Here is a 277,627-nt window from a genome sequence, read left to right as displayed (position 1 = left end):
TCAGTTGATTCAGGAAATGCTGCGAATGGCCAGATCCCATCGTATGATCGGTCTGTAACCCCAGTGTTGCAGGATTTTATTGATCCTACTATGTGTTACCTCCCAAATGGTTACCCATCCACTGCCTATTATTATGGTGGTAAGTTTGTTTATAAGTACTTTTGGAAGATGACATGGAATGCCAGTAGGGAAACTTTGCAAATGCAATATCTTGCTCAAGCTGAATTTGTTTTGTTCATTGCAGGTTATGATGGAACTGGTAACGAGTGGGATGATTATTCTAGATATGTGAATTCGGAAGGAGTTGAGATGACTTCGGCAAGTATTTTTACCTTCCTGCTTTCCAAAATTCTTGTGCATGCATTGCTCTTTCTGTTACTAATGTTTTTATTTACATTTTATAACATTTTGCCAGGGAGTTTATGGGGATAATGGGTCTCTACTTTATCACCATGGATATGGATATGCACCCTATGGCCCCTATTCGCCAGCAGGGTCTCCAGTTCCAACCATGGGGAATGATGGTCAGTTGTATGGGCCTCAACACTATCAGTACCCTCCATATTTTCAACCGCTAACACCAACCAGTGCACCATTCACACCTACTCCTGCTGTCCTTCCTCAGGGTGAGGTTTCCACCTCTGTTGCTGCTGATCAAAAGCCTCTTCCTGTTGAAGCAGCCAATGGAAATTCTAATGGTGTCTCAAATGGTGGCAATGCAAAAGGTAATAACGCTGCTGCTCCTATTAAACAGGCCAATCAGAATTCATCTTTTAGTTCCAAAGCATCAAATGAAAGGGTTGCTATGCCAGGTCGTGGTCCAACCTCAGGTTATCAGGATCCAAGATTTGGTTATGATGGAGTTCGCTCACCTATCCCCTGGCTAGATGCCCCACTATTTTCAGATGGGCAACCAAGGCCTGTAAGTAGCACAACCATCACTTCTTCGATATCAGGTGGCAACAACACTGCCTCAAGGAGCCAGACTTTCCGCCCTAATTCTCAGTTCATGGTATGCTATATGCATCATATTTTGAAGTGTCTGGTATTACTTTGTTCTATTTGTTAAATCTGATGGCCTTCAAGTCTAATTTGTTGTTTTGGTCTATCAGTTCTTATAGAATTTATTGTGGTGAGCTGTCATGTTTCCATCTAGACTACTGTTATGATTATTTATTCTTAATTTGTTTATTTGTGTTAGGGCTTGCACCACCCAAGACCAATGCCTGCCATGGGAGCCACCCATAGCTTCATAAATAGGATGTACCCCAACAAATTATATGGTCAATATGGGAACACTGTCAGATCTGGAATGGGTTATGGTACACATGGGTATGATTCTCGGGCTAATGGGCGGGCTTGGTTGGCTGTTGACAGCAAATACAAAACTAGGGGAAGAAGTGGTGGCTATTTTGGCTATGGAAATGAGAATGTAGATGGCTTGAATGAACTGAACAGAGGCCCTAGGGCCAAGGGTGGCAAAAACCAAAAAGGTTTTGCACCAACTATTTTGGCAGTCAAAGGGCAGAACTTGCCTGCAAGTTTAGGCACCGATGAAGAGAAAGACAAGACTAGTACCGTTCCGGACCGTGATCAGTATAACAAAGCTGATTTTCCAGAAGAATATACTGATGCTAAATTTTTTGTCATCAAGTCTTACAGTGAGGATGATATCCATAAGAGTATTAAGTATAACGTGTGGGCCAGTACCCAAAATGGCAACAAGAAGCTTGATGCTGCATATCATGAGGCACAGCAGAAACCTGGTGGCTGCCCTGTTTTTCTCTTTTTCTCAGTAAGTGTCTCTGTACATGGTGTTGATCATTTTTATTTTCATTTTTGGTTATTTATATTTAATTTGTTACCTGCCTATGCAGGTTAATACCAGTGGGCAATTTGTGGGGCTTGCTGAAATGATTGGTCCTGTTGATTTTAACAAGAGTGTTGAGTATTGGCAGCAAGACAAGTGGAATGGCTGCTTTCCTCTTAAGTGGCACGTTGTTAAGGATGTTCCTAACAATTTGTTGAGGCACATTACCCTGGATAACAATGAGAACAAACCTGTCACTAACAGTAGGGATACACAAGAGGTAATTAGTTTCTGCATATGTACTAGTCAGTTCTTTGTAATGTTGTTTTGTTTTTAATCTGATCAACCAAGTTTATGTTTGCAGGTAATGTTGGAGCCTGGCCTGAAATTAATCAAAATTTTCAAGGAATATACCAGCAAGACATGCATTCTGGATGATTTTGGCTTCTATGAGGCCCGTCAGAAGACTATTTTGGAGAAGAAAGCAAAGCAACAATTCCCAAAGCAGGCAAGTCACATTTCAATTATATTTAATTAAGTGAAAATAATTGATTGTTTGTGCTGATTGTGTATCTTTGTTATCTTAATTCTACTGATGCAGGTATGGGAAGGGAAACCTGCTGATGAGAAGATTGAGATAAATGGGGAAGTCAATACTCAAAAATCTGAAGTTAGCTCGGAAGTGCTCAAGGAGTCCCTTGCTGAGAAGGATAGTGATGACCACAAAGTTCCCGAGAATGGATGTGCTACAAAAACTGGAGATGCCCCAAAGGGTGCTAAACCAGTTGTTCCTGAGAGCAAGATTGTAGCCAATGGGGTTGTTTCTAATGGTTGCTAAGCTCTACTGTGTTTGAAGGAGGCGGTCCTATCCATTTCAGTGGCATATATTGGTTCTTAGAAGTATTTTATCAGAAACTTGGTACCGCCTGATTTTATCTTTCTTGCCTCTTCTCTTGCAGTCTGAAGATAGAGATTGGTTGCCTAGTGAAGATAAAGATCTGTATATTGAGATTGGCTGGGCGGAGTTACTTCATAGAATGCTAGCACCAATCCCTTCTCATTGGGTTTTGTTTACAGTGGTTAGCTCCTAACAGGCTTTACTCCTAGGGTTTTTTGGGTTTTAGGGTTTCTGCCTAAGATGCTTATATCTTTTGGTTTTTGTTCGGGTTTATCCTTCTCTTTGCCTTTTTTCTTTTTTCTTTCTTTTATTTTACTTTGTTGGTCGTTTCCTGTCTTGTAAATTTAGATCTACTTTGTTGCAGAGCAGCTTTACTTTGTTACTTTCAACAGGGGTAGAAGCAAGGTGGGAAATACTGAAAAATATAGTTGGATTTTAAGTTTGAGTTTTTCGTCTTAATTTAGTCTTCTGTTTATTTTCTATCTGTTGATTGACTTGGGCATAGTGGAAAAAGAATTATATTTGTGGACAATCTGTTATGTAATAGGGGTGTTTTTCTGGCTATGAAGCTCACCATATTGTTTAGTTAAATTAGTCCTTCCTGTTCTTATTAGATATTTTTCACCGTTAATTTTAGCTAGTATGATCTAGTTCCTTAGTTAAATTAACAGCATACTTCAATTAAATCAAATAACATTTGTTACTGATTGGCCTGATTATGGTACTATAATTCGTCCCGGTTTTTTGATGCATAAATCTAGAATTTGTATTTAGTCACGAAGCGTAAGATTCATTCATTGAATGTTACACCCCATCCTCAAAAATGTTGCATAGCTCGTGGCATGAGGTATATATTATAATAATAGTGAAGTAGCCAATTGCAAATCAGACGTAGGAAGCTACCCTGTAAAAAACATTTTCATACTTGACTAATAATACGGCATGGCCTTGTGGTGTTAGGACTTGTCTTTATTCTCTCTGTATTTAATGATAAATAGGAGTAAATTACTATTTTAATCTCCGAAATTAAGAATATAAAAATGAAATAGAAATTTATTGATCATAGTTCATAATTTGTGTATATTTTCACCATAAATAAATTATACATTATTAATGGCTAAAATGACGGCAATTTTGATTTTAAGATTTTATTTGATATTTTATTAATTTCCAATTATAAAATTCCTTTATTTTCAGAGGAGACTAAAAATGATAATGTTGGCTGACGGTTTCTCTTTCTTTTTTCAGTCATTTTTACTCATCTTTTTTCGTGAGCACCCGAGTTGTACCCACGCCACCTGTATTTCCATAGTCATCAATAACAAAACCTAAGTTCTTACCTGAAATTGACATTTTATCTTTTGGGCGTAAAGTATTTACTGTTTGCAATATAAAGTATATAGAAAAAAAGTTTAGAGAATTTGACTAAGGGCAAGAAGCTTTGTTGAAACGATTGAGACAAATAGGACATGTTTATTACAATAGAAGAAACAAACTTTCATTAGTATAACTCATTCTAATCTGTGTTCGGATAACGTTAGTTACTTGGACATTTCAAGATCCGGTCTCCTATCAATCACTTCGCTCGATGAGTCTTCAGGAAATGCATCGGGATAAGTAGCCATAATTTTTTATTTCATACTTCTGCAAGAGAGGGTTAACCAACCTTTAATGTAAGATTTCGTAAAGTAAATAAATATGAAAATAAGCCACAAAAAAGAAACATAAGAGATATGTGTCTTTGGGAGGGGGGGGAGGATAGCAAGCACGGGTGGAAGGTTCTTTCATTACATTATTATACAATTAACTTATGCTCCTTCAATCCTTTTTCTTTTACTGTTTATACTCATCCTAGGTTTTCCTCCATTCTTTCCCCCTCTTCTTCAATTTTGGATTGTTCCCTAAGCCACTGCTTCAAAGGCCCAAAGCTATAGTTTGTTAACATTCTGACTAAGTTACCTGTTTTAGTATTCACTTCAGTTAGTAAGTTGTCAACACCTGAATGCTGAGGCACAAATTTCAATGAAGAGCTAAATGGCTCGCCTTGCATTAACTAGAAAGGTGTTCCTAAGGCTGTAGAGTATGCACTTCACCAAGTGAGTGCCTCAACCTGCAAGAGGTGACCCCTTCTGTTGCCTTGCCTAGGAACCTTTGGTGCCTTTGACTAGAGGGAAACATTCAAATAGTAGACACATTTTGCTTGTTTTTGTGCACAATAGAGAAAACACTTAATATTACACAACGAAAAAGTTTGATAAGAAGCATTATAGTGAGCAAACATAAAAGAAATTATGATGTCAATAAATGCATATGTAACTTTTCATCATATAGAACTAATCAAATTATAACCTTTATTATATTTCAGGCATTTATTTAATTATTGAACTTGAAGACAAACAAACCAGTGCATAGATATCTATAAATATGCACAGTTGCAGACATGGTGCACTTTGCACCTGTACGTACTACACTAAAGTATTTCCCTCTACACCTAAGTAGCCCTACCCATTTTTGTCTAAAAATCTCAGCTGCTGATTGGCCTATGAACCAACACACCAGCTAGCTCATTGTCAAGCCAGATCAGGTCCATAATAGGAAACTTAAGAACCAGATACAATGATACGGAAGTGTTGAAACCCAAAAAAGCATTCACCATATGAACAAAAACATGAAGAGCCAACAACAATGTGCGGAAACCTTTATGCTTATGCGACCACAACTAAAGCCTTCGACTCTAAGTATAACAATTCAACTAAACCAATGTATTATTGTAATGTATCTATCTGGGACATCGTTGAAATTTAAGAAACGAAACTTAATTGTGAGACAAATATAGATGATAAACTTGATTTGCTCGAGACCAGAGAGAAAGCCCATACAGGGAGTGTGGAGATAGAACCAATTAGAGGATACATTCATGGTTTCCATGGAGATCAACCACAGGAAATAGAAGGAACCAACATAGGTGTACAGTGACAGTTCTTTTCAGACAAATGAAGATAAATAAATAAATATATGAGGGATTGATTATGACTTGAAAAAGCCAGTTTATTCTTCTGTTAGACAGAGGGAACAGCCGGCCCATCTCCATTAAATCACCCTGTGATATGTCGATAAGAAGAATGGCTGCTAATTCCTAAGAGCATGACCAATGAAGGAATCACATGATTATTTGTCTATTAATTTTCATACACAAGAAAACCAAAGGCTTAAGCTGTTAGGTGGAGCATAACACAGGATTTTATAACAAACTTTGAACTTAGGATATAGGAATAAGTTCTTCAAAATATAAAACAAAATCTTCCGCTTGCTTCTTACTCCCTTCTCTCAACTATCATCTTCAAATTAGGCTAGTTTTACAAGTAGGAGCTCAAAATAGTGGAAGAGTAAAAATTTGAGCTATATTGATAAACTAATATAACCATATATATAGACGTACAAGAATAACATAAAGCTGCAGCCCAGTAACGTGGAGAGTAACTTGGGAGCCAATATCTAATTCCTTAAAGATAAGGATTAATCAAATCACTAAAATATCTAAAGACTAGTTCAAAGCCAAACTAATGCAAATCTTAACAATTCAACATCCTCCCTTAAACTGAAAATCTATTAATTCAGTTTACATTTGGACCAACACACACTCCTAAAAGACCAGAAAGCTTTACATGCAAATCTAGCTTTAATGGATTGGTCACTATATCCGCAACAAAGATAGACTATAGGATCACACAAGAAACACATCACTGATAGAAATAGTGACAGACAGATAATTTAATAGTTTGACACCACTCGCCTACATCCACAAAAACATCTCAACAAATATGCAGTTTTCAGGACAAACTACCCTCCTAAAAAAGAATACCTGAGCTTCTGAAAGATATAATCAAGGTCGGACTTGACAGACCTCAAAACACGCGTGTTTCTAGCGATGTCGCCGGAAATCTCAGCAAAGCAGTGCTGAGAGAAGTCGTTGAAATGCGACAACACCGCATTGCTATCCTGCAACCTTCCCAATCTGAAACACATTTCAATCAATTAACGAACACACAAACCAATTGAATTGGAGGAGATTGCGAGACGCACATGGTGTGTTGCATGAGGTTAAGGGAGTGGAGATCATTGGAACTCACTAGGGTTTTCAACTCGCGCCAAATCTCTTCCGACTCTCGCTTTCCTTCTCTGACCACATTCTTGCTCTGTCTCTACCTCTTTCTCCTTCTCCTTCGTTACCACCGCAAAACGCATCGTTTCATTATCACCAAACTGGGCCTATGGGTCCAATTTGTCATGCTTCTGGATCTGGATCACGTTAGAAGTTAACAACATTAATGAAGTAAAAGTCTAATATTAATTAAAAATACTATTAACAATACTTAAAATACCTTGTCTAAATTTGATTTTGAATAACTATATGGACATTTTAAATGTTTAGGAAGGAGTTTGTCACTTATGACTACTCCAGAATTTTATGGGCTGCCTTCTGTTCTCTAATTTTTTTTTATATATATTCATTATATACACCAACAAAATATTTTGATTCAGTATAGATGAGTTTTAAGTCTAGAGACAGTACATAATAGAATTACTATCTTAAGAGATTTCGTGTGTTTTTGGTTTCCGTTGAAAAATTCTTAAACAATTGTTGAATTAAAAGTTACAAGTTTTTACTTCTCACAAAATATGCATGAGAATGTTGTCCATTCAACTTAACGTGAAAATAAGCACAGTCTAATTGCAAAAAAATCTAATAAGTTATGTATTCAAGCATTCTTAAGGTCATTGTCGTTATGACAAAAGAAAAGTTATGAAACCAAAGTTCAAAGGGTGAGTACTGATCAGTAGACTTGGCCCAACACAAAATCCCAAAAACAATAGAACAATAATAATTATTAACTCTAGAACCGAAACAAGCAAAACAATCCAAAAAGTCCCATTCAGACTACACACACGAGCCAGTTGTTTCCATCTTACAATAACAATTAAGAAACAACCAAAAGATTATTATGCGCCTTAATTGGAGATATTTGAAGCCAATTAAAATAGGTAGAAATTAATACCCAGTTGAGTTCACGAAAATGTTTAAAACAGTGAAAAGTTCACTGATAATGACAGAACAGAACACAAGTATCCTCCTACCCCACTATTTGATTTCTTCTTCTCCAGTGCTTTAATTTGTTGTTCTGATAAGTCTTTTAAAACCTGCAAGGCTGCAAGACAACGATGTGTGTTTCTTTTTGGCATCTGGAATCTCTCCCTAACGTGACATTACAAGAGCTAGGAATTAAGATATGCACTTTCCTTGGATTTTGAACGCAACAATATCTTTCCAACTTTTACATGCTCAGAAACCAAATTAAACACTGCATGCAAAATTGTGCTTATTTTTAATCTCTTTTTTTTTTCCCCATACATTGATGCTAATAAGATCTACGCGTTTACTTTTAGGGATACGAATTTCCAAGCATTTAAATAAAAAGAAAATTACTTCTTCAGCAAACATTAAATCATTTAATTGTTGAACTCTAGAGACCTAATTTACACTTACTACTTGATTATTCTTCCATTCTTAATATGAGAACACGATTTCTGATTAATGAACATTTTGTCCTTGGGAGGAGAAATTGGTTGCCTGGGAGGAATGGTTTTAAAAAAACTCCAATGAGAAAAAAGATAAAATGGTTAGATATATTTTTAATCTATGCTAAATTGCTAATAGAGTAATATATTTTTTTAGTTCTTAAAGTTATATCCAGCATCTGTTACTTAACCGGGGACAATCCAGATTTCGGAAAAATAAAAGAGAAAAAGAAAAAAAAGTAGTGATGTATAATCAATTCATCATGCATGATAATGTCGAATGATGCATGATATGTTTAGGACATACACACAGTCATGCATACGTATACATACAATGGGATAATGATGCTTAACACGCCTGGCTGCTAATATTATAACTTTAAGTGCCACTGAAGATTCAGTGGATCCCACTTACAATACAAGATCTTCTTGTATTAAAGATTTATAGTAATTAAGTACTACTTCAGGCAATTAATGCAAGTGCCGCATTGCGGTGTGAGAAAGTGTTTATGGCCATAGGGAGATAATGGGCCTTGGGGAAAAATAGAAAATACTTCTTCCTATTTATTTATAAGATATAATTATTCACTTCATCAAAATTAAAAAAATATTATTAATTTAATTAATAGTAATACATTTATCTTATAATTATAAGAAAATCATAATAATTATTAATAAAAATGCAAAATAATTTTTAGAAAAATAAAATAATTTTACTTAACTAATTAGAAATCACTGATAAGATAATTTTAAAGTTATTTATTGTAAACTTAAAAAACCTATTGAAAAACCTATTTATATTTTGATTTTACAGTTACATTGTTACTGTCAGTAGTCAGTACGCAATATATTTTCTCTATAGCCGTGTATTCTAAAATAATTATTATTTCATAATTTTTCTTCTGAAGAAATGATTTCATAAAAGTTATCATAATGGCCAAAACAATATTAATCATTTTCTAGAATATCTTATAATTAAAAAAATACATGGAAAATATTTTATAAATTATATTTCAACATAATACACGTGATTTATCAATAAATAAATATTTTAATTTTAATAGTTATTTTCAAATAATATTTTAAAACATGAAAAAATGTTACAATTTTATCACATGCGTTATTTTATTTATTATTGATATTATTATTAAGAAGAAAAGAGTCATTAAGGTAAAAAAATGAGACATGCAATTTAAGAACACAAGGGAAGCTTGAATTTTAGCAACCATTTAATGATCAGAAAAAAATAGCAACAATTATCACCATCTAAATAAATAAATAAATAAAAAGTTTCTAAACAAACAAAGCAAGAGTGATGAGTGTGACATTGGCCTTACCTAACTGTCTCTATTCTAGTCGTGTGTAAACTTTAGTACCAAAACGGTATATGACCCATGCTCTGTGTAATTATTAAAATCAGGTAAAATGATGAAATTTTGAGCCATCGGGAGTACAATGGATATGGTCCGAATTTGACAGTGTTGACTATACAACTAAGAGTAATGATATTTATCCAAAATTTACTCGAAAGTATTTCGTAGACACCTAATGTTTTATTCAATAATAAAAAAGTTTAAAAGAAAAAAAAATATAAATATAATAGAGTTTATATGATGTGAGAAAAAAGAAAAAAAGATAGAGATCAGTGATTGAGTTTTTTGAGAGCGCGGTAGTAATGGCTATAAATATATTTATGTAATTATTTGACCCTCCTTTCCAACAAAATCCGCTGAAAAGGATTGATGAAGTATTTAAAATAAAAGTTAATTTATGTATCATTACTTTCCAAAAAAAAAAATACTCAAATTTTATCAATATCCCTTTTTACTGTTTTTTCTGATCCATTTAAATTAATTAATATAACAAAAAATATATTTGAGACCTCCAAAATAAGTAAAAAGTAAACTTTTTTATTTGGATGCAAAAAGTTACAATCTCATGATTTTTAAATGCATTTCAATATGATTTTCAATAAATTAATTTTTTTATTTTAATTCTTTAATTAATATTTTAGTTCGTGTCCCAAAAATACTGGTTAGCAAGATCATTTGAAGTTGATATTTTTTTTATTGACCATCTTAATTTGTTAGTTTTTATTACTGAGAGATTTAAACCCAACGTTAGTTTTTGTTGACTACACAGCCAGTATGCTTGGATTACAGCACTTGGAGTCTTTGAAGTCAAACCCTACTAGAGGTTTATTAATGTGTCTATAACAGCATGATATTTGAAAGAGATATAAAGTGCTTAAATTCAAAGAATTAGCGGCAGAACATCTCAGGGTCTCTAAGGCCAAGGCAAGTAAGGCTTATACCAAGGGACAAATTGGTTTTGGGTCCAAAAAAAAAATTAATATATATGTGTGGTTAAAGAATTGATTTTAAACGATGAAAAAATGAGTAAGACTCAGAAACTGTTGCCACTGATAGAGGCTGAAATGAGACAACCTGAGATGAAAGAGAGGCTGCAACTACAATGGATTTGGTCTGCCGCACCACAATTAAAAAAATAGTATATAGTAATTAAACAAAAGTTGGAACTTAAAAACTACTGTATTCAATATTTTCTTTATTTAATAAATATAACAATTAATAGAAAAAACATAGCAAAATTTAGAATTATTCATTTTAGATTGGTCAGTGATTTTAACTGGGGTTTTGTTTCAAAAGATTCATTTGATTTTTTAATATTTGCACATCCTCACTTAGCATGATGTATTTATAATTCAATCGTATTATTTATGCTTTTACATACTTATTTGATGTGATATGTCATGCAAAACATGCTTAGTATCATTTCTCGAGTGAAATACACATTGATTAGTTAGAGATACGTTCAAAATGCTTGCATCAATGTTAAGTTTGATTTTATTAGGGAAAATTGTACAGCCTTTCTCCAGATTTTTTTTTTTTTGACAAAACCTTTCTCGAGATCTTCTTAAATGATATTTTATAATTTTTTTTAGTTTGTAAAGAATATATTAATGTCTTATGAGACAATTAACGTAATTAATTTCAGATTTACATTTTTAGAAACTATTTTAAAAAAATAATCGAGAGACTAGTCTGACATCATCTTACAAATTCAAAAACTAAAAAGAACATATTAACACACTAAAACCTGATCATTCATAGTTCAATGTCCTTAACACACTCAATCTTATTGAAATAATCTCTTTAAAGAATGCAATATTTTAAATAAGAAAAATACATCTTATTTTTAAATTTTCAGGAAGGCAGAGGCCATACTTTAATCTTAAATTTAACATCAAAGGCCACTTAGAGTAAGTTTACATTACTTGTTTGAAAAGTTAGAATTGTGAGTTGTGACAGACAGAAAGTTGGATCTCCTCCGAGACTATAAATAGAAATACAAAGGTAGAAAGTTAGTCATAAAACATTCCTTCTAAGACCTCACTCATTTATATTGATTTCTGTTGAAATCAAGACACACTTCCTTCACAAACAAGTAAAACACAATCATGACATGTTACGGGCACAATAACAATGCAATCCTGTGGATCTGTTGTCAAAATCAAAACGCCTCTAAAAAGAGGTGCAAGGAAAAATCCTCATTCAACACATTACACCTACAAATCAGGCTTGTCAAGCAACCTATCCATGACCTATCTTCTGTAATTTCATATTATTTTCAAGCTTAAATATTTTTTTAACCTGACTAAGTTAGTATCTATTTATTTTTTATCCTTATAAATTTATTTTTTTAATTTTAGTCCTGCAAATTGTCACTTTTTCAATTTTAATTCGTATAAATTTTTTGTTCTTCTAAGTATGTTTTTTTAATTTTAGTCTATTTAAAAATCCATTTTTTTCATTTATATTCTTGATAAATTCACACTAACAAGAATCAAAATTAAAAAAAATACAAACTTATGTAAACAAACAATGAACAAAATATTTTACGAAACCATAATTGCAAAGGCTCAACCTACAAACTGAAATTAGAAACAAAATGAAGAAGTTACATGGACAAAAAAAATGAAATAGCACTACTTTACATAAGAAAAAAAAACATTTAAACCTTATTTTTAGGTAATATTTTTCTAGTACAACTACATGTGTAATACACCCTATGTCCGAAGTATCATTTTCTAAATGTTGAAAAGAAAACTCTATCGAAACAGATTTGACAAATTCAAGTCCCGACATTTGCAATTTAACTCGTGAATTTATTTATACTATTTTTTGCATCTCACTCTGGTGCCTACAAAGATATTAAGACAATAAATAAAAAACCTTATTCCACTAAGGCATACATAAATCACAATGCCATAGAGTTCAATTAAAACCAAACAGATATACGTGAGATTTATAAATTAAAAGACTAAATAAATAAATTAATATAAAAATCAAACTGCCAGTGAAGGATAATTTTTTGGAAAAAGCAGTCTATAATTCAACAAGGAGTTTATATACGAAGAAAGGTACATACTTAGTAAAAGCATAAAGCAATGCTAATCTAATGGCACACAACCATGCGTGTTCATAAAATCCAGACATTAGTTAACATTCGTTGTTGGTGTGACAATTTCTTTGTAAAATACTCCAAACATAAATTAATAGATATAATAAGTATCTAAATGATGGCTCCCCCCATCAGACAAAAGACCAGTTCATGAACACAAAGGCAAGGCAGTGGTTGGAATCATCATCATCGAGAACTTTCCAAGCAATGGCCTGCTCATAAGACACTGGTCGATTCATACTTGATACACATATTCCTGCTGGCAGATATGCAAATCCCTGAAATGAAAAAGGACAAATAAGAGCACTAATTATAGTTAGGAGTTGATAGAAGGAAGATACAAACAACTTCTTATAAGACCAAGACCAGCACATGTGTTAGTTTACTAGTTAATCACCTGTTGCATTATCTTGGAGAACTCAATGCAGAGAAACTTCCTGCCAGCTTCATCAAGAACTTTATCCAGCATTATGTCTTGAAGAGCAACAAGAGTGGTTTCAAGCATGTCAAGTCCAGCTTGGTTTGCAAAGGTGAACACTGGAGATGCCTGCATAAATTTTGGCACTCAAATAAGACTACTTTACAGGGAGTTTATTTGACTAAAAGACAAGAAACTCCTGAAAAATAATAATGAAAATTAAGGTAGATTAGGCTTATATAGAGGCAGCAAGTGATTTACATTTGTTTTTACAGAACAGCACAATATTGCATCTGGATGGTGCCAAAGTTGCTTCAAGATTGCATCACCAGATGTGGACTCAACGCTAAAAAGCTCTGTGCAGGTGTGGAGACTGAAAGAAACAATCTTTACTATATCATACCAGACACAGGAAATAAGATGGTCAAATTCGTGCAAGTTGTGTCTAAAACTGAGCCTTTTCAGAGGATTACAGGACACAGCTAAATTACAAATACAAGGTGAATAACCTTGAAACACTACTCAAGACAAGGAAATCAAATGATTTAGGAAAGTACATTAACCATAACAAAAATAAACTTACAGACAAGATTAATAGAAGAATGCAAACCTGTAGCTTTTGCAGATCCATCTTGCTAAGGTAAGGGCCTCTGGTGGACCAGGAAGTGACTTTGGCCCCAACTGTGTACTGATCCTAGAGGGAGCAATTGCCATAGCAACCCTCTGAACAGATCGCACAACATTACGCACATACTGGCGAGCCATAACAGCCACATTGTCCCGCAAATGGTTCTCAAAGGTAAATTGGAATGCAATTGTGAGGACCGACCTAAGGTTGTAGTTATTCAGGTCACTTTCACCAGCTGAGCGAGCATTACCAGATCCAGTTTCCAGTGTTGACGCTAAGTCCAATGTCCTAGTTGAAGCCGGACCATCCTGAAATACAAAACAAACATAAACAAGGAATTTTGTTAGTTAATGCATGCTCATAAGCAGTAGCATCTGTAAGAAAGGCTTTATTTTAGCTAAAAGCCCAAATCACTTTATTGAAACATGAGAACTAAGACTTCAAGATAGATAATTATTTAGCCAGCCAATTAGACAGTCCAGATATAAATTGCATAAAAGAAGCATCAAGATATGACAATTTTAAATTTCCACAACCTGGATGGGTCATGCCAATTTTAGACCCTCACACTAAAAGATAAAATTTAGTGAAATGGCAATTAAACAACAAAAAAAAGAAGAGCAATCAAACAAAATAACTTCATGACCAATTCCCTTCAAAACTATCGAGCTACTGAGAAATGCCACTAACTGTTTTAGGATCCAATGGTATGATGCGGAAACCAGAAGGCAGTAAGAGAGCATCATCTGCAAATGATTCATCGATAGGTGCAAACACAAGCTGTGCACATGCTCCGATTGCATTTTCATCAATTCCACTGCACAGCTGCCACACCAAATTGCATAATAAGGTAAAAAAATCATTCACAGTAACTAGTTCCTGCTTTAATAAGATAAGAAAACCAACAACCTAAACACAAACACAAAAATGACTTTACCTGCATTAAATACATATCACATGCCAAAGCTACATCATCAGGGGGAAATGCATTACCCTCAATACGAACTACCTCCAAGAACTGCATCATTGCAGTGGGTGGAAAATGGGCATATAAATAAATAGGAATTACAAAATGAGGTTCATTAATCATTCATTGAAAAAGATTTAATACCTCCTCATGCTCAATAGTATGAGCAAGTGGTATAATGACATGGCTGCTCGGGAAACCACTAGGTCTTGCACAAGGAACTGCATAAGGACTAGCTTTGAGACATGCAGAAGAGTATGCATCAACCCCATAATTAGCCCACTCTGAACGATGCTCCCTCAGAAAACGAACAAGCAAAGCAGGAGGAACATTCTGCAGACCACCATTTTGTAATTAAGTATAATGAAGATGAACAATTACAAAATCCAGAAGATTCTAGCAAGTTGGGACGTGGGGACACTAGGAGGAAGAATTCTCGGAATTGATTGCTACAATACTAGAGTTAATTTAGAGAACAATGATAATTTCCACATAGATTGGTCTGAGAAGTACCTGTAGCAGCATTGATGCTTTCGCACACAAGACCCCACCTCCAAATGCGGGAAGCATTGATGTATTGTAATGGGAACTGAAAAACTTGTTGGGAGATGAGTTTATGCCTATGGTCACATCTTCAACCCCATCATTACCCATCAATGACCAACCATCATCCACAAACCCGTTGACAGCATCATTGAACCCTCTAAATAAATTTTAAAAAAATTATTGGTCAATAAGGATTGATGAAGATAGAGTGATTAAGCAAATGCCCAACTATGCAACCACCAAATATGAAAGGGCCTTACTTGCAAAGCCTTTGACTAAATGTCCTCAAGACAGCAGGCTGACGACCCCCACCATACTGAACTTCTCCACTTGATTCTTGTGCAATTTGTCTTACATTTCGCAAGGCCTGTACAATAATTTTTGAAATTTAAATCAACAATTTTTGACATGGTCAAACATCTAATGCAGTGTTACAAGAAATCTCACAGCAGTAGTCAATTTCTGAGCCAAGAATTTTGGTGATTCATAGAGGGGTCTAAGTACTTCAGGAACACTCCAAACCTACATCAAAAACGAAGTTAATATACTTAGGAAGAAGAAGTTCAAAGATATGGAAATTTACAAAATGATTTGAATAGCTTGATCTTCCTTACATCTAAATCAACATGATCAACAATGTGAACAATAGATCCACCACCCTCACAGGATCTAATTAGATAGCCACTAGGAAGCATTTCAGCTCTCACGAAGTTTGAAGCAGCAGGCCCTGTGGGGCCACCAGTTGAAGAAGTCAAGGACCTTTCACAAATCTGCAAGGCAAAAACAAATAGTCATTCTGTGTCGAGAGAAACTCTTCCTAAGAAAGAAGCCACATCCTAAATCAAGAAAAACACAACAATCAAGATTCTGCTCAGTACCACAAGACTTCCATCTTCCAAACTAGTAGTGTATCTCAGAGTCCAGAAGTCTCTTGCAGCTGCCAATGTTGTTGGTGCATATGTCTGAAAAAAAATCAAATTTAAATATCAAGAAAAACAACAGAGGAATAATTAAAAAGTAATTTAAGCTAGAGTTCAACATTTTTTTTTTGCATAAAATAATCAGTAGACCTGCATGTACATGAGCTCTATCGTGCCCCCATTCCCTGTGGGGATTACACTCAGTACATTGAGGCATCGACAGTCACGATACCATGATGGACGATCTTTGAGAATCTCAGCAACCTGAGATGATTTGGAATGCGATTAGTTCAATAAAGCAAGGTTTCATTGTTCAGCAAAGAAAATAATTCTGCAATGAATGGTTACAGTTAAATACCTTTGTGGGCTCAAGGCTCACAAGGCCACAGGCTCTTGCCGCTACACCACTACAGTTGCGGGAAACAGCAACGATTCCAATAGAATCCGGACCAGGCTACACGAAGACAGAAAAAATGAGAGGCAAAATATAATCATACAAATACATATGTTTTATGCAAGCAATGACCATGAAGAAGAATTATTGAATAGGTCACACCTTCATCCCAATCATTTGGACCCAGTTGACAGCAGTTCCAGTAGCTTTTGAAAGGAACGCCGCCAGGGTCTCCTGAGCAATTGCAAGAAGACTGGCAGAATAAAGAATGGTGAATGAGCATATATTAATTAAACAATTTTGTTTGCATAATGGAGTTACTTACCCAGCTGGGTTGTTGGCATCCCACTGGGGATGCTGAATTTTGGGGTTTTGATGTTGGCGTTGACCACTCACTACCACAGATTCACAGCTATTGTCAGTAGTAGTAGTAGCAGATGCCTGTTAAGAAACCAGTAAATGACATAGGTTCTTCAATAACACTAAATTATATTCTTCAATGAACATTCAGAATGATAATTGAGACTCACAGTATGTATTTGTTGTTTCATGAATCCATTATCATAAACCAACTGTGAGACCTGCTTCTGCAGTCGGTCGTTCTCTTCCATCAACAACTTGTTCATTGCAGACAGCTTTCTATTCACTGTCTGCAGACGAGAGGCTTCCTTCCGCTGCTTTTCACGACATCTACAGAAGAAAATTGGCAGGTAGAGTAGGTAATCTTTCCCATAGAATTTACCATAACATTGTATTATAGTCATTCATTATTCATTTCACTCTCTCAAGTTTCCTAATTTACTTTTGGACAAGTCCCTTCACTATCAGACCAAGACTATTATACATGTCAAGATCCTTAACAAACTACTATCAGACCAAGACTAAAATTTCTTTTACTTTGTCAATGCAGATAAAAAGTTGGAAACATGATATATCTATATGCATGTTGATTTAATAAAATAATAATAATGAGAGGACAAGTTGAGAAAAATAGTTCGAACAAAGTTTAGAGGGTAGAACAAAACATAAATTCCTCTCTTCTATAATTCAAAAAGAGAAAATATTAGTGAAATGGAAAAAAAAAAAAACTAAAAGTTGAAAACTGATTAACCTAGTGGGAAAAGTGACCAAAATCAGCTGTCATTATCCTTCATCTTATGACCAATTCCAAAACAAAAGCCATAAGATCATATGAACAAAAATGATGAAGGTCGGCGGGAAGCAGATGAAAAAAAATCATCAACAAAAATGAACAGCTAGCAGTCATTATCTCCCATTTAATCAACTCCAGAAAAGAAACTCCTTTTCTGAGGAAAAAAATAATAAAAACGATCGATCTTAACAAGGAAAATGACAAAAATGAAGTAACTTTCCCAGTAGATCTTCCTTTCAAGAGGGATGACTTACTCTTTTTTCTCTAGCAAGAATCTTTCTCTAAAATTTAACCCAAATAGCACATTACACAAACGAACAAAAAAATGCAAATAATGAAACAACACTTTATGACATTCCATTTTTTAAAAGAAGAAAAAAACAGGAAAAAAAATAAACACTGAATAACGAATATACTACACCAAAAAACTCAACTTTACAAAGAGAAAGAAGCTCAGAAACACCCTTTGAGCATTCTCAACCATAGAACACAAACACACACAAACATGACAAAAACAATTTTTTTATAATGTGGCAGTCTTGAAACCAAACAATGCTATGCATGTTTTGGTTCTCTTGCTCTCTCTACCTGCGATTCTGGAACCACACTTTGATCTGCTTTGTTTCAATGTTAGCAAGGAGTGGACACTCCCTAATGATTTGTTGCCTTCTGGAAGAACTAGGCTTTGGACATTCAATATAAACCCTCTCCAAAGCCTCCACCTGTTCAGGTGTGTACCTCACATACTTGCCACAATCCATGAGCTGTTGCTTGTTTGATGCTGAATCTCTCTGCATACAAAGTGCCATAACAACAAAACCAAAAAAAGAAACGTTTTCTTGGGGTTCAGAAAGACAACACTTGTTTTGAGTAGTCCTCTTCTTCCTTGCCCTCTCCCCCAAGAGAGCCTCCACACTCCTTCATCTGATCATGCTCTCTTAATAATCAAAACTTTGGACACAGTTTCAAGAGTTAAGGAAAAAGGGTTCTTGCTACTGTGAGTGAATGAGCTTTATCTTGAGCACACACACCAATCTCGAGACACACCCACAGAAAGAGATGGAACGAAGAGCACCTTTTTAAACAAAAATTTCTTGTTCTGTGAAACAGTGAATGCAAACACGAAAAAACAAACAGACACTACAAAATGAAAGGGGCTGGTTGGAAGAGTGGTGGCTCCTTAAATTCACTTGGATTTTTTCTGCGAAACCACTCTCTTTCTCTCTGTGTGATGCCAAAATGAAAAGCAACAATTTTTTAATCAGAGAGAGAAAAAGAATGGCGAATGAAAGGACAGGGAGTTTATTTTTAGGCCCTGCCAACAAAAGCACAGCAGAATACAAAAACAGATTTTTTGGTTTTTATATTTTTTTTACTAATGATTATAATTTCGTAATTTACGTCCGTGAAATTTCATATGATTTGGTTTTATTTATTTTGAAAAAAAATATTATTTGTCTTTCTTATTTATGAAAATTTATTGTGAAAAACAGTATATGATGGTTCTCCTTTGCATTTTATCAGTTTGGAACTTTTAAACTAAGATCTTATTTTTTTTGTATTAAATTAATTACTGGGCATTTATTAAAGATATTTTTGTAAAAAAATCAATACTTTTTTATAAGCAAATTTTTTTTTCTGAAAAAAAACTGACCTTGATAAAACAATTAATGTGATACACAATATAAGAGTCTTGTAGAATGAATAGAAACAAATTTACTAAAATGTTCTTAGTAACAAGATACTAATTTCAGATAAATAAATTAGAATTTAATATAAAAATATTTTTTTATTCATAAGAATAAAAATAATAATTTACACACTTTATTTAATAAATCGAATTAGAATCCTTATATAAAAAATCATTTTTAGTATGTTAAATTATCTTCTAAAAAAGGTAAGTTAAATTATAATTTTCAAAGTATATTTACACACTCTTGATGATGATTTATTTTATAGGAAATTGGTATTTCATTTATAAGCAAAAGTCAAATTCGGTACAAATTGTTCCACTAAACCAGGGACTTCAAGTGGAACCTCTTCTGGCCAATAACTTACAATAAAAAAAGAAGGCTAAAGACGCAAGCCTATCAGTAACCTTATTAATCTTCCTATTTACCTATAAAGCACTGAATAAACACAGTGGGTGATTATTTATCATTTAGTACTTTATTTTACTTCTGTAATAAAATTAAAATAGAATTAGAGCAAAAAGAATAGTGTATCTCACAATTATATAATGAGGAAGCCTTTTGGCTAAAAAAAAGGCTTAATCAACAATCTATCTCCTCTTTGATCAAGAGTTCAAGACAAAGATATATTGGTGATTTACATTTTGTCTGTGGATTAATTAAAGCAATGCTTTGCAAGTAGTTAATTCAGCATGTGAATTTAAAAGACATAATGAAAAAATAGGAGATGAAAATAATTTGAGTATAGGGTTAATCCGTTGGATAACACTAATTCATTTGATGACAAATGGTTTGAAATTCAATGTTGATGGGTTGTGATGCATGCATGAGTGGGGGGGGGGGGCATGTGATTCATGTATAATGAATGTGCATAGATGAGTGAGGAGAGAGAGATGGGGATGTAGACATGTAGCAGTGGTACGTTAGGCGTGAAGGGAGATAGCAGACAGGAAGATATGGACAAGCGTTTGGTGTGCTGCTTGTTGTTGCAGAGTGTGGTGTAGTGTAGGGTTTTAAAAGTTGCAGCTTCGCAAACTTTGACCCCGAAACAGCATCTCGCGGTTAACGTAATTGCACGTACATCTGCTACAATAACAAGTATTCAAATAAATAGTACTAGTACAATTTTTTGTAATGTCAAAGACCATATTAATTAGTAGGACTAATTTTAAGAATTATATTAATCCACATTTTGTTTTATCATTAGTCTTGCTTTTAATCAATTTAGTGCCTCTTTTGGTATGCCGTGCCTCAGTTATTTTTTCACAATCACAGCAAAGCCACTCTTTGTTGCTTCTAATTTTCAAGTATTTATCATGATTTTTGGAATTATAATTGATTATGTTTGGTATCCAAATATATCCTGATTCTAAAATTGTGGTCTTGAATTCTAATCCTACAAGTCTACAACTACTTTTATAGTATCCGTTAATGATATATAAATGTTATTTTAACTACTCTATTTTTTTATTATCTTTGTTCTTTTTCAAGTGTCATTTAAGGCTTTTTTATGTAAATCAACAAATATAAAAACTTTTTTGTCCTTATGTATTTTTTAAATTTATATTTAAAAAAATCAATTTAGTTCTTATTAAAAAATTATCTTTAAAACAATTTAGATAATATTTTTTTTTATATTCTATTACTAAGTAAATCTTATAACTTCAGCTCTTTCTTTAAATAATCAAATCCAATCATACTTTTACAGTTTTACTTTAAAAAAATCGTCGACGCACGTGATACAATTTACTTTATGAGTTTATGGTACTTTCTCTGGAAAACAAATCCACGATAGGGCAAATTGCAACGAATACCTTTTTAACTTGGCTCATTACGGCATTACGAGGATTTGAAATTAGAAAATGATAAAGAATATGAGAACGAACTTGTCAAAACACTACAAATTGAATTGATACAATTTGATTGGTAATTTCTTCTCTAACTCATCTATACGTGCATACATATCATGATTGGTTAAAGTACCGATTCGAGACATTTTGGTATTAACAAATTCGTACGAATTATAATACATTCGTTTTTTAATAATAATAAAAAAATACAAATATAAACTAAGGTAGAGATCCCCTTCAAGTCCCAAGGGGGGACCTAAGGCTTTTTTTACCTTTGTGGGCGATGGGTGATGATCTATTTCTTGACATGCACCAAAAGAATGTCCTAGACTTTTGGGTGATGGGTGATGATCTATTTTCTTTACAAGACCCCTCCCACCAACTTTCTCACTCTAGAATGTCTTTACTTTCTTTTTACATCTTTCCCGAATCTCACCATTGTTCTTGAGCTGTCAAAGGGATCCATGCATGACAAGAAATATGTAAGGTCGATATACATAGACATTGGATAGAGTTTTTTACTCTCTTTTTGTGTGACATTGCACCTATCTTAGAAACTTGGATTGAAAAGCCTATGATGAGATATTTAATTGGAAGGAAACATAACGATGGAGAGAAGTGTGAAAGGGAATGGCGGGAGTTATGAGTCTGAAAATTCATATATAGCTCCACGTTGACAATATGTAAAAGGAAGCCCCACGATTATATATAGGTTAATTGTTTATGTAATGTCACTGCAATTAATTATAACAAGATATCATTTATTATTGTCATGGTTAGTTGTGGTATTTAACAAAATACTTTGAATTTAAAATGCTAGTTACACTATAAATTCTTTAAATTAATACTCGGTAAATTAATAAACTCTCTAAAATAATAAATTTGTCTGATCTCGACTTGAGCCAATATAAAAAATTGAAAAATTCGATAAAATAATAAGATAATAATTTTTCGTGAGATCCCTTTATAATTTTTTGTCTCAAGAAAATCATAAATAATAATTCATAGAAATTAAAAAAAATATATTACACTATTTAAATATGATTTAGTAGTTTCTTGAGACATGGATGATTTTTCAATAAATTTGATTAAAAATGCATTGAACACATTTGTTTCTCTTGTTTATATTTATTGTACTTCAAAAGTTATTATTGATTTTCAATGCATATGAACAAAGTAGTTACTAATTTACGTTGAGCCCAAAGGTTCGCTGTAACGTAATTCTGAGGCATAGATTAGTTTGCCTTTTTGTTTGATATGTACAGTATAATCACTTAAAAACTCTTTAAATTAATAATTATTAATTTATCGATAAATTAATAACTCTCTAAATTAATAAATTTCTCCGATCCTGACATTATTAATTTATAGAGTTTTAAGTATATACTCCGATGTGTTTATTTACCCGACATAATATCGATTAATAATTAACTTCCCAACTTGGCTGTCTTATATAATCAATTCAACATGCATGAATTGATTATTTATTTATATGGGGTCATAACGTGAATATATATATATATATATATATATATATATATATATATATATATATATATATATATATATATATATATATATAAATAAAGGAAGTTCACATGAGGAGCTCTGGCGAGAGAAAAAGAAATTAAAAAAAAATATTTTGATATAGACACAATTTATTCCAATAGTTGATTAATTTAGTCATTCATTATTAGAAAATAAATATATTTTTAAGTCCTTCTATTTTAATCAAATTTGACTACTATATTATATTAAGAAATTGTTTCAAAATTGTGAGGATCAAATTCATTAATTTAAAATATAAGGATGTAAATCAAATTGACTAAAAATACACTTTACTCAAAATATAATAAAAAAATAATAAATTTCTATCTTCAATTGACCATAGTTTTTCTGGAAACTCAATTGGCCAAGTTAATTGTATTAATATTACAATTACATAATTTAACTATTATAAAAACTACCTTACATTTTAATAATTATAATAAAATTAACTTGGCCAATTGATTTTTGTAAAAAAGAGGTCTGGAGATTTTTCTTCTATTTAATTGTATTTTTAGGTAAAAAGGTTTTAGAATCCCTCTATTTTCAGTCAATTTGATCTTAGCCTCATATCTTAAAATTGATTAATTTGGTAGTCATATATATTTCTGACAATATATATTGAATGTTTATCTCTTGTAGTGATGTTGGTAGTGTAACACAGAATGCCTAAAGTTCCTTGTGAGCAATTATACACTATTTTGATGTTGGTTTTATTCTTAGTGTTGACTATATTGAAAACTCCCAGAAATTGTTAATTACGTTGTAGAGATATGATATAGGTTGGACCTAGCCCTAGGCTCAACCCGTAACAATTTTTATTATACTAATATCTTAAATACACTTTTAAATCAAATTAATGTTTTAAAAATATCAAATAACCTCTTATGAAAATGGTGGGACACTTAGACTCAAGTCTTAGTTTAAATAAGCATGCATGTGTATTCAAGGTAAAATTTAATTTGACCTGACTCATTATACTCAATAAAAATTCATACTTCAAATTTGTGGATCTTAATGTTTGGGATGAAGAATAATGTAATATATCAACACACACTAGATTGATAATATCAACAATAATTTAACTAGAATATATATATGTATATATGTATGTAAAACTTAGGATTGTAACCATATGCATGCAAATCCTCTGGACTAAAATGTTTTTTTATTTATTTATAAATTATAGTACTCAAATATTGCTGGAATCAAGTCAAGCCCCCAAGACAAGCATTCATAATCTTCAGAATTCGGAACGCGCTTAATTATAATAATGAATCATTAGAATTAAATTGATGCTATATATTTGCAGAAAGGTTATAACTATAACGTACCAGCAAAACAATAGAAATAACAATGAGCAGGTAATGTAAGGTTCATTCCACGAACAGTATCAATTCATATGTGAACAAAAAGGTTATAAATCTAAACTTTTCATGTTCTTGGTAATTCAAATTCTGGGTCGCAAATGATTAATAAGTTATTGAAGTCAAAAGTATTATTATTGTATTTCTGAATAAGATTCCCAAACATGATATTATCGTTACTTACTTTTGGTAATTGTTACAAACTTTGACTCCGTCAATTTCCAAATTTTGTTATACTACATTTTTCGTTTAGAACAACGAGAAAAGAAAGAAACAAGTGGCCTGGTTGTAGAAAATAGAAATGTTGGTTGTCCATAAGAGGGAAATGCGTTTATTGATTAATTCATATACCTCTTTCGTTATATTATACAACATTCTAGCACATTTTCAATGCTAAAATCCTAAATGGTCTGGGCTTAGTGCAAGTCTATAATGATCTGAGTGTTTTTCCATGTAATAAAACGATGAAAGAATATATATGTTGAAAAAATGTTGAATATGTCATGTTACCTTTTAAGCAGCATTATTAGTGACAAGAATAGAATCATAGGTGGACAAGGATGACTAAGAAGTTTTCTTTGATCCAACAACTTGTGGTAAATAATAAAACAAAAACCTCGCAGTTTTTGTCACAGCAAGACATATACTAAATGATCATTGCTGGCTAGACTCACTTGACAATCAGATACTTACAACAAAAGATGCCAGCAGTTCCCTTTTGAACTATGAGGACCCTCATGGTTATGGTTAGTAATGACAGCAAAGAATAATTTCTCTATCCATTTCCTTCGGCTTCAATATTTCTTTGGGAGTAAAATCAAATAGCACATGAATAGCAACTAGAACTATTTGTTTTTGTTTCTTGAAAGACGTACACAACCAGAACTATTAACTAATAAAAGCAGAGAACGTGGTGGAAGTGTTTTAAGTTTTTGTTTGCATCTTTTTCAATTTATTTATTTAAGGAGAGGTAGCTTTTAATTTATCCATGTAGAAGGTCCATGCGAGTTTGTGTCATATAATTGATGGGTGAAGTTTTAACTCCTAAGTTGTCATAACAACTCATTGCTTAATGTCTTAGAAAATATTATTGAAATGGAAGTTATGGTAAATAATATTGCCCAATTTTAAGCGAAAAATCATGCTTAAAATACATGAATGTTTCCCGTTTATAAAAATTATTGTCAAAATCTCACTTAATTGTATTTTTGTCCATATAGTAATCAAATAGGTGATTTTAGTTTATGTGATCAATTGTCCATACTCTTAACATGAATGTAATACAGCCAAACACTTTTCTTCTCTCAAAAAGAGATGACATGGATTTCATTCATTTAGACACTTTTTTTTTTGGTAGCTTGTTAAAGATATTGCGACACTGACATGTTTATTGGCACTAAAAAATGACGTTTAAAAATTGTGTAAGTTTTCAAGGTGAAAAATGAACTTATTATCAAATGCTTTAACATCATGCATGATTAAAACTATTAAGACACTTATATTATGTGAAAAATATATTATGTAACTTAAATGTGGGAAAAAAATTACACATCTTTACTACTACTAAACATATACTATTATAAAACCAAATAAATGATGGGATAATGTTCTAGTAGTTCTTATGTGTGGTGTTAAAGCACAGGAGTTCAAATCTCACCTTAAAATATTTTTTACAATTTTCAAATTTCATTTTTGAATGTGATATCATTATATCAAGTCTCATAATCTCTAACACATCATTAAAAAATTGACAGTAAATTAAATTTAATTGGTTATAAAGATATGGAGATTTGATTTGAACAATTGAAATCATACGACTAAAATCACTCGTTCAATAAATTACCTATCAATAAATTAAGCTTAAAATTTATATCTAGAGTGGTGTCTATTGGAACATTTACTCGCACTAAAATAAATTCCAGACCTTAATATTATGGAAATAAGATATTTTGGGGAAAAAAGATTAAAAAAAACAAAAATGGGGTACACAAATAAAAAGAGAATATTGGTGTATGTAAATACACTATATGTGTAAATATATAGAAAAGTAAATTCATAATGTTTGTTAGGATATTTGTTAGTTTTTTAAAATATGACAGCTGTACAGTACAGCGGTAGCTTTCTTCTATATAAGGATAGCCTGTACCCATTATCACTTGAGTAATAATAATGAGCTCCACCATTAATTTCAATTATGCTTAGCCTTTTTTATTAGAGAAAGATAAAAAAGCAATTACCAACCTCGTTTGAGTCGTTTCCTCGACGAAACTAGATTTAGACCAGCATAAATAGGCTATCCGGTCCATTATTTGAGTCTTATTCTATGATGTCAAGTTTGTGATGTTAATCTTAATGGGAGAAATGGTATTAATTAAGAAATTATGACATTATGTGATTCGATCGTATTCTCCATAATGTGACACGCTTGGCTTTATCATCCATGATGCATGATGGTTTTATCTAACTCAAATAAAATTATCTTTCGTAAAGGATATCAAAAACCTCACATTAGCAGAACTTAGAATAGCCAAATCATGCTTAAAAATGACAGGTTAATTATCATAAAAGAGAAATTAAGCATTGTTAATTATCATAAAAGAGAAATCAAGCATTGTTAATTATCATGGAGAGAAATCTAACTTAACATTATTTTATACAGTATATTTGAAAATGTTTGTAACGGTAAGGATTAAACAAGTTGACTATCTATACCCGACACTCAAGATCCCACTATCTAATGAGACGAGTTGCAAATCACATACAACACCTTTCTCAAAAATGGAAGCAAATTATGCATTTGCCTAAAGAATGCAGCAACATGCTAGAGATTAGAAAAAAAACAAGGAGGAAAACAAATAAATAAAATGGAGAAAAAAGAAAGCATTTAGCTAAGTAGTATATATAAAGATACCATCGAGTTGCAATTTGCAAACAACATTCTGGGCCAATGAAACTAGGCACATTAAACATATTGAGCAAAACCACATTATTTCAAACAAGGTTTCAATGTATAACCTATAAGCAGAAGTTATAGAGCAAAGAAATCAGGAATAACAGCATAATCTTATATCAACATTATTCAAAAATAGATGCTAACAAAATTTATGAATCAATTCCTTGTAGGTTCCATCTCAATAGCAGAACAATTTTCAGGCACATAAAAGCACTAATATAGCAGGAGATTCAATAGTCTAGACGAAACTAAAAAAAAACTCATTATTTAAGACAGTCATGAAAAGAAGCAACACGATATGATAAACTCGTAGTCTACTTTTCCTTGCTAGCAACGCAAACAAAAGACACAATCTAGTAGATAGAATAATTCTCACTAGCCCCAGGCCAGAAGTTTTTGTAGATAGCCTTGGCAATCGGAAGGATAGCAACAAGGGCAATCTGAAGCTGGTCTGAGCTACTTGTTCTCACAGTGATCTGTCCACTGAGCTTGTTGTTCAATCCAGCACGAACAGCCACCTTATAACCTCGTCCAACAGAAATTTGGGACTGAAGATTGGCCCCTAAAGCAAGGTCTCCCCTCCACTTCACAAGAGAAAGGCTCAGTGAAGACTGGTCCTGGCCAATTGGAAAATCTGCCTCTCTAAGCCTCACTTCAACGTTGGCACCATAAGCAGAATCAGTTTTAGACTTCACAACCCCTGTGCTACCCACTAATACCAAGCGTTTCCCCACAGCAATCTGATCCTCAACTTTCAGCCCAGTACACACATTTTCACCCAAATATGTCACAGACACCCCAGCAGAAGTTTTATTTCTTTTGAAATTTTTCAATTTTGTCTCTCCTCTAACACTGTAAGATAGCTGCTTTCCAACGCTTTGAATGTCAAAGCCTGCCATGGCTGATCCATTCTCTCCAAGTTTTGCAGCAACTGAGGAATCCAACTGGATGGTGAAGTCTTTCTTATCCTTTGTTACGTGAACAGTGACAGCTGCTGGGAATTTATTGATGATAGCTAGACTCTGTTCAATGTTTACACCATCATAACCACAATCGTGATCCCATCCATGGTTGTCTAAGACTGGCCTTGTCAGGAGTTGTGAAGTTGGCTCTAAGAAACGGTATCTATAGGCTGGATTGTCACTGTCAAAGGATGGTGGCATGGCCATATCAGGCAATGGAACTGGCACTGCTGCTGGACTTCCATTCTCTTGATCATCTTCTTCCATGTAACCATAGTCATTTTCTTTTGTGTTACCTTTTTTCTTCATCTCTCTCATCCTTCTCAACTCCTCTCTCCATTGCTTTTTCTGTAGAAGTTTCACCCGATAATCGTACTCATCAAAATATGCTTTCTGCTGTTCTTTAGTAAGCTTAGCAACCTGAGATTTCTTCATAGGCTTAAATGGTGGGAGCTGGTCATACTCATCCTCATCTTCATCTAGATCAGAATCAGATAAATCAGCCATTTCAACATCAGAATCACCATTGTCAGGCCCACTTTGATCTGCAGGGAGTTTTGGGTATGTATGTGTCTGCAATAACGAAGATAACAAGTATGGAAGTGGTGGGGAGCGGGGACGAAAACCAAACAGCCTGCGGTGGTCAAATGATTCTTGAGTTTTTGTAGAGTTACTAGCATCAGAGAGAATCTTCATTGAGAAGCATAAGAGCAACAAGAGAGGTCTCCAACTTTGACCATTAGGAAGCACCTTCTGGCCATCTCTATTTTTTCGACAAGAAGGATGGTTTTCAACAAGAGAAACTGGATTCATTAAGCTCGGATTCATAAGACGTAGGTCCCCAACAGCTTGTCCAATGGTTTGTTGAACTGTATGAGATCTTTGAGCAACAAATACTTCATAACTCAATGGGGCACCTGATGGCCCGTCTGGAGGAGCAGAGGCAGCATGGGTCAGAGTGACTATGACATTTCGCCATATTGATGAACCCAGGACACTAGTAATTGATCTTAACATAGGCAGGTCATTCATATCTCTAGTTTGCAGGTCCAGGCGATCCACATAGAGGACAATATCAGGGGGAGATTTTTTAGTCAATTTCTTCACCGCAGACAGGACTTTCATATTGAAATTTTGTTCCAATGCAGAAGATTTGAGGCCTGGTGTGTCAAAAATCCTTAACTTCACTCCATCAACCACCCCAACAATTTCTTTCACAGAAGTAGTAGCAGGACCACAAGCATTAATGCTGGTCTTTGTCTCGCCGAAAATTGAATTTATTGTAGCACTCTTGCCCACACCTGCTTTCCCAAGAACCAGAATATTTACAGAAAAATCAAAATCATCTCTTCCCTCAGCTTCAAGACGCGAAGCAGTCTCCTTTGCAGACTCTACGCTAAACATTTGACCACTTTGCCTGCCTGCAACAAGTGTCATCCGATACAGCACCTGTGCTGCTATTGATTCTTCTGTAGTAAAACCCAGCCTATGAACTAGTCTCAAGTATTTGACCCTAATTTCATGCAATTTCTCCAGTTTATTTTTCTCCTCTTGGCTCAAATTGCTATCAGAAATGGCACTAGGTCTACTCATGGAAGGAGTAAAAAGACTCGGACGAGTTTGCCTCACGGCAGGTTTACCTGACTGGAGCGGTGATCCCAAGCCAGCAGGGCGCTCAACAGAGAAAAGCCTGGACCCATCTTGAGAGGTTATTGTGATGCTGCCGCCATCTTGGTCCGCACCCGATGCCGCTTTCAAAAGAGCTGCCAATGTAGCAGTATCAAACAGCTCCTTGCCTTCTCCTTCATCGTCAGACTCCTCTTCTTCGTCCGAGTCAGTAACAATCCTCTCAGCATCACGCGATTGATGTAATTCCAAATCCTCCAGGAACTTATTGGCAGCCTCAGTGCTTCCAAACACCAGTCCATCACCCTTCTCATCCGACACCGAACCATTAATCTCCCTCTCACCATTGCCACCAATCTCCTCCACATGGCTCCCAATTTCCCCATCCAACACCGAATCATCAATCTCCCTGTCACCATGTTGACCAACATCACCCTCCATCTTTACTTCATTTTTCTCAACAAACTCCGAACCTCCACCACCTTCCTCAGGAGGAACATCAATGTCACTCTTCAACCCATCCCCTTCAACTCCATTCTCACCAACACCAACACCTTCAGTACCCGATTGACCGTCATGTACAGGGCCAACGGCAGACTCATCACCCCCATCAACAACCTCCTCCTCACCCTTCTCAATGGGCTCAAAACCATTCTCCAGACTCACCGCGGCCTCGTCTAGCCCTTTAATCTGAGACTCCTCAACCCCCACATCATCCCCAGACCCCAACACATTAACCTCGACGTTATCAACAGCAGCATCCACACCACCACCACCATCATCATCCTTTTCAACATCAACACCCTCACCCTTCTTCTCGTCCACCACAACTTCAGAATCCGAATTATCGGTCCCACCGTCATTAACTTTGTCCTCTTTCTCATTCAATTCAACAGCAGCACCCTCAAACCCTTTATCAGCGCCACTGAATTCGACTCCATTCTCAACAGCAACATCATCACCGCCAGAGGCCTCCACAAAGACCTCGTTACTATCGCTAACTTCCCCATCCTTCACCGCCTCACCCGATTCCTCTTTCTCACCGCCTTCCTCCAAAACGACGTCGTCGTCCGCGTCCTCAACAATGGAACCGTCATCATCATCATCATCATCGTCCCCGGACACCTTCGCAATGGGTCTGTGGGGAGGAGAATCGAAGACGGGCTCATGAGGGGGCTGAGAAGAAGAGTTGACGAGAACGGGCCTGGTGGGCTCGGGCTCGAAATCGGACTCTTCACCGCTTAAGAAGCCATCATCGTTCTCAGAGTCGGAAGCGGGAGGAAGAGAGGTTTGGGGAAGAGAAGAAGAATCCATTGGAAGAGATAAGGTTTTAGGATTGGGTGAGGCGCAGCCAAAGGGTTTTAAGCTCTCTCTCTCTCGACTCGGGTAGTGTCTTATATATCTATATCTATCCAATCACTACTACTAGCATACAACGCTTTTCTCCCAACCCCATTTTTATTTTCTTTTTTGCCTTACTCATCTCATCAATCACTTAATCTTTTTATTTTTTTTTTTCCTTAAGAAACCTGAATACACAATCTTATGTTCCTCTTAAAAAAAATCATATGTTCACTTTTGACAAAAATATTCAAGGAAATAAGATGAGTTCCAAAGAGAGTTTAGAGTTTATTTGGTGGCTAACATAATAAAGGATATGATAGTTATCTTATAATTGTTGCTAAAGGTTGTTTGTTGCACTATAAGATATATGACAGCTGTATTGCCCCTTATCATATCCTTTCTAATATAAAATAAATACTGTTCCTTTTGATAATTTCATTTTAAACCAAAATGTTATCACAATGTATAAATTTTTATCTACCTATTGGTGTATTAACATTCACACACAAAAAAAAATTGAATCTATACGTGAGAATAGTGAAAAATAGATATGAGAGAGAAAAAAAAAGATTTTTTAAATTAAATGATAAAATACCATGATATCTTTAAATTAAATTTTAAAAAACAAAGCAACCAATAATTATAGTTCAATTTTTTGTGTGTTAAATAGTAATGCACTCCAATTAGTATCAACATTAACATTCCTATATATATATATATATATATATATATATATATATAATTATTTTTAGACATTCACTCTCTCTTCTTCCTCATGTTCAATTTTGTTTAAATATTCTCTTTTCATTAATGGTCATCAACTTTATGGTGCAAATTTTCTTAATGATCACTGATGACACGAGTTAATTTTTTTAATGATAATAAAAATAATTATGATATAAAATACTTTCTAAATTAATTGAATTAATGATGATACAAATTATTTTGGTTACTATGAAAAAAGTAACTTGAGTAATAGTTAATTCAATTATTTATTATAAATGTTAATTTCTATCATACCTAATTCAATTTCAAGAAAAGATAAGATATTTGTATCATATTCCATTACTAATAAAAGGCAAAGTTAAGTCATAATTAATTCGATTTTTTTATTACTATTAAAAGGTATGCATTGCCAAACTTAGCAAGTGATATTGAGGATGATTTTATGATGTATGAGCATCTTTCTTTTGTGTCTATGAATAAAAAAGGAAGGAATAAAAAACTTCCTTCAATCTTAACTTCGTTGCTCGTAGCTTATCTTAGTGGAGTGTCAACTATCAACTCCTGGTTTTATTTTGATGTAATTTTTTTTTCTTTTGCATTTGGCTATGTTGAATTGAAAAATGGATATTTTTTTTTAAAAAGAGTTATTTTATATCTAAAATTAATTACACACCATAAATGTGTTTCTGGAGTGTATTGTGCATAATCAAAATGCATTTTCATTGTAAATGGAGAATGTCCCCTTAATTTAATGAAAATCTGGTTATGTTGTATATATTATTATTATCATAATCTGTTATTAAAATTTGATTAAGTCAAGGAAACTAAATTTTGATGTACTTGTCTAAGAGGTAAATAGAGGAATCCCTTAAAAAATAAGTAGAAATTTGAGAAACTTCATTGTGTAATTGAAGGAAACGATTTCAATTGAGATTGCTAACTTCGATCATTTTATTCACACAAGTGGGATTGGAAAGTGTTGGAAAACAAATTATTTTTCGACAAATCAAAGTACTAGTTAACACGGTTGAACAAAAGTTATGTGAAGACAATTCTATTGTCATATCAATGTAATTCAATCAATAATAGTAGAAATCTAAAAATAAAATTTTGGACAGCCAATCTTAGGGGGTTAAAACACAATCACTCAATTTTTCAAAACACCAACACACCTATCATTGAAATTGGCTAAAGGTTTAATAAGTCATTATGTATGTATTTAATTATCATCTTTTATGAATTCATATCTGTTTATTTTACTGCACATTTTTAAGTCCTTAATTTTTTCCAATTTTCATTTTTTTAAACTTTATTTTTTCAAATCCTTATTTCTTATTATCATCAAAATTATTCAGAAACTAATCATTAAATCAAAAACACTTTTATCAAAGTTATTCTATTATCTTATGAATTACAACATTATTATAATTCCAACGGATATATTTATCGAAATTATAATCTTGATTTGTAATAAATATTAGACAATTCCTTATTAAGTTGAAAACTATGAACTAGTTTGTTTAACAAAAAAAACCTCACAATCGCAAATGAATTTTATGTCTCATCTTTAAACATTTATTTTTTAATAGACTCATTTAGTAAAAATTCTTTTACTATTTTTTGAAAATACTTTCCTTTCGAGAAATATATATAATTTTCATGATTAACAATTGTACATCAAAAATGCATTTCCATTGGAGGTGTATAAAAAAATGAGAAATAACAAAGAAAGTTTGGGGTGTGAAAAAGCAAAAACTAAGGTGGAAACAGTATTCTTTATACATGGGTTGATGCATAAATTAAGATATAAAAAACTTCACATCCAATTTTTTCCGACTTTTATAAAGTGTTAAATGTTACGAAATCAATCCGCACGAAATTCACGAATGCGTGACTTTTTTTTTTATTTTTAAGGAAAATTTTGTTTATAGTGTTTTTAGAGAACTAAATTTCCATTTTCTCAATTTGCTTAGCTAGCAACTTTGATGTTTATTTAATTTGTTTGATTCCTCTTTATGGAAAATCTAAATGCATAAGTTCAAGATATTGATTATATTTTTTTGTGAAGATATTGATTATATTTATAGGTGTAATTGGAAAATGCGTTTTCATATTTTGATTAAATATTATTCACTTGAATATTGCATCTAAACATATTTCATTGAAAATTGTTATTCTGAGTTTTGCAGGGATGCTTCTCTTTCGACTATAATACACCTAGAGTTCCTTGCATCTTTGATCCCTTTGGAAGGTAGCAAGTGCACATGGAAGAAGAATATTCACAGCTTACTCTTTTGCTGCGACTTTGGCATACCCCCCAAAATGCACGATCTTCGTTGGGAAAAGGAAAACATGCGTGGTTTAACAAAGCGGTTATTATAAAGTGTAACATTAATATTTCTGTTCATAAATTCATTAAAATAATAGATGAGACCGGAGTTACATATGATTGTGAATAGAATGTTGTTAAAGAAGAGATAAAAATATATTAATCTGTCTTGGTATCAATTCCTATTGTTGGAAATGTTTCTTCAAGGAATTAAAGAGGATACATTATTTTCGTTTAAATTGGATCCAATCGAATTAAGTATTTTTTTTACGGGAAAAAAATCATATCACTTCATTATGAATTAAAGCAGGGTGAGCATAAAAAAGGCAGAAACATAGTGTGTAACTAAACTTCTTCAGAGGTCATAATTCATCCCAATTCCACATCTCCTCATTTGTCATTCCATGGCCAAAAAGATTAGTGATAACTTAGGTTGCTTTAAAAAAAAGTTTCTAAGACAAGTTTTATGTTTAGTATTTTGATTGCTTTATTTGAATTTTTTTAAAGATTTTTTTAAAAATAAGTTAAAAGAAATAAAATGTTAACAAAAACCCCTAAAAATATTTTCATTAAAAAATAACTTATAAAAATATTCTAATCTAAAATAATTTTTGTGTTTATAAAAATATCAATTTTTTTATCAAATAAAATATCAATATAAAGACGCGTGTATAAGCTAAAGTTATTGTCTTTTCTAGGTCAATGTTTCCTTGGATTTGTCCCTTGACCGGAAGTAGTACTAATTGTGTTTGGTAGTGTAGAAAGGATAACGTAATGGATGGGATTTCTTATGAATGGAGTTTTGTTCGTATATATGCTAGTGTTGTTGTTTTCTGCTGGTTACGTGTTTTTCCTTCCTTCCTCTTTCCTCATCTTAGTTGAAATGTCAAAATTGGATACTTATTTTCTCATTTCAATACTCAATTTTTTAGAATTTTTTTAAAAAAATCCATTTGTTTGGAAATAAATTATAGTTATAGTAATATACATTGTTTATATATAAAAAAAAATTTGGAACCCTAGAAATTGGTATCAATTTTTTTTAAAAAAAATTGTGAAGTAAAGAAACAAGATGATGGAAGATTTGAAACCCGAAACTAGAATCACACATGCACACCTAGCAAATCCTCAACAACACCTTCCATCATGTACAAAGATGTAAGGTGATGAGTATTTTAACTCCAAATGAATTAATAACTTTCGGTGGTGAAATTTGATCCCAAGATCAAACAGGGCCCATGAAAACTAAAAAATAAAATATGGTCAATATACTCTATACTATTGCCTTTTCACTTTTCAACAAAACTATAATACTTCTTTAAGTTTACTCAGTATATGAAGTCAATGAATTATTCAACAATCACTACAATCCACTTAAATACCACAAGAAAATAATAGAAGTAGTGGAGTATAAACATGGCCACAATTGTACTTTGAATCCACAATTTTTTTTTTAAATTAAGAATACTGTCTCCTTATTTTACCCTGTTCACCAATTATTCCATAATCGCCAGTTGCATTTATTAAATACATCAATTTGAGTATGCTGTGATGAGCTACAATTTGGCCATTTTTCTTATCTGCTACAATTAAGGCATGTAAGACTAAGTCTTAAAAATGTGATCAGCTGCTTATTCTCGCTTACAATGTGCCTGAAGCTTACCTAGCCTAATGACTCATATTACAACTATTCCTACTGGCAAGGCCCTAAGATCTCTCCACTGTAACTGGGTAAGTTACAGCAATTTTAGACCAAGGTGGAAGGCTTGAAATTGTAAATATACAGCACATGATTTAGATTTCAGTGTCAAGAGTTGGTAAATGCACACTTTAACATCTTAATCTTATGATTGAAATGTGAATTGTATAGCACTTACAGGCCAAGTTATAACTGTGCTAACAGTGGTACCTGACAGTAAAGGCTATTTTGCAGCAGAGTGGGTTGGTAATCCTCCTATAACTATAGATTAAAGTTTCAAGTAATGAAATGTAAACATTTGTATTGGATATCCACATTATAAGAAATAAGTTTCAAGTAATGAAATGCACCCCAGTTGAACTTTGTAAAATAAAGAAAATACTTTGCAAGTTAGTTAAAGAATAATTTAGTTGATTACAAGTTAGTTATTAGTTTAATTTATTACAATTTAATTTAGTTAGTTACAAATTAGTTTAGTTAATTATAAATTAGTTACAAGTTTAATTATATAAGACTCAATTTATTTATGTAAAAATTGATTTACTCGTTTTAAATATTATCCAAAATAATATTGAATCTCTCTTTTCTCTTCTTTTCATCCCTAGAACTTGATCAAAATTCATGCAAGCAAATGTAGGGTAGCTTAATTTGGATATGGCAGCACCAAGCTTTGAACATAATCATGGGAGTACAGCAGCACTTTGTCGTTGAAATCTTCAGCACGGACTATTCTATTATCTCGCCGATTGTAGAAAATGTATTGGGAGCGTGGATAGTTGGCCAGCAACATGGTGTCATCATTTTCAAACATACACGACAAAGGCGCCGCCAATAATTGCCAAGGTGGAAAGACTTGAGTCCAAGAGTTTTCAACTCCAAATTCCCTCATTAAGTAAACAACAAAACGGGTTCTGCCTTGCTCCAGACCATGATAAAGACACAGGCAACCACGGGGCAAGGACAAATATTTATGTCTCTTTTGTTTAGATCATATGAAAAAATTACCAACTGATTGACAGCATCAGTTTCCCAGCGAACAGGCAACCAGTTAAGAGTGCCACTCACAAGCTTTCCATCGCGTCCTCCCCAAAGCTGAAAATCAGGGCAAGTTACAGTCACAGTAGTTCTCCAACAAGTGTTGCTGTCAGTGTCACCAAAGCCAAGATCATGATCGTGTGACCCGGAATTCCATGAATTCATGTCTAACAAGAGAATCAGAATGATAAAGCAAGGAAACCAAGGCATTGCAGGAACCCATGACAGAATTTCCACTATCAGGTCCTCAGTGACAGTGAGTATCTTAGAACCCTAGGAGAGCGGAACAACTTCAAAACACTTGGTTGCTTTCGGGTGTGTTGTCTCACAAATGTATTCGGTATGGGCTGGATGGTTCTCTGTTCTACAATGCCACTAAGGTGTTTTTCTTTTCCTGTAAGTATGCATTCTCATACTCCAAAAGTCATGACACCACCTTAAAGACATAGACATATAGATTATCGAAATAAATTTTATTATTAAGATGTTCAATAGAATATGTGTGTAAACCTAAATAATTTAATTTCTATAATATGTTCTTATTGATCCTCATTTATAGATTAGATATAAAAAAATATTGATAATTTTATATATTTTCAAGATATTTTTTTTTATTTAATAACCTTTTTTTTCTTGCAAGTATTTTCTCATGAATGAGCAATTTTTTTCCCATCCTTAGTTGAATTTGAATATTGATTTGCCACATTATAGAATAGGAATACCAAAGATGAGAAAATAAAAATGAAATAATATTTCAAAAATATGTACACAAAAAAATAAGGTTGTTTTCATAAATTGTAACTCCTTGGTTTTACAATTTATTTCTTTACAATACAATGGTTCTAACGAATAACTATTGTTAACCATTAAATTTTAAAAAAGTTAATGGTAAAGATTAAAACTAACATTAAATGAGTTCCTCAACTTAAGCTCTCCTATTTTTTTATAGTGTTATTTTTTTTAAATAGTAAAATAAAATTATGTATATAGATATAGATAGTAAGAAAAATAAGAAAATGTCATAGAAGATAATAATTTGGAACATAATTTTATAATTATTTAATGAATTAAATAATAGTTATTGATATCAAATACTAGATTCTTTATTTTTATTTCATTTTATTATATATATCTAGCAAAGTTTATTATAGTTTTTATTATTAGTAAATTTAGTTTTGTTTTCATAAACAATATGATTATAAAACAGTGATATAATTGAGTTTAACGTGTTAATGCAGGTAAAAAAAATTAAAATGCTTTTTTAGTTACAACTTTTATAAATATATATATATATATATAGAAGAATCATATAAAACGGATCAAAAAAAGAATCATAAATTATATGTAACATTAATTTTTCCAAAGTAACCCGTGCAGGGCAAGGGTGGTAGGATAAGTTCTAACCAAAGACGGGATTCATTTCAATATCAGCAAGGCATGTGAACCTTATTTATCTATCTAGTAGTCACTGAACAAAAACAACTATCAATATCCATCACCAATCATGGTTGAAACTTCTTCAACTGTCACTAGCAAGGTAAATAAATACGATCCAACCAAACAAAATACCAATCTCTAACCTCTCTACAGTACCAAATACAAAGAAATGCTGTTCACCATAAAAATCTCCCCTACCAAAGGTCAATATTTGATAAAATCACTTCAATTTACATTTTACCTGCATCATGCGACATACTAACGCTACCTACCACACAACCTACAGTGTTGTACAAAGCCAGAATGAAGCAAAAGTGGGATATCCAAGGCAGGTATTATTGATCTTGTGACATACAATATAGATCTCCACTGTCTAAGGTATCGTCGTCTCAGTAGTTTAGGATGTCCTATCTGATGAGGTTTGATCATTTTTATTAGAATTAAGATTGATATTGGATTGTGATTTGTCAGCTGATGTCACATCATCATGCTGATTCTCGTCTTTCTTTGAATTCAGAAACCGACCACCACATCCTCTTGGTCTTCTCAGTGCATGCTTGTGTCGAGATTCATGCAAGTATGGCTGCAAGATTATTACAAGAACAAGTAAGTCTAGAGAAGAGAAGCAAGCAGCTTACAACAACAACAACAACAACAACACAAATTTTGGTGTCAATAGAAAAAAAACTATAAAGATGCAGAGAATGATATACCTTCCTATTCCTTATAACTTTATTTTCTGATTCAGCTTTTGCACGGGATTGTCTACGTCTTAATATACCGTGGTATTGTTTTGCATTGACAAACACAGGCTCCTCAACTGCATCAGTTGGCAGAGGAACACCAGCTTGCTGAATTCCCATTAACTGAAGATGGACCTGGCACAGGATAAGGTTCAATAATTGGAGGATCAGAAAAAGACACAAGAAGCCACTACAATATTAATAGAATCAACAATAAAGAATTAGAGCGAACCATTGGCTGTCCACTATAGGCTTGCGGGGGATAAGGTTGTGTATCATAGGGAGCAAAGATGCTTCTATAGTAAGGATCTGGATATGGATACACAGGTGGTACCTTCAATTAGATAAGAAAGTAACATAAATCAGTAATATGCATAAACAAAAATACATTTTAAAATCAAATACCAAGAGCAATTCTAGGGCAAGCAGTGATTCTGAACAAACTTTAATATCACATCTAAATAACAACCGACACCAGTACTCACTCGGGCAATTATTCATTTACCTTCAATATCCACAACAAAAAACTCTGCCTTCTTAAAAATCAACCTTAATTCACCAAACACAACCTCTAAAGGACACTCTTTTTTTTTTATAAGAAAAACTTCAGATTGCATCATTATTTGCCAGACCAGAAGCCTTAAGTTTTCGAATGCCAAAATAGGTACTGATTAAGAAATTCAGTTTTAACTATTACAAGATCAAGAAGAAATTTATTGCATCCAGAACTCCTTTCATATAATAGCTACTTTCAAATTAGCTTGCTGTGGCAAATTGGGAATGCCACCTTCACGGATAAAAAAAAATGTAAAAAAGCCAATTTATTCATGAATTAGAGGAAGAATAAACCTGGGGAAAATTTTCATCATGATTTGCTAATATTCAGAGTCAATTTGCTTCAATGACAAAACAACAGCAATGTGTGTCTATCTTATACCTACAACAGGCAAGACACATTGGATGATATACAATGGCTATGGCCTATACAAAACAAAGCATTCCTTAGTATTTCTGGAATTAATTAAATATTAGGATGCTGATTCAAATTGGACTGATGATGTCAAAATCATTGAAGAAACATATTTTGTTCTTCTAAGGCAAAATCAGAAGAAAACAAAAAGAAACTTGAAGTTCATACCATTGCATGCCCAGTTCCAAGCTGGCCAGGTGTTGCATACTGTACATTGACATTCTGGGTACTAATATCTGGATCAGAAATTCCATTTGCAGAAGGGGACTGAATTTGTGATTCTGACTGCTGCTGTCCATCATCTTCATTATCTGGATAAACATTTTGCTACATAACTTCAGACAGTAAATTTGTGCTAGGGATGGAGTGAAGGAACAAGTGAATTGCTTCAATTTGAGAAAAACACCAAACTTCCAATAGGATAATAGCAAAGAAGCTCAATCAAAAATCAACACAATATCTTAAAAATGAACCTAGTGTTTTATAATGCATGACCAGCAATCAGAACACAGAAGCATATATCACAATAGGAACACAAACTCCAGATTTATGTTGAGTTTGCAAATACAGAAGAAACAGTGATTGTCAAAAACAGTAGTTTGAAGTGAATTTTTCTGCCCAAATCTCTCAACTACTAAACATGTGAGCACTTATAAGAAATATGCGAGCACTTATAACAGGGTGGGCAGTGCAGGAGTTAGTTAAAAACAAAATTGGTTACAGGATTAGAGGAGTACAGGACTTACTAAAGTTGAAATAAATTTTGAAGTTCAAATCATGAAGCTAAAATAAGATACTTTAAGTTTAAAGATGGTGTAAGATGAAGCCATGTGTAAAAACTAAAAATATAATAGCTAGGATATATTGATTGCAGTCCCTTGGCAAAACATACAAAAAAAGATGCTTCTCAGAAAACCAGCAAACACAATTACACACAACATAAATGCAGAAGAAGATGAAGATAAGGCATAAATCATTTTATTTTTATGCAGCTTCTGTGCAAGAGTGTATGGTTTTAATGACTTGCATGATTAAAAGATACATTGGCTAACCCAAAAGCTGGGGAGATATAGATCTATGATACTGAGGGGTCAAAATAATCTTACGACAAAATAATAATTTTCACAAGGCAACCAATACAGAAAGGGTAACATCCGGTGCAAGTTGCCTGTGAATTGTAGCCAAAGATTAAAAGTTACTAGACAGTAAGAAACATGAGTTTTTATGCAAATAAATGGTTTAACTTTCGGCTCCTGAAAATTCTCATTTTTTTTCCCTTTAAGAAAGGTGGTTTTTTTACCATTTCTTATGATTTTCACAAATGAATAATTCCAGCACACAAAATACAAGATAAAATAAGATTTTACTACACTCACAACAGTAGTTATTCATATTTTCCATCTTCAACCTTACTAATTTCTGTTGAATAGAAATTTCTCCATTAACAATTCCATTAGACTGAGACAAGGCTATTGTTGTTGTAACAATTCCATTAGACACAAAAACACCAATAATATTGTTCCATGTGTTGTTAACTTAACTTGAAACATGCGGGTAATCCACTCATTATAAATGGAAAAGTTACAAAAAAATAAAATAAAAAGGATCAAGGATTTTGTTCATGTAAAATACCAGTAAGGTCGTGAGCAGAGGTCATGTTTCGTGAAGCACGTAACACTGTCCAAACCTGGAACCAGAACAGAGATTGTTAACAGAATTTAGAAGTATTTCAGGTACATGCAATACAGATAAAAAAGAGTGATAGAAAGAGAAATGAAAACAAAAACAGCAGAAGCCAACTGTATATACATTTATAGTTCTTCAACTGAATATATATTGGCTATACAATTATGATAATATATCCACAAAGCCAGAATATAGAGAGACAAAAGAACATATCCAAGTACATGTGAGTCAAGGGTGAAGAAAAAATTTCACATCCCAAGCACAAAGCCAAAATCCACGTTCATTCTGATTAATAAAAAAATCAGGGCATAGTAGTTCTTCTACCGAATTTCAATAGAAGCAGAGAAAGAGATAAAAGAACACTTGAATAGCATACTAAAAACGGAATTCCTTGAGGTGAATTGGAGGGAGGAAAATTAGGGTTTAGAGATTGGAAACGAACCTTGGCAGTGCAATAGTTGAATGATGTGGTTGGTTTGAGAGAAAAGTCGTGGGTAGAAAGAACAGAAGCCAGGTAGTACGCTACGCTGGACCCTCCCTATCCACACACCTAATCCTGCATCTTTCTTTCCTTGCCTCCCAATTCCCCAAAGATCCTTCCTTTCCTTTCCTTTTTACTTTTCTTTTCTCCTCTTTCTCTTCTTGTGTGGTTCCATGCTCGCCAACCAATATTCTCTACAAAAAGTATAACTTTTATTATTATTGTGTTTCATTATAAGAGATAGGAAGATTTTTTTGGTTTTACTTCATCTAACATTTTGGTTCTAATCTTTCAAATATGATTTTAGTCTTCCTGCCAAAACGTTAATAATGTGGAAATTAATAATACTTATTTTAAAAAATTCAGGAAATAAAATGTTTAATGATGAAATATAGAAACTAAAATCACTAATTTAAGAAAGTATATGAACGAAAAAAAATATTTTCCCTAGAAAATATTATATGGATTGGTTGGCTTTTATGCTATAATACTAAAAGTTCTTTTTTTTTTCTTCCAGTGGTTAAGAAATGTTAGTGGTACTTTTTTATAATAAAATCAAATTTATTAAAAATCATTAATTTTGCTGAGTGTAATATTTTATAGTAGTTTAATAATACCCTTTCATCCGATCTTGAATTTGCAATTGAATCAAATTTTACACTACCATTTTTTAAGAGAACAAGGCAAATTGCATGGTAGGCTCCTATGCCACCAATAACGTAACGGGTGAATTGTCACAGCCGCAATGGAGTGCGCATTAGAATTGTCTTCTAAGGGATGCAGAAGGAAAAAAGGGGTGCAGGAAGCAATTGCCTACAACCAGTCCTAAAAAGTCCACAAAATGGCATCAAGAAACCCAAAACCACCACCACTGCACCACACTTACACCAAAGGAATGGATCCCAAGTTTTTGAGGAATCAGAGGTACGCTAGGAAGCTTAACAGCTCTATTTTTGTCTATAATGGTAAACTTTGTTCGAAATCAATGTTTAGTATAGCATAATTAATTTGTTCACAGAGAATACAGTACTTTTATAACAACTTTCCTGGTTTCTGTCATGACCCTTTAATTTTTTACCAATGGAATGTTAAGGTGTTTTTGCGTTTTTTTTAACTATCAATTATTTTTTTTATTAAAAAAAGAACATAGTAATTAATAAGTAGAATTATTTTTTGAAAGACTTAAAGCATGTACTTTGTGGGCTTCACCATTGGGCCGGCCTTACACTTATAGGGCCCACTTTGTTCCCTGTTTTCCTGATGTACTAGAAGAACAGAATGATGCAAAAGTCGAATACAATCCATCTCCCATGAACCTACCCGGTGGTTGAGCCAACAAAATATATAGGTACAAAAAATTATTCTTAAAACATTTTTCTTAATTCAATTTTCTCTTTATTTTTTTCCTCATTACATTATTCATCTTATCAATTATCTCAAATTTTTTCTCTTTTTTCTTTATCTGCCTCTCATTTATTAAAATAAATCATAATTGAGCTACAAATAATTTCTCTTTTGTATACATATATCCCGAACAAAACAACCAAAATTTTCTGGCCCAACTACCTTTCAACCTTAACAATCTTTCAACGAAAGGAAGATTGGGCATGTGAGAATAAGTTAAGTTTCAATGTAGGTGCATGCAATGCAAAACCGCAAATAATAATAATAATAAAAAAAAGCAACAACATCAATATCAAGACACCACCAACATTCCCTCTGGGGTTGTGTTCTCTCATATCAACATATATCTATCCATTTAGAAGAAGTTGATTCAGCACCCCAAGTATACCACCATGCACATAGAAACAAGTAAACATCATAATGGAAAAAATGCATGGCAGCTTTAATTATGCCATTCCATGTGTTATATAATCTGCAGCACGAGGCTTGTACGAGAAAATGTATATTTCTGCATCATAACAAAACCAATTAAGCAATGCTCCATATGTTGAGTGTTCGTTTCCCAACCAACAATAATCATTGCATATTTGAGTGTCATGTGTTGTTCTTATTGCTTTATTTTTGTGTTGTAAATTTCAAGTGTCTTTCTTGGCACGATTTTCAAGAGAAAAAAAGAAAGCAAGAGAAGAAATTTTGAATCAATGTCATTATTGAATATAATTAACATACACCGAACTATTATATGCACTACTAATTTTGATCAAACCTATAATTATGAATTTTAGATTAATAAAGAACAAATTAGTGAATGTTTGAGTATTCAAATTAGTTGCTAGATGCATTTCTTTCCCTTCTGATCGCAAAGGAAGTCTTATATGGAATGGAGAGACACACACCATGGATCAATTCTTTATTAGGTACTTTTTTGGGTACCTGAACACCGATCAATCCATGATGAAAAATGAAAGCGTGGGTCGATCAAGGGCCATGTGGAATAAAAGCCCTAGACATATCTTTTATATACGAAGCATATAATCTGCAAAATAAAGTACTTGTAATTACACTAAAACAATTAAGCGTTGTTATTAAACTAGCTAGGAGTGTATCTTCTTTTCTTTTTTTCTTTATTTTTCCCGGTACATGGATTGTATCTTTTTAATTCACATTCGAATATGGCTTTGCCCTGTTACTTTTTCTTTTTTATTTGTTTGTTCTTTTTATCTTTTATACTATTCCTTCCTTCCGCGACTTTTCTTCACAAAAGCAATTCTATAACAGGAGTGAAGCCCGGCAGCATCTTCGGAATTTTCCTTTGGAATTTCTTGTCACACTCTTGCTTTACTTTTTTTTTTAAAATTTTTTTTTTCCTCTTCTCGCGGTAGGTTCGCACTTACATTCTGGTTATGGCGGAATTTCTTCCTAACATTGTTCATCCACATATAATGTTGAAATTGTACCCATTACCAAAAGCAATATATTTCAAGATGAACTTGAATGATAAGAAAAGGTAAAATACTTCAAAGTTCAACTTTACTTTGAATCTTGATTTTGGAATTCTGGTCCAGCTGGTAATCTTTGATATATCTCAAGAAATAAATTATGAGTTTAGTTTGGATGGATTGTGGATGAAAAGTATAAACTAATTAGAAACTATTTTTTATATAACTAGTAAAGTAATTATATACCAATACCATATACATAACAATTTAATTATAGTTGTATATTATTAGTTTAAAAAACCCTTTATACTGATATAGTACATTCCAATTAGTTTATAAATTGCTTCTGTGTGAATTAAATATTTGATTTAGCTTTGAAAATTTTATTCACAAGGGAAATGACTTACTAAAATTTTATTTAAAATTGTAACATGAGTCATCATAAAAATATTTAAAATAAAAATGTGTATAACTGATTTAAAAAACTTGAATTTAAAATTAAAGAATTAAGAATGACTAGATTTGATCTGACACTTTAAGAACTCATTTAATGATTAGGATAAAGAATTTGAACTTAATTTTTTTAAATTAAAATTTTAGTCTTTAAATAAAATTTTGACTAATAAAAGTCTTAAAAATTTCTTTGAGTTACAAGTTTTAATTTTCACGGTTAAATGATGACGTAGGGGCTATTAAGCTTGTCACGTGCAATTTATTATTATTATTTAATGAAGCTTGTTTTTTGACTGTTTCTTTTTTTAAAAAAATTGCTCGCAAAATCAGTTAGAATTATATTTTGTTTTTCTCTTTTCCAAACCGTTTTTCTCATGGTAAACACACAAATTTTTCAGATTCAAGTTACCCCCATCTCAAGTTCCTTAATCTTGAACACCCAAACAGCTTCCATGAGACTCACAAGTTCGATCGGAACTCATATGGTAGTCGCATTATTCCTACAAAACCCATTACGCTATCATTTTAATGCTTAAAATTTCCCATATATAATCGCACTAGCACGGCTAGTCTAATTTAACAACGCAAACTATATTTGCATGCATGTCAACTAATATGGGAATAAATTACAATTTCTTCGACGACAAACTCGCCATATTTCTTGGTATATCTACGTAAATACTGAGAGTCGACCTTACATTGATTCTTTTGCGTCACTTTCCACAACTCTTTATACTAATACATACATATATCACTCGCAGTCTCGCACTTATCGTGTTCAAAATTATAAGAAATTGTTGGCTTAGAAAACAGAGTTTTCACTAATGTACTGACAAGTAGTAATGTTTTTATGATTAAATTAACGCACTTAACAAAGTTGATGGTATACTATATATATATATAGTATTTTCCTTTATCATATGCTTGTGTCCATTTAATTACCAGAACTTGCTTTTTTAATATACATAAAATGAGAAAAAAAAATAAGAAGTCAACATTTTGTATTGCAATAAACTTCACGAGGATACTTAATTATCCCACTAAACCAACCTTAAAGAAAAGGCGAGTTAATAAAAAGACAAAGGAGAGAGCGGCGAGGGTGGAAGATGAAGGAACCTTTTCCTCCGACACATTGTAAAACAGACAGTTTTCCACATTCAGACAAAACAAAACCCACTGTTCTTCTTTCTTTCTTTGACGTTCTTTAAGTTTAAGCCTCTTTCTCTCTCTCTCTCTCACACACACACTCTCATCATGCTCATTTCAAAACGACACCGTATTCTCCACAACACTTCCACCTCTCTCTATATATATGCTTCCTCTTCCAACCGTTCACTCCAAATTCATTCTCCATGGAAGTAACCTTCGCCATCGCTGTCTTCGTGCCACTCATTTTCGCCGGAGCTTCCTCGGCCAGGGAGCTCCGGCCGTCGGACCACGGCCTCACCTTCCAGACACTCTCGCCGGCAGGGCCGCATTCCTCGCCGGAGATGCGATCCTTCTTCAACAGCGCCAACTCCTCTCCGTCCATGTCCTCCTCCTCGGACGTCGCACTTCCCCGTGCCATGGACTCCGGCGAAGCCTCCCCGCCGGCGTGGTGGCAAACCGACGGAGGCCACTCCGTCGAAGGCGTGGGAAAGGCGCTGACGATGGCGAGCTTGGGGTGCGGCGTGGCCGGCGCGGTTCTGCTTGTGGCTTCGGGTTTGATCTATTTGTTAAAGTACCGAAACAGAAACAGAAACAGAAAGCAGAAGTTAAACGCAGCGTTTTGCGGTGAGAATGAGAATCGCGGTGAAAATATTGATGAGGAAAACAACAAGTTGCAATTGGTGGTACGCAACCCTTGAGTGAGTGTTGTGTGTTCTTGATTTCATTTTGATTTTTTGCTTGTTTCCCACTAGCTATGTATGATTCCACGTTGCATGTAAAGGGTAGCTGTTCTAAATTTATGACTTTATATAATATTATTTGTTTATCTATTTTACTTTTTTCTATTCATCTTGTGCTTCTTTTGATGGACCAAAATAATTATGTTTATAGTTTAAAACCTATTTTACTTTACCATTTAGACAACGTAAATTAATGCCTCTCGTTTTACTTTTAAAAGGTGGTGGTTTAAACAATAAACATGATTTAAAAAAAGCAAAAAAAACATATGAATTATTATTTTTACAACAAATTTTTAAAAAATATTTTTTTCTTAAATTTAAAACAAATCCTTAAATGTAAAATACATTGTTGTATATCTTGTAATACATCTAGTTCTACATGTATAAAAACTAATTACGTAATTCATTAACATTAATAAAATGATTGGATTAGTTATTTTGTCTTAAATTTTAATTTTATTTTTAAGATTATCCATACATTAAATGGTTCAAAAAGTTATTATTTTTAAATTTAACCAATAAATATATCTTATTTTTATTGATAACTCAGTCAATGCATCAACACGAGAAAAACAGTGTAATCATCATAATTAATTAGGGAAAAAATTTAACAATAAAATACTTCCATCTTTCTTATAATTTGGACTACGTTTTTTTAGAAAAAAAAATGCAGGACTAATGTATCCACATTTTATTCTTTACAGACTTTTGTTTCCGTAAAAGAGTTTACGTATTAAGTTCATTGGAATTTGGAAATCAAAGTTTTTAAATTTTACTTATTACAGGCAATCTTTTCATTAGTTCTTCTGCTTCAGATATTAATGGATTTTTTTTAGAAATACAGATTAACGGAATTTAAACCTTGAACAAAATGAATCAAATTAGTTTTTTTTATTTTCTTTTTTAGATAACAAATTGGACATTATATTGTTTATTTTGGTCAGAAACATGTACATAGTAGTGTTTTATTATAGTTTTGAGTACAAAGCCATTTTAACAAAATAATGAAGTTTTAATTTTAATACGAGTACCCATCATATTCTTTTATTTACTATTTTAATGAAATATTATAAAATCATAAAATCATATAGCATTACTTTAAAAAATAAATAAATAATAGAACCAAAATCATCAATCATTTCAAACTTTATATGCTCATCATGAAACCTAAGATCATCAATTTTGCAACGATTTGAATGAAAGTTTAAAGTAATACTCTTCAAATCTTTCTTGACTTGTATCATCTTGCTACCACCAAAAAAATCTTACTGTCCACTCAATCTCCAAACATATTTTATTAAAGACATTGCAACTTGCAACTTGCAACTATATCTTCTACCGTAAATTCGTTTAGTGCTCTTCACAACATGCCACCCCAATTTGGTGCAAAACTTAAGGAATATATGCTTTCATATCTAGAATATAGCTCAGCAACATATGAGATGCTGCCGTCCCAAAATTTCATGCAGTGTTTTTTTTTTTTTTTCTGACGTGCCGTGCAGTTATTGATTTGGAATTACTGTTTCCCCATTCAATCCAAGAATGCTTCATTTAATTCTAATAATCAAGAGGCATCCACTCGAGTTCTAAGTCTAATTCTCCAGATTCAACATTCTGGAGCTTGAGTGATATGACTTGTTTAACCTTACCATCAACTATATTAACTATGCTATCATCTATAAGCGCATTGCCATTGGATTTCAGCCATTTTCCTATCTGCATATCATCAAACATTCTAGCATCACCGTATGCGATTGCGGATGTTATCAGGGGCTGAAGATCAATATCTGCTTCCCCCATTATGTCATCAGCCGAAAACAAGTCATAATCAAATACATTCTGCAATGCAATGTAACCAGCAGTTAGGATAAAATTACATGTTTTTACACCAGAAATCAATTTTGTATCTTCTGTACCAAAACACACATACAGACAAATAGAAGTATCACACATGAAGATCCAAATATCCAAACACCGAATAAGCATCACAGAATTTGTTTCCATTTTCTAACAATACAAGATGAAATTCAATCTTACCAAATTCAATATTCCAAATTGCTGAGGAACAGACAGCATAAGTTCCTCATTCCAGACTGGATTCAAATTACTCTTTATTACAGTTGTCTGAACAGTCTGGAGGCATAGCACCAAAGTCAATTCAGAAAGAAAATTATCAAAATCTACTACTCTTCAATTAAAAATAAAAGATAAAGGGCAAAAGTTTCCCAAGAATATATATGCTAATGAGAAGTGAGAACAACCAACCTGTTGGCCAAGTTTCAAGATAACATATGGATCACTTGTCATCATATCTCTGATAGCTAAATCTGTGCCTTTGATCACTTTCACCTTTAACATTCCAATAAATTCTACCATTCCTTCCTGTTTTAACCATTAATATCAGTCAAACATCAAAGTAAACCACTCACGAAAATAATTTTGTTGCATTTACTACCAAAGTAGTAAAGTTGGATGCATGCGACAAGTGCAGTCTATATAAAATTATCTCCATTAGAAGGCTTTCATCTGGGTACGTACAACACCAATTTAACTCAGTTACCTTGGATATGCTAACTCAACATGTTGCCAACAAACAAATACATCTCCATTCAAAGGACCTATAATATAAAATATAATTACCATATGCTGTGAATCACTTGTAATTCGAAAACTATCCATAATCCCTTTGGATATACTTTTTGGGGGGTTGCTTTTTCCTGACACAATGCGCAAACTAGGTTGCAAAAATTCTTGATGCTCATACTTTAACCTGCAGTAAAAATTTCCACAATTAAAATGCCACTCTTAACTTGAGGATTGATCAGATTGGTATCATAGATGATGCTACCATGAGCAATATCCCAACAACATGCTGATTAGTCCATTATCAACCTAGGACAATGGACTGCAATTAAAAAGAGTACCAGAAAAAACAAAAACTTGAAAATAATGACTCAGCAAAGCCAAATGGTAAAAAAGAAAAAAGAAAAACATGAGAAGAAAAAAATTGCAATGAGGGCACAGAAGTTCTTATCTATATCATCTAAAGTTGACTACAGCTTTAAACCATTTTGTGGTGACCATAAGTATAATATATAATAGATTTAAAAAACAAGTCAAATGATGCTAAGAATGGTAGATGTACAGTGTAAAGTTAGATGAAAACATATCTAACCGGATGAATTTCACACGCTGATCATGAGTGGCATCTGGTCCAGGTTTTGTAAATCCTTCTGGAAAATAAGCCTCATAAATTGAATTAGCAGAAGAATTTCCTCCAACTTCAATCATTGCATCTATTTCATCACTTGACCATTCATCCAATGTCACAGATAAAACCTGTAAGTAAGAAAATAATGTCCCAAGGTTTTAATGCACGACAAGACCAAGCATAAATAGATAAGTTCAGCACACTATTAACTTAATAAACACAACTCATTTGAAAAGAGAGCAGGCATAATATGATAAAAAAGCAAAAAAGCTTCATGCAGTGGCTTCAGCACCTTTGGCTATAGTACATTCATTATACGAAATCTTAACACAGGTAACTAGTAGACCAGAGTGATAAATTGGGAGGGGCTGTGAACGCACTGCTGGAATGATCACACTATCTATCATTTAGTTATCTTTGAAGAACTGAAGATTTATTTGGCCTAATTTCATGCCACAAAAGCTTTAAACTGAGCTTTACTTGACATGACTAACTTTCTTAAAATTTTGATCATACATTTAATAAAAAATCCAATTCAATGACTTTGGTCATCAAAATAGCAAGTTTACTTTCTGACTTATTACAGCTAGAACCTGTGTCTAGCTGTTGGTTCTATCTGCTTTGATATAAAAATTCACTTGCACCCTGTATCTAATATAAAAGTTGACAAATCCAGAATTTTTATTTGAAATCAGGTAAAGAAAAATATGTATATTTGACAATAATGACCAAGAGAAACTCAAATAGCACGATCCAGTGGCAGCAGAGGAGCAACAATAAATTGAAAGTTCACATTTCATAATTAGACATGAGAAGAGATACCTTGTAATAATTTATCTATAAGACATTATTTTCCATTCCTACCAGTCTTATTCATTTAAACAATGAAAACTACAGAAAGATTAGTGATTACAGCTATATTACAGGATAAATAAATAGTACATTGAAAAGAAACCCTTATTTGAAAAGTTTTCACTCCTAATATCAGATCACTAATTTTAGTGTTTCTTTTGTCTAAATTTCACAAGATATCATTTCACAGCATGCTGTGGCATGGAATCTAAGAATAAGGCTTCCCTGCAAACTCCCAAAACATAAGGCAGTAAAAATGAAACAAAATAATGCACCCTGACAAAGTAAAGTTCACCAGCCTATTTCATGAGTATAGATATATAAAGAATGGTTGATTCTTTTCTCATCAAATCAAGTCGAACCCAATTCAAAAAATAACTAGCCACATCTATAGGTATATTAGTCTCTCAATTTGTTCTAGACAAATGAAGAAGGAACTCAGTTTAAATTCCTTATTAGTAAAGTGAAAATCTTCTTTTCTAAACTATTTAGTAAAGTGGATCAGGAATAGTTACCTTTGATATCTGAGAGCCAAGACTTCTGTGCACACCACAGCATTTTAAGCATACGAAAACTCCAATATTGGCTGACCTGAAGAAGCAGTTAGAAAAATGGATTCACAACTAAGAGGTAATATGCATTCCACATTATCATTTTAGGAAAATTCATGTTGCTAGTTTCCTACAACTTAATCACAAGGATGCTTTATAAATTCTTCCCAGAAAATATTCAACACTCAGACTCCAGTTTTGAGTATTATAATCAGTGACCATGACCATAAACCACACACACATGACAAAAAAAAATGTACAATGGTGAATACACTTACGCCCATTTAGGATCTGGAGCATTGCAATCAGCACAAAAGCGATTATCTTTTTGAAGCAATAAATCCTGCAATCTTCTTTTACCTGTAAGAAACCTGCCAATCATTCAACTTCTCAAGAAAAATATGCAAAAATAAATTTACATTCACAATTAGAGATGGAAATAAGCAACACCAGATTTGCCTTAAACAGAATAAGCCTGTTTTTCAAACATAAACTTTGAGTCCAGTCTATTATAATAAATAGGCTATTCTTTTCTGCTTGGCCTAACCTAAAAGCCTGTTTAAATGCTTACTTTGCATTATAGCTTTTACAAAAGCCAACAGGTCTAAGCCTTGGTTTTCAAGATATACAATATATTGAAAATGTTTTTGTAATATTATATTGATAAAATTAACAAACTTTAAGTATATGTTGTCAATATGTTGGCCCAGCGGGCATGAAAATATATTTTAAAAGGCCCGAGGCTTAGCCACTTTAATTAAATAGGTTTTAAAAAAGTCCAAACAACCTGATTTATTTATTAAACAAGGTCGAACCAGGCAGCATGGTAGGCTATAGAACTATTAGTAGGCCCTTGATGAGCTATTCAACCCATTTCCACTACAGTTTGAAACATCCCTTTATTTCTTTGTGATAGAATTTCTAAAGAATATTAAGCTGCTATGCTTAAAATCAAGCTCTATATTTTTTTATCTACAAATATTAATTGTTACTTTTTTGTTAGCAGGAAGGATCGAATCCAGGACCTTTCCTTCCTTCCCTTCCTTTTTAACTACCCAACCAACCTTATATCTCCCAAACTCTCTATATGAGTCCAAACAATTGACAAGAAGACCAAATATTCCCAATAATGCATTGTATAAAGACAGTTTCCAGTCACAACCATCCAGTCATTATTTGAAATCCAGAAATCTTACATGCACCAAAATGATAAAACAATATAAAAAATAGGCAACAACATTGACAACAAAAATGCAACCTAATAAAGATGGAAAAACCTTCTTGCTTTAAGTTTTCCCTCAATGGTAGGGTGAAAAACCCTCACCAGGAATCATGGAGTTAGTCAATAACTTCTAAATAAACCAGAAAAAAACTGTATAAATGCATAAGCCATCACGTGATCCAACAGTCATTCAAATATCATATCAGGATCAATCATTCCAACTAGCTAGGCAAATCAGTTAAATACACGAGAATATGAAATTAAGAATCATAGCATATATACTTGAGACAGGCCTCCCAAATTCCAACCGTTGATTATTCATTGCCACCCTTGAAGCCAGCTATCGTTCAAAACTGCAACTCCAGTAATAGCAGCCAAGCTAAACTACCTGGAAAGAAAGAAATATTTGGTTATAGACTAACAAAACAAAACCCCAAGAAATGTTGTAATAACAACACTTTTCTGCTACAATAATCCTTAATTAGTTCCTTAATCTCCCCCCCCCCATCCCCCCCAAAAAAGAAAAAAGAATATTTGAATAATTAACATGATCAATAATAACTCCATTTCAGATTAATTCTGATTAATCTTTAAGGGGAAGATAGATAGATAGAATCAAGCATAAAAAATAAGAGTTAAAAAAAAGGTCAAATTTTGGGATTATCAGCAGACATCAAAATTGCAATGCAATGTTGTTGTAAGTGTGTTAAATATGGAACTTTTTTACACTAGTATTAGATAAATGCATGCATTTACGTACATTATTCGTTCATAATAAATAAATAAATAATAACAATGGGGTAACCCCCTCCCCCCATTTTCATTTTCCAAGTGATAAAAGAAACCCCCCAAAATGTTCATAAAAAAAAGTATTGAAACGAATTGGAGAATAACGAAAATGCTCATCAAACTCTCAGAAAATGTTGAATATCTAGGTGTTAGGAATTTTTTTTTTCAAAGAATAATGTTTGCATTAAACGAATCTTCTTCACGTCGTGAGGGAAGGAGAAGAAAATGAACAAAAGAGAGAGAAACTAATAATTGAGCGTGTGTGTAGAGATAGATTTCGAAGAAAAAGAAAATAGAATAAAAATACGGGTGAATGAATGAATTGCACGAGTCGAGTTTGAAATCCCCCAGGGAGAATGAGATATAAGGAAGGTGGTGAAGATGTTTTTCATCATTTTATATATGTCAGAATTCGTTGGCTCCAACTTTGAAAAAAATATATTTATACACTAATTTAATACTCTGTATATATTTATACACTAAATTAGTTAAGGAAAAGAAACACAATTTATTAATTTATCATAGATTTGAAAAAAGTGACAGAATAAAAAATAAAATTATTTTTATAATATTAGAGACTCAATACAAACAAAATATTTATTTAAAAAGTAAACATAAAATTTGAATATTTATTAAGATAAAAAATATTTTATTATAGTAAATGTTAATTTATGTTATTTGAAAGAGAAGAAAAGCGAAGGAAATAAAAGTATACTGAAAGTCGAGAAAGCTAAATTTTAATAGTAAATCTAATGAGCTTTCATATAATTAAAAATCATTACTTTATATAATAATTATTTTTAATATGTTAATTGATATTTGATAGTATAAAAAATTACACCAATAAGTACATCAAAATTCAGCAATGTTATTCATTACGAAAAGCATAAGGCACAAAACGCATGAACAATTATGTGGACCAATGTTTTGTTTAAATAAATGTTAATTAAAAAAATTAAACACATATAAATGAATTTTGACAAAGATCACCGGTTGGTGCATTATTGCTCCAAAAACTCGTGCGTATTTTCCTACAAAGTTTATCCCCTTAAGAAGAGATCTATTAGCTTCTATTCTGTTTAGTATTTACTATGAAATAATTTTTTTTTATTGAAATAAACATGTGTAATATTTGGAGGAATGCATTCGTTAGGAGAAGGAAACATGTGTGGGGATTATGTCACTATGTTAGGTTTTAACCTCATGAGTTGCTCAGCTTGATTATGGCTGATGCTGTGAGGACTCCCGGAGTTTGGGTGTAATTTCTTTTGTTTGTTTCTTTCTCTTGCACTATAAAAAACCTTTGGAGGAGTTTTTTTTCCTTCTCTCATCTTGATCATTGACAAAACTTCCCTTCCTATATTCATTCTTCAAATTTCAAATTGTTTGGTAAGAAGAAGAAACAGCCCAAACAACTATCTCAATTGTACCGGTGGCGGAGCCAGAAAAATTATAAAGCCTGGGCAAAAATTTAAAGATAGCAAATTCACATTGTATATAATATGTAAATAGTAATCAATCAAAATAAAAGAGACTCGTCATTTTGTCAACAAAAATATAGTTTAAAATAAAAGAGATAAACATAATCTTACAATAGCGGGTTAAATAAAATTACGAGGCAAGTGTCCTTTCCGAGACTTCTTTGCGGTAAATGTTCGAATAATATCAATATCATCAAGTGACTTGAATATCTCCCGCTCGGTGTAACATACCATCAAGTCATTGAACCACACATCGTTGATCTTATTGCGCAATTTAGACTTGATAATCTTCATTGCTGAAAAAGCTCTTTCAACGGATGCTGTCGACACCGGCAATATCAAAGCTAGCTCAATAAGTTTATAAACCAATGGAAATACCAAATGTTTCTCAGTTTGAACCATCTTCATAGCCAAACTTTGAACATCTTCACAAGTGGAAAAAGAAGCATTTCTTCTCACTTGAAGCACATAAGTTTCAAGTTGATCCCTAATTGTTCCTCGGTCATCATCAGAAAAGTCTGCATGATAAATATCAGCAAGACGAGCAAGCTTATCAACATCAAACTTGGAGAAAGAGTTCTTGGGGTCAAGACATGAGAAGCAATCAAGTATAATGTTACTTCCTTCACTAAAGCGGTGATCCATCTCCACACATATTTTATCAATAGCAACATAAAAAATCTCTGCACGGTAATGATGAAGATTAGTGATAGTCCTCCCTTCTGCTCTTGAACGACCCCGAACTGGTATTTCGTCATCCATATTTGGTACCAGAATACTTTTAGCAACACAAAATCCTTGGACATCGGCAAAAAAATTATTCCAGCCACTCTCTCTCATTGTGCCCAACCGAGCTTTGACAACATCAACTAATTCCATGACATTCACAATATTAAGATCTTTTCTTTGCAATATATTTGAAAGCTCATTTGTTTCCTATGACCTGGATCACGCACAATCTCATTTGGGTTAAACTCATTAACCACATTAGGTGGCGGTTCTAATTCGGCTTCTTGTTGTACAACATTCACATTCTCAATACTTGCTCTATCAACCAAAAATCTCCTCATCTCTGAAATTAAATGATCTTAAGTTAATACTCAATTAACAATTAAAATCATAAGAATCAAAATTTAAATAAGAATAGTTTTTCAAAATAAAAGTAATCTCTTATGATTTATAAAGAGTAGGAACAAGCATTATATTATATTCAATTAAACACCATTATAGAAACTAATAAAATTAGATAACCAAAAGAAACCTTTATTGTAGATAATTTATCTATCAATAAACAAATTTACAAGTGGTATGATTCCACTGTAAAAGATCTTGTTACTGCTATTATAAATAATACTATATGCTTATAATATTACTAGATACACACTTTAGTTTGACTTATCAATAAAACTTTTATAACCAATGAATCTTGCTGTGTAGTAGCTTAATCTGACACTTAGCAGCACACAAAATGACAAAATATATTATAAAGTAAATATTTTTTATAATGAAATTTATTGAAGTTATCAGTATGATACAATATTATAATTTCACCATATGAGATTTTAGATAAACTTGAAAAATATGGGACCCATTTTCACAATGTTAGTACTTCTATATAACATAAAATATTTAACCTTTCAAAGACAAACCCAAATTTTTCTTCTTCTCTGTGTCTGCTACTACTAGGCGGTGCAAATAAACCCAAATTTTTCTTCTTCTTCTCTGCTACCTTTGTGTTAATTGTTTCAATTTAAACCCACAATCAGTTGAAATTAAACAATTACTAACCGAAAAAAAAGGGGAAGGCGGTAGTCGGAAAAGAACCAGTAGGTGTCGATGGCGGAAGCTTTAAGGTTTCTACAGTGTTGCTGCGGTGACGAAGCTTTACTTCTTTTGTTTCTGTTACCTATATTTTTGCCCTTTTAATTTTTAACTCTTACAATTGTTTTGCCCTTTCAATTTCTTGCCCTTTCTTTAATATTTTTCTTTTAATTTTCTCCATTTTTATGTTTGTGTAAAATTATTTCATAATTTATATATAAGTATTTATTTATTATAAATTATAAATTTTAGTTATATAAAATAAACATTCACTAAAATACTAGTAATTGATAAATGTACAACTTAGATTTATAGAACAACATCACATGATATTTGCTTTAAGCTCATAGTAAATTTGTGAAAAAGCTGACCAATAATAATGAATTCATGTGATTGGTGTTTCTATAGTTGTTATTACCCTATTGCATGAATTATCGTAATTATTGTTTACAAAGGGTAAATAAATGAGAAGGAAAATTCTACCAAGAAAAAAAAAAAAAAGAGTGAAGGATAAGAATACACAGTCCACAAAAAGGGTTATGCCAGCTAGTTCAACTAACTATTTAACATCAAGATACTTTTTGTTGAATCTGCGTGCTAAACATGATAGTTGCCCGTTTAATTCATTAATAAAGAAAAATAATAGTACAGCACCAAAAAAAAAAAGAAAAATATTAGTAACATAAAATTAAAAGGGTTATGCCAGAGCCTGGGCAATTGCCCAGGGTAGCCGGGCCTTGAAACCGCCTATTTGTACGCAAATGGTCTCACTTAAGTTCACAATTATATATATCTCTCAAATTAATATCAAAATGTACCGTCTTTAATTTGTTTCTTGATTTTACAACCACTCGCTTCCTATTCATTGATTTTCACCATCTTTCTTTCTTGAGAGAGAATTGTGAGTCTTTGGGATTTACTGTTTGTCCTGCCTCTTCTCTTGTCAAACAATTTGCATGAGGGCTTAGTGGTTTTCCTAACTCATCATATCAGGCATGTACAATGAGAATGAGACTAAGCTTGAGAATTAATGAAAGAAAGCAAGAAATAAGATCGAGTTTAGAAGGAAAATCTGAAGACAATATAGGAAAGAAGGCAAATAAGGATAAATTCAGGCCATGGTACAGAAAGAAGGCGACAAAATAGATTAATGCATATATAATATCAGGTACTCAAGTTTGCAATTAATGTTATTATAAAACAAATACTAATATTTATTATTATAAGGAACTGATCAATTAGGAACGAAGAGCTAGCAAGAAAGGAAAGAAAATACCTATTGCACCATAACTGCTGTGACCAACGAAATAAGATTAACACCTTAGTTATGGTATATATGCTTGGTTGGAAGAAAAAAAAATAGAAAGAAAAAGGAAAAAAATAATTTTTAAAAAACAAAAATTCATAATTTTTTCTTTTCACTTTTCTTGGTATTCAAATTTTAAACTTTCTTTTCTTTCTTTCTCTCATTACAAAAATATATTTTTTTAAGGACAGAAGGAGTCAAACACTTTTTCTTAAAAAGAACTTAGAGAAACAATTATTAAATTTTAAAAGATAAATATTAAGCAAACTGTTTTTTTTTATGGGTGACATTGACGTACACCCCAATCTCAATGAAAGGACTTGCCCGTGATCTCATTGTTTACATAAAATCTTATAAATATATATCGTCAAAACACCTTAGTTCTATTATATCGCCAAGATATTTAATTCATTTCAATAATTAATAGAGGTTGATGTTGTTGATATGCTTGTTATTCATGTCAGTTGAATCAAGCTTAAAACAGACTAAAAGCCCATTAATTAAACATGAAATAGGAATTATAAAACACTGTTTATATATTATAAAAATGTAAAGATTGGAGTTACAGATCAGAAAATAGCATCCTCGATCACAGATTCAAAGTCTAAGTTGTTCATAAATAGAACGATTATACAGATTCTTACAAAAGTCATGTGCAGTTCATGTGATGAACACCCTCTAATGATCAATTTAACACATAATTAAATCCTGTCCGAAGCTCATGTTGGTTCTATCCGAATTGAATAGGATTGCCTTCAATGGAAAATATTTGTCGTCTAGACCAAAAAAGTCCTATCCAAAAAGTTAATCTTGCCAAAGTAGATCGGCCAAAGTAAAGGGAAAAGTTTGACACTAAAACCTCTTTTCTTGCTTTATTTCTCTTTGGCAGTTTGCTGCCACTAAAAAAACCTCAAAAGGATGAAATCAATGCCAACTTTGTTTTAAAGAAAACTTTCACAAAATATCATGCAATGTCGGGTTTTATTTAAGGTCCTCCCTAGCACATGCTCCTAAAAGCCATAACTAAAAGAGACAAAGGTGCTCTCTTTTACTAGTAGAGTGAATTCCGTGTCTCTTACTCTTCTCAGATTTAAAGCTTTCTTTTTCCTTTAAAAATGATATCAATGTTTTTCCATTAAAACTTCTACGATCAATTTTTTTAAGTCCTTTTCCTTTATTGCAGTGTGGATGTCAACTAGGATACTCATAGTTATACGAACTTTTATTACTAAGCTCTCAAACTCATTTCAAAGGTTTGATACTTGATGGTGCTCGTTACTTAGCTACATTGTGCTAAATGAAGTGATTTTTGGTAACAAAATTTTCTTTTGGTTTCAGATCATTAATGTTTTGTCGTACTTTCGCAGCAGTTGAAGGTTGGTTCTGGTGAAGCTTCACAGTATTTTTTGGCTTCTTTTGAGGGACAAGCAATCTCTTGGAGCTTCTGTTTTTTCTTTATTTGGCTGTCGTTTTGTATATTATTTTTAGCTAGTAAGTAGTTTTGCTGATCAGGTGAAGCATTTTAGTGAATGGTGGCTCACTCAAGGTTTTGACTTTTGAAGAATGGTTCTTTGATCTTTTGTGTTGACTACACTACAAGTCCTTGACATAGAGTGGTTTGAGTAGTGCCTAACTCTTCTTTTATGAGCTTGAGCTTGCTTCTACTCTAAACTGGTGCTTTCTTTTAATATTCAGACAAGTTGAACTATAAGCATAAGTAGACACATTCGGCTATTTATATAGAGGAATATGAAGCTATTTAGCTTTATCCTTTTATTGTTGTCATTACCTTTCTTCTCCGTTATGGCGGAGCTTCCTTCACAGGACATTTTAGCATTGTTGGAATTCAAGAAAGGCATCAAGCATGACCCTACTGGTTATGTCCTTAGTTCCTGGAATGAGGACTCTGTTGATGTTGATGGATGTCCATCTTCATGGAATGGAGTACTGTGTAATGGTAGTGATGTTGCTGGTATTGTACTTGATAACCTTGGTCTCGCCGCTGATGCCAACTTGAGTGTTTTCTCAAACCTCACAAAGCTAGTAAAACTCTCTATGTCCAACAATTCTATCTCAGGAAAACTTCCTGGCAACATTGCTGAATTCAAAAGCCTCGAGTTTCTGGATGTTTCTAATAATCTCTTTTCTTCATCCTTACCGGTGGGAATTGGCAAGTTATCTAGCTTGCAGAATCTTTCATTGGCTGGAAATAACTTCTCTGGCTCAATACCTGACTCTATTTCTGGAATGGCTTCAATCCAATCTTTGGACTTGAGCTGCAATTCATTTTCTGGACCACTGCTAGCATCATTGACTAAGCTGACTAACCTGGTATCATTTAATTTATCTCATAATTGCTTCACTGGAAAAATTCCCAAAGGTTTTGAGCTGATTTTTTCCCTTGAAAAGATTGACTTGCATGGGAATATGCTTGAGGGTCATTTAGATGATGAATTTATACTTTTTTCAAGTGCCAGCTATGTTGATTTTAGTGAGAATATGCTTGTGAGTTCTAATTCTCAGCAGCAGAAGTCTCTGCCACAATTATCTGAAAGTATTAAGTATTTGAATCTAAGCCATAACCGGCTAACTGGATCATTGGTTAGTGGAGGCAAGCAACCAAATTTTGAATACTTGAAGGTGTTAGACCTTAGTTACAATCAATTATCCGGAGAATTGCCTGAATTTGATTTTGTTTATGAACTCATGGTCCTTAAGCTCAGCAACAACAGATTTTCAGGATTTGTTCCCTCTGGTCTTCTTAAAGGAGACTCTTTGGTTTTAACTGAACTGGATTTGAGTGGCAACAATCTCTTAGGTAAAATAGAAATGTGACTTTTTTTCTCTGAATAAAGATATTGCATTATTTTTCTTGGGGGATAATTGGTGCTTTCTTATATCTTTTATTCTCAGTTCTTTACTTGAATTGATATTAATTCAATGTTCAAATTGTCTTACAGGGCCAGTAAGTATAATTGCATCAACAACACTGTACTTTCTTAATCTGTCATCAAATGGGTTTACTGGTGAGCTGCCATTGCTTACTGGAAGCTGTGCTGTACTTGATTTGTCAAATAACAAATTAGAAGGAAATTTAACTAGGATGATGAAATGGGGGAATATTGAATTTCTTGATCTCAGTAGGAATCACTTGATAGGATCCATCCCCGAGGTAACTCAGTTTTTTCGATTAAATTATCTAAATCTTTCCCATAACTTTCTTAGCAGCTCCCTTCCAAAAGTCTTAACACAGTATCCAAAGCTTAGAATGCTTGATGTTAGTTCCAACCAGTTAGATGGGAAATTTCTAATTGATCTGGTCACAATGCCCACTTTGCAAGAGCTTCATCTTGGAAATAATACGATTTCTGGTGGCATTAGTTTATCATCCTTTCCTCCTCGTCCTTTCAATCTTCAGATTCTTGAACTTTCTTATAACCATTTTAATGGTTCTTTTCCTGCTGAGTTTGGGTCATTAACAGGCCTGAAAGTGCTCAATATTGCTGGAAATCATTTTTCTGGTTCTCTGCCAACCACAATTGCTAACATGAGTTCCCTAGATTCCTTGGATATATCAGAAAATAATTTTACAGGCCCTTTACCAAATAACATACCAAAGGGGCTAAAAAAATTCAATGCTTCAAACAATGATCTGTCTGGAGTTGTCCCAGAAAACCTTAGGAAGTTCCCTAGTTCTTCTTTCTATCCCGGTAATGATAGGTTGCATTTTCCAAACGACCCTTCTGGATCAACCAATAAATCTGATGAAAGTTCCAATAGGAAGTCTATCAGCTCTATTGTTAAAGTGATCATCATAGTATCATGTGTGGTTGCTGTTCTCTTCATGTTAGTACTGCTCGTTGTCATCATACACTACACTCGAATATCAAGATCTCCATCAGAATATGCTACTGCTAAGGATATGAGAGAGCATGCTCAACCACAAACCACTGGCCCTGGTCACGCAAAAGATTCGATTGGTGCTTTGGTTGTATCAGCCGAGGATTTTGTGACCTCACAGAAAGGTTCGTCATCTGAGATTATCAGCCATGATGAAAAAATGGCAGCTGCAACAAGGTTCTCCCCATCAAAAAATAGCCACTTTTCATCACCAGGATCTAGTGATTCAGTTTCTGTAGGAAATCATGCAAGACTATATGCAAGATCAGCAGATAAATTGACTGGAGAACTTTATTTTCTTGATGATGCAATAACATTGACACATGAGGAGCTGTCTGGAGCCCCAGCTGAAGTTTTGGGGAGAAGCAGTCATGGTACATCTTACAAGGCAACTCTGGAGCATGGTTTGTTATTGAGAGTGAAGTGGCTAAGAGAAGGAATGGCAACAAAGAGAAAAGAATTTACCAAAGAGGCTAAAAAAATTGCAAACATCAGGCATCCCAATGTTGTGGGATTGAAAGGGTACTACTGGGGTCCTACTCAGCATGAGAAGCTTATTATTTCAGATTACATCTCTCCAGGAAGTCTTGCAAGTTTTCTTTACGGTAAGATGTTGATATTCCTTCCATCCATTGCTACTACGCTATATCATTACATGTGAAGGTTAAACACTTGAATGAGAATTAGAATAACAAAGAAGCAATGAAGAAATGGAAGAATGGAAAGCAGCGGATAATTTAAGAAATTAAAATCAGTTAAAATCTGACATAATTAACTAGGATCATGAAGTTTAATTTGAAACAGCTAACCAATCTAAATTTTATGTTGAAATGCTTAAAAGGGCATGATTTGGAAGCTTCTCTTGCCATGCATCTGCTACTGCACCAAATGTGTATCTATATGAAGACCTTTTGTGTACATTTTATCACCTAATCGATCTGATTCCACAATTTGAGATATGAAAATCACAAAAGAGACAAGAAATAACAAAAAAAGGAAAGGTCTTGTTTCTCCATAATTTGCACCAAACTCCACAAAAGTGCAGAATCTCAGTCATCCTAAACTCTAGTTTTGCTCAAATACAACACCTAGTTACTTGTCCACGACTCCACAAGTTTTGAGATTGTAGAGTTGCATGATTTCAATTGCGCATTGGATGTTAAAATGTAACTTATAGAAGTTGCCAAATGCCAGGAACTTGTTAATATAATCATAAAATTGTCATTCAAGTACCATAAATTATAGGCATCTTATATGAGCTTGTGTGTGCATAAATCACAATGCATGCCAATATTCACTGATGCAATGCAAGTGCAACTGATAAATGTTTACAAATTGTTATTTGTCTTACCTATTGGTTTCATTAGTCATCCTGCATTTTTTGAACTTTGAACTTATAAATTTAAATTTTCAGATCGACCAGGACAAGAAGATCCACCATTGACTTGGGCTCTGAGACTAAAAATAGCAGTTGATATAGCACGTGGGCTGAACTATCTACACTTCGATCGTGCTGTTCCTCACGGCAACCTCAAAGCAACAAATGTGTTGTTAGATACATGTGACTTGCATGCACGTGTAGCTGATTACTGCCTTCACAAGCTTATGACTCAGGCTGGTACATTTGAACAAATGCTTGATGCTGGGGTCTTGGGATATCGCGCCCCAGAGCTTTCTGCTTCCAAGAAGCCAATGCCTTCCTTCAAATCAGATGTTTATGCTTTTGGGATTATACTTTTGGAACTTTTAACTGGAAGGTGTGCTGGTGATGTTGTGTCTGGCGAGAAGGAAGGTGTTGATCTGGCAAATTGGGTAAGGTTGCATGTTGCACAAGGTAGAGGATCAGAATGTTTTGATGATGCACTGGTGCAAGAAATAAGTAATTCAATTGTTGAAAAGGGAATGAATGAGGTTCTTGGAATAGCCATTCGATGCATAAGATCTGTTTCTGATAGGCCAGGTATCAGGACTATATATGAAGATCTTTCGTCTATATAGCCTGATCATGCAATTTGAACATTTACACATTCAAGTTTACTTGAAATTTTTGTTTCCTGTTTTCATTGTCTGTTTTCACTTGTACATGAAGATCTTTCATTGTTTGTTTTCACATTTTAATTACAAAAGTATCATCTTATTTTTAATTTGTTTCCTTTTCCAAAGATGTAAGAATTAAACACGATATCAATGAATCAAACACATACATGTCAATTGCTCAATTTCAACATCATGCAACGCGACATAACAGAAACAGATACATGTTCTTAAAATGATAATTTTCATCATTATTTACATTTTTTGCCATGTTTATTTCCCAAAACTTTTATTACTTTTCAAATTTACTTTATTGTACAATTACATTTCAAAACACTTCAAGTTTTATACAAATCTTAAGTTTTAGGAAATTTTCTCTTCATCCTTTGTTATCATGACCAAGGATCTGCAGTACAGAGCAAAAAAAATAGTCACTCCCATTCGTATAATTTTTTGTTCGTCGGATTTTTAAGAAGTACGATGGCCCCGGGTGGAATAAATTATCATTAGACTCTTTGCATGAACAAAAAATGTTCTACCAATAATCCCCACACGAACATATACCATTCTTAAAGTCATGAAAGCGGCTAGAATCACGTACTACAATCTCACGGTCAACAATCTTTGCCATAAGCTTTATTGCATTATGACAATCACCACATACACGTAGATTTTTCATTACTGTTATTGCACTGCCTTCAACAGTGCTAAGCAACCCAAATGCAATTGCAAGCCTTTCACTATGGTAAGACAACATTTCTTCTTTTTGCTCAGTTTCAACATCATGCAAAGCGAATTGTTGATCTGGAACATAACCTAATTCTTTTAACTTCACTCCTAGCCACTCTAGCTTTTGATAAATTTTCTCAGCAAGAGGATGAGACCTATCTGCAGAGAGAAATTTGTGCTTTTGTCCTTTTAAGGTTAGCCAACTGGATCCTGGTTTCTTCACAACTCCATTATGTTTCATTTTTCTCCGTATCAAAGCTACTTCAGCCCATCTGCTCGAAGATGCATACAAGTTTGACAGCAATACATATGCAGCACTACAATCGGGCTCTATTTCAAATATCTGATTTGCAGCTCTTTTGGCTAAATCTAAATTAGAGTGCTTTCTGCATGCACTCAATAAAGCCAACCATACCATTGAATTTGCTTTCATTGGCATGCTCATCACCACTGCTTCTGCTTCCTCGAGCTCTCCACATCGTCCAAGTACATCCACCATGCTTGTATAGTGCTCAATTGTAAGAGTAACTGATCTTTTCTGGCCAAAGTATCGGAAGAAGCACCTTGCTTTCTGTAACATCCCAGAATGACTACAAGCAGAAAGCAAACCAGTCACTGTAATTCCATCAGGATCAACCCCTTCCCGCAACATTTGGTTAAAGAGTGCTAGAGCCCACATGCCACATCCATGCTGTGCACAACCAACAATGACTGAGTTCCACGAGACAACATTTTTCTCATTAATCCCCTTAAATACATACACTGCATCACTGACATAACCACATTTACTATACATGACAACAAGAGAACCTCCCACATATCCGCCACTTTCTAAACCCATCTTAACCGCTGCAGCATGGATCACTTTCCCCCTCTCAATATCCTCCAATCCACAACAAGAATTCAAAGCACTGGTGAAGGAAGATTCATTCGGAACCACATCAATTCTCATCATTTCTCCAAACACCTCCAATGCCTCTCTATGCTTATCATTCAAACCATACCCTGTCAATAGAGCAGTCCATATCACCACACTCTTATAAACCACCTCACCAAAAACTCTGCACGCAGCTTCCATCTGCTTGCAACCAGCATAAAAAGTGACAAGCGAAGCAGAAACAAATTCATCAAAATGCCAGTCACCCAGCTTGAACACAGAGCAATGAATTTGAATCCCCACACGCCAAGCCGGTATCTTAGCAGCAGCAGACAACCCGCAAACCAAGACACCAGAAGATAAACACACGCCAGAAGCCACCATGTCACGAAAAAGAACCAATGCTTGTTCACTCTTCCCATTGTGATCAAGCCCAGCAATCATGGAACTCCAAGAAATCACATCCCTCGAAGGCATTTGGCAGAACAATTGCAAAGCATCATCAACTCTACCATTGCTACAATACCCATGAATCATTGCATTCCACGCAGCCACGTCCCTGTCCATAGGTTCCATTGCCCAGAACAAGGTTTCAGCCTCTTGAACAATTCCCAAGCGCAGTAACCCGTCGACGAGGGTGGTCCACGACACGACGGTTCGGCGGGGCATTTCGTCGAACAGCTTTCGGGCGGTGACGATATCGCCGCAATGAAGACACCCCTTGATGATGGAGTTCCAGGAAACGACGTCCTTGAAGGGAATTCTACGAAAGAGGTCGATAGCTTCGCGGAGTCTGTGGTTCTGTGCGTAAGCATGGAGCATTATGGTGTATAGGGAAACGTGCGGGGTAGGGATTTGATCGAAGATGGCGCGAGCTTCATCTAAACTTCGATTGTTGAGGTGGTGAAAGAGAAGATACTTGTGTGATTTGATGATATTGAAAGAATTCGTGGAAGTGGAAGTAGAAGTAGAATCGTTCGTGGCGGTGTTGAATGAAAAGGTTCTTGAGTTTCGAATACCAACGAGAATTTGGGGGCCCGTGGTAAACGGCGTCGTGTAGAACTTCGACTTGGGCACTCGACTGACAAGAAGCATTGGAAGCACCACTCAAAATCTTAGTTTCAGAGCTCACACGACGGTATAAAAATAAAAATAATTACATTCAGAAGAAAAAAAAGGTATAAAAATATAGTGCGGATGGTATATGATGGTAACGTGGAATTCGGATTAACTAGAGGCTAAAATTAGTGGTGCACCATACATCACTTGTGATAATGGTCCATGTTAATAAAGAATCTAGTTAGGTATATAATGAGAAATTTTAATGATAATGGTCCATGTCAATAAAATTTTTAATTTGAAGTAAGAATCTGTACCATAAGAGTTTCTTAAGTATTATTTTTTATTGGAGATAACTTATATAATGAGAATTTTTTAAAAATAAAATTTGTATTTTCTATAACAAAAACCATTTTAAATAATAAAATTTATTTAACATATAACAACACCATAATTAAATAAAAATAAAAATATATAAAAGTGTGAGTTTTTTATAATTTCTTATCGTTAAAACAAAATTATGTATAATTTTTTTATAATAAACCATAAATCATAATGTGAGAAGCATACAAAATAATTTAAGAAATTCAATTAAAAAATTTCATTTGGAGGTGCTCCAAGTCAACTTTGAGAAGTAGATGATATTGGGACAGCTTTAACTATAAAATGGTCCCTCCCAAAGGCACCATAAATGAAAAGAAACGAGGACATCAAGTTAGCAGTTTCAATTCACTCCTTCCATAGAAAGCCAGGTTTGTTAAATTACAATGGTCTTCTCTACAATTTTTTGGTAATTAAGTCTCAGATCAAGATGGATCAGTTCATATACCTGATTAATTTGCTTCTCCTTGTACCATGACTTAACAAGTCAACCCTAAAAGCAGGTGGATCTCAATTCTCATCTCAAGTCTTGTGTAGGTTAGTACTGTACACCGTCTTTATGCCTTCGATTATTCATAGTTATAAAATCTGATTGAAGAATTTATTTCATAAAAAAACCCTATAAATCCGAGTTCAAATTTATAAAGTAATGTACTAACTATTACTATCGTTAAAGATTACTCAAAACTACATGTGATGGATGCATATGTATTGTTCCTAAACTGAAAACAATCAGGATATGTGTGCGATCTAGAAAGTAGTGATACTTTAAAATATTCATTTTTAAATTATTAACAGAACTTATAATCTAATACGTGTGTTATTTTTAAATATAAAATATCAATATTTTTTTTAAGTGATGGATATAATTTTTTCTAGTTAAATATAATTTTTCCAAAATTAATCTATTATATATAGTCTTTACATAACTAAAGGTGTATTTTACTATTTTTATTCTCTAATTAAGGTGCTTTGAGGACTAAAAATGTTTTTAGACAAAAAATGTAAAATTTAAAAAATAAATAAATTCAAACTATTTTTTAATATGCAAATTTTAAATAATGGGAAAAATCAAAATTGAAGAAAAGTATTTTATTTTTATTACCCATTTTTTATATAAAAAATCAATTCTTTCACCTAGTACATATAAGGAAAAAATATTTTTATTTTTTCTATTTTTGATTTACTTTTATTGCTTAACACAAAAATATTAACATTTTAGTTTTTTAGTATAAAAATTTAATGGACATTAAAAAATTAAATTAAATTGAAGAAAGTTTTCTAGATATCCAGACACAAGTTTTTTTTTTTCTAATTAGATACCCAGACACAAGTTTGTCAGTACACATACCTGTCAAGTTAATATCAATTTTATATCAGTGTGGATATCTCTGTACACTGACAAACTCCGTGTCAAATTAACAAAACAGAAAACTCTAACCATGTGATGTTAAGAAAAATAAGAAACAACAATAATGTGCAATGTACAGATAGAGATAACATTATTTATTATTTTTAACTATAAAGTAAGAATCACTAGAGCTTTTTTGTGATTTGATCCTGTTACTTTAATTGAATAAAGAATCACACTGCAAAACCTTTTTCGTGATGTATATATAACAGAATGATTGAAGAATCATAGAACTTGTTAAAGATCCACCATTGTAATGTTGTGACATTCTGCCTAAATTTGTGGAGTTGATAGATGGAGCCAATGCTCTGCCATTTATTCTGGTAATTACATTTCTACCACCATATTGTTCACCTAAAATATAAAGAGAAAGAAAAAAAAAATGATAAGAAGATGCATCAGTAAAATGTCAGCTTTTGGAAGATGAAATGAGAATTCTAAAAAGCAAAAAAAGACTATTACCAGGTCAAGTAAACAAGAATACAAGATTACAAGAACAAAGCAACTAGCACATATAATAATAAAAAAATAATAAAATGAAGGCTGGCATCTTGAATGTGAGTTTGGGAATGCAGGATCAAAACATGCAGTCTCTTCATGACATATTTTAGTAAAATTAATATAGTTGACAGATCAAAATTGAACTTGTGATTTTAGGGGTCTGTTTTATTAAAAGGCACACCTTGCTGATTGTCTAGCTAGAAAAGGTATTAGACCACTTGTTCTCCATGGGTTTCCTTTTAGTCACTTTTCATCTGAAATTTCTCTCTTTAATTTTGCATCTGGCTACTGTAGCCAATAGGTTTGCTTTGTTAATACACATAACACATGGATATCTAACATCTTTTGGCGTCATTTTTCAGTGAAATTTCAAATAGTTTTCATTTCTCAATCTTTTTTCTCTCTATTATTCATTTATCTATGTTTAGGTGTAGTTTCAAGCTCAATTTTCAAATTGAGTTTTGGCTTAGATTTAATGTTTTCTACTAATGAAGGTTGCCGCTTTTCAGTTCTGTCAGGATTCTTTTGAATGGAATGTTTTTATTTATTTTCATGTAAGATCATGCATTTATATTTATAATTTGATCATTTCAGTTTGAGCCAGCATCATATGCATATTTAACAAAATCCGTAGGAAACAACCAGCAAACCATGCATTATGCATACCTAATCTTATATTTGAATAAATTTCTCAATATATATTTATGTAGAAGAAAACAAGAAAATAAAATGAAATAAATGTATTTCATAATTTAAAATCAACTTATTCACTTCAACTTTTTAAATTGTCTCATATATTGGCATAAGGTTGCATAGATGACTAACTGAACACCTATGCACCCTTATGCAGTCCATGTAAAATGTGTTTAAATTTCAAAAAATGAATTTTGGGAATTAAAACCATAAAAAAGAATGTCACAAATTTTTGGCAGGATATTAGGTTAAAAAAATGATACATTTTTCATCCCGTTCCATTCCATCTTCACAGGAAAAATATGTTGGGTTATAAGTGTGAGGTAAAGTCCCACATCGGATAGAAATCCATAAACCTGAGTCTTCAGGTTTTGGGTTAGAGTATGATGTCAGACTTCACTTATGTGGTGGCTCGTGGTCCACTATACAAATGAGGAAAAAAATATTCAAATTTTACCTGACTAAATCTGAATATTTTAGCCTATACTGAATTTATTGATATCCTTTAATTATGTAGTTGCACACTCATTCTTTTTTTCTATTTTCTTTTGCAGAAGGTTGCCACCCTTCTACACCAAATATATTGCAGAGAAGGTGTATAATCTACTCAAGGTAAGATTACAATGCATAGAGGCCTTGCTTCAATCATTACTGGCATCCGGGAAATGGGTTCTCGTTTGAGCAAAGCACGTGGTTCTCTCAAAAATGAATCAGAAGGAACATCCTCGGGAAAAAATGAAGTTTCATACGAGGAGCTGTCTAGATTGATGAGGATAAGGGATTTGATGAGCCTATTGTTGACTTATCCAATGAAAATGGACGAGGGAGGTAAATTAAAATCCTGCATTAGTGCATTTCCTGAATGGAAAGCTCAGTTATTGTCCACTGATCATGATACTATTGTGATGGACAAACCATGGCGTGTACTAACTGAGAAGGCACTGGGATGTATGAAGGGATTTATGCCCACGGAAATAATAAGTAAAATAGAAAGTGGTGAGAGATCCATCTTCAACCATAATGATGCCGATGCAATACCAAAAGCCATTCTCCACCTAACTGTTGATCTCGCAGTTAACCAACTAATTCAAACTTTGTTTTCTGGAGATTACTATGCACGCTATATCAGTCTGTCATCCAGAAACTTGGCTGAAAAAAGATCTGTAGTGAACAAAATAGAAGCAGCCTTTGAAGAGAAGCACAATATGTTTGGAATCGACAAAGATTTTCTTAGTGCCCTGTGGATCAATTCCTCAACATATAAGACTGATGCAGAGATTCGAGTTCAAGAAGAGATCAATAACAAGATGGCAGCAGGTTTTTCGGAGACAAAAGGGGGTGAGGAAAAAATGAATAGGCATTTGGTGATTGTAGTGGATGCAGACAGCAACAAGAAGCTGGACCTTCACAAAGTGCGTTTTCCTACTGGAGTTGTGGTGGTGTTGATAACAACTGAGCTGAAGGATGATGACTTCAGAATCACAAGCATGATGGATTTGAATATAAGGACCCAGGATCATTTGTTGCCTTGGGAACTCTTTTGCAGCTATGTGGGCAGTAGCAAGGTATGCTCATCACTGGTCATTCAGAGAATTGCAGTGCAAATTGTTAAGGAATGTCATGGCCATCTTCTTGCCGTTGTCCTTGTGGCAAACTACCTGAAGAATGTGGAAGATGTTAAACAGTGGCAAGTTGCACTTGACAAATTAAGCAGCAGCCTGAATCCTTCCTATGATTATAGAGATAGTGACGGAATTGGCATTAGTAGGGTCATGGTCAATGCATTTGTAGATATTATTTGGGAAGACATTGATGATACACAAAAGCTTTGCCTTGAACTAAGTTTGTCTGTTCACAACATTAAAATTGGGAAGCGACTTGCTATCTTAGTGTCTGATTGGGCCGATATTTTATCAGGACATACACAAGAAATGAAACTGAATTCAAATGAATTTGGTGAATACATAAGGCATATCAGAGTGCTTCTAGACCGTTTTGTCTTTTTGAAAATTGAAAGGGGAGATGTCTATTTGCCTGTAGAAACCTATGATATAATAAAATCATTACACACCTTGAATCCTTCCATCATAAGGCATGATGCATTAGGGTTTCTGGAGCCACCCTGCATTGAACGATGGCACAACCTTATTCGGATAGAATTGATGGACGACAAAATATGTGAGCTACCAGAATCACCAGAATGCCCTAAACTCAGAGTGCTCCTGTTGCAGGGTAATGTTGATTTGATGGATATCCCTGACTCATTTTTCGAGCACATGCCTTTGCTACAACAGTTGGACTTATCCTACACTAGTATAAGGGATTTGCCCTCTTCTGTCTCCAAATTAACACAACTTAAGAAATTTTATCTTAGAGGTTGTGATCTCTTCATGGAACTACCACCACAAATTGGACTACTAAAAAATCTTGAAGAGCTTGATCTTGATGGGACTTTGATAACCCATCTACCTAAAGAGATCCGAGAATTGATCAACTTGCGAAGCTTAACCCTTTGCTTTGATGGATACCATCATGTACTTGGTCATGGCAATAAAGGCAAGCAAATTTCCAACTCAACAATTATTCCTACGGGACTGATATCAAATCTTACTCAGTTGAATTATTTAAACATCAAAGTTGACCCTGAAGATGAGCGATGGAATGATAATGTTAATATTGTTTTTGTGGAAATTATTGGATTAAAGAGGTTGGAGACAGTGAGTATATATATCCCAAAGGCTAACCTTTTGAAATTGATACCTGTCCACAAATCCCTCAATTTCAGATTGGTTGTTGGTAATCATATGCGACGTTTCATATCGCGTGTGACACCTGAACTGGAGGAAAAATTCAAACGTTGTGACTATAGTATAAAGTTTGTTAATGGTGTAAATGTTCCAAACGTAGTGAAGATGACGCTTGGAAACTTCAAGGCCTTATACCTAGACCGACATATGACCATCAAGAGTCTCTCTGATTTTGAGTTGAGGAATTTATCTGGGTTGCAAATATGTGTATTGGCGGAATGTAATCAAATGGAAACAATTGTGGATAGAAGTTATTTACATGATGGGCCTGCTCTTCCAAATTTGGAGTTTTTGAGCGTATTCTATATGAAAAACTTAAAAAGCCTTTGTGAAAGGCCTAACCCCTCTTTTCTCCGCTTGAAGTCTATAGCATTGCACACTTGCCCCATGTTAACTACAGTTTTTACCGAAGATTCTCTTAAGGACCTTTCCTTATTGGAGGAGATTATTATTGAAGACTGTCCAAAAGTAACCACCCTTATACGCCATGACTCATCAGAAATAAAAACACGGTTCACAATGCCCAAGTTGAGAAAGATATCTCTTCTCTATCTTCCTGAATTGGTCAACATTTTTAATGGCCTGCATGTTGAACATGATGTAGAAAAAATGGTATTTTATTATTGTCCTAAACTCCAAAGTCTTTCACAATGGGAGTTGTCAAAGGCATCTGTGAAGATCATCATAGGAGAAAGCGTGTGGTGGGAAGCATTGAAATGGAATGCAGCAGAGTGGGGAGATGCTGGTCGACCCAATGTTTTTGAACGAATTTTTTCACCAATCAGTGAGGAGGCTGACATCATGACTCAACTGGCTGCACATCAAGAGACTCAATTAAGTACAGATCACGATGAGTTTCTGGTAATTACTGTATTCTTTTTATTTCTTTATTTGATGTTTTAACTTTCTATTTTTCTCTCCAAAATAATTGATATTTTAGAATATTAAAATTTAATTAATATTTTTTTCTTAAATATATCTAAATTTAATACCTACTTATTACATAAAAACATTTTAGTTCAAATATAATAAATTTTGGTTCTGTTAGATATTTTTAACCCACATGCAATAATTTTAAACATTAATAATAAAATGGGAAGGAAGAAGTATTAGTTATTGAAATATCTGATAGCTTTTGCCATTGGTTTTTAAGTTTATTTTTCTGACAATAATTGGATGAATATAATAAAATGGGAATAAGTATTCTGTTTTCAGAGTTTAATGTGCATATCGTTTGTTCTCATTTCTCTTATTGATTCACCAAAACGACAAAACCAGGGAACCAAACAAAGGCATGATGATAGTAAGTTACCATCAAATCCTGAAGAAGTAGAAGACCTACGGCGTGACTCAGCTGCAAATCCTTTGATTGCATTCACTTATGATGAGTTAAAGATTATCACAGAAAATTTTAGGCAAGATCGTGTGTTGGGGGGAGTAGGATTTGGAAGGGTTTACAAAGGATTCATTTCTGAGGAGTTAATAAGGAAAGGGCTTCCAACACTTGATGTAGCTGTTAAGGTTCATGATGGTGACAACAGTCATCAAGGGCACAGAGAATGGCTGGTACACTTATTGTCTTTCTGTACATTGTTTTGTATGAAATTATATCTAACTGCAAAATCATGATGCTTCACATGCTACAATTTACATACAGTCCTATAAGTATGTTTTATATTATTCTTTAATTAGAGTTAGAGTTTCACGACTTTTATTAATCTTTTATGTAGACTTTTATTATACATATTATTAATACGAAACTCCAATTCTAACGAAAAAAAAACATTTGTTTAAAGAATTGTGTCTAAATTTGTTCATATCTATTTTAATTTGAGTTTAACGGGGATATATTAATTGGATAAATTTTATATTGTTATTTAATCATAAATAATTATTATATTATTTTTAAGATAATTTTATAAAAATTAATAAATTATAAATAATGATTTATGATTGGATGATAGTGTAATTATATATAGTTATTTTTCTCATTTATTTTACTATTAACACGTAAATTGATGGAACAAACCTGAAATATTAGTGTTAAAGATGTAAGATTAATTAAGATTTCTTTGCTCTAATTCCAGTCGCAAGTCGAATTTTGGGGGCAGCTTTCACATCCAAATCTAGTCAAAGTAATTGGGTACTGTTGCGAAGACAACCATAGGGTACTAATATATGAGTACATGTCCCGGGGAGGTCTGGACAACTATTTGTTCAAATATGGTAAGTATATCATGCCACATTTCTCTGGACATTGAAATTCCTTAACCTCTATCAAAATTGAAAGCTAAGTCATTATTGCTGCATATTAACATATATGTATTAGGGTACGTGTCAATCCACGTAATCATTGATGGACTATGGATATCATAGAAAAATTAGTTGTAAATTGTCACATTACCATATCAACAATCCAACAACCATGATGATTGTTTAAATATTAAGAAAATATCTTTAGAGTGTGTTTGGATAAAGAATTTAATTGAGGAAAGTAATTTATCAAAAGAATTTTTATCATTTAGAATTTATTGTTTGGATGCTTTTTAAAAAAATATAAAATTTTAAAATTGGGTGTGAACATGAAAAAACACGTATAAGTAGCAGAGCATTGATTATTATAATTAAATATGTAGTTTATCATTTAATTTATAATTTATCTGTTGTGCTGCACAGACTAGTGCAACCGCTCACGCGCATACAAACATGCCAACAACCATCGAATTGATTCTTATGAAAAATAATTAAATTATGGTACATGCAAGTGATTCTAGGATCAAGACCGGTACTAGACACTTAATTTACAAATACTTAACCACTAAATCAAATGGGCATTTAAGTTTATCTGTTTATGTGACAAATATTTTATATGTACTTACCTTTAATTAAATATAATTTTGGTTATTTATATTTTGATAAATTTATAATTTTGGTTTCCTATTTTAAAATAAAGATATTTATTCTTCCTATTTTATAAAATTCAGTTTTCATTCAATCTTTAGTTTTGCTCATATTTATTTTTAATTTCTTATAATTTAATTAATTAAATAATTTATTGATAGTAACTCAAATGAATATGTTAGGTCTAAAATTCAATTGAAACAAAATAAAAAGATTAAGTAAAATTGATTATTAGACCAAAATTTTGAATTTTCTAAAATAAAAGGGCTAAATATCTCTATGCAAAAATAAAAGGATCAAAATTATGGATGGAATAAAGTTGAAAAGGCAAAACACTTCTAGTAATTGATGTCAATAGTATAGCCACAAGAAGTGACCACATCATTCCAAAAAAAATAAAATAAATTCATAGCTGTTTTCTTATAATAACAGCTCCCCCACCCACACTTCTAAATTACAAGTTAGTATTGCTTAGATTGGTTTGTATAAAAATATTTTTTTAGATATAAATGCATTTTTATTATAATTCTTACTACAAGCTATTACTATTTTGCACATGTCAAATATAATTGTAGTATTGATCATAAATAGTGTCTAATTTAGAATTATTCTTTTAATACATTTTCAATAAATGGCAAGTAAGATAATATTATTACATTGAATTACACAATGTATGCCATGTCAACAATTATATGGATCATCAACCTATTTAGGTTCAATCCACAGCCTTTAAATGTTTATCACTTTTTTATTGTTTGTATATCTAATGCGTCTTCACTTAAATGGCGCAGCACCTGCCATACCACCATTGTCCTGGTCCATGAGAATGAAGATTGCATTTGGCGCTGCAAAGGGACTTGCATTTCTTCATGAAGCAGAGAAAACTGTCATCTATCGATGTTTCAAGACATCAAATATTTTATTGGACCAGGTCAGCACACTTAAATATGTCAATTGAAAATGAAAAAAAGAAAAAAGAAATATATAACGAAAATGTGTAGACAAAGGTAGAATAAATTTTAAGCAATGAGAGAAAGTGTGTTTGAAATATATAGTGTCTTATTAGCACTTCTCTGGAACGAGACACTATTGTTTGGTTTCTGATTCGACCATGGAACAAATACTGTTTTTTCAAAGATGTTTGTACTATTAGTAATTGACATTGTTTTAGTTATTTCGTGGTTCTGTCTAAGCAAATCATGCACAACGAAACAATATTTGTCACAAGACCAAAACACACAAGCTAGTATTTTGTGAAATCCCTGGTTAGATTTCAGGTGTTGAAGCAGAAAGCACAATGTAATATTAGCATTAGTTTCTACTCTTGTACAGCAAAGGCCACAATGGTTCCAAAATAAGCCAGCTTTCAACTAACCATCTTGGTTTTATGTTAATTTCAAAAACAGGAGTACAATTCAAAACTTTCCGACTTTGGCCTTGCTAAGTTTGGACCAGTTGGAGACAAATCCCATGTTTCTACTCGAGTAATGGGAACATATGGTTATGCCGCACCTGAATACTTAGCGACAGGTAAAGTATATTTTGAAGCTGGAATTCTGTACTCATTTGTGAAACAAAGTTCATATTTTTCACTAGTATAGTGTATGTATTCACAGTATAAAGGATTTTTACATTATTATTTAATCACAAATTGTCACTTATGATTACTTTGTTGTCTTTTAAAATAACTATGTTGTGTCAAAGATGATTCTTGATTTATTAATAGTTCAAAAGTTTGTACTAACATTGCATAAATTTATTAAAACATGATTCTTGATTAAACATGTTGTGCAGGTCATCTGTATATCAAAAGTGATGTTTACAGTTTTGGTGTTGTTCTTCTTGAACTTCTCACTGGAAGAAGATCCTTAGACACGACATTTGATGGAGAGCAGAAACTTGCAGAATGGGCTCATTCTTTGCTGAAGGAAAAGAAGAAACTTCTAAAAATCATAGATCCAAGGTTGGATGGTGATTATCCAATTAAAGCAGTTCACAAGGCTGCAATGCTTGCATATCATTGCTTGAACCGCGACCCGAAAGCAAGGCCTCTAATGCGAGAAATTGTACATTCATTGGAGCCTTTGCAGGCACACACAGAGGCACCTATTGGAAAAAAACGTTGACCATAATCAGTGAGGATCCTGAATCTGATTTGAAAAGGAAAGATGCAAAATGTGTGATAGAGAGGGTATTGTTATAGGTTCAGTTTCCCTGCTCGATGGAAGAGAGCTTTGCATTAACTTCTTGTGTTTTTATTGATAAGTGTCACTTTCATTAATAAATCGATTTTTTTAAACTGACACTTACCTTACTTTCTCTTACTTTTATTTCTTGTTAGTACTTAAATTTGTTAATAATAGGAACTTTAGTCTTGATTGTTGCTTTTTACTTGTTAATAAATTTTTATTAGGTTTTGATCTTGTTTTGTAGGAAAAGTGCAGAAAAGGAGTGAAGAGTTTCGGGAGCTGGGCTTAGCCTGAATGGAATTGAGTTTCACACTGGACTACCTGAGAATGCTTTGAGTGAAGATTTGATCTCCGCACGTTTGTCACTTAGCACGATTCCTCTTATGCTTGGCACAGAAGTCTGGAAATTGAAGGAGTCTTTTTTAGGAACTATGATTTGCGTAGAAGTAATTGTCCTTAGCGCATCACTTATGAGTTGTCACCTATTTAAGGAATTTCTTTGTACTTTTTCTGCAACTTTTCATTATTCATTTTTCGAGTACATTCTCTGATAAAGGGGTTGTGACAGTGACCTTTGTGCTCTTGTATGGCTTCTTCTTCCTTCTTTATTTCTCCATGGATGCCGACAACATTTATCATATTGAGTGTTATCCACTTTACCGCATACCAGGTGTTTGATAAAATTCCTTAATAGTTTTTCATCAATATTTTGTCCCTAATTGTGTGTTTCTGAATTCTCTTTTAATTAGTGTTAATTTCTTCTAAAAATCATCATTAAAAATGGGGTTCTTTATTCCTTAGTCTTAGTTGACAAATTGTGAACAAGTGCTTAATATTACGCAAGTATTTTGAAAAGTGATATTTGAACTTTTCATTTTATACCACTTTAATGATTTGGTATGCTTATCAAATATTGTTAACATTTATTAACATGACATACGGACAATTTCTTTCTATTCTATCAATTTCCTTGCTTTTCAACATGGTTGTCATATATATGCAACTGGATCACTGTATGAAATAAAAAATTAAGACAAGCAATAGCAGCAAAACGAGTTGTTACTGCCCTTTTGTTTTATTTGAATCTATTTTTCCTAGCGTGGATCCTTTTTCTAGCCAAAATGTTATGAAAATGTCCTACGAATATTTCTTGCATTAAATAATAATACAGAGTACCGGAGGCTACACATAGCCCTCGAGAGGCTGAAGAACTTGACATCTTATGTTTAGAGAAAGAGGGGTTTGAAGAGGGTATCTAGGTTTTGTATAACTTTAGAATGATTTAAATATACGCAAGTTATTATTGTATATACATTTGATTTCGGGCACTGGATGACCTGAAGAATTGGGATAAAAAAATAACATATATAGAGTTAGAGAAGCTTTAGTTTTGAAGATTGAATTTTTGGACTCAGGAGCCTCTTGTTTATATATCCTTGCATTTGCTTCCAAGTTCTAACCCACCAATTTGGGACTTGTTCTCCAACAGTCTTATAATTTATATATCGTCCAAGAGTGCGAGAGAGTGAGGCTTTCAGCTTGAGCAGCATGTTTGTTAAAAAATGTCAAGACATTTTGGACTCAGCCCCTTGCTTATACACTTTTAACCTTTCATTTATTTAGTTCTAGTCCTCTAACGTGGGACTGATTCTCCTACAAAAACTAATATTTTAATTTTCTACTAGTATCTGTCAAGTTTTGTTTTGTTCCTCTCTTTTTTTTTTTTTTACTTCTTTTAGCCCAAAGTAGCTATCCAGTTCTCAAAATTTGGGGTGTGCTATTACCCTATTTTTGTTTTTTTGTGGGAATTGAAGAAAGTAAGCTATTAAATTTGATTATCATTTTGATTTTCTGATCATTAAGATGGACGTTTGCCTATTAAGTTACGTTGTAATTTCTGTTCACGTGGGTGTCAGAGCAGTCAGAGCACACACCAAGTTGTGAGCAACTTATTAGAAACTGCACAACAAAAAAGCTGAAGATCAGTGACTTTATTTGTCTTCGTTGTGTTTACTTAACACATCCCTGAATCAAAGATTTTACATGCTAAATGTTCTCACGTTAGGCATTACTTCAGATTGTACCCAAATCTTCGTTCAGCTTTTTGGATAATAGTATGTGATTATCAAAATGCTTTACGCAAATGTTTCCTTGTAAAAGTGAGATGGATATCTGAATCTTTTCCCATAAAGCTTTGGTAATTCCAATTTTTCTAGGACCACCATTTCAATCATAATACTGCAAACAAACATCTGTCTTAGGGAATAGAGAAATATAATGATATTTGTACTACTAAAGATGAATTCTAATAATTTATATCGCTTTCCCTTTAGTTTAGCATGTAAGCTCCTATTTGTCTTGTTCTATGAACTCTGGTACCACCAGCCTGTTATTTTTTGAATGTTGAATTGAGCCAAAAAAAATCATAACCACACATTTTTTCAGCTTAAGAACCTTTGTTCATAAGAAACAGGCTTTTTCAAGGCAGGTTGGTCTGTATAATTTGTTTTGTGCAGGATTCACTTTTTTGTGCATAACTCTACACGTATACTTCTAAATTGCATACTGTTTGTGGCTTTGTCAAGCTGCTACATAGGGCTTTCACATTTATAATTTCAGAGTCAAGAGAATCTTGCTCACTTGGTTGAGTAGAGTGCGTGAGTTATTGTAAACTCCCTAACATTGTCATCTTCGATTCCTACTGATAAAAAATAACAATTTCAGAATTTATCTCTTCATCATTCATTACCTGTTAACACGTTGAAGTCTGATTTCTGCATAATTTGAGACATCGTAGAGTAACTTGCATAAATCTTTGCATTAGTTGGGCCATGGAAATCATGTTCACACAATACCAGTCCCATTTAAAATTTGAGACACGAGGCTTCAAACATCAAAAGTGGAATCCTCAGGTTTTAGTCCCTGACTGGTATAAGCGCCTATTTATAATTTTATACGTTAATTTTGACCATGTTCTGGGGATGTCCATTTTTGGAAACGGGAGTTTTGGACGTATGTAGCTTGGGTTACAAAAATTGTATTCATTCTCCTTGGTAACCATTTCATTTTCTTGTTTTCTTTCTATATTTGTTGCCAACTAGCCTCTAGTAAACAATTCATATTTTTTTATTCTACTTGTGAAAGTCAGGGAGTTCTAGATCTAGTTTATATTCTGCAATATGTTTAGCTGATATGGTAAACGATTTTGCTTTTGTAATGTTTTTTTGGCGTTTGGTTGTTTGTGGCATCCTTGTACATAAGGCTACTGTTTTACTTGTGCCCTTATACTACGTTACTTGTTTCACATTATCTAATCAAATTATATGATTATGATATGTAATATTGGTTCCGTTTTTCTTTACCTATATGCTAATGTACTCTGTAGAATTTTATATTTCTTCATCCTATTATAACTTGTTTTTTATGGATTAAAAAAATATGAAATTAAATTTATTTTTTAAATTCCTCTTCTTCCTTGTGAACCAAACAAGAAATGTTTTCTCCCCTCCATTGAAATTCCTCTCACCCTTTCAATCAAGTTAGTTTCATTTAAGCATTTCATTTAAACAAGTTGGATCCTAAAAGTTTATTAAGGTCAAAATTGATTTCAAGACTATAAATTATCTATCAACAACATTCTCAAATCAATAATGAGAATCAAACTCATTCTATATGAGTTAATTTTTATCTATTAGATTAACTTTTATTTGTTGCACTGCAAGGTTATGCGTGCTTCAAGGAGAGGGAAATTATTTAAAATTTAAATAAAAATAAATTTTCATTCTTTAAAGAGTAAATAGAATTTATTCTCTGAATTTATATTTCAGCACTAAATTAACTAGTCACGTCTATACTTTAAACTTTTTAAAGTCTTCTTTTTTATTCTCACTCTTTACTGTGTGACCTTTGAGCTTCGTCTTCTCTATATAAATAACCCTTTCGCTCATTTTCAATGGAACTTTGCCGATCGTTTAATCACGGACCACTGCGTCGGTTAGTCTCTCCTCTTTACTTTCCATTGTTTCCAACCATTTCATTGCATCCTTCTCAATTCTGGTTAATACGACGAAACGTGCATGCCTCTAAAGTTTACTTAGGAACTACGATTATCTCAATTCCATGCACCCATTGACAACCCCACCAAGAAAACACCCTTAAATTTTGTTGTTTCCTTTTTACTTTTCACTTAAAAAAATAATAAGAAATTCCCTATTATACCGTTCTTTTCTTCACATTGTGTTGTGCTGTCATACCGCTAGTTTTCACTTCGGGAGATATAAGGTTAGTTGGGTGGTTAAGAAGGAAGAAGAAAAGGGAAAAGTCCCTGGTTCTATCCCTCCTGCTAACAAGAAAACTAATAAATTAACAATTAACATTTACTGATAAAAAGAAAAAGTAGTTTTTGCTTCTACTATTAATGGTTGCCTACTTGCCTTCTACTCTTTGAAGCTGATCCTCTATGCGATGTTGGTGGCACTGGCAGGGACTTATTTTCTTCACTTTTTATTCTTCTTCTTCTTCATGTTATTATTATTAGTAGTAGCAGTAATAGTAGTAGTAGTAAAATGCAATTTTTTTTCCTGTTTGATGCTGTTGGAGTTAATTTTTGTTGAATGAGGATGAATATTTCAATTATTTATTGTTATAAATGTAGCATTGAAGTTCCTGTATCCTTTCCTAAAGGCAACCATTTTGTATAGTATCTATTATTATTATTATCTCTTTAAATATAGCATAAATTTATATTTCCTGTGTCGTACATAATTGCTAATAGGAGTGTATCAGCAGGTGAGAACTTTTTGATATCGTGAAAATAATGAAAACATTTAATTATAATGATTCAGATTGCATGTATGGCATCAAGCAGTCTATTCAGTATAGTTATGTTTTGATGATGTATTTTTTGTATTAATTGAAGATAACTGCAAATCTGTTTGCAGCCCCTGATGGCTGAGTTTAGTTTTGGTGTGTGGGTGGATTAGATTCATTGCAAAATAAACCTTTTGGTGGGTTGTAAGAGCAATTATATGTCTAGCTATCTGTGTAGACTGTGGAGGATTAGAAATCGAATACAGTGCACCTGTTGGTAAATTGATTGTTCTAGGCGGGAGAATTTAAATGATTATCATTGCAAATGTCACTTTAAACAAGCTGACTAAGATTTTCCTTTATGAGAGAATATGATATGATGCTGTTCTTGTTTCTGATTTTTCTTTTCCAGAATTCATTTTTCGGTGCCATGCCAAAGAGAAAAGGAAGAGGACGACCAAAAGGGTCACATGTTCAGAAGGAGGTTAAAGAAAGTGCAGATGGAGAATTTGCCATTCCTAATATTCCTTTGAATGGGTTGAAAGCTGATCCTGACTTTATTGAGGAACAGGAGGGAGGTACACATAGATTGACATCTTATATTCCTTTTTTATTTGTTTTTTGCAGTTTATGTTTTTGTTGTGAGAATCATATGCTAACTGTTGTTATTATATATCAACTTTGTGATTCAGGTAGCATTTTGCCTAGGAAAAAGGGACGGGGAAGACCAAAAGGATCACGGGCTCAGAATTGTCAAGTCCATGGCAACTTGAATAGTCGCATTAATCCATCAAATATGGTTGAAGTTGCTCCTGGCTGTGAAGAACCAGAAGATGAAGGTATGTTTTTGTGGTTACAATAACACCTGGGTTATGATTTCTCATATTAGCAAAATTGATGGATTAGTATTGATATTAGGAGAATCACATGCTATTATAAAACTTATTTCCCTATGAAAATGTAGTTAGTTCATATCTAGAAGCTTATCCAATGGCAAGACTTTCTAATAATAATGGACTAAAATAGCTCTGATAATAAGTGTTTTTTTTTGCAAGAATCTTATAGTAAGTGTTATTTTTGTCCTTTATAATATTCATTGGTAATGACATTGATATTAGGAAATATTTTTTTTTGTTTGGTATGTTGATTAAGGTAATGTGATTAGTTACTGAGTTAAGAAGAGTTCTTCACTGTTGTTTCTGTCTCTCTTGCTGCTTCATCATCCTCTGTGTTGCCTATATTGTCATCAATTTTCTCTCAAAGATAGAAGAGAGAACATGTATGCTAATAGTAGTCTTATATTCAATATTTGTTGTATTTAAATACAGTTGTGCCCGACAAAAATGGACAAGAACGACCAAGAGGATCAAGGGGGCAGTACTGTCAAGAGAATGCTGATTATGAGAACTTTTACAGTAATCCATCAAATATGATGGAAGTCAATCCTGGATGTAAGAAGGAGCAGGAGGATGGTACTACTGATTAGTATATGCTTTATTGTCTTGTTTATTACTTATATACCCTCTTTTCTCTAATTAAAGAAAATTTTGAGTTTGTCAGAAAAAAAGGAATGAATAATACTGCTATTGGGCAAAAAAGATGACATGCTTTTCATTCAGAATATTTTTCCATGACATACGTATTGGCTTAAATAATTCAGTTGTGGTTTTCAAGTTTGCTGGTTGTCCTGTTTTCCATTGTTGGAATTCATTGCAAGGAACAATTTCAATAACAATTCAACTCTTTTTGTTTGTGTGTTTAAGATGCAGTTGACATGCCTAGGAAAGGGGGATTATGGCAACCAAGAGAGTCAATAAATCAAGAGATCCATCAACAAAATGCAGACGGAAAGTTGGATGTGTTCATTTAAGTGGTTATTTTTTCTGGCTGTAAGGTTTTATTTGACACTTCTCTTATTTTATATGTTTTGTATTTCAGATATAATTGCCAAGCCTAAAAGAAAGGGAAGAGGACAGACAAAAGGGTTGACGCTTCAAATGAAGCGTCAACAGAGTGCAGATGGAAAGTTGGATGTTCTCATTCATCCTACAAAGCTGGTAGCAGTAGGTCCAGGCCGCAATGATTTCATAACTGATCTTTCTCTTATTGTTCGCCAGAATGCTCGTCTTAATGTGCGCCAGTGGAAGAAAGTTCCACAAAGTACTAGGGATACAATAGTGCAAAATATTCTGGTATGTTTGGTTTTAATAGTGATTTGTAAATGATTGATGATGCCTTTAATGGATAGATTTACTTTTTTGGCTGGTTTGTGGGTGGCATTACTTGGTTTTGCTACCCTGGGAATTGGGCTTTTTTTAACGCAGAGATGTAAAATTGCCTTTGAGTAAACTGTTTTGACCAAGGATGCTACTATGCTGATTTTGCATGAGGGATCATCAGTATTTGGAAATATAAAGGAAAAGCATAGCTGTGATTGTGGGTGTGAGAATGGCCCAAATGTGAACTTGAATGTGCTGATAGATTTTTTGGAAACTAGAAAAATAAACAAAAGGTATCTGAATAGTGCTTAAGTGTAATGCTGTGGCGAATAAAGTAAGTAGTGGTGACTGTGTGCTAAACTCCTTTTTATATCATTCCCAGAATGCACCATACCTTAGATTTTTATACAAATCTGAACAAATTGCCCGTCTTAATTTCTGTTCATAGAACAATTGGAGACTTCCAGATACAGATATGGTACGGAAGGCTATTCTGTGTGAAGCAGGCCGTTTATATCAGAATTGGCGCTCCAGGCTTCATGAATATTACTTAAAGTTTGAAACAAAGGAGGAGGCCTTGAAGCATGTCCCTGATGATATTTATGACTCTGATTGGCAATTCTTGGTTGATTATTTTAGCAGCCCTTATTTTGAGGTACATTAATTTATGCTACTGGCCTATACACCATTCTGCCCTGTGGATGTCAATAAATTTCATAACATGCTCTATGTCAATCTTCAGATAATAAGTTCAAAAAACAAGGCAAATAAGGCAAAACACCGGATACATCATACTACTGGGTCAAAATCCTTTCTAGCAGTCAGCTATGATGCAGTGAGATTCTGTTTAACTCAATGTTTGCTCCTATGATCGTCACATGTAATTGTATGACATTTTTTGTGTAATGTTGAATAAGCATATAATTTCAACAGCGTGACCCAGTGACTGGAAAGGAGCCCGATTTGCAGACTTTTTGGCAGTTGACACACAAAAGGGACAACGGGGAATGGATTGACGAAGCATCTAAGGAAATCAATGTAACTGCATTTTAGATTACTGCTACATTTTTTTATGTATAATTTGATTTGATGTTCCCTGTCTTCTCTATATGGATAATTGTTGTACCAATTCATTGTAGGACAAAGTTGCTGAACAAATTAATGAGAAGAGATGTCAAATAGAAGATTCTCAGGAAGTGGTGGAAACAATGGAACAAGAAATTATTAATACTGCCTTCAAGACAGTGGTTGGGAAGGAATCATTTATGCAAGGTTTTGGAGCAGGACTAAGGTCATCATCATCAAGCTCAGGTAGAATTCAACAGCTACAGGCTGAACTGGATGCTCAGAAAAGGGAGACAGAGAATGCTGGGAAAGAATGCAATGAAATAAAAGCTAAACTTGTTGAGGTTGAGTCCTGTCTAGAGGAGGAGCGGCTGAAATGCAAGGAGATAGAAGCTCGTCTATTGGATCGTCAAAGTGAGATGCAGGAGATCAGCAGTCAGGTTCAAACCACCATCCAGGCTGCATTGTCTCAGTATCTTCCTCAAGTATGTATAAAAAGATAAGTATACTGTAGGATATTCAATTTTATGTACATTGGTTAAGTTGACTTTAATTATTTATTTAGTATTCAAAAAATGTTTTTTTTTTCATATTTCATATGAATGTTTCATCTGTAAAATTTTCCTTTGTCGTGTTCTTGTTTCAAAAAATGGTATTAACTGCTGTCTTATCAATAGAAAACCGAAGCAGAGACCTCATCAAAAAATAAAAGAAAGATCGCAGAGATTGAAGCACAACTCCATGAGGCAGAGAATGTGATAACAGATATTAGATCAGAATTAATTAGATATCGCATGGGTTAGGAACGTGAAGGATGCAATTACAACCTTTCTGGTTCATATATTACAATCTTAGTAGTAAATTTCTTTTGGACTATGTTTACATTCGAGTACATGCTATTGCTAAACGGTAAACAGAGTTATTTATATGTCTTTGCCTTGGCTGTAAACATCTTCGTTTTCACTTAATGTTTGATTTAGCAGAATAGAAACGAATATTCTTTAGATAATAATCGTTTTGCAATATCAGTACATGTCTTGGGTTTTTTTTTTAAAAAAAAATTACCAAAAGAATATCATAAAAATCAATACCGTCTCTGTGATTCTGTCCCTCTATGTTTTAGATGAAAGGAATATAACTAATTGTAATTTTACTTGTCAAACATTATATTCAACTCTCGCCTAATTTTCATTTATTAGTTAGCTTTTCAGTTGGTCTCAATTCTCATACCTTACGCCAGGACAATCAACTTGCGGATTTGCTAGCAAATTATGCCTATACTTTTGTGTGGGGTCATGTGAAGATTTTCGAGTTTATTTCTTCTTTTCTGTATGGTGCTATTTAGGCAGTTTTTTTTGTTTTTTTTTTGACATATTTTAGCAGATGTTACTTTCATGATCTTTCCTCATGGCTTTTACTCGTTTCATTAAAAAAGTTAGCTTTTTCAGTTAATAATGTCAAACAGACCGTGGAATCCGTTATTAACTGACTGAAAATTTAAAATCATATAAAAAGGTATATTTATTGAAAAATAAAATTATAGCTTTTATTCAAACACATTAAATAATAAAATAAATTCGGTTTTTTAAATATATTTATTTATTTTAATCATATATTACATGTGCATAATCAGATGTAGTATTTGATTAAAAAGTAAAAGTAATTATATATATATATATATATATATATATATATATATATATATATATATATATATGTCTAATCATAATCAATACCATTATCTTTACTTTTTGTCCTATATTGGTATTGAGCGGACACCACACACTCAAGTCAAGTGACTAAACGCGTTGACTTATTCCACATAGAGCAAGCAATAATGAAACACTTGTTCGATCATTTTGCAAAATCAGGGTGAAGAACAACTATCGGCAAAGGTTGCTCACTCGCAGAGGTACACAATCATAAATCTCTCTTAATTCTTGCTTCTGATTCCTCACTCACCCTTGAGATGGATCTCAATTCTGACCACTCTTAAGTCTTGAGTAGTTTGATTCTGTATATTCTATTTTTTTTTTCATCTTTCTCTAAAATACAATAATTTCCAAAAATATAACTTTTAAGATAAAAGTTTTATGAGTTTTTTTTGTCTGTTAATTTCTAAAAATGATAATATTTTACTCCTTCCTAATTAACCCTCGTATTTTCAACAAATTATATTTGTATATTTAATTATTTCACTTTTAATTTTTTTTATAATTATATTATACCTAATAATAGTAAATAATCCATATCCATATAAATCTGTTACATTTTTAATTATACACACGCAGACTAACATATCTAAGTTGGGTCTTTTACGTTATTTTATATGTATGGAATAATTAGTTTGTTAGATAATTTTACTAAATATTTTATAATCAATAGCTTTCAAACTATATTTGACAAAAACAATTATACGTTAATGCAATGCTTAAAAGTGATATTTTTTAACAAAATTAAAAGTTGTTAAGCTAGAACAAATTTATAAATTAAATAAGTTGTTGATTATCTAAGACGACTTAACAAACACATCTTTGGTGCTGCACATGGGTTGACTGACTTGCCCATCATTTTGCAAAATCAGGAGATCTATGCACAACAGCCGCTGGCAGAGGTAGACATACATGAATCTTTCTTAACTGTTGCTCCTGATTCCTCCTGAGATAGATTCCAATGATTATGCATATCAGTTTCAATAAGTCACTACTTTTAAATTCTAATTTTTTTGTGTTTCTTAATGATTGCTTTAGAATTTAAGTTTTTAATGTATATTTGAATTGCTTTTACTATCAAACAGAAAAAGAAAACTTAAGGTGCATAAATAATGATCAAGTGTACTAGTAAATGGTTGAATCATTAGTTTTTACATATTGAAGTTTTGGGTTTGGGTGTTACATACATATCCATATTGAATAAAACTGCTATGTTTGTGTATACATTGAAATTCTATACCGCTGATGTCTAGAATTTCTATACGTTGATTTGGTGTCTTATATGATTATAACCTTTTATTTTATTTTCTTTGTTAATGTATTGTAGGCTTTGAAATTTCATAATGTCGGGGGTTGAGGTTGTCGCCCCTCTTGTTGGAGAGGTGGGAGCGCTTGGGGTTGGAGAATTACATACTACAATTGCATCTAAAATTGCATCTTCCAGAAACCTTGATGACAACTACAACATTTTGCTCAAAGACATGGAGAAGCTACTTGCAATAAAGAAGGATAAAGAGAGGGAGATTCAAAGAAACAACCACAAAGACACCACTAATGCTTACAAGCTTTGGACAAACAGGGTATCAGATGCCGCAGAAGAAGTGCAGAAGCTGAAAGTTAAATACAAAGAAAAAATGCTACCCTGGTGGCGTATTCGTCGACGTTCACGTCTGAGTGAAAATATGGTGAAGAAGAGCAACTGTGTTCGTGAACTTGTGAAGGATGAATGTTTAAGAGATTTTCTTGTTGATAAACCACCAGAGCCTGTCTTAAAGGAGTTAAATGTCCCACGGATAAGTGGATATCCAACCCTTCAAGATGCCTTGGAAAAGACTCTGGGTTTGCTAAGAAATAATAAGATTAAAGTCATTGGAGTGTGTGGAACTAAAGGGGTGGGGAAAACAACAATAATGCGGAACCTAAACAACAATGAAGAGGTTGCTAAACTGTTTGAAATTGTCATTTTTGTGAAAGCCACAACTGATGATCATATGCTTCAAGAGAAAATTGCTAATCGGTTGATGCTGGACATAGGAACCAACAAGGAGCATAGTGATGATGTTGCAAGAAGAATACACAAAGAGCTAGAAAAGAAGAAGTATTTATTGATTTTGGATGAGGTTGAGGATGCCATCAATTTGGAGCAGTTGGGAATTCCAACTGGCATCAATGGCAGTAAGGTTGTAATTGCCACTCGATTCCCTCGAGTTTATAAGTTGAATAGGGTGCAGAGGCTCGTCAAAGTCGAGGAGCTAACTCCTGACGAAGCATGGAAGATGTTCAGAGATACTGTTCATGCCTTTAATCCTAAGATTGATTCCCTTGACATTCAACCTATAGCCCAACTTGTATGCCAAAGGTGCTCTTGTCTTCCACTTCTCATTTACAACATAGCGAATTCTTTTAAATTGAAAGAGTCTGCTTCAAGTTGGTCGGTGGGACTTGAAGATCTTAAACCTTGGCCAGAACTTCAAAACCAAGGTTTACAAGAGTTGTACTCATGTCTGAAATTCTGTTATGATGAACTCAAAGATAAAAAGAAGCAGAAATGCTTTCTATACACTTCACTGTATCCTGTAGATAGCAAGGTTTACACTGATTATTTAGTGGAGTGTTGGGCAGCACAAGGTTTACTTGGTGATATAAATGACAAAAGGTCATATCGAAGTGCACGCAATTGTGGTATTGACATATTAGAACATCTTGCTAATGTCTCTTTACTAGAGAAAGGGGAATCAATGATATATGTCAACATGAATCATTGTATGAGGCAACTTGCATTACACATATCCTCCAAAGATCCTGAGTGTAGCTTTTATCTCCAAGATGGTGAAGAATCTGAAAATCTCTCAAATTCAAAAGCTTGGCAGCAGTCTAGGTGGGTCTCTATGAGACAATTGCTTGATTTACCAACACGCCAAGATCGCAGCATGGTTTTGACATTGTTGCTGCGAAAAAATCCCAAACTAACTACAATACCCCAAACTTTTTTTGAGAACATGAGCAGTCTACTTCTGTTAGACTTGTATGGTAGCATGATTACACAACTGCCATCGTCTTTATCAAAATTGACTGGTCTAAGGGGTTTATTCTTGAACCGTTGCGAGCTCTTGGAATCATTATCATCTGAAATTGGATCACTTCAATTTCTAGAGGTCCTTGACATACGAGATACTAAAGTAACTTTCATACCTCTACAAATTGGATGTTTGACTAATCTAAGATGCCTGCGAATCCCATTCGTTGCAAGTGAAGATGATGCTCAAAATGTTCATGTGATTTCAAAGCTTCATAGGTTGGAAGAATTAACCATTCAAGTCATATCCTATGAACAATGGTGCAATGATGCTGAAAATGTTTTACAACATGTGGCTTCTTTGGAAAATGTAACAGATCTCCGATGTTGTTTTCCCTCCTCAATCATTCTTAGAGAATTTCTTTCAAGAAGTAAATCATGGAGTTGTAAGCAACAAAATTCATTTAGATTCTTTGTGGGTTGCCAAAATTCAAGGCGACCTCAAATACTTGAATCTTTTGAGTACAAAATTACTAATTATTTGAGGTACTGCAATGGTGGACAGGAGGATGACTCGGCAATTATTGAGGTACTACCAAAAACTGATGCATTTGAATTAGTTTGCCATAAAGATATCAAAAAGTTGTCAAATTTTGCTGGCATAGTGTGTTTGGAACGCATTCGTGGTCTTTTGATTAAAAAATGCAACAAAGTTTTAACAATTGTGTCAGCTGATACAAGTAGCAACACCATGAATGGAATCCAAATAGAAACAAGAGTCATCTTACCAAATTTGGAGAAATTGTATTTGGAAAATTTGCTCAATTTGAAATGTGTTTTTAGAGGTCCCTTGCACAGTGGAACCTTTTCCAAATTGCATACTTTGTCATTGAAGAATTGTCCATCACTGAGAGAAATTTTCAGCAATGGAGCAATTCAACATTTTTCAGAACTTCAAAACCTGAAACTTGAAGATTGTTCAAAAATTGAAATACTGATCAGCAAAGACATTGAACCAGAAAAGGATGTGCTTCCAAAACTAGAAATGCTTCTGCTGGTTAACTTGCCTAACTTTAATACTATATGCTCAACTCATACATTGGCTTGGTCCTCTTTGGAGCTGTTAAGGATACATAACTGTCCTAAGTTGAAAACTTTACCACTAGACAGTGACAATGCAGTCAACTTAAAGTCCATTAAAGGGCAGCAAGAGTGGTGGGATGAGTTGGAGTGGACAAACAACGATGAGGTGTATCAGCGGTTGCAACCCATCTTTGCTGCCTCCAATGAGTATTTTTCTTAGATATTTTCTTTCATGCATGTAACAATTCGGGTTAAATGTGAAAATAAATGTGTTTGTTTGTCTTTCTTTAGTTTATTGCAAAAAACTAGAGAAAAAATAGCTTGGATTGTATTATTTTATGGTTTGTTGTGTTTGAAGGTTGGGACTAAAAGTTTGTAATAATGTGTAGACTTGGAACTTGGAATGTGCTTGAGGTTAAAGAGAACCAGTAATGTTTTTGCAGTTAAACTTATATTACTATTTTTATGTATATTATTTGTCTTCATTCTTATGAATAGGAAAAAAATGAGGTAAGGACCTTGTCTATTAGCATAGACTCTATAGTAAGATTGGGGAGCTTGAAGAGCAACTCCTCAAGCAAAGAATGTGATAACAAATATATGAAGTGTCTTATCATTAAGGAGTCTAAGTTGTTACTTGCAAAAGCAGCTGGGGTGTAAGAAAAGAAATGGATTGACTTATCCTCGCAGATCGTGAAGTTCACGTAATTGGGGTATTGACAAATTAGAACATCTTGATAATCTTCTCTTTACTCGAGAAAGGGTAATAACGATATATGTTAACATGAATCTTTCTATGAGATAACTTGCATTACATATGTCCACTGTTAGACTTGTAAGTTATTTAAAAAATACTGTAGAATATTTCTCGTGAACAAAATAAAATCAAAATTTATTTTCATTTATATCATATAATAATATAATGTTATGGATGATCTACGCACCAAAATTTATGAGTGGTTCACATTCAGATAATTAATATGAAGTAGAAAAGAAAAAAAAAACATGATCGAATATTTATTTTCATTTTTTTTCCATGGACATTTTAGTATAAAAAATTAAAATAAAAAATTAAAATATGTACAACATAAATAAATAATAACTTAAAGATAGGTAGAATTTCAAATGTTTACCTACTTTAAAATTATGCTACTTTAATTATATAACATATATCTAAATTCAATTTTTTTTATACGTAAAACTGAGAAGAATATATATTTTTTTCATTTTTTGTTCATGAAAATTTTAATATAAAAATAAATAAAAATATATACAACGTAAATAAATAATAATTTTTAAAAATATATAGAATTACAAACCTTTGCCTACCTTAGGATTATACTACTCTAATCCATATGAATTGAGGCTTGGGATTTTTTCTGCTCAAAATCCATATGACACGTAGGGATTTCATATTGATATTTTTTTCCACCAAATGCCGCTATATTTTTTATTTTTTATTTTATTTTCTAATCATTAATTATGGTAACTAAAAGTGATTAGTTATTTTGATTGAAAATATTTATTTTATTTTCGAATAATTCATAAAAATACCTAACATGCAGTGTAATTCACCATCTTAAAACAAAATATTACTGCAAAAAGACGGGTAATTTGCAAATACTACAGTACTTCTTAACACTATTGACTCAGTCTGAAGGCTTCCGTCTAAGTAGGTCAAGCACATCAAGCTTATCAATCTTAGCAGCAAGTATGAAATCATTTTCTGTCAACCCACCTGCACGAACATGCATCAGTATATGGTAGTAATTTAAGAAAAAAAAAACTACTAAAAAACAACAAACGGAACATGCTAGATTGAACCACCAAATCATCTTAATATGGTTAACCCATGACATTACTGAAATCATTTACTACATATGCAAATGGAAACTGAATTTTTTGTTTCTCTTCCTTTCCTGTTCACGTCACAACACACTTCATGCAAATAACAAAATGGAAACTGAAGCTTATTTGTCATGAATTATGACGGAAGCTTCTGGAGGGATTCATCATGTAATCTGTAATGAAAGGGTAAGTTTCACAAATCCATTGAATATGCTACTGTTTTCTCTCTCCGAAGAGGGAGAAATTAATTTGCTTTCCAGAGAAGCATGCGATTAAAACCAGAATCCTTTGTAAATATAAGGGTTATAATTTACAACGTACATATTGAATTTAAATTAAGGAATGCATAATGAAAGAGAAATTGGAAGCAAGCCAGAAAGAACTGTGCTGATTAATCCATGATGACTGCAAGCTAGTAGGCACCAACTCTATTAAATAAATAATTTTTAAATTTCATTAAAAGTCAATAGTGCCTAATACATGGTACTTTGACATTATTTCTCATCTAGCAGCTTTTGATTAAATAACTTGAAGTTGAACAATGAATAATTCATACCAACAGCATGAGTCCAAATCTCTATTGTAACATTATTCCAGCCAACAAGGTGAAGATCAGGATGATGACCTGCATTGTTAACATCTTCTTGGTTACATTTTGTAATGTGTACCCTTTAAAATGAGATTAGTAATAAAATGAAAATAGAGCATGATACCTTCATTTTCAGCAAGAACAGCTACTATCCTGAAAAATTCCAATCCTTTGGTGAAAGTCTTTACTGCCCATGACCGCCTCAGCTTCATGACACCATCTTCGTTTACCAAATTCCACTCAGCAACCTAACCACTCAATATCAATATCCAAGACCATGAGTCCAAGAGGGCTAATTGACTTGAAGGGGTTCTATTTAGAAACTTATTATCTAACAGGGTTTGTTTTAAAAGTTATTCCCGGGGGGTCGGTTTCTACAAGTATTTCGCCATTGCCAGGAGCGAAATATCAGCAGGATGACACGTGCTACGGATTTCGCCGTCGGTACTGGCGAAACAGGAACGGTTCGCTATCCGTACCGGCAAAACAGCTTTTGCTTTTGTTTTGTTTAACAGTTGTCTCATATAATAATCTTTGCAGCTTCTTTATATCAAGATTTTTGTCTTAAAAAAGTGGAAGTACATAAAGAAGCCTGATCTTTCATTTTGATTTTACCTTTTCAACTCATGCCAAACCTTGTTTAAATGGTGCTGCTTGCTTCTTCTTTTTTTTTTCACTTCCAGATGGTTGAGCCACACCCCAAGGAGAGCTCCCTTCTGAAAGGCCTTGGTGAGTTCGCCCCTGCCTTTCCCCCGGTAATGAAGCAGAGAAGAACCAATATGAATTTTCCATTGATGATAACCAACGAACTATGAGAATTAGCACCACTGGGGTGCAAAACAGTAACCAACCCAATTGTTGTTCAGCAGTTTCAACCACTTCTTCGTAGGAAAAGTGCCATTTCGCCGGTACGGATGGCGAAACTATTTTTTTATTATATAACCAGCTATTTCGTCAGTACGGATGGCGTGGCGAAATACACTGCACCCTCCTCACCCCTACTCTGACGCACACTGCACCTAGAGCCCATTCGGCAGTTCCTCTTGGCGAAATAAATGACTATTTCTGTTCTTCTTGGCAAAATATGTGTTTTGCCATGCTCCTTGGTGAAACGCTTACACAAAACATGAAACACCGACCCTGGTTGGGAATTAGTTTCTAAATGAAACCCCCTGAGGTCAATTTGCCAGTCCAAGAGACTTAGAAACCTTGAATTGACAGATACAAACCTGTGGCATTAGAGTGTGTGCTGCATCCTCACTCATTGGTCGCAATTCCTTCAGATTGCATGGCACACACTTCTTATCTGTCAGACCTGAGGGAGATCAAAGTGCAAGAACTACGACATTTTAGAATATACAGTGTCATAAAACTTGTTTCTTAAATGAAGTGAAGATCAAAGTGATAAGCAAAACAGCTCCATCTTAAGAACATGCAGAAGGGAAGTAAATAGACTATATTTTTGGTACGAGGCTTCACAAATCCTACAATCCTGATTGAGCCAGACACAGAGAAGAAGTATATATATAACAATGTTTCATAAACAACACTGTCAATCTAATCAACAAAATTCGTTTGGGAAAATGTAGAAATAGAATTGGAAAATTTTTCTTTTTACCATCGAAATAGTACAAAAGAACAACAACTTAAATTTGTGTATCAGATGCAACAAGGTTTTGCAACAACACGAGTCACATCACACAACTCACAAGTAGCATATCAGTTTCAACAGTATCTATCTCGTTCACCACATACTACACAATTTTCTAGTCCCACCCTTGATAACGCAAAATGTATTAAATCTGAGAAGTAAGTTCCTATTTGATGAAACTCCAAACTTGGTCCTTAAGTATCTCAATGACATGATGAGTACAGGAACTACAAGCAAGTTAAAGTTGTATTATTCAAAATCATGATAAAACCATGACAAGTGACACTCAATAAACCCAAAAAGAAAATAGTGATGAATTATGAATACACAAATAGATAGATAGATCGATAGAAAATGCGTGAACGCACGTGTGGGCGAGATCCGAGATTTAGCATCCATGTTTGGAGCAAATAGATAGATGATGAGAGGTTGGAGAGAAGCACAGGGTAATACTAAAGGGAATGAACGAATCTATAGAGAAATTGGATAAAACTTTGCGCAGCGCAGAGGGTGCCGCTTATCATTCTAGATCAACTAACCGTATGTGATCGTTTCTCCCGGAAATGAGGCACTGCCCACGTGGGGCTCTACTTTAATTATTTTTATTGTATAATCAAACTTCAGCCTTTGCCATGTGCACCACTTAAATTTGTGGCTCTACTTTAATTATTTTTATTGTGTACAAGCATTTTAAGTGAAGTGACCAAATTATCTTCCACTTAAAATTTTAAAAAGGTCACCCTCTTCTCTCCCTCTCCCTATGCCTTGCTATTGCGCTTCCTTCTTCTTCCTTCTTCACTTCTCGTCATGCTGCCGCCAATCCCCGCCACCATTGTCATGTTCACCTTCACCGTAAGTCTCTCTTTTCCACTCATCGTTGAAAATGGGATTGCGTACAAAATCCATATAATGCATGCATTATACGGATCCTCAATTCACATAATTAATTTTTTTAATTTATTTATTAATAAAATAATAATTGAATAAATTGTTATTATTTAAAAATAAAATAATATTTTTGTTGTTATAATATTTATTTAATAAATAAGCGAAGAAGTGAGAGAGAAAGGGATAATGATAGGGGTGTAGGAAAGTCAGAAGGGTAGGATGGTCATTTTACTATGGTTGGTTGTGCCATTAGCAAATTGATAGTGGCAATAGCATCCCCTCTAAACTGATCCAACATAGTCCGGCCCAAAGATACATTTGAGGCCTCCTAAGCCGAAATGCAGTTCTTAGGTACATTAAATGCGAATCTCTCTTAATTTATGCTAACATTTCTCGCATTAGAGGTTTTTTTTTTGGAGAACACATTAAAGGTTTTAAAATAGAGAAAAAAAACTCATTTAATTATAATTTATTATATGTGATAAGTTTATTTATTTTTAAAATAATTATCTTAAAATAATTTAAACAGTAATTTATGATTAAATGATCATACAAAATATTATATAAACTCTTTAAAATATTATATAAATTAAAAAATGGTGTTATTATTAACCTTATCATAATTACTCTTAGTTTTTACAAAACTTTAAAATCTTGATGCCTATGAAAATTTTACATGTTAAGGGATTAAGTAAATTTAAGAAGTGGATATAAATATTATCTTAATCAAATAAAATACAACATAATCCCTTAACATGTAAAATTTAATATTACCTGTTAAAAAAGAAGAAATAAATATCACTATAAATAAATAAAATAAATTCAACAAACCTATTTAAAATAAAATTATTATTACTTTTTTTATAGAAGTTATTTTTTTAAATGATAAAAAATATTATGTTCTGACCATGCTAATTATAATTTATCACATATAATAAATTTATTAACTTTTTAAATAATTATTTTAAAATATTCAAACGCTTATTTATAATTTTAACCGTATAAACCTGTTTTATAGTATAGTGTATACATTAATATCTTTTTAAATAACTTGAACGAAAAAAAAAATGCACTTGTAGTTGGAAGTGAAAACGGAAGAGATAAAGGAGGAGGAAAAGAAAGCATAGTGTTAAAAAGAAAAGGAAGGGCGAAGTTGAAAAACCAAAACCCTTGGCGAGTGAAGCCCTAGACTCACTAGACTACACACTTCGCAATGGCGGTTGTTGCTCAAACCCCTGACATCGCCGGCGAGCGGCAGTCCGGCCAAGACGTTCGCACCCAAAACGGTACTCTCTCTCTCTCTCTCTCTCTCTCTCCGTTTCTTCCATAATGAAAAACGAAACAACCATTTCTAACATGGTTCCATCTCTGTACTGTGAATGCAGTTGTGGCATGCCAAGCCGTTGCCAACATCGTCAAAAGCTCTTTAGGCCCCGTTGGCCTCGACAAGGTACTCTCTCTCTCTTCCTCTTCCTCTCTCTATATAGTTAGATCTTAGACGAAGTAAGCAATGTCTGATGCGATTCGTTTCAGATGCTCGTCGACGACATTGGCGACGTCACCATCACCAACGACGGCGCCACGATTCTCAAGATGCTGGAAGTGGAGCATCCTGCTGCCAAGGTGAACCACACTCCACTCGCTCTTCGATTTCTCTTTTTTTCTCGCTCCGTTGCTGTTATTACTCACTAGTGTGGCTTTTTTAGGTTTTGGTTGAACTCGCCGAGCTTCAGGATCGAGAAGTCGGAGACGGCACTACTTCTGTCGTCATTGTAGCTGCTGAGCTTCTCAAAGTAACTAACTACATCTCTCTCTCTATTTATTTGGCACTTTGTTTGTGTTTTGTGTTTGTCTCTGATGTAACTAACTGTCGAGTGTGAGTGTTTTTTCCTGCAGAGGGCAAATGACCTTGTCAGGAACAAGATTCATCCTACCTCGATTATCAGTGGATATAGAGTAAGTGTCTTTTAATAATTTCTTAAACTTAACTAACTGTTTATTGCTATTTTTAAACTTTGTAGCTACCATTATGGAGTTTTTGTGTTCTGCTATTTGAATTGCGAATTTGCATGGTTTAACTAACTTCTCTTTTTGTTGATTATTCTGTATAGCTTGCTATGCGAGAGGCTTGTAAATATGTAGAAGAAAAACTAGCTGTCAAGGTAAGATCTCCTTAATAAACTTTTCATTTTTTGTATGCATATTTTTTAAGCTTAAGTTATCTGGGTACTGAACCTTTTTTTTTCTGGTCTCTTCTCTCCTTTGATTGTCGCTAGATGTCATTGTTAGAATATTTGAACGCCAATGATTTGTTAGTTCCATAATGATTGTTCTTTCACTTATTTTGCAGTCATGCATGTGTAGAGTCATTGTATGCTGTATTCCACTCATTATGAGTTCTTATTGATTTGATTTCCTTGAATGTGCCATTGCCCAATAATATCACACTACTTATCAATATGTATGCTGATTGTTCTTGTCTTCCATTTTGCATCAATGTTACAATCATTAACTAATGCAAAAAGAAGTTTGGGTAGGTTGTGAAGACGAAAGCTTGCATCTCTTGGTTATTGGTTCCCTGTTTTATATTTTGAAAAGCTTACTTTGGGCCATATGATCATTGTTATGTCATGTACTAATATTAATTAATGCATTTGCAAATTGTTGTATACCATGTGTTACTCAGCTGGATTTTTCTCTTGACTTTTAGGTTGAAAAGCTGGGAAAGGATTCACTAATTAACTGTGCCAAGACCAGTATGTCCTCAAAGTTGATAGCTGGTGATAGTGACTTCTTTGCCATTTTGGTATGTTTGTAATTGCATTGGCTTTATATTGAATGTTGAGAGTTTATATCACATGATTGATTCACACCATGCTCTGATGCTTCTGCAAATTCCAGTGCATATCCAATCGAATGAAGCTTATATGCATTTTCTGTTTCATGCATCAATATTTAGTTGGATTAGTAAATGAAAACTTGATATTGATAAAGCTATATTCTTTTCAATCTTCATCTCATTGGAAACCTGATTTTTTTAAAATGAAAAATCTCCTAACCTTATTAGATTTTACACTTTCTTTCTGCTTTAGAGGAAAGGTGTTCAAATATTTCTTGATTTCGTCAGTTTCTACTGTGTTGACCATATTTGATTTGGCAGTATGAGTGAAACTGAAATAAAAACTTTGTTGTTGATACCTGGAGAGTTTTTAAAATCAATCAATTGAATTTGGGGATATGGTCTAAGTGATTTTTGAAAGTTCTGTTTCTCATTATGAAGGGTTATTTTCTGAAGTTATTGATTAGTTGTGAAAAGGAGGCTAACTGCTATTTTGGGGTAGTTCCTTTTTGTCTGTAGACTGTAGGTATAGATAGACACTATTTTTTAGTAGCGAAATTGACTTATGTATGCAATTTGCACAGGTTGTAGATGCAGTGCAAGCTGTAAAGATGACCAATGCTCGAGGTGAAGTTAAATACCCAATCAAGGTTGGTAGTAGTATTCCTCTGATTTCAGTTCTTTTCCTGGATAAAAGATGCCAATTTTGAGCAATATGAACATCTGTAGTTAATATTTTAATCTTGCTTTTTTCCTGCTTTAATGTTCATAGGATTTGAATGGATTTAATTTCTTGTTTCTTTTGTGCCTCATGTTCCAGGGAATCAATATCTTGAAAGCTCATGGAAAAAGTGCTAGAGACAGCTTTCTGATGAATGGTTATGCTCTAAATACTGGCCGTGCTGCTCAAGGAATGCCTCTTAGGGTTGCCCCTGCAAGAATTGCCTGTCTTGATTTCAATCTTCAGAAGACAAAAATGCAGTTGGGTGTTCAAGTTTTAGTTACTGATCCTAGGGAGCTAGAGAAAATTCGTCAAAGGTACTGTCAGTAGGACCATATGGCTTCTATATTACTATGATACCCAACCTTCCTGGATTCATTTTCCTTAAATAAAATGAAAATACATCTATTATCTTATTGAAAATAAGCTGCATAAAATAGGCATAAATAGAAAACTTTTGGATGATAGGCATGAAATCGATCCAAAGAATATTGTTGTAGTTCTTATGGTTGATTATTGATTTGTGTAGTTCTTATAAAGAATATTGTTGTAATTGTGTAAGCCAGCTTATGTTAAGTTTCATTTTGGGAATTTGCTTTTGCTTGGTTTGGGACAATTCTCCATCCATATCATCTTGCAAGATAAAGTAATATCGATGATACATTTTGACAAATGGCCATTTTTTTTCTAATTGCAGAGAGGCTGATATGACTAAGGAACGTATTGAAAAACTGCTGAAGGCTGGAGCTAATGTTATTCTGACAACTAAAGGAATTGATGACATGGCTCTTAAGGTATGTTTCTTTCTGGAACTTTTTTAATGATATTTTTCTTCGAGCAAGAGGATTTAGTTATAATCTTACATTTTGGCTGTCAAAGAAAGTGTTTGTCTTTATCTTTATGTATTATATTATATTATGTATCTGTTGACAGTTGAGCATATCATGTTTTGACCCTTGTATAAATTACTCATCCCGATCAATTACAAGGGTTGTTTGGTGGCTGTTTGGGTGTGTGAAGTTCACATGTAGAGTTTGTTGTTTGATGGGATTTATTGATTTAGGAAAAATTCAAGCTATGAGTATTAGGGGTTTTATGGGGGAGTTTTTAATACTTTCAGCTGATGATCTCTGATCTGATTATGTGACACAATTGAATGATGTTTTTTTTTTGGATTTAGTAGACAATTTAAATGAGGCATTACACCAAGGAACTCCTGATATGACTGAAGATAGGATTTTACTTAAAATTTTCTTTTCACTCACTATACTTTTTTTTTGATTGCGGTATCATTACTTGTATTGGACTATAGTTAAAACTGAGGACCAAATAGTACAAAAGGTTGAAGTTATAACCCTTGCGGCTTGTGCGAATCCAGTTACCAAGGCCCGTTTTTAGGGAATAAATTCCTGACCTTACTAACTTCAGAATGATGAAATTACACCAAATTTGTGGCATCTATGCCTGTGGATCTTTAAACATGACTTCTGATTTTCTGCTTTTTGTATTAATGGATTTTGTGGTTGTGTTTAAGATACATGTTCTTTTACTGATGAATGACATAAAAAGTCATGAATTTATGCATTTTGTTCTGACTATTTAATTCTTGTTTCAGTACTTTGTTGAGGCTGGGGCAATTGCTGTAAGACGTGTGCGGAAAGAGGACATGCGCCATGTTGCCAAGGCTACTGGTGCAACATTGGTAGGATTTTGTTTTTTTGTTTTTAATTTAAATTGCAATGTTAGCAAGTTGACAGTAAAACTGAATATTTGTCACAACGGAATGTTGATTAGATAGGGCTCCATTCCTTTCTTTCCTATTTTATCTCCCTTTTCACTAGTTGAACAAAAAATTGTTGCTATTTTTATGGGTGGGGGGGGGGGGGGGAATGCGGTACATGTCTGATTCAATTCATTATAACAATTGATGGCTCTAAATATTACCTGCTTAAAATCATAGATATTTAAAAGTTTGCCATCCCAAGAAACCCTTTTGCGTTCTGAAATATGAATGCTGTTTTCTGCTTATTAATGTCAATTTTAAATTGAACTAAAGTAATGTTTGTCTTACCTGGGGGTCTCTGTTTTGGAGAAGTGATTTATTTTAATTTTTGGGCTGTATCTTTTTCATCATTCTGGCTGTAAAATGCCTTTTCTAATTTCATTGCATTTAAGTTTCTTGGTATGTTTTAAGATGATTCCTCTTTCATATATGTCTGTTCATTAGTGAAATAGTGGTTGCTAGGGCCTTTTATTAATCCTATTTTGGTTTCTCTTTTGTAATTAAATATGTTCTGGCACAAAAAAGAAGAGCTTCATGTCTTAATTAGCAACCACCAGCAATGAATTTGTAGTTAATAAAATGCCACAACGAGACAAGTAATCATTATCCTCAAATCTATTTGTTTCAATTTGCGTTTTTATCCATCCCTAATAGTTATTGACTTTCCTTGAAATTAGTGCCAAACTTCCGTGTTAACAATATCTCAGTTATTATATTTTTTGTCAAGCAACATCAGTCTCTTGTATAGTATCCTCTTTTTTGGATAGAAGTTTTGAATACTATTTTCCTTTATGTATCATTGGACTTGATTTTTACTTTGACACAGGTCTCAACATTTGCTGATATGGAAGGGGAGGAAACATTTGAACCATCTTTTCTTGGATATGCTGATGAGGTTGTTGAGGAGCGAATTTCTGATGATGCTGTAGTTATGATCAAAGGGACCAAAACTACAAGCGCAGTAAGTGATTATACTTGTTCTTGTAGATTATGTTTTTCTTTCTCGATGAAAGAATAAATTCATAACGACCGAAAAACACAAGGATCTTTGGATATCTATCAAAATTATTTTACAAATATTTTTTAAGAAAATGTGATTTTTTATGCATCATCTTCTCACACACCCATGCAACGTATGGGGGACACTGCTAGTTTATTATTTATTATCTGGTGCACATTGAGGATAGCTTGTGGTATCACCTGATTCTGTGTTGTTTTCTGTAGGTCACTTTGATTCTAAGAGGTGCAAATGACCATATGCTTGATGAGATGGACAGAGCTCTGCATGATGCATTGTCAATTGTCAAGAGAACTCTTGAATCAAATACGGTATCCTGCATACATAGCTTTCATCCTACTTTGGTTGAAATCAAAATTTTGCTTTAGATTAAGTTTTTCAAATGAAGTCTTTTTATTTTTCCTTCCTTGTGCTTTATTTTTTATATATATAAAATTCAGGTGGTAGCTGGTGGAGGTGCTGTTGAGGCAGCATTATCAGTTTATTTAGAGTACCTTGCTACAACTTTAGGATCTCGGGAGCAGTTGGCTATAGCAGAATTTGCTGAGTCTCTGTTAATTATTCCAAAGGTAAGTTACAAGCTAAATTAATGGCCTAAGGTTTGGGTCCTCTGCTTATTTTACAACTAATTAGGGTGGTTGGGTGCTAGTTGAACAAATGATCTAAAGTTTGAGTTTGTTCTTCATCTCCCATCAAATAATTAAATTTGACTATGTAGTTTCTACTCTATGTAGTTAATTCTGTAATTTTAGTCTAGTGGGCTTTCATTGTGGGGTTTATGTGGTTAACAATTTACTTTTTGACTTGATATTTAAATTTAAATTTTTGGTCTTGAGTCACTTAGTCTTAATTAATTGGTTCTTGTTTCTAAACATTTTAGCACTGAAAATGTATATATTGGTGTCACTTAACTGGTCCAGGTGCTTTCTGTTAATGCTGCTAAGGATGCCACTGAGCTGGTCGCAAAATTACGGGCCTACCACCATTCAGCACAAACTAAAGCCGATAAGAAACATTTATCAAGGTATTTGCTTACTAGTAATAGTAACTGTCGTTTCCTTTGTATGTCTTCTTCCCAGCTTTGGGTCTGTTTGTTGAATTTATCTTTGTTATGTCATTATATTTGTAAGCATTAGTATTTCTTCCAACCTGTGTTGGAATGGTAATTCACCTTATATGATTATTATACACACACTCACTAGAACTTCGTAACCATTTGCAATGAAGCAGCTATTGACATGATTTGGCAATATCATGTGCCATATTTTTAGTTATTTGGGCGTTGTGTGCGAGGAGATACATAGGACAGGATATATTGAATTTGTTATATAGGACTTGGACAGGTAAAACAAGTTTGTGCATCTGCCCATAATATGCAGATTCAAGTATTATTCCAACATGTGAATACGGTAATGGATATTAGAGAAAAGTAACAATGGAGAATACATATGAAATGATGCTTGATAAGCTTTGGCATTCTTTTCTATTTCGCAGATTCAAGTATTATTCCAACATGTGAATACGTTAATGGATATTAGAGAAAAGTAACAATGGAGAATACATATGAAATGATGCTTGATAAGCTTTGGCATTCTTTTCTATTTTGCAGATTCAAGTATTATTCCAACATGTGAATACGTTAATGGATATTAGAGAAAAGTAACAATGGAGAATACATATGAAATGATGCTTGATAAGCTTTGACATTCTTTTCTATTTCGCTAAATATTGTTATTGTTTTCTCTTTTTTCCCCAGTATGGGTTTGGACCTTTCTGAAGGGAAAATCAGAAACAACTTGGAGGCTGGAGTCATTGAGCCTGCAATGAGCAAAGTAAAAATTATTCAGGTATGTATTTAGTTAAATATCACAGTTGTTGACTTCAATATACAGCTTCCTTACACAGCTGCGTGAGCTAGAAGTTTTTTTACTTCCCCAGTTTGCAACTGAAGCTGCCATTACTATCCTTCGAATTGATGACATGATCAAGCTTATCAAGGATGAAAGTCAAAATGAGGATTAAAGTATAACTGAATCTAGGAGGCATCTACTCCCCAGTGCTTACAAAAGGGAGGGTTGTGCTAGTGTGCATTTGAAGAGGGTATCTGCATTTAATCTTCAATGCCCTTGTTCTTGAAGGAAAACTGCTCTAATTATTTTTCTGAAAGTAGCTTTATTATATTTACATCTTTGCATTTTATATTCCAACAATTTTTAGGCAAACATTTTTGGTCATGCATTGGCTGGTTGCATGTTTGTACATTTCTTTGAGGCAGTGTTTGATTTGTGAAATTTTGATGTTTCGTTGGTAGTAAGTAGTTTTTAATACTATAAGAACTAAATTATGAGGGTTCAGAACATCTTATACATGCTAACAATATAATTTATCGTAGATGTTAATGTAGCAATAGTACGTGGCTATGATAGATATCATAGTACGGGCGACAAAAATAGTTAGATTAATATAGGTGAACTTGTATCTAATAGGATCAATGGAATTGGGGATGACCTTTTATGTTGAGATTCATCGATTAACAAGTTCAACTGTGTTATTGTAACAATAAAATACAGTAAAATTATATTTATCTAAACTGGTAGATAAATTTAATATGATTAGCAAATTGTTCATGTTTTTTATAATTTTAAATTTAAATATCATTAAAAATGTGATAAAGATATAATCATTATTATTAGTGGTGATAAAATCATTTTAAGAAGAGGAAAGTATAATAAGATACTTTTTATTGTCAATGATGAGATTTAAGATTTTTTTGATAAAACAAACCTTTTAAAATTTTAGAAAAAAATTAAGGAAATAACTTTTTCCTGAATACAGAAAGAGAGAGAGGTCCACATAATAGATGCTATTGCTAACTCGTCAACAAAATTAAAAGAAAAAAGATCTAATGGGAGTCTTCAACTTTGTTTTGACAACGGATTCAAAACTCAATTCGGTAATTCACAAGTAGGAACTAGGAAGAAAAAGGTTCTTCTGCAGTAAAAAATAAATAATAATAATTCACGACTACAGAAAAGAAAAAGGTGCTCACAATTTGCATAAGATTTCTTGTGGAAGACCACGACCCCACAAACCAAGCCGTTTGTTGATACAGTCAGCAATTTAATCACGGAAAGCATCTTAGCTTGGTCCGCAAGGTTCGTGCCAAATATTCAACACTTACTTTCATGCATTGCTAATCACATATTGAGGTTACATCAAGTGCACAAAACAAACATAGCTCAATTACATATAAATCATCTTATTTTAGCGAGAGAGAAAAAAAACAAGTAAACAAACATGCAGCAGCCAATAGAGAATTCGGTTGGGAAGGGGTTAATGAAAGTTGAAGAAGAGAGTGAAGAATACGAATCCATTAAGAATGTTTTCTTGAAGGGTATGGGGTTTGTGGGACATGCCACAGATGCCATGGCAATTTACAAGAACATGCTTTCCTTTAGTGTGGCAAGGCAAGCTCGTTGGGTTTCGTTTAAAATTTTCTCTAAGGCGGTGGCAATTAAATCTGGAGGGGATGCTAATATTGGATATGCTTGGTATGGTAGTTCGTTGGATGATCTCTTAGAGATTGTATCTGGTGGATTCCATGGATGCAAAAAACATGATGATAATGATGATGATGAGTGTCATGGTATTGGGATTCCCTTATTTGCTGCCAATTTTTCCCTTGATAGGTAAGTGCAAGTGTGCAACAATATTTTCTATGAACTAGTTCTATTTTTTAATACCAATTTTATGTCTACTTGAAAATAGAGCTAAGAGGGGATATAAGATGTATTGGATGATTAAAGAAGAAGAAAATATGAGAAAAATTACGTGTTCGATTTCCTTTGTTAATAAAACTAACATTCTAAGTTTCTAACACACTAACATTTATCGATAAAAAAAAAAACAATTTTATGTCTATGTGAAAATAGAGCTAAGGATTTGTTTATTTCATTCACAGTGCTATGTGTACGGTGGCAGATGAGCATGGTTTTAGGCATGTGCTACTATGCAAGGTGATATTAGGGAAGGTGGAAGCTGTTCATGCTGGCTCAAAGCAGAGCCAACCTAGTTCTAAGCAATATGACACTGGGGTGGATGATATATCAGCACCTAGAAGACATACTATATGGACTGCTTATCTGAATACACACATTCATCCAAATTATATTATATGTTTCAAGTATAATAATTATATTAAGGGTATATAAAATGTTCTCTGGCACACTTTTTTTAATACATTTTTTTATTGTTTACTGAAATTGATTGAAAATTGTGGCTTTCACTTCCTGTTAAATAAGCTTTACTAGTGATTTTATAGTTTCCAATAATTTCTCAAAAAAAATGTTTGAAAGAGTGTATTAAAGAATAGTTGCTGTTACTTCTCTTTAAAATTTGTAAAAGTGCTTGGATCAAGGAGGGTTAATCATTTCTTGGCTTTGGTGTACAGATCCAGAGATGCATGGGGCACTAAAACCTCAATCACCATATGTGTCATTTCCCAATTTATTGGCAAGAGTTTCAAACCATTTGAAACCAGCACAAATGTCTATGTTACTCAAAGACTACCGGATTTACAAAGTAATAATCAATGTGCTTTGTATTTTTTGTATGAACTGTTTAGTTTGTTATGTAAAAATTTGCGGTGACTGATTAACATTTATACTTTTTGGAGTCAGGAACAAAAGATTTCACGAGAACAATGGGTAAACAAAGTGAGATTGATTGTAGGAGACGAACTGCTGCGTTTGGTAATCACAACCCAGTGACAATGTGATAGGATAGACTTTAGACCCAAAATAAAATAGTTGAAGGACTACATAAGATGGAATTAAATATGTATTTTATATATTATAGTTTTTGTTATTTTACTTTTGTTAAAATAATATATGATGATGACACTGAAATAATTATGATTCATTGATTGACATTACTTAAGTCTATATAAGTGTATTCAATTGGTTTCAACCAATAGTAGGAATTGTATCTAAAAGAGTGTGTTTTGATGCAATATTTGAAAATTGAAGCTCATCCGTGACAAGTGAAATATGGGTTCATGACTGAGTCTGGGTCAGCGAAATACAACTTCCTGATCATGTTACATTGTTACTCCATACTTGGATATTTTCCATGGAGAAGGTCAGCATTCATGCATGCATTTGCAATCACTGATAAAAAAACATGCATTTGCATTTAATTTGTACTTTTGATATGATATTATTGTTTTTTTTTTTTACGGAATATGATATTATTGTTGTGCTAATATTTCTTTTGGAAGGCTATTGTTGTGCTAATGTGATTGCTTCCTTTTTTAAATGTGTAAATCTTTTTGTAGAATAATCTAATTAAATAACTACTATTACTATTTATGTTTGAGTAATAAAGTAGGTTGATCAATTAATAGTTCTAAGCTCCTATTTTATTGTTACCTTAGCACATGACTCTCAAACGTTTGAGTTACCTCCCTAGTCCTTTGTCCTGTGATTTTCTTCAATTTTCTCTGGATGTAGGATTACTTCAATTTAATTGACATTGAGGTCCTTCTACATGAGGAGGAGGAGGTATCCCCTTCACTTTCAGTGTTAATTTCTTCTTATTTTGATAAAAAAAAAATCCAAACCACCCTGTTTCTCATTTTTTTAAAAGTAAAAAAGGCAGTTAAATGGGTGATGGCTTCCCAGAAACCATCTAGCTAAACCAGCGGGCCTCAAAATATATTAATAAAAAGATCAGATAACAGAACACATAGGGGACCATATCAAATCCATGGAACAAATAAGAGAAGCTTTATCTGAACCTAAAATTAGGACGAGCATTCCTATCATTTACATAAAAAAAAAAAAAAATCTTTTTATGAAAACGGGACAACTATTCCAAATAAAAAAAACCATTTTTGTGACAAGCATGAAACCCTGTTTCTCATCTGGATAAATTGTGTTAAACCTAGTATAATCAAGTAGGTATTAGATTTGCTTGTTGGATCCGATCAAACTTGAACACATATCCAAAATTTTATCTTGATTTTTTTCTTGTTCTTTATTTTTTTAATTTTATTCAAAAAATTAAAAATTAGATAAATAATTAAGTATGGATACACTATGAAACTTTGCTCTCTTTTTAATCTTGTTTTTATTTTTATAAAAAATTAACTATGAACAACCTAATTACTAAATTTAAAACTTGATTTTGATTAGGTTGAGTTAGTTAAGAACAAAAATACTAAAACTAATATAATCTAATTTAATCTCAAGTGATCAGACTGAGTTTTTCAATTATTTTTCCTTTTTAAATTCAACTCAGCTCAATCAGTATCACACAAGATGAAAAAGGCACCTACTCAGCTAGCTGCATGAGAAAAGGAAAACATATGGAATATTATTCCATTTTTAAGAAAGAAAATTTGAATTTATGGTATTGAGGTGGACAATCATCATTAATTTCCATTTTTAATCTTAAAAACTGTAACTAATCATATCCCTCATTCAGAGATAAGTTAGGTTCACTTTTTTAGTCAATTGATCTAATCTAAAAACCTGTTCCACTTCCACCAAGCCATCATCAATTCATTCATCAAATGAAATCTAACTCCCCAATTACAAGCAATATGACTCACATTCCAAGACATCCCCGAAATTCCAAATTGCCTCTGCACATTCTACCCTTTCAATTTCAATGCTCATTTAAATTTTCAAAGTAATATTAAGCCTATTATTAATTTCTTTAGAGTTGATATAGTATAATCCAAAATTCAAAATTTAAACAAATAAAAGGTTTCTTCTCATGTTTAGCACCCAACTTCCAAGTTAATTAGAACAAGAAGAACAATCAAAGACATTCTCAATGAAGTCCTTTCTGACCAGTGTCAAGTCCTTCATCTCAAACCATTTTCTTCGCTTCACCCAAAGAGACACACTTCTAATCCTCGATCGCTTTCACTGGAAGGACAAAATCTGCGGCCATCACTTATTTCTGCTAGATGTCAAAAGAAAAAAACTCAAACAACTTCATGTTCCAAAAGTCACAGACTCTGACATGGGTTTCAAGATGGTGTGTTCATGTAACGGTTTACTTTGTGTCATTCACTATTCTTTGGACCAAAACTCCACCATTTTTCTTTGGAACCCAACCACAACACAAACCATGCGAATCATGGAACCAGAAAATGCTTTGCTTCCTTACAAGGTGCCACCACATTGTCTCCTAGGCTTCTATCTCAACACAAGTGACAGTGATTATCAAGTGGTAAGGCTTCACTCTTTTAGGGACACAAACAATGCATGTTTTGGGGATTATTTCACCAAAATTTGCTCTGTTCGAGTTGAAAAGTATTCTCTACGTAGAGGGTCGTGGCGAGAAATCAAATATAGTAATAATCAATGTGTAACTGTGAATGGATGCTTGTTTTGGACTGAGAACAGTGTGACATTGGAGGAAACTTTGTTTTGGGTGGCTATGGAGGTGAATGACAAATTTAGTAACGAAATGATTATTTCTTTCAACACACATAACAATGTTATTAGCAAGATTGAATTGCCCCCTTTGGTTAAGGATTGTAATGAGGTGCATAAGAAACTTGCAGTGTACAAGGATTCAGTTGCAGTTATTATTTGTTCAGAAACTGAAACTATGGCACAATGCTTAGATTTGTGGGGTTTTTATGATAAGTACGAAGGTGTAGAGTGTTGGTGTAAGTTACACACAATAGGAATGTTTTCAAGATTGGAGCGTCCTGTAGGTGTTTTGAAAAATGAAATTCTTATCTCAACAGATAGAGTGATACATAGTGTTGGTGGAACCATAGCTTTGCTTCCTGAAGATGATCTTGGAGCTGAGTTTTCATATAACGTCTTCAATTATGTTGAGAACTTCAGAACTTCATATGGTGGAAATTTGGATGTGGAGGAAGCTGATCCCCTTGAAAGAAAAGGAGTCTCGTTACATGATTTGTTCTTCAGCAGCGTCAATATATAAGTCTCATAAGATAAGCATCGAAGATAATGTGTAGTGAAGATTGAAGAATTAAAAGGCTTATTTCTTTAGATTGTATGCACTAAACTTATGAAGGCAATTGTGTAGTTTAAGCTTTTTACTGTCTCTTGAAGTGGATTTTTCTGATATATTGAGATTCTCTACATGAGTACGCATACTAACCACGGATCGTGTGCTAAAACAGGAAATTAAAACCGAAAAGTTGAAATAAAAGATTCAAAGGTATAAGTGAATTTTTCTTTCCATTAAATTTTTTCTCATAGCTCAAAGAGCAACAGTAGTTATGTTATTCAAATATGAGATCAAATGAAATAAGATTGTTTTGCTTTGTCTGCTTCTATGAAGTTCTTTTATGCAGTCATATAGAAGGCTTGACTTCACAGATTTGCTAATTAATGTTAACAAAGAAAGAGAAGCTCTGTTTTGGGGCCTTGTTATATCCGATTTGCATATTAGGCGAAGAATCTGATGAAGGATTAGGCAAATATTTTTGACAATTTGTACAAATATATTTCAGAACTGTGATCCTGGGAGTTTCAGATTAGCTACTGCCTTCTTTTTTACTGCTAGGGTGTTTGCATACGTGGAGGAATCTGAGAATGAGAGTATTGTTCCATTATGTGTATGTCCTTTTATAAGAGATTGCTAATGCTGACTTAGTTAAGAACACTTGCTAACAAATCCAAAGGGAAAAGTTTATAAAAATTTAACTTTCAATATTACCATTTACCAATGCAACATACTGTGATTTTTAATCTATCTATTGATTAATTCTTTAACTAACATTTTTATAAGACACTTGTTAGCAGAATTTTCTCCTTGGAAACATTGAGAAAAGCAGAAAATTTTCGTCTTTAAGATGCAGATTAGTGTTTTTAGGTAATCTCAAAAAATTTGCACACTTTCAAGATACAAGTCCCTATGCATGCTAAGCCCTGGGGTGACATCCATGGGTTTCTCACCATTTGCAAAGCAACGAAGTTACAGGGAAATCTTACCAATTCCACTACATCTAGAATAACTTTTACATAGACATTATTGATCATAAGCACTCAAATCGTTATTATGTGACCCATATAAGTTTCTGGGAGTTGTAATGATTTGATGGATGTATAATGTAATAATATATGAGATGATGCCTATTTAAAAGTTTTTCCTAAATCTATCCTCAGCGAAATTGATATGTTCAAGTCATAATTAAAAATGTCTACCATGCATGGCCATTGGGGTGTGAAGCTTTTTAGGCTAAGAGCCAGAAATTTCTGTGGGTTTTGGAGTTGAGAACAAAGCCTCCATTTTGGCCTTTTCTCTGTACACTAACACAGGTGCACGAGCTGTTTTGAATCAAATACTCAGCAGTGTCTATCGCTTTCACCCCTTTCATAGATCCACTTGCAGGTCGCTTGTATCTGTTGCCATGCATTCAAATTTCAAATACAATAAGAATCATTAGCAACATAAAATTAACTTCTACACCAGCATTCTAACTACATAATGCACACATATAAATTCCTTTTTACAAGTTTTTTAATGCACTCATGAACCAAACGTGAAATTGATTCTATCAACTAATTAACTAATTTACTATTGCATTAATATAACAGATTATTTTTAAATTATTACAAAAGTCAATAATCATTCAAAGTTAAACTGAGGAACATATGTGCGAGAAATAATACTTGAATCTGTCTTTCTCTTCCTGGAGACAAGAATTTAAGAAAATACAGAAAGTACATCTCACACGCAAGCAACAATACCATATGCAAAGTTAAACCGATGAAGATCATAAACTATTAAGTATACAGGAACACTACTTGTTAAGGTCCCAAATAATTTTTACATGAAGATTGATAGAGTTTTCTTGTACGAGCAGAGAGACAAGCTGATAAGAAAGGAATAATTCCAAGAGAAATTGATAAATGTTACGTAGTTTCAAGTATATATAAATGTACTAACCCTAATATGGCCGAAGTAATATTGCGCTTCTGGCCTATAACTACGACGTCAACCCCATGCGTTTTGCTCTGCGAGAGAACAATGCTAGCCTTGTCTCTTCCATCCATCTCCACCTTCACCACACGCACCTTCATTTTCGGCTGAGAAACGCTACATGCATGCTTCATCTCCTCCAGAAAATCCAACCCTTCTCCGTCCGGCGCCGCGGCTGCTCCCCCTCCTCCACCTCCTCCGAGGTCCAGCGACGCAGTGGTGCTGCTTCCCAACGAAGGCATCTTCAGGAACGTCGATATGGTGTTTCGCCACGAGCTAGGGTTCTCAACGTGCAGCAGAATCAGCTCGTCCTGTTCGATCACCGCATGCGCAAGCGCGTACTGCAACGCGCCCGCCGATTCCCGCGTCGGGTCCGCCACCACCATCACCTTGCGCGCTTCTTGCGCGCAAGGGTTCCGGTTTCGGTTACTCGCCATGCCTTGCGCCATCGCTGTCGCTGCAACCTCCTGAATTAACTCCGAGAAGGCAAAAGAGAAAAACGAAGGTCGCGAGTGGATAATAATAATAATATTAATGAGACGCTAATATTTTTTTTTGATGGTGGGAGTTCACAAAAACAGAACAGCTATGAATTGCTAGCTTCCATTTTTGTGATGCTTTTTTTGTTCTACGCTATTATGTTTAGGATGGACCGGTGGAGGGTGGTGGTAATCCTTGAAACTCGCTCAAATCGCAATACAATGTTTATACTTCTTTTTGAACAAATTCATTTCCTTTTTCAAATAATATAACTTAGACTTTAATTTCTATATAAAAAAATTTATCGGTAAGTATGACAAAAAATACACGCCCTCGATCAATTTCTTTTGTCTTGTGTCATAGTATTATGTTAGCCTCTGACCTTCTAGAGGATCTTAACCTTTGAACTACTAGAGGATCTCACAAGGAATTTAAGTTACATGTCTCCTTTCTTGTTTCCTTAATTAAAAGATGCCATTTCAGTTAAAAAAAAACGAAGCACTATTTGAGAATTTGGAGAGAGAAGTTTTTCTTTCTGCAACAAGTCACCTTTTGTTTTATGCATTTAGACAATGAAGTCTGTCAATGAAAAAAATTAAATATGACTAAGAAGACATTTCACTAAGAGGCGACCAACCAAAATTTCCAATCTATTAGGTATTAGTAATGTTAGTTAATGCTCCACACTAATGTCATATGAAACAGTAACATCTATAGTAATAATAACAATAAATACTAGCACCACTAGAATGTCATTCTAAAAACTTGAACCATTTTATTAATCATAGCCTTCCATCCACTTAAATTTCAATTTACAAATCATGAAGTTAAAGAGAAAAATAAATAATAAATGACAATAATCATTAAAAAAAATAGTATATAATACAAAATTAGATAATTTAAATAAAAGCAAAAACACTAATTATATTTTTAAAATTCTTGTCACCGCCCCCCAAACTTTAAAAAGTTAAAAACAGTTTAAAAGGAACAAAGACAATAATACAATTTGACTCTCAGGTAGACGGCAGACAATGCATATAAAAAAAAGGGGCAGGAATGAAAGGAGTAAAATCTGAGGTAGCATCCAAGAAACTTTCCACTATAACCAGATGAGAAGAATGTTGAAAAAAAGGGTACAGTGCATTGTACACCAAATTTGCACACTTAAATACCTAAGTTAAACATCACGAGCATAATTATAATCATATAGAATACAACTTCGCACAGGGCAGCTGCGGCCATATATGGTCTCTTGGGACCAAACAATGGTTGCATTTAATTATTAGACCGCGGAAGGAAATGCCTCCTGTGACCGGTCCCTTTCAAACTCACATCAAGACCCTTAAAAACCCGGGAGGTGAATAAGATTAGTAGCTGTTTTGCCATATTTGTGGGGACTGCTTAGGTGGTTGGGTTTGAGAGCCAGCAAGGGATGCTTCCCTTGGATTCTGCTGCTGATGTTCCAGAGAAATCCCAGTCTGAGAATGGTAGAAGTTAGGGTATCCAAGGGATCCAAAATGTTGTTGTGAGGGCTGCTGGTTTTGCCGAAACCCACCTGGTTGTTGATTCTGTCCCTGGAAGCTGTAATACGTGTTGGCAGGAACGGCAGACATTGTTCGAGAGCTAGGTCCATGAACCCACATGGGAGAATTCTCATTCTGACAGGAAAACACAAAATCAGTCCACCCCATTCCCTCACAACCAAAAAATGATAGTAATTTGTTGAGAACAAAATGAAACACATGGGACACATCTTAAACCTGTTGTTTACATGCATTTTAAAAAGGATCATGGCTTTTCACAAGCATAAATATAAAAACTAACAAATAACTCCATTTTGTAAAGGTTGCACTGTTGAAACCAAATTGGCTCGACTCCCAAGAGAGAACAGTTAAATGTGCATTAAAATGAAGATCTTTCTACCTGCTGTAGTGAAATCATATGATTGTTGTCCTTGTACTGAGAGTTTATAACATCATCATATCCAATGGTTGTACTAGTAGGCGCAGCAGGTGGATTCAATGGGTAATTTCCTCCGGGAATGCTCGTGGAACTTCCAAAACCATATCCAGATGCAACAGCAGCAGACTGAGGTAAGCTACTGACAGAAATGCTATTTTTATATTGTGGAAGCATGGCTGCCAGAGATTGGTGGTATGTGCTATTTCCAGGAAAAGCCTGCTGAAATGCTGATGGCATGTAGGTATAGCTCTGAGGCAAGAATTGATAGCCAATCATATTAGCAAAATGTCCCAGAGGAAGAGTAGGCTGTGAATAGGGATGCACAGCAAGGTGTTGAGGAAGTGCAGGTCCAGTGGCAACATTGGCACCAGGCAGAGCTTGTGGATTAGGTTGAGGTGTTGAAATGTTATTTGCCCTTAGAGCCTACAAGTTGACAAATAAAATTAAAGATACCGAATACCCATGTTCTCTCTAAATAAAAAACAATAAAATCAAGACACAATATAAGATTACAACAACAACAACAAAACCTTATCCCAATAAGTGAAAGCCTAAATGGATTTCAAACCCTGCACCTTGCCTCACATAAGAACTAAACTTTCCACTATGCCAATATAAATTGCACCTATGACCTGATATTATTTCTTAGATAAAATATGATAAATCCTGTTTTCTCTTTCACACACATGTAATACACTGATGCTTGCATCAAATACATATTCAATACTGATACTCATACAATAGATCCATATGTGTTTTTAGACTATCCTCTGTTTTCTAATATCCACCACCCTCAAAGTATTTGCCAACCTCAAAAGGCATAAAAATCCAAATGCCTTGTCTCATCCAATATATCCTCTTATGTTGGTAATTAAGTAATTAATTAATATAAACTTCGTAAGTTCATATGTAGAAAACAGTGATTGGCAAAATATCAGCTCATGTGAAGACACTAATCAGTAATCACTCAAGTAACTCAAAACATGCAAAATGTCTTTTTGACATAAGTGATTTGTGATGCTCTTAATGTAAGTCAGATCTTTAACTGATGTCACATGGAAGTCAACAGGACAGTTAGTATGCAATACACTTACATACAAGAGCACCAACATTTCCTTCGTGCAAACATAATGTACATGCAAATTCCATTACACATCCTCTTTGACTAAGAACAATTGAACTCTCTGTAAGCTGTAATCCTAGATTTATTTATGATTCAACCTGTCTCAAAAGCTTGTACAGATAAAAACTAATATAAGCTAGAGCAGAAGTTCACCTCTGACATGGTTATAGAGGGACCACCAATTGAAGAAGCAATGTTGCTATATTTTGAAGGCATTGATTGTGTTGCAGGGAAGGGTGAGTATGGGATATCCTCCCTTGCTGTTTGAACTGTTGAAGCCAACAGTGCACTGGGCAAAGAATTCGTATAAGCCTGCTAAAAAACAATACTATAAATTTGGTGCAAATAGCAGAATAGTGTATCAGAAGATAAAAGAAACTACAATAATATATTTGGCTTATTACTACAGAAGCAATAAATGGTCCTGCACCATATTATAGTTTTCTAAAAAAAGTACAAGTTACAGTAGTAATAAGTTGTCATACAAATTTGTTTAGTAAATCAACTAAGCAATGAAATTCACACTCAGCTCAATACCCGTGATAGAAATCATACACCACCCCAGCAATATGAATTAAATTTCCAAATGGGGCATTTCTATGCCCAATTTCCAATTCAATCATAAAATATACTTAAAAATGGCCATTCAAAAATATTTATTACAGTAAACCAGCACTCTACCACAAGTTCTTTTGTTTGGAGAGAATAAGCTTTGATTTATTCTCAAACAAATGAATAGCAGCACAGCACTGATCATCCCCTAGTTTTAAACACTACAAGATCTCAAATTATTTTAGAACCAACTCTAATTAACTGAACACCCAAAATAAGACCCAGGCTTGAAATATGCTGAATATTGCAAGTCATAAGATATAAGAATTCTATGCATTACCATTACACTAGAGAAGGGAGACAGGTTCTGTATCTGTGAGCTTGTCTGCGAATGAGGGTATGTAACATCTGGTTGTTGGGCATTTTCGTAGGTAAACTCGTGTGAAGAAGAAGGAAATGAATATTGATTTTCTTGAGCAGTTTCAGGGGGTTCAGATTTTAAAGCCTCTGATTGTGAAATGGAGGAATGCTCATAAGTCCCAGCATCCACACCAGTTATGTGAGCTAAATTCCCATCCGAGGTAGTAGTAAGATGCTCATCGGCATAATAGTCAGGATTTCTGCAAGAAAAAAAAAACATACATAAGTAAACTAGGAATGACCAGAATATTGCAGCAAAGTATGTTGATGTCACATGCCTAACATCTGAGGACCCAATTGTTGAAACATCGTTAGCTCCAGATGTATCCTCCAAGTTACTTTTCAAGGGCCTAGATGCATACGGACCAGATCCAGAAAGGGAAGCATCATTTGCAGATCCAAAACTTCCAAAGCTCAGATTTAAGCATTCGGCGGAATGGAGTTGTAAATGATTTGGAATTACTACAGAAGAATTTTCCTCCTCTGGTTCTGTCCCCTGATCATTTGAGTGTAAATTTAGCTGCTCTAAGTTTGTGGCTACTGATGAAACACCATCTTCAGCTGAAAGAAAGATGTTTCACATGTAAAAAGATCAGGGCACATGATTATATATTAGTACAATAACTCCTTTTAAAACTTCACATGTAAAAATGATGAGAAAGAAATAAAACAAAATAATAATAATAATAATAACAGCAAAAGGATATCGCAATATTCTTTCATTGTGCTATTTTAATGACTTCAATGATTCAGGCCAAATCTAGCAATAGAATGTGTAAATTTAAGACCAAATCAGCAAATATGTGGACAAAAGAGATAACAACATGAAAAGTGAGGAATTTCAAAGCAATTTTATATGGAAGTGCTGGTTCCATCCCTCTTATTTCCGTCTGAATTACAACCCTATTTGTACAAACTTCTCAATAAGCACTTATAGGTGAAGAAAATAAAAGGTAAAATAAATCAAACTTCTTTCACAAGTTAAAAACAACTTATGCACCTCACCTTGTTTAGAAGCTCTTTGATCTAACTTCACTTCTCCAAGAGCTAAGGTGCATAATTTACTCATAACTTAAGGGAGAAGTTTGATTTAATTTACCTCCCAAATTCTTTTTCTACAAGTGATTACCAAGAAGTTTATCCACACTAGGTCTTAACAAATTTCATGTAAAATATATATGCTCAATATAAATAAAGATACAAGACGAGCAAACTGATAAACATCCTAGTCACCTTCATTATTTTCAAAAGGATGCCGATGAGGTTGGTAAGAATTTATGTCCTTGTACAAGCTACCATCAAAAACAGATGTACTTTCGGGATTCTCTTCAGATATACTTTTAGCAGATCCAACAATGTCGGGATTCTCAACAGGATCATCTTCAGCTACAAATTCATTTACATGGGTCTTCAGCTGCTGATTAGCTTCACCAGAGTTAGACGAGTTTGTATGGTACTCAGACGTTGGATGACCATCTACAACCAAGGATACAGAAACAGCTGGTTGATGCTCAATCGATGGCCATTCATCAGTCTGTTCAACATTGGAGTCAATAGCAAAGCCATGGTCATTATTTGTCTCTGACAACTTGGAAGCATGAACTTGCACTGAATGCAAATTGTTTTGTGAAGCTGATGGGAGTGCAAAATCATTCTGATGGCTACCACTGTGGAGAGAAGAGTTAGGCATGGATGCCTTGGCCTGTGGCCTACCCATCCTGACAATGTCAGCCATTGATACTTGACCTGGGTTCGCCGCCCATGGAGATTGCAATCCACCATGTTGTGATGAAGATAGTCCATCACAGACACGGACAGAATCACTGCAACAGTTTTGAACATTCATGAGACGCTCCATCTTATCTTACATAATAAAAAGTGTGCTCAGTATCCAAGCACTTACGGGTAAACATTTGTTTTAAAAATAAAAAATAAAGACAAATGAGTTAACAACTAATCACTAACTTTGGCCCACTCAACATTATATGCAACATCATATTGATCCTTAAATGATAACTAAAGCCATCAGAGTCTTCCTCCAAAAATCAATTTGATGACAAATATGCCACTTTGAAAGATAATTTGATGTTATTGGAGGACCAATAACTACAAAACTGGTGTTTATCATAACCAAAAGAATTCCTTTACTTTTATTCCAGTAGTGCACAAAATTATTGAAGATAAATATACCTGTAGGATGGTAGTTGCCTGTTCACATTATTGTCCAATGAGCTAGATGCAGGAGCAGTATAACCTCCATAAGCAGGTGTTCCGTTTTCCTTTTTGAATACAGGTTTTCCCTGCAGGAGACCAGAATCTGACCTCCAAACATAGGTGACAGATGATGGTGATGGTCATGATGACACAACAGAAACAATAATAATAAAAGCAACAACAACAATAGAGACATAAGAAATACTACTAGATGAAGTATTAGGCTAAGAGCATATTAATTAATCCAAACATTATTCAAAAATAGCAACCAGCATCCGCTTACCTCCACGCCCAACATAACGGTCAGAGCCAACCCTAGCACCGCCGCCACCACGACTAGATGCATTGCTTATTCCACGAGACCTGGTATCCGTTGTGTCCTTACCCTGAAGAATAAAAAAAGTAAAAAATATCGTCAGTGAGCATCACAAGCAAATACATAAACAAAAGTATTAACTAACTCTTCATGACAAGCATCTAGAAAACAAAACCAAAACCAACTCAAGGCAACTAAAAAGCACCTCTTTTTTCTTCTCACGTTTGCTTTTCACCTCGTGAAAAGGATCTACGCAACGAGAAACGAGATTACATAAGATTATGCACGTGCGAAGGAAAGGGAAAGAGTGATTGTGATTGAAATTGAAAAACCCTAGTGCAGTGCAGTGATATACTACCTTGGGAGAGGAGGCGACTAACGGCTTCGTTAGGGTCCATGTTACAGTCTTTAAGAGTGGCGTAGATCTCGTGTTCGGGGATGTTGCTCACTATCTCCCTCAGGCTCTGAACCATCTTCCGACTCGCCGGAGGAATCCCTGCCTTCTGGCTTCCACCGCCTTTGCCGCTCATCCTCCTCGCTCGCGCTCCGATCTGCCTCCGCCGCCCCCACCGCCGCTCGCCTCGCTAGGGTTCCGCCCCGTTTAAAATATCTTTCCGCGGTGGTTCTCTCTCTCTATCTCCCTTGTGTCGTTGATTTGCACCCGAAACGGAAAGAGGACGAAACGGAACAAAACCCTCCTTTTCTCAATTTGGAGTTTTTTCCTTTTTCTCTTTTCTGGAAATAATAACCATTAATCAATTTGTGGAAATCTTCGTTAATAAGGGATTTGTTTCTTCTTTAGTGCTTTTAACAATGATTAATTTTTTTTCCTGAAGGTTAACCATGATTAATTTATGCGTGTGCGTATTTCCTTTTTTATATTTCCAAACGTAATTTTAGAGTAGTGATAACAGTATTTATTCGAAACAAAATATAATTAATTTCATTTGATCGGATTAAAGTTTGTATGAGCATTATCATCGATATAGAATCTATGTCTTTTTTCTCTATAGAATCTATAATTATTAATATAAAAAATTATTTCTTTTAATATATATTTTTTATTTTTAAATTATTCTTTAATATGTATAATTATTTTCATTTCTTTCACACGCCTTCAAAATTTAACTACTTTCTTCATTTTTTTTCTTTTTCATTTATTTTAATTTTGAAAATTACAAATAGTATCATTTTCAACTAGTACTAACAATGCTAATAATTAATAATTAATTAAAACGATATAATAATACTAAATAAAGGGATATCCTTTTTTATAAAAAAAATCATTTTTCCTTTAACTATTATATATCTCTTTACAGAATATTATAACTATTTATATTATTTTCTATTTAATTTTTCAACATGTATATTAATAATAGAGTAAATATCCATCTTTTGATTTTCACATTTTTTACTTATTTTATATTATTTTTAGGTCAAAGATGACGGATATCTCCTAATTCACCAGATTAGCAATAAATTTCCTTTATGATACGTGACTATCATTCGTTTAAAAAATTGTATATACAATAAAAATCAAATATACAGATTTTGTTGTCTCTCAACTCTATTACGTATTTTATGTTTAATCACATATCGATATATTAATATTTTAACAATTTTTCCTATAAAATTGCTTTCCATAAAAGATACTAATAGTAGTGTTTACATAAAAAAAATATGAATATTTGTAAGAATATATATATATATATATATATTTCTGTATATATTATATCATTCTAATTTATATAAATCTGTGTTAAAAAAAAGAGTCATCTAAAGTAAATATATTATTTATCTAGTCAAATTTGATCTAATTCAAAATTTAGATTCAAATATAAAATTAAAAAAATCCAAACTTGACTGATATGAATTTTTCCTTAGTGATTGAGGGCTTTTTTTTTTTTTATGATTCAATTGAGGCCTTGAAAAATTATAGGATAAGACATATAAGATAAATTTGACCTTAAGGCATTACAAATAAAACTTGAAGCTACTTCAAAAATAAGAGTAGACCTAGACATCTCCTTAATCAATACATATTAACATGTTGATTGATTTCACGTAAAATATGAAACCTAATTGACAATCCCTTGATTAAGATTAACTTTTTGTTTCTCTCTCACCCAGCTATAGCATGAGTAAGTAAGACCACAACCTTTAGAAACAAAATTAATCATCACTTTGGAGTTCAAAAACACTTTTATCTTGCAAAATTCTTGCCCCCTGTACTAATTTGAGACCATGTAAAATGCCTCATAACTCGACTTTTAAACTTGAGCATTCTCCAAGATTAGCAGTTAAACCACAAATAAAGCAATCATACCCATCCGATGACGGATTCACACTTGAATACATATAAATATCATTAATATGTATATTTGTTCCTTCTAATTTTATATATTTCAAACTCCTATTCTTAATTTTTTTATTTCTTTAATGATAATAATTATTAATTTTATTTTTAAATAGATTGTCTAGTATTTTTTTGTAACACAAATAAAAGCAATCATATCCATCCAATTTTTTCTTATAATCATATTATTGATACAAATTATTCATTGATGATTAATATTTGTTAAGGAATTCATATTTTTTCATTCACAAAACTCAAATCCAAATATTTTACTTAAGGAGATCAAATTTAGACAACTACTTGTATGAGTTTAGATTGTGAACAAAATTCCATATTAAATAATTTAGGAGAATAAATACATCATACCTTAGAAATACTTTTTATTTATTTCTCTTTCTCCTATTTTCAAATGCATCGAGACATAGTAGCGTATACATGCAAATAACCTAAGCACTATTCTGGAATAATAAAAAAGATTAAAAAAACAACGAAAATATGGTTGTTAAACCAAATGAAGATAGGTTTCCGAAGGAAAAAATAAAATAAAGATAGGTCTGGTTATTTGTTCATTGAATAATCGTGGAGTAAAAGTGTGACTCACAAAGAGTATTGATCCACGAAGAATACAATGATTGATACTACTACCACTACTAATATTTATATTTATTGCGTATACTTAACAATTTGCCGAAAGCATATCATTTAACGATGCTCTCTTTCTATATTTCGCCTTCTGTATTTCGGGTCGCGAATCTTGAGTCTTGTAGTATTACGAGTTATGACTGCTGCTATCTTCTGCCTCTTTATGATAATGAGGTAGCCATGTCGGTGTATGATTTCACCTTTTAAATTTCAACAGTATTCAATTCATTCAGTTATTAGTTAGCAGACTGCAAACCAAACTACGAATCAAAAGAAAAACAAAAAAAAAAAGAATCATAAAAGACTGCAAACCTAACTACCTGTTTGATATTTTTAACTAAATTTTTTTAATCTAATCAGTAAATTTTCAAAAAATTAGTATCAAGCATGACGACCAATTATCAGGAGCATTCTCTACCGCTGAGCTAACAGCCCGTCGTGAGTCATTTTATTTCGATATTTTCATACTTAGAATAATCCAAGGAATATGAGAGGTATAAGAACTGCTAAAGGTACTAAAGAAACAACAACTACTAATTCATCAGCTAATATATTTCCGAAAAGTCGAAAAATAAGAGATAAGAGCCGCCATCCACGCACAAATACCTTTATATTTTTGGTGTAGAAAGTCTACAATTCAGGATCTTGCGCTGCACGGATTTCTTGAGAAACGAAGTCATAGTCACATAAGTTCAGGGCCAAACCGATATGATGATTCACCCGTAAAATCAAAACTAAGTATTACTTGTCAAAAAGGTTTAATCCCTGAAAAATGGGGATTGGGGACAGGCACATCACAATTATTATAATTAAGTAATAATTTGCATTCATCAGGGGCATGGATTTGGAAACCTTAAATGAATCTTGTTAATATCTTCAATTACTTCAGATGCGAGCTCGATCTTGCATGCATTTAGAACCTCCTGAAGCTGCCATGATTTGGTAGCCCCAAAAACAGCACTAGCGACAAGGGGGTGTCGCAAAACAAAAGCTGCTCAAAACAAAAAAGAACAGGAATAGGAAAATTAGGATAGAGTATAAAAATAAACTAATGCCCCACAAATCCACAACCTCTAATGGATAAGCTCAAGGACCATAATCAATAACATAGTCAATGGATGCTTTAAAAAAATGAAAAAGCATGAGTTAATTGCAAATGATGGATAAAATTGCATTAAGCTTGTGCGTCAATAACCATCTCCAGTAATGCTAAGATACTACTAAATTAAACCATTTTTTGGCATCCTTTTAAAACAAGACAAAAAAGGAAGGAAAAAAACATAACATTCTTGTTTATTTATTTAGAAGAAGCCAATGTACGGCATCCAATATCATTAAAAGAGGCAAAGGAGCGAAAACTCCAACTTTGAAGGCATGACTTGTCCCCATTTACCAAACTTCTATCAGTATTGACAGTTGACAGATTTCCCATTATTGAGTTCTACATACGCTCTTTGTTATTGATTACCTATGAATTTACTTAAAACAAATGCATGGGACTAAAAAAAAAAAGCAATGCCAGAGTCAGTACAAGTCCAGCTACCAAACTACTTTAGGTAATAGCATTTTAGCAACTCCTCCTTGTAATTGTGAACGGTATCAACTATCAACCAATATGGCTGATCCACCATATGATTTAATATTTGATGCACTTGGAGTCATGCAAATTACTGAGATACCCTACCCCAAATCACTCAATATAAAGGGGGTGGGGACGAGGGGTTGCACATGAAGATCTAGGAAAAGATTATCAAACCTATAGCCAGAGATACAGGATGAAGACCATATGTTTTTGCAATATCAAGGTATTCCTGCAAAAGGGGAAAGATATGAATATGGAGATTAAAATCAGTAAACAGAAGAAATAAATAGGAACAAGAGATTCTAATTAACAACAGTTAACCATGAGGTTCAGTTTTAAATGTGCACAGTCCACACCTATGATAAATCAGCATGTAGCTATTGCACATGCTTTAAGTTCTAAGGCTATCAGTTCAAATTAAAGCAATTTTCCTCATTCACATCACATCATTTGCTTTTAAATTAAGCAAAATTTATGTATGCTAATCAAAACATGCAAAAATGTGTTTTAGAAACTAAGGAAATGTAACATTTATATTCCAATAAGCTAATCAAAGTATTAGCATTGCAATCTGCAACAATGTTGAGGAGAATTCACTTACCATGGTAGCAGCCTTTATAATTTTCTTGGACAAGTTGTACCTAGATTCTCCTTCTGAATACTTCCCTATGAATAATAACAATAGTATCAGTTGGATAAACCCATACTTACCAAGAACATTTATTTTTCCCTTTCCTTCCTTCAGTGTTGGGAAGGAGGGCAAGAGGTGAAAAAGCTTGATAATACAAAACGTATCTAAAAAGATGTCAATTAACCTTTAAACAGATTTAAACGAGCTTCTGTTGGACCACCGCCTGGAGAAAAATATTTCCCTGAAAGTATACCCATTGCCAGGGGACTGTAGGCCAACAAGCTAATACTGAAAAGAGAAATAATTATCAAACAATGAGGCTTTCATAGAAAATGCAGGAGAACGATTTAGACCAACAAATGTAGTAAATGTTATAAATTTTCATGAATTAAGCTTCCAATGTTCCATCCATCTGAATTAAATGGAATTTTATGACTCTGCTTGTATAAAAGCTGAATTATATAGTATAAATCTGCTTGTTAATGTTTAATCTATTGTACCCTCTCAATTATGTCCTCAAACCGGCAACATTTCATATCAATCCAAGTAACAACTTCTCAGAATATCTTAGATAGGCTTCTTTTACGAAGCCCAAAATCAAGTAATATCAAACTTATATTTTTAATAATTGTTATGAGCCAACCATCCTGATCCTAGAAACTCAAGTTGTTGGGTGAAGACACATAAATGATTTTGTATCTAACATGTCCCCTCTGGAACCTTTGGGCTTAAAGTGTGGACAATGCACTAGCCTACCCTACCTTGTACTGAAATTTAACTTTTATCTAAAAGAATAGGGTCAACAAAGATCAAACTCTAGACCACTTAGTCATAGAGGCTTTGATACCAGTCGAACCATGTTGTAAACCATCCTAAAAGGAAGTTGCTAGGTGAAGGCACATAAATGATTTCATATCTAACAATAATATTAAATACCTCTCCTGATGGCAGCATTCGGCCATTGCAGAATCAAAAGTTCTACATAGCAGGCTATATGAATTCTGTCACTAAACAGAAAAAAATTAGTGTCAGAAATAAACTTTCATAGAGGAAATTGTAGGGTGAGGGTTCCATGACGTAAATAATAAAAAATACAGCCAGAGTTGAACAGTAAGTGATCAAACCTGCAGAGATACTATCTTCAGGTGTGAAGCATATTTTTCAGCAACCTGAATAAACTTCATCAAGCCATAAGGTGTTTCATTACTAAGACCAACATATCTGATCTGCAAAAAATGCATTCATTTTCATACTCATGAATCATGATTCAAGAATTACAATAGTGACAGGTTGACAATTGAAACTATTTAACAATACCACTTGCCTTCCCAGCTTTCACAGCTGCACTGAGAGCTTCAAGTTGTTCATCTATACTGATTGAAGCATATTGTTGGACTGGGTCATACTCAGTTTCTCCAAACATTGGAACATAACTACAAGGATTGGTGTAACGTTTCAAGAGTTAAGATCCATATATGCATGTTCACTGGGACAAAAATAAGAAAACCAGCAAACATGTAATATTCAAAAACAGTGTAAAAAATGTCCAAATATTTAAACTAAAAAAAAAATACAAACCGATCAGGCCAATGAATTTGATAAAGATCAATATAATCCATTTGCATCCGCAACAAACTGCATAAATTCAATAACAAAAGCTTTCAGAGTTTATTACTAGAAAGAGAATCATAAAATGCAAACTTTATATTATCTTATATCTGTTCTAAACAAGCACCCCTCCTCCCCACTTCCACCCCCACTCAAATGTTTCTCTTGAGTGTATATTTTGAGGAGCCATCACAATCAAAAACTCCATTACTATTGTTCTGATCAATTTTTTTTTTCTTTCTTATTCGATAGTCCAGCTGAAACTCTATAAAGCCTTTTTTTTTTTGGTGGGTGGGGGGGTCAACAAGACTTGCCAGAGTATCAAAATCATTTGTTTTTGGTCTAGTTTTCTATATTAAGGTTTTGTTTGGATAAATACAAGCATTTATAGGACAAGAAAATAAGAAGGTAAAATTAATTGAACTTTTCCCATAAGCTAAAATCAACTTTTGGAGAAGTCAAATGAGAAAGCTTCTATGAAAGTTATGCGTGTAAGTTAATTTTAGCTTTTTATTTTCTTACAAGTGTTTATGGAGCAAAAAAGATGTAAAACAGTTTGTACTAGTATTATTTGTCCACCATCTCTCCGATCTTATAGACATTGAGATAGTGACTGCTGCAAGCAAGATTGGATTAACTTTGTGGTTATGCGATATACAAAAAAAAAATGTAGGATGTGAATTGAGAAAGAATTAAGGGAGGAAGTAACCTATTATCAATGGCTTCAGTAATATTAGCGGCATCCAAACATTTAGGACCCCCTCTAATCCAAGTCATCTGCCCAGAAGGTCCAGCAACCTAGGCTTGCAATAAGAACAACTTGAGCTAAACAAAAGAGACAAGGCAACATAAATAGCCACAAGACAGAAGAAGAGAACCTTAGTGGCAATTACGAGGCTATCCCTGGGGATTTTTCGTTGAGAAATCCAACGGCCGAGACACTCTTCGCTCCTGCCGCACGTGTGAGCGCGCTGAGGCACGGGATACATTTCGGCGGAGTCGAAGAAGTTGATGCCGGCATGGAAGGCTTGGTCCATAAGCTGGAACGACTCCGCCAGCGTGTTCTGCTCCCCGAAACTCATGCTTCCTAAGCAGAGCCTCGACACTGTGAGATTAGGAGCCAGGTTGAAGAGAGGAACACCTGACATTGCCTTTAACTACATCGTACATGCAAATACTTTCAATACAAATATCAAATTGCTTAAAGTGGAGGACCCAGAAGCAACGCAAACAATTGAGTTGCCTTACCTATGTATGTATGAGTGCGAAGGGAGAAAGCACGGAGAAAAGAATGTGATGGATAATGTGTGTGTGAGAGAGAGACAGAGTAAGCTATGGTTTTTGACAAGAAATAAAAAGGGGCAACAAAAAATAAACATTTAAGTTGATAAAACTAAGGCTAAATAGTGAAATTCCTCTAAATATAAAAACTTACCATGTTGAGCAGCAGAAGATGAGTGGCTATGCAACAGCTCCATCTGTCTCTGCTTCCCACCGCTCCCGAGGTTGTCACCAACGAAGGCCTCGTGGAGGAAGCATGGGAGATTGTCAACGACATCTTTCTCGCCACAGATGGTCCCAGGACACTTGGCAGGTAAACTAACTTACTGTCTGCTACTGTGTCATGGTTGGTTCATAGTTCATAGTTCATACTAATACTAATACAGCACCTGTTGGTTCCAGCTGAAGAAGGAAACTATTTTGAGCAATTCCATTCAGACAAGATCATCACACGAATGCTCTCCAGCTTGGCCGATCCTTATACTCGCTTTCTCTCCCCTCGTGAGGTATCTACACTAGTCATCATTCTCTCCACTCTTCTTTTTTCTTCATTCTCTTCCCTGTTCTTTGTTTTGCATATATGTGATAGGATTCTATAGACTGTGGTGATTTCTACTGCTGTGCTTCTCATGTTTCATACTTAATGAATGACATATCAACTTTTTTCGCTGTTAAAAGTTCTCCATGATGGCAAGGTATGACATGACTGGTGTTGGGATAAACCTTAAGGAAGTTCCTGATGAAAATGGAGACCTCAGACTGGAGGTACTGGGAATTATATTGGATGGTCCTGCTCATTCTGCTGGTGTTAGACAGGTACAAAAAGATGATTAACATTCTTCAAATTTTCCAGATCTTCAATATCTGCATTTACACCCTCTCTTGCCTTAGCTTTTATGTTTATAATCAATGAAATAAATATGTCAAATTAATCATGCTATGCATTATAATTGCTACACAAGCAATCTCTCATATCCATCACTTCTAGAAATAAATATGTCAGACTTTTCTAGGTTGGACAGTCCACAGCCCCTCAAGCATTGAGCCTGAAGGGCATTCGTGTTTCTCACAGTCTGCCTTTTCTAGGCTGGATGGCCCAAGTTGATAGTTGCTTACATGCTGAAGTAGTAACATCTCCAATTGCTTTGGCATCCTTTTTTGGTTTTATGATTTCATATTCAATTTCTGTTAACTATCATGTGAATTCAGAGTTAGAAATTGTATATATAGTTGTTACTTTATTTTATTCTACTGTAGGAAACACTTATCTTCAAAAAGTCTGCTATTTTGTGATGCTTATTCAACTGTTCTTTTGAACACATTTTAGTTGCTTTGACGTGTCGTTTTCTAATGTCTTCATGACAGGTGATCTACACTGTTGGAAGAGATCCTTAGTTACAGAAAGCTATTGTTACAGATACTTCACCATTGATTAAAGCTCTTGTTGTAAAAAAAATTCTACGTCTGAATTTTTTTATCACTAAATTAACTTCCTGGAACTATTTGTACTTCTCAATTTCTTTTTTGGTCTATTATTGGGGCAGGAATAATTCAAAGACATCTGGTTTGATGAAATTATTGATTGTTTGACTGATAAATAGCGATTCTAGATGCCCATTTGATAAACTTTGGTAACATGAACATTAGATATTCCAAACTACAAAGATAGGGAAAAATCTAAGATTCATTGAATTTGTTGTCGATTTTTTTCCTTTAAATAAAGGAGCAGATAAAGATTTTAGATTTGTGCAATATGTGAAGCTATGTTGGATATGTTATGTATGATAAGTAATGATTTGAGTGCAAACACTTGGAGGAGTAACAGAATTTCCCACTATTGAAAACTATGATGGATATGTTATGTATGATGGATCAATGATTTATTGCCACCATTTGAGTAAATACAAACTTTTCACCTTAAGGTATTCACTTGGCACATTCAGGAGTCAGTGCTCAATTTCCGTTTTTTTTGTAGATGATATATTCCTAGTTGATCAGTTGAATTTCTAAATTTGAGTTGTGGAGATAAGCTTTCGAATCCAAGTGTTTTTGGTTAAGAATACAAAGTGCCTTTTAAATTCAAAGGCAACTTCTACTGGGTAGTAATAAGACTAGCCTATAGGTGATAATGTCAAGGTGGATGAGTGACAAAAGTAAATTAAGAATAAGAACAAGTGTGTATTTGGGACAAAAGGGGAGCATGCCTACTGAGGAGATGATAGATAGTTAAGTAATATGAGGACTGAGGAGAAATCCAACTGGTGACCCTATGCTAAAAGTGGATCCAATGGGGATATAGTTTGATAATAAATGATAGAGGAGGGCAGGAGAAAAAAATTAGGAAACCATTTTTCAAATATGGATTTATTGAAAATTTGGTTTTTGATTGGGTCCAATTCAACAATGGCATCATTTGGTCAATCTAGCTGACTACCCTGGTGAGATACTTGATTTATTATAAAATTCCACAAATTCATCATAAATAAAATAAGTTAAAGAACGTCTGAGAATATGCTCTAGTTTTCTGGACTTTTTCATTACCCCTTGCACTTGACTTGCTAAAATTTTGAATTAAGTTGAGATCTTATATGTTTGATCATTTTAGAAGGTTATTCTCGATGTGTGATGAAGTGTTTTCCCATCATATTGAGCAAGGTCATTCAAGCGAACATTAAAATAGTTTATTTATGAGTGGTCATTATATATCATTGATCAGTGGGATTATCAGTTTGTGGACTTCATGACAAGCTTATGATTGCTTTTTGGTTTGAACCCTTGCAGATTTTAGTAAATGACAAAACAGCTAGTGCAAGTAAAATAGTGAGGAGCTCAATTTCTTAATATATTAATTGTTTGATCTTTCACTCTTACTTTTATGATGTCACTATAGGTCTTGTAATTATTTCAGGTTGCTTCTGCACTTCATGATAATTGTAGAGCTGTTCTTGTTGGAAAACGCACATATGGCAAGGTTTATGAACTTTTTCCATCACTGCTGTATGGTTCAAACAATGTAGACTTTGATCTGCATTCTTTGTTCTGAGGGTCCCATATCTGAATGCACATTTCTTTTAAACATGTTACCTATATTATATGATGTATATCTTTTTGAAGGAGTATCACAAAGACTGCAATGTTTTCCTTGTTTTATAAAATAGTAGTATTTTTTCTCCGTTCTGCCTCTCTTTCTAAAGGGAAGATAATAGAAGAAAATCATATCGATGTCTTCAAGTGACTTGGTATATTTGCAATGGTTTAGCTCTTACACACGTATAATTACGTGATGCATTCAGTGTAGTTGTAACAGCCTCTTCATGACACTTCAATGTTCTATGCTTCTAACAGGGTCTAATCCAATCTGTATTTGACCTTGATGATGGATCTGGTGTAGTTATCACTGTTGGGAAGTATGTAACACCAAATCACAAGGAAATAACGGCAATGGAATAGAGCCCGACTTTCAGGTACAATTATTTTTTCCTTTTCTTTTTTTCCTCCGTAGTCAAAATGGTAATATGGTGCATGATCTGAGCCCAATTTTTGCAGCATGGGATGATACCAGCCGACATCTTAAAAAATGCAGTATGCCACAACAGGGATAAAGCAGTTTCTTTGGTATTCCAACACAATCCTATGCTTTGGATTTATAATTTAAATTGAAACTTTTGAAGAATCTGCTTGCTGGAAGCTGCCATGTATATCTCAAGAATTTCAAGTTTAATATAGATATATGCCTGAATGGTCTGCCTAGCCTTCTTGGCTACAATTACATTTAATTTAACATACATTGGCTTAACACCCAAGATTGGCTTGGAACATTTGTAACTGTTCCATTCAAGATGAAGTGTATAGATTTCGTTCCTAGTGGCAAACTTGATAAAACAAAAGTGATTGTTGCTTAATTAGGTAGATGATACAAATTTTTTATTGGAGGGAGAGTGACTTAATAAAATGCGACTATACATATATTATGTGTTTGATGCCCTTTAGAAATAGAATATCACATGATTAAAGAATTAAAAAATAATTACCGGTAAAGAAATAAAATTTGGAAGTGAGTTATTAATAATTAATAATGTTTATATGTTGGGACTTTGATATGCCCTTACTGCAATATGAAGAATCTTTTCGGCTTCCGATTGCATTTTGAATTTCTTATTACAGAAATATTTTAAGTTAAACTATGTTCGACTGAAAAGTCTGATATTGAAATAACCTTTTTTTTTATACACATAATTATTAAAATAACTAAAAGGTGTAAAATGATAATAAAAAATAATAAAATCATAATTTATTTAAAAAGAATAATCAATAAATTTGATAAATATATTAAGGATAAAAAATTAAAAAAAATAAAAGCTAATGTTTTTTAAAAAAATATTACTTAAAGGTCAAGTAGCATTTAAAAAAAATAAAAACCAGTAAAAAAAATTGGGTTGATAAAAAAATTGAAAACCAGTAAAAATGCTTTTAGGACATAACCTTAAATTCTGGAATATACACTTTTTTTTTCTTACAATAGACAACTTAGATTTGAGACAAGGTTGCTTAAGCATGACAAGATTATCCCAAGTTCTTGTTAGACAAGGCAGCAGTAGCATAACTTGAGTTTCTTGGGAAAGGAATCGTACTTCGAAAACATTCCAGAGGAACTACTTATTCATTCAGGGAATAGAAAATGACTCTTAATTGTGTTAAGAGGTGGAAGATAAAAACAATAGAAGGGAGACAACATTCTTCATTACAAACCCAAAAGGCAAACCCCTTGCTCAGGCTTTACTTTTTGGTTCAGTCCCATAAAACAGTAGAAAAGAGTGGCTCAAAAGAGAAAGGACGTTGCAGAGACATCACCGTCACATTAATTATATATTGGCATTGCATCTCTCAAGCATCAGATCACCCTTTAACCTTTTTCCTTTGCCATGCACCCTTTGTTTCCCTCAGTTTGCACCTTCTCTTGCTTGCTTATTTCAACTATCCCATGCCTCATTTCTCAAGTTTGCCTATATTCTTCCTTCTCTCTTTGATCCAAGAAAGCTATGATTCTTCAGGATTTTATTATATATAAAAATATAAAAAGTTTAAGTAATGAAATTCCTCTTCAAAGGAACAGAGAAGGAGCTGCCCTTGTTTAATAAATCTTAAGGAAACACCTGTAATCCAAGCACAAGCCGCGACCTGCAGCAATGAATGCTAGAAGCTGGCACCTCGTATTATTCTCCTTATGTCTTTTCTTTGGTTCAGGTACCATTTTTTCCATAATAACGCCAACTTTGGATTGAGAAGATATGTAACTCTTGCCATTATATCAAGAGCCATAAAAATTTGTAGACAATTTATCAATAAAAAATATGATAAACTTCGATCATATTTTTTATTGATAAATTCTGTCTACAAATGATGATAGTTTCCAGTTCTAAGATATCGTAGTCATGCATGCATGCACACCTCTAGGAACAACTGTAATGAACTTGATTAGGTGCAATTTGCTTAAATTGATGGTAGCTTTAGAAAGTTATTCTCATTTGTCCTGCTAAAGAGTTAAATTTCCGTTTCTTTTTCCAGGTCTAGGAACAACCAAAATATTAATAAATGGCAAAAAACAGGAAATCTTCTCATCATCGGAATTGGGTACTCAATTAGATGATGTTCCTATCGTCAATCCCACAACTCCTGACACAGGAAATCCATATATGGGAAACCCTAACATTCCTCAAACACCTGACACATCAGGGCCAAACCCAACAACCCCAACCACAAATCCAACAACCCCAACCACAACGCCCACAACCCCAACTACAACACCCACAACCCCGACTACTACATCCTCAGGTGGTCAATGGTGTGTTGCTAACCAGGGAGCTTCAGACACTGCTCTACAGGTTGCTCTTGACTATGCTTGTGGGTTTGGAGGTGCAGACTGCTCAGCAATACAACCAGGAGCAAGCTGTTATAATCCGAACACTGTCCGCGATCATGCTTCTTATGCATTCAATGACTACTACCAGAAGAATCCAGCACCTACCAGCTGTGTATTTGGAGGAACAGCATCTCTTACAAGCAATGATCCAAGTAAGAATTTCATCCTACTTAAAAGCATGATTATCTTCTTGTGATCATTTTCTTGGTTGCGAAATTGATATTTAAAATGTTTTACATGTCTTAAAATGGATGAATAAGTTTTTGCATCCGAGGCTGCATAGCAAGGGTAACACGTCATGTCAGGCACAGAGCAAGTATCCAATACATACCATCATGCATCCAATATCTCAAGACCTGTTGGGAATTTTGAGTACAGCATGGATAGCTCAAGTCACCATTCTTCTTTCATATAAAATGCAGATTCTTATGCAAATTTTCTATAACACGAGAGGCAGTTGAGGGACTATATAACCCAATAATTTCTAGTTGGATCAGCCCACCTCCCTTGTTTCTAGCTTTAAAATGTTAACCATATATCTTTACATACCTATATCTAAGATTTTTTGAAGTACAATATCTCCTTACCCATAACTTACCAGGCCAGGAACTCATACTTTCACCTGTGGAGCAAGCGACAAGGCATCAAGTGATGTCATTTTATAAAAAATTTAATTTAATTTTATAAACAGGAATAAATTCCCTTCCATAAAACCAAATATAGTAATGTTTTTGTACCAAAAAGCTATAGTAATGTTTTTCTTTAAGTAACTGATGAAGGTCCAGCTGCTGTCTCCTTAACACCTTTCTCAGCAATGTATGAATGTCCTCAAAATTTCAGCCGTCTGCTTAGCTTACTTTCCTCACATTATGACTAAGAATTGTGGGCTTCATTTATTTCATCGATTTTTAAGGGGATTAGACTGCGTCTGTAAACAATTCTTACTTTGCTCTATGTCTGTTACCGTATGCTTCTCTACCTTAAAAATAGAAAATAACATCTAACTCCATGGCAGGTAGTGGGAGTTGCAAATACGCATCACCCAAGTCAACAAGGTGAGAATTTGCAGCACCAATATCTCTTTTTCACCCTATATTAATGAAGATGCAATCCTATACATCCTAATATATTATCTTATCAATGCAGCACTAATCAGCCACCACCAACACCAACATTTGTCAGCCCACCAAGTCCACCAACTCCAGTGATGACCCCAACTCCACCAGACATGCTAAATCCTGGTGGCGGATCAACTGTCTTTGGTTCAGAACCAACAGGAAGCCCCAACACAGCCACATTTGCATTTAATTCCCTGCTGATGTTGTTCACATGTGGTCTGTTGGCTTCCCTTCAACTAGCAAATTACATCTAGACGATAAACAAGGTCCAGTCATTCTTTATGTGATGTGTTCGAATTCAATCAGTCTTCCAGCAGTTTTTGCAAAATTTCAAGGAGTCAGAGTCAACAAATCTTGCAATTAAAATTACTTATACCTTTCATCTATGTATGGCTGTTAGTTGATCAAGCCAAAAAGGATTTATAGGTAGTAGACAGTTTTTCTACAGTATTAGCTTCTCTTCCATAGAAAATCCTTGTAATTAATATCAGCTAGCATGCCATTTTATTTAATAAACAGAATAAAATACATTAAAGAACTTAAAATCATTGTGTTTGGTCTAAAACATGTTATTATTGAGTCCAAGACGCTCAGAAGGCTCCTTTGGAAAAACCTACCTTATTCACAACAGTGATATATAAACATGGGATGTGGTCACATAACATAAACATAGCTTGATGGTTTAGTTTCCATTTCTATTAAACAATTTTGGTAGAAAAGCACCAAAAACATAATTACATCAGATGCTAGCTTTTAAATAAGACCTACCAAATTCAACATGTTTACACTTAAATGTGTTCATAGTGAATGCTTAACTTGCCACAGTTCAAATGCAATATTCATTTTGTTGTATATTTCAAAAACAGTTCTTTAGTAAAACAGTTTTATGGTTAAACTGGTTGAACTAGCTGGTCTGATTTGGTTTTAATAACTATGATATAAAGAACATCATGTTCTAAAAAAAATTCTATGACAAATACCAAATACTGATTCCAACTTCATTATTTGAATTAACAAGTGAAAAGTACAAGACTGAGTATCCAACATAACCCATAACTTTTTAATATCATCACTCCAACAACTATTATTCTTATTTACAATTAGTGTACTGTGTACATCATTTCAAAGCCAACTCAGATTAGAAGCAACAAAGATACAACAGTGATACAAATGACAGCTAAGGTGGCAACAATTGAACCTTGGTCAAATGATTGTTGTAAGCTTGTTCTTGAGAAATGCTGGAAAGCCAGATACACCGAGATTAATAATGAAATCACAGCACCTTCTTTTGTATACCTGAGGAAGAAAGATGTTGAAGCATTTTATTTTACTTTTTGAAAAAGGTATAAAGAGGCTGACAGCCCAAAGTCCCAAAAAGATGGACTTGCTTACCTTAATTTCATAGCCTCGTAGGGAGCTACCATCAGCAAGAGCAATGCCAGAAATGGCAACTCAAGTTCACCTAGAAATGAAAAAGACCCAGAAGAAAATGTTTCTTTCCTTCAATGTTCAATCATTATCCAACAAGTACGAAAAACAAAAAACACAACTTATTTTTCTTATTACACTCCAGAATCAGGATTTTCTTTCTCATGTTTCGCAGTTTATACAAAGAGAAGATATAGAGCCCAGCCTGAGGTTCCTAGAAAAATGCTTTGATTTACACCAATTCAATGAGGGCTATAAAAGGGGTATTTTACACTTTTAGATCTACTGTATAAATTGTTTCTCCTTCAATATTTCCTAAATTTCACGTGATAGATAAGAGAACATACCAGGAATATAGAAGAATAGACGAATCAGAAGTGCCAAGAATGCTGTCCACACACCATATCTACCTCTGCACATCCAATTGGTTTAAAAAAATTAGCAAAAAAGGATAATTAAGAAGAATAACACTCTACAAAATATTGTTGAACAAATAAATAAAACAATTCTTAAACAAGCAATTCAGTTTCAGCATACAAACAGAACAAGAAAGCAAAACATAAGAATGACATACTTGATCCAGGAAACGACACCTGCAGGTGCTTGCAGAGCAAACAACGGAACAATATACGATTTCGGCACCGCGGTGCCTCTCGCCAGTATCAAAACCCTACAAACAATGTTCCGAATATCCATCATCAGCCACATCTCAAATTTTGCATTATTCAGCAAATAAAATAAAGAGCCAGAGTGAAATAATCGAAGATCAGAAATAAATAATTATTCGATAATATGTTTCTTTCATTGTCAATCAGTGGAATAAAATAAGCGAAGAATTAATATATATAATATTAAAAGTGCGTAGTCTATGAAATTCAATTTTCAGAATAAATAGCGGAATTGAAAAAGTAAAAGGTTGAAATAGAGAGAGAAGGAAGTGAAGAGAGCTGACACTGAGGAAATGGTAGAGATCCATTGCAGATTGGGAGGAGTGAGAGGAGCAGGAGCGTAGCAATGGACACGAAACCCTGGGCTTCTGCTTCCGCCGTGACCGATGAAGGACCTTCTTAAAGCGGAAAAGCAAAGTGAGAGAAAGAGAAGGAACGAGAGAGATTGAGATCGATGAGAATGGAGAGTACCTAAGAGGATTGAAGGTGTAGGAGAGCGATGGCGGCGAGGAGCGAGAGAGACAAGGTACACGGATGCATGAAACTGGAGGTGGTTGCTTGCAGTTTAGGAGAGAGAGTGCACTTGAAGCTGAAGGAGACACACGCATTGCCATTCTTGACATTTCTTCTTTCTCCTCTCTCTCTATCTTTCATTCTATTTCTACCCACTATTAATTTTAACTTTCTCATAAATAACCATAAGTTATTACAGTACCTTCGATTAATTTTCATCCGTGGAGTGGAGGCTACTCATTATTTTTATTTTCTCATCAATCATTTAAGTTCTTTTTTAAAGCATGATTATAAGTTGAGGAGATCAAAATTATATCTGTATGACTCTAAAAAGGTTAAACCTATCCCTACCCATTAATTTAATTTTAATCGAATGATCCTAATTAAACTACTTAAATGAGCACGTGATCTCTTAAGAATGAATCCGGTATCCTTGATTACACATCATCTCTTCAATTACAAAAATAAAAAAAATTGCGATCACCAAGACACCAACCTTGTTTTCAGTCTCCCTCGATCTTCCCTTCCAAATTTCTTACTTAAAACCCTCATTGCATATTGCTAATTGCACACCTCCCCTTATCGCTCTCAAGATTCCCTTTATGAGTTGTATATTTAATTGACGCCACTCTTCAAAGTTCGAATTAGATGGGCTTTTTTATCATAAGCTTCATACAAATAATCCTATAGTAATATGTATGGCCCATATTATATTAAAAATAATTTAAAAGTAATGGTTCATGCAGGTCCCAAACATATGACTTTTGCGTTATTAACACAATACTCTAACCAACTAAGTTAATATGATAATTATGTTAAGAAATGATTAACATTGATATATATATATAATACTAAAATTTCTAATGTATATTTAATACACATATAAGTTTACATAATAAATTTTATAACAATTAATTTTGATTAAATAATATTTTTTTACACATAAATTTTAATCCATAAGCCTCTTACCGATTATGAATCTGTAAGCCCCATACAGATTATGGGGCTCATAGATTATGGATTACAAATCCGTAAAGGGTAAAGTTGAAATTTTAAAATATATTGGGTGTAGAAAGAATAACCCAAAATTTAGATGGGTTTTTGTTGCATTGCAGGCCCAATGAACATGCTGGTGGCTCATCATGTGATTTGCTCATTGCTCATTGGTTGGAGAGTTGGAGGCCCTAGGGAATAAAGTGCTGAACCTTGCCAAAGTTCTAGATTTAATTACTTATTCCTTATAATTGCATAAACTTTTACTTTTAGTTTTTATATTTTAAAATATCTATTTTTAGTTCCTACATTGTATCATTTCTAATCTATTATATATATATATATATATATATATATATATATATATATATATATATATATATATATATATGTATCTCAAAGAGTAAAAAAGATTAAAAATAATATGTATAAAACTAAAATAGACAATTTATAAGAATATAAACTAAAAGGTAAAGTTTGTACATGCAATCCAAATAATAATTAAACATAAAATCTAATACTTAAGCTAATAGAAACTTGAGGTGATGATAGTATATTTAAGAGAAATGTTATTTGTACACGAGTTAGAGGAACACTTGGTCTAAGATGGATACCTTTTTGAGTCAAATAATCTCTTCCCTCTTGGCATAGACTAGGTTTTAATGTGAGATCGAAAAATTGATCTTGAGTGCCTGAGTCTATGATCTCTTATGCAATTGATAAATAAGGAGTGTCTCAAGTCTTTTTTTTTTATTGCAAATGGGATGACACTCCTGAAAAATCACTTAAATTAATTTTAATTCTAATTATCTATTTGAATTTAGAATTAAGTTTTTTTTTGTTACTAACTTATCAAAAATGAATATAATCTGTCTTCTTTAGTTTATCTACTTATTTTCATTATAAATGACTAACGTTTTTCACCACTTCTCAATGCTCACTGCTATGTGATTTTTCCTCCGCAAAAATCAAGCTCCATCTTCTTTGGTCTCGCAACGTGGCATTCTTATGCACGTTGAGAGCCAAGACATTATGAAACAAATCAACAATATAATACTGACAAATTTTGATCATAAGTTTATCTTCATTTGCTTCAGCTTCGTTGATAAGATCATGAAATATATATATATATATATATATATATATATATATGTAATGGACACACAAAAAATTCACTCCTTTTCTTTTCCTAATTTTAGTATAGGAATATTATAGTAAACTAACGTATAAATAAAAAAAAAAAAGGAAAAAAAAAAAGACTGATTCGGTGATTCCTCTCTCCTCTTTCCTCTCTTCTCTATTTTAATATGAGGAGCTTCAAAAAATAGTCCCGCAAGTAGATAAATACAAAATATTAAAAAATCTCTTTATATATATATATATATATATATATATATATATATATATATGTATATGTATGTATGTATTCTTGGTTGAGGTATGAGAAGATTTAAATGATGTAATATGTATTCTAACTCCTTGTGGCGTGTGTTTTGTTCAAAGAGGAAAAAAAATTCTATAGTCTCAATGTCTGTGACAGATGAAATAGATAAGGTTCACACATGCTTTCGCTATTTGCAACTTGACGTATGTTCAAATTTGTGTTTGTCTCAATATTATTATTTTAATTTTGTGTTAATGTTTTACGAAAATACTTGAGCAACCTAATTTTAGGTCATCCAAAAATAGTAAAAGGTCTTAAGTTATAGGACATTATAACCTATATATGGTGACCAATATACTTATTACAGTTCTCATTTTTTACATTAATCAAGTGTTTGCCCCATATATAGAATTTAGGTTCAATCCTTATTGCAGCTATTGTACACTGAAAAAATGGTAGACATCCATCTACAAGGCATGACAAACAATAAAATGATAAAGATAGAAAGAATTGAAGAAATTTTATTTGTATATTACTGGAGAATTTTGCCTACACGAGCACTTATCTTTGCTGCACGTACGTTTGCATCATAATAAATATCATGAAGTATTTACCTGATGTTCAATTCAAGTACCATAGGAAGGATGTTTTAATTAAGGCTTTGAATTAAAACTGCTTCCCACAATTGGTTTGACGTTAAAGATTTTCTAAAGAGAGTTTGTCGACCTTGAGATGCTAATAACATCATTTACAGTAATTTTGTTTGTTTAGGTATTAACCAAGTACATCTATCGTTTTTACATTGAACTTTGAACCTACACATTTTGTTGTTTCATGTATTATTTTTTCAATATTAATGTCTACATTTGCATTTGTTAGAGCGTGACACTATTGTCCATATGCATTTTTTAAAAGGTAGAAAACATTCTACTCACCACTGGTATTTGAATAAATTGACGTGAATGATAGAGAAAGTTTAGCAAGGAGACAAATGGCATCTTAAGCACTAAGGAAAGAAAGGAAATGACGCGACAAAATTAAATTTTACAAATTTAAAATGATTTAATGACATTAGACTTTTTACCAGAAAAAAATCATGTGTACATTTTTTTTAAAAAAAAAATACGTTACACGAGATGTTTAAAACTAATCATGATAACAAATTTTTATTTAAGATATAAATAATTTGAATAAAACTCTACGATTAATATATTTAAAAGGTACGTGTTTAAATTCTTTTAGTATGAAATAAATCAATTTAAATATACTTATAATCTTTAAAGTTTAATAATTTTATGATTAATTATATAGAGGACTCAAATAAAAAATATTATCATCTTAGTATTTTCTTATAAAATCTATATATTTTTATTATTTTTTGTTTACAAAATACTTTCAACTTATTCTCAATTATATTTCGATATTTAAATAAAATTATTTCCATGTTATATTAATATTTTATATTTCAACAATTGTTTGTTACTCAGAAGAATAACTTAATATTAACTGGATAACTAAGGTTGGGTACGCGATGGTTGCTCCTGAACACACACGTATGTATACTCGTAATGTCAATACTATCCTCATGTAATTAGATTAGACTTAGCATGTGCTTATTATGCATGGCTTCATAGGAAGAAATTAAGTTATAGATTGGTTTACTAGTCATGTTCAATCGCAGTTAAAAAAAAAAAAAACTAGTCATGTTCATACACTTCCTCTAAGATTTCCTTTGTTATTAGATAATCCCTCAATTGGGTGTGGGTGCGTATTTGTTGTTCCACCACCTAACAGGGTCGTTTTTTCTCATACTGTTTGAGTATATTATACGTCCCTAACGAAACGTAAAATAATTCACCTATTATCCCACATATTCAATATTTTTTTAAACAAAATATCACATTAGTTATATTATTCATATTTTCAAGATGACAAAGACCTAGTTGCTTTTGACATATTGCACGCATATTATCAGCGATTGATGAAACTTATAGGTAATACTGCTGTCACGTTAGCCAAGAATCTGTTTGAACAAACACTGATATGCAATATAGTTAGTTTGGCTGCAACGTTGTGCACGAGGATTAACAACCTGTATAGTTTATCATTTTGCATTATATGAAATTTGATTTGCTCCGATTTTGTATGACTCTTCGGTCTTGATTTGCGGGGTCTTTTTTATAATGATTCTTTTCTGCTTTGGAGACTACATGTATCACTTTGATTCTGGACTTTATCGTGAAGACCATTTTGCTTATATATAAGTATATCGAAGGATTAATTACTATTTTTTTCTTCTTCATAAAATGATATTAAGAGAATGTTTGAGTTTCTTCTTTTTGATATAGAATGAGATAGAGATGCTAAAGAAATAAATAACAACAGAGACGACATTTAAAATTAATGAAATAGATATGTACGTGATCCATTCATGTTATGACATGCGTTTTTCACGTGGCAAGAAAGTGATATACATTTGACTCGTGTACAATATTACAGGCTGGCCATGCAGCAGCTTAACGAGGAAGTCAGTCAGAAAGCATGAAAACGAAAGTAGCAATAGTAATAGTATGAAACTTAATGAAGAAAGTTAAGTAAAAATGTTGAGAAGGTACACGGGTGGAGAGTATATAAGACCTAGGAGTACACTCTCCAAATCCATCCTCAAAGAAAGTAGGAAAAGGTTTTCTTTACAACTAAAGTGATACAGACTTTAATTTTAAGAAAATATATTTGAGACAAGTAAATAAAAATATAATTAATTAATTAATTATATATGCATTGAATACAGTCAAATAATGTAATCAAAAAATATATATCTATATACATCTACATTTGTTTTTGTCGGCAAAAAGAAAGAATTTGTACAAGATGTATCAAGTATAAAACAAGATACAAAGAGCAAGAATTCCTTTTTACATTTCTTTCTACATTAATTCTTTATTGTTTCGTCATATCTCGCATCCTTATTTGAATTTCATTCCTTTTTAATTAATTCAGGAAAATGTGAGCCACGATCTATAATAATTAGAAAATGTGATAAATTAAAAAAATAGATTTAAAAGATCTTTGTGTTAATATATATATATATATATATATATATATATATATATATATATATATATATATATATATATATATATATATATATATATGAGATAATGAAAAATAGTAGTATTCTTTTCATATTACTTTTTTCTGTAAAATGTCAAATCACTTGATAGTGATAAGGAACGAGTGTGTTGAAGAAGTTTCTTTCAATAATTAGTGCATAAGGGTTCCGTAAGATATAGTATGAGAAATGAACAGAAAACATACAGATCATTCATGTTAACATCAGTATACCCTAACTCCAGATTTCTCCTTCTTACTCTTAAAATTTGAATGAACTCATTGTTCTTATGAAGTGAGGAGGTTGAAAATTTCTATGCATGGTTTTGGTTGTGTTCGTCTCATTGAAGCAACATCTAGGAAAGTCATAGTACTAAAAGGAATTTGTTGATTGAGTTTTGAAAACTGCTCTCTATCTAAATCTAAAGAGCAGTACAATTATGGCTGTGCATGGATCCAAAAGGTGGGCTGTGAAATGGGTTGCTGAAAAGGTTCTGGTTGCTTTTCTTCTTGTTTCAGTCTATGTTGCTTCTTCTCAGCAAAATACAGACCAGAAAACAATCTCATCAGCATCCAATGAGACGAAAGGGGTTGATACTAAAGCTCATCATGCTGAGGGTTTTTACAAACACACTTGGCCGGTGAGTGTTCAATTTTGATCACTTTAGAAATTTAATTATATACCTTTGAGTCAATTTCATGTAACCACAATAGTAATAAGAATTTCTAGGGCCAAGCATGTGGATTAGTGTTTGTATATTAATTAAGGACATTGAATTGGGATTAATTACCTTGTAATTAATGCTTCTGTTTTTGGTTGTAGGAGATGAAATTTGGGTGGAAAATAATAGTGGGCAGCATAATTGGATTCCTAGGATCAGCATTTGGGACTGTGGGAGGTGTTGGTGGGGGTGGCATCTTTGTGCCCATGCTTACCCTTATTATCGGATTCGATGCAAGATCAGCAACAGCAATATCAAAATGTAAGAACTAGTTAGTACTATTTTTCTCCATTAATCCTCTCATATTTGTTTAAAAATATCATTGTGTTATGAGATGCGATGATGCATGGCATATGCACGGTTAATTGGTACAAGCTTGCTTCCTTACTCCATACTCAATGCCAACTTTTTAACGAGAGCAGATTATTTGCATGTTTTAATTTGATGTGCATGTACCGATAAACAATCAATCATTTTTATTATTTAAACTCTTGTAATTTTTACTAATTTTTTTATATTCCAGAATAACCTAACATGCACTTTTAGATCTCGGGGCTGTCTTCTCATGTATGAAATGCATAAATTTTTTGGAATATATATATATATTATTGAATTGAATAACACCTCATTTGGATAGTTATAATTCTTCATTCCTAATGTAACTGTATACTAATAAGTTTAATTATTACCAAATCTCTACCAAATATAATAATAAAATATCCCATCTACTAAAGTTTGAGACTTTATATACACGTATATATAATTAAGTAACGTATCTTAAACTCACTCTTGACTTCCTCGCTAAGCTAGGCTTATATGAGGATTTCCAATTTAAACCAGGCGTACGTGGACCCCTAGGTCAATATATTCTGCTAAAGAAACCCTACTTCTTCAGTTCTTTGGCTAGTTCTCTAATCATTTCAAGAATAAATTTTGTTCAATTCTAAAACCCTTGGTCACCACTCCTTCGCATGCTTTTCTCTCATCGAGGATTCACGTTAATGTTTCCTAATTCCTATAAGCATAGTTTAGAACGTTCACACTATTTACTTCTCTGATCAGCTTCCTGAGTATCTCCAAGAAAACTATCATCCATTTACCCACCAGTTGCGGCATGTTTATAAGATCATCAAGCGTTTATGCGTAACTTTTTTTTATGGTCTATACAGACATGAACACATTTTCCATGTTTGTCTATTAGGTGTGATGACAAAGATTAATATCAAAATGAAAACAATTACTCTGTTTGAAAGGCCAATCAACCTAAATAAGAAGTGCTCACACTTTTCAAGTTCAATGCTTGAGACTGTGAATCGCTTCCTGGAAAATAAATCACAAAAAGAAGTATCCATGCCTTTTCAAGCTCTAAGTTTGAGGGGTGATAAACTGTTTGGCCTTAAAGGTTGATCTCAATAAGAAGTCCAGTCTATTTTGTTTCAAATCCGATACTTGAGGATTGATCAGTTGAATTAACATATATAAAACTTTCACAAAAATTCACGAAAACTTTATTTAGTCGGGTCTATTTTGGTTCGCATTTAAATGGATCGAACCGATCTAATATATGCTTTTATTAAATAGATAATCTCTTTAAAATATGATTTATATCAAGAAATTATAAATATTCAAACACTAAGAAAGAGGTCAATACATACTAAACACTAAGTCATAATTATTCAAATACTTAATAATCCTACACATGCATAAAATAATCTTAATGAAATAAAAGAAGTAAACTATAAATAATAAATCATATTTTAAAAAAGTAGTTTGTGAGCTGGCCCGTTAATCCACGAACCAAACTTGTTTTACTCGCTAGTTAAATGAATCACAAGCTTGTATTTAAATGGACCAAAACCTTATGATCAGTTTTTGAAAGTCTGATTAGTCTGTGTTAGTCTGTTACTAGCAGTCAAGTTAATTAGAAAATAACTGAAAGGCAACTGTGTTAGTCTGTTACAAGCAGTCAAACTCAACAACTAAGACATCTTCACCCATTTTGTGATCAGTTTTTGACATACCTTAATGTTAAGTCTGATTACATATTATTAATAATATTCATTTTTGCATTTAAAGAAAACAAATCAACACCCGTTTTTGACCAAAACCTTTCACCACCATAGCAATGAAAAAAGTATACTAAAATTTAGTGCCACTAGCAAAGTAAAGGAGGGTACGTTGAAAAGGTACAACAAAATTACAAATTTACAATGAAGTAAGTAATTTATCCTCTAAAAATGTCTCGATTAAAGCATTAGGTCATGCATGTTGAAGATCGAACCAGAAAATCTATCTCAAGAATGATTCTATTTAACAAAACATAAATAAAATTCTTCATGGTTAAACATTATCAATGTGCTCCCAACTTCATCCAAAAAGGACAAAATCACCTCTGTAAACCTGTGCTAAAAAACATATTTGCTTTGTGAGTGTGTTAAGCTTGTTTTGACCATGGCTACTCGTATAGTCGTATTGGATAGAGTATGAGCATGCTGTCAATTTTGAATTATCCGTGCATCAATGTACTTCTTTGGAACCTTGTATGGATGAGATCTGTAATTTTTTGTTTGTTTGGAGAAGGCATGATTACGGGTGGAGCAGGAGCAACTATTTTCTACAATCTGAAGCAGAGGCACCCAACTCTTGACATGCCTGTGATTGACTATGATCTAGCACTTCTTTTTCAACCAATGTTGATGCTTGGAATCAGTATAGGAGTTGCTTTCAATGTGATTTTTCCTGACTGGATGCTAACAGCTTTGTTAATAGTAGTTTTCATAGGTATGAGTTCCTTAAAATTTGAATCTGTGCTATTATTATTTTTTTCTTTGCTTGCCTATCATTTGATATAAGTTTGAATGTGAAACAGGCCTTTCATTCAATGCATTCTTTAAGGGTGTCAAAACCTGGAAAAAAGAAACCATTGTTAACAAGGTTGATTAAACATAGCTCATCCTTTATATTAAACTTCTTTGAATTAATACACACTTTAGTCCCCGAACGTAACACAGGCTGTTGTAGCTTTGATCGTTGAAAGATTTCATCTATATAAATGGTCACCAAAGTGTCAATTTCTAGCAAGTTTATTCTACTTATAAGTGTTTAGCTTATAAACAATTACATCACTTAAAGGGCTAATTTATATAGACATGAACTTTTTTATGGACCAGAGCAATACAAGATGTCACTTTCAGGACTAAATTGTACATTTTCTCAATTTTCTTTTTTTGCATTTTGGCTCTTTGATTTAATACATCCCTGTTCCAGGAAGCTAGGCAGAATGTACGGTTAAATGGTAAGTGGTTTGATATTATTTCTGTTCAAGCCTTCTGCATTTGTTCTTCTAGCTACTAGTTAACAGAGATAGCATTATCAAACATGTCCTGCTAATTTTTAGTCTAATCAGATACTGAAAGAACCGGTAATGCTGCACATCCTCAAACAGAAGAGACGGCCAATGAAAGTCATACAAATACCAACCAATCAAGGAAAAAAGTAGTAAAAAATGCAGACAGTTGCTGCTAGCGTTTCCATTTCCAACTCCTATTCTTTCTGATGAAATCTAAAACTGTTCTGCAGGTTTCTGTTATTGAAAACATTTATTGGAAGGAACTTGGAATTCTTGTATCTGTGTGGATCTTGATACTTGCACTACAGATAGGAAAAGTTAGTGTCTAACTCGGTTTTTTTTTTCATTGTTGGTACATTTTTTCCCCTTATATTTGTTTTTTATTACATCAGTTTTTCATTTTGTTGTATGATAAATATATGCCTTTGTTTTGAAACAGAATTACACCACAAATTGCTCAGCATTATATTGGGCATTGAATCTACTACAGGTACACACTAATATAGTATTCAATAGCTAGAAACCAAAGTTTTCTTCTTATACATTTCACTCTCCAACTTAATCAAGCCAATATGGTCTAGTGAAATCAAGTATTGAGCATCAAGAGTTTGATTTGGTCTTAACTTCAAATCAGGTTGTAGAACCAAAGAACCACATATGTAACATCAATATTTTATAGACTATAATCGTCAATTTTCATGATGATTATTCTCTTTTTGTTCCCTTGTGTTTCAGGTCCCTATCACTGTAGGAACAACTGTATACGAGGCTGTGCTTCTATACAAAGGGAAGAGAAAGATAGCATCAAAGGGAGATCAACAAACACGTTGGCGTGTACATCAATTGATTCTATATTGCACGTGTGGCATAATTGCTGGCATAATTGGTGGCTTGCTTGGCCTTGGTGGAGGATTCATCTTGGGGCCACTTTTCATTGGACTAGGAATTCACCCTCAGGTACGTACGTAGGTTTTATCCTTCAATTTTAATGTTGGTCCACTTGGAACTTACTCTGATTGAGGAATTTTCCACGAAGGTGTCAAGTGCTACATCCACTTTTGCGATGACATTTTCTGCATCTATGTCCGTTGTGGAATATTATCTTCTCAAGCGTTTCCCTATTCCTTATGGTAAGTATGGATGAACGAACATAAATTAAAAGTATTTTAGAGGAGGAGTATTTGATATATCACATACATAGTTAGACGATGGTGATCAACTAATTGGTTAGGAAAAGAATATATAATATAGTAGTGACAAAGTAAAGTGACACACTTTCATCTAATAAATAAGATTGGTTGGCTAATAAACACTAGAAAAAAGTATTTTATTATAATATTGCATGCATATTAAACACTAGAAATATATAATAAAAAAAGCAATGTGTTATTAAACTAATTATAAGAAGGGTTAACAATATACTACCTTCTTATTATAAAAAACAAATAATAATAAAAATAGGTACACTAATATCAAGGACCAAGTGTAGTATTATGTAACACATCCATCTTTCGAAGTTCTAACGTATTTTTTATTTCTTAAAATTTATTAAAAATTACAACATTATGTGTATTAAATTAGAAATAAGATTCATGTAATTTTATACTTTTTTAACAAAATTTCATTCAATATTAAGTAGTATGTTTAAAAGATTGGGTTTAAATCTGATAGGATAAGGTAAATATAGGTATTACTGTAAATATTTTTTGAGTTCGGAGACTTTTTCTGTAGACTGAAAAATCATCTGGCCCTTCCCCTAAATTTTAATATGTATAAAAAAGAAAGAGCCTGTTTGAAAATGTTTTACTAGCCTTTCTTTTAACTTGAAACAAAGTAGAAAATTACTTCCTAATATGGACTTGTTAACGTTGAATGTTTGATTATCTTGCAGCACTTTACTTTGTAGCTGTAGCCACTGCTGCTGCACTGGTTGGGCAGCATTTGGTGAGAAAGGTTATTGCTATACTGGGGAGAACGTCTCTGATCATTTTCATCCTCGCACTCACAGTTTTTGTGAGTGGAATATCACTAGGCAAGTGCCATTTGCAGTAGATTCTTTTGGATTCTTCCTTTTTGAGACGAGCATTAACTAGTGGCTGGAGTTTAACCCCATCTTATTTTATAAAAATATAAAATATAAAAACAACTTGATGTCGTGCTTTAAGTTGTAGTGAGAGTAAAAGATATGACCAATTTGAGTTGGAATCAATTGGATAATACTCATAGGATAAAAAGTGTTTACACTATCATCTAACAATGGATTGCCATAAAAAAACAATATAACTGGTTATAGTGAATACAATGCATTTTAAAATTGAACGAATTGTGAGTGTATATATATTTACTTGCTTACTTTAAAAAACTACTTTAGAGAAAATTTATTCATGCTTATGCTTTCACATTCCATGTAATAGATTACAAATTTACAATGACTTAAACTTTTTTTCTTATTATTATTTCAAATTACAGGTGGAGTAGGCATAGCAAAACTGATTGAAAAGAAGGTGCAGATGAAGTTTGAAAACCTTTGCTCGTACAGGGTTAGAAATTAAAGATGGAGATGTGTAGTTTCTATTTGTGGTTTTGTGTTTTCAGGGATTGTATTAAGAAATTTATCCTTGTTTTTAACCGGAATTAGTTTACCTGATTGATTATTCAGAAAAAATGTATGACTATTTTAAAGCTGCATTAACATGTAAGTCTAATTTATATGCTTTTGTTTCACGGAATGATATTAAATTCTCAGGAATCATATTTCCAAAAATCATATGACTAGGAATGTTATTCTCGGGTATATTTAAAGACGTGTAAGTCTAATTTATATACTTTTTTTTTATCAGCGTCTAATTTATATACTATGTTTGTGTAAAACGATTTTAGCATGTATTCACAAATCAGTTATTCTGATATCTTTCTGCAATGCGAATTTTAAATAAATTCACATATGTTTTCCATAAACGTCATATATGTTTTCTGCATTTAATTAAATGAAATGAGTTGTCAAGAATATTCAAAAAGAGGCTACGGACATTGATCAATACATAATTTTTTTTTAACTCCTCTATATGAATTTGATAAATATTAAACATTAAAACATTCGGTTTTGGATCCCCACCACAAACCGTAGTGCTTGTGGCGTATTTGAAGCACTAATTAGTTTATTAGGCCAAGGTAGTGGAGTGGGATTACTGTCCACAAACAGCCAAAGAAAGCACGTGTAATTGTATAAGAGATAAAGGATGAGATAAACCAATAAACACAAAGAATAAAGACAATGATGTTAATAATAAAAAAAAATGAATAAAGACAATGCATTTTATCAAATAACATTATCAGCAGTTACCGTACAGCCTCCTGTTTTCTATTTGAAGTGAACATTTTTGAAAATTTCTTTATATATATATTTGTCATGGTCTCATTTTGAAGCAGAGCATAGGAACATCTTAGTTCTAAAAGGACTAAGATTTCAATTTAGAAAACTGCTCTGTATCTATCTAAAGAGACCAATGGCTGTGCATGTACCAAGAAGGTGGGATGTGAAATGGGTTGTTGGAAAGGCTCTCATTGCTTTTCTTCTCCTTGTTTCAGTCTCAGCTACTTCTTCTCATCAAAATACAGACAACAAAACAACTTCACCATCCAATGGAACTATAGGGGTTGATCATCATGCTAAAGCATTTTACAAGCACCATTGGCCGGTAAGAGAATTATGTTTTCATATAATTTTGTGTCAATTTCAAATAACCACAATGGTAATAAAAAATTTCAGGACCATGCACGTGCCATATATGTTTTTTTAGGAGTGACCTTAGAGATAAAACGTAACATTTTATAATTTTTTAATGAAATCTTTTTTTTTTTCATACGATATATAGTTATCTATTATTCCGTCTTAGGTTTATAAAATGTCAAATCGCGTGGATTAGTGTTTGTATTAAGCACGTCCTTAACATATCCCGTATTTGTCTATGGTCTTCAATAGATTCAACCCGTCCGATATTGAGTATCTCATTTCTACTTGTCCCAAGTTTAAATTTGTAAAATAAGGTTTTTTTATAAAAAAAATTATATTAAAAATCTGATTTTAGAAAAAATAAAATGATTGTTACATATTTATTTTTAATTACTTATATATCAATAAATTTATTATAGTGTATTTGTTTAAAAAATTATCAAGAAAAGAATCTTAAATTATGTAAAAAATTTAAAATAAAATTAACAAAAAATAAATAAAATTTTAAGAATTTTATTATCAGAAGATAATAACATTCTCATTCCTAAATCATTAAGAAAGTTGAATAATCTTGGAGTACCTGATGAACTCAAATATTTTCGGACAAAGTCGAAATGGTTTCAAGGGATCACCATGCTTTTTTTTTCTCTACAGAGTATGAAATTTGGGTGGAGAATAATAGTAGGCGCCGTAGTTGGATTCTTGGGATCAGCATTTGGGACCGTGGGAGGTGTTGGTGGGGGTGGCATCTTTGTGCCCATGCTAACCCTCATTGTTGGATTCGATCAAAAGTCAGCAACAGCTATATCAAAATGTAAGAACTTTGCTTCTTTTATTTTTTTCCTCTCTTCTTCTCTTACAAATGAATAGCATTTGGGAGGTGTGTGTTGGATATTGACACCAAACACGTGGGAGTGGTACTAGGTTGCTTTCTTTGTCCCACTCTCAGTGTCAATATTTTAATGACGCATATATTATTAATTAATTAGTTTTGCTTTAGACCTTACCACTATCTTCTGATGTATGAATGCATCCATAATTTGCAATATTTTAATCAATATCCTTCGTTTCGTTAGTTTTCATTTTATTTGTTATAATTATTCATTCTTTTGCGGTCCTAATGCAACTAGTTTAGTATGATTGTAAATATATGAAAAAAAGATATTTTAACACTCAAAAGGTGTCTACACTTAAAAAGAGAGATAAATTATTCATATGATTTAATTAGCTGATATGATAAAGACAGAAAGAAATAATAATGATAATAATACATTTCTTAATATAATTTTTAAGCTAACGTATTCTATATAAAATATTAGGTTGACATGGCCTTGCCATGATCATTAATTAAGATATGCCCAATCAAGTTCTGATGCAGAGAAATAGATTGATTGAAGAGTCTACTTGTGACAAACCTGAATTTTCTAATAAACACTAATATTTTATATAATATAATAAATATAATACTTTAAATGTTTTTGACGTTATTCCTTAATTAAAATTAATTAATTTTTTATTAAAATTAAAACTTTATTTTGATTACTCATTCACTAAAATTAGACATTAGTTAGTAATGTAAAACTTTAATTTTAGTTAGAGAAGAACGTTACGGAATTAAAATATTATCCAGGACTCTTGAGCTCCCACCTCAAAGGCTCAAACTGAGAATGTGCTAAATATCAAAATCAACCGAAAAGGACATAATCTTATTTGCTTTGTACTGTTGACAATTTTTAAGCTTAATTGTTTTGATTATTATTCTTTCGAACCTTATATGGATGAAATTTGTATGCTTCTGTTTGTTTGGTGAAGGCATGATTACGGGTGGAGCAACAGCAACCGTGTTCTACAATTTGAGGCAAAGACACCCCACCCTTGATTTGCCTGTGATTGATTATGACTTAGCACTTCTTTTCCAACCAATGTTGATGCTTGGAATCAGTATTGGAGTTGCTTTCAATGTCATCTTCCCTGAGTGGATGCTAACAGTTTTGCTAATAATATTTTTCGTTGGTAAGAATTGCTTAGAAGTTTAAAATTTGAGACATTATTTGCTCAATTTCTTTCCTTTGCCTATCCTTTGATGTGATCTGAATGTGAAACAGGCATTTCAGTTAAATCATTCTTTAAGGGTGTTGATACATGGAAGAAAGAAACCATTATGAAGAAGGTTGCTTAAACATGACTCCTATATATATTAATTTTCTTTCTAAGTTTTGCATTTTGGTGCTATGTTTTAATGCATACCTGTTATAATTCCAGGAAGCTAAGAAGAATTCACGGATTGATGGTAAGTGGTTTGATATTATTTCTACTCTAGCCTTCTGTTTAGAGATAGTAGTGTTTATCAAACTTGTCATGCTAATTAATTTCCAATCTAATCAGATATTGGAAGTCCTGAAGATGATGCACATTATATTCAAACAGGAGACCCCACCAAAGACGATACTAATCAATCAAGGAAAAAAGTAGAACAGAACACAAATTGTTGTTGCTTCCATAATACATGTCCTTCTATTCTTTGTAATGAAATCTAAAACTTACATGCAGGTTTCTATCATTGAGAATATTCGTTGGAAGGAACTTGGACTTCTCTTCGCTGGCTGGATCATGATACTTGCATTAGAGATCGGAAAAGTTGGTATCCCATGATTTGTTCTACTCACAATTTGAGTTTTTAATTTTCTATGCATTGGTCAACATAATATGATAATAACATATGCCTCTGTTTTGAAACAGAAACACACAACAACTTGCTCACGGCTATATTGGCTATCGAACCTACTTCAGGTATAAACTATAAACCACTGTAGGAGAATTTAATTTATGAAAACAATATGAGTGTGGTTGGATGTAGAAATTTAAAATTCTGAGAAATTTTAAATTCTAAGAATTTCAAATACTTCAATTGAAATTCTTTTATTTTCAAAATTTTGTGTTTGGATAAAAAAAATTAAAATTATGAGGATGAAAAAAATGAATGAAAAAAAGAAAAAATATGATTAGTGTGCTAGTTATACGTGTTGTTCCTCTATGCTCACACCCGATCGATATTTTAGGAGTTTAGACGTTGTTTGAAGAAGACTGTAAGAAGAGAATTTCAATTTCTCATATTTTAGAAGGAAATTGAAATTCCAGATTTTTATTTATTTAAAATTCTGTTTTAAAATTCCAAAATTTTAAATTCTTCATAAAAAGCATCCAAACAATGAATTCTAAATTATAGAAATTCAAATTCTCTTATAAATTACTTTCCTCAGTTAAGATTCTCTATCCAAACGCACTCTAGTTGTCATCTTGTATTTTTTTCACTCTCCATCTTTATCAAGCCTAAATGTCCTAATTGTTGAGTGTTGAGTTGTTAAGAGCTAAGAGTTTCATGTATTTTTGGTTCTAGGATCAATGAACAATCAATATCATTATCGTGGTGATTATTTTTTTTATTTATTTTCAGGTCCCCATAGCTGTAGGAATGAGTTCATATGAGGCTGTGCGTTTATACAAAGGGAAGAGAATCATAGCATCCAAAGGAGATAAACAAACACATTGGTGTGTGTTGCAGTTAGTTCTATTCTGCGCTTGTGGCACACTTGCTGGCATGATTGCTGGTTTGCTAGGCCTTGGTGGAGGATTCATCTTGGGACCCCTTTTCCTTGGACTTGGAATTCCTCCTCAGGTACCTTCTTTTAATTTTGCCATTAAGTCTATGGAGATTTTTATTGGAAATAACTCTGATTTTGTAATTTTGCATAAAAGGTTGCAAGTGCTACATCCACTTTGGTGATGGCATTCTCTGCATCTATGGCAGTGGTGGAATATTACCTTCTCAAACGTTTCCCTGTTCCTTATGGTAATTATGGATGAATAGACTTACGGAATTAACATTTGAAAGAGGTAGAGGTGTGCAAAAACGGTTCCAGTAAACAAAAAAATAACCAAACCGTTTTAAAATCAAAATTGGCTAATTGTTTTGTTGAGCCGGTTTGAAAATGATTTTTACTGTTTTGAACTTTTTTCAAACCGAATTCTCCTATTTTAGTTTTCATAAATTAAATTCTCCTATAGTAGTTTATACTTGAAGTAGGTTCCGACTGTTTTAGAACTGGTTTGGAACCGAACTATTTTTTACTGCGTTAACCGAACATGTTTTAGGAACCAGTTCAGTTCGAACTGAAAACTGAATTGAACTTATTTTAAAAAGCAGTTTAGTTTATTTTTACCAAACAAATTCGGTTCAACAAACCCATAAATATGTCCACTTTGGTAATGGCATTTTCTGAGAGGATGAGTAATTTTACAATGCTCCTCCGCTCCTAGAGCATATGCATAATATAATAGAGGATATAAATGGACTAATTAATAGGTTAAGGAAGCCATAACTTGCTGCTAGCTATTATCATATGGAACTTTAATGTTCAACTTTGGATATTATCTTGCAGCTCTTTACTTCGTAGCTATAGCCACTGCTGCTGCACTTGTTGGACAGCATTTGGTGAGAAAGGCTATTGCCATACTGGGGAGAGCATCTGTGATCATTTTCATACTTACACTCACACTTAGTGTTAGTGCAGTTTTACTGGGTAAGTACCATTTTTTAGAACACTGCTTTCTGGACATTCTCTTGATATTATTCATTTTTGTCAGGTTACTACTTACTAGTAGTATCCATGGTAAATGTTAAGCTTGGCTACTGTCTACCAACATGTCACACTTTATTAAATTAAATACTAAAATAGTTTGTAAAAAATATGATATAAATTACTGGTTCTCAAAATATATTGTTACTATCACAAAAAAAAAAAAGTTCGCTAGTGAAAATTTTTGGTTGGATTTGTAAATATATGCTTTTAAATAAAAAAATTCAGTTAAAGGTAAACTTATTCTTAATTTTCAAAGAGTTAATATCAGATTACATTCGTCTGTAAAAAAAATTTGAATTAAGATAATTATGTATTACAAGTGGAATTAATTTTTAATCTAGTGAATTGAAAAAATACTTGTAATCTCTGATCAAAAAAAAAATTAACTATAACATATTTTTATTTGCCCACTTTAAATAAGTTTTGTATTTACATTGGAATTTGCAATTTTTCATTTCGATGGCTTATTTATTTTTTCCAACTTACAGGTGGAGTAGGTATTGCACACATGATTCAAAAGATTGAAAATAAAGAGTACATGGGATTTGGAGATCTTTGCACGTACAGAAAATAAAATTCAGGGAAATGTGTGAACATTCCAATCTCATCTATATTTAGAGAGATTAAAAATAGAATGGATAAATGTAATAAATGATATGAAATGAGTAAAGAAGAGAGAAAAAAAAGGAGAATGTCAAATGAATGTTTACAATGTTAAGATGTTTATATTTCAGGGTTCTAATATTCATGATGCGCGCGTGGTACTTGGTGCAGGGCTCTTTACTTAAGTAGTTTTTTTTTTGTTTTTACATAAACTTAAGAAGTAGTTTAGGTTTGTGTTGTCTGGATTTGTACTAATACAGCTTACCTTTTGCTTTTGTGAGATTATTCTCTGTCAATTTATGACTATCTTAAAGTTGCAATAATATTTTTAATATTAAAAAATAAATTGTTTTTATATTAACGATATTTTGAAATACGAATTTTTAAATTAAATTCAGAGTTCTCAGGCAAATTAATTTCAAAGATATTGCCCCGTGTTTGTTTAAATGAAACAATTGGTATAGTTATTTTATTCCTCAGAAAGTACTTTGAGTGTCAAACTCTAGAATTCTTCTTCTTAATATATAACTCTTTGATGATGATTCACTTGATGTTTATCAGAAGCCATAAGTCCAACTACTTTTTTTTTTTGGTGAATCCATAAGTTCAACCACTAATTACCTAGCTTCCTCTACAATTTTCAATTCGTGTTCATGCCGTGCAAAAAAAAGAAAAAACAATTTTCGTGTACATGGTGCCATTAGAGGCCTCCAACCATTGTAGTAAATCTGCATTGGTTTGAACAGCATCTCAACAGATCTTTGAATCTCTCCCAAGCATTATAAAGATTCACCATCTTTTTGTCTAAAGCCAATGATTTCTTTTCTTGCCTTTAAATATTTATTAGCTATGGATTTCAATTCCTATTCCTCCTAGGCAGTGATACTCCCTCTTACATCGGCCCTATCTCACAAAGAGAATAGGAACCTCACTTACATTACGTCATTAGATACTCCGATCCTATTAAAAATGTCGAAACAAATCCTATTAAAAAAGTTATAGCAATTTTAAAATAGTCATAATATTTTACTGAATAATCACATAGGTAATAAATTGCTTTTTTTATCAAATAAAAAAAAGGCAAGTTCTTTAATACACATCCCGACAATATATATTCATTAGAATTGCCCTAATAGTTTAAGGGTTAAAGCATATACACAAGAACTTAGATTTGGTCTTCGTTACCGTCGGTATACATACAAAACTACAGTATAAGTAAAGAGCCCTGGCCTTAAATATTAGGCATCATGAACTTTATTTTTGAACCTTGTACGTGCAAAGGTTTCCAAACCCCATGTACTCCTTATTTTCAATCCTCTTGATCATGTTTGCAACGCCTACTCCACCTGTAATTTGGAAAGAAAAAAAAGCCGTCGAAATAAAAACTTGCATTAGCCAACAGAGACATAAATTAAGCACATTTAAATTAAACTTGTCTTAAAGTTTTTTTGGTACATAAACTTGTCTTAACAAAAGGCCCAGACAAAACTTTTAATTTGATTCTTATACAAATATTTAAAAGAGTATATGATTTATGAAAGAATTGTTATTCTCAGCCACTGTTTTAAAGAAAAGTTTAAATTTTACAACAACTTTTTAAAATTGAAAATAAAAAGCAAAAAACTAATTAAAACTACTTTTGATTTTTAAAATTCAAAAATTTTTAACTAAAAACCAACATAGCATTATCCAATTTTGTTACTTGAATATAAAAACAACAAGCTATTTTAATATATATTTTTTACATCACATGCATCTTTTATTAGTTAAATTTAAACAATCTCATGCCTTGATCCATGTATTTGATGGTACTATTCTAATATTTATAGGTAATAAAATATGACATGTTGGTAAACAATATTAACCCATATTTGCCTCAGATGCTAGTAATCTCACAAAATTAAAGAATACCAGAAGAATGTCCACAAAGCAGTACTAGTCCTCTTACCTAGTAAAACTGCACTAACACAAAGTGTGAGAGTTAAGATGAAAATGATCACAGATGCTCTCCCCAATATGGCAATCACCTTTCTCACCAAATGCTGCCCAACAAGTGCAGCAGCAGTGGCTACAGCTACAAAGTAAAGAGCTGCAAGATCATCCAGATCATTAAAAAGTCCATAATATATAGCAACTTAACAAGTTATTGCTTCCTTAACCTATTAATTACTCAATTAACATCCTCTATTACACTATATATGCACATGCTCTTGGAGCTTGGCAAAATTACTCATCCTCTAGAATATTGTTAATTCCTCAAGTAATGTCTATATGCATCCATACTTACCATAAGAAATTGGGAAACGTTTGAGAAGGTAATATTCCACCACTGCCATAGATGCAGAAAATGCCATTGCCAAAATGGATGTAGCACTAGCCACCTTTGTGAAAAAAATCCCCAATCAGAGTGGTTTCCATGTAAAATATACATAAACAACTTTATGGCAAAAAGACGAATGAAAGGTACCTGAGGAGGGATTCCTATTCCAAGAAAAAGGGGTGCCAAGATGAATCCTCCACCAAGGCCTAACAAACCAGCAATCGTGCCGGCAAGTATGCCACAAGCACAAAATAGAATTAACTGCAACACTCGCCAATTTGTTTGTTGATCTCCCTTGGATCCTATGATTCTCTGCCCTTTGTATAGTCGCATAGCCTGGTATGAACTCATCCCTACAGCTATGGGGACCTGAAAATAAATAAATTAAAATAGTCACCATGATAATGACATTGATGGTTCATTGGTTCTAGAACCATAAATGTATGAACCTCTTAGCTCTTCATTAGGTATTCAAACACTCAACAGTGAGATCATTTTAGCTTGATTAGGATGAGATAAGAAAATTATGACAAATGCTAATCAGTATCCTTAGGACCGTGGTTGAAAAATTAAAAAAAAAAAAGATTAAAATACATAAAATTGTACTAATCATAACTTTGTTTTATGTCTTATATAATCTTCATAATAAATATTTTTTCTTTTTAATTCTTTAATAGGATACTGATTAAGAACACCCAAAAATTATATATATGACAACTATGGTTTCTCAAAATTGAATTCTTCTATACTAGCTCATACCTGCAGTAGATTGATCACCCAATATACTCCAGAGCAAGTTGTTGTGTAATTCTGTTCCAAAATAGAGGCATATATCATCATCATATTATGTTGACCAATGACCACAAATGCAAGAAATGAAAAACTCAAATTGTGAGTAGAACAGCTCATAGGATACTAACTTTTCCAATCTCTAATGCAAGTATCATGATCCAGACAGCGAAAAGAAGTCCAAGTTCATTCCAATGAATATTCTCAATGACAGAAACCTGCATGATAGTTTTAGATTTCATTAGAAAATATAGATGTTGGGTACATAAATGGAAGCAGCAACTGTTTGTATTTTGTTCTACTTTTTTCCTTGATTGATTGGTATTGTCCTTGACCGGGTCTCCTGTTTGAATATAATGTGCAGCATCTTCAGGACTTCCAATATCTGATTAGATTGAAAATTAGCACATCTTTGATAAACACTGTATCTCTATACAAAAGGCTAGAATTGAAATAACATCAAACCACTTACCATCTATCAGTGTCAGCTTAAAAAAAATCAGTGGAAGAAAAAAATATAATTTAATATTATTTCAGACGAAAAAATAATACAATTTTTTATTAAAAAAAGTATTAGACAAATTGAAAATAATAAAAGTTAAAAGGATAAAATAGACAAAATTAATATTATTTTATTTTTTCTTTTATGTTTTATAATTTCTTATATTTTTTATTAAAAAAATATTTTTTAAGGACAACATCTATTTTTTAATGGGACAAAAAATATTTATTTAATATATTCAAGTAAAAAAATTTACTTTGTGAGGACAATTGATTAGTTGTTATACATGTAGATCCGCCCCTACCATCAATCTGTGAATTCTTCCTAGCTTCCTGGAATTATAACATCCATGCATCAAAAACCAAAGCACCAAAATGCATAACTTAAAAAGAAATTTAACATATAAAAGAGGAGTCATGTTTAAGCAACCTTCACGATAAGGGTTTCTTGTTTCCATGTGTCAACACCCTTAAAGAAGGATTTAACTGAAATTCCTGTTTCACATTCAAATTACATCAAAGGATAGGCAAAGAAAATAAATTATAGAGCTAAGACTGACTCAATTTTTTTTTAACTTTTAAGCAATTCTTAATTACCGGTAAAAAATATTATTAACAAGGTTGTTAGCATCCAGTCAGGAAAAATCACATTGAAAGAAACTCCAATACTGATTCCAAGCATCAACATTGGTTGAAAAAGAAGAGCCAAGTCATAGTCAATCACAGGCAAATCAAGGGTGGGGTGTCTTTGCCTCAAATTGTAGAAAACAGTTGCTGTTGCTCCACCCGTAATCATGCCTTCATCAAACAAACAGAAACATACATATTCCATCAATATAAGGTTCAAAATAATAATAATCAAAACAATTATGCTTAAAAATGGCCACAAGTACAAAGCAAATAAGATGACTTTTAGCACAGATTATTGATTAATTATATGGGGGATTTTGTCCTTTTCATGTGATTTAGAACACCTTTATGGCGGAGAGCTCAAGAGTCATGGATCATTATATATAAATAATTCATAAATTAACTTTAGACGTAACAAACTAAAATTAAAATTTCATTCACCAAAAACTAAAACTAAAAAAAACATATAATCATATTTTAAAATAAATTATATCAGTGCAAATATATTAGTATCATGTTATATAAAAAAAATATTAAATGTTATCATTTATTATATTCTTAAAAAAAGGTTTAAATTATTAAATATTAATGTATTATACATCATCAACAAAATTGTATTGCTATTGCTAATTTTCCATTTTGATATTGATATTGCTATTGCTATTGCTGATTTTGCATTTTGATATTGTTATACATCATCGATTTGTAACGGCAGAAGGGAGAAAATAAGGGGACAATGCTAGCTGCTTCTTACATTTTGATATTGCTATTGCTGATTTTGCATCAAATCCAATAATGAGGGTTAGCATGGGCACAAAGATGCCACCCCCACCAACACCTCCCACATTCCCAAATGCTGATCCTAGGAATCCAACCATGGTGCCCACTATTATTTTCCACCCATATTCCATGCTCTGCAGAAATCATTATTACAACGTTAATCCCAGTTCAACGTTCTTAACATAACATACAAACACTAATCAACTTGCATGGAGATATAAGGAGAATGAGAAGGTTAAGGGAGAAGGAAAGAGAAAAAAAGATCATAGGTTTGATTCTCTTAACAAACTTAACATTTTAACAAATTAACATTTGTCAATAAAAAGAACTTGTTAATAACTATTGTGGTTATTTGAAATTGAGACAAAAAGTATATGAAAACATCATGCGATCATAGATTTTTGTGAAGTGAAGATTCTTACCGGCCAAGTGTGTTTGTAAAATACTTTAGCATAATAACCGGTACCAACCCCTGTGGTCTCATTGGATTCTAAGGTTGTGTTCTTAGCGGAGACTGTAACAAGAAGAAGCAAAGCAATGAAAACCTTTCCAGCAACCCATTTCACATCCCACCTTTGTGATAGTACATGCACAGCCATTATGTCTCTTTAGATACAGAGAGCTGTTTCCAAAATTGAAAATCTTACTTAGTCCTTTTAGTGCTATGATGTTCCTATGCTTAATTTGCTCTTCAAAAGAGCTATTATATAGAAAATTTTCAAAATCTTCACTTCAAATAGGAACCCGGAGTAGGCTTCCCAGTAATTGTTCATGATATTATTTTAATTCAATCAAAATTTAGGTGCAAGAAAACAAATCTCAGGCCATAATAGTATTGATGACAAGCATTGCCTTTATCATGTTTTTATTGGTCTCTCTTGTCTTTAATCTCTTGTACATTTATTCATGCTTTCTTGGCTATTTGTGGACAGGAAACTCCCACTGCCACGGCTTAATGTCTAATAACTAATTAGTGCATCAAATTGTGAAACCTGGTTGAAAAAATATAATTTTAAAAAGACTAATGGAAAAAGTACAAACTTATGAGAATTAAAAATAAACAAAAAAAAGTTATGGGAACTAAAATTAAAAAAAAAACAACTTACATTCATTAACATTAGAAAAATAAACTTACAGGGTCAAAAATAGAAAATAAAAAAAAAACTAATTTACATGTATCAAAAACATTTAAATATTCTATTTACTATATTAGTATTCTTTTGTGATTACTACTGTTTTGTCTTAGGAATAGAATATAAATAAGAATTTGGACAAAATACCTTCAATTTTCGTTAACTTTCAATATGCTTTTGCTGAAAATATATATGGACACACATATACATCTACCCCAAACATACAATATTCATGCTCCAATGGGTAGATACTAAACACACAACCGTGGATGGCCTAATTCTTGAAGAATTACTTATTATGATTTCTATTAATTAAGGGATTATTTATATAATTTTCTTACTCTAAGATCTTCTTAGAGAGAGAGAGAGTAATACTTTAGGAAATAAATTGAGATTTCACTTGATAAATAAATAAATAGAAATAATAAGGAAAATAGGACTCAACACAGTCTTAGAATATATGTCAGAACAATTAACGATTTTGATGCTTATTTCAAGAATGATTCTCTTCATTTTAATACTCGTCTATTATTATTATTATTATTATTATTATTATTATTATTATTATTTATTTTCTTTTAAGGTTAAACTGTGAGCTGGGGATCGTTGTGGTCTGGCTCAAAATGATATATACACATACAAGAATTAATGATAAGCAAGGAGCATATGTCACTTGAAAAAATGAACAGATCAAAATAATCTTACGTCGACAATGAAACTTGTAGCTACTTTGTCTTCTGAGTTATGATGAGTAGGGTGAAAAATTCTTAGGAGAAATAATCAGCGTATCTCAAATGATGATGAAGATGAGTGTGGTGAGTGGGAGCCCTTCAAATTTTCACCCATCTCTTGTTTCATTGTTCTGTCTCTCCCATCTCTCGACATTCTCAATTGCTTTTTTTTAATAAGCAAAATAATATATTAATAACAAGCTGCCACCAAACTCAGCACAACAAGTATCAAAGTTTAGGAGCAATATAGTAAATTAGGAATTACAAAAGTGGTACAAGCAACCGTGAAAAGGGTACAACTATATATGTAAGACCCTGATACAACAAAGTCATCAACCATATGAATAAACTTCTTGCACAAGACAACCATATAAATAAATTGATGATCATAACAAACATCAAACCACATAGAGCACTGGCAGCTAGCTTCAAGTCAACACATGAACATTTTTGTAAGGAGCTTAGTTAGACAGCAAATAAGCAACACATCGACATTCTCGATTGCTTAATATTTAGTTATCTTTTGTCTCGTTCCTTTTGTTTTGTCATATGACAACTTGAATGAGGATCAGTGGTGCGGCGAAATGACACTGACCCATGTTGCACTGTGAACATCTATCTCTTTTTCAACCAAAATATATTTTGTTCTACATGTTGGGTCAAAAGGTAATTGATTGGCACCAAAAATTGACTTACCGAATTATACTAGTATGTTTGGTTTGGGTTGAAGACACCAAACGTACAGTAAGTAAAAAAAAACATGAAAAATATAAAGCTATATTAGGTGTTATTGAATCAATGTAATTTTATATACTACTACTACTACTACATTACGTCACATTTATTATGTATTTGAGGCAAAATGAAAATAAAGAATCAACATGCATCCATCTTCTTATCCAAACTCATGTTGCTTGAAACCCTATAGTAAGAAAAGAAAAAAGAAAAAAAAAAAAACACTTCTAGTTAAGGATCTGGCTGCCGGTAACTACTAAAATATTTCATGTAGTAAAATAATTTTTTTTTAAAAAAAGTGAAATTTAGGTAGTAAAATCAAAATGGATTATATTGCATGTATGAAAAAGATATTTAAGTTTTCTTTTTGCTAAAAATTTCATGTGTATATCAAGTGTCTTTGGGCCAAGTTAATTGCGTGAAATCCTTAATTTTACTACTGAAATTCTGTCGAATCTCCAGGGAAATGTCACTCTTGTTGGGTAGATTTCTCTTGAGGATGGTGCACAACTGGAGAAGAAATCGGCCCAAGTTTGTCTGATTGTTGCGATAATACTGCTCCGTGGCCCTACATGATCAAAATTCAAAAATTAAAGTTCATGTTTGAAAGGGCCGGAGAACAAGCCATACATGCAGCCAATTTAGATGCATTGGAATTTACCAACACAAAAGCAATTCACTCTCTAGTTTTTTCCCCTATAAGAATAACGATTTAACTCACCTGCAATGTCACTATTGCCTGCCCTTGGTCTGCTACGGGATGACTGCTGCTCTGCAATTGCAAAAAAGTAATAGAATTGAGTTCTAAAGGTTCAGAGAAAGATGTTCCACAATCTCACTGTAATAAAAACTGTTCATCAAGAATCTCTCACCCACTGCGTTAAGAAAGTCTGCTAGAACTTTTATCTCTAGAGGTGCTGGTGCTTCTTATTTACAAATTACACACACCAAATCAATTCAAGATCATAAATTCATCAGTATTCATATTCTCTTTTCCTACTTGGTGTACCTGTGTTGATGGCTGCTGTTGCTGCATAAGGTTTTCAGGGTGTTCTTGCTGCAGAGGTTGCTGCTGTTGAAAGTATTGCTGCTGCTGCTGCTGCAGAACCTGTTGTTGGAGCTGTTGTGGTTGAAGAGGTTCCAGCAGGCTATGTTGGAGCTGTTGTTGTGACAGTCCCTGCTGGAACGATTGCTGCTGTAATTGAATATAATGTTGTTGTAGTTGCAGCTGTTGCTGTTGCTGCTGATAGTATTGCCATAACTGATTATATTCTTGGTCATTCTGCATATATCCATATCGCTCATTGCCTTGCATTGCATGTTGTAATACATGTGATGTAGTATTGGCAGGTGTTTGAGACTGAGATGAAGTGTTCTGTATCTGCATGTTTTGCATAGGCCAACAACTAGCTGCTGCAAAATCAGTAGGAGTAGCAGCAGAGTGAAACTGATTTTGTCCTTGATTGCATTGCTGGATTTGCAATACAGGTTGAGAAGAGTAACCTGGAGCCACAGCCATTTGTGAACCCCTTTCAGGGGGATGAATCTGTTGAGGAGGCAGCTGCTGCCGTTGGTGCTGTTTCCTATGTGTATTTCCCCGATAGCCAAATTTGGGGCCTCTACGAAATTGACCAGCATTTCTCATTTTATGCCAGTTTCCACCACTATTACCAGAAGACCGTGGAGGCAGAAGTGGTTTTCTTGCTCTCTGGTCTCGATGGCGTGCTGAATATGGACTGTTAATTTCAATGGGGATTTGGGCAGACTCGGAATCTTGAGTGCTTGCAGAGTTGTCTTGATTTGTGGTATGACCACCAACTACTGCTCTACTATTTGACTTGCAGCTTTCCGGAATTGCATCACACTCCTCCTGAGACACCATCGGTCCTGAATCAGGACATGTGCTTTCCTGGGGGTTTAATGATATGCTTGACGGAGAAAGCGGCTTAAGTTCTTCAGGCTCAAGCTCACACGTTCCCTTAGAAAAAGCAGTATTTTCCTTAGAGGGTATTTGCAAAGCTTGTGAGGATTGGTTTCCACAGGCAGTTTGACGTAATAATTCCTCTGATGAAACATCAGATTCAGAAGAACAACTATTTTTTAAATTCTTGGTTATTGATCGCTCTTTAACTTCCACTAAATTGGCAGATGACACATTATTTTCAGGATCATTGTCTCTTGGCTCCTCAGAAATTGGGAGAGGTAATTCTCTCCCATTTTCTTCTATTTTGTATTCTGATTCCATAATTTGAAGATTGCATGTATCTGTATCATTATTAGACCGAGCATTATGATTTTTTGTCAGCATTAATTCATCTTTAGTAGCATCAGACTGATTATCACAATATTTCAGCAATAACACTTTCTTGTCTTTTTTATGTAAATGTGCAGCATCCAAATCAGAACTAGAATCCCTAGATGCTTGATTAGGCATGACAACAAAAACCTCTTCTCTCTTGTCCATCAAATTAATCAATCTTCTACGTTTAGCAGTCCGGACAGAGTCTGGAAATAATTTTATGTGCCGATTCCACGCCTTCCTTACATCATGTATGGTTCCACAATAGTCCACAAACTGGTATTATTATAGAGATGTTAGCATCAAAATTTCAAGTACTTGGCTTTGTTCAAGTGGCGAAGGTTTACCAATTGAAATATCAGTGCAAAAAGGATCAATCCCTAGTAAAAGTGCACCAAACAAACTATCAAAAGTTCAAAATACTTCACTTTTTTCTATTCAAAATACGTTAATGAGGTTACTGTGGAATGCAAGAAAGAAACATATTAGAAATTATACCAATAAAGTAAAAGCCCATATTTTTAAGGCAGATACACTATAGCATAAATAAACAGTACTTACCCACAAAAGCGCAAGGTTATAAATTTTTCTAATATTAACTAGTTGAATCATAAGAAAATAACTAATAAATACAAAAAAACAGAAAAAAAAACCACTTTATATTACTTTACTCCTAAATCATAAAGACAGACTCCAATATAATTGAACTCAGAGAAAATATAACCTCTAGATATAAGTTTGATATATCCTCTGCATCTTCTGTACTAAAACCTTGAGATCCCTCAGACCTTGGAGATATTGTATCAGCAATAATTGAATCTATTACAGCCATGTGCTTTGTCCCCCCATGCATCATTAAGAACTTTATCAATTCCTGCAAAAGTAATAAAAACAACCGAAGAAATTTTATCATAATTTAAATTCAAAAGTGATTTTATCCACAAGAATAAATCTGAAAATAAAATCATTCCTGGCTTGTACCTGAGAGCACAAGCTTGACAGAAATAAAAACCATTTCAAGAGACCAAAACCTTGATTTTGCCAATTTAAGCACTGGTTAATAGTGAGCCTATGCTTCACACCAGTTCAAAAAGAAGTTTTGCACGATGGGTGTAGGTGAATTGATTTTCGACAATGCTGCAGTCAGGACTCAAGGGAATATGAACTGCCACTTTCTAGTTTCTCATCTTAGCAACATGATAGTCCAAAATCGGATTTAGGTGGTTATAATTTTGTATTGGCAAGTTATTAGGCCGTTATTTTCAGATTAGGAAGTTATAGGTTATGAAGTGGCACTTATTTTGATATATAAGTCATGTTACAGACTTGTAAAAGGTTATGAAGTGGCACTTATTTTGATATATAAGTCATGTTACAGACTTGTAAAAGGGAATTAAGGTGTCAGATTGTTATTTCCTTTGTTTGAAGGAGGAAACTCCTAGTTATGGGGAAACCCTGTGTGCATTATGGGGAAACGTGTTTGAACACAAATCAGGCCTAAAAAACAGATTTTTTTCTATTTTATTCAGAATTCAGTGTGTTTATTCCTTGAGTCCAGCTCTTAAACCCATAATCTCTTTCTCGTCACTTTTTTTTTTTTTTTGGGGGGGGGAGGGGGTCTGTAGCAACTATACTGTTTGACTTATTTTGTTAGAGTGAATTTGCCCGAGTCCACAGCAAGTTAAAAGGCTTGCTTATTAGGTTTTTCAGTAGATCTGCTATAAATCAGTGGTTTAATTTAGCCTACATGGGTCTATATGCATACTTATTGAGAGAAGCTCCAGCTTAGGTCTATCTACTTTTACAGAAGACATATTACAGACATACCTCCAGAAGCAATTTGTTTTGAGGCAAAGTTCTGACACCATCAATTAAGACATCTCCGGCAGCATCCACACTGTTTGTACTCTTAAAACCAAGGAAGGAAAAAATGATTAAAAAAAAATAGGTAACTACACCTGACAACAGCATTCATCATAAAAGTGATAGATTTTTTATCTTCTTCTCATTTTCCATTTTAAAGAACTCTTCTTTGTATAATTATGATATGATATGATATACCTGCTTCAATCCTTTGTCAGGCATTTAATAAAAATAAAGTAAAAAATAAAAAGTTGAAAGAACTTATTGACTACACCAGACAACAGCATTCATCATAAAAGTGACATTTTTTTCTTGTTTCCATTTTAAAGAACTCTTCTTTGTATAACTACTATGATATGATATGCCTGCTTGAATCTTTTGTCAGGAATTTAATAAAAATAAAAGTAAAAAAAAGTTGAAGCTTGAAAGAACTAATTGTTATGACTAATGATAGCCTAAAAGGTAACAAAGCCAATCTTTTAACTCTAACCAAAGTTATTATCCTCAAATTCTATTCTACAAAGCCGTATGTATTGCTGATATGAAAAGAAAACAAGGGAGGGGAAAAAAGTGATAGGAAGAACGACTTTCCAAACAATCCAATGGATTATGCTAGATTGCTAGTGACAAGAAAAACAAAACAAAAGGTTTACAACAATAAGAAATTAAGGACACAAAATGTCAACTTTCCAAGAAGAAAAAAAAAGTTAAAGATTTCAAACAAGCATGCATTTATATATAGTTAAACAATATAAAAAATATCAGCAAGTGTCTTAAAAGAGGTTTGGAGCTTTAGGGTTGGAAAATTTGCTAACCAAAAACATTGCTTTGACAGCCAAATGGCTTTGGCTTTTTCCTCTACTGACTAACTCTTTATGGCATCAGGTTATCAGAAGTGAAGTTTGCATCCTAATGGGTGGGATGTCAATTCAGTGTTAAAGCAACACATGTTAGCCCCATTCACATCTCAAGGTTATGCTTCTTTTAGATCTTTCATTTCCTTGGGTTTCAATGATGGTTCCCATATTAAATTTCGGGAGGACCATTTGGTGAGAAATGTTCCTCTTTATTATACTCAATGATATAAAATATTTTATACGGAAAAATAATTTTCATTATATTAAGGAACTAAAAGATGTACCGTGTGCTTTTAGCTCAAATTTCTGAGGAAGTATAGAATATAGATTATTCCCTCCAATGAACTTTTCTATTGTACTTGGATTCTCACTAGTTCTAATCGGATTATCATTAGTAGTGACATCCAAATAACTAAATTGCATCTAATTACAATCTAGAAGGAAGAAATAAAAGAAAAAATAAAAATTAGAGAAAAATGGATGTTCTCAAAATGACAAAAACATGATTGAGTGATTTCTACATAATCAAAACATTTATAATAACACCTACATAAAACTGTTAAATCCCTAATTCTCAAAGAAAATGAGCATATGATACCTACCAAATATTTTAGCCGAGAGAAATGAACATATAAAATAGGGAGGGCATGTAACATTTTCTCTGCTGATGCCATTTTTAGTGCTTCTTTGTATATACTGAAAGCTGACTCTGTATTTCCCTGCAATAAAAATATAAAGTAGCACATGTAATCACTTTTCTGTATCTGGGCATTGCAGTTTTTTCTTCAATTGTAATAAAGGCTAGTTGCATACCAAACGTTTTTCCATATTAGCTTTTGATATAACATTTTCCACAAAGTCAGAATCTGTCTCTTTACCACTCTGAATATATGCAGCACGAGCAGCTAAAACATCTCCTATTTGTTCCTTAAACCTGGCATTGAATAAATGGATTTCTGGCACTTTCTGCAACAAACATATGATGGAGCTATAAACATTGCCTAGTCAGGCATAAAACTATTTAGACCTAGAGAAGAAAGGAATTAAACAAGTTTCAGTAGGGCATAACCTAGTAATGAAGTTAAAAAATGGGCTTGCAAAGAATTAATTAACCAATGCAAAAAAAATACCACTCAACTTGACATAAAGAATAGTAGACAAACTTGTTTCATTTTATTTATCATTACTCATTAGTAACATTTCCATTATAAACCACACAGTAGAATATCAAAAACAAAGTTATAAGAATTTCCATTTATTTTTTGTAGAACTATGGTGTTTTGTATAGCTACAACTGGGACAGTGGAGGAGCAGGAAGAAGAATACCTCAGCAGTCAACAATACTGTGGATAATCATCTTACACAGTGCTCTAACCAAGCCTACCACTTCCATTTCATATGGAACAGTAAGAGTGCCTAAAAAGGACTTTATCACTGCATATATGGGCCTAACTGACTGAGTTCAAATAAAAGACATAGCAGCAAATAGGTGATTCTTCCTCTCGTTTTTTTGGTTTAGAAATAGAGAATTTTGGGGGGAGATTAATAAAAGTAACAGAGCCAAAGAGGCTCTAAGGTTTTACAGAATACTCCTAGAAATCAATCATGGCATAGCAGCAAATAGAAGCCAATAACATAAACACATTCTAAAGCCATAAAAGTAGGGACAAAACAGACATACTCAAGAAATATCACAAAAACTGTTATTATGATATGCCAGTGCCAAATCAATTGCCTTTGAGTTTTTCCCAAATATGACTCATAATGCATGAGTATGAGACCTTCTTGATCCAAACCATTACATTTCACTTCTTCCTTTTCAGTTATAAAATGTTATCACAAATTAGTCTCTGTATCATGGACAGACATCCATTGCCATTTAACTTTGGTAAAAGCTTCATACTTGCATTCTATAAAATCCCTAACCTTTGGCAATTGTTTCTCAGACCACAATAGAGAAACTCATGTAAAAATAAGCATATACAGAAGACCATTAACATGAAATTCAATAAAATAACAGGTAAATGGAAGAAACCTTCAAATAAATTTCAGTCGCTCGGACTAAAGAATAGTTTGCAATTTCTCTTCCTCCCTTGGCTTCCATGAAGTCCACATAACGCATCCAGTATTCAGGATAGTTGGCACACACAATCAAGCATCTCTCATAAAGTTTCACAGCCTATCTCAAAGGGAGAAATGAAAGACTTTAGGCAACAAAGTTCAACAAAAAAATCAAATATGTAACTGGCAAGATTTACTGGGAATACTGTGTGGAAACTTACCCAGTCAAAGTCCCCTTGAGGTTCAATAAAATCCAGATAATTATGCCAATTCTGCAATTGATTTGCATCAAGAGGCCGAACATGAAAGTAATGTCTTCGAATATTAGCCTCAAAAGGACTAATTTTCGAATACAACTCACAAGCTTTATGATAAAGCAGTTCTCCAATGACCCTGTACCTTTTTAGGGCTATTGAACTAGTCAATCCAACAGATGAATCCATGATATCATTGATAATGCAATAAATCTCATCATCCTTGTAACAGGTAGTCATAGGAATTTCACCATCAAAACATGATTCAGATTGCAATTCCAGGCTTGCTATGCCCTCCTCCAAAAAGGTTAGCAACTTTTTAAAACTGAAGAAATATAAAACTAATATCTGGTAAGGGTATTATTCAAATATATGTAAAAATACACAATAAATGCAACCACACATTTGTGAAACAAGCATTATTTTATACAGTTTGATAGGAACAATCATTCACTCAAAACAACCTAAAATGAAGGTGGTGACCAAAACAAAGATGTAATATCTAAGTAAATACTAAAAGAAATGAATAAAAGACATGAAATACAGACTCCAAAAAATGACTAGTAACTGGTCAACAATTAAACACTCTTAAGTGGTTCATTTAACAAACCTTTTTTAGAAAATAATACATATTTTAACATAGTTGTTTTGACTTTCAAGTATATTTATATTTTATAGATTAACATTTGTGTGTGTCTATTCATACTAGATACTGACATACTCCCTATGAAGAATCTATAATTCCATTTACCATTTAAATACCCTTTTATTGATTTGTTTTCATTTTTAGTTCTTCTACTTACAGTTTTAAACATATATTTACACTTCAAAATTTCAATACATGCTTATCAAATATTTCTGTTAATTAATCAAGAGAAAAAATTTACCAGTTCTATAAACATCCCATGAGCCATAAAGATACTCTTTATTGAGAATTATATATATTCACACATAAAGAAACACCCCATTCAATTCATTTAAATGTGAGATATTATAAATAAATCATGTATATAAATCATTATAAATATTAAGTATATAAAATTACTACAGTGAGATACATAATATCAAGGAAAATTTAACCAATCTAACTTTTGAGGTTGTAAATTATATTTGCAAGAATATTTCGACAATATTAATAATTTTTTATTAATTTATATTAAAAAATAATTGCCAAATCAAAATAAGCATAATAAAATGTTTAAACCCAAAAAAAAGAAACTAATGAAGAAAATTTTAAGTAATCAAAAGAATCAAAACTATAAAACATACTGTGAATAGATGTCATGACTCATGACCTAAATCAGGGCCCACCGCAATGCATAGTAAAGGCTATTAGGCTCACCCAAGTCATGCAAGCCTCAGAACTTCTCAATAACTATCATCCAACCACCCAAGGTATAGAAAAAGCATTACTAACTTACAAAATAAATTTAAAACAATTTCCAAATATATAATTAATCTGCCACTTTATAAAGATAATTCACAACAGTCACCACAGGGCCTCAGGAAAATAAAATGCCATTTAATACATCCATGGTCCATACTATACTATATCCTTCTTGTAGAAATAATGGAGCATATCTAATAGCACTAGTGGACTACCATACAAGACTTTCAAGCATGTCTATAAAAAAAATGGTTGAGTTTGCCCACACAATGTCTAAGGCTCACCAAAGGTAACATAACAAACTCCCTTGCTCAAACTGGAGGAGTAAAATTGAAAGCTATCTCCTTACTAGTATCCTCGCTCTCTCTGTAGCCCATAACCACAGTTACCCATTACATTTCACACCTCATAGCAATACAAGCTATTGGCTTCAACTTCAAGAATTACCCACAAGCAAAGAGGGGGGGGGGGGGGGGGGGGGGGGGGGGTAAGAAATTTCACAATAAAAGACATACCTATCATAATACTGATTCAACTTTTTGGTTGGGAACTTAAGAGTTTGTATATAAATGTGAGCAAGAGAAATCCACTGCTGCTGGGAAAACTCAAAGTGAATATACTTGTCCCACAAGATATGACATAAATAGTCCTTCCCAACAAAGGAAATGGCTCTCTTGAACAACCTGATTAAAATATGTCAAGAAAATTATCTCATTGTCTTTCAAGTTTCAGCATAAGCAAGACTAAAAGCTTTCAAAGGGTATGAAGAGGTAATAGTGTGGAAACATATGGGTACTGGAATTGGTCTATCTAAATCATTTATCCAAAGAGTTTCTTCTACAACTACTACTACGTGTGTGAGTGTTGTAAAAGCTTTAAGAAAGCATGGAGAGGTAATAGTGTGGAAACATATGGGAAGAGCTCCACCTAAATCATTTATCCAAACAGTTTCTACTACAACTACATAGTGTACACATGCACTGTAAGTTAACTATGTTTACCTCCGAATATCAGATGGGTCCTCAAAAGCTGACATGCCAAAGCTACAGTAATCAACCCACATGCCCACTGAATATGTTGCTGCTAAAACAGCTTTTTCAAATACTTCAACAACCTTATCTGTGGTGCATAAGCATGTCATGTGGGCAGCATATTTCCTCCAATACCCATGACACAAAGGAAATTTGGATAAGAAATGGTTATAAACCAGACATATTTTCTCTGCGTCATCCTGCAGAAATTGGCCCAAAGATCTTATTGATATTCAAGCTTTGTTGTACCCATAAATCCCATAACAACAATGAACCAATACTGAGATGCAAACAAGAAAGATTCATCACAAAGTACGGCATTACAGCTAGACCATCTTTCACCATAATCACATATGTAATGATATTTCAAGAAAGAAAGGAAAATAAATAAATCAATAAATAAACATATTAGTATACAGTCTCACACACATGTAAAATGAAATTATCAAGAGAGGAGATAGAGAAAGCAAGTAAAAAGAAGAATAAGAAATGACGATATTACTCTGTTCATGACACAAACCAGAGCCAGAGAAGATACATGAAATCATCCAACTTTAGATAATCAACAAGGGCAACAGTTTAATTAGTCAATTTATTTAGTTAAACTAAACGAGATTAAAACTAAATTAAGACATAGTCATACAATGCGTACCAAACGTAAGTTTGTTATGATGATCTTGTCTATAACTGCAAAAAAATGAAAGAAAATCAAATACCATTTTCAGTTATTGGAATCAAACTTACAGGATATAGTTTCTCGATCTCTGAAATCAGTAAAGTCCATTCGTCAAAATCTAATGAGCCCTTAGAAATAACTTCTTGAAGATCAAGATTGTCATCACTGGCTGCAAAAATAAAATAAATGGATAACAACCCCAACTCAGAGTAATTACTTACATTATTACATTATACAGACAGGCATAAATGTTAGAGTAATTTTCCAAGAGGCTATGATGAGGTATCAATATTTTAAAAAATGAACTAAAAATCTTCATGTACAGATAAATATGCTAGGCAAAGCCAGCAGTTAATTTCCATATGCAATGCAAGTACTCAACCACTTAGAGAACTTCATTTTGTAACACTAAACCTACAGCTTTGTTTGACTTGATAGCAATTTAACCTAAACTTAAAGTTTATCAAGGGTCAAGATTCTTAAATTATTTAGTTGACTGGAACCTATTTATTTAACATAAAACACTGAACCATGAACTCTTGGCTCAATGAAACATTCGAATGCGCCACAGAATATGTCTTTAGCTCATAAATATTGGCAGCTTCTCTAAATGAGTCAATTAATTTGTTCTGGAATCACTGCCAAGTGCCAACAAACCTTTATTCTTCAATCAACTTAATTATAATCATTAAACAGCAGTAAAGTCTACGTTTACGCACATTTGTAATGTAGCTAATGCTACAGTATTTAACAACTCGAGAAATTTTAACATCACTCTAATAATCTAATCTCAGAAACTAGCGAAGTAAATTACAAGGACGAGTTCAGATTCAACGGTGTTTAAAGAGCCGATCTCTGAAAAGAGGGAACGGCACGGATATGTGACAAGACGAAATCAAATAAAATAAAATGTGCAATAACTAAAATTATAATAATGAACACACATATATATATATAAATAAATAAATAAGAAAAGGAGAAGAAGAAGTAACGTTTACCTGATGATAGAATCGGTGCCATTAGAGAACGATGAGAGAGAGAACTGCACCGCACCGCACCGTCGTTGAGGTGAGGGTGAGAAGAAAGATAGGTTCGGGACTCCGGGTTGAGAACAACTATTCCCACTACCTAAATTGCTATTAGCACCATCAATCATAGTAATTTAACCATTCTATCATTCTTCTTCTTTCCTACACCCCAACACTAGCTTCTCCCTACTTCTCTCACTTTCCCAATCCTCTTTCATAACACACCCGACCCTTCGCTCTTCCTCTCTCATTTCTCCACCTCCTATTCTTCTCTCTCGTCTCGCTCGAACCACCCAAAGTGGTATTTTTTTTTGTTTTTTTCCACAACAAAATCATGTTTGCGAAAACATTATTCCATATTTTAAAAAAATTTCCAGAACATTTTTTTTAAGTTGCGGGCAGACAAAAAATAACAATTAAACATGTTTTTGTTGTTTATTTTTCTTGAAAAATAATTTACAAAAAACAGAAACATATTTTTATTATGCAAATAAACAATACAAATGTGTTTCCCTCTTGTAAAGGGGATTAGACAAAAAAAATATCATAAAAACATACTTTTGTTATACATTGGCAGTTTGTATTTACAAAACAAAAATATGTTTTCATTAATAAATGGAGGTGGAAAAAAACACAACAAAAACACATTTTTGGTTTGTAACCACCAATTTTCATTATGTAATTGGAGTGAAAAAAAATACAAATGTACTTTTGTTGTATATTATTTTAAAACTTACCAAAAATTATGGATGGTGAAAAAAGATTAAGAAATTGTATTGGATTATGATTTTAAAAGATTATTTTAACATGAAAAAATATAATGAATTTTAAAAATTGTGTGAAAATGTTATGACTTATTATATTTTTTATATAACTTTTATGATAATTTAGATTTTAATGAATTTTATAAGAATTTGATAACCAGACAATATTTTTTTAAAATACAATATTTTCCTCAAACGTTTCTCTTAAACGACAATATTTTTTTAAAATATCTTAGAAGTTATATTAGATTAGGATTATTTGATAATCAATATAAAAAAAAGTCTAACCAAATCTCAAGAATTTAAATGAAATTATTTGAGAGATATTTTATTTTAAAATGTCAAATTAAATCCATCAAAACTCATCTTAAAAGATAATATATAATGTATATTTTTAAATAGTAAAAGACTTTTTAAGTTATAAAAAATATTAACTATCAGGTTTTGTTATAATCCTTAAAAAAATTTAAAATTTTTAATTGAATTTCATAATACTTATTTATATTATTTAACTTTTTTTATTAAACACCACAAAACTTTTTTTATAAAAGAAGTTTCTTGAAATCCTAATCTAATATAACTTCTAAGATATTTTAAAAAAATATTGTCGTTTAAGAGAAACGTTTGAAAATATTCTTGTTGAAAATAGTCTCTCTAAAACGCTCACACTCAAAATAATTATCCTAGCATATATAAATTTATTTTGATTTTTAAAATAATAATTTAAATTTATAATATAATAATGGGTTAGACGTATTTTTCCCAAGGTTTAATTTAAAAGAAAAATCATATATATATATATATATATATATATATATATATATATATATATTAATTGAAAATAAAAAAAATAAAAAACCACGACGAGCAACAAGAGTTGAGTAAGGAAAGTGGGAAACAAAGTACAAATTGATATTTCTGTTTTGTTTATTTAATTTATCGTTGCCAAGCAAATGCAGTGAGCAGAAAATGCAGATAGAGGCACTGCCCCCGGCTCTCCAACGCCCGTTTCAGCCTCCACTTTCTCTTGGATTCCCTTTCAAACCTTCTTTTTTAACTCCAGCCACACACGCCCCTTCGCACTTCAATACATATTCACGTTTTCAGCATTCAGTTAAGTTTCGTCGCTCTTTTGCAACGGTTACAGCGACCACCGAGAAGGTTGTTATTGACGACAGCGACACCACCAACGACGAACCGGGCTTCGTTAACATTGGCTACATATCGAGTGTTCATGGAATTCAGGGCGAGATTCGCGTCAAGCCAGCCACCGATTTTCCTCAACTGCGCTTTTCCACTGTAATGTTTTTCTTTTTATTTTTATGAATCTCTTGTTTGTGTTTGTGCAAGTTGCAGTGGCTAAGTAAGGTTGTTTGTTGAGTAGCCTGGAAGAAGATGGTTGAAGAGCAAGGTTTTGGGTAGAGAAAGTGTTCAAGAAGTTGAGCTGGAGGAAGGTAGAGAGCACCCTGCACTTAAGAGTTGGATACTCAAATTCAGAGGAATTGACACAGTGGACCAGGTTTTTCAATACCCCACACATACCCTGTCTAATATTATAAATTTTTTGTGAGAGCTTATTCAATGAGTTATTGTCACGTGAGAGCTAGTGTCATAACTCATAAATTTTATCATGAAAGTTATTGGAATAAGTCAAGAAGAGATTGTTTTGATAATCCGAAAAATACTAATATAGTGTATATAAACGTTGCCGCGATGAACTTAATATAGGAGTCATAAGCTATTTTCATGAGTTCAAATAAGCTCTCTCTAAGCTCTTCCAAATGTCCCTTATGTCAGTTTATTTGTATATGTTAATTCAAGAAAGAGGAAGCACCTTAGTGAATTCATTTTTTGATAATCATATTTTAAAGTCAGTTTGATGCCACAATGACAAAAACAGATGTTACACTGTTAAAATTATTGCTGCTCGGAACTCGCCTTTATTTATTGCTCCTTGAAAGGGATGTTGCACTTGTGGTTGCAAGTGGAAGCGTCAAGTTTCCTATGTAGACCTGGCTCGTTCAATCATATGATATGCATACTTTTTGGCCTTGACTAATCAATACACCATGCAGGCTAAGAAGCTTATTGGTGCTACCTTGCTCGTGGTGGATGAAGACAGGCCGGAATTAGAGGAGGGTGAATTTTACACACATGATCTGATAGGGATGAAAGTTTTTATGAAGGTTTGTTCTAATCCCCAATCTTGTGTCTACATGAAGACAAACACTTTCTCCTGTCCTTATTCATTATTTAAAATTTTGCTAAAGCATCACCTACTAATAAAACAAAATTATCTCTCTTATATTCCTCAGATGTTTTTCTGCTATATTTTCGAGTTTTGTATTAACTTGGTGATTCTCACCAGTGTGCTATTGTAACAGAAATGCCAACTGTTTGCCACATAATTTATACCCTTTCATAAAACAGGACTATTCCTTTTCTATTGAGCTCTTTTATAGATACATATCTGACTGCTAGCAAATGAAATGGCAAGTGCTAATATAGTGATAAAAATGAAAAGGGCAACTATGAATAACCTAAAGATATTGTTATATTGATTTGTATGAGCTTTGAATTTCTATTTTGGTATTCTTGCCACCTTATTGTGAGTTTTTAATCCTCAATGCAATTTTTAAAGGTGTTGACCACGCTTGTTCCTATCAGGAAAATGGAAAACTTGTGGGAACTGTCATGAATGTTTTCAATAGTGGAGCCAATGACCTACTACAAATTGTACTTGATTCATCTTTTGATATGCTTGACAAAAGTGGCAAGTCAAGGTCAGCAGAAATAGATGCATCTGATCAGCTTGTTTTGGTACCTTTTGTTGAAGCCATTGTTCCAGATGTTGATATGAAAAGAAGACAAATGCATATTACTCCGCCCAAGGGACTCCTGGAATTAAATTTACGATTTGATGATAGGTCCAAAAAAGAAAGGCGCCAACTTGTGAGCCATACAACCCTAATACTTCACTACTAATTTGTTACTTTTAGGAGTTTTTATTGTCACTGAATATGTTTTTCTTCTTCTTAGTTGTGTGCTTAATTCCTCTTGCTATGTTACATTTCTCAGCTTCTACCTTTTAAAGGTGAATTGAGGCATAACTGTAACTCCCACAAAAAAAAGGAACACAATTATGTATCATTTAAATATGATTTTTAGTACTTTTATTTTCCATTTGTATGTAAGTCATGCTGGCTGACTTACATTATACCAACCTGAGTGGAATTTGATTTTCATAAGGTGGCATTATGCTTTACATCTCAATATTTGTACTTGTACTATTTAGATTCTAAATTTCCTTTTATGGACTAGTTACTTTGTTGTTGTATCAATATTTAACTGGGATCTCTTTACCATGGATAATTGGTACAAATATTTAATTGGTTCTGGATAATTCACTTAATGGTGTCAGGAATGGAAAGAAAAGAAAAAGTTTCAAAAGCGTCTCATAGCAGCAAAAAAGAAACTCATTGAAATGGAGCAAAAACACATATTTCATGGATTTCAATATGGTGAGAAAGATCAATGGAGCTCGCTTAGTGATCAGATTGTTGGTGTAAATTCCAAATTGCTCCAGGAGGCTTTACAAAGTCTTGAGCGGCCAGCAAAGAGGCAAGTTAATATAACAACAACAAAAATGAAAGCCTGTTCCCACACAGTAGGGTCAGCTTCATAAGTTGAACAATGTGGTTGTGTACCATCCAAAAACAGTTCTTATTTCTTCAGCTAAGCCATTTAATTTTAGATCATTTTTAATGGTTTCACATAGAATCTTTCTTGGTCTATCTCTACTTCTAATTAGTAGGCTATCCTCCATTGGATATTGGAGGCTCTATTGGTCTTCTTCTCACATGTCCAAACCATCTTAGACATAATTCTAACAATTTTTCCTTAATTGATGTCACTCACTCCAACTTTCTCTCAATTGTAAACCGGAGTAATTTTAAGTTTTGACATCCTTGTCCACCACTCCCACAAAAATAAGAAAGATAAATTATTGTTGTAGTTAATATGTGGCCCGATGTCATTTCATGGGTGGTTGAAGTACTCGGTTTTGGACATCACCACCCATCCCTATTGATACTAAAATGATAGGACATATTAGCATCTTCTAATTCAATTATTCACTTCATTGCTTTTGAACTTTATCTAATTATCATCAACTTTTATGAAGTTACTTTCGAGGTCCGTATAGTTTTACTAAATTCTTACATAGGTTCTTATTGTTTAGAAGTTTTTAACAAAGCCCTTACACTCTTAAAGATATTTAAATGAATCCATACTCATTACAAAGAAGAAGAAGCAGAACAACAACAACAACAAAGCCTTATTCCACTAGGTGAGGTTGGCTACATGGATCACATGACACCATTCGGCATGGTTAAAAACCAAAGCTTTAGGAATGAGTCCTTACCCATTAATACATGACACCATTTGGCATGGTTAAAAATCAAAGCTTTAGGAATGAGTCCTTAGCCATTAATGGTTGTTAAGACTCCATCAATTTTTTTTTTTAAATTATAGGAAATTTTTTGAATATTTAGATAAACCATAGAATATATTTGTCAAATACCACAATTGAATTAGTTCAAATACTTTACCTAAGTTCTCACATAGGCCCCTGTAGTTTGGTAAAAATTATCTGTCATTTGCAGGTAGGGGACCTACTTAAAAAAAGTGTGAGGATTTTGTTAAAAATATTAAATTACAGGGACTTATTTAAAAATTCAATAAAACTATAAAGATCTTCAAAGTAATGTAACTTTTTTTAAATCTTTTTTTGTCACCACTTCCTAGCCCTTGTTTATTGACAAAGGAAAAATTCCTTTTATGTATCCCTAGTTTCATTTGCTGGAATTTTTATTTGTGTTTTTTTTTTTTTTACTTTTTTAAATCAGATGGAAAGTTGCTGAGTTGGTCGGTGCCATAGAAGCAAAGCTTATAAATTCTATCCAAATATCAGAGGAATATTTTTTAAATGGAGGTAAAAATAAGTTGTTTAGAGATATGCAAGAGAAGGGACTTGAGCTCATGTCTAAGGGGAAAATGGCTATTGTCTTTCTCTTGAATGACAAAGAGCATCAGGGGAGCATTTCTGACTCTAACAAGGTTGAAAATGAAGCAATTGACACTTCGGTACTTCACATGTTTCAAAAGGTACTACAGTGAAAATTTTGTAAAGGTTGTAAATTTGTGTTTTAATTATTTACTTTTGGTAAATATTCTTGTGATAACGATTCATTGTTGCGAAAAATTATTTTTTCCATGATCCATCAGATGGATCTTGTGTTTAATTTAATTATAGCAGAACAATAATCTCTTCAACAAATACTCGAAGGGATAAAAAAAACACCAGCAGTTAATGTTCTGTTCTTGTTCACTTCCATTATTTTGAAGAGAATGTATTATGTTCTATTATATGTTTCTTCCTTTTTCTACCTTGATGATATAAGTTAGGCTCATTTGTGAAGTATTATCTGACTAAGTATCTTTTGGAGCGACTATACTGAATAGTTTTCCTTCATCTAATGATTTTGCAGGTCAAAGATCATGTTTCTGTGCCTTTAATTTTGGTTTCCTCAGCCCAACAAATTCAGTCTTTTAGGAATCTGTTTACAAGCAACAATTACTTCGCATTTGACTCTGAAAAGGTTCACATCACACCAAGGATCTCTTTTTATATCATGTATTATCTCATGTATTATCTCAGTTAGATATGTACTAAAGTTTGTCACTGTTGCATATCTCTTGTTCTATCCCAAATAACATACACTGAGGTTCAGAATTTTTGGTTGAAAGGAAAGGTCATATAACTTTAGTTTCCAAATGGCTTTCATCTTGAAATTCTACTTTACCTTTACTTCTTGTTATAACAATGTTTGGTCTTGTCTCATTGTCAATATTGTATTATGAATAATATGCCATCCACCCATATTGGTTTAGTCCGGGGAAGTGTAAAGGATGGAATATTGTTTGGTCATTGCTTGTTAACTGAAAATTTCAATATTGCATTGCAGTAACCTTTAACTTATGGTATTTTACCTTTAAAGATATCATATGTCTACCATGAATCATACTATCTTACACTGGAGAAGTGAAGTGATGTTCCATCTGCAAGCAACAACATTCAATTGATAGACAAAACATCATTAGCCTTTTTTATTTTAAAATATAATTCTAGTGCCGAGCTCTTCTCATGCCTGTGTAATTGGCTTTTTGCATAATATCATATTTTAACCCTCTTTCAGGTATGGTTTTTGGAGGAAGAGAAGCTGCCAGTAATTAGCAGTTTGCCCAAGGGACAGAACAAATATAAGATTTTAATGAAATCACCTTGGGAAATACTCCAATCTCCAGTTGGATCTGGGGGACTTATTAGCTTGTTTTCAAACCATAGTATTGCAGATAATCTTATTGACATGGGTGTTGAGTACATTGAGGTTAGATTATTTTTTCTTTTTCTCTTTATATTGAGATTGATGCATGCATATTGTACATTTACACTTTTACTTGTCAAGACTTAAGCTGTAATGCATAACTCTATGAGTAAAACAGAGCAACGGCATTTTTGTTAGGTTTTTTAGTTGCTGATTTGATGCATCTACTTTTAGTGTTGACTCATTGTTGCAGCTATACAGTTACTTAATGGTGTATACTTTCCTTGATTCATTTGTAATGTACATACATTCTTGCAGGTTTGCTGCACAAGTGAAAAAATGGCCGGTGGAAACTCTCTACTTCTTGGGTTGATTAATTCACGGGAAGCCAAGATTGGGATACAAATTTCGCCTAAAATCACTGATTCGGAAGAAAACTTTGACTTGATATTCTCGATGGACTTTGTAAAGAAGTTAACGAAGCAAAGCAACAAACTCCAATTTGATGCAATCCCAAAGGCACATTCCTTTGTTGAGAAAGTTGACAAAGAATGGGTTACTCTCACCTCGTCCACCCCCAATTCATATGAGCTCTCTTGTAGCATATATAGTTCCTTAAACGCATGTTCGTTGGATAAGGTTTGTATAGTGGAGGTTAGAGAATAATTCAATAAATTATATTGATTTAGTGATGAGAGGGAATATTCATGTATTAAATGACAGCCCCAATAGATTAGATAGTATTAGTACTTCGTAATACTCATGTATGAGAGAGAAAGAAATCACAAATGCCCCAAAAAACAAAAAATATGGGCATATATATGATGTATCGTGTATGATATTCCTTTAATATGTGGAATTTTTTATGTAGACACGAGATTCAACCATATTTTATGAATGAGATTTACCATTTGAGCTGGATATGATTTTAAGTCATTGATGGTGTAATTTCCTGGTTAAATGCATTTTTGTTTATTTATTTTGAAGCTTACTTTTAATGTTTATTGATCAAGCTAAGCTTTCAAGTGTTTCTACGTCCCAACGTGTTGTTGAAGGTGGTGGATACATGTAAAGCTATTGTAATGTCCGAAGTCATTGGATGAATCAGCAGAATAATAGTAAATGAAAAGCAAGAATTTATATATACATGGTGACTCTTTAGGTGCTTTGTTTATAGGATTCTGATGGGAATAATTCACAATTATAACATCAATGTATAGTCATGAGGCAGTCTTTGTAAAGTGTGGATTTCTTAACCCTTATATATGTTGGAACCCCTAAGGTGGGGTGTAAATAAGTGCTAAGAATCCTCTAAGGGCGTATGGAGCAACATATACGTGCAGGTTTATAAGTGGAATGAGCTTTGCACAAAGCGTTATTCACTAACTTTGGTTTCCACGAATTTTGCACAAAGCTGTATTAACCAGCTTTTCCTAAAAAAAATTATAAAATCCGTAAATATTTTAGACAATTACACCAACAGCATATAACTAAAAAAATACAAAAAAGAATAGATAAATGGATATATTATTCTAATAAAATATTTTTTTCCCTTTTTAGATTATGTTTCCCAAGACATTTTAGTTAGTTTCTAATTCTTTTTTCTAACTATAAAGTTTGTGTGACAGTTGATTAAATAAACTTTTTTAGTAATTTCTTAATAATTTTTATCATTTTTGAAATGTTATTTGAAGTAGTTATAATTTTTTTTTATCCTAAATATATTTATCCTTTGATTATTCTTTTTAAATAAAATCACGTTTTTATTATTTTTCTAGTATTTTATGCTTTTTAAGTTAATTTTATTAAATATTTATAATTTAATAAACTAATTTTTCAATTTTAAGATATTAAAGCTTCTAGTTAGTTTTTAGTTAATTTTATGAAACATAATCTTTTCTTAAGCCATTAGTTATCGAAAATCATATTAGGATTTTGACTAATTTAATAGCTTCTATTCAAAATTTTACAAACATTAGATTAATTAGTTTAATGTTCTGTTTTATTAATTACTCAATATTTTTTTTAACCCACAATCATTTTTTAAAATCTAAAATTATTATTTTTATATAAAAGCTAAAATTAATTATTCGAAGTTATAAATTCGTTTATTCATTTTTTTTTCATTTTAAACAAGTTTTTATTCGTATAGATAATAACTGAAAACCCTGCCTAGACCAATATTTGTGACGCAAACGCAAGAAGCAACGCTTTGAGTTCAGCGAGTAAGAAAAGAAGCAACGCTGATTTGATTTTCGTTATTTTGCTTGCCGTACTTCAATCGCTTCTTCTACGAATGTTAATTAACTTAATTTCTGCGTTTTCATAGTTGCAAAAATATGGATATATTTAATTGTTTGTTAATATGATATGATTCTGTGTTATTCCTCATTTTCACTTGTGTTTGTGGATCTGACTTTTATTTATTTATGTATTTTTCCTTGTATGATACTCTGTTTGCCCGTTCCATTATGTTTCACATTTTGTTGCAATTTGTGTTTTGCAGTATATTTGATTTTGCACACAAACTGTTTGATATGTGTTCTGAAACATGGGGAAGGAGAACCACAAACAAATTGTGATTTATGGGGTCCAATATTCAATTTTATTAATGAAAATGTTCACAACAAATTCTTTTGACATACCCCTTGCTTTGGTTCTCACTTGTTTATTGGACCACATATGATATGAGTATGACACAATATATCTTTGATATGAATTGTGACAGTACTCACAGAGCAAGGAATCTGAAAAACGTGCTAGCTGTAGCTGCATATTCAAGCTCTGAGTTAATGATTTCTTGTAGAATGATCATGGCATCTTTCTAAGTATTTTCCAGTGTTCAGTTGTTGATGGAATGACTTCAAATTTGAATTATCTTGGCTACCATTTAGCACAATAAGTCAATTTTTTTTGAACTAGTTGCATCATTTGTAAAATATTTTCTGAGATGCAACAAATTGAGTAAGTGCATGTTGTAATGGAATTGTTATACATAAACATATGATAAACTTCTTTCTGCATGTCTTCTAGGATTTTCTAATGAAGAAAATTGCTGTAGTGTAAAATTGAGTTAGGAACTCTACCAAACCCAAGATTGATCCTAGTTTGTACTCAATATTTTGTTAGTCATGGAATCAAATACACAAAGGAATTGAAGATCCTCATTCTATACAACTTTCTTTATCTTTGTTTTTTTGCACTTATTTAGGATGAAATTTTGCACTCCTCTTTCTGTTGTAATCTTTCTTTTATACCTTCTCCCTCCCATCATTTAGGTTTCTAATTTTAATTTTTTCTGCTAACAAGATTCCTATAATGTGTGCCATCCTATGCAGGGAAGTAGGTTGTGGATATTGATAGAAACAAATGAGATCCGACGCCTTCCAAACAGCTAACATTTATCGCCTTCTTCTCAAGGCAGTCAAGAAACATATTGGGAAGGAAGAGAACAAGAGACATTTTATAGAATTTGTAACCTCAGAGTTCCGTAACAACCGAAATTTGTCTGACTGTGTGGCTATCCAACAGAAAATAAAGCTTGCTCGTGATTATACTTTTCTTCTTAACAGTGTACACCATCACAAGGTATTGCTCTCTGATTCATTTTTCGTTCAAGATTCAAATAGTCATTTGTTTGTACCCGTGGGTAAGAAGTTTGATTGAACCGTTGTTATTGGCCAAACAATGAGATTTACACCAACTCGTTTAGTTATAAACAAGGTGTCAAGTGTCAACACTTAACAGCTTTAGTTAAGGTATGTATATTGTTAAATTAAAATAAGCACAGAAGACTAAGAGGATGTGGTTTTTGAGTAGTGATCAGCATCACTGAGGTGTGGCTGAGCCTGGAGAAAACCTCTGCAGATTCTGTCATATCATTGATATCATTTTTTTACTCATTTTATTGTGAATAAATATATTTTTCAAGAAAACTACGTTTTATCCATCTGGCTTTTTGACCATGCATCATTGTTGACATTTTTGCAGGATTTACTTTTTTCATACAATATTGCCGTGGATAGGTCAGATGAAGTAAAAAGGACTCTTGGAAAATCTGCTTCTAGTGTTGGTCTTCAGCTTCCCGAGGTTTATCAGCCATAATGATTGGTAGTGTTCATTTTTGCATGCATGGAACATGCCTTTGTACTACACTGTAGATTTTGGTGGGGTGACTGTTTCTTCTGAATGAAAAAAATGGTTTCATAGCTTTTTATCCAGAACGAAAAAACTTAACGAAGAGTAAGAGGAATGGGATTTAGTGCTGATGAATAAATTATATCATTCACTCATTAGTTCATTTCTTTCTAATAAGAAAATCTATTATACAATTGTAATAGATATATTTCTTTCAAATTAAGTGCATGTCTTTCAAGGTTTCAAATTTTGAGTTGCTTCTACGGATGTTTGCAATTCAAATTCAGGTCTAGGCTTAGGTTGTTTCCTTTTGGAATTTTATTGCTAGCTTGGCGAACTCCATCTAATAAATGTCTTATTCATACATTTTGGCCCAATTTGGATAGCTCACATTATGAGACTTTTTAATTCTAAAACTATTTGAAGTTGATTTTAATTTATAAGAAGTTTAATTTTATTTTTTTTATGTTATCCCCCCCCCCCCCCCCCCCCCCCCCCCTCTTTTATAATGTTTATTAGAAAAATTATTGAAATTGGTTAAAATAGCCCTGATTTCGGATGTTACATTCCCATTTTGAATTAATTTTTCATGGTTAGCACTTGAGCTTTGTAGAATATATAAGTTTTGGGTCTCGAGTAAATTTATTGGAAGTGTTTTTTTTTTTTAGTGTAGAAGTGGTTAGATTATGCGGAAAAGTATATTTATACAGAAAAATTTGTAAGTTCAATTCATGCTTGAAATCCCAATGTTTGGGTTTGATTTCTGTCATTGAGCATTTAATTTGAGAAGATTTGTTCTTAAAAGTAAATTAATTTTAACACGCATGGATTTTCTTTTAGAGAAATTTCAAACGCATGGTTCAAATTATAGTATTAACGAACTTACAAGAAATGTTGAGAAAGTCATTTTTTTTTTCTCTTATAAAGAAGAATGGAATACACCCTCGTGTAATATTGTCAATCGGCATTGTGTTTTTTTGCACAATAAAGATAAGATAAAATAAAATATAATAAGAAAAATTAGATTTAAGAGAAGCTCAAGGCTTGTTAGATCAAGATGCTCAAGAGCCCCAAATCAACCAAAAGATCTCCATTATAGTTTTCATTCTCCTTATTATTAGTTTGATTTAATTTAATTTGTTTTTTTAGATTTAATTAGATCATCTAATTTTTAGAATGAGTTGAATTTGATTCCTCCATTCAATCAGTCCAAATCGATAATGGTAAAGGTGTCATTCCCTTTAGTGAATGTGGAACTACCTTGGATCTACTGGTTTTTAAATGAACGGTTAGATTTTCCTTTTTATTTCTTATTTTCTTTTACTCAATCTTTTCCAACAAAACCTTGCCCCTTTCTCTCCACCCACTGCTGGAAACAACAGCCAACAACAATAATACCGGCCACCGCTGACGACACTTTTATTGTATTCACTTTTGCCCTAAAACCTTGTTAGCTTCTAAAACCTACGTAGAGTTGTGTTGTTGGTTTGTTTTCTGAATTTTTGCAGGTTTGGGTTAAGAAGGGAGAGTTGGGGTGCGGTGGTTCGAAGCGTTGTATTGTCTCGTCATCCTAATTAACGGTTTAAGGGTTTTGGGGATGAAGCCGCGACAAAAGCTACAGAGGGAATAGAACACCGTCGGAACAACGTAACGCCGCCCTGGGAATGTCCCTGGTGGCGTACGGTTGTCTGTGACTGTGGGAAGAGAGGGGATAAAACCGGAAAAAGATAAATAAAAAAAAAGAAAATAAAGAATAATCTCAGCCACCAGCTAAGAAAAAGAAGGATCTAACGGCTGTAAAGTCATTTCCCACGGTGGAGACCTTTTAAGGTTTCCGACCTTAGCTGTTTCTTCACAGACTTGACGGTGGTAGATGAAACGACAAAAACAAATTGAAACTTTTTTAAAAATTAAAAAACTTAATTAAATAAAAAAATAGAAGATTAAAAATTAATTTAACCTAAAATCTATGAGGTGATTATCATAAAATTCAATAAAATAATAATACATAGTTTAGAATTTTTTATATTAATATTAATATGATAATATCAATATATTATAATGTTATGTGAACTTTACATACTTGAGTATTTTTTAATAGTTAATTCTTTAACTCTTTATTGATCACGAAAAAAAAATCTTAATTAATTTAGAGTTTGATCAAAAGATAAGTAAAGTTAAATCAAGAATTATCTTTGTCGAACTCAAATAATACGTAAATGATTTAATCTTAACTTTACATTAATCATTTATGTCTAATTATTTGGTTAGGTTTTTTAAGTATATAAAACTAAATAATAAATATTTGGACAATATTATTAAATTTGTTAGAAACAATGTAAGGTTTTTTTTTTTAACAGGGATTGACAATTTATGAATGTTGTGAATGATAAGAGTTCAGGAGTGGCAAAGAATATGACTTGCCTCAGAGAACAAACAACTGACAACTCCTAAGAAGTTGCCTGTTGGGAAGGTATTTACAGTTAAACAAACCTTATAAATAATAGACAAGTAAGAATCAGACATATATTAATGTGTAGTGTAATTGTCAGGCATCATCTTTACAGGTCTGCATGAAGCTTTTGAGCTAACTAGCAGCCTTGTCAAGAAAAGAACCCAAACTTCTGTTTTATCCATTTCTCATATATATAAGAACTCTCATTTGTAACAAACATATGCACCTCCTGGTCCTTGAATTTAGAGACTTTCCTTCACTGCTTTTTAGGTTCCTGAAATCCCCTATTACTTTTCTTGTTCCAAACAGCTTTTTCTTCCTTATCCGAAAAACATATAGCAACACAAATGGCTAATGAGCAAATGAAGCCTATTGCCACCCTTCTTTTGGGGCTGAACTTCTGCATGTATGCCATAGTTTTGGGCATTGGTGGATGGGCCATGAACAGAGCAATAGATCATGGTTTTATTATAGGTAAGAAAATTTAAAATGTCACCATATTTCCTCTCATGTAACCAACCATTCTGTGTTTCTTCAGCTTGCTTATGTTGTTAAGAAACTATGCACTATGCAGGTCCAGAATTAAAACTGCCAGCACATTTTTCACCCTTGTTCTTCCCAATGGGAAATGCATCCACTGGATTCTTTGTCACATTTGCTTTGCTTGCTGGAGTGGTTGGTGCTGCATCGGCAATTTCAGGAATCAATCATATCCGGTCATGGACTTCAGAGAGCTTGCCATCTGCAGCTTCAGTTGCTACAATGGCTTGGACTCTTACACTCCTGGCCATGGGGTAGGCTTTTCTCTATTATCTCTATTCTTCATCCCTTCCCAAAAATAATTATGTGGCATTATTTTACTTATCTAACTAGAATTAATTTTATGCAGCTTTGCCTGGAAAGAGATTGAGATTCATATCAGAAATGCACGCCTGGTAAGACAGGAAGATTCATTTACGTTCTTAAAAACTTTCTTGTAGTGTATTTTCAAATGACAGAACTCTGAAATGTCTAATTTTGCAGAAAACAATGGAGGCTTTTGTAATTATACTTTCAGCTACACAGCTTTTCTACATAGTTGCTATTCACGGTGCTGCTGCATATAGAAGATAAACTTGAAGGTTGAGGGAATGTGTTTTTTTTTTGTTGGCCTTGAAGAGTTGTATTTGTGTGCTTGTATTTTTCTCTCCCTCTCTTGCTTTTTCTTTTCTCTTTGGTTTATGTACTCTTTCTGTCTGAACAATCAAGACTTTTAATTCATTTAAGTTAAAGGAGAATTAGCATTGTGGTGTGATATGAATGTTTGGAATTTGGAATTGTATGAATCAAGAATATGTATGTCATTTACAAGAGCAATAAAGGAGAACACTATCTTTACTTTTCTATTTTTCTTTTCCTCCAACTTTCTTAGGATTAAGCTGTGAGCATTGATCATGACAGAGACATCAGGCTGCATAGCCTTGATAAGCGTTTGTAAGTCTTCAAGGAACATGGTACAATAGAAATAGAATCTAAACATTTGCACTCAAAGACCATGTATGCAAAGTCGAACAGATTTCTAGATCTTTTTAAAAGGATCTATTTCCTAGAAAAGCAGTTCACGCACAGTAATTACAAAATCTTCAGTTAGTATCCCCAGGATGGTCTATGTGAAAAACATGAAAGAATAATCTTTGAACCATAACCCTTACAAGAAAAACCATTTATCAAACAATGACATTTCCATGACCAGGGCAGGAACAAAGTTTCATCAGTCTACAATGAAGTTCTCAAGGTGATAGCTAACTAAGGACATTTGAACAGGGACACATCCGAGGTATGATTGCACCATAAGTTAGAACATGAAGAATCCTGCTTTGTTATGGTTCTGGTAGTTAATCTGATTAAAGATGAACTTGTAAAGTTACACCCAAAGAGCTGCGCTGCAAACACAGTTGTAAGTGCTTTATGCATGAGAATCGTGCATTAGATCATAAAGATCAAAGTGAATTTTCTTAAGGTAGTTTCTATGTCTCACTGCTGGCCCACTGCTGCTCTACATTATTAGAAAGGGTGAAATAAACATTACTATGACAAGTTCCATGTCGCAGAATTAACAAATCAGTTTGAAAGACTGAAACTGTTGTTAGCACAATAACTTCAAACAAACGTAATGTAAACAAACGTTGTATGTATTATACAGTTTGGCCTGGTTGCCTGCTATATATTTTGAAAAGCTTAAAGGAGATAATCTAAATCAAAATATCACAAAATTCTTCTAAATCTTCACAAGTTTGACCCATCATTTGAGATACTCACGCTTGACGCTTGTATCTTGTATTTCTGCAAGAAAAACAGAGGGTTGTCAACCATAACTTGATTTGCAAGTTTAAAATGTATAATTGTATACTGATAGAGCAATATACTACTACAATAATCCCCAAAATGAGCATTATTAGAAAGAATAATATAACTTAAAAAACCAATTGATACCACATGAAGAACTAAGAAGTACATCTTAGTGCATGTTTGGTTTGCAGTTAAGATTATTTTAGTGCATGTTCCAATGCAGATCCAAAAGTAAAATAAAAGCAAAAGTAAGGGTCCTGATCGTTTTACAGAATGACTTTTGCCTCAAAAGTCATTTTGCACCGGATTTCCAAACATGCACTTAATAATTTAAATCTGTGTCCAAAAGGCATGAATATTTGATAACGCTCACAATAAAATGCACACACTCTTATTTTACAAGAATCATGCCCTCCCATTGTGCTCATGAATCTCATGAACAAGACAGTGTCAACAACAAAAGAAGAAAATAAAATTACAAGACAGTTGGAGAATAAGAGATCCTCCATAGCAAAGAATTTGGAAAATGAATAACAGAAAAAGACAAATCACTAATGGAGAAAAGTTACCAAACCACTCTGTGTATGCTACAGAAACCCACTTAAAAAGATCATGTGCTTAAAACCAAATTGAATCTGATTGCCTAATCACATTCCAAAAGCTGCTCAGCCAAGCAGATCTCGTAAAAAATATGAGCATTGTGCTCTTCCCAAATGCACCAAATAATATCATGGATTGATAGTCACAAATTTAGCATCTTCATTTGTATTGAAACCATCAAAGCTAGCATCTACAAATTGGTCCAAAGACCCATGACACACCCCGCACTCACCAATGACAAACAACCAATGATTAGTGAAAGAAAACACCACCAAACTTCCCTCTAATAATTTAAAAGTCTCAAAACGCAAATTACCAAACCAATTAGAATTTAGAAACAAAGCAACAAGATATGCACTAAAAACAACCATAAGCAAGCATACAGGAGGCGAGCAAATTTATCTATGTATCATGTAAATGCAACCTTTTAAGTTGAAAGAGAATCCACACAGGCATGATTTTACAAGGTAAAATAACTTCAAGGAAAAACCTGAAATTATCTATTTGAACTTGACAGAACTTCAAACAATCCACAGCAACTCAACCAGGAGGTCTTTTGCACCAAATTTGGAGCCAATGCTACATGAGGCTGCAAATTAATTCAGCAAAGAAAAACACATTTAAAATTAGTTTTTCACCAAAAACTTACAAATCTTGTAAAACTTGTAATGTATATGAGAGAAAATGTAAAACCTGATTTTCAGAACATTTTGCAGTCTTACAATCCTTAATATGTTCTTTACCATTGGTAAATTTAGTGAAAGGACTAGCAGACGGTGAAGTTAACATTTTACTATCACATTCCTTTGGCTTAGGCTCCTCCACACTTGACATTGTCACATTATCATTGGTTAAGGAATATACGTTATCGTCATTTATCTTCATTGCGAGATTGGTCACTTCTACTGGATGGACTACTGACTTCTCTAGTAACATTCCAGTATCACTCTTTTCCACCTCAGACACAGAAGCCATGGCTGTAACTAAATTAACAGAAGAGTCAGCAGGTGAATTAACAGTCTCCTCAACTGGTGGCATTTCAGTAATTGAAGTCATTTTGGAAGGGGAAGAATCAATGGACTTAACCAACTTATGACTTGCAACTGCCTCTTCAACTGAGTTACAATTTCCATCCTTTGAGTTCTTCTCAGCGAGGGATTGACCCTTTGGAGTGTTGCCACCATTCCCATTCTCAAAACTTGCAGTTTTGCTCTCAAAACACTCCTCAGACTTCAAACCTCTCTCTACCAAAACAACACCATCTTCCTTTCCTCCCAACACCTGGTCAATCTTGACATCACTAACAACTTCTTCCAGGGACCCGACGACATCAGGAGCATGTGGTTGAGCAGCTGATGGCCCTCTCTCTTCCAGATCTTCACTCCCATCATTGAATGGATTACGATGGTCACCATGTTCACGAAATGCAGGAGAATTACCCTCACCACCATCACTTCCTTTCTCATCCCGCGACTTCAAATCACCATTTCCTATTATTTACACAATCAATCAAACTATTGTCAATTAAAACAACCAAATTAACAAATACTAATGTACCCAACTCAACTACCCCAACCACAATCAATCACAGCTGCATATTCCCAACGTAATTTTTAAAAAAAAATCCCAATGAAAGTAAAACAAAACAATAATAATTAACAGAACCCCATCTACCCAAATAGAACAAAAAGAGATATAATATACAACTGAAAAGGACCCATCTATTATTAATTGCCAGATGCACATGCATTTGAATGAAAAATGGTACCTTTGGGCTTGTTGGTTGATGGGTTGATGCTGTTTTTCTTTGCCTTATTTTTTTTGGCAGCTTTTCTCTTCCTAGCACCTGAAGGCATGATCTGGAGAGTGAAATAACTATGAAGCTATCACACAAAAACCAAATCTACAGAGAGTGAAAGCGAACTGTTAATAGCTATGTCTTTTGCACTAAATATATATCGTAATGTAATGCAGCGACACAGCAAAGAGAAATATTAGGCTTCTGAAAAAGGTATCATGTCTATCATGTTCAAGCTTCAAAGTTCAAACTGCGGAACTACCCACCAAGAAAAGTTTCAAACTTTCAAATTTGTCTTTATGGTAACAATTAATTAAAAATAACAAATTACCGTTTTTGGGATCTGTTTTGGATTTTCATAAGATTACTGTTTACTTTTGACCAAATTATTGTGAACACCACCTATCACCCATCAAAAGCAAAAAATTCTTCTAAAACGCGTCTATAATAATAATGTAGTAAAATTTAGAGCAACGTCTTCTTAATTTCAAATGGCCTTTTAAAATAGTATAAATTATTGTAAAAAGTGATTCCTACAAACTTGCCGTAAAAAAAAACAAGTGATTCCTTCCAACTTTATATGTTTGAATTTCAAAAATTATTATATTATATTTATTTTAAAATTAAATATATTGACTCGTTAATTTCTACTACTATTTACATTAGTTCACATTCTTGATGTTGTAACTTGGAAAGATTTAAAATTAAGACAACATAATTATCAGTAAGGGGAGAAAAAGAAACGTGTAACTATTGATTTATTATTATTATTAAAAGAATTAATGCCTAATTGTTAGTCCAAATATATCTTTGATCGATGTAAAGTTGTGATGTTGGGTTGTTTCTCAATCAACAGCCGACCTTATAAATCAATATAAGTTTCTTATTCTCGTTAGCATGTTGCTTAGAAAACTTTTAAAAAAATCATCAATCCAAAATTATTTCAAGTAAAGTATGTTTAATCTTAGAGTTCTTAAACAATGAACTATAAAAAAAATATAGAATTTGTTAAGACAAGTAGTATTATTTAATTTCTTTACTTTATTATCAATGTATAATATATAATACAATTTATGTGTTCCTCTTATTGGAGAGTTTCTCCTTATCCATGGCCTATCTATTTTAAACTATCATCTGTGGCTTGCCAATACCTGGGTAGGATGTCATATGCTGACAAGTTTTTGCTTGGTTTATCCTTAAACCACATGGTAATACTAGAGACCTTACGTTAATACCACTTTGTATTGTTTTTTTTTTATGATGAGGATCGAAAAAAAATAGAAACAAAACAGAATTAGAATCTAGTATAGATGACTCCTAGGGAATCCGTCAGGACAAGGAAAAGCATTTGCTGGGGGCTGTTGTTTAAAATATCTGTTGTAGAAGCATGGGTGGTGGATGAGCCCAGTTTTGCAATGGCATCCACACATAAGTTTCCTTCACGTAAGGTATGAACGAAAGAAACATTCCACGAATGAGGTCGTAGTTGTCTTATGTTGTTGATCAAAGCGGCATAGGGATGAAAAGTGACATCTCCTTGGTTGATTAGTTGTAGTGCAGTCAAGGAGTCAAACTCGCATGGCCTCTTCCTCACACCATTTTCAATCCCTGCTGAAAATACACTTTGTATTGTTTGATAGTCTTTGAGATCAACGTTTGTACTCATAAACACAACAAGATTTTTTTTTGGATGTATTCCCCCACTTATATTTTTCTAAGAAACTTTTAAAGTAAAAACATCCATTCCAAAAATTGATCAAAGTCATACATATTTAATCTTAAAGCTTTTAAGCAATAAGTTACAAAGAATATATATATATATATATATATATATATATATATATATATATATATATATATATATATTTTAAATTTATCTAACTTTCATGTGTATTCAATTCATTTGCATGTTTTATTATTGAAAAAATTTTAAGAATTATTTTTTTTGTCTTGTTTGTCTTAATGAAAATTACTTTTCATTTTCACTCTAATTAGTGCCTAAGATGTGACATTTGTTCTTCATTAACTTTCTTAACAAAGAAGGAAAAAATATTAAACAAAAAAGTACTTTCAATTTTTAAGTTTATTTTAATTTGATGCTTTTAAACAAAATTAGTAATTCGATCTTTTAATTTTTATCTTCTTTTAGTTTTAATTCAATCTTTTTTGTTAAGCTATTAGTTTTATCGGTGTTAAAAAATATCACAGCCAACAAACTAACATAGATAGCATAACATAATTGATAAAAAGAAAGTTATAAAGAGTAAAAATAATAAATAAAATTAAAAGACAAAAATATATGAAGTTATACAAATGGTTCTTAAACTATTAAATATCTATCATTTTAGTGTTTGGATTGATATATTTACTAATATTAGGAGATTAATTTGAAAAAATTTCAATACTTAAAAGATTATATAACATAATTTATTTTTTTAGGAGATATAACATAATTTCCAATACCTTAAGGATATATTTAAAAGAGAGAGTGATGCTCTCTATTACCAAATTGATGGTTTATTAATTATTCTTATTACATACTTTCCATAAAAATGAAAATAAAAATAAAAACGATAGAAATTGTCTGTATTGGATTGGGATTTTGAGAGAATATTTTGACAAAAACAATCTTGAAGATTTTAAAAGATTATGTGGGATTGTATTGATTTTGTGGGATTTTAAAAGACTTTTTACAATCAGGATTCTTAACCCAAGATTTTAATGGATTTCTAACACAGATTTTTAAGATTTCAAAGTACTTTATGGATTTTTAAGATTTTGAAAGATTAATACATTTTAAACAAAAAATAACGGAAGTTACAAAAGTGAATGAAAAAGATGATAAATAAATTATAATGTTTGAATAAAGAAAATAAAAACGATAGAAATTTTAAATCTTTTAATAACAAAGTCATTATTGCCTAAAAAAATAATAACAAAGTGATTCTCACTTCATGTTCGCCTAATTATTAGCATTTCTCCACATATCTGAACCTATATTAGTCCTCCATATATTAGCATCTTCTCGTTCCTGCTCTTGTGTTTGAACAATGGGTTCATGATCATTGTCTTCGTAATTTGGTAACACTGAAGATGAAGATGAAGACGAAGACTCGTCAGTAGGTTCCACTGGAAATTCATCAGAACGACATTCTTTGCGAAGAAAATTATGAAGTGCTGCACATGCCAACACAAGCTCTGCTTGTGTTTTAAATAGAAATGGAGGTGCCGACTTAAAAATTGTGAACCGCGATTTAAAAATACCAAATATCCTCTCAATCACATTCCTTAAGGATGCATGCCGAAGATTAAATAATTCCTTTTCATTTTCAGGGTCATTACCGTGACCTGCAAAATCTTGTAGATGATATCATACACCTCGATATGGGGCTAAAAATTTGCGTCGATTAGGAAATTCACAATCCACCAGATAATACTTACCTTGGGGCACTTTAAGTCCATTCTTCCTTGCCAAAGCATCACTTAACACCTTAGAATCATGTGTTGAACCCTCCCACCCGCTAAGAACGTACATGAATTCCAAATCAAAGTTACAAGCAGCTAATACATTTTGTGATATATTTCCATTACGATCACGATAACTGCTTACATCTCGTCCTTTTACTGATGCGGGAATATGTGTACCATCAATAGCTCCAATGCAATCCTAAAGTGTGTGTATCAATAATCATAAATATTATTATAATAATCACAATTATAATTATAATTTTGTTATAATTAGATAATCATCACATACCTTAAAATAAGGATAAAACCTTGTGCTTTCCCTTATTTTTGCAGGCACATTTGAGCCTGGTCTAACCATTAAATCAGGTGCTAATGAGTTCAGAGCTTTCAAAATCTTGTGAAATTTTTCACTTGTAGCAAATTGTGATCGGCCAAATGTATTGCGGATTACACAATATCGAGTGTTCTGGCCGACAATCTGTAGGAATGATGCAAGCATTTCTTCAACACAAATAAATCTTGTATCCTCCAAAGGTGTTTTTTCTCTTATAATCGTGCACAACTTTCGAAATACATCAGGATACATCCTATATACTTGTCGAAAGATTGCAGGATCATCGTTTAATGCTTTGTGTATATAGTCATATCCCCGACTAGTAATTTGTCGTCGAGTTAATGGACGTTCAATATGTTCACCACGCATCATATTCAAAAACTGATTTAATATATCTATTAAAGCATAAATTGCCATCACATATGTGTATGTGGCTTCATAAAATTCTTCATTTGTTTCCTCGTCATCTATATCTTCATCATTTGTATCTTCATTATATATATCTCCATCCATTTCTTCGTTCTTTATATCATGGTCATGGTTATAAGTCAATATCAAAGTTAATATCAAAGTTAATACAAATTCATATATAAAATAAATATAACTAAAGTTTAACCACAACAATTTCACAAAATATATAACCTAAATACTTCAACCATAATAGTTCGACCAAAAAACAAACCAAATATTTCAACCAAAATACAACCATAATAGTTCGACCAAAAAACAAACCAAATACTTCAACCAAAATAGAGACCCAAAAGATATAGTTCAACAAACTCACGATGTTTAAAATAATATGTTAATAATAGATGATCAAAATATTAATTATTCCCTAACTTAAAGTTTATCCAAGATGAGTGTTCTTCCGGTGACATCTTCAAGAAAAAATCATTTTTTGCTTTAGTATTTAACAATTAAGCTGTCTTGAAACGCGTTATGTCATCCAAATTTGGAATTTCTTTTATAACATCCCAAATAACACCCTCGAGCTCTCTATCTCTATCTCTATCTTTTTCTCTTTTCTCCATCATGTTGGATATTTTTTCAAAATTCACAGCAATAGTCCCAATGCCAACAGAAAGATTTTCCAGAACGTTGCCTTGATTGTTGATCCCAACAGCGCTTGAACTCCCTCCATACTCGGATCTCCTTCGCTTGTGACAGTTTTGTTTTTCTATGGGAACCTCTGAATCTAAAGGGGGGTGGGATGGTGGACTTGGTTGGTTTGGTGATGGAGGCTGATATGCTGGTTCATAGTTATTTGGTGTTATGAATGTATCACTATTAGGATCATATGAAAATTCTTCTATCCCAACAGTTCTATTTTCTGGCTCAAAAGTTGTTGCATCAGTATCATCTGGATCGACTGATATAGAATTATTCCCGCTAGAAACTCCACCCCCAACAACGATCTTCAAATACTCATAATCAACCATACTTTTTCCTCGAAGTTTGCTTTGACTTGGGTGGGACTAAAAAAAAAATCATTGTTAATATACTACAAATATTATAATTTATAAAATTTCTATACATAATATACTAACAAGTGTCTTAAGGGCACATGTTAGCATTTTCCATAAAAATAATACTCATATATCATAAAATCATTTAAAAAAAAACTATTAACAAAATAACAATAATAATAACACAATAACAATTAAAAAATTATTAACACAATGATAATAATAACACGCTGTCAAAAAAATAATAATAACACATTAATAACTAACATTTTAATAATAACACAAGAAAATAATAATAATAATAATGGACGTTGTAAAAAAACAAGTTGAAGAAACAGAAAAAAAAAGAGTTTTTTATTTTGATTTGCATATACAGTACTAAAAAAAAGCAATATGAAATCTTGATGCATATCAATTGCCATTCTTTTGATGCATATTCATTGCCTGAACGTTGAAAACAATATGAATACAAAATCTTGAAGCATATACAACACCCTTTTCTTTTGATTTGCGTAATATACATATAGTATGAACAATATTGACTATCGATTGCCATTAAAAAAATAGGTAAAATTGATTGAAAAGTTGTAAGAGAATGAACCTGATAGTGGTTTGTGTCTTGTTCGACAGGAGAAGAAAAAGTCTTTGGAAGATTATGAAAAGTCTCTAGGGTTTGGGTGAGATTGTTGGAGGAGTATTTTATGTGTATTTTTAACTAAAAAGTCTCTCAAAATCCATTCCACAAAAGAATCCATCAAAATCTATTTACTTTTGAATACCAAAAGACATTTTAAAAGTAGTAAGAAATCTCAATTGAATACCAACAGATTTTGTTGCCCTGAAAAAAAAATCTTTATTGTCTTAATTGAATACCACAAGATTTGTTTATATTTTATAAAAGTCTTCATTGAATACCACAAGACTTTTTAATCATAAAAAAGTCTTTTAAAATCCTTTGTTTTGGGATTTAGCGAAGAAAAAAAGAGGGGAAAAGAGTGACAAAATTCAAGTCGACAACGTTGAGCTGAGCTGGGGTTCTCTCAGATAACATTCGTTGGATCTGATTTCATACTTTCTTTGTTTGTCTGTCTTTTATATTCTGAGAATTGAGAATAGAGAGCACAAAGAAACTGCCATGGACGCTCTGAGGAAACAAGCCAGCAAGCTCAGAGAGCAAGTTGCCAAACAGCAACAGGTTTGCTCTCACTTCCCTTCAAGTTTGTCTTTTTCTGCGTTCTCACTTCAAGTTCCGTCATTCTCTTCCCAAATTTGCATCTTGGTACCCCAAATTCCCAGAATTTGGCGATCACTTTTGACCTTTTAGTTCTTCTTTCGTTGTTCTGAAATGCAATTGAAAATGGGGTTGTTTGACTAATGGGATAGTTTAGGTTCATCTAGATGCTCATTCTCTTGAGTAAAGTGTTGAATTGTTATTTTCCTGGTTGTGTTTGGCACATTCTTGTGGATCAACCAACCATAGTGTTTTACAAGTTTAGATTCACACTTTCACAGTTACAGGGTAAAAATACTGTTTTCCAATTTCTAGTTTGTGATCTTTGTCAGTGTACTTTTTATTCAGGCTGTAATAAAGCAGTTCAGTAGTAGTGGTTATGAGAGTTCAGATGTTGTGGTCATCGATGAGGTCGAAATGCAGAGACATCACCAGCTGGAAAAGTTGTATAGGGCCACACGTTCAGGGAAGGTATGCATTTTCTCTTCATGTTTAGATTAATTGTTAGCTTTGCTATATTTGAGCTTCAAGGAATTTCCTACTTCATATTGACTCAAAATAGAATGTTATGTGCTTATTAGGGAAGTCTATTCAATGTTCATGCATGGTGAGTGGCATTATTGTGCTTGTCAGATTTATGGACTCACATTTTTTTTTTACCTATTTTTGCAACAACTTTTAAATCCATTTCGTGTTAAGCTTGGATCTGGCAGTTTGTAAAGGGGTTTTGGAAAAGAAGGGGTGCGGATTATCTTGTTGCCGCCATTGTTACCCCCAAACATTGATATCCTACATTTAACATTATATCTCTTGGAATACATATGGAAGGTCTATTTATCAGCTTTACCTTAAGTGATGTAGTGAGAGATGGGGAATGTATAGATTAACCCGGGGGTGGGGTTAACTTAAACATGACTGTGCAGCCTTTCTGAACCACAGTTGTAGTAGTTGTCATATAACATTCGTGAAAGAAATTTATCTTAAATGATTTGTCTTCTCATGCTGGTTCTGTTTATTGATGTGCATAAAACTATCTTCTGATCCAGGACTTCCAGAAGGAAATTGTTAAAGCAGCAGAAACATTTACAGCTATAGGTTATAAGCATATTGAAACAGGTGAAGATTAGCTTTTGTTTCCTTTTTCCTTTACTTTGACTAGTCTTGATAGCATGTGTTCAGGAATTAGAAGCACCTGTAAGTTTTGTTTATTGACTTATGATTTGATTAAATCCTCATAAACAATCCCCATGGTAGACAGGAACAAAACTTTCTGAGGATTGCTGTAAATATGGAGCAGAGAACAACAGTGACAACATATTAGCTAAGGCTGCATCAGTATATGGTGATGCCCGCAAGCATGTGGAAAAGGAGCACGAAGAATTAAATCGGCTTTTATCTACGCAGGTGGACTTTTCATATGTTGTTCAGGTGTAAAAGTTTTAATACAAGTTCAAAACGAGATTCTATTAGTTTTATCTCCCAGCCACATCTTAATTTATGAGTATTCTTAGCCGTGTACTGGTGTTGCATATCTCTCTCTGTGCTTTTTCCCCATTAAGTCAGTTTTTTAACTCCAGTCCTGAAAAGTTTTAAGTTGTAATTTCATAAAACTCTATTTTCCAGATACAAATGATTTAGTTTAAATATTGTCAATTGATATGTACCGTACTATATTACAATTTCTAGGGCATTCTTTGTATGCAATCACTGTTATTATTTTTTTTATTGTACAGTAATCATATTGAAGAGTCTACTGAAAAATAAAGTAAGATGAAGTCTTAAAATGACCAAATTTTGTGTGCTGATTGTCAAGTGAATGATTAGCTGAGTAAGTAGTTGTTTAAAAAGTTGATAAAGAATTGGTGCTTAAAATATGAAGCAGTGATAGAATCTTTTCAATGACCTACAGAGGAGTTTAAAATCTACATGCTGCTATTTTAACTATCTTTTTCATTATATAGTGTTTCTTGACCTTATCATGAGGCTGGACTTAGATATTATAATTCATAAATAGCCATGTTCTGCTACTGTTTGTGTATGATATGCATGGGGAACCGGGCACCATTTCAATATTACTTTGCATGACCTTTTCAGTGTGAAATTTAGTTTTAGTTTAGATGAACAAGACACTGATGTTTAAAATACTTTGATGTGGATCTCTAGATTATGAGTGTCAACTGATCATGCTACATAACAGATAGTTTGGAAGATAGAATATGGCCATATGCTTATACAATTTTTTTTTATATGTTAAAGTAAATTATACTGATATATCTCTTAAGGTTATTAAATATTGCATTGACCTACTACTTTCAAGCCATACATAGCCCCCAATTTTTAATTTTGATGAAACATGTGCCACTCTTGAAACCCTTCAGAGAAGGTGAAAATCTAAGGAACATTTTTATGTTTTGATACTACAGAGAAAGTGACATTTGGAATCCTTAAGGGAGATCTATGTAATTTATTATTCGCATTATCTTTACATGTATAAGGGGAGAAAAGTGAATCCAATGGTTTCAATTTCCAGGTATTGGATCCTTTGAGACAAATGATCAATGGTGTTCCTTTGGAGGATGCTCGCCATCTTGCTCAACGATATAGTCGGATGAGACAAGAAGCAGAGGCACAGGTAAGTCAAAGTTTAGAATGGATTAGCAGTTCTGCTCTTGGATCAACCTGTAACTTAATTGTGATTTGACTTTGTATCTCATTCTCATATATGGAATGGAATGAATAGTGAAGTTTTGGATTCATGTTTTGTATGATGCATGGTAAACCAGAATGGCAGAAACAATATATGTTGAAATTATTGATAAAGAAATTCTCCAGACAGCTGTTACATGATAACAATGTTGATAGAGCTCAAGAAGTTGAGCCCAAAGAAGATATGGGCAGGTGCTGGATCAATTAGGCCATGTACCAAAAATATGGGAGTTTATTCCAGAATGAAAGAGTGGACACAAATCAAATATGAGAGGAGGTTGTTATGTTGATTGTTGAGTGGAGGGTAGTGGTGTTAGATATAGTTTTTATGGAGAGGTTGTTGTGGTGGAGTCTGCATTTTGTGAATCTTTCAGTCATTGGCTTGGGCTCACAGCTTTGGGATCTGAGAGATACTTTACTTTGCCTTTTCCATTTTGCTTTGGTGTCCATGCTGTAACAGATTGTCATTTCTCTTTCATTTTCTTTTTCTGATGAATTGAAGACTACCATTTTTAGACCTTTGTTCTTATCTTTTTTTTTTTTGGTGAATCCATGGTTCTTATCTATTACATATTTTCATTCACTTTAGAGTTTGGTGTTCTTACTTGTTTCTTCTTAATCATATAACTTGGAATGGTTTTAAAATTCAATTAGAGAGAGGAGATTGTTAGAAGACAAGCACGGGTTCGGGAAGCTCCAACTGCTGAACAGGTTGCCAAACTGCATGCTGCAGAAGCAAAGATGCAGGAGCTGAAAGCAAACATGGCAGTTCTAGGTAAAGAAGCTGCAGCTGCATTGGCTGCTGTTGAAGCACAACAGCAGAGACTTACTTTTCAAAGGCTTGTTGCCATGGTATGATAACACAGTAATTTTTTTAATGTAACTTAATGCCAAACTTGTAACTGTTTTTCTCCTTCCTTCCCAAAACTATTGATGTTTTAGTCTTTTCTTTTTATTCCAAAACTATTGATGTTTTACTAGTTTCAAGTCTCATTAATTATTTTTTTCCACATGTACTCATATTTAAAATAATTATATTGATCTTTAAGAGGAAAATTGTACTTACAGCTTATTTAACGACCACTTCAACAAACAGCAAACCACATTTATATCCTGTATTAATTAAGGGTATTATAGATTAAATAAATTAATATTTTATACTAACCTTAAACATCAATAGTTTTGAAATGGAGGGAGTAGAGATTTATTTATAGTCTGTGCTTTTAATTTTATAGGTTGAAGGGGAAAAGACTTTTCATTTAAGAGTTGCAGCTATTCTTGGTGAAATTGAAGCTGAGGTGAGAACCAACTGTCCTGAAAGTTTAAGCGTATTTTTTTTGAGTGTGATGTTGTTTCTATGAATTATGTTCATTTTCGTAATTCAATAATTTTCATCTTATTGGAACTCTCAGATGGTCTCAGATAGACAGAAGAAAGAATCTGCTCCTCCAGTAGGTATTTCTGAGAATGGCTCAGAGAAAACAATGTACTTCTTGGCTGAAGTATGCTAAATTCCTAAACCTAATTTCTCAGTTGATTATTATTATGATTATCATTATCATCATTACTATCATTATTTCTTCATCAACTGATTTTTTGGTGCAACTCTTGCAGGCAACACATCCCTTCAGTGCTGAATCAGAAAAGGAGCTGAGTTTTTCGAAGGGTGATTTTGTTGTTGTGCGAAAGGTTTGTATAAAGTCAGCAAATTGTTGCGTGCTTCTATCACTGTCTTCACGGAATTTGCTTGATTAATTTGGTTTAATCTCAATCTTTTTGAGCCTCCATGTTTACCAAAGTTCCAAATGCTCTTACCCAGGTGAGCCCATCAGGATGGTCAGAAGGAGAATGCAACGGTAAAGCAGGATGGTTTCCTTCCGCATATGTGGAGAAACGACAAAGAATCCCCTCTAGCAATATGGCTGGTGAAGTTTACTAGGTTCTACTCATCTTGTGCTATTCATTCTTTGTTTGTTTCCCATATTTGGTTTTGCTCTGCACATAGCTCAAAGAGGATAAGCAAAAGGGGTGTAGAGGATTGATGGTGGGATTGATGGAAGAGTTATCCCGAAATGAAGAGAAAGGAAAAAAGGGTGTTAAGCTGTGGGGTAATATACATGTGGTCTGTTCTTTCTCAAGGGTGACACTTGACACTAGCTTTGCAGACAGTTTTTCCATTTTTTTTTTTTACTTTGCGGCCACAGACACGGGTTTACTTTTTTATCTTTTGTATTTTGTAATTGATTGATTGGAATACATGTGTCTTTGTTGATGCTCATTTCATGTTAGTGGTAGTACATATTGGAAGAATGAAGGATGATAAGATTTGAATTTGTACAATCCCTAGGTAGCCCTATAGGTCCAATGGAAAGAAATGTCTGATTTTCTAGTAACTCAGGATCGTGATCTGCAAGACAGCATTAATGTGACTGGGCCATATACTACCCTAAAGTGAGATCATGTTCTTTTGGGAACTGTTTGATCAAGTTTTATACTTATTATAGATTACACTTTACTTTTTAATGAAGTTTTTTTTTGGGCGATTATGATTAATTGCTTTATATTAAAATGGAATTTTGCTGTGTTTTTTCCCCTTTAAAATATCAAGTTGGCGTTTTAATAATAGTTAAGGGTATAAAAAGAGGAGTACAATTTATATATGTATTAGGATATTCTTTCTATATATAAAAAATAATCCTTAAACCCTCAGTATTTGAGATTACATTGCATTTTGACTAATTCGAGTTAAGTGGCACGGATTCATTTAAGAAGGTAAAGTTGTTCTAGTGCTTATTACTTAGTATTACTCTAATTCATTTTGGTTCTTGAATCCTATAACTCAACTTCTTTGAGACAATATATTGCATCCAATTATGTTATCATTTGTTTAAAAGTGATTTTAGATCTTGGTCTATTAGTACCTTTTTTGGGAGTTAGGATCGCTTACAACATAACCCTGAATGGGAAGGAATACACAAATATGTACTTAGAGGCAAGAATGCAACAATCTAAAATTAAGTACTGTTGTTTAATAAATGGATTATTATTTTTTACATAGTGGATTAATTTTGATGTACATACATACAAATTGTTTTACATTTTATTTAATTTTACTATAATTAATCCTATTTTTATTTTTAGACGATCATTTTATACGTGCATTTCACACTCATATAATTATCTGTTTTTTTTTTTTTTGCATACAAATTTTAAAAGTATATCTCAAACTTAAAAGCAAAAACATTTGCTTTTTCCATAGTCGTTTTGATCAAAATAAATTTTCTGTAGTTAAAACTTGTTTGGTCTATGGTCACACACACTAGAAACTAATGTGCCCATTACCAACTGGCTTGAGTTGTATTTTTTTTAGTGAATGATGAGTTTAGTTCATGAAATTGTGAATTGGTGTTATTTAAGTATCTAGAATTAACAAAAGTATAAAAAAAATCCTAAAATTATAATATCTTTCTTATTTTAATTTAAAATTACTATAATGTATAGTTTAGAAGAGAGAAATATAGTAAATAGAAACAGAATAGAGATGATTTTGAAAAAGGAGAAATAAAGTGCTACGTTTTATTGGTTGGTTTAAGAGAAATACGTGAGAAATAAAGTAAAAAAATATATATTATAAAGTTGTTTGGTATAGATGAGAGAATTAAATAGAGATATACAAAAATGCCATTTTTTTTATCATTAAGAAAGAAAACAAAAATATAGTTGTACCCTATGTGAGTAGAAATGAGAATCCAAGAAAATCATTTTTTTTTTTGCCTAAAGTAGTCATTTTTACCGAAATTTTTAATCTCCCGTGGAGTGTAGTCCCTTATTCAAAAGACATAAATTTTAATCTTAGGCCCACAAATTATATGTTAATTTTCTTCATAATCAATTCAACCAAAGTTGTGGGCAAATTTTCGTCTTCCCTTAATTAATTTCGTTGTGCAAACCAAATACAGACTAGATGTAACATGTGACTTAAATAATAACATTAATATATATTTATAGAATAAAATGATAATAACTCATTAAATTTAATACTAGATTAAATGATTATAGATTGAGGGATTTTTTTTTAAATTTCCCTAAATTTAAAGACTAAAATTACACTGGATGAGAATTCCATGAACAAAATTGGCACTTTACTCTTTTTTGTTTCACCGTCTTATATTTTCTTTTCAAAAAAATTGTGTATGAACAAAGTTGCATGTTCTTAAACCATTGGTCTCAGCACCCAAGAAAAGACACTGGATGCACAGCACACAACACAATACAAGCAAGGGTGGGGCTTTTCATTTTCAAACCAAATACATTACCTCGGAATTCGGAAAAAAGAAAGAACCTCTCACTCTTTCTGTAATATAAAAGTCTCAGCTTCCTGCACTCTCTTCTTATCTCAGCTTTCTTCAGCGAATACTCACTCACTCTCCCAGTCCCATGGCATTTTTCATACCCACCTCCTCAACACATGCTTTCTGCTCTAAAGGTAACTTTTTCCCCCTCCTCCTTCTCTCCCATTTTCTATTCTCATAGGGTTTTAGTTTTGATGGTTAAAGTACTTATCTTTTTTTTTTTTTTCCTTTTAAAGCCTCTTCTTTGGTTCTGAACTTTTTATGTCTCTGAGTAAACGCTACCACTTTGGATTTATTACCAGCATTTCTGATGTAGGTCTCCATTCCATTTTCAATATGCTTGTAGTTCTCCTCTGGGGTATTTTTATGTAGTTATTTTTTGTGCTAGAGCAGGCAGCTTTTTTGTCTAAGGATTTGATCTAGTTTATTCCTAGGGTCTTTCTTTGATTAGTAAAGTGATTTAATATATATATATATATATATATATATATATATATATATATATATATATATATATATATATATATATATATATATATATATATATATATATATATATATATATATATATATATATATATATATATATATATATATATATATATAAATTTGTCGTTTATTGGGTTTGAGGTAATAATGCTACTTTGTGTTGCAAGCATATACATGGTGGATGGGTGATGCTAGGAGTTTTAGGGCCTACTAAAACAAATCCTTTCTTCATGAATCTATTTTTTTTTTCATTTTGTTTTCTCCAATTGTTCAATTGTATATGACTAATTCCAAGATATATGTGAATTTGGGTAGTTGGGGAAAGTTTGGAAGGGGATTGCAATTGTTATGTTTTGCTTATGTGCTTCCTTGAAGATTGCTTGTACACATAAACTAAATTTTGTCCATTCTAGAGATTTAAATGACTGCAAATTGCATGACTTCTTGCACTATTGAATGGTTTCTGATTGCGGTAAACACACACTAAAGGTAGAGGATATAATGTAAAAACTTAACAAACTGTTAATAGTGTAATGCACCTATAATTTAACAAGAAACCTTGTGCGAGTGTGAAAGAGAGCCGGATAGTGTGAAAATGGAGGATTGAAAACCTTAAGTAGACTGCAAACATGTGGGGGGACTATGCTGGAACGAAATAGGTCTCCACATAAATCCTAGCTGAGATTGAAAATCCCTTCTTTGATGCTGCTGACTGGGATTTTAGTGAAGGCCAATTTAGGATTTGTCAACCCATTCAACCATCTATACCATGCAACAGCTTCTATTTCTGTCTGCGACTACTATGATTGCCTTTTGTGGCCCTGCTACACTGAAATGTCATGCACTGGCATTTGTGAATGGGAGAGTTCTGCTTTGTTCTGTGCCCCTGCTCTGCTGATTTTTGGGCCTCTGGTTGCTATTGATAACTCTACTCCACCTTGCTCCCCCTCCTCCCCTGGCTAATATGTGTAGATGGATATGCATTTTATGTGAATATTTGAAGTCTTAGGTGGAATGCAGCAAAATAATGCTCACATGTATGGCAGATTCTAAAATAGAAATCACTTCCTTGGAGTATGCCATTAACTCCTTTGTTTATCTTTCCTGCTTGTGGGTGTGTTTCTCACTTGAATAATATTCCTAAGAATTGGGTTTTGAACCAAGTCTAATAGTGTCGTGTGATCTGTGAGTCAATTTCATCGAGTGGGATAAGGCTACTATTGTTGTTGTTGGGTGATCCTCACTTCAGATTTTTGGAGGATGTTTGGGTTGAAATATTTTTTTTTTTTTCAACTTAGAGGTTTTCTCTTGCGTTTCCACCCAGGCAGTAGTAAGTAGTACTGCTTTCAGAAACAGTTGGACACTTTCTCTTGCATTGTGAAGCAGTTTTTTGTTTTGTTTTCCTCTTAATGTGCTTTGTTTTCTTGCTTTTGGCGATTTTTTATCCTTCTTCTTCCGTATTATTCTTTTTTATATTAATTTTATTTTTCTGTAAAAAAAACATTGTAGCCAACAATGTAGCCTTGATTTTCTTTTCTCTGACATTACTTTTTTGATGTGCTCACCATTTTGTCTCATACTCCCGTCTCTAAAAATATGTCTCAACTCTTCTCATGAATTGTAGGTTTGGGGAAATGTGTGGTGCCTGGCACAAGGAGTCGATCCTCTTTCGTAACACATGAAAGATTTTTTGTCGCTTGAAGGTATTGAAGTTATGGTTTAATATACCTTAAGGTTGGAATAGGGAATGAAGCCATTGGTCCTAGTAGTTTAATTTATATGAAATATATATTATTGAATTTTTTGTACATTATTTGATGTAGTCTGGATCAAATCATTTGCTGTTGATCGATTTGCTATAGTATATTATAGTGATGACCGCTTGAACTTTCCTTTTTAATTTCAATGCTTCCAGAACTACAAAGGTTTATCATTATGGTAGTTTTGCTAAATAGAAGCACCTAATCCCCCTTCTAATTAATTTTGTTAGCATTCTCAAACATTTGTTTCCTCATAACATTATGCAAACAACTAGTGAGTTTCCATACTGCCTCAAAAGCCAATTCTGAAGAAGTTTGAGCTTTGCAGTAGTATTATATCAGGTGTCCGTTAAATTACTCTAGAAACGTTTTCAATAAGTAAAAATATTAACTCATGTTTCGAATGGAATTGGTTTGGTTTGATGAAAAAATCAATTATCATTTTTGGAACTTGTTATAAAAGGATTTTGTTAACTAGTGTTCTTAGAAAACTAGTTAAAGAATCAATAAATACAAAGTTTGTTGAAAATTAGGTTGAGGTTACATTGGAAATTACAAAAGAGTGCACTTTAATAATAAACTTTTTTTATTTTTTATTCTTTAACCAATGTCATAAGAGTATTGTTAGTTCCTCTAAGAAAGGAGTATTGGTTTGGATTGAACTTCTTTGTAAATCAAATTGTATGTTTAGAGCACCTTTTAAATGAAGAGTTGACTTCGATTTAATAATTTTACATTCTTTAGAAAACTAAGTAAATAAGCAAAGGTAAAATTATCCGTTCAAGCAAGCAAAATAAAATCAGATTGAACTTACTCAAATTCAACCGTATTTGAGGAGTTTTAAATACACACTAATTATTTAAAAAAATCAAATTAATTTTAAATTTACTTATTCCACACTCAAGAGAATCTAGAAAGCCTGCATTCACGAGGTCGACCTTGAGGGAATCTCTTGTAATCTTTGCAGTAGTTATAAATCATGTAATACTTTTGCACCCATCTCAGACTTCTTCTACCATCAGCATCCAAATCTTGAGCTTGCCAAGTATTATGAGTCATGGAAGGTGGGCTTGAAGGACAGGAAGATGATCCTTTGGACCACACACATGCTTTAGCATCAAAGTTCCTATAGTAAGCTTTGAAGGGAGCATAGGACCAATTGGTTTTCACAAGCCCTCCTCTTGTTGCCCATTGATCTGCACACCATAGACTGGAGTATAGCCTCATGGCCTGGCTGCTAGCAAATGGTACTCCCCTGGCTTCATAGTTGTTGAAGACTCTAATAGGGACATTATCTACCATGAAACTAGCAAAATGTTGAAACGTAGAGGATCAATGGTCTAGTTATACATTGCTGAGCATGTTTGGTTTAGAAGATGAAAATAGAAGATAAATTTTTGAATTAAAGTAGGGTGTAAAAGGTGAGTCCCACAAAAAAGTACAAAATTTCTCTCAAATATTATTTTCATCTTCAAAAACACAGTTGTATAGAACTTAGATGGTTCCTTGAAAATTTTCATTTTTCCTAAACATAATTTCATAGAGAAAAAAATATATCCATAGTAAAATTTGAGAGAAATAAAAATTAATGGAGAATGAAAGGTATATCATATGTTTCTTACATGATGCGCTGAGGGTTCCATACAATAGTGTAAGTGTGGAAATATTTTGTGGGGTCAAACCAAAGATAGAACTGTTGTTCTCTATTCCCTATGCCTTGAGTGTAGATATTGGTGTGGACTATGTAGGGTTCTCCACTGAGATTTCCCAAGAACTCAAAATCAATCTCATCATGGTTTGGCCCTTCAGAAGATAGCTGCACCATGACACATAAGATCAATCAAAAGCAACATAGAAGTTATGAATAATAATATATACACAGATAGTTTGATTTTTTATATTATTATCCGATTATAAACTCTGTTTTTTAATAAGTTTATTGACTTTATTACTTTAAAAGGCATACAAAAGATTGATTAACAATGTAAAGCCTTCTAAACTAACAGGAAATACCTATTAAACTGAAAAGTTACATACAATACAGTGGATTCTTCTGCCTAAGCCAATTAACAATTGATGCATGATCACTTTTTGAAATATAGAATATTTTTGTGGCACAAGATTTGTATAATTATTTAATGTTGGTTGGTTTAGTGCACACAAGAATTTCTCACGTGAAATATATTAACGGCATCAAATGTAAAAACAATTAAATTTAACATTAGAACAGAATCAGAGAGGATTTCTCACATAATATGCAGTGACTGTGCCAGCTGAGTTACCAGAGACAAGTTTAATCTGCATGTCTATTCTACCATATAGATATTCTGCGTTGGATCGAAAGCCAGAGCCAGAGGACTGGTCAAGAGAAAGCACGAGAGAGTTGCTTCCTAGTATATTTACACCACCATGTTCACCCCAAGTGATGTCAATATCTTCAAAGAAATCACCCTCAGCAGTGACTCCAAAGAGACACATCAAGAGAGGGGCCAGCAATAGAGCTGAGGCTCTCAGATATGTTTCATATTTTGCCATATTTGCTATAAAATCTTCTGGTTTAAAGTGTGAGAAGATAGTCTCTTTATATGAAGTTTATGTAAATGATGGGGACCATGATGATCTTTTGGTGCACTGGGACGTTTCATGAACTGATGGAAGCAATAGAAGGAAAAAAGCTGGCAATTAGATGATTTGAGCTAATAATTAAGTGGGTTAATGGGAAGGTTGCATATGGTGGTGTATGAATTAGGGATGTTACAAAGAGTTATCTTTGTTGAAGTCATTACTTATTTTATTAGCTTTAATGGATCTGCCACTTCTAAAATTAGCAACTCATTTTAGAGGATAAAGTAAGTAATCTCGATCGTTAATAATAAAATCAATAGTCAATATTACGTATAAATGTATCATAAATTACAAAAATGTTGAAATATTATTTATTATTTTTTTCATCAATTACTGAAATTACTTTTTCTATATTTATTGTAGATGAGTCAAATCCAACTTTTTTATAACCATTTTAAAAAAAGCTTTGAATTTTTCTTTTCTATTCTTTCTAAGGCAAAGTTCAATAATAGGTTTTACAATAAAAACGAGTAAGAGAGGGAATAAGGGGATGAAAAAAGGTGAAACACATTGTAGAAATGGAATCTGCATATATATATATATATATATTTAATTCAATTCATGTCCTATTACTGAGTATGGGCTTTTGAATAAAATCTCTTTTGCTTTGTTATAAAAAAATTCATGTCCTATTATTTAACGGATTTTAATTAAAGGGGGAAATACCTTTGAGTATTGGTTACAGTTGATTGGTAATATGCGTGTATATATGTCTTGGATTGTACATAATTGATTAGAGAATTTCCGAAAATTTTGCCAGATTTGAGGTATCTCATTTCATACAATAATCAATGGAATGGATGAAGGGTGCAAGTGCAATTGCACGATACATATATGCTTAACTGGCTTTGTTACGGCCTTAATTATGGGCTGACTTTTCTTTAAGAGCAAATTTAGATTTCGAGGTATAAAAGAGGTAGCTAATATCTATAGGTGGATTGAGAACTTGGCAAAGTAACTCGAAATACAAGGCTACACGTGCAGACTAGCATGTGATTTATTCCTTATACAGGATACAAGTCAAGCAATCTATAATTCTGTATGATTCCAAATCAGCATCTTCATACCAACGATAGTTGATATTAGTGAAAGGGGTTAATCTTTCACATGACAAACTATAGTTCAAATTCCATTAAGAAAATATTTAATATCCGATGCATGTTTCAAGCAGAACTACTTCGATAAAATGATTTCCAAGCTCAAAATTTGATTATAGATATGCAGGTAGATTAATCTATAATGAAGACTAGGCATTAAAGAATAAAAGCAATTGCATCCCTCGTATACTTTTCCGTCTCTTCGTTCGACTAGTTGCTATGATACACAAGTCTAGATTTTTTGAAAAGGCACGCTCTCTTATGATACATATATGGTGAAAAACATACAAAAAAATCTTCACCATTCTTACATAATTGATAATTCACGTGTTAACCCATAAACCTCATCGAGAGTTATATAGCTGCCTGTGGTCTGGGAGCACAACTTAATCCAGGCTAGGATGGCAAACAAAGATGCATGGTCTGTTGAGAATCCCTCCTTGTTATCATCATTTTATATGATGAATAGCACAAATTAACCTTGTTCTTCAATTATTCTTGTCACAACTCCAACAGCAATCGTTCTTCCCATTGATCTTAGGGATACCCTTCCAAGAGCTTTACAACTAGAGAACTCTACCACACAGACTGTCTCATTCAAAATCACCTAGAAATCAGACAAAATTAAAGTCATTCTAAGTTTTGCAAATCCTTGGCATCATAGATGAACAGAAAAGTGAAGATCATTGAAACAATGAGTTTTGCATTGTTTATTCACCTCAATTACTGCACTTTGCTTTGCAGAGAGACAGCGAGGTGACTTTTTGGTCACCTTACCCGTCTTGGGATCAAGTACTGATAATATTCTTGAAACTCTGCCAGGTTCCTTTGCATGGTGTATGTGAAACTCTAACTGCAGAGATAGAAAAATAAAAGAATTTTTCCTCCAATAAAAAAACTGGAAAATAAAGTGCAAGGAATGTCATTCGCATCCATAGTACACACCTGTGTGCCCACCAATATGGGACTTGCACCATCCAACACTAGCACTTTCAACTCCAAATGCTTAGCAACTGCAACAGGAAAGTCAGGATGGCATAGTACATCTCCTGCCATCACATGATTTCCATCCACACCTTGCAACGTTACAGCTACATTATCTCCAGCTCTTGCAACAGTACAAGCATTAGAGTCACGCTCCAATGAGCGTACTGTTCCCACAACAGCTGAAGGCATAACCAAGACCTACAATTTTATTAAGAAAAATACAGTTATAGACAAATAGTTTCATTTCATGTCATGTAAGAAAAGCTAGCATATCAAAATTTGTGCCCTTTGAGACATTATTATCTCAATTTTCATGCTAGACAATTTCCTGAATAAAATTTCTAGGTAACATCCCTTGCTGCCTCAGCATTGTCTAACTGAATATGTTGGGGGGAAACGGCACATTTATAAAGAACTATATAAAATGAGTTTTATTCACCAAAATAAAATATAAAATGAGTTCATCAAGTAAATATTGTTTCATAAAATAATAATAATGCTTAATAAGTTGAGTTTAATTTATTTACACTGTCAGCATGAAATATTTTTACACAGACATTCAGTAAAAATCTACCATATCCCCACATCATATTAATAAATAGGATGATGTAATAAAATGGTCAAATCTTATTGAAAGTTTGTATTAAAAAATTATACTAACAGTGTATATAAGTTTTTGGTCCTTAGTTATATTATTACTTTGTGAGTCCTTTTTCAACATTTTTATTTTAGTTTCTACACCAAGTACATATGGTAAAAACACGAAATAAAATATTTAACAAAATATTATTAATGCCTAGCAGAAATTCAGTTAGTTTCAGATCGGTAAATAACACTTCTAATTTGAAGAATTCCAAATTCATATCTATCATTTGATTTTTCATTAACAGCCACATTGCCCAATGGTATACCTTTGATCCACTCCGAAGAGCTCCTGCTTCTAGTTTACCAGAGGCAGAAACCTGTCCAAGTGTAGTTGATTTGATGACATCACATATTGGCATTAGTAGAGGTTTTGAGAATTCTCTAGTAGGAGGTTGGAGAGAGTCAATTGCATCTAATAGATAAGGTCCACCATACCTGTTCACAATGATTCCAGAGTGAAAAATATGTTGAAATTTACATAAAAAAAACACCCACGCCTTCCATAGCCCTCTTCATAGCCCATCATGAAAAGTCAAAATCACACCTAGAGTAATAAAAAAAATACCAGTTTTTTAAACGAGCATCAGAAGGGGATGCCACCAAATTTTGATTTTCCATGGCACTCATGGGAATCCAAGATAGAGAAGAATCTTTGAAACCACAAAAGTGGAGAAAAACTCCCAGCTGCTGCCTTATAAAATCAAATCGATCTTGGGAGTACGCAACAGCATCCATCTTATTTACAGCAACTATAACCCGGTCAACACCAAAGCTTCTGATAAGTTGTGCATGCTCCCTTGTTTGCCCTTTGCTGCCATCCATACCAGCTTCAAATGAACCAAGTGAGGCATCTATAACAAGAATTGCAGCATCAGCTTGTGTTGCCCCAGAAATCATGTTTGGGACAAAATCTTTATGGCCAGGGGAATCGAGCACAACAACATGATATCTCATCGTGTCAAAATAAGCAACAGCCACTGTCATAGTTATTCCCCGTTCTCTTTCTTCAGAACTTTCATCAAGTGCCCAAGCATAAGCAAAGGATCCCTTGCCCTGATTAACCAAAAAAAGGAGCCGAAATTGGCATGAGTTCAGAAACATCAAGCTTTAAAAGCACAAAAAAGATTACCACAATGAAATTACCTGTAACTTGGCCTCCTTTTCATATTTGTGCATTTCTTTCTGGGAGATCCGTCCCAATAGGTGCAGTAACCTACCAGATAGAGTTGATTTTCCAGAATCAACATGGCCAACCTACAATAGACAAACCAAAAACTTTAGTGTCATTGATTCCAAGAAATACTTTCCTGGAACGTACAAAAGAATAGACCATTTGCATACAATTGCAAGATTCAGCTGAGTCAATGTATCTTCAGCTTGTTCAGGGAGCATCCATTTTTCTGGCTTATAAGAAACACGTGAGTGAGTTCCTTTAGCATTAGTGTTATCAGAATTTCCAAATCTTACATCGACAACCATGTTGCTGAAACTGCTGGAAATACTTTCAGGTTTTCCATCTTTGATAGAAGAGGAACTGATGTTATCACTTTCCTTGACTTTTGACCGTGTAGACAAACTACCTGACTTTTCTTTGCTTGATTGAATATCAATTGTACCATTTTTCGAAGAATTTATTTTATTAATATTGTTATCTTTGTCTTTTGACAAAGATTCCGGCAAGCTGTTTGAAGTTTTACCACTTGTTTGCAGATCAATTGCTACTTTTTTGGAAAGCTTGCTCTCAGTTGAACTATCCTGTCTGCTCTTTTGCATTAAGGATGATAAGTTGTCTGAACTTTCAGCATTTGACTGTACAGAAAGTTCATTCTTCTCTCTGGTGCTTGATGAAAGCTGAGAATTAGAGTTTGTAGCTTTGTCTGAAAGCATTACACAAATAAGATAGATTAATATTTATGTACAAGGAATTAGAATTTGAAGATAATAAATACAGAAAAACTATACAGTTTTTCCTAGAAATATTTTTTCATTTTTTGGGTGAAAGCTACCGTGATAAAGATGGCCTTCAGATATTTCCAATTACTTTGACTACCAGAATCGGTGAAAGCTTTCTGCAATTGGACTTAAAACAACCTCCAGGAATTAGAAATCTTTTTAACAGTGATTCAGGGACACAACTTTAATAGGAAACATATTGAACAGCTAAAGCCTAATATATTCCCTGATAATGATCATTCTGTGCAAGATTTAGAGCCCAAAAAGTTATAATAAAAAAAATCAGAAACTTGGAATTCCTTTCCAATAGTATTTCTTTTTCTTTATATAAAAGCGGGGGGGAGGGGGGGGGGATTTATTAAAAGTTTATGGAAAATATTGAAGTGAAACCACAAAGAAATAATGTGAGTTTTCAGTTTAAATGATAGTTAGTAGTGCTCTTAACTATTAAACACATTTTCTCCAACTACTCTAGAGGCAAATTAGATTTGTTGAGGGAAGGATACCTTTCAAACCCGTTTTGGAAGAACGTAGGCCAGTATAAACCACATCGTCGGGGGATGGAACATTGAACTTGAAAGGATCTGTATACAAAGAAAAGCATGGTTTTATAACTATTATTTAAAAAAGAATAAATAAGTATTTTGCTCACGTATGCAAGGAGTTACAACTTGCAGGAACTTCAACTAATAAGATCTTTCATTGCACAACATCCAAATGTCAAATTTAGAAGAAACTGTTTAAACTAGTCACATGCACATCCTGAATCAAAACTTGTTAAGACCTATGTTTAAATGTGGATGGCTTTGAGTACTAAAATCCTTATGAATTTCATGAAATTCTCCTCGGACATTGTCAAGCTTGTAGAAGTTACTGCCATCTGTCAGAAAACCATCATCTGGCTTTGGAAATAATACAGTCTCTTTGGCAATCTGTTGTTGTAATGATTGAAAAAGAGATCTGGCCAACTTGGATGCTCCAGGACTTTTGGTTACGTCTTCAACTGCACCAAAGACATTGCTAAATAGGTTATAGGAATATCATGGCCATTGTTGTAAACCTAACACTATGCAGCCAGATACATGTTCTCATATTCTTTGACTCTCCTCCCTCCCCCTTTTCTCCTTTTATCAGATTTGCAAAAAGATTAAAACATTATTTTCCTTCATTGAGGATTCCTCATCCTCCTGCTACGCCTTTTATTAGCAAATTATTGTTATTTAACCTTACATAAAAAGATAAAATGGAAAATTGCCAAACAACCAGAAAGACCGAGGAATCCTGTCCCTACCGAGGAAAGCTCTCATTCTATCAGGTATCATTTGTAAATTGAGCATTAGCTCTTTGTGAAGCAAAGACCCTTGAAGGAGAGATTGCTCTTTCTATTTGGCTATTCCTTGTTCTTTTCATCCTATTCAATAAAATATTTCTTTTCTTCCCCATTCTTAATTCTTGGTTTGTAACAGTTTAATATTTTTCTTTTTTTTGTATCTGGATGATGCAAAATGATCAGTTTTCAGGAACAGAGTTGAATTCCCCCCAAGTTGTTAAAACCAAACAATAACTAATACAAGAGCCCAAATTGTTTATCAATTTAGCTCACTTATTTAAATTTGCTGGTCACTATTTTGCTATTGAGTATTGTCGAGAAATGGACTGGATCCAGTTCACTCTCAAAAACTAGCTCAGAAGAATAGGATTGCCCAAGTCTTAAAAGGAGTATTTTAGCCATATTCCTATTCAATGTAGGACATCTTAACAGACATACCTCACACCGAGGACAGGATATCTAGTGTGTGAGGTTTGCAAGACTAAACTTGTGGGTGACCAACATTAATACTGAATAGGCTCTTGTACCATATTAGAAATGGATAAGTCTTAACTCACTTCCAAAAGTTAGCTCAAGGGAGGAGGATTGCCAAAGTCTTATAAGGAGTATTCTGTCCATATTCCTAACACACCTCACAGTTTAGTGTTTCTTCCTACAATTGCCATCTAAACTGAACTGCACTCAAATCCACTCAAGGATGCTCTACAAACAAGATATACAGCATCGTGATAGTCAATATTCTCAAGAAAGGTTGTAGCATCATGACAATCAACTATTTGTACTGAAACTACAATTTTATTTAGAGGAAGCATTTGTCATGAAGGAACAATAATTGCAGAATACAACCATTGGTTATACCAAGTAGAGATGCACCATGGCATTTTTGAGTCAGCACGCAGCATACAAGTTGTGCTTACTAAGCCCATAACTAAATACAAGCTACTTTAGTCACAAGTGTTATGCCATATATGTGCAGATCTAGTTCACATCCAACAGACTACTTATTTTTTGCGTCATAAGGAGGCCAAGCCCTTATGGCACAATATTCTAGGGGCTCTTGATGAGCACATGGTGTCCTTTATAGAGAAGCCTTCAACAATTCATTATAAAGGTTTTGCTAAAAGCAACAAAGCCAAACATAGTGGCAATGTTCAGTTTCTGCAATCTTTGGAGAATTGTGTACATGACATTCTCTTAGACTCCTTCATATGGTCATTTTAAGGCAGTTTCCATTTCGAACAAACAGAGACAGGAAAGCCTTGCTTCATTCTTGATTTGCTTCGTCCCCACATCTAATCCTAACCTGTGATAAGGACAACTATCTTGTTTTAACAATTCTATTTTTTGTCATCTAGAGCCATGCCTTAGCCTTAGAAATAATAAACAAACCAGAATTTCATATAAGTTTTTATCTCAGCTTATCTTTCTACGGACCGAGGATAGAAATAAAACATCCCACAGATTCAAACTAATTGTTGATATTAATAAAGCTAGAAGAACTTAGAAATTTTACATTCCAAGATATTCCAAGTTCCATCTTCCCATATCAAAACAGAATGACAAAAAAAAATTATGTACCACATCAATGAAGACTATCAATTAGGCAACTTTTTCCCTCCCCCCCACCCTAAGCCACAAATGTAAAAAGGCAGAGAGAGTAATTTAAAATTTAGACCATGTAAAAGAGATATCTTTGTCATGCAAAACAAAAGTAAAAAACCCCCAGCAATAAACAAAATTATTCTTCATTAACTGGATTACCTGTTTTGTTACTGTTGGAAGTTCCAGTATTAACCAAGGGACGGCGTACAACACCACAAATATCACAAAAAGTCATACTCTCATCGTTGTCATAAGTGCAAATGGAGCATTGCCAAAGGCCAGGCTTAATGGTCTCTTGCTTTGTATCAGGTCCTCCTGTTACGGCAGAAAATTTTTATTATGAACAATAAACAATGTCAAAATTCAAGTAGTCAGTTCAGTAAAAAAAACACTTAGTAGCAATAACAAGCAACCTAACAAGTAACAACCACAGCTCCAAAACAGAGAAACTGCATGGAAATCATGTAGCAGAGCTAAACAGATATCAATGTGAAACTAACACCAAACCCGAGGAAATACAAGTGAAAGAAAGCATCATTGTGGTAAAGAATAAAATTAAAATAAAATAAAACAAACTAACCATAGTCTTCTGCATCAACATCATCATAAGCATAGTCATCATAATCATCATCATAGTAATCGTCGTCGTAATCGAGTCCGTAATTTACTTTACGGGGCATGGTGGCACTGAGCACGAAAACGATACAGCAGATCAATTAGAAAGAGATTTGGGAAACAGAGAACGAAACTAGGCTCGCATCGTCAATTCGTACGTCGTTCTTTGCGGAACGGTGGGTTTGGCACAAACAGTTAACCGTTCCGGAGGTTCATTGGTTAGAGCTACGTGCTAAGCCACCGTTAACCTAGCCCTCTCGAGCATGGAGCATGGAGGGGTTAGATTGTGAAACCCTTACTTTAGTGGAAAGTGAATGGAAATGGTGTGAATAAGTAGGGTCCAGAAGAGAAGAATGATGAGTGTGTGGATCCAAGCAAGCAAACGCGCAAGGGATCGATTGGTTTCCCTTTTCACTAATATTGTTAATTATTATTTATATACAGGCTTAAGTATATAATTAATTCATTAATTATATTAATGCAGAAGGATGTCGTCAAGCTCAAATCACCCAAACTTGACTCAAAGAGAGCCTCTTACATCACTTGTTTAGAAACTGATGTAAATAATACAATGTACGAAAAAAAATTCCAATTTCTATTAATTGATTAACGAGTATGAAATGGTATAATTATTTTATTTTAAACGAATTGAACCTTTTAATAATAAAGAGATGAAATTAAATTTTAAAATATAATTAAGAGATTAATTATATAATTAAGTTTAATATCATATTTTGTCCATTATCTTGTATAATTATTTTTTTATATATTAAATTTTAAAAAAATTATTATGATATTTTAAATTTTTAAAATGTTAGCAAGTATTTTTAAATGTCATGTTAAACGTTAACATTTGAGATGTGGTCTTTGTTTCTGAAAATATAGACGTTTTTAGTTATTATTTTGATAAATATTTTATTTTCAATATAAACGTTATGATTTTAATTTATAACAACGGTGGAAAATACACAATTTTTGCTATTTTTATAAAATAAACAAACAATTTTTATTTTGTAAATATTAGAAACATTAAAGACATTAACTCAAAAGGACACAAGATTTAAAATATGACATATTGATCCCTGTGTTTCCGTTCCCGCCATTGCTTCTGCGTCATTGAGAACCCTAACGGACTTTTTCCAACCCGCTTCGAAGCGGTTGAAGCCCACTCTCCCCACATCCGACGACGTCAATGCCTCCGCGCTCTCCGTCGATCAACAAACTCTGCGTCGAGAGGCTCTCCAAAACCAAAGGTAAACCAACCCTCCTGTCGTTTCTGATAGTTCAAAACGCAGAATCAGGTTTAGGTGGTGTGAAGTTGGAGGAATAACTTCTCTATGAACATTTATCTGAGAAGACTATAAACATTTTTTGTTAAGTATCTCTGGAGAAGTTTATCGACCCTGATTTTACTCTCTTTTAGTGATTTGTGGGTTTTGTTTTATGTTTAGGACCCTTATCATTGGCCTGGTCAAGCAATGGGGCTTTCATTCTCAGTCCCTGAAGGAGTCAAAGTCCCTTCCAGTTTGGTAAATATATTTAAGGAGCTTCACCAAGACCTTGGCTGCTCTATTCCAACTCATGGAAATCTTCAAAAATGGGCTTTGCAGGTACAGTATCTGACATGTGCCTGACTTATGTGTAGGGATTTGTCTTTTTACAAAGATTTCAATAAGGGGAATGTGGATCCTCAAGTAATAATTGCAATTGGGACCTTGTCTTATTACAAAGATTGCAATAAGGGGAATGGGGAATGTGCCTGACATGTGCTTTCCTTCATACTCAGATTGACGTGAGAATCATTGACTGAATCTAATAATTTATCTATTTCGAATTTGTCCACTTGTTTACAAGTGTACACTCTGCAATTAAAGCAAACAAGATACATGTGCACATTGTATTTCTTACTACTGTCTGTCTACTCTACACAGTACTCTCTGTAATGGCAAACTAGTAAGTTTATTAAAATAATGATAATGATAACAGCGATCAATGTATTTTCTCAATGCCATATTACAAAAGTATTTCATGGATAAATACTTCATAGTATTGAATGTTAAGTACATCGTAAATGTCATGCATGGTGTGAGCTTAATCTTGCTCATTTTTTGAAGGCTCTTTACACAGTAAGTTCATCTTGTGTGATATGCTTAATGGCTTAGTTTGGATAACTTTTTGACAAGTACTTATGGGAGAAGGAAATAGTAAGTTAAAATCAATTTATGTGCCTTAGCTTTTTTAGAAGCTTTCTCATCTATCTTTTCCAAAAGCTAAAGTGTATAACTTTATTTTAACTTATGGGAGAACTTTGATTCATTTTATCTCTATTTCTTCTCCGATAAAAGCTCACAGAAAAGTTTATCATAATTAGGCCAATATATTTTATGGTCAAGGCCTCTTAAACGTTTCCTTCAAATGTTTAATATGGTTTGAAGATAAAATCTATGTCAATAACTAAAATTCTCACCTATAAAAGATTGCCAATTAAATATATTGAATAGAAGATGGGTGACTTTTGTGACTTCACCAGTATAAATATTTTAGTTTTAACATAATGGGTAACTTCATTCAGTGAGGGTTTTTTTTGAAATAATATTATCTAATCACAATTTTAAATTCATTTCAGGGTGTTCTCTTACTCAATGCTGTTCTCACAGGTTATACTCTTTATTTTTGTGAAATTCTAATAAAGTATAGGTATCATTATGTTTATAGTATTTCACTACATGCTTGCTTATTTAGTATGAATCTGTCCTGCATTATGTTTGGTGTTTTATGCTTGTATTGTGGTATTCTTTTTACCTGTATTATACTTTTGAGTTCAGTCAGGAAGCATCATGCGAATTCTCATGCCAAAAAAGGCTGGGAACAATTTACTGATGGTATTATCAAAGACAATCTCACAGAAGATGGAAGAGTTGTGTTTCTGTTGTGGGGAAACAATGCTCGGGAGAAATCTAGGTACCGTCATTGTGTGACACTATAGCAAACCTTTGAAACCAAACAGTAACAAAAACTCATTGCAATACTCTCAAACTATATCACCAAGCCTTTTCCAACAAAGTCGCCCAAAATCACAATCACCATTTTTACTCCATACACACTCATCCCATAAAGACTACAACAATCTTTGAAAAGATATCAGCAACAATAATAAAAGAGAAGAGGTCAACCCTTATTATAATACTATAATTACAATGCATTAATAAGAATCTGTTTTGATATATTAAATTTACATTTAAAATTGAATTAATTACATTTAATCAGATAATGAATTTGGGAATGTTACATGGCATCTTTCATTGATATAAAATCTTCTTTTATAATATATAGATATAGATCTAAATATAATAGATTTTGTTTGAATTTATAAACATAAATATTAGGGTACTAATAATTCTCATGATTGTGTAGAAGAGTAATTGAGAAATTGTGAGATAAAATTCTAAGTAGAATTACTCTACAGAATGACATGTGTAAATTTCATAGTTAAAAACAACCAACCCATAATTGGAACCTGCGTTTTGGACTTACGTTGGATCTGTTATGGCAACGTAGGAACCATCGGGTTTTTCGGGACCAAATGTGGAGTGAAGAGTTTCTAGCTCGTCTAAAGAAGCTGGAAGAAGCATGGAAAGCTGCTAAAAATGTTGGTGACAAATTTCCGGCCAATACCGTCTACAACAAAAGCAAAGAGCCAATGAAATGGATTCCGGCAGGGGAATATTGAGAGAAGCTTCCTGTGGGGGAATATTGAGAGATCATAAGGGAGAGTTGTGTGGAATTTTGCATGGTATCTGTATGATCCGAGAGAGAGGGTATTATGACATTGAAGCCCAATCAGATTCTGAGGAGCCTAATAGGCTGATCGAGGAGCATGATTGCTTTCAGATCATTCGAGCTATAAGGGAACATTGTGACCACCTTATGAAAGTGGTGTATAAGCATGGGTTAATTAATTAAGACTTCAAAAAGGATATGTTTAATTTGATATAGTATTACTATTTAAAATTTGAATCATGAAATTTAAAATTTAAAATTTAAAATGTTGTTTAAAAGGAATAAAAAATGTTTTCCTTTACATATATTTTTTAATAACTATCTTATTGTTATTATTTGTGAATTATATTCAATGATTTTATTTATTATTAATCTTTTTTGAGGTCTTCTTTTTTTAAGATGATTTTTTCATTCATAAGATTTAAACCAAGATCTTACTTAATGGGACGGAATCTAAGAACAATAACTTGTTAGAACATCTTTAATGCACGATACTTTATGAGTTTTTTATTTTTAGACATTATTATTTAATTTTTTAACCGTTGGAGATGATCTATATATCATACTGAATTTCTTAAAATTAAGCTCTGATTGGTTATATAAACAACTTTAGAGCATCTCTAATGGAACAAAACATATGATATGACATTATAAGGAGCAATTAAGAGAGATCCTCTAAACAAAATAACTGTATAGGATCATTGTGTTGCTGTTGACATTTTTTAGCTTGTCAAATTGGAAGTGTACAAGTGAACCGGCACTTGTATTATTGTCGGACTAAACTTATTGGCGATTGAACTATTATTACTTGGGCTCTGGTTGGATGAGCACTGCTGTAAAAAAATACCGGCTACAAATTTTTGTAATAATTGACATGTTTAATAAATATAAAGCAACAGTTTGAAAATGGTTGATGGCTACATTGAATGATGAATTACACTTTTCAGTTATTAAATTGATTGTGCCTCATTTTCAAGAACTAATTTGTGAATTCACTAAGATTTTAGTTGTAAGAGTTCAAAACTATTTTTACTTATCACGAGTTCATTAAAATATTACAGTGAATTACTAATGTACCGCTTGAAATTGTATTGATTGTTTAAATTGGTTGTTAAAAACTAAATATGATGATTCAAGAACAAATTTGACTGGTGCTTTTTTTTTTTTCTTTCTCTCTCATGGTATAAGCACGAGTTTTCTCAATTAGCCATGAATCTGTTGTTGATTAATAAGATAATGAAACGGGGCTTTTGGGGGAAATTATGTGTTTGTGCATCTCCATTCTCCTCTTTTTTCTTCTAGTCTTGTTCACTATGAGAAGACATTGTTCCAGAAATCAAATTAAGTTTAATCTACAGAGACTGAAGAACAAAACCAAGAGCTAGATAACAAAGCCTTAACAATTAAATGCGTACATAATTGTTATATTATTTCAAACTCAACTGGATTTACAATCTCAGAGACCTTTTGTCATAATATTTTCATGAACCAATTTGAACAATCAATACAATTTCAAGCGACTAATAAAAAAACTAAACTATGTTAATTTTTTAATGGTGTACTTTTAGTGACTATCACTTTAGCACTGAACATTAGTACAATTTCAAATTAAATTTTCAGAAACTAAATGGATTATTCACTCTTCAAATTACAAATGCAAAACATTATTCTATTTTTTTTAACGTTTGTAGTACATAATTAGTTTTTCAAAGAATGAACTATCATCTTAATAGTTTTTTATAAAATCATTAATAACTAAATTAGTCTTAAATCAAATGTGGATTTTGTTTCTGAAAATATAAAGGTTTTTGGTTTTTTATTTTGATAAATATTTTATTTAGATTTTAGTTCATACATAATTAAAATGATATGATTTTAATTTATAACCTAGGGTTAAAGATACACTTTTTTTTTCTATTTTTATTAAATAAACAAGCAAGTTTCTTGTAAAGATTAAAAACACTAATTTATATAAACTAAAAATAAATTTAAATTTAAATGTTTTTAAAGACATAAACTCTAGATTAAAAAAAAATCAACATCTTTTTTTTTTTTTTTTTTACAGAAACTTAACATCTTTTAAAATTTGATTCTCTGAATTTTTTTCCTTAGATTTTTAATATTTCCCCCCCTTTTTTTTTAATCTGATTACTTTTGACTGAGTAAAAAAAAAACATTTTCCTTTACAAAACAAATAACAAATAATGATTAATGAATGATAAAAAAAACATGTATTAACATTTACTTGTTTTTCTTTTCTTGAATAAGTATAACAAAAAAATTATATAAAATTAAAATTAAAACATGTAACAAAAGTAACGTTAAATAAAGATATTAAAGTCCGCCATTATCCAGGCCAAAATATAAGGTTTGGCGCCCAATTTTGTTGCATATGTAATGTACACTGCATTGTGATTCTCCAAAGAGAAAGAGGAATGGGAATTCAGGGGTTTTTGCCGCTATTGAAATCGATTATGGTTCCAGTCCACATCAAGGATTTGAAGGGTTGTTCTGTAGCGGTAGACACCTACTCTTGGCTCCACAAAGGTGCCCTCTCTTGCAGCACGGAACTCTGCAAAGGGATGCCCACTACCAGGTAACCCCCCTTTCACACTTTTCTTTGCCATTATTTTGTTGGGTTTTTCTTTGAGTTTTGTTCGGAGTAACCCAGCTAGTAAAAGTTCGATTTTTTTGAACTGGGGTTGAGTTGAATTTATATTTTATGGAACCCCAAAAGGCTTAACTGAGATTGTTTTGTGTATTGACGTGTTTTAGGCACATTGAGTATTGCATGCACAGAGTAAATTTGCTGCGCCATTTTGGGGTTAAGCCTATTCTAGTGTTTGATGGAGGGCTTCTGCCGATGAAGAGTGAACAAGAGAACAAGCGTGCCAGGTACTCTCTTTTTCTTCACGACATTGTACTTTTGTTTTTCTTAATTGGGTATTTTTAAGTTTTTTTTTTTGCCACAAAAAAGAAAAACCTATCTTTTGTTGAGTTGAGTGACACCTTAGTTGTTAATGGGATGCTTTCATGTATGTTATGTTGAGTAATGTGATACTTAAGCTATGAAGTTCTCTTAATGGACTAGTCTTTTGGATTGGACTCTCCATTTGTGCTGTCATAACAATTAGTGCTTCTGTTGAGCGTTGAACTATGGAAAGGGCTACTTATAGGTTAGATTAAGGTGTAATGTACCAAATACTGATAGGTGAGGGAAAGGGGCTACTATCGGGCAGGGTTTGTGCCAATAGGGTGAAGCCTCTGTAAACATCAGTTCTTGAAGGAGGTGGCAATGTTATGAGTCTTACATACTATCGGGCAGGGTTTGTGCCAATAGGGTGAAGCCTCTGTAAACATCAGTTCTTAAAGGAGGTGGCAATGTTATGAGTCTTACATTGAGTAGAATAAGAAGCTTAATGTGGTACTTAAGCTATGTGGCTATCCCACCCAATGGCCCAGTCTTTTGTGTTTAGCTCTCCTTTTGTGCTAAGTCATAACAGTTTTTGTTTTTCTTTTTGTTTGGTTCTATGTGCGAGTTATCTAATTTCAAAATTCAAAGAAGGATGTGATGCAGTGCTTGTAGCAGTTGTCTGCATTTGCATTAGTTTCTCCCTTTCTGGGATTTCACTTCCTCAGTGTACAGTGGGTCTGCATGTAGTGCAATTCATCAAATGATATAAGCTGACAATTTTGAACAATAACTTTCTTGAGCTTTGTCTCCATGTATGTGTTCATTTGTACATGAGGTTCTTATTCACAAGCATAATTTGTTGAAAATAGCAGTAATGCCATGTTTATGATCTTGAATTCATCAAATTTTCTGTTTCTGTTTTAAATGCCACACCTGTTCTTTGCTGTTTGTCATTGTTTGATTGCTTTTCTGTTTCTGAAATTGAGGTAAAATGAATTTGGTTTAATGTGAAATATAGAGGATGGATGGAATACTCAAAGATTTAATGATAGAATTGATTAAAAATTTAACAACTTTCAAACTAAGATACTGAAAAATCAATCTTTCTCCAGTACCAATGAAAACAACTCCTTGTCATGGGGCCTGCATTTTGTAGTTTGTCTCTTTTTTTCAAAAAGAATTAAGTCCTAAACGATATTAAGGATAAAGGGTTATGGGCTTTATTACAAGATCACCAAAGAGGAGTGCTTTGATTTCTGGGCAGGCTTAAGAACCTTAAAATCTCATTGGTTGTATTTGCAACTTTGCACATGAAACAAGTATTTTCTATACTATAAATGCAGGGCTAGAAAGGATAATCTTGCACGTGCAGTTGAACATGAGTCAGATGGAAATTCAGCTGCTGCTTATGAGTGCTACCAGAAAGCAGTTGATATCTCACCTCAAATTGCATGTGAGCTAATTCAGGTAAAAAGGAGTTCAATATATCAGAGTTGGTCTGGTTGTTGTGAAGTGTGTGTCACATATGTATTTTATTTGAATATATTCAATACAATAATTACATTACATCTCCAATTAAATGTTTAACCTTGTTTTTTTGTGGAAGGTCTTGAAGCAGGAGAACTTGCAGTATATTGTTGCTCCTTACGAGGCAGATGCCCAGATGACATTCTTGGCAATTAGTGGACAAGTTGATGCAGTTATAACTGAAGATTCTGATCTTATACCATTTGGTTGCCCAAGAGTAAGTTTACCAGGTGGCTTAAGATATAGATGTTTTATGTTATCTGTCTATACTAGTGTATATTTCTTCCTACTTTGATGTACTCACTGGTTTTTGACTGGCCTGCTTCTTCCTTGAAATTTCAGATTATCTTTAAAATGGACAAGTTTGGTCAAGGTGTTCAGTTTCAGTATTCCATGCTACAAAAGAATAAGGAGCTTAGTTTTGAAGGGTTCAACAGACAAATGCTTCTTGAAATGTGTATTTTGAGTGGCTGTGACTATCTGCAGTCCTTGCCAGGTATGGGTCTCAAAAGGGCCCATGCAAGCATTAAAAAATTTAGAAGTTATGACAAGGTGAATGTGGCTGATACTCTTAACAAGCATGATTGTTCAGCACCACAAAAACTAACAAGCATGTTTATTTTCCCTGTTTAAACACACTTAGGCAGCCAGGCTTACATCTATATTCTATACTCATAACAGAAATGCTAAAAAGTGCTTTCTTATTACAATATATATCCTTTAAATCATGTATGTAAATCTTTCTGTATGAAATTTTTGTATTTCTAATGCCAATTGCAATGTATCAGGTTCTTAAGCACTTGAGATACAGTGGAGTTTCCGTGCCTCCCTTTTATGAAGAGTCATTCAAGAAGGCTATATTTACTTTCCAATATCAACGGGTTTACGATCCAATTAATGAAAATATTGTCCATTTGTCTAATATACCTGATGATATTGGTGATGAGTTAGACTTTTTAGGCCCATATCCTTCATTTTTAATGTTCTCTTGTCATTTTAAATTAATATCACTCCGCCCCATTTTGTTCAATCTTCTAAGACCTTACTTGAAGCTATACCTTAACCTGGGATACACCCATGCCAAAAGATATAGCACAAAGAATAGCAAAAGGGGATCTTGATCCAATTACCAAAATGCCATTTGAGGTACATCATCAACTTCTTTATCTTTATCTATACCAAACTGTGTGTGCTTTTTAAAGGAAAGAATAAATTTATAGTAAACTAAAACATCTCTGTTTTTCTTGCATGTGTTGGTCAAAATAATGACTTATTTCATTTGTTCATTTGCAATAAGCACAATTTATATGATTTTGAAAAAAAATGGAATTTTGAAAATGATATAGGAATTGGATTGACACGACTGAAAAGATGGTTCTTAGTGTTTTATAACTGTTGCCTTTGGTTTGCATGGATGTGCATGAGTTTGTGTAAATTCTACATATAAAGTATATTTTTTTCCTTCTTATGTTCTAGTACTGGTACAAGACATATTTTGAGCAAATATGAATAGATTGTCACCCCTTTCTTTGTAAATGTTAAAAAGAAATTAAACAGTATACTTGGATATATGCTCCCTCTATTTTTATAGCCTAGTTTAAACTTTAAAGGGCACTGTTGGTTAAAAGTTCATTTCTTTTAAATTACAGGGAGAGAATCTTACAGCCAGATTAGCAATTGCAGGAACTAGTCAATTCAAGACTCACCATTCTGAAAGTGCAAAGAAAAAGATTGATTTGCCCGTGCAGAAGAATCTCTTGACTAAGTATTTTTGTATCCTAGGAAGCATTCTTCTTGAATTGATTTCAATATGTTTAGCATATTTAAAGAGGAGGAATGCAGGGTAATATTCTATTGTTCACCGGGATACTGCCTGATGCTGTTGATGCTTTAGTTACCAATTTTCTAAAAATTTAGATTCAAGATTATATAACTTTCAAAACAGTCAAGTTGAGGCAATGAATTTTGGTGGCATTTAAGCTCAATGTTTCTTTACAACATATTGCCACTTGTAGCAAGCACCTTTTCTTCTATTCCTCCTTAGAGTAACGTTTCCTTAGCCATGAAAGGTTTTGCTTCTCTTGAAGCGAAAAGGAAATTCAGAGCTCCTCGGGTGTCACCTAGTGCTGCTAATGAAACAAAGAATTCTACTGCATCAGTAATTGACTCTGAGGATTGGGGCAGTGTCCCTCCTCCTAATAGCCATGTAAGTGGCCTGAATATTGAACTTTAATAGTGGAGACTCTACTCATTGTTGGTAGTGAGACTTAGATATTTTTTAACATATTCTTCCTTTCTTTCTTTAGGTTGAATATGGTTCTGCCACAAACATTTCTGAATTTACAGAGTCTCCATGTCACAGTAAGATATAAATCTGCAGGTTTGCTTTGAATGGGAAAATGTAATCCCTTATGCTTTTACATGTATTAGTTACTCATTTCATTGTTTGCATGAATTAAGTGTCTATGGTGGGTGAGGAGAAGAAAAGCCCTGAACATACAGTACTGCGACAGCCCAGGCAGCCAATTCATAAACCATGCCTGGGGTTGCATAAGGATCATGAGCACACAAATGTCGAAGACACAGTTGAAGGAAAAACCAGGGAGGCAACACAAAAGGTAATTGTAAGGAGTGCTTATTTTCAGCACAAGCAAGTGGAAAAGAATGTTTATGATGAGAAACAAGATTGCCTATCCTCTGGCGTTGTCATTGATAAGAGAAAAAATGCCTTATCTGATAGTGATTTTTGTAACAATGATTTCAAGAATAAAGACCAGGTAGTCCATGACTTACTTGAAGGAAAAAGCAGGGAGGGAACAAGAAAGGTAATTGTAAGGAGTGCTTATTTTCAGCACAAGCAAGTAGAAAAGAATGTTTGTGATAATAAACAAGATTGCCTGTCCTCTGGCATTGTCATTGACGAGAGAAAAATCGCCATATCTGACAGTGATTTATGTAACAACCTTTTGAAGAATAAAGACCTGAAAAGGAAGATCTCCCCTAATGACAATATTCAAAATGTAGGATTTTTTAAACTTTGGACTTTTTGTTATCTTTAACAATTTCTACTTTTACTCATGCACATTTGACTTTCTCCAGGAAAATTTGCAGCCCAGGCAAATGCACCGTTCTTCACCTCCTCATAATAATGGTACGAATAATTACTTGTTAGCTATATTTCTCTTTCTCCTTCACAAGTAAAACAACTAGTATTAATTGTCTTGTTATTCTACCAATTATGTTTGTTGCTTTTGTTGTCATTTTACTTGCTATCCAAAGTGGTGGCTACCACCAATGTTATTATTGCATTATCATCTTTTAAGAATGTGGCTTTACAACTCCCATAGACTCTTCTATGCATACTGATTGACTAGGTCTTCATTTAGAAATTTCATTTTCAGTTCCATTTTCATAGCAATTTGACTTTTGCGGATAATAAAAAGCTCTTATTGTTTCTAATTTAATATTGACTACTTGTAGCTTATCTATGCATAAGAAAGATACTTGTTGCAGAAAATCACATAGAAAACTGAATTTATGAATAACATAACACTTCAATGAGGATAATGGAGTAAATTCTCAGTTTCATATTCCATTTGTTTTATTCTGGCTCAGCTGAGATATCTGCCATGAACTTTACTGAATATAAGCATGTTTTTTAAATAATGAAAGGAAATATCTCGGTGAAGTTTCTCTGAATTCTGATGTTTCTTGATTATAGGTTGCTGCGATCACAATGTTGACGGACCATTTACAGAGAATAATGCTGAAGAAGAAAATTTTGGGACAAAAATTTCCCATCTGGGCCAGTATTCAGAAATAGCTGAGAAGTCTATGGAAAGATTTGTCTCCGTTATGTCATCCTTTAGATGCACTTCTGGCACTCGAGTCAGTGGTCTCCGTGCTCCTCTGAAAGATGTTCGAAACACTTCTGGTAATAGGTAATGTATTTCTGCCAAACTGGAATTCATTATCCCTTATACTTTTGTATCAACACCATGATTTGAGTCCTGCTTGTCTTAATTCAGGCCAAAAAAAACTGTAGACTTTGGTCAATATGCATATGTGCCAAAACAAACCAAGACTAGAAGAATAGCTCCTGGGAATTAATTCGAGTTGTTTAAGGGGAACATAACTTGATTGAGGTTTGTGTCATTTTTAACACCATTCTGCCCCAGCCAGGACCTGCATAGAGCTAATTTTTCTTTGGAAGCTGTAAATTGTATTCTTGATGTAGCCCCCCCATTCATTTGGGGAAGTCATCTTGTTTTCTTCATTTAATACCACACATAGTATAAAACTTGGTTCAAAAGTTCACGAGCATTTTTCTAAATTTTGTATGTCACTGAATAAGTGTATGCCCCGTGTATTCTCATTTATTGATATCAATTTTGGAATAGAAGCGTTTATTGATATGAAATCAGCATATCGCCGTATTATGTTATAAAATTATAGTATTTGTTTTTGCCATCTTATTCTTTATGATTTTAATATATTTATTTAAAATTTGTTCATTTCTCACATTAAAACAAAAACGCAAGGGGTAAAACAAACTGAAAAATGATTTAATTTGAACTGCTTTAAATTTGGATCAAATTTGGTTTTAAAATTAAAACTAATTAGATGATAAAATTTACGGACATTGAATTGACTGAAAAAAAATCAGAATTAAAAAAAGAAAATATCTTTGAAAATGATTGAGTGGGAGAGTCTTCATTCAATTCATGCAATGTTTTGGTTTGCCTTAAAATGTTTTAATTTTACGTAAGTTAACAGTAGTAAACTTTAGTGTAAAATCTCAATCTAAGGCAAAAGATGCATTTTTTTGTTGCTTTCTGTTAAACGTGCATCGAGCAAAAGTAAAAGCAAATCTAAAAGAAACACCTATACAAGTAATTCTTTTTTTTTTAGCAAAATCAAGTTTCGAATTTCAAACCCAGGTTTGAGAGGTCCAAACATGGTGGAAGTACGCTGCCAGTTTGAGATTCAATCAAATCACAAGAGACATGTAGGGCATTGCAGAATCCAATGATATGAATAGACACTTTACCAAGAAAATAAAAACAATCTAAAAACATTAAGATAATCAGTTAAGTTGGTGAAGAAGAATGTTCTGCCAAGTCACGTAAGAGGTTGACAACATCATCTGAGGTTTTAAGAAGGTAACGTGCACTTGATCTTTTCCGTCCAACAACACAAGAGAAGTAATTATCACCTTTTAAATCAAGCACTGAGGAACCCTCATGCAGTGCTATTTTATCACCACACATTGGTCTCCATTGATCAAGTTCTCTCTTTTCTATGTTTGACAACGAACGTTGTTTCTTGTATTGAGCTGCCTTCGAACTGGTTTTGGTGGTGGCTGGTAATTTTGACAGAGATGATGGCCTGTAAGAATTGGATTTGGATAGCATAGCTCTTGGTACTGGAGGTGATTCAGATGGTAGCTCTGGCTCAAAAAATTGATACACATCTTCATCCTGAAACAGTTCATTTCCAACCATTATTTGCCTTAATCATTATAGAAGGCTTAGACATATAATTTTGTTCTAATGTAGATCAATCTAAAATCAATCAATGTTCCTTTAGAAATTTCATTCTAATCTTTACAGTTGAGTCCTTAGGTGATGGGAACTGAGATCCAAGTTAGTTAGGAAAGGATCCCTTAATGAATTGGAGGTAGTTCTATATTAGAATCTGCATGCATAGAAAATTACTAACTACTGACAGTTATGTATTAGGACTTAGGAGTATATATTTGGTTGTAAGTTGTGTAAACAAGGAGGGGTAGTTATTTGCACTTTGGGGACATAGAATACTCTCTGTAGGAGACTTTTGTCTTTGGGATAGTAAGTACTGCTGTATTATGTGTGATTTCAGTGTTGAATATTATATTTTATTACCTTATCAATGGATGTTCTATCATTAGGATAGCTACCAGACTGCCAAAAGGCAACAATCCAGTCATTCTTAGTGCTATGCCACTCTCATACTAGATTTATTTAATAATATCCACGATTTATGAATATTTTTTTAATAAACAGAAAACAGTAAGGTAAGGCCATTCCATTTCGATAAAGGACTCACAAGTTCCATAGCTTTGGGTCCGCTAGCCCGATCATGATTTTCCTATAACAATAACAAAGTCTCAAGTGAAAAGTCACCTTGGCTAGAAAGTGGCCAACGCATAGGACATAGTCAATTGGTGTCTTCATGCCTTTTTTATGAACTATCTCTCCAAGGATACGATCAATAGCTGCTCCCTATACCAAAATAACAAGTAGGAAGACAAAAAAAAGTATCAGGTGCTAGTATGTAGAGGAAATAAAGCTTCTGAACAGAAAAGGATAGGTGAGAGAATCTACTAGCCAGCTGAAATTGCTTATACCTTTGACACGCCAATTGTGCGGACCTCAACAGATCGACCACCTTGGACAACATCAAGAGATGCATTTGATATTGGCCCTGCCCACAGATGTTGAAGCAGATCTCTTGCTTGAATCCTTCCAAACTCAACATCTAATATTAATTGCAGTTACAATAAGTTATCAGAAGCAAATTAGTAGGTTGAAAAATAAAACGGAAGAGAGTAACAGAAAATTGTCACATACCTGCATACTTGTAATTCCATACTATTGACATCTCCCGAAGCTCAAAATGAGACCTTGGAGTTCTTTCAGTAAAATACTCAAAAACATGCTGAAGTTTTACAAGAATATGAAAACATTCAGACTTGAAATTAAAGGAGCATAGTTAGAGAAACACTTGTATTCATGCAGCTAATATACCTTCACGCTATCAACCCAATCCATGTTTAAATTTTCAGGCATGGTTGTCATCCACTCACTTGAAGTATGTCGCAAAAAGATCCCATTTTCTGCTGCCAACCACATGTTAAATTCACTGAAGTTCTGCACAAAGTAGTTGTTAGTTCGAAAGAAATTGTTGCTGAAAATCCAAAAACACATGAAGTTTTCTTGATAGTACTTTGTCCAGGACAGCTCGGCCGCTCCCACTCAGAACTACTATTGTTGTTTTTGGATCATCGGATAACTTCTTTAAAGGTTCCTTCGTATTTGAGTGTAATTTATGTTCCAATTCTCTAATTTGACCAGCCCTTCCAAGGGCATCCACTGGTTCATTCAAAGTGGCATTGAAACCCTGCAGTGCAGTTGAGGCAAAATGTTATTGTTATAGTGAAATGGAGCTACAAATGTTGGTGAGAAGGCAACCCTTCTCACTTATTCACAAAAAAAAGTGGAAACAAACAAGTCCTCATGTGCGTTTCTCTTTAACAGATGCGGTGCACTTGTATATGTAAGGTCAAGTTGGTTTCTATATATAAATGTAAGCATAATACTTATTGCACAAAAAAGGGTGAATAATTTGGGACAGCCCTTTATTCAGTGTTTGATGATCTAACAAACAGCTTACCAGTATGATTAATCGGTTATTGGATTTTGAGTAACAATCAACTGCCACTTTGTTGGGAAGTAATGGAGGAACTTGTCTTGTCCTAAGCTGAGCTTCAACAATGGTATCATTAAGTTCACTGTGTGCAAAGAAAAACTTGTTTTTAGAATAAATAATCATGAAAAGCATGAGTGGCACAGACCACAATAGAAGGTCAGGCCAAAATCTAGAGCAATAGATCGACCAATATTTCTCCATTTTTCCATTGACACTATTTGACAAAGCTTTTTCTTCTATCTATTTTACATGAAAGATATTGGATGATATTACATAAGCATATAACACAATTTCTCATCTTGTGCTGTCATGATAGTCCTCTTAAACAATGTAATGAAAAGAGGTTATTAGAAGTCTCAAGACATCATCAAGTTGTCATCTGTAAGACTAACTGTTCCATATTATCCTGACAAAAGTATTGCTGGTAGGATGGTTGGTTTGCAAGAAAAACGAAGTATGGAACAAAATTGGTCCAAGAAAAACAAAATGCAAGCAGTGTTATAGGATTAAAACCTCACAAAAGTTGCAGCCCATTCCTGTGACGTGTGAGTCTTCACATGTTTGAAATTAAACTGATGTCGTTTTTCTCTTTCATCAGCTGACATTTCCAACGCATAACCAATAGAAGCAGCTATCTCTGTGATGTTCCATGGGTTTACCAAGATAGCACCAGCACCAAGAGACTGTGCTGCTCCTGCAAACTGATACCAAATAAAGAATTCTAAATTATTTTAATTATACTGAAAACCTAGTGACTTTAGGAGTTAATTGTTATATAATAAAATAAGTGTACATATAAGAATTTGTTTTTATTTAAGCAACTTGACATTTCCAGACAAACATTAACTCTATAAAGGATATGTTCTAGAATATGATCTTACATTCCTACTGAAGTGTTGAACTAGAAGCCTAGTATCAACCCTACCCTTTTCTATCTGTCACCATCTCAAATATTACAGTTTTTATTTTTGTATCAGCACTCATGGGTTGTACATAGAAAACAACTAAGAACAGAAAATATATTGGTTTGAAGAGATTGATCATTTCGTATATTTAACATTCACAAAGATGGTGATACGATGAATAATATGGACATCCATAATATTATACTTAATTTAAAAGAAAAACAAATATACATCAATAACGCATCGTGGATTATAGAATGATGATGATAGGGGAAAATGACTACAATTATTTAAATTTCAGTCTATCAGCAACCACAATTCCCTGCATCAAAAGCAATGATTTCATGTTACCCTAGCTTATTCTCTTAACATATATGTCTTTCAACAGATGTTAACCTTCGACAAAAAAAAAAAAAAAATCAGTTAATTTTGATTCTTGGTATTCAAGAAACCATAAGTATACCTATGAACAATTATAACATAGCCAGGTTACCATCAAAAGTAGACCTTGACATTACAGAGCTCAACAATGACGCTTATGATTGATGAAACAAATACAACATGCTGATGATTTTTCTCTATAGTTGAGCCTAACAAACTATCCACAATTCAGGTTACAAAATCAAATAAAAAGAAAGCTGAACTTCTCAGCTTAGCTTGGCTAGTTTTTTTTTTCTTTTCAACAAGCCAAACTGTGAGACTAGAAATACTTTAACACCATTGATGTGTAAACACTTAACAATAACTACAAAAAAAAAAAAAAAAAACTATGATGTACGGTGCTATAGATTAATATAGTGATAAAGGAAACACAAACTTGTTTATAATTCTTAGGACTTGCAAGCTTGACCTAGTTAAGGTTAGGAAAGTTATTCATTAAATGACAGTACATTTGTTTTATGTTTTGCTGTTTTATGAGAAGAGCTAAAACTACTCCGTTGCACTTCGCCTACATATACCTCAACTATGCTTAAGGGAAGAATCATTGGACATTATGTTGATCTTAGTAAAACATAAAGCTAATTTATCAAATATGAAGATCAAATATCATTCAGAGTATCCAAGAGATGGAGCCAAAACAAATAAATGAGAACATTTAAAAACTGAATTACCTCACTTAAAATGAGAACCCCTTTCTTGGATGCTTGGCACGCAACAAATTCATAGCTGACAAGATTCATTCCATCCCTTAAAGATGTAACAAGTGCTACATCTAAATACGATGTGAGTCAGACTGGTATGGTACATATCATGGATGCTGAATACTTAGTTCAATAAATTAAGATAGATTCTATAATATAATATAAAGAAGATATGCTGCAGCATGTCGCCATTTTCTTATTCCCTTAAATAGTTAAGGTCAAACCTTAATTGCATAAAACAAGTATATTACAAATGTGAATATAAAGAAACAATTGTAAGCCATTTTACTTCAATTATTCTTTTCTTGATGAATTCAAATTCAAGAAATATGATTCTGAGGACTTTCCTCATTTCCTGGTAAATAATCAATCAGTTCAATTTATTCTTACAGCAAGATACGTGTTATAAGCAGAGGACTTAAATAATGCGGAGCACATTAAAGAAAAGTGAAAGAGTCTGAAAAGATAATGAAATTTATTTTCCAATAACACAAAAGAATGTCCTACAGCTTGAGAATTTCACCAATCCAATAGTGAAATATGATACTACTTCTATATAAAAAAATATTACTACTTTGAATAAATAAGGACAAGATGGACTAAATCTTGTATGTTATAGAAGAAAATGAGTACCAGTTACAGCATAGAGTGCACATAATTCATGAAAGTCAAGTGACCGATCCTGTAATCATAGAAAGAGATAGTCCAGAAATCATCACAAGGTGGACAGAATAACACTAACAAATATTTTCTGTATGATAAATAAACATTTGACTTTACTTCATTTGTCACATCTTCTGGGAAAGATTAGCAATATTATTTATTTTTCCCTAATAATAGATATTAGCATCCACACTCATGATCCTTGCATCGTTAAATACCAAACAAGACATATATGTTGTAGATGTTTAAAACACCAACCAGATGGTGTATTGGAACAGCTGTAAGTGTACCAAATCTTCCATTGATGCGTCCTACAATCTCATGCACTTGGCTTGTAAGCTTTTGATCTGTCAAAGCATCAAATCAATAGTGTGCAGTCATGAAAAATGCCAATAACTATAATAAGATGACACAAAATAAATAAAACAAGAGTCCAAGTCAATAGATGAAAATGATTCAAGTGATAATTAACTTGTATAGAGAAATAACATACATTCCGGAACATCTTTCCTAGTAGGTACAGCAATTTGTAGCAAGACAACTTTATCACGCCAGTGTGAATTCTCCTCAAGGAACTTTTCAAATGCCAAGATTTTTTGGGGAATTCCTTTTATCATATCAAGACGATCGACACCCAACATTACCTGTCCATTTGATAAGAAACATAAAGTGATTCAAATGATTCACATTTTCAGAGAAAAGCAGATGTAGAACGGAAACAAGAAACCGAGGAATAATCTCAACTTCTCAAATTGTTGGACATGTAAACTTTGGCATATATGGCTCCTACCTTTCGGCCTGCAAATCTTTCTTTTAGTTCTTTCATGTGTTCCTGGACTTCAGGGAGTTCAAGGGCTTGAGTGAATCTATCAGAGTCAATCCCAATAGGAAACTGAATTTTCACACTCCCAAAAAATAAAGCATTGTCATCATGAGAATGAAATCAGATACTGCATACTGATTGGTAAAGCTATTCAATGCTGATAAACGTAAAACACAAGATGAAATTCCAGTTTTGCAGTTAGATGTATAGAATTAGAAAGGGAAAATAATATATGCAGATATACCGCAGCCACACGGGTCAGTTTCCCATGATCTTCTACTCCTTCAGGTGTTCCCTCAAGCCCAAGAATACGAGTACAAGCGCTAACAAAATGCCTGGCATAATCATAGGTATGGAATCTGGGATGCAGACCAATGCAAATATTAAAATCACACCATTAAATAAAATGTCTAGAGTTCTCAAATATCCTAGCAACATAGCACTTGATATTTTTGACTAAATAGTGCAATCAACAAGCAAGAATAGTAAATCTCAAGACATGTGGACTTATTACAGTGTGAACACCTATTGACTAGAATTTGCTTGCTCTAAATGCATGCCCTTGATCCCTATTTACAAAGGAATTTAGCTTGTGAATGTACTAGTTACTACTATAATCAACATCAAGTTGGAGATGCATGAATTACTTACCCCACCAGGTCAGCTGCAAGTACAGATCTCAACAGCTCTGATCTGGACGGTAGAGTCCTATGTATTTCTGAGGAAGGAAAGGGTGTATGGAGAAACCAACCAACTTTCATTTTGTCATTGTATTGTTTTAAACATTTTGGAAGGAACATTAGGTGGTAATCATGGCACCAAACAACATCTCCTTCCTCATAATGCTTATTTACTACATCAGCAAACATTTGGTTTGCCTTCTTATATGCATCAAATTGGGATTGGAAAGTACGAGTTGTAGCAAGTCTATCTTCTTGTGGAAGCCCAAGGTAATGAAATAGAGGCCATAAGATGTTGTTGCAGTAGCCATTATAGTATTGATTAACTATCTCCTCATCAAGAAATACTGGTATGCATCGCTGCAGTTAACAACGCATAATTACTGATGGTTTGTGTGTACTTGATATTGCAAAGAGAAGAGTTGCTAGATTATCATTATTCACTACATTGATCAGTGGCCACATGCTTGTGAATTATAAATTTGACTCAATACCATTTCAGCTAAAGCTTTTGTCAATGCTCTCTGCCCAACATCATCAGGCACATTCACACCAGCCCACCCAATCCATCTGGTATCAAATTCCTTTACACCTTCAACAAAAACAACAAGCTTCATACAACCTTCACTTTAAAAATAGAAAAATTCAATCTATTTCCGTAAGTAAAAGATTATTATTAGAATGTTGCGAAGATTAGATAACTATCATTGTTGTGACCTCTATGGTGAGATCATCAACAAATTAAGATAACTAATTAGCATAGCTGAGTTACAATTACAAACTTCACAAGAAACAAATTAACAAAACACACCAAAAAAAACAATTAATGCAAGGTGACAAAAATTTTCTTGCCTAGAAGTGCACTGACTAGCCCTCCTACACTGATATCAAGGCGATATGACTCCACACCCTCCCTAACAGCAGACACAGGCAACCTGTTAGCTACCACCAACAAGCGTTGTTTGCCTGTAAAACCTCTTGCATCCGCATTCGTTTCCGTGACCTCTTCCTCTTTATGATTACCTGAAATTTCATTCTCACTTATGTATGAATCACCATAAAATTGTTCTCCCTCTTTGCTGCCATCTCTTGCTTCCTCGGTCGGTTGAACAAGCTTGAAGGATTTCCTTAGCTCTCTTTCCCTCAGAAGCCTTTCCAATCTAGACCTTGGTGTTAAAGGGACGCAGTTAAAATTGTTCCCTGGCATACGCTTGGCCTGAAATTTTCCATGTTATGTCTTTTCACTAATTTGATTCCTAGAAAGACACCATTCTCACGCAAAAGGTAAAATTATTTTTCCTACCTTCAAATATTCAACAATGGATGGATAATCCTCAATCACATTATGAAACAAACACGTGAATAGTTGCACACCTCAATCATTTGTTACATTTTTTTTTCCAGTTTCATTCACATTCCTATTACTTACCAAATGGGAAAATGCCACTCTAGAGAACTAACATGCATGCTTTGATCCACGTATTGTATTGTCATTAGTCAATGTTGAATGTCTCAATAGGCTAAAACAACTTCTCTATTGACAATGAAATAAATCTTACTGGTGATATGCGTAAAGTAGCCATCAGGCATAAAAATAATTGCAATGCTTCTCATCACATTAGACAAATAACAAGACAAGGGTCAGAAAATTCCTGAAATTGAATTGTGAACAAAATATTGAAATGTACTTAAAATTCATAAAAATTGAATGATCACCAAAAACAAAATACTGTTTTAAGGAATAGAATACCTAAGCAAGTATTGCTGGTCAGCACAAAAAAAAAAAAAAAAAAACAAGTATTGCGGGAATTGTATGTTCTGAAGGCATAAAAATAATAAGGGAAAGAGGGAAAAATAAATCCATATAATCAGCTATACAATTATAAACAGCAAATCTAATCATATCTTTAACAATACCCTTAACATGCCTAAAGCAAATTTTGCATAGGCATTGAAATGAAAAAGATAAGGGGAAAAATATCACGTGTTAAACAAAATAAATCATTTACAATAATTAATGGATAAAATGACACCAGGCAACACAAGCAAGTTAAAACATAGGCAGCAATATACCTACTTGAGACATTGTTTTGTTAAAAAAATTGAAAGCCAAAATATGCCCATTACAGGGAGGGTGTAACCTTATATATAATTAGAAGAGTGCAGATTTCTCGAGACGATTTCACTTCACATCACTGTCCACAACTCCACATTGTTTCACACACCGTGGTTTTGTACAAGTTATCAAAAGGGTGGTGGCCATGATAGAACAAGGAAGATTATCCATACAATGAAGAGATAAAAGGCATAGACGAGGTAATTAGCTTAAAGGGGGAAAAGGAGATCATGTATTTGAAAGAGCATATATTAAAGAGTATAATGCGTTAGATTAATCATAAAGAGTGCAATGCGTTAGATTAATCTACTCATTCTCGTCCAATCAAAGACTAGCCATGCATGCGAATGCAATGTATTGAAATTGGAGAATCATTTGTGAATGCCAAAGTAGGATAATAAAAAGTTTTCCCTTTATGATTTTTATTTTATTTTTATAATAATTGTCCATAATGATTTATGGGGTGTTTTTTTTTTAAGAAGGGGTGTGTTTTTAAGATACGCGTTAAAAGATAAGAAATAAGAAATTTATCTATGTAAAATGTTTTATTGCATAAAAAAGTAATATTTTTTAAAAAAAAATCTCCGTTGCAATTTCTAAAGCAACTGATTATTTTATAAAACTAATATCTTAAAAAATGTATTACAACACTCATATACTCCATTCAACCAACTTAACTTAATCAAATTTAAATATAAGCTTAAAAAATTGAATATAATGATCTTATTGAAAATATAATTAATGATTATTTGGCCATTTAAATCAATACGTAATTATTCCTGCATTTGCTCTTAGACCTTTGATTATTTTTCATAGGACTGCAAACAAATGTCGAGTGACAAATAATGAAAGAAACCTGTAGTTTAATTTGAAATAAAAAACAGTTATACCAATCATACAAAAATCATGAATTCAAAACAATAATAAATTTCTCGAGGACATAAGAGTTGTGAAGAAGGAGAAAAATGAGAATGTAAGAGATGAAATGTAGCATGTGAAAACCATTCAGAACAAAAAAAAAAAAAAAGAGGCAAGGAAATAAAGAAATGAAGAAGAGTAAAAGAGAGGTGAGGTGAATAAAAAAAATGAGTCGTGTGGGAGCAGTTTCATATGAGAAGTTACTGGAAAGTAAGGGAGTAAGAGGAATGTGAAATTAATACAAGGAAGAGAAAAAAAATGTAGTTACTTAGTTTGTAGACTTGTAACTTTTTACGGGTAACTAATTAATAAAATTTAACGGTAAGTTTTGTGATATAAAAGTCATTAATATCTTTAAAAATAAAATTCATGAATGAATGAATTTAACGGTAAGTTTTGTGAAATTATTTTCATTTTATTTATTGTGTAAAAAATTATAAAATATGATATTTCTTAAAAAACATCTTATTTATTTTGTGGTAAAAATTATGAAATATCATATTTTAAAAAAATATTATTCAAAGTAACGAGGCAGGAGATAAAATCTAGATTATTAAGAAATCAAAATAATGTATGTGTTCATAAATTATTAATATGCATATTTTAAATTTATTATATTAAATAACTTTTAAAAGTAAATAATTATTTTAAAAACTAAATTTTAAATTTCTAAATTAATATTACATTATATATTACTTTATTAGTTTTCTCTATATTTTTAATAATAACAATAATAGATGAGATGTAAAATACATAAAAAATTATTTAAATATGAGCAATTCTTAAAAAATACAAAATTTAAAATAATACAAAATTAATTTTTTAAAATATGAACAGTCATCTATTAATGTTAGAGCATGATGAATCATATCAATGATTATTGTGAAGGTTAAATTTTGTTCAGACGACTAAAAATAGAGAGAGACGAAATGGTTTGAAAAAAAAAAAAAACACAACTATGTGTCATCGTACACATCAAGCTTGAAATATAGTAGAGGAGTAATCATACATAAGAACATTGTATAAATTGATTGAATGATCAAAGATTGATTTGATAAAAAAAAATACAATGAAATTGTATAGATGCTTTATAATAGAGCTAATTATTAATTAGACTAATGAATCATGTGTAACTAACTTCTTAACAAACTAACTGCTCTTAACAAGTAGTTTTTAACTCGTTGATCGTTAGTGGTTCTAACTTGCCCGTAAGAAGTGTGCATTTGCACAAGAGGCCATTTTAGAATGATTGTATTATAGTTTAGAAACAAATGCTGAAAGCATTTCTTTATTAGATCCAAAAACTTACTCCTATGCTTTATATGAAGATTCCATCTCAACCTGCACAAGAAAAGACATGCCATCATTATGTAATTTAGGAGATATATTGGTGACAGGGAAATACTTATCCATGAATTTGGAAAAGTCATCATTTGTTCCCAAGTGTTGATGGAATTGGTTGGCCAGGATTTTAATCGCTTCCGTTGGCTCTGGTCCTTCAAGGAGAATGGGAACAAGAGAATTTCACATTGCCTGAAACTCAATTATACTTAATCAAGGAATAGATGTCTCCACATTTAACACCTAGAGGTTAATTTGAAATCCCAAAATAATATTTTTTAGTCTTATCCAATTAGGTTTGAAATGGAGGGATGGAGGAAAAAATTTCTCGTTAACCTGATATATTTCACCAGAAGGATGAGGATGATATATACTACTATCACTATCATTGTCAAAAAATCAAATAGCCATGTAAAATTTATCTTTATTAGATTTAGATTTGTTAACTCAACATATTTGCATTCATTCTGTAAATATAGTGGAACCTGTGGGTATAGCAGTTTTAATGTTCACTGGTTGATCATATATAGAAATCTTTAGACTGAGTTGCAGTTGATTTTGTAATTATTAGAAGTGTATGCCTTATACCTGTCCTTTATTTAATATAAGTATTTATTTGCTGATAAAAAAAATATGGACAAATTTTTCATGTAAATTTGAAGTAATAACCTTGTCACTTTTTTTATCATTTTGTTCAAGTTATAGAGATCCAAAATCACAAACTTTTCTTCTTCTATTCCACCAAGGTGAAGTGCGTTCTGTTGCTCTTGCTGCCATAGTGGAGAGAGACCTTCACAACTTTGGTCTTACAAGATTGGAGGTTGGATTCAGAAGATTCCCAACTCTCTCAAATGGAATGCAAACATATCATCCAAGTTGATAACAATGAATTTAAGTGGGATCAATGAAAATGAGTGTCATTTTCAAACTGATGAATCCTATCTTAAGGTTACATTCCTTCTACATTTTTTCAACAAATGTGATAAAACTATATGTTTACTTTTTGAGAATCCTATCTTTAAGTATAGTGAAGTATTCAAAGAGTTAGGAACATCTTGCAATGATCATTGTTTGTTTGATCGAGTGAACGCTAGAAATGAGTTATAGGATCTCATCCGTGTCTTTTTCTTCAAGATTTGCATGCTTCTATCATTTTTAGTTCTTCGTGTGTCTCTGAGTAGCTAGAAATTCCCCGTGTTTGGGTTTGAACATAATGTTATTGAATTCATTGTATTTCTTTTGATATTTTAATATATACATATATATATATATATATATATATATATATATATATATATATATATATTTTTGTATGTATATATATTCAGTTTCTCAATCCTTTATTTCACTTTTTTGCTTTCTATTCTTATTGTGGATTTATCAACCATGTGGGGGATTTTATTCATTAATTGGAAAATGTCTCTAAAAACCTAGATTTAAAGTGAAGAAGCTAATGGTTTTGCACTAGGGATGGTGAATGAGCTCTTGGTCATTTGTTAGACAACATGCTTAATTTATGCAAATCTCACTATTAAGCTCACTAAGGAATTAGGGGTTAATAGTGAGATTTAGCCTCTAACCACTAAGGACTTGGGGTTTTAGTGACATTAATAGTTGATGAAATCGAATTATATTAATTATTTTTAATACCAGTAAGGAAAAGTATCATGAAATCCAACTCCTGCATGTTTTTATCATAATTGTTGAAAACCTCGTTTATTGCAGGTTAAGTTTTTATTTTTTTTATTTTTTACAATCATGTTAATTAGTGTTTCTTAAAAATCACACACGAGTTTTCTTAATTTTAACTTTAATTTAGTTATTGCTCTTTAATTAATTTGAATCAAATTTATCCTTGCAATTACAATCATCAATTCTTTAACCTTAGTTAATGATTTTTGGACAATTTGCTTGATATAACGCAATTTGCTTGCCATATTGTAAACAATATGTTTCTTAAAAAAACTCAGAAGCATTACAAAATTCTTAGACTTAGTTTGGAATTGAGAAACTGATAAACACACCATATCCATTAATTGTCCCTGAAATTGTAATCCACATCATCAATAAATTTATTTTAAAGAGAGGCATTCTAAAGAATGACAACAATGCGTACCTTAATGAACAATACCATATAGTTTTATAGAATTTACTTTAATGAAGGCATCCTGTTTCAGTGCTTTGTCCACAACAATTCCACAATTCCTAAAATGAAAACTGGATGGACAAATATTCGTAAGTGATCACCCCCTAAAAGATTCAGGCCATAAAATTACTATTTAACACTTAAGTATTGTAGCCTGTACTTAGTTATATATGTTTTTTGCCTGGTACACATTTCTTTATTTTAATATTGTAGTCTAAATTTTTGCCTGTAAAAATAACCATTATCTTTTATAAATCAGAATTTAACCCTGCTTATCTTAAAATTATAAGTTGACCCATATATTATACTCCATGGAGTAATAAACAAAGGGTGTAAAAATGTTGTATCAAACTACATGGTGAATAAGTTACCAATACAAAAGCATCCACTTCCATACAAGTTGCAATGACATAACAAAGAAAGTAAGGTAAAAGCATCCACTTCCAAACTGAAATTTTAATATACATTAATGCAAAATTTAGGTGAAATTTTATTTATAAATTTGGAGGGAGTACTACTCTTTTTTTTTTGTTCTTTTTCTAAAGTCAACTAGCAACCTAACTTATTGATCTTGAAACTCATTGGCTCAATATTACGGCCGAATTCTAGGTGAAAGTTTTGACAGTGTTATTGTAACTTTTGCCATTAAGAAAAATACTGTTCATAAAGAAAAGTAGAAGGCTATGAATAAAATAAGTCTATTGCCACCAGTATGCGACTTTCCATGATTGAACGCGTAGTTCAAATCTTCCAAAGGAAACAAAAGTCAAAAGACATTAATCCGAACATTAAATTTAGGACCTCAACTCGTAACGTAAGCCATTGCCCATTAGGCTCTAACAGTTTGTGTTGGACTACGCGCGTATAACAGCCTAGCATTGCTGAAGAAAACGTTACAGCACATTTCCCCTGGGCAATGTGCCTCATAATTATGCCCATGTGGTGGTTCATGCTTCATACCCATCAAATATATGCAAAAACATTCATATACATAGCTATTGCTTATTAGCAAGACACTTCTTATTATCATATTCAAATATTAGTACTACTATACTCTCTTTAATATCAAATATAAAACACTAATTAAAATTTGAATATCAACGATAAAAAGTCATTCAAACTAACTTTTCTATTAAATAAAAAATATTTTAAAAATAATATCATCAAATAAAATAAAACTAGTTTGAATTTTCTTATATTTAAAATCAAGAAAAATGTGTTTTTTTTCTTTATTTTTTTAGACATAAATAAATATTATTTTAATTTTCTTTAGTTTTTTTAAAGGAAAAAATCTTTATTTAAAAATGAAAGAAAAAGAAGAGTCGAATAATGGTACTATTTATTTTTGTATAATAAAATTTTGGATAATAGGATGGCAGACAATATAAATACAAAAAGTGTATTGGTATAAAAAATACTTGCATTTATTTCATTGGAAAGAAATTAGTAAGGGTTTGAACGTACACGATATATATATGATTTTGTCTTACTCCACTCTGTTACTGAGGATAGTTCAAATTGTGTAACTTAATATATAATGTAAATATTAACTAAAATTTTGAATGTAAATTTACAAAATAGGTAATACACCTCCTTGATCATTAAAATATCATTTAACATGTCTGGTTTACATCTAAAAAAAATGGGGAGACCATGATTTGAATAATCTTATATAGTGATTTGCAACAAAGGGAAACACATAAAGGCATGATGGATTATTTATGAAACAACTGAGTCAGCCTTTAATCACATGTTAATGAGTGCTATTCGTTGTCATGACTACTCATGATTCGATCAACATCAAGATTCACATCTGGGGCTCTTCTTTCAGAAAAAAAATTAAAAACTTTTAAGTGAAGGTGATCAAATGTAGAAAAATTCTCAAATAGGGGAAAATTTAATTCTGATAAAATACATTTCTATCCCTGTGCTTAGACATTAGGTAAGACATACTATTGCAAGTTCGTTAATTAGTGTACTTAAAAAAAAGATCGTTATTGAATGCAGTTTCACATATTTTAAAATGAAATTGAAAGTATTTGAGATAAATTATTCATATAAAATTATACTACTTTATAATTTACTCTTAACTTAAACCTTGTTTGGTACAAACTTATCTTAAATAAATTTTAATTTGCAGTAAAAAAGCTTAATTTAATTTATTTCAATTTTGAAAAGTTTCGGTACCAATCATTTAATTAAATTAGTCAACGATCCCTATTCATATAAAATTATATTACTCGTACTTTATAATTTACTCTTAACTAATTGGTTGGTACTAGTACAAATTTATTTTAATAAAATTTAATTCAATCTATATTTTTAAACATATTTAAATTTGAAAATTTTTGGTACCAACCATTAATTAAATAAGTTTACGATCCCTATAATTACATACCTTTTTAGATCTAGCAAAACGAAGGGGAAATGGAAAATGAAAAAGGAGAAGAGAAACAATATGAAAAGAGTTAGATTCGAAAAAATACTAACTGTGAAATAAATTTTTGCAGACCAAATTTTACCTCAAAACTAAATTGTAGGAACGAATATTGATCATTACTATGGATCACGGGTTGCAGATTTGGTTTGAATGCCAGAGCCATCCAAAAAAGCTAAGCTAACCTCTAGCCCTAGGCAAACGTCAACGACAACTTGCAATGTTGGATAAGCATCCATGAATTGAAGAGAGTGGAGTGTGGACTTTTTGCTATAAATGCATAATAGTGGAGTACTAAAACAAAGCACGTTACTCAGTATGACTTTGACAAACTCATTAAATTCTTCAACCCACTAACATTTATGATACTTGTCGTCCTAAAGTTTGGGGGTGAAAGTGTCCATTTAGTAAGCCAGAGTTTATCGATCTAATGGTAGGAAATGGGATTATTAGTTCAAAATTCACTTTCACCATTGTTCACAAAAATTATAGATTTTTAAAAAGTTTTTAAGCTTATTTTCAATTTCGGTCCCCTTGCATTATGTCCCTTATTATGCTCTTTCATGTAATTGAGTGTTCAGGTATTCATCATAAATCATTTTTCCATTTGAATCTTACCGTTAATTAACTTTAAGGTTGTGTCATATTTAATGGTTTTCTTATAATAGAGACGATTTAATCCAAAACACTCAAGTAAAATATAATACTTAACTTGTCTTCTTAAGTTAAAGAGAAGTTATTTATGCTCATTTGTTGCGTTTATTTTCTCAATATTCACTTGTCAGGACATTATTGATATATCAGAATATTCCCGTATTCCAATAATTTTGGTAATCCATTGTGTTTGTGCATGCCACGTGGATATTCATGAGTCCAAGCTGATGAATAGAAATATTTTCCTTAACCCCGTATGTCTAATTATATGATTGGATCAATTGTATTAGAATCGGTTCAAATCTTGGTCAAAGAAAGATCAAATATATGGAGATTGGGTTGTGATTTGATCGGGAGGATACACAACCTCCTAGTAGTCTCGAACACTAATAATGTTGTAAGGATCCAGGAGGACACAATAGTATTAAGGTGTTAATTGCTAGATAGAAGAATCTTAACAATTTTCATGGGTGATATCATAGCATGGATCAAACTATTGAATAAAAAAGGTTTACTTAAGTGTTATCGAATGCTAAATAATAACAAGTCATCTCTAATATTTTGCTTGTTTTTATAATTAGATGACCATATTAGCGACTGAAAAGATTTGATCAGTCATTTGTTTTATTCTATCTAATTCACCCAAAAAAGGTTTTATTCTAACCTTAATGAATGTTTAAATTAGTTGAGTCATAATACAATTTTTGAATATTGAGAGTCTTAAATATATAAAAAAATTAAGTGATTTTATAATTATTTAAGATGCTTAAATATCAATTGGTTCTGTTTCGTTCCGTTTCATTAATTTATGTGTAGAGGGACAAGAAAGGAGGCATATTTATAATTTGATCATTCCAGCTTCCAAATTACCATCCCATGCATGAAACCAAAAGGGGTAGGTCCGGAGAAAAAGACATGGTTATTCTGATCATGTGCCGCTGGGTCATAGTCAGTAACCAGTTCATCGATTGAAAAGACCGGATTGATAGTCGTTAATTTGTAGATGCTGTTCCTAGCTGCATGCATGCTAATGCTATATATAGTCCATTGCAGTTAATCTGGTGGGTAAGTCTGATTTTATTTTTTTATCATTAATCAAATTGAAGTAATTATATTAGTTGATTCATGTGCTCAATAATACAAAACACTTTTCTTTGAAATTATAAATTCAAATTTATAATATGGAAATAAATTATGTTATAAAACATATTTCTTAAAACCAATATTCTTATGTTCTGGCATAAAGCCCTAAACTTTATTTAATTTTAGTTATTGCTAGTTAAAGCTGGGGTGAAATACGTCCTTCAATTTCTCTAGTGTTTGAGGTAATAATAGGCGGTCGATTTTTCTTTTATTCACATCAATTAATTGACATTTACTTTCATGTAGATATCTCCACGGTTAACCAATGTTATGATAGTTTGAATAGAAGTGAGTTTAAAATTTTTAAGCAATTTCTTGAATTTAAGTGTGGTAGATGAAAAAAAATATGAATTAATGAGAAAGAAGATTTTACTGAAAGTGATAATTTAATTTTTTTTACAAAAAATAATCGTTGATAAAATTAATAAATATTTTGCACGTATAATATAATAAATAAAATATTTCTAGCATTTTTCTACCTTTTAATTACTCTCTCGTTAACCAGAGACTTGAGAATAATTTCCATTCGCATGACCATACGAGATGACTACGATGAAGTGCAAGACAGCCAAGTAGACATTGTTAACACATACATCTATTTTGTCAAAATCAAATACCAACATCTCACTTTATTAATCTATTATTTGGTCCAGCCAGCGTATAATTCACTTGCTGCTCTCGTGTTCCTTAACTAAACTGACATGCGTATTCGTGGTTTATGCTAAAAAAAATACTAATTTTTTAATGTAATAGCTTTTAATTTTAATGAAATTAATAAATTTAAATATGTAAATAAACATTAATATTTTAATTACAAATAATTATTTATTGAAATAATTTTATAATATTAATTTATTTGAAAATATTTAAAATTATTATAATACTTTTTATATACTTTAATTAATAATTAAAAATATTAAACCATTTTTTCTCTATTCAATTCCTATATTCTTTCCCGTGTGTCAGACATAGGGTTTTTAGCTGCATATTAGTTGGTGGTATTTGATGTACAGAATTTTTTTCATCCTTGAAAATCACATTTCTTGAAAATTTTAGTATTTCTAAAAAATCATTTTTTTTCTAAGAAAATGTTATAACGACTTATAAGTATATTTAGTACTATGTATAAAATATTTTCAGAAATGAAAGACATATTTATGAAAAAAAAAACTTTTTCTGTTTTACAGAAATCTTGAATTTCCACCCTCTTTCTCATTGAAAAATTTCAGTATGAAACTTAATTAATTGAAAAAAATTCCCAGAATTGTTAAATGCCTGAAAATAATTTTAAAAATTTTGATACTAATGAAACATGAAAATTTAACATTCCTAATCTAAACTCAAAACAAAAACATAAAAGTGTCATACCATGCGTAAGTGTTTAAAATTAACAAGTCGTTATTAGTTCAAATTCCCGTCCTTGCAAGATACAACTCAACATTAAAGTTGGATCACATCACTGAACAGATTTCATCAATGAGGTAGGGGTAGTACGGTGGAATTGGTAATTGAGCCATTTCATTCAATCTCACACATATTACATCCGCGTCCATTTAATGCACCTAACCAACACTCCCAACCGTAAAAGCTACACTATAGAGCCTTATCTCTCTACTATATATATACTTGTACTCATGTCACACCCTCCACATTCAATCACACACACATGCCCCTATCTTCCATAGCTACCTAGATTATTCACTCCCTCCCTAACAAGCCACACCGTTTCTTGCTCCAATGGCAGCTTTGGATCTCACAATAAGCATGTTGGCACTCATAGTTGTTGTTGTTTCTCTTGGCTTGTGGGGTGGTGTTCAAGGTGCGCCACAAGTTCCATGCTACTTCATTTTTGGTGATTCTTTGGTTGATAATGGGAACAACAACCAGCTCCAATCTTTGGCTAGGGCTGATTACTTGCCTTATGGGATTGACTTCCCTGGTGGACCTTCTGGAAGGTTTTCCAATGGAAAAACCACTGTTGATGCAATTGGTGAGCTTGCATTTTCTTAATTGGCTTATAAACATTTCATGGTAGCATTTTAGTTGAAATGTATACTTGTTTGCATTATTGCATGGTCTTAAACTAGATTCACATGCAACATAACATGCATGCACCTTTTATAATCATCATTGTTAAAGTCATAGTTGTAATGAGTCAATTTCATCGAAATGGTCCTAATTAAGATCTGTTGTTTTTCTTCCCTATTTTTGAACCTATCAATTAACTGCAACTAATTAAAAGCTTGTTAATATATGCATGCATAATGTTCTATTGGATGACAAGCTGTATTATGCTAAAATCAGACAATAAATATCCACCACCTAGAAGGAAAGGGTGTAATTAAGATGCATTAGTATTTTTACCGGTGAAATTAAAATTTTAAAAAAGGAGTAACATGCAGATGTCAGTGAAGAAAATAACACTTTTGACACTAGAGTTGTCACTACTCTTGAGTTAGTTACCCCTAATAAAGGTTTGTGACTGACCCTTAAATTCCATTCACATGGATCTGTTTGCGCGGATTCAATGTGCAATTTAAGACCATAGTGTTGTGTAGTTCATTTCATTGACAAAGAGGTAGAATTGTAGAATTACAGATAAAGAAAGAAACAGGAAAGATTTACTGCCAGAACGTTACTCACCAGAAGTACTGATTTGGTAAAAAAAAACGAAAAAAAAACAGGAGAAAAGTAGATCTAGCATATAAAAATTGATTTCTGTAATTATAATTATATAGAAAGGTTTCACTCTTGTTTTAACTTTAATTTCTGTTGAAATTTAACAGCTGAACTTTTGGGATTCGATGATTACATACCTCCATATGCTGATGCTAGTGGCGATGCTATCCTCAAAGGAGTCAATTATGCTTCTGCTGCTGCTGGAATTAGAGAGGAAACTGGGCAGCAACTGGTACCCCTTTATAGTTTAATTTTGCTTCATGCAACATCACTGTTTTAAATCTTCATTTGTTAACTACTTGGTACTGTTTATGTTCTAAAGTTGTTCATATATATGTTTTGTAGGGAGGGCGCATTAGTTTTAGGGGACAAGTGCAAAATTACCAAAACACAGTGTCTCAAGTGGTAAATTTACTGGGAAATGAGGACTCAGCTGCAAATTACTTGAGCAAGTGCATATACTCAATTGGGTTGGGTAGCAATGATTACCTCAACAACTACTTCATGCCTCAATTCTATTCCAGCAGCAGGCAGTACTCAACAGATGAGTATGCTGATGTTCTTATTCAAGCATATACTGAACAACTAAAAGTTAGTCTCTAGCTATCTGTCCTTTACCACTTCATATTCACCATCTTCATTTTTTCTCTTATAATATACCAACATGCATTGTTCAAAATAGCCATTTAATTTTTCAATTATAAAGTCAGGAATGAAATTGAAAATTGAAAAGCTAGTAGCTCCACAAATTGAAATATTGACTGTTTGAGTTTGTCATTCAGACTTTGTATAATTATGGAGCAAGGAAAATGGTGCTGTTTGGAATTGGCCAAATAGGTTGCAGCCCAAATGAATTGGCCCAAAACAGCCCAGATGGTAAAACATGTGTGGAAAAAATTAACACTGCAAACCAAATATTCAACAACAAACTGAAAGGTCTCACTGACCAATTCAACAACCAGCTGCCTGATGCAAAAGTCATCTACATTAACTCGTATGGCATCTTTCAAGATATTATAAGCAACCCTTCAGCCTATGGTAACTATTTTCTAACCAATGCATTTTATTTTATACTCGTAGTCGTGATTTTTATCACTTTTTTTAGCATCAAATAATATTAACTCATAAAGTTCTGTTGACATGAATCAATGTTCAGGTTTCAGTGTTACAAATGCTGGGTGCTGTGGGGTAGGAAGGAACAATGGTCAAATTACATGTCTTCCAATGCAAACACCATGCCAAAACAGGAGAGAGTACTTGTTTTGGGATGCTTTTCATCCTACTGAAGCTGGCAATGTTGTTGTGGCTCAGAGAGCTTACAGTGCTCAATCTGCATCAGATGCTTACCCTGTTGATATCCAACGCTTAGCTCAGATCTGATCTCTGAACAATGAACATGGTCTAGAGGGTAGTGGCTATTAAGCTAGTATGCCACAACCACATTTAATGTTCTTGGAATGTGTTACATCTTTTAAGGCATAAGAGTCTTAATTAAGTTTTCTCTCTTTTTCTTACATATTCACATATGCTAAATGTTCATGGTTTCACAAGTACAGGTGTAATTTGTGGAAAAGTTTTGGAAGATTGCTTATTTAATTATAGTGAATAATAGTAGTATGCTGTTGGCTGATCGATTCTCCTTGTGAATGTTTATTCCAAAATGATTAATTAAGAGAACGTTCGCAACAAACTGTTCGCTTTAACATTTCTGGAAAAATAAATAAATACAAAATAATTGATGACAAAATACACATCTGGTGATAAAATCAATTTTGAAATCAATTTGGCATGGGTTTTATATATTTTACGGCTCTATAGTTAAATGAATGTAAAATTTAAAAATATAAACTAACTGAATAGAAATTTATAGGTTCACTTTAATCAAAAAAATGGAATTCATGACATCAAGAAAAAGAAGAATATTTGTAAAAAAAGATGTAATTTATGATAATTGATAAGTGTGTGTATAAATAAGGAAATTAAAATTACAAAGAATATTTATAACGAATTTAAGATAATTAAATTTTTGAGTGAATTATTTCATTATTTTACTGGAAAAATTACATATATAGTTTTTTTGGTGAATATGGAGAAATTATATATGCAAATATGCAATCAGAGTTTGAATTTGGATTAGTGATTTAGTGCACTTTGAAGAGTAAAGCGTAATTTGAATTAGCAGTTTTTCAACCAACGTACAATTGCCATTCCGTATTTACAGTGTGCCCTAAAATAAAAGAGTCATATTGCAATTAGGGGTGGGAATAGGTCAGGGCAGGCCAGGCTTTAAAAGGCTTGAGCCTAACCTACGATTAATTTTTGAGGCCTGAGCCTGACCTATAGCCTATCAAAAGCTTTTATTTTGGTTCGACCTGACCTTTTTAAAAGCCTAGCCTGGCCTGATAGCCTATTTAAAAGCCTATTTAAAAATCTTCTTCACATTAAATCTTTAATATTCCTAGTTGTTTTTACAAAAAAAAATAAAAAATAACACACCTTCTATAATAGGCTAAACAAGGCCTTAATATATAATTTGCCTTAATTTTTAATCTAACGTTAATTTAGTTGGTGGTCCTAAAAATATATTAATAATATAAACAAAAATCACCAAATGATATAAAATAATCTAAAACAAAAGAAAACCTCATACTTGAGGTAGTATCATCCAAGTCTATCACACCAACATATTAATTATTACAATAAAAAAATAAAGCCTACATCTCCATTCTATTTGAACAGAACATAAAATATCTACCAATAAAATTAATAGTAACGTCATTTCATCATTAGCTCCTCCATATCCATTATAAGATAGGATATGATAGGATATGATTTTTGTAATAGGATATGATTTTTGTATAGGAACGTAATAGGATATGATAGGATATGATTTTTGTATAAGAATGTAGGATATGATAGGATATGATTTTTATTTGCTCTAGAATAAAGGAAAACTAATAGGAATAGGAAAAGGAACTGTTGTTAACAGAAATAAGAAAACTAATAAAAATAATGAGAAATATAAAGAAACTCACACCTTGTAATTAAAATTTTACTTAATTATAGAAATGAAATCTGCTAGTTTTTTTTTAAAAATAATATTAATTGTACCCAAAAAATAATATATATATATATATATATATATAGGCCGGCCTATCAGGCTTATAAGGCTTTTTAATAAGCCTAAGCCTGACCTATTTAATTTAATAGGTTTTTAAAAAAGTCTGAGCCTAGCCTTTTAATTAAATAGGTCAGGCCAGACCAGACTTTATGTAGGCCAAGTCGTAGGCCCCTGTAAGCCGGCCTAGCCTATTCTCACCCCTAATTGCAATGCTTTGTTTCGTGGCAGCAGTATTCATCTGATTTGTAGTGGGACTAATCTATAGTATATACCACGATTAGCTACGTTGATTTGGAATGAATATTATTCGCAAGACGACATATCTTGCAAACATGTTGGGTTGTGGTTTTGTGAATTGTGTGTATTCTCTTTTCACTTTGAGTTCTTTTTTATTTTTATTTATATTTTTACGACGACATGTTAAAACTATTGTTTTGATGATTTGAAAAGATATCAACAAATTATAGAATTAAATGAGGAATTGGTGACTAACCTTGAGTTTTAAATCTATAAAGTAGAATAATGTTTGACATTATAAATTGTAATTTCACCCATCCGATTTTTACCCCTAAAATAATGAATAAGACTAATAATTAAAGATTGTGTTAAAAGAAAAAGGAGTAGTTAGCATCATTTTAGACGTGAAACTAAATTTGAATTCGTTAAGTAATAAAATATTTCAGATTTAAGTTTTTCAATAAAAAATAACTATTAATAAAATAGATAGAATATTTTGTATCTATAATATGATAAAAAAAATTGAAGAGAAAAAGAAAAAAAAAAAAACTTTAGCATCCGAGTCTTGAATTGTCAAGAGGTGTTTAAGAGATATCCTTGGAATTTGTTGGACGTTTTGAAGTCTGATTTGGTGTTTCCTTCGAAGTTCAAATTCCTAGCCGTTGGAGAGGATGCTCATAGGTGGCTTGATTGATGCCGAATTTCCTTGAACATTTACCACGGAAGCTCCCAAATCATATTCCAATGCCAAGTGTTAGATTAGAATACTGTGAAGAGTTACAATATTTATATATTACACAATAACAGTATGTGAAAAAGCTACTTGTAAGTTGTAACTAACTTGACAGATTTATATACAAGCTGTATTACAGAAAATAATCGAAAAAATCCACTATAAATCGACTATTTACAGACGACTCAATGTCCGTGTCTAAAACCTCCATTAATGGTTTAATAACATAGTTACTACTAGTTTATAATTATACTGATACTCAATGAAATTTTATTAGGTAGATAACTATTTATTAATAATTCTGACTAATTTTTTTATCAGTATCCTAACTAATTTTTATGTAAAATGTATTTACATTTTTTAATTTAAAAAAATTGATAACACTTATTATATCATTATATGTTTCTTTTACTAAAGAAAAAATATGACATTTCTATTTCTAGTGTAAGAAACGGCCGAGTGTTGACTGAGAATTAAGGTGGCATGTTATGTGGCTTTTAGCATTACGACCTTCCACAGTCACAATTGGGCTGCCGCCCTATATGTATGCAATTTTGTATCACAAACTGCTAAGTGTGGTTGTATCTAAATTAATTAAACAACTACTCTTTCTTCTCTGGGGTGTTGTGGGATTTTCTTTTCTGTCACTAGATTCATTGGCTCATTTTTTTTAAAATTAATTAAACAACTCATGCATGTAATTTATTAAATTCAATTTTTGATATCTATTAAATTCAAACTTTACCTTGAGTAGTCTCTGAAAAATTTGTAAAGAAAAACTATGACGGTAAGGAATATTATTCTATGTTTAATTATAACTGCTTAATTTAGTTTGACTTTTTTCGAACAAAACATAGAATTTAGATTAAAATCTATCCTATATTATTTTTATTTAAAAGATGATAGGTAGATGTTTTGAGAATAATAAATATGTATTATAGAATTTTAAATAAATATTATGCGCATCATTTAACAGCAGAATTTAATGGCAAATATGTATATGTATTTAGTTCAAGGGATAAAATAAAGGGGAGGAGAAAAAATGTAACAGAGGAAAGAGAATTGGGAAGAAAGAAAAGAGGTCACTTTATTTGATTTAGTTCAAGAAAGATCACTTTCTTTAATTCGTATAGGAGAAAAAGGAAAAAAAAATTGGAGAATATGGAGTTTTTTTCCCTCTCCGTGCACTCTGGAAATGACTCAAGCCAAACCAAACTTTACTAGTTTTGAGCTCACTTTGAGTTGAATATGTAAGACTTGAGCTTGACTCATTACCTGTCATAGGCTTTTTTTTAAGGCTCGGCTCGGCTTACATAAAAGTCTGATTTGACCCACGTGTCTATTTAAAAGCTTGCTTAAAGACGTCTTTGATTAATTAATTATTTTAAAACCTAGTGAAATATTAACTAAAAAAAGAAATTTATAAAATTTTATATAAGTAATGTACAAATCCAAAAATAATTGATAAACAAAATCATATTGAATTCAAGTTGTTAAAGTATAAAGTATATCAAAAGAAAATAAAAAGAGCATAATATTAAAAAATGTATGGATTAGAGATGGTTTATACTAATATAGCCAAACAAAAATTATTATTAGTTAAATTAACAATTTTTAATCCAATTTTTGAATATATAATTATATTAAATATTTTTTTTTAAAAATATATCTACAATAATTTCATCTTAGTCTACTCAAGCCATATCTTATATACTATTGATCGAGGCCGTATCCGAATCAAATAAACATTAAAAATGTAGTATCTAGGAAGTGATCCTAGGTCGTCTCCCAACGAGCAATGATCAATCAAACATTCATAATAGATAGTAATAAAACAGTAACGAATTGTGGGGTTGTTTAACGAAACTGATCATTAAGCATGAATGTAAATTAAGCACAGAGACAATTAATCAAGCACTAAGCATGCATGAATTAATAGCAACAAATACAAAGTAATTGGTGAAATGGAAACACTGATATGTATTCAATAGTAATAACAAAACATCAAAGAGAGTTGTGTTTGATCCTCAAGAAAAAATAATGTTGGAGACTTAGCCTTCCATTAATCAGTAGAAATGAAAACTGTAAATTGAAGCCGAAACGAAATTGCAGAAAATGAATTTTATTCTACGTGAATAGTGTGCATGAACAGTAATAAAAATTGGAATTCTAAAATCCTAGAATTATTCTCCTCTCCGAAAAAAAACTCCATAAACTAAAACCTTGGTGTTGTTATATAGGTCTTCAGCCCCAAAGCTCACAAATCTATTTTAAGTCCAAACTCATAAACGAAATAAAATAAAATCTGGACAAGATAAGATAAGATTGGATGAAATAAAATCTAGATGGAATAAAATCTGGATAAAATAAAATCTAGATAGAATAAAATCTGAATAAGATAAGATTTGATAAAATAAAGTTATTATTATTATTATTATTATTGTTAGTTAAACAAGCCGGCTTATCAACAAGCTTTTTTTATAGTTTGAGCTTGACCTTTTTATCTAAAAGGACTTTTTAAAAAGCTTGAACTTAACCTTTATAGTAAACAAGTCGAACCAAGCCTTACATAGGCCGAGCCAAAGGCCCTCGACAAACAGCTCGGCTCATTTCCACCCCTACTCATAAGGAACTTATTCATTTAAATTTTGTCCAAATTGAAAGTTTGCGATAGTTACGACACTCTCATGGCATGGCCAAATTCTACTTAAACTGTCTTCTGCTGTATGTAGGCTCCAGTCATTTTCTAATAGTGTGTGCATTAAATTGAATCACTACAATCAACATATGGCCTTACAATGTGTCACATATATAGATAAATTATTTCAACGAATTTCTCTACAAAACTGGGTCGTACCTTCCTTTTTCTCACTTCTCTCTCCTTATATATAAAGATATATATTTAGTCACCTTTGTGTTTGGACCCCTAATATTTTGGATCCAAACTTCTGCCTCTGATCATATTTTTTCTTTGATATGGATTGTGAAACCAAGTTATGGTTAGTGGTGATTTTTTTCTTCGGTGCAACATATATACATGCAACATTATTGTGTTGTTGGGCGTTCCCAAGTACCTTGCCTTTTTATTTTTGGAGACTCTTTATCTGATTGTGGAAACAACAACAATCTACCTACAGATGCCAAAGTTAATCACTTGCCTTATGGGATTGATTTTCCACATGACTCCACTCACTATTCGAAAATGTTGATTCTATTATACATATTCTAAAACAGTTATTAATAACTATCTTAAAAAAATAACCCATTTAGAAAAACACTTTCTTAATAGTGACCGAAGGATTTACTAACAAGTCTTACCAACAGTCGTACTTCAGTTGATATAATAAGTAATAATTTAATTCTCCACATATCTTTCTTTCACATGGTTGCAATTGGGCATTCACATAAATATTTTGTTTGGAGATATTTGAAGAGCTCGAGACACGGTTTATGAAAGTGGACATGTGATCTATAATTTTGTCACATTAAGTTTTCTGGGTTATAGATGCGAAAGATGTACCTGTTTTACCTATCATTGATCTCTTTTGAAACTATCTTTAGTAAACTTTATCTCTTCTTTTTTTCATAAAAAAGAATCCAATTTGAATCCTTGTTAAAGAATCGAAACTCAAATCTAATTAGCTTGACAGACAATGGTTCTGTCACATTAAGTTTGATGACATGAAAAGAATAAATTCCATAGATTAATATGGTTTGTTTTCATGTTATTTTGATGTGTGAATTTTCAGTTAATTAAAATTTCGTTTTTATTGAATATAAAATATTGTTATTGCATGCAGCTGAGCTTTTGGGATTCGAAGATTTTATCCCACCCTTTGCAAATATCAATGGTTCAGACATACTCAAAAGGGGTGAATTATGCATCCGGTTCAGCGGGGATTCGCAAAGAGACCGGGTCACATTTGGTATATATGTCAAACTCTTACTATCTCTAATTATATATATACATCTTACCTATAATTTGGTTTTTAGATATTTGCCTTTGTGATTGGTGTGATGTGTCATTTGTTTCATGCATTAAATCTAGTTACATGTTCATTTACTTGAATCTGATTTTTCTAGATTGAACAACTCACTTTAAAGGTAAAGTAATTTCAATATTTGATTAGAAAATCAGCTATTGATATTAGCTATATAGGTGTAGTAATTTTTTTATTAAAAAATATTAATTATTAATTTATTAATTTTTAATCTTTTATAATTATTCAATTAATCTTATATCTCTTGTATATACACGATATAAAGCATGGATGTATTGAAATATGGACCATTGTGACTACTTAATTTATCCTCTCATGCTAATTAATTGAGCCAAAACCTAATTTCACTTAATTTTTAATTGCAGGGTGAGGATATCTGGTTGGGAGCACAGTTGCAAAATCACAGTCATAGTTTCAAAAATTACTAAGAAACTTGGAGAACATGACCAAGCACAGCAACACCTAAACAAGGGCTTATATTATGCGAATAAAGGCAGCAATGATTGATTACTTAAACAACTACTTCTTGCCGAAGCATTACCCATCAAGTCGAACTTATTCTCCTGAACACTATACTAAGAATATTCAAGGAATTTAAAGGTATTATTTTACTTCAAATTCTAGAAGAAATTTCCGTAACAATTTAATATTCCATTCGGTCCTTTTTATCAGAAACAAGTTTTAGTGTAACATTTATAATATGAAGCGCCGAATAGTTTGTTGTTTCCTATGTGCAGGATTTGGATGAACTTGGGGCAAGGAAGTTTGCTTTGATAGGCGTGGGGCTTATAGGCTGCATAGTCCACAACAAGTCTCTATTCATGGGAAAGCTGGGTCAATATGGGTTGACGAGCACATTGAAGCATCACTCTTTTTTAATGAAAAGCTTAAATCAGTTGTTGATCGTTTCAATAAAGAATTACCTGATGTCATATTTTTCTTCATTAACAGTGCTGTGGTCTCACAGGATATGGCCTCAGCTCAAAGTACCCCAAAGTTACCAGGTAACATTTTTTTTTTCTCTTCTTTTTTATAGAAAAAATTATTATAGTAGTACTAAAGATTCAATTGATGTATGTACGTATTATAATATACCAACCAGTATGGATTTTGTATAATTTATTGGACCTGTATATTCAAACACCTATTCATCTAAAATGGTTTTAACGTATTTGTCATTTCCTCGCGGAAAGCTTGTAACATGCATATGTAATGTATCTTTGTACTTTCCACAAAAGATTGTCTAACTTGAATTTGTATAATTGAAACTATGACCAAAAGGATACACGTGCATGTCTTCAATTTGTACTATTATGTTAATGTAATTATATGATCATATCATTTTAAAAAATTGAAAGGTAAATAGAGATATTGTTCCTTAAATATTAACTTTGGTTGGTGGCCACATGCATGCAGGGATTTCAGAACTTGCTTGAGGGTAAGTGGTGAACTTGCTTGAAGGTAAAGTGAAAACTATCTAATATCTTTCATAACTTTTGTTGTTATTGTATATATAGTGATATTCATCCATAGGCATTAATTCTGTTTCATTTCTTTTGGATTCATGTTTTTTTTTTATTAGCAGGTAAATGTTAGTTGTTAGTTTTTTAAATTTATGGTTATAACTAATTACCACCAAGATTAATAATATAAAAATAAAGGTTGTAGACCTATAAGAGCGAGGTGTATTCGCTACACCCAATACTTGAAACCTAATTATACCTGAAATAAACAACAATTAGATTTATGTTTGCTCATTAATTTCAAATACACAAGTTACTCAATAATTTTCAAGATACTCAATTTGTTTGAGCAGAGTAGCAGAAAATAGTTTATAATTGGTGTTTTAGTTAATTGTAATCCTATTTATAAGCTTTGAATATAACCACATGAAGCTTAGAACACTTCTGTGCAGCTCTAACGATCAAACAAGTTGTTAGAGAAGTGCTTACTACTGTGTCAAGAAAGTGACTTGTCAGGCAGTGAAGCTGAGTAGGATGGTCTCACTCACAGTCACAGTAACCTTTCTCAAGTCGCTTATTTTCATGACACTTCTCACCGAGTTTAATCATTGTTCTTACCCTGCTTGTCTATTTTGAGCTTTTATCTTGTCTAGGTAACATTCCACCTTTCTCATCTTGCATCAGTACCACCCTTTTGATCAATTCGTGTCATTGTTTTTATATATTTTAAAAAGTTCAAAGATCCCGATCTCTCACCCCCAATATAACAATAGGTCTAAATTCTTTAATTGTTTCTCTCAACTTTTAATCTAACAAACTTGATTAATTAACATTCAGATACACATAATACTATAGTACATATTATACTGATATTATAGATACTTAAGTGCTTTTTTCCAGTTTTATTTTCTCACTTTGTTAATGCTTTTGCCCTTGGAACAATTGTCACTAACAGGAAAAACTATTATGGTTGTAGATCACAACACTCCTTTCAAGCTTCCACATAGAGCTGAGTATGTAGATGTTGAAGCAACGAAGATTGCAATTTCAGTAAGATGAAGATGCACTTGCATTTCCTTAACAATCCTGGAAAGTAGCCCAGGGCAGTGAGTGTAGACATTTAAATTAATCATACTCAAGAACATGGTGGATACTTAGTACCAATAACAATGGCTCCCCCTCAAAAAATAAATAAATAATCATACTCAAGAACAGTTGCATGTATGAGTAAGACCTTGAATTCATAGTAACTGAAATATGAAATAGACATATATAGAAGCCTATCTTACAGGAGTAATATGGAAAGTAAACAGAAGTTGACAAAATATGCCACGGTGCAATCTCTGTACTCAGAGTATCTGTATACATACTAAATAGTCCATAACATAGTACTGAGGGGAATACTTAAATGAATTCCCTCCATTGAGTTCTGCATATTTCCTAGGCTTTAGCATATTCCTATATATCACACTAGATGTCAAATACAAACAATAGGAAATCTAAGTCTTTCTCCTTCTCAAGCTTAAACTCTTCAACTGCACAAGAGTACAAGATAAAAGAACAACAATTAGATTTATGTTTGCTCATTAATTTCAAATATACAATGAGTCAAGTCTCCATGGTACACACAAATATGCCTGTCAACTAACAAATAACTTCAATGTTAAAACATTACTTTTGCAATGCAAATTAGTTCCGTTCTGTATATATTTTGTATTTTATATTAGGACTTGTTTACTCATTCACTCCCCATTATCTCATCTCTTTGTTTTGGGAAATCAAGTCATGGGACGTGTATATATCTGCTAATTCAAGCTATTATTGCAACTAAAATTCAATTTATGTTGAGAAAACAATTATTTAAACCCAACTAAAGAAATTCATTTGCCACATATATGCTTTTCTTCTTTCATTTATATTAATCCTAATTTCTTTCACGAATCATCTTTACTAATGGTTCAATTCTCCTATTATTACCTTTTTAACTGACATGTTATGACTATTGGGGATTTGGGATTTTCTGAAATCATAAATGTAGTTGACTCTTTTGTATGAAGAACAACTATATCCACAAGCATGTCCGTTTTTGTATCTTGAAAGACTCGTTAATTTGTTAGAATGATTCTTTTTTATGCTTTATATATATATATATATATATATATATATATATATATATATATATATATATATATATATATATATATATATATATATATATATATATATATATATATATATATATATAAAAGTAAAACTCAAATACTTGATAGTTTTCAATAACTTAGGCATATTACTCAAGTACTCATCTAGACCCCTTGGTTGTGCTTGTGCATGTGTGTGAAATATTTTTTTCCCCTTTTCACCATATTATATATAGGGGCAAGTTAATATCTATCCATAAAACCATTGGCTCTATGAGATTTGTTAATATGTAGTGACTAGTGATTTAATCATTAAGGAATTAAAACCAAATACACATCAAGTTATAGAATGAATGCGAAGCTTACACAAATTGAAGGGACATGTCTTGCCCGGCATACTGATTATTATTATTAGGTTGTAATCCAGTCACTTGGAAGAAGCCGCGAGAGTCAAACTGAGATTGCATCGATTCATAGCTTGTGGTTCCAGACAACCCGTTAACATTATGGTGACTCCTCTCACCTTCTCCTATCTACACACTCAAAAAAACACAAAAAATATTGATATAATGAAACTACAATGCAAACGTCACACATAAAAAAAATAAAAGAGTGAAGATTGATGATATAGAGTGACAAACCTTTGCTCTAAGAAGCTGGTTGTCATTGTGCAAGTATATCTCCTGTGCAATCTACATATTAGTTACTATGTATACTTTGAAAGCCGTTGTAGAAGAAATTTTGTACATCCCCTCACACACACAAAAATAAATAAATTAAAACTAATAGGCACCTATATATAGATTTATTTTGGGATAAGGATGAACATATAGTCTAAGCCAAAGTTTCATCAGGTTAGGGAAATATATATACAATTTGTCCAACTTTACACCGTCTACAATATTGTGATATGGTTAGATATCAGTGTCTCACATATTTGCTTTAAATTTGATATTTTTATTGTGAAATTGTTTTTTTTATTTAGAGAGTTTAATAAAATTTATTGCAATTTTATTTCTTGAATAACTAATTAAAAATGTTGGAAATTTTTTGCATAGAAATAGTATATAATATATTGAACTAAATATATCTATAATATTATAAAGTGTAAATATAAAATTCCACGCTCACAGATTAATAATTATATGATCTAATTCAGTTTTATTTATTCGTGACAATATTTGCGGCTATAATTCACATATATACACAAGATTCAATCCTTAAAAATTTTCATTTTCTTTCTAGATCTTATCTTCTAATTAGTTTCCTTCCGCTGGGGATCTTAGGCCTTATTGAGTGGCATCTTTTCAAGATGGTTCCTCTTTAATTAGGCTCTAGGAGCTACTCAAGCTATCATGAATAGTAGTCATGCAGCAATGATCTATCCTCACTACCATCTTTGGAAATTAACCTCCAAATTTGACCCAGAGGAAACTGACAAACAAACAGAATGAAGAACATTGTAGAGCCCTAATACAGATATTTGTGAAATCCTAACTAGAGGCCATTGGGATAAACCTAATAAACTTGATTAAATTGTAATGGGATTAGAAATGCAAAAAAAAAAGAACTTAAAATTAAAACATGAATACAAGGAAAACATTAATTACCCTTTTCTTCATGTGCTCAATTTCTGCAAATAGCATCTCATTCTATTGTAGGTGTTTGGGAAGTAGCACATGAAAACAAAGGAAGAAAGGACAAAATTAGATCAACATATATATAGTAAATCTGCATATTTTATTCTTTCAAAATCATAGAAAGAAACTTCTTGTTACTAGAAATACCTTCTTGGAACGAATTCTGCTGATTCCTTTTTCTAATTTAGTCTCTAGGTTTTTGAGATCCTTGCCATTCATGGTGCTCAAACCCTCACCCATCATTTGCCTGCAATTCAAAACATGTTTACCAAATATTGGAGTAATACTTGAGATCCTCTTCATATGTTTTTTTAATATTTTTCAATTATTATTTTTTATTGTAGTGAAAATTTTCTTCTCCCGTTAGTAATACGTGAACGACTAATGCCACTTGCCTATTGTGATTCTGCAGATTGCTGATCTGCACACGCAGTTTGGCTGCTTCTTGCTGATAAAACTGAGATTTGAAATCATGGTTAAAAAAGTTAGTTTATTCATTGCAATTACATTCAAATTCCTTTTCTGGAAGATATTAATTTAATGTATCTATCATTGTTTAATTAGTTTCAAATGAAGTTTCTCTTGAAAAAAACGTAGAGAAGGACATGATAATGAATACCTGAGCATTAGCCTCAGAAGCAGATCGTCCACCACTAGATGAATCTGAACTTGCTTTCTTGTACCTCTCAATTGAAGCTTTGACGCTATAATGACAAACAATAGGATCACTTACAATTTATATATTCATTGTGCTAAGTGATATGACAATGGTATCTAAGTGATAAAGGACCATTGTGAAAGAACATTATATAAGCACAAAAAATAACTTTTTTTTTAATCTAATAATCTGCAAGAGTAAGATCCCTGTTACGAAAAAAAAAAACCTTATATGCATTCACACAAGTTGTCCTGTTACAAGAGTATAACTAACCCAAAAGTCAAAGAACATGATTGACGACCAAAATATTCCGGTATAGCTAGCATTCAATCTCCTTCTCCAGTAACAAAAGTTTTTGGAAAATATTATTGATAGGCGAAGAAACAAAAAAGTTCAGAATGATAACAAATAATTAATCTTAGTAACTTGTTGGCTGCCTTAGTCTTACAAAATTTGTAATCTGCATCCTAACTAGGATAGTTATATTAAATGCTTTATGCTTTAGGTTCCTTGTGATTATTAACCCCTTACCCTGCAACTTAATTGATTATAAAAAGGTTTTTGTGAATCCTAGTTCAACCAAACAGTGCACGGGCTTTCGATATGACTAGCCCCGGATTTTCTATCTTGTATCCTTAACCCATGTTGAGGGTAAGTAATTTGGAAATCAGAAAATTTTCCTTGCATGGTTGAAGAGAAAGATCAGGAAAATTGTCACATTAACTACATTTATGGTTTGACTGTATAAATTACTAGGATAATATTATTAATGAAAATTTATAATATAAACTAAACTTTACCATTGAATTTTTGTATGAATTAGTATTGTATATATATATATCACATCTCTTGAATTTATATTCCTTTATTTATTTATTTTTTCTCTTCGTGAAACTGTCAGCTTTATTGGATTTACATCTTCTAGATTTATTTATTTTTTCTCTTCGTGAAACTGTCAGCTTTATTGGATTTACATCTTCTAGATTTCATAGAATAATAAAGTGTAAATAATTAGTAATGAAAATGTAGTTAGTAAATTCTAAAAATTCACAACTGGTAAATAACTTTAAATTCTATAAATACAAACAACTAATTTTAAAATCAGTATTATCATTTTACCACTAACTCTAAGGCATTACAGTCTCTGGAACGTACATCTTCATCCGACCCTTTCAATTTGACCCTTTTTTTTTTTACTTTGTGCGTAAATAAAAAGAAAAAAAAAGGAACAACTGTGCTCGATTAATTTGAGGTCAAATCATCCAACTGGTTCAGTTAACCGAACCTCAAACGCAACTTTTCACAAAAGTAATAAACATCACATGATCTAATTATATCAGAAAGAAACCTCGACTGGAGTCAAAGTCTGATTGGATGTGATAAAAATAAAATCTTAAAAAACGAAAATTAGTGATGAAACAAAAAAACCTTTTCACTATAGCAATGAATTGATACCTTAATATCCTCGAGCCACTGATTGGCTGCTGCTGCCACGGTGGCACAGGTTCCCACAATATGATTGGTTCAACCATTTCTAGACCTATTTTTTTCTCTGCCACTTCGCATCTCACAGTGGATAATGCTCTCAACCACACCTCCTTGCTCACCTCGATTCTAACCATCTAAATTTGGTGCAAGATTTTTATGTTACATTTACTCAATATGATACCATATACTATGATTTTTAATTTATTAATTTTTTTAGTCTTTTCTGTGTGAAAGTGTGTACATCACAGCCGTTCATTTCAGCTACTGCAATATTATCAGCAAGCAAGAGCAGCAGTTGTACACTTTTCTATTGCATAGAAGAAGCCAAAATGCTCAGAACTCTCTCATTGGCTCTCTCAAATTATCGTACGTTGTATCTGACCCCATTTACATCACTCACTCACCCTCTCTCTCTCGTATTCATTCAGCTTAAAAAACCCTTCTTTTTCTTTCTCAGTTTACAACTTTCACAAATATGTAAAGTTCAAGATCTTGAGCAAATGCAGAGGCTCCAACAGCTACAAGTGAAATTATGATGATGCAGCGTTTTGGACCCTCATTGTTTCATCACTCTCATTGTCTTTTGCTGTTTTCCAAGCTATGTAAAAGAATTTTTTTACTCTATGCTGAAGAGTGTTTCCCATTGGAGGGGGTGTTGTAGAAGATCCAACTTTTAGGGTTCAGATGCAAGAGTTAAAGAGATGCGAATTCCATCTTCCAAGTATGACTTAGTTAAACTCTTTTCAAAAGTCAAGAACTGAAAAATCACGTGTGACGTGTTCAAAGATTCTTCCAACCAAGACAAAAATAAAATAAAAATCTTAGTCTAGAGCCACCCTTTATTTTCCTGAAAGCCCTAACCATAGTTACCAAACTCCATTTCCTAAAATGGGGAAAATCAACGAGCAATAAAATATTGAGATTAACTTTGATTATTTTCTGGTCATGCTGAGATGAGAAAAACCGTTTCTTTCTTTTTTCTTCCCCCTTTGCTAATTAGTTATGCTCAATTCATGTAGTAGTCCCTAATAAAACCCTAATTTCTAGGGTTATTTTTAGCCCAGTACGAGATTTTGTTGCAATGGGTTAAAAAAACCATTTTTTTAAAAAAAATTACCCCTTTACTTATTCCAGTTTAACTCATTGAGTCATTGACAATTTGTTGAAACTGTACTATGATTTTTTCTTTTTTGTCTAATCATCAACTGGTTTGTTACTAAGGAAATTGGGCTAATGGAAAAGATGACAGCTTTAGCTTTTTAGTTTTAGATGAGTAAAGAAAGAGAGAGAGAAGGAGGGGAGTGATAGAAGGGGAAAGAGGAAAAAGGAAACAGAAAGTTTATGAGAGTTTTAGGGATTGGCTGATCTCACAGGCCTTCATAATTTCCCTAAATCCTTTCCTCGTGCTACTATAGTTAACAACCATAGTGCTTCTATATCTATCGCGTACACCAGATCTATGTGCCCACCAAATCAAGAACTAAGAAAATAATTGTTATGAACAGAAAAAAAGAGAACAAGAATGAGTTTAAAAGCTCATAGAAGAAAGGATAAAAAAAAAGAAGCCAAAATAGAAGAAACAAAGACTAGTGAACCGTGATTATAGAAAACAGACAAATAAAAAGAGGAAAAATTAACTCTATTTATATTCTAACTACATCACAAAAGGGGTTAGGTTCTTTGTGCTTAACTCCATCAGAAGCAGCATAAACAATATTTCTAACATGGAAAAAACTGAAAAACAAAAATAGGAAAAGAATGAAAGGAAAATTGGGAAGAACACATAAATTAAGCTTGAAAAATATTTTTGAAGAGATTGAAGAAAAGCAAGCAGGTACCTGTTATTAGCATATTCATAGAGGCGGCCACGGTTTGAAAAGACAATTAGAGCAACCTCTGCATCACAAAGCACAGATAACTCATATGCCTTCTTGAGCAAGCCATTTCTGCGCTTGCAGAAGGTAACTTGTCGACTGGTGGTGTTCTCAATCCTCTTGATCTCAATCTTCCCTCTTCCCATCTTTCTCTGGGGAGACTCTGATGACATGGATTGGTTTGGAAAAGCCATGTTTTTGCAAGCTGAATCAAGTAAAAGTATCACATATCATTTTATTGTCCTCATATAAACACACCCACACACACAAAGTATGTCTTCACAAAACACATAAGTAAATTTGATCTTTCAGCTATCTTTGTCAGGTTAGGAAGCATCTGAGAAGAAAAGTAGAAGAAAATGGAAGATTGGAACAACCTCTTCACCCCTCAAAGACTAATCAAGCTGAATCAAGTAAAAGATTATATCATTTTATTATTCTCATATAATCACACACACACACACAGAAAGTATATCTTGACAAGACACATAAGTAAATTTTGATCTTTCAGCTATTTTTGTCAGGTTAGGAAGAATTTGAAAAGAAAAGTAGTAGAAGAAAATGAAAGCTTGGAACAGCCTCTTCACTTCACCCCTCAAGAACTTAATCCAACATTAAAATCATGAGCTATTTATATATATTTATCTCCAAAAAGTTTCATTTGCTTGTAATAGCTAGTTTGCAATCTAGGTGTATTGCAAAATCTTGGTTTCAAGGGAAAAAAATGTTTGATTTACCCCAAAAAGAGGTGAACCATTGAGAAAGGATTTTAGATGATGTTTCAGTATTTTACTCAACTAACCTGGTGAGGAAACAAAGTGAAGAAGTTATGTTCAGGACAGGAGAGCAGGTTCCAGCCCTTAGAAGAATAGTGTATATATTTTTCTCACTTTTGTCCACTTAGCAGATCAGGCAGGAGATATCAGAAAATGAAACCAAAGTAACCAAAAATGGGTATTTATAAAGTGAAAAACAACTTTTCTTCCATAATGGTTTATGCATATATGAAACAAAGTGTGTGTATACACACACACACACTCATCTGCATCTGTATATATTTTATTCACTTTTCTTTGTTTCTTTTGTTTTTATTTATTGAATCACTTGAGGTGAATCAAATTAATTGAATTTTGTTAACATTTTTTATTTTAACTTTTAAGAAATTCATTCACCAAGTGAGGGAAGTAGGGCATGAGAGAGAGATAGAGATCTTGAAACAATTATTAATGGGGTGAAAGGGACGTGGAGCGAAGTTGAAAACTTCGAACAAGAGACATTCCATGATATGATTCAGTCAGTGGAACCTCTTTTCTCTTGTGTATCTCGTGTGAGGTTTTAAATTGTGATGGTGGTTTTGTGATCATTAATTCTTGATATTGTGAAAATTGTGAACAAATATGACTCAATTCTTGATGTTGCATTGTTTTTTTTTCTCTCTTAAAATTCAGTTTAATTTTCAAAAAATATAAAGTAATAGATAATACAATATTAAAAATTCAATTAAAAAAACTGGTCTCTGTGCATTTAAAATTATTATTAAAAAGAATGCAAAAGGTCTATGCAATGTGTTTTACGTACCAATTAATTTTATGTGTTGTTAATTGATATTCAGTGTCACAATTTACAATGCAAGTATAAAAATTTTATTCACAATGTCAAATGAACTTTCTTTATACAAAAAAAAAAAAGAAAGTAAAAAAAAAAAAAATCACCATTGTCAAACGAACCTTTTGAAACTTTGCGCATAAAAAGTAAAAATATGTGTTTCTTCTTTCCTATTTCATGTGTACGTTAACTCGAGTTTAAACACTAGTCAATTAAAAATTGTAATATGTTTTTTCATAAGTAATGTTTTTTTTATATAAATAGTAGATATTATTAAGCGTGCAAGTTAACTAACCTAAAATTCTTCAACATAATTAAAACTCTCGAGTATGAGTCTTAGACATGCCGTTACAATTTATACTATTAACATAATTAATTACAAAAAAAATATTTTTAAAAATAAACTATAAGAATATATAAAGTTTTAAAAATAGGAAACAAAAGAAAAATAAGGTGTTTTTTATAATTACAAATAAGAGTGGAAAAAAGAAGATAGAAAAGGAAAATAGGCGTGATCCTGTTCCAAGTAAAAGTTTCCTTTAACTTCTACACATATTTAATGCATCATGTTCCTAATTTTCCATTTTGGGTACTCTACGAACAAGTGTTTCAAACCATTCTCATTCTTCTGGGTATTGTATTAACTTTTCTAACAAACTGACAATCACGAACAACGCGGTATTATTATTTTTAGTCCTTTTTGAAGGTTCTATCTCCCACTAATATTTACAATGAGAATGAATACCATATTAAACCTCCCTTTAAATATGTGTGCTTAATCTTGGAATTGTATTAGTTATTAGTTATACCGTGAGACATCTTTCGTCATTGTAATTGACAGCACATTGTACCTCCATTCGGTAAACCAAAAGTTGAAAGCAATTGCTATGTGAATGTGACAACGTGAGTTAATTCATCTCCTCACGTCCTTGTGCTGGGTCACCCTTATTTATTAGATGATATGTCTAGTATGGATCAGGAAGACAAGAATCTTTGGTGAATCACATTTAACAGCCGTTGGATTAATCTTCTTTTGTTAGTAGGATGCACGTTTCACACAAAATTCCTTCTCTCTTGGGTTTTCTTCCTCGTCATTCTCTGCTCTCTTCAACAACGAAAAAAGAAACAAGTCGTTTGGACGATGTTGTCATGCTCTTTGATGGATTCCATGACTTGCCGACAACCAAAGCCCGACGGTGTTGAGGCTACCGTAGAACTTCCTATGGTATCAAGTATACCTACAGCGGTAAGGAGTGATTGAGAAAAGAATCGATTTTTTTTTGTGTTGAATCGTAAAGGAGTGATTTTTTTTCTGTAAACTTTTAAGTGTATTTTTTTTTTCAGAACAACGATTTCTTCTTCTTCTTCGTTTGCAATTATTGATTCCTCTATCTAACAATTTTGATTTGGGTTGAATCTTGGTTTTATGGGTTTGAATGACCTTTGTTATCAATTATATATGGATTTTGGATTCATGAGTATGGCTCCATATGAGTTCCAAGATTGCTTTTTTGGACCTGATTTGTTATTATGTTTTATCAGAAACAATCTTGGATCTGATTTTGGGGGAGGAGAGCTTCCTGCAGCATTTGGGGCGGTGGTGGGTACGTCTGGACGGAGCCTCCGGAGGTGCTCGAGAGTGGCCGGAAACGGAAAAGAGTCTGCAGCAGAAGGAGGAAGAGTAGGAACGATAGAGTTTTATTATGGAGGGTGTATAATGCGGCTGTGCACCTTAGATTAATCCAAGAGTCACTATCATTTGTGCTTGGTGGACCACTACTACCACAGAAGCCATCTATTTATTATACATATATTATATACATGCATGATATATGTAAAATCAATTACACAAAAAAAATGTAAAATTAAATTTTAATTTTTTTTCATCTTTAACATACTTTCATAAGTAACCCACTAGGTTGTCTTAGTGACGAGGGTTAGGATAAATACATGATTTAAGTTCAATTCTTGCATTATTTATTGTATAAAAAAACATATTTCGATAAAGTTGACACCGAATGACACTTATTATACATATTTGAAAATGTAATGTTAAATAATTTAATTATAATACACCGTTAACTAATTAAAAATTATTTTAAATAAGACTTTCATAGTAATTATATATTATAAAAATCAATGATTATTAATTATATGATAATTTATTATTAGATAATAGTATACAAAATTTTTACTTTGTCAATTTATTTTAATTGAAATTTATGTGCTTTTTCATACTTTATTTTATATGCATGTTCAAATTTTAGTTTTCTATTTTAACATGCCTTGATGGTATATGCAGAATGATATATAATTATTATCCAAATTTTAGTTTTTTAGTTTAACTATAGGGATTTTAAAATCAGAAAAGTTCTAAACACAAACAAAACACAATTTATTTTCTCTTCTCAAAACATAAACAAAAACACTACACACTATTACTCTCTTCTTTGAATATGACAATTCCTTTTTGATAGTTCTGGACGTTCTTCCAGTGAATGAGTTTCTTTTGTCTGCCATGTGGAGCAAGTGAGTCTCTCAGCACAATGCACAATCCCTCCTCCCCCGTTCAAGTAGAACATCTCTCCTTGGTGCTTCTCTATGTTTTTCAGACGAGGGGGTCTTTTTGTTTGTGTGGTTTTGACTTTCCTCAAACGATGTTTTAATTGAATAATTATTTGGTCACTCAACAATTGTGTTTACAGTATTTACTAAAACATAATCTGCATATTTATAGTGTTTTAACAACATTTAATATCATCTGCATAATTGCATTTAAACACAAACACTAATTATATTTTATTTTGTATTTATGTATAATTTTTTTATTAGCATATTCAAGATTTACCCTATTCTTAATTTTTTTAAAATGTCATATTCTCAAATCTGAATTATACCATATATGTATTTTATCACGTATCTAAGCGTCATAAATTATTGGATTGTTTCATTCTAATTTTATTCAATGCAAGAATAATTCTGTGTGCTAAAATCGAGTGATATGACAAATGGAGTCATTTCTAACAATAGTTGATTTGATCTTAGCTACTTGATTTAATTCCTTTTTTGTGCATGGTTACAAAAGGTAGCTTATCCCAACCTGATCGAGTTTACCATCCATCCACGACCCAACTATGCATGCAACTCACACATATTTGACTTGATTGGACATAGCAAGTGAAATTGTCTAGTGGGTACACTTTGGTCTATTCATGGATTGTGCCTCATCACTCATTGTGGCACATAACACCTATCCACACCTATTGGCAAACATGTTAAACATAGCATTGACAGGCCGTTACATAGCAAGCACATGTTACTTATATTAGCCATGGTCCATAATGGACACCCAGAAAGTACCACCAACACTCCGCAATTATAGTTCATACGATAGAATTAACTAATTAGTACAAATTTTAAGTGTAGTAATTGGTAACCAATCAAAATTATTATGTTATCATAGTAATTTCTAATTTCATCTAGTAACCAAAACTGGAAGCGTGAAACCAGATGAAATATTGATTTTAATCGGAAAATTGTACTAATATAACTAAGTTTGATCTGTTTAATTAACCATTTATTCCCTTCTTATTGTCCGTTTGCAGACTTTGCTGTTTTAGGTCTACATAAGTCGTCAATGTTGATTTCAGTGATTGGGCATTTGGGCTTGGCTTAGTAGTTAAAGAGTTTAAATTACTGTAGTCGCGGTTATTCATCATCATGCTGTCATTTTTTGTATATGAAAGAAACAGAAAGATGTATGGATAACAAAATTATCGATTGTATTAATCATCACAACAATGGCAGTTCAAATCGTGTCACACTGTCACATCCCATGTGATCGACGAATTAAATTTTGTTCGATCATAAAAGATGTATGGATACCGAATTGTATTAATTGGTCACAAGAGAATTAATTTGTTCATAAAAGAAAAAGGAAGAAATATCTAGAAAATATTTTTATGCCAAATTAGTTTATACTTTATAGAATATTGGTTTTATTTAGAGCCCGAAAGATACTTAAACAAAACAGAAACATGAAAACCGGTTTTATGCCCAATGGGATATTTTGAGATTGGAAAATAATCTATGGACAGTCAATGTTATATAACATATAGGTAGTCGAAAAGTTTTTATTTTTTTTTAAATCTTACATTGAAAAATTATGATGGTTGAGAATCAATTTTATTCTATTTTCTTGCAAAAACATCTTTAAGAGGAGGTGGGAATCCAAATTTTCTGAGTGAAGGAAAATATTTATTTACACAAAATAATTATATTATTCTTTTTTACAATTACAAATTAGAATCTACTAAAGCTGATGTTTATCCAAAACTTCAGTCTCCACTGTTGTTATATTATGTTACTCCTCCACAATCCCGCTTTTCCGTCTACTTTGAAGTAGTATTTATGGTAT

General features: G+C 32.7%; 38 protein-coding genes, 1 long non-coding RNA gene, 1 other non-coding gene and 2 pseudogenes across 76 annotated transcripts in view; 23 read left to right on the top strand and 19 right to left on the bottom strand.

The window, feature by feature from the left end:
• LOC100819200 (YTH domain-containing protein ECT4) overlaps window positions 1–3,299 on the top strand; it is a 4,271-nt gene extending 972 nt beyond the window's left edge. The window contains exons 3-10 of one of the 2 annotated variants that reach the window (XM_006585150.4): window positions 1–139; window positions 245–318; window positions 416–725; window positions 813–1,012; window positions 1,202–1,795; window positions 1,878–2,090; window positions 2,175–2,318; window positions 2,412–3,299. The exon at window positions 1–139 is cut by the window's left edge and continues 21 nt beyond it. In XM_006585150.4, the coding sequence (XP_006585213.1) occupies window positions 1–139; window positions 245–318; window positions 416–725; window positions 813–1,012; window positions 1,202–1,795; window positions 1,878–2,090; window positions 2,175–2,318; window positions 2,412–2,648 (1,911 nt within the window). In that variant the 3' untranslated portion in view covers window positions 2,649–3,299. Of the gene's footprint in view, window positions 140–244; window positions 319–415; window positions 1,013–1,201; window positions 1,796–1,877; window positions 2,091–2,174; window positions 2,319–2,411 lie in introns of both variants that reach the window. The other variant, XM_003531224.5, reaches the window with a different exon arrangement.
• An 835-nt stretch (window positions 3,300–4,134) lies between these two features.
• LOC121175292 (kxDL motif-containing protein 1-like) lies at window positions 4,135–6,999 on the bottom strand (annotated as a pseudogene).
• Window positions 7,000–12,787: 5,788 nt separating this feature from the next.
• LOC100807637 (homeobox-leucine zipper protein ATHB-14-like) lies at window positions 12,788–19,066 on the bottom strand. Its single transcript, XM_003532740.5, has 18 exons — window positions 18,385–19,066; window positions 17,174–17,333; window positions 16,969–17,084; window positions 16,806–16,896; window positions 16,608–16,703; window positions 16,400–16,513; window positions 16,208–16,291; window positions 15,944–16,099; window positions 15,777–15,851; window positions 15,590–15,696; window positions 15,297–15,486; window positions 14,928–15,116; window positions 14,754–14,834; window positions 14,507–14,641; window positions 13,799–14,124; window positions 13,450–13,561; window positions 13,168–13,317; window positions 12,788–13,048 (listed from the first exon to the last, which is right to left on the bottom strand). Exons 1-18 carry the CDS (start codon window positions 18,603–18,605, stop codon window positions 12,902–12,904), a joined length of 2,550 nt encoding a protein of 849 aa, XP_003532788.1. The 5' UTR covers window positions 18,606–19,066; the 3' UTR covers window positions 12,788–12,901.
• An 8,234-nt stretch (window positions 19,067–27,300) lies between these two features.
• On the bottom strand, window positions 27,301–31,196 carry LOC100807107 (translocase of chloroplast 159, chloroplastic). The gene has a single exon (XM_003532739.5). The coding sequence runs from the start codon at window positions 31,102–31,104 to the stop codon at window positions 27,556–27,558; it is 3,549 nt and encodes a 1,182-aa protein (XP_003532787.3). The 5' UTR covers window positions 31,105–31,196; the 3' UTR covers window positions 27,301–27,555.
• A 7,055-nt stretch (window positions 31,197–38,251) lies between these two features.
• On the bottom strand, window positions 38,252–42,348 carry LOC100499754 (putative CCAAT-binding transcription factor). 2 transcript variants are annotated; one of them, NM_001248637.2, is made up of 6 exons: window positions 42,202–42,348; window positions 41,706–41,760; window positions 40,242–40,384; window positions 39,336–39,437; window positions 39,074–39,238; window positions 38,252–38,943 (listed from the first exon to the last, which is right to left on the bottom strand). In NM_001248637.2, the coding sequence occupies exons 2-6, from the start codon at window positions 41,728–41,730 to the stop codon at window positions 38,758–38,760; spliced, it is 621 nt and encodes a 206-aa protein (NP_001235566.2). In that variant the 5' UTR covers window positions 41,731–41,760; window positions 42,202–42,348; the 3' UTR covers window positions 38,252–38,757. The 2 variants fall into 2 exon arrangements, with proteins under 2 accessions (NP_001235566.2, XP_040873520.1); XM_041017586.1 differs by having other exon boundaries at window positions 38,429–38,943; window positions 41,981–42,207.
• A 4,342-nt stretch (window positions 42,349–46,690) lies between these two features.
• Window positions 46,691–47,528, top strand: LOC102669680 (uncharacterized). The gene has a single exon (XM_006585147.4). It carries the CDS (start codon window positions 46,889–46,891, stop codon window positions 47,381–47,383), a length of 495 nt encoding a protein of 164 aa, XP_006585210.1. The 5' UTR covers window positions 46,691–46,888; the 3' UTR covers window positions 47,384–47,528.
• Window positions 47,529–48,558: 1,030 nt separating this feature from the next.
• Window positions 48,559–52,582, bottom strand: LOC100806567 (ADP-ribosylation factor GTPase-activating protein AGD12). Of its 2 annotated transcripts, none has more exons than XM_006585145.3 (7): window positions 52,318–52,582; window positions 52,004–52,079; window positions 50,601–50,764; window positions 50,066–50,195; window positions 49,691–49,807; window positions 49,463–49,558; window positions 48,559–49,264 (listed from the first exon to the last, which is right to left on the bottom strand). In XM_006585145.3, the coding sequence occupies exons 1-7, from the start codon at window positions 52,419–52,421 to the stop codon at window positions 48,983–48,985; spliced, it is 969 nt and encodes a 322-aa protein (XP_006585208.2). In that variant the 5' UTR covers window positions 52,422–52,582; the 3' UTR covers window positions 48,559–48,982. The 2 variants fall into 2 exon arrangements, with proteins under 2 accessions (XP_006585208.2, XP_014634405.1); XM_014778919.3 differs by having other exon boundaries at window positions 52,004–52,074; window positions 52,318–52,505.
• Window positions 52,583–55,553: 2,971 nt separating this feature from the next.
• On the bottom strand, window positions 55,554–56,601 carry LOC102669329 (uncharacterized). The gene is made up of 2 exons (XM_006585144.4): window positions 56,554–56,601; window positions 55,554–56,467 (listed from the first exon to the last, which is right to left on the bottom strand). Exons 1-2 carry the CDS (start codon window positions 56,599–56,601, stop codon window positions 55,652–55,654), a joined length of 864 nt encoding a protein of 287 aa, XP_006585207.3. The 3' UTR covers window positions 55,554–55,651.
• A 3,101-nt stretch (window positions 56,602–59,702) lies between these two features.
• On the top strand, window positions 59,703–64,734 carry LOC100777862 (LRR receptor-like serine/threonine-protein kinase GHR1). The gene is made up of 4 exons (XM_006585143.4): window positions 59,703–59,911; window positions 59,997–61,476; window positions 61,619–63,163; window positions 63,973–64,734. Exons 2-4 carry the CDS (start codon window positions 60,408–60,410, stop codon window positions 64,554–64,556), a joined length of 3,198 nt encoding a protein of 1,065 aa, XP_006585206.1. The 5' UTR covers window positions 59,703–59,911; window positions 59,997–60,407; the 3' UTR covers window positions 64,557–64,734.
• Window positions 64,735–65,068: 334 nt separating this feature from the next.
• On the bottom strand, window positions 65,069–67,401 carry LOC100806042 (pentatricopeptide repeat-containing protein At5g46460, mitochondrial). The gene has a single exon (XM_003532737.5). It carries the CDS (start codon window positions 67,291–67,293, stop codon window positions 65,128–65,130), a length of 2,166 nt encoding a protein of 721 aa, XP_003532785.1. The 5' UTR covers window positions 67,294–67,401; the 3' UTR covers window positions 65,069–65,127.
• A 492-nt stretch (window positions 67,402–67,893) lies between these two features.
• On the top strand, window positions 67,894–78,721 carry LOC102668266 (uncharacterized). Of its 4 annotated transcripts, XM_041018135.1 has the most exons (9): window positions 67,894–68,009; window positions 68,126–68,175; window positions 70,798–73,911; window positions 74,329–74,616; window positions 75,138–75,276; window positions 76,743–76,882; window positions 77,358–77,481; window positions 77,746–78,086; window positions 78,385–78,721. In XM_041018135.1, the coding sequence occupies exons 3-8, from the start codon at window positions 70,867–70,869 to the stop codon at window positions 78,075–78,077; spliced, it is 4,068 nt and encodes a 1,355-aa protein (XP_040874069.1). In that variant the 5' UTR covers window positions 67,894–68,009; window positions 68,126–68,175; window positions 70,798–70,866; the 3' UTR covers window positions 78,078–78,086; window positions 78,385–78,721. The 4 variants fall into 4 exon arrangements, 2 of the variants coding, with proteins under 2 accessions (XP_040874069.1, XP_025985378.1); XR_003267859.2 differs by having other exon boundaries at window positions 67,934–68,175; window positions 77,746–78,142; XR_003267858.2 differs by having other exon boundaries at window positions 67,934–68,175; window positions 77,746–78,154.
• On the top strand, window positions 78,671–87,256 carry LOC100805509 (uncharacterized). Of its 6 annotated transcripts, none has more exons than XM_006585140.4 (11): window positions 78,671–78,810; window positions 83,362–83,527; window positions 83,642–83,788; window positions 84,278–84,400; window positions 84,719–84,796; window positions 84,888–85,141; window positions 85,617–85,823; window positions 85,911–86,003; window positions 86,102–86,206; window positions 86,308–86,718; window positions 86,911–87,256. In XM_006585140.4, exons 1-11 carry the CDS (start codon window positions 78,727–78,729, stop codon window positions 87,034–87,036), a joined length of 1,794 nt encoding a protein of 597 aa, XP_006585203.1. In that variant the 5' UTR covers window positions 78,671–78,726; the 3' UTR covers window positions 87,037–87,256. The 6 variants fall into 6 exon arrangements, with proteins under 6 accessions (XP_006585203.1, XP_014634402.1, XP_006585202.1 ...); XM_014778916.3 differs by having other exon boundaries at window positions 84,713–84,796; XM_006585139.4 differs by having other exon boundaries at window positions 84,278–84,421.
• Window positions 87,257–87,967: 711 nt separating this feature from the next.
• LOC102668045 (disease resistance protein At4g27190) lies at window positions 87,968–92,492 on the top strand. Of its 3 annotated transcripts, none has more exons than XM_006585136.4 (3): window positions 87,968–88,145; window positions 88,818–88,847; window positions 89,273–92,492. In XM_006585136.4, the coding sequence occupies exon 3, from the start codon at window positions 89,289–89,291 to the stop codon at window positions 92,262–92,264; it is 2,976 nt and encodes a 991-aa protein (XP_006585199.1). In that variant the 5' UTR covers window positions 87,968–88,145; window positions 88,818–88,847; window positions 89,273–89,288; the 3' UTR covers window positions 92,265–92,492. The 3 variants fall into 3 exon arrangements, with proteins under 3 accessions (XP_006585199.1, XP_006585198.1, XP_040874067.1); XM_041018133.1 differs by having other exon boundaries at window positions 88,064–88,145; window positions 88,780–88,847; XM_006585135.4 differs by lacking the exon at window positions 88,818–88,847 and having other exon boundaries at window positions 87,976–88,145.
• Window positions 92,493–93,549: 1,057 nt separating this feature from the next.
• On the bottom strand, window positions 93,550–96,761 carry LOC100779634 (putative pterin-4-alpha-carbinolamine dehydratase-like). The gene is made up of 5 exons (NM_001253318.3): window positions 96,501–96,761; window positions 95,711–95,796; window positions 94,606–94,729; window positions 94,449–94,517; window positions 93,550–93,782 (listed from the first exon to the last, which is right to left on the bottom strand). The coding sequence occupies exons 1-5, from the start codon at window positions 96,529–96,531 to the stop codon at window positions 93,694–93,696; spliced, it is 399 nt and encodes a 132-aa protein (NP_001240247.1). The 5' UTR covers window positions 96,532–96,761; the 3' UTR covers window positions 93,550–93,693.
• A 1,333-nt stretch (window positions 96,762–98,094) lies between these two features.
• On the top strand, window positions 98,095–105,672 carry LOC100818130 (T-complex protein 1 subunit alpha). Its single transcript, XM_003531222.3, has 17 exons — window positions 98,095–98,306; window positions 98,406–98,470; window positions 98,554–98,643; window positions 98,727–98,813; window positions 98,917–98,976; window positions 99,132–99,182; window positions 99,731–99,826; window positions 100,444–100,509; window positions 100,680–100,897; window positions 101,278–101,374; window positions 102,196–102,282; window positions 103,190–103,324; window positions 103,588–103,692; window positions 103,822–103,950; window positions 104,302–104,405; window positions 105,138–105,228; window positions 105,320–105,672. Exons 1-17 carry the CDS (start codon window positions 98,234–98,236, stop codon window positions 105,401–105,403), a joined length of 1,638 nt encoding a protein of 545 aa, XP_003531270.1. The 5' UTR covers window positions 98,095–98,233; the 3' UTR covers window positions 105,404–105,672.
• Window positions 105,673–105,909: 237 nt separating this feature from the next.
• Window positions 105,910–108,200, top strand: LOC100804972 (probable inactive poly [ADP-ribose] polymerase SRO2). Its single transcript, XM_006585134.4, has 4 exons — window positions 105,910–107,070; window positions 107,343–107,584; window positions 107,832–107,962; window positions 108,061–108,200. The coding sequence occupies exons 1-4, from the start codon at window positions 106,679–106,681 to the stop codon at window positions 108,148–108,150; spliced, it is 855 nt and encodes a 284-aa protein (XP_006585197.1). The 5' UTR covers window positions 105,910–106,678; the 3' UTR covers window positions 108,151–108,200.
• A 1,776-nt stretch (window positions 108,201–109,976) lies between these two features.
• Window positions 109,977–111,465, top strand: LOC102667584 (uncharacterized). The gene has a single exon (XM_006585132.4). The coding sequence runs from the start codon at window positions 110,222–110,224 to the stop codon at window positions 111,350–111,352; it is 1,131 nt and encodes a 376-aa protein (XP_006585195.1). The 5' UTR covers window positions 109,977–110,221; the 3' UTR covers window positions 111,353–111,465.
• An 815-nt stretch (window positions 111,466–112,280) lies between these two features.
• On the bottom strand, window positions 112,281–114,082 carry LOC100804438 (uncharacterized). The gene is made up of 2 exons (XM_003532735.5): window positions 113,327–114,082; window positions 112,281–112,779 (listed from the first exon to the last, which is right to left on the bottom strand). Exons 1-2 carry the CDS (start codon window positions 113,806–113,808, stop codon window positions 112,611–112,613), a joined length of 651 nt encoding a protein of 216 aa, XP_003532783.1. The 5' UTR covers window positions 113,809–114,082; the 3' UTR covers window positions 112,281–112,610.
• Window positions 114,083–114,917: 835 nt separating this feature from the next.
• On the bottom strand, window positions 114,918–121,200 carry LOC100803908 (uncharacterized). 2 transcript variants are annotated; one of them, XM_014778913.3, is made up of 10 exons: window positions 120,785–121,200; window positions 120,632–120,675; window positions 120,394–120,496; window positions 120,087–120,213; window positions 119,130–119,719; window positions 118,175–118,457; window positions 117,817–118,096; window positions 117,078–117,239; window positions 115,763–116,224; window positions 114,918–115,497 (listed from the first exon to the last, which is right to left on the bottom strand). In XM_014778913.3, the coding sequence occupies exons 1-10, from the start codon at window positions 120,954–120,956 to the stop codon at window positions 115,207–115,209; spliced, it is 2,514 nt and encodes an 837-aa protein (XP_014634399.1). In that variant the 5' UTR covers window positions 120,957–121,200; the 3' UTR covers window positions 114,918–115,206. The 2 variants fall into 2 exon arrangements, with proteins under 2 accessions (XP_014634399.1, XP_014634400.1); XM_014778914.3 differs by having other exon boundaries at window positions 117,078–117,236; window positions 120,785–121,193.
• Window positions 121,201–123,149: 1,949 nt separating this feature from the next.
• LOC102666989 (protein tas) lies at window positions 123,150–128,622 on the bottom strand. 2 transcript variants are annotated; one of them, XM_041018127.1, is made up of 13 exons: window positions 128,494–128,622; window positions 128,124–128,402; window positions 127,955–128,043; window positions 127,216–127,272; window positions 126,962–127,070; window positions 126,762–126,863; window positions 126,574–126,638; window positions 125,822–125,925; window positions 125,608–125,672; window positions 125,181–125,235; window positions 124,277–124,415; window positions 124,031–124,189; window positions 123,150–123,624 (listed from the first exon to the last, which is right to left on the bottom strand). In XM_041018127.1, exons 2-12 carry the CDS (start codon window positions 128,391–128,393, stop codon window positions 124,183–124,185), a joined length of 1,062 nt encoding a protein of 353 aa, XP_040874061.1. In that variant the 5' UTR covers window positions 128,394–128,402; window positions 128,494–128,622; the 3' UTR covers window positions 123,150–123,624; window positions 124,031–124,182. The 2 variants fall into 2 exon arrangements, with proteins under 2 accessions (XP_040874061.1, XP_040874060.1); XM_041018126.1 differs by having other exon boundaries at window positions 124,031–124,415.
• On the top strand, window positions 128,294–132,458 carry LOC100803373 (carboxyl-terminal-processing peptidase 1, chloroplastic). 6 transcript variants are annotated; one of them, XM_041018132.1, is made up of 7 exons: window positions 128,294–128,839; window positions 128,929–129,032; window positions 129,205–129,342; window positions 131,308–131,346; window positions 131,435–131,497; window positions 131,872–131,990; window positions 132,073–132,458. In XM_041018132.1, the coding sequence occupies exons 1-6, from the start codon at window positions 128,818–128,820 to the stop codon at window positions 131,974–131,976; spliced, it is 471 nt and encodes a 156-aa protein (XP_040874066.1). In that variant the 5' UTR covers window positions 128,294–128,817; the 3' UTR covers window positions 131,977–131,990; window positions 132,073–132,458. The 6 variants fall into 6 exon arrangements, with proteins under 6 accessions (XP_040874066.1, XP_040874065.1, XP_040874064.1 ...); XM_041018131.1 differs by having other exon boundaries at window positions 128,913–129,032; window positions 129,222–129,342; XM_041018130.1 differs by having other exon boundaries at window positions 128,913–129,032.
• A 1,091-nt stretch (window positions 132,459–133,549) lies between these two features.
• Window positions 133,550–136,109, top strand: LOC100802850 (PLASMODESMATA CALLOSE-BINDING PROTEIN 1). The gene is made up of 4 exons (XM_003532733.5): window positions 133,550–133,770; window positions 134,092–134,598; window positions 135,462–135,501; window positions 135,593–136,109. The coding sequence occupies exons 1-4, from the start codon at window positions 133,713–133,715 to the stop codon at window positions 135,816–135,818; spliced, it is 831 nt and encodes a 276-aa protein (XP_003532781.1). The 5' UTR covers window positions 133,550–133,712; the 3' UTR covers window positions 135,819–136,109.
• Window positions 136,110–136,548: 439 nt separating this feature from the next.
• On the bottom strand, window positions 136,549–138,335 carry LOC100306024 (uncharacterized). 2 transcript variants are annotated; one of them, XM_006584420.4, is made up of 6 exons: window positions 138,132–138,335; window positions 137,945–138,058; window positions 137,567–137,662; window positions 137,340–137,404; window positions 136,957–137,026; window positions 136,549–136,860 (listed from the first exon to the last, which is right to left on the bottom strand). In XM_006584420.4, exons 1-6 carry the CDS (start codon window positions 138,281–138,283, stop codon window positions 136,698–136,700), a joined length of 660 nt encoding a protein of 219 aa, XP_006584483.1. In that variant the 5' UTR covers window positions 138,284–138,335; the 3' UTR covers window positions 136,549–136,697.
• A 5,506-nt stretch (window positions 138,336–143,841) lies between these two features.
• LOC100802321 (sulfite exporter TauE/SafE family protein 3) lies at window positions 143,842–150,441 on the top strand. The gene is made up of 12 exons (XM_006585130.4): window positions 143,842–144,302; window positions 144,485–144,644; window positions 146,964–147,164; window positions 147,253–147,317; window positions 147,651–147,678; window positions 147,790–147,878; window positions 147,963–148,049; window positions 148,172–148,222; window positions 148,468–148,689; window positions 148,769–148,862; window positions 149,624–149,764; window positions 150,202–150,441. The coding sequence occupies exons 1-12, from the start codon at window positions 144,102–144,104 to the stop codon at window positions 150,282–150,284; spliced, it is 1,422 nt and encodes a 473-aa protein (XP_006585193.1). The 5' UTR covers window positions 143,842–144,101; the 3' UTR covers window positions 150,285–150,441.
• A 645-nt stretch (window positions 150,442–151,086) lies between these two features.
• Window positions 151,087–156,988, top strand: LOC100801788 (sulfite exporter TauE/SafE family protein 3). Its single transcript, XM_003532731.4, has 12 exons — window positions 151,087–151,430; window positions 152,120–152,279; window positions 153,278–153,478; window positions 153,571–153,635; window positions 153,728–153,755; window positions 153,851–153,933; window positions 154,016–154,102; window positions 154,205–154,255; window positions 154,920–155,141; window positions 155,222–155,315; window positions 155,905–156,045; window positions 156,594–156,988. The coding sequence occupies exons 1-12, from the start codon at window positions 151,239–151,241 to the stop codon at window positions 156,677–156,679; spliced, it is 1,410 nt and encodes a 469-aa protein (XP_003532779.1). The 5' UTR covers window positions 151,087–151,238; the 3' UTR covers window positions 156,680–156,988.
• A 448-nt stretch (window positions 156,989–157,436) lies between these two features.
• LOC113002451 (small nucleolar RNA R71) lies at window positions 157,437–157,540 on the top strand. The gene has a single exon (XR_003268013.1). It is a non-coding gene; the product is annotated as a small nucleolar RNA R71 (small nucleolar RNA).
• A 276-nt stretch (window positions 157,541–157,816) lies between these two features.
• LOC100801244 (sulfite exporter TauE/SafE family protein 3) lies at window positions 157,817–162,344 on the bottom strand. Its single transcript, XM_006585129.3, has 12 exons — window positions 162,151–162,344; window positions 161,703–161,862; window positions 160,916–161,116; window positions 160,749–160,813; window positions 160,624–160,651; window positions 160,120–160,202; window positions 159,949–160,035; window positions 159,788–159,838; window positions 159,176–159,397; window positions 158,996–159,089; window positions 158,657–158,797; window positions 157,817–158,054 (listed from the first exon to the last, which is right to left on the bottom strand). Exons 1-12 carry the CDS (start codon window positions 162,325–162,327, stop codon window positions 157,963–157,965), a joined length of 1,401 nt encoding a protein of 466 aa, XP_006585192.2. The 5' UTR covers window positions 162,328–162,344; the 3' UTR covers window positions 157,817–157,962.
• Window positions 162,345–164,382: 2,038 nt separating this feature from the next.
• On the bottom strand, window positions 164,383–176,115 carry LOC100780705 (RNA polymerase II degradation factor 1). Of its 6 annotated transcripts, XM_041018122.1 has the most exons (14): window positions 175,754–176,115; window positions 174,824–174,924; window positions 174,050–174,279; window positions 173,564–173,731; window positions 171,629–171,986; window positions 171,382–171,525; window positions 170,160–170,312; window positions 169,949–170,065; window positions 168,454–168,534; window positions 167,351–167,500; window positions 166,280–166,902; window positions 165,337–166,249; window positions 165,049–165,099; window positions 164,383–164,895 (listed from the first exon to the last, which is right to left on the bottom strand). In XM_041018122.1, exons 1-14 carry the CDS (start codon window positions 175,773–175,775, stop codon window positions 164,797–164,799), a joined length of 3,210 nt encoding a protein of 1,069 aa, XP_040874056.1. In that variant the 5' UTR covers window positions 175,776–176,115; the 3' UTR covers window positions 164,383–164,796. The 6 variants fall into 6 exon arrangements, with proteins under 6 accessions (XP_040874056.1, XP_014634394.1, XP_014634396.1 ...); XM_014778908.3 differs by having other exon boundaries at window positions 165,337–166,902; XM_014778910.2 differs by lacking the exon at window positions 175,754–176,115 and having other exon boundaries at window positions 165,337–166,902; window positions 174,732–174,830.
• Window positions 176,116–177,473: 1,358 nt separating this feature from the next.
• Window positions 177,474–183,843, top strand: LOC100800702 (uncharacterized). The gene is made up of 9 exons (XM_006585125.4): window positions 177,474–177,846; window positions 177,932–178,066; window positions 178,623–178,733; window positions 179,215–179,499; window positions 179,969–180,168; window positions 181,455–181,713; window positions 182,097–182,207; window positions 182,805–182,996; window positions 183,252–183,843. The coding sequence occupies exons 1-9, from the start codon at window positions 177,517–177,519 to the stop codon at window positions 183,597–183,599; spliced, it is 1,971 nt and encodes a 656-aa protein (XP_006585188.1). The 5' UTR covers window positions 177,474–177,516; the 3' UTR covers window positions 183,600–183,843.
• A 1,275-nt stretch (window positions 183,844–185,118) lies between these two features.
• On the top strand, window positions 185,119–187,317 carry LOC100500324 (uncharacterized). 2 transcript variants are annotated; one of them, XM_041017592.1, is made up of 3 exons: window positions 185,119–185,205; window positions 186,272–186,521; window positions 186,924–187,317. In XM_041017592.1, exons 2-3 carry the CDS (start codon window positions 186,303–186,305, stop codon window positions 187,035–187,037), a joined length of 333 nt encoding a protein of 110 aa, XP_040873526.1. In that variant the 5' UTR covers window positions 185,119–185,205; window positions 186,272–186,302; the 3' UTR covers window positions 187,038–187,317. The 2 variants fall into 2 exon arrangements, with proteins under 2 accessions (XP_040873526.1, NP_001236368.1); NM_001249439.2 differs by having other exon boundaries at window positions 185,122–185,158; window positions 186,924–187,203.
• A 2,090-nt stretch (window positions 187,318–189,407) lies between these two features.
• On the top strand, window positions 189,408–190,902 carry LOC100781792 (membrane protein PM19L). Its single transcript, XM_014778907.2, has 5 exons — window positions 189,408–189,543; window positions 189,835–189,999; window positions 190,100–190,319; window positions 190,415–190,460; window positions 190,549–190,902. The coding sequence occupies exons 2-5, from the start codon at window positions 189,873–189,875 to the stop codon at window positions 190,636–190,638; spliced, it is 483 nt and encodes a 160-aa protein (XP_014634393.1). The 5' UTR covers window positions 189,408–189,543; window positions 189,835–189,872; the 3' UTR covers window positions 190,639–190,902.
• Window positions 190,903–192,943: 2,041 nt separating this feature from the next.
• Window positions 192,944–194,534, bottom strand: LOC100800171 (uncharacterized). 2 transcript variants are annotated; one of them, XM_041018121.1, is made up of 4 exons: window positions 194,372–194,514; window positions 194,222–194,325; window positions 193,147–193,943; window positions 192,944–193,042 (listed from the first exon to the last, which is right to left on the bottom strand). In XM_041018121.1, the coding sequence occupies exons 2-4, from the start codon at window positions 194,307–194,309 to the stop codon at window positions 192,950–192,952; spliced, it is 978 nt and encodes a 325-aa protein (XP_040874055.1). In that variant the 5' UTR covers window positions 194,310–194,325; window positions 194,372–194,514; the 3' UTR covers window positions 192,944–192,949. The 2 variants fall into 2 exon arrangements, with proteins under 2 accessions (XP_040874055.1, XP_025985376.1); XM_026129591.2 differs by having other exon boundaries at window positions 194,222–194,534.
• A 5,944-nt stretch (window positions 194,535–200,478) lies between these two features.
• On the top strand, window positions 200,479–205,983 carry LOC100820088 (SH3 domain-containing protein 3). The gene is made up of 10 exons (XM_003531226.5): window positions 200,479–200,714; window positions 201,099–201,221; window positions 201,797–201,866; window positions 202,009–202,154; window positions 203,281–203,382; window positions 204,111–204,308; window positions 204,692–204,754; window positions 204,869–204,958; window positions 205,071–205,145; window positions 205,276–205,983. Exons 1-10 carry the CDS (start codon window positions 200,655–200,657, stop codon window positions 205,393–205,395), a joined length of 1,047 nt encoding a protein of 348 aa, XP_003531274.1. The 5' UTR covers window positions 200,479–200,654; the 3' UTR covers window positions 205,396–205,983.
• A 1,593-nt stretch (window positions 205,984–207,576) lies between these two features.
• On the top strand, window positions 207,577–210,217 carry LOC106799721 (uncharacterized). Its single transcript, XR_001389454.3, has 2 exons — window positions 207,577–207,942; window positions 209,922–210,217. It is a non-coding gene; the product is annotated as an uncharacterized lncRNA (long non-coding RNA).
• A 680-nt stretch (window positions 210,218–210,897) lies between these two features.
• On the bottom strand, window positions 210,898–212,865 carry LOC100799115 (probable xyloglucan endotransglucosylase/hydrolase protein 16). Its single transcript, XM_003532728.5, has 3 exons — window positions 212,308–212,865; window positions 211,680–211,873; window positions 210,898–211,363 (listed from the first exon to the last, which is right to left on the bottom strand). Exons 1-3 carry the CDS (start codon window positions 212,590–212,592, stop codon window positions 210,958–210,960), a joined length of 885 nt encoding a protein of 294 aa, XP_003532776.1. The 5' UTR covers window positions 212,593–212,865; the 3' UTR covers window positions 210,898–210,957.
• Window positions 212,866–213,935: 1,070 nt separating this feature from the next.
• On the bottom strand, window positions 213,936–221,320 carry LOC100798594 (HBS1-like protein). Of its 4 annotated transcripts, XM_006585123.4 has the most exons (12): window positions 221,070–221,312; window positions 220,877–220,983; window positions 220,456–220,611; window positions 218,149–218,367; window positions 217,871–217,948; window positions 216,753–217,288; window positions 216,555–216,665; window positions 215,977–216,464; window positions 215,678–215,846; window positions 214,725–214,964; window positions 214,498–214,632; window positions 213,936–214,386 (listed from the first exon to the last, which is right to left on the bottom strand). In XM_006585123.4, the coding sequence occupies exons 2-12, from the start codon at window positions 220,974–220,976 to the stop codon at window positions 214,255–214,257; spliced, it is 2,364 nt and encodes a 787-aa protein (XP_006585186.1). In that variant the 5' UTR covers window positions 220,977–220,983; window positions 221,070–221,312; the 3' UTR covers window positions 213,936–214,254. The 4 variants fall into 4 exon arrangements, with proteins under 4 accessions (XP_006585186.1, XP_006585185.1, XP_040874053.1 ...); XM_006585122.4 differs by having other exon boundaries at window positions 220,877–221,320; XM_041018119.1 differs by lacking the exon at window positions 218,149–218,367 and having other exon boundaries at window positions 221,070–221,311.
• A 641-nt stretch (window positions 221,321–221,961) lies between these two features.
• Window positions 221,962–224,866, top strand: LOC102664624 (uracil-DNA glycosylase, mitochondrial). Its single transcript, XM_006585120.4, has 5 exons — window positions 221,962–222,164; window positions 222,363–222,521; window positions 223,538–223,568; window positions 223,737–223,872; window positions 224,470–224,866. Exons 2-5 carry the CDS (start codon window positions 222,390–222,392, stop codon window positions 224,639–224,641), a joined length of 471 nt encoding a protein of 156 aa, XP_006585183.1. The 5' UTR covers window positions 221,962–222,164; window positions 222,363–222,389; the 3' UTR covers window positions 224,642–224,866.
• Window positions 224,867–227,068: 2,202 nt separating this feature from the next.
• Window positions 227,069–233,560, top strand: LOC100798062 (exonuclease 1). 4 transcript variants are annotated; one of them, XM_006585119.4, is made up of 15 exons: window positions 227,069–227,287; window positions 227,467–227,586; window positions 228,949–229,072; window positions 229,212–229,349; window positions 229,475–229,684; window positions 229,921–230,096; window positions 230,206–230,278; window positions 230,782–230,905; window positions 231,202–231,338; window positions 231,439–231,493; window positions 231,593–231,750; window positions 231,898–232,152; window positions 232,232–232,283; window positions 232,854–233,073; window positions 233,161–233,560. In XM_006585119.4, the coding sequence occupies exons 1-15, from the start codon at window positions 227,127–227,129 to the stop codon at window positions 233,240–233,242; spliced, it is 2,085 nt and encodes a 694-aa protein (XP_006585182.1). In that variant the 5' UTR covers window positions 227,069–227,126; the 3' UTR covers window positions 233,243–233,560. The 4 variants fall into 4 exon arrangements, 2 of the variants coding, with proteins under 2 accessions (XP_006585182.1, XP_006585181.1); XR_005892544.1 differs by lacking the exons at window positions 232,854–233,073; window positions 233,161–233,560 and having other exon boundaries at window positions 231,898–231,957; window positions 232,080–232,152; XM_006585118.4 differs by having other exon boundaries at window positions 231,593–232,152.
• A 459-nt stretch (window positions 233,561–234,019) lies between these two features.
• Window positions 234,020–242,236, bottom strand: LOC100797533 (alpha,alpha-trehalose-phosphate synthase [UDP-forming] 1). 3 transcript variants are annotated; one of them, XM_041018117.1, is made up of 18 exons: window positions 242,119–242,236; window positions 241,668–242,031; window positions 241,310–241,407; window positions 240,787–241,175; window positions 240,380–240,494; window positions 240,103–240,204; window positions 239,806–239,956; window positions 239,571–239,659; window positions 239,283–239,331; window positions 238,620–238,720; window positions 237,116–237,303; window positions 236,567–236,684; window positions 236,120–236,293; window positions 235,921–236,043; window positions 235,744–235,831; window positions 235,521–235,651; window positions 235,297–235,395; window positions 234,020–234,612 (listed from the first exon to the last, which is right to left on the bottom strand). In XM_041018117.1, the coding sequence occupies exons 2-18, from the start codon at window positions 242,020–242,022 to the stop codon at window positions 234,223–234,225; spliced, it is 2,760 nt and encodes a 919-aa protein (XP_040874051.1). In that variant the 5' UTR covers window positions 242,023–242,031; window positions 242,119–242,236; the 3' UTR covers window positions 234,020–234,222. The 3 variants fall into 3 exon arrangements, with proteins under 3 accessions (XP_040874051.1, XP_014634392.1, XP_025985375.2); XM_014778906.3 differs by lacking the exon at window positions 242,119–242,236 and having other exon boundaries at window positions 241,668–242,109; XM_026129590.2 differs by lacking the exon at window positions 242,119–242,236 and having other exon boundaries at window positions 234,293–234,612; window positions 235,220–235,395; window positions 241,668–242,109.
• Window positions 242,237–253,218: 10,982 nt separating this feature from the next.
• LOC100777335 (GDSL esterase/lipase family protein) lies at window positions 253,219–255,936 on the top strand. Its single transcript, NM_001255424.3, has 5 exons — window positions 253,219–253,560; window positions 254,357–254,481; window positions 254,595–254,840; window positions 255,032–255,287; window positions 255,406–255,936. Exons 1-5 carry the CDS (start codon window positions 253,308–253,310, stop codon window positions 255,627–255,629), a joined length of 1,104 nt encoding a protein of 367 aa, NP_001242353.2. The 5' UTR covers window positions 253,219–253,307; the 3' UTR covers window positions 255,630–255,936.
• A 5,380-nt stretch (window positions 255,937–261,316) lies between these two features.
• On the top strand, window positions 261,317–264,863 carry LOC102659376 (GDSL esterase/lipase At4g18970-like; annotated as a pseudogene).
• Window positions 264,864–265,027: 164 nt separating this feature from the next.
• LOC100776263 (floral homeotic protein AGAMOUS-like) lies at window positions 265,028–272,523 on the bottom strand. Its single transcript, NM_001255240.3, has 9 exons — window positions 272,408–272,523; window positions 271,570–271,810; window positions 268,205–268,289; window positions 267,981–268,042; window positions 267,733–267,832; window positions 267,556–267,597; window positions 266,587–266,628; window positions 266,312–266,478; window positions 265,028–265,339 (listed from the first exon to the last, which is right to left on the bottom strand). The coding sequence occupies exons 2-9, from the start codon at window positions 271,797–271,799 to the stop codon at window positions 265,336–265,338; spliced, it is 732 nt and encodes a 243-aa protein (NP_001242169.2). The 5' UTR covers window positions 271,800–271,810; window positions 272,408–272,523; the 3' UTR covers window positions 265,028–265,335.
• Window positions 272,524–277,627: the final 5,104 nt, after the last annotated feature.

Source organism: Glycine max, chromosome 8 (assembly GCF_000004515.6).
Source record: "Glycine max cultivar Williams 82 chromosome 8, Glycine_max_v4.0, whole genome shotgun sequence".
NCBI lineage: Eukaryota > Viridiplantae > Streptophyta > Magnoliopsida > Fabales > Fabaceae > Glycine > Glycine max.
This window is presented reverse-complemented; position numbering and strand designations above follow the sequence as displayed.

Bases quoted from the DNA above. Each gene is read 5' to 3' on its own strand.
- LOC100798062 (XM_006585118.4), top strand. From the start codon at position 227,127: ATGGGAATTCAGGGGTTTTTGCCGCTATTGAAATCGATTATGGTTCCA. The intron at 229,685-229,920 runs GTGAATGTGGCT...GCAATGTATCAG, and splicing joins AATTTAGAAGTTATGACAAG to GTTCTTAAGCACTTGAGATA. The intron at 230,279-230,781 runs GTACATCATCAA...TTTAAATTACAG, and splicing joins TTACCAAAATGCCATTTGAG to GGAGAGAATCTTACAGCCAG.
- LOC102664624 (XM_006585120.4), top strand. From the start codon at position 222,390: ATGGGGCTTTCATTCTCAGTCCCTGAAGGAGTCAAAGTCCCTTCCAGT. The intron at 223,569-223,736 runs GTTATACTCTTT...TTTTGAGTTCAG, and splicing joins ACTCAATGCTGTTCTCACAG to TCAGGAAGCATCATGCGAAT. The intron at 223,873-224,469 runs GTACCGTCATTG...ATGGCAACGTAG, and splicing joins AATGCTCGGGAGAAATCTAG to GAACCATCGGGTTTTTCGGG.
- LOC100820088 (XM_003531226.5), top strand. From the start codon at position 200,655: ATGGACGCTCTGAGGAAACAAGCCAGCAAGCTCAGAGAGCAAGTTGCC. The intron at 204,309-204,691 runs GTATGATAACAC...TTAATTTTATAG, and splicing joins TTCAAAGGCTTGTTGCCATG to GTTGAAGGGGAAAAGACTTT. The intron at 204,755-204,868 runs GTGAGAACCAAC...TGGAACTCTCAG, and splicing joins TTGGTGAAATTGAAGCTGAG to ATGGTCTCAGATAGACAGAA.
- LOC100798594 (XM_006585122.4), bottom strand. From the start codon at position 220,976: ATGCCCCGTAAAGTAAATTACGGACTCGATTACGACGACGATTACTAT. The intron at 217,949-218,148 runs GTCTTAACAAGT...CTTTGTATACAG, and splicing joins CCATCCACATTTAAACATAG to ATCCTTTCAAGTTCAATGTT. The intron at 217,289-217,870 runs GTATCCTTCCCT...TAATGCTTTCAG, and splicing joins TTCCAAAACGGGTTTGAAAG to ACAAAGCTACAAACTCTAAT.
- LOC100803908 (XM_014778913.3), bottom strand. From the start codon at position 120,956: ATGAGCGGCAAAGGCGGTGGAAGCCAGAAGGCAGGGATTCCTCCGGCG. The intron at 116,225-117,077 runs GTGAACTTCTGC...GTCAACTTGTAG, and splicing joins CCTCTATAACCATGTCAGAG to GCTCTAAGGGCAAATAACAT. The intron at 115,498-115,762 runs GTAGAAAGATCT...TTTTCCTGTCAG, and splicing joins ATATGATTTCACTACAGCAG to AATGAGAATTCTCCCATGTG.
- LOC102668045 (XM_006585136.4), top strand. From the start codon at position 89,289: ATGTCGGGGGTTGAGGTTGTCGCCCCTCTTGTTGGAGAGGTGGGAGCG.
- LOC100806042 (XM_003532737.5), bottom strand. From the start codon at position 67,293: ATGCTTCTTGTCAGTCGAGTGCCCAAGTCGAAGTTCTACACGACGCCG.
- LOC100801244 (XM_006585129.3), bottom strand. From the start codon at position 162,327: ATGGCTGTGCATGTACTATCACAAAGGTGGGATGTGAAATGGGTTGCT. The intron at 159,398-159,787 runs GTATGAGCTAGT...ATTTATTTTCAG, and splicing joins GGGTGATCAATCTACTGCAG to GTCCCCATAGCTGTAGGGAT. The intron at 159,090-159,175 runs GTACCTTTCATT...TTTTTCACAAAG, and splicing joins GAATAGGAATCCCTCCTCAG to GTGGCTAGTGCTACATCCAT.
- LOC100802850 (XM_003532733.5), top strand. From the start codon at position 133,713: ATGAATGCTAGAAGCTGGCACCTCGTATTATTCTCCTTATGTCTTTTC. The intron at 133,771-134,091 runs GTACCATTTTTT...TTCTTTTTCCAG, and splicing joins ATGTCTTTTCTTTGGTTCAG to GTCTAGGAACAACCAAAATA. The intron at 135,502-135,592 runs GTGAGAATTTGC...TTATCAATGCAG, and splicing joins GCATCACCCAAGTCAACAAG to CACTAATCAGCCACCACCAA.
- LOC100804438 (XM_003532735.5), bottom strand. From the start codon at position 113,808: ATGGCGCAAGGCATGGCGAGTAACCGAAACCGGAACCCTTGCGCGCAA. The intron at 112,780-113,326 runs GTTAGTACATTT...GCATGGCAACAG, and splicing joins ATTACTTCGGCCATATTAGG to ATACAAGCGACCTGCAAGTG.
- LOC100800702 (XM_006585125.4), top strand. From the start codon at position 177,517: ATGCAGATAGAGGCACTGCCCCCGGCTCTCCAACGCCCGTTTCAGCCT. The intron at 180,169-181,454 runs GCAAGTTAATAT...TTTTTAAATCAG, and splicing joins CTTGAGCGGCCAGCAAAGAG to ATGGAAAGTTGCTGAGTTGG. The intron at 181,714-182,096 runs GTACTACAGTGA...ATGATTTTGCAG, and splicing joins TACTTCACATGTTTCAAAAG to GTCAAAGATCATGTTTCTGT.
- LOC100797533 (XM_041018117.1), bottom strand. From the start codon at position 242,022: ATGCCAGGGAACAATTTTAACTGCGTCCCTTTAACACCAAGGTCTAGA. The intron at 240,495-240,786 runs GTAAGTAATTCA...TCTGCATCCCAG, and splicing joins CTTGCAGCTGACCTGGTGGG to ATTCCATACCTATGATTATG. The intron at 240,205-240,379 runs GTATATCTGCAT...GTGAAAATTCAG, and splicing joins AACTGACCCGTGTGGCTGCG to TTTCCTATTGGGATTGACTC.
- LOC100777862 (XM_006585143.4), top strand. From the start codon at position 60,408: ATGAAGCTATTTAGCTTTATCCTTTTATTGTTGTCATTACCTTTCTTC. The intron at 61,477-61,618 runs GTAAAATAGAAA...ATTGTCTTACAG, and splicing joins GAGTGGCAACAATCTCTTAG to GGCCAGTAAGTATAATTGCA. The intron at 63,164-63,972 runs GTAAGATGTTGA...TTAAATTTTCAG, and splicing joins TCTTGCAAGTTTTCTTTACG to ATCGACCAGGACAAGAAGAT.
- LOC100802321 (XM_006585130.4), top strand. From the start codon at position 144,102: ATGGCTGTGCATGGATCCAAAAGGTGGGCTGTGAAATGGGTTGCTGAA. The intron at 144,645-146,963 runs GTAAGAACTAGT...TGTTTGGAGAAG, and splicing joins AGCAACAGCAATATCAAAAT to GCATGATTACGGGTGGAGCA. The intron at 148,223-148,467 runs GTACACACTAAT...CTTGTGTTTCAG, and splicing joins GGGCATTGAATCTACTACAG to GTCCCTATCACTGTAGGAAC.
- LOC100800171 (XM_026129591.2), bottom strand. From the start codon at position 194,309: ATGCCTTCAGGTGCTAGGAAGAGAAAAGCTGCCAAAAAAAATAAGGCA. The intron at 193,944-194,221 runs GTACCATTTTTC...TGTAAATAATAG, and splicing joins ATCAACCAACAAGCCCAAAG to GAAATGGTGATTTGAAGTCG. The intron at 193,043-193,146 runs GTTTTACATTTT...ATTAATTTGCAG, and splicing joins CAAAATGTTCTGAAAATCAG to CCTCATGTAGCATTGGCTCC.
- LOC100779634 (NM_001253318.3), bottom strand. From the start codon at position 96,531: ATGGATGCTAAATCTCGGATCTCGCCCACAC. The intron at 95,797-96,500 runs GTGCGTTCACGC...GATCTCCCTCAG, and splicing joins ATCTCGGATCTCGCCCACAC to GTCTGACAGATAAGAAGTGT. The intron at 94,730-95,710 runs GTTTGTATCTGT...TTGAGTGGTTAG, and splicing joins CACACACTCTAATGCCACAG to GTTGCTGAGTGGAATTTGGT.
- LOC100804972 (XM_006585134.4), top strand. From the start codon at position 106,679: ATGCAGCAGCCAATAGAGAATTCGGTTGGGAAGGGGTTAATGAAAGTT. The intron at 107,071-107,342 runs GTAAGTGCAAGT...TTTCATTCACAG, and splicing joins GCCAATTTTTCCCTTGATAG to TGCTATGTGTACGGTGGCAG. The intron at 107,585-107,831 runs GTATATAAAATG...TTTGGTGTACAG, and splicing joins GTATAATAATTATATTAAGG to ATCCAGAGATGCATGGGGCA.
- LOC100306024 (XM_006584420.4), bottom strand. From the start codon at position 138,283: ATGTCAAGAATGGCAATGCGTGTGTCTCCTTCAGCTTCAAGTGCACTC. The intron at 138,059-138,131 runs GTACTCTCCATT...TTCCGCTTTAAG, and splicing joins TACACCTTCAATCCTCTTAG to AAGGTCCTTCATCGGTCACG. The intron at 137,663-137,944 runs GTCAGCTCTCTT...CATTGTTTGTAG, and splicing joins ATCTCTACCATTTCCTCAGT to GGTTTTGATACTGGCGAGAG.
- LOC100807637 (XM_003532740.5), bottom strand. From the start codon at position 18,605: ATGGCACTTTGTATGCAGAGAGATTCAGCATCAAACAAGCAACAGCTC. The intron at 15,852-15,943 runs GTAAGGAAGATC...TTTTTGATGTAG, and splicing joins TTGATCATGTTGATTTAGAT to GTTTGGAGTGTTCCTGAAGT. The intron at 15,487-15,589 runs GTAAGGCCCTTT...AAATTTATTTAG, and splicing joins TTTAGTCAAAGGCTTTGCAA to AGGGTTCAATGATGCTGTCA.
- LOC100801788 (XM_003532731.4), top strand. From the start codon at position 151,239: ATGGCTGTGCATGTACCAAGAAGGTGGGATGTGAAATGGGTTGTTGGA. The intron at 151,431-152,119 runs GTAAGAGAATTA...TTTTCTCTACAG, and splicing joins TTTACAAGCACCATTGGCCG to AGTATGAAATTTGGGTGGAG. The intron at 152,280-153,277 runs GTAAGAACTTTG...TGTTTGGTGAAG, and splicing joins AGCAACAGCTATATCAAAAT to GCATGATTACGGGTGGAGCA.
- LOC100805509 (XM_006585137.4), top strand. From the start codon at position 78,727: ATGGCTTCTTCTTCCTTCTTTATTTCTCCATGGATGCCGACAACATTT. The intron at 85,142-85,616 runs GTATGTTTGGTT...TTCTGTTCATAG, and splicing joins CAATAGTGCAAAATATTCTG to AACAATTGGAGACTTCCAGA. The intron at 86,719-86,910 runs GTATGTATAAAA...TCTTATCAATAG, and splicing joins TGTCTCAGTATCTTCCTCAA to AAAACCGAAGCAGAGACCTC.
- LOC100806567 (XM_006585145.3), bottom strand. From the start codon at position 52,421: ATGATTGGCAGGTTTCTTACAGGTAAAAGAAGATTGCAGGATTTATTG. The intron at 50,765-52,003 runs GTAACTATTCCT...TCTTACTTACAG, and splicing joins TTGGCTCTCAGATATCAAAG to GTTTTATCTGTGACATTGGA. The intron at 49,808-50,065 runs GTAATTATATTT...TGGTTAAAACAG, and splicing joins CAAGTGATTCACAGCATATG to GAAGGAATGGTAGAATTTAT.
- LOC102666989 (XM_041018126.1), bottom strand. From the start codon at position 128,393: ATGTCAGGTGTTCCTCTCTTCAACCTGGCTCCTAATCTCACAGTGTCG. The intron at 128,044-128,123 runs GTTCTCTTCTTC...TTGCAAGCCTAG, and splicing joins GCCTCGTAATTGCCACTAAG to GTTGCTGGACCTTCTGGGCA. The intron at 125,236-125,607 runs GTAAGTGAATTC...CCCCTTTTGCAG, and splicing joins TTATAAAGGCTGCTACCATG to GAATACCTTGATATTGCAAA.
- LOC100500324 (XM_041017592.1), top strand. From the start codon at position 186,303: ATGAGATCCGACGCCTTCCAAACAGCTAACATTTATCGCCTTCTTCTC. The intron at 186,522-186,923 runs GTATTGCTCTCT...ACATTTTTGCAG, and splicing joins ACAGTGTACACCATCACAAG to GATTTACTTTTTTCATACAA.
- LOC102667584 (XM_006585132.4), top strand. From the start codon at position 110,222: ATGAAGTCCTTTCTGACCAGTGTCAAGTCCTTCATCTCAAACCATTTT.
- LOC100780705 (XM_014778908.3), bottom strand. From the start codon at position 175,775: ATGGCACCGATTCTATCATCAG. The intron at 171,526-171,628 runs GTAAGTTTCCAC...CCTTTGAGATAG, and splicing joins CTCAAGGGGACTTTGACTGG to GCTGTGAAACTTTATGAGAG. The intron at 164,896-165,048 runs GTGAGTTAAATC...TTGATCATGTAG, and splicing joins AGGCAATAGTGACATTGCAG to GGCCACGGAGCAGTATTATC.
- LOC100807107 (XM_003532739.5), bottom strand. From the start codon at position 31,104: ATGGATTCTTCTTCTCTTCCCCAAACCTCTCTTCCTCCCGCTTCCGAC.
- LOC102669680 (XM_006585147.4), top strand. From the start codon at position 46,889: ATGGAAGTAACCTTCGCCATCGCTGTCTTCGTGCCACTCATTTTCGCC.
- LOC100818130 (XM_003531222.3), top strand. From the start codon at position 98,234: ATGGCGGTTGTTGCTCAAACCCCTGACATCGCCGGCGAGCGGCAGTCC. The intron at 98,307-98,405 runs GTACTCTCTCTC...CTGTGAATGCAG, and splicing joins AGACGTTCGCACCCAAAACG to TTGTGGCATGCCAAGCCGTT. The intron at 103,951-104,301 runs GTAAGTTACAAG...TAACTGGTCCAG, and splicing joins CTCTGTTAATTATTCCAAAG to GTGCTTTCTGTTAATGCTGC.
- LOC100777335 (NM_001255424.3), top strand. From the start codon at position 253,308: ATGGCAGCTTTGGATCTCACAATAAGCATGTTGGCACTCATAGTTGTT. The intron at 254,841-255,031 runs GTTAGTCTCTAG...TTTGTCATTCAG, and splicing joins CATATACTGAACAACTAAAA to ACTTTGTATAATTATGGAGC. The intron at 255,288-255,405 runs GTAACTATTTTC...ATCAATGTTCAG, and splicing joins AAGCAACCCTTCAGCCTATG to GTTTCAGTGTTACAAATGCT.
- LOC102668266 (XM_041018135.1), top strand. From the start codon at position 70,867: ATGCATAGAGGCCTTGCTTCAATCATTACTGGCATCCGGGAAATGGGT. The intron at 74,617-75,137 runs GTACACTTATTG...CTCTAATTCCAG, and splicing joins AAGGGCACAGAGAATGGCTG to TCGCAAGTCGAATTTTGGGG. The intron at 76,883-77,357 runs GTCAGCACACTT...TTTCAAAAACAG, and splicing joins CAAATATTTTATTGGACCAG to GAGTACAATTCAAAACTTTC.
- LOC100499754 (NM_001248637.2), bottom strand. From the start codon at position 41,730: ATGACCTCTGCTCACGACCTTACTG. The intron at 40,385-41,705 runs GTATTTTACATG...ATGTTTATCCAG, and splicing joins CTCTGCTCACGACCTTACTG to ATAATGAAGATGATGGACAG. The intron at 38,944-39,073 runs GTATATCATTCT...ATAATCTTGCAG, and splicing joins AAGTTATAAGGAATAGGAAG to CCATACTTGCATGAATCTCG.
- LOC102669329 (XM_006585144.4), bottom strand. From the start codon at position 56,601: ATGAGGAGATTTTTGGTTGATAGAGCAAGTATTGAGAATGTGAATGTT. The intron at 56,468-56,553 runs GTACAACAAGAA...TCCAGGTCATAG, and splicing joins GTATTGAGAATGTGAATGTT to GAAACAAATGAGCTTTCAAA.
- LOC100799115 (XM_003532728.5), bottom strand. From the start codon at position 212,592: ATGGCAAAATATGAAACATATCTGAGAGCCTCAGCTCTATTGCTGGCC. The intron at 211,874-212,307 runs GTGAGAAATCCT...GTCATGGTGCAG, and splicing joins GCACAGTCACTGCATATTAT to CTATCTTCTGAAGGGCCAAA. The intron at 211,364-211,679 runs GTAAGAAACATA...ACATTTTGCTAG, and splicing joins TGGAACCCTCAGCGCATCAT to TTTCATGGTAGATAATGTCC.
- LOC100781792 (XM_014778907.2), top strand. From the start codon at position 189,873: ATGGCTAATGAGCAAATGAAGCCTATTGCCACCCTTCTTTTGGGGCTG. The intron at 190,000-190,099 runs GTAAGAAAATTT...TGCACTATGCAG, and splicing joins AGATCATGGTTTTATTATAG to GTCCAGAATTAAAACTGCCA. The intron at 190,461-190,548 runs GTAAGACAGGAA...CTAATTTTGCAG, and splicing joins ATATCAGAAATGCACGCCTG to AAAACAATGGAGGCTTTTGT.
- LOC100776263 (NM_001255240.3), bottom strand. From the start codon at position 271,799: ATGGCTTTTCCAAACCAATCCATGTCATCAGAGTCTCCCCAGAGAAAG. The intron at 268,043-268,204 runs GTATTCATTATC...TTCAAATCTCAG, and splicing joins CTTCTGAGGCTAATGCTCAG to TTTTATCAGCAAGAAGCAGC. The intron at 267,598-267,732 runs GTATTTCTAGTA...CACCTACAATAG, and splicing joins GCAGAATTCGTTCCAAGAAG to AATGAGATGCTATTTGCAGA.
- LOC100803373 (XM_041018128.1), top strand. From the start codon at position 128,699: ATGAGTGGCTATGCAACAGCTCCATCTGTCTCTGCTTCCCACCGCTCC. The intron at 128,840-128,912 runs GTAAACTAACTT...ATACTAATACAG, and splicing joins GGTCCCAGGACACTTGGCAG to CACCTGTTGGTTCCAGCTGA. The intron at 129,033-129,204 runs GTATCTACACTA...CGCTGTTAAAAG, and splicing joins GCTTTCTCTCCCCTCGTGAG to TTCTCCATGATGGCAAGGTA.